General features: G+C 48.5%; 3 protein-coding genes across 3 annotated transcripts in view; all 3 read right to left on the bottom strand.

The window, feature by feature from the left end:
• LOC140392897 (E3 ubiquitin-protein ligase HECW2-like) overlaps window positions 1-9029 on the bottom strand; it is a 595816-nt gene extending 586787 nt beyond the window's left edge. The window contains 1 exon segment of the mRNA XM_072478670.1: window positions 8198-9029. The gene's annotated coding sequence lies outside the window, so the exon portion shown is untranslated.
• Window positions 9030-48319: 39290 nt separating this feature from the next.
• gtf3c3 (general transcription factor IIIC, polypeptide 3) lies at window positions 48320-169911 on the bottom strand. The gene is made up of 18 exons (XM_072478677.1): window positions 169737-169911; window positions 167191-167305; window positions 164943-165115; window positions 154477-154600; window positions 143486-143677; window positions 140940-141105; window positions 138129-138276; window positions 127843-127918; window positions 94125-94225; window positions 92828-92999; window positions 88948-89150; window positions 85862-85963; window positions 83488-83623; window positions 78180-78405; window positions 69504-69694; window positions 62442-62566; window positions 57956-58108; window positions 48320-48538 (listed from the first exon to the last, which is right to left on the bottom strand). The coding sequence occupies exons 1-18, from the start codon at window positions 169833-169835 to the stop codon at window positions 48416-48418; spliced, it is 2625 nt and encodes an 874-aa protein (XP_072334778.1). The 5' UTR covers window positions 169836-169911; the 3' UTR covers window positions 48320-48415.
• Window positions 169912-232703: 62792 nt separating this feature from the next.
• On the bottom strand, window positions 232704-234411 carry LOC140392925 (uncharacterized protein C2orf66 homolog). The gene is made up of 3 exons (XM_072478710.1): window positions 234308-234411; window positions 234078-234215; window positions 232704-233271 (listed from the first exon to the last, which is right to left on the bottom strand). Exons 2-3 carry the CDS (start codon window positions 234198-234200, stop codon window positions 233086-233088), a joined length of 309 nt encoding a protein of 102 aa, XP_072334811.1. The 5' UTR covers window positions 234201-234215; window positions 234308-234411; the 3' UTR covers window positions 232704-233085.
• Between the last annotated feature and the right edge of the window lie 9473 nt (window positions 234412-243884).

Raw genomic sequence — 243884 nt, forward strand, 5'->3', positions numbered from 1 at the left:
AGTACGGGGAGAAGGCAGACTATCATCTGGCTCACCAGCTGAGGCAGCAGCCAGCTTCCCAGGAGATTGTTCAGATCAGAGACGTGAGTGGCAGTTTGGTCTCTGTCCCGAGAGAGGTCCATGCAGCTTTTGAGATATTTTAAGGGGATCTTTACAGGTCGGAGTCCCTAGGGAATGGGTTGAGCATGTCAGAGTTCCTAGATGGGTTGTCCATCCCAGTGGTGGAAAGAGAGAGAAGGGAGTAGTTGGAGGCCCCGTTAAGCCCTGAGGAGGTGTTGAAGTGCATTCGGCTGATGCAGTTGGGGATAGTCCCCGGTCCTGACGGGTTTCCCTTCGACTTTTTCAATAAGCTTGCGAATCAACTGATACCATTGACAGTTGACATGTTCAATGATTTTTTGACTTAGGGGACATTATCTTATATACTATTGCAGGCCTCTATCTCCCACATTTTCAAAAGACCCAACAGAATATGGATCATATAGGCCCATTTTCCTTTTGAACGTGGAAGCTAAGCTACTGGCCAAGGTGCTGGTGCAGAGATTGGAGGCATGTGTCCCGGAGGTAATTGCAGAGGACCAGACAGCTTTTGTCAATTATCTGCTAATATACGGTGGGGTCTGAATCCTGAATGTTGTCCTCTCCCCTCCTCCCCTCACCAATAAATTCTGGTGGAGAGGAAACCCGAGACACTACACGTGTAGTGTCTCCCACCCGCCCTCCTCCTCTAACCTAATAATAAAACCCATTGGTGTGAGGTAAGTACCATGTTATATAATTTTTTTTTTTTTTTTTTAATTTATTTGTTAGCCAGATCTTGGTTGAAAGTTAGAGGGATGGCAAGTTAGTAAGGGAGTGCAATGTTCCTCCTGCAGGATGTTTGAGGTGAGGGATGGCGTTAGTGTCCCTGCTGATTTTATCTGCAGGAAGTGCTGCCATCTCCAGCTCCTCCAAGACCGAGTTAGGGACCTGGAGCTGGAGTTGGAAGAACTTCGGATCATTCGGGAGGCAGAGGGGGTCATAGATAGCAGCTTCAGGGAATTAGTTACACCAAAGATTGGAGATAGATGGGTAACTGTAAGAGGGACTGGGAAGAAGCAGTCAGTGCAGGGATCCCCTGCAGTCGTTCCCCTGAGAAACAAGTATACCACTTTGGATACTTGTGGGGGGGACAACTTACCAGGGGTAAGCCATGGGGTACGGGCCTCTGGCACGGAGTCTGTCCCTGTTGCTCAGAAGGGAAGGGGGAGAGGAGCAGAGCATTAGTAATTGGGGACTCGATAGTCAGGGGCAGATAGGAGATTTTGTGGGAGCGAGAGAGACTCACGTTTGGTATGTTGCCTCCCAGGTGCAAGGGTACGTGATGTCTCGGATCGTGTTTTCTGGGTCCTTAAGGGGGAGGGGGAGCAGCCCCAAGTCGTGGTCCACATTGGCACTAACGACATAGGTAGGAAAGGGGACAAGGATGTCAGGCAGGCTTTCAGGGAGCTAGGATGGAAGCTCAGAACTAGAACAAACAGAGTTGTTATCTCTGGGTTGTTGCCCGTGCCACATGATAATGAGATAAGGAATAGGGAGAGAGAGCAATTAAACACGTGGCTACAGGGATGGTGCAGGCTGGATTCAGATTTCTGGATAACTGGGGCTCTTTCTGGGGAAGGTGGGACCTCTACAGACAGGATGGTCTACATCTGAACCTGAGGGGCACAAATATCCTGGGGGGGGAGATTAGTTAGTGCTCTTTGGGGGGGTTTAAACTAATGCAGCAGGGGCATGGGAACCTGGATTGTAGTTTTAGGGTACGGGAGAAAGAGAGTATAGAGGTCAGGTGCACAGATTTGACGTCGCAGGAGGGGGCCAGTGTTCAGGTAGGTGGTTTGAAGTGTGTCTACTTCAATGCCAGGAGTATACGAAATAAGGTAGGGGAACTGGCAGCATGGGTTGGTACCTGGGACTTCGATGTTGTGGCCATTTCGGAGACATGGACAGAGCAGGGACAGGAATGGATGTTGCAGGTTCCGGGGTTTAGGTGTTTTAGTAAGCTCAGAGAAGGAGGCAAAAGAGGGGGAGGTGTGGCGCTGCTAGTCAAGAGCAGTATTACGGTGGCGGAGAGGATGCTAGAGGGGGACTCATCTTCCGAGGTAGTATGGGCTGAGGTTAGAAACAGGAAAGGAGAGGTCACCCTGTTGGGAGCTTTCTATAGGCCTCCAAATAGTTCGAGGGATGTAGAGGAAAGGATGGCGAGGATGATCCTGGATAAGAGCGAAAGTAACAGGGTAGTTATTACGGGAGACTTTAACTTTCCAAATATTGACTGGAAAAGATATAGTTCGAGTACATTAGATGGGTCGTTTTTTGTACAATGTGTGCAGGAGGGTTTCCTGACACAATATGTTGACCAGCCAACAAGAGGCGAGGCCACGTTGGATTTGGTTTTGGGTAATGAACCAGGCCAGGTGATAGATTTGGAGGTAGGAGAGCACTTTGGGGACAGTGACCACAATTCGGTGACGTTTACGTTAATGATGGAAAGGGATAAGTATACACCGCAGGGCAAGAGTTATAGCTGGGGGAAGGGCAATTATGATGCCATTAGACGTGACTTGGGGGGGATAGGTTGGAGAAGTAGGCTGCAAGTGTTGGGCACACTGGATAAGTGGAGCTTATTCAAGGAACAGCTACTGCGTGTTCTTGATAAGTACGTACCGGTCAGGCAGGGAGGAAGGCGTAGAGCGAGGGAACCGTGGTTTACCAAAGAAGTGGAATCTCTTGTTAAGAGGAAGAAGGAGGCCTATGTGAAGATGAGGTGTGAAGTTTCAGTTGGGGCGATGGTTAGTTACAAGGTAGCGAGGAAGGATCTAAAGAGAGAGATCTAAGACGAGCAAGGAGGGGGACATGAGAAGTATTTGGCAGGTAGGATCAAGGAAAACCCAAAAGCTTTCTCTTGGTATGTCAGTAATAAGCGAATGACTAGGGTAAGAGTAGGGCCAGTCAAGGACAGGGATGGGAAGTTGTGTGTGGAGTCTGAAGAGATGGGCGAGATACTAAATGAATATTTTTCGTCAGTATTCACTCAGGAAAAAGATAATGTTGTAGAGGAGAATGCTGAGACCCAGGCTATTAGAATAGATGGCATTGAAGTACGTAGGGAAGAGGTGTTGGCAATTCTGGACAGGCTGAAAATAGATAAGCCCCCGGGGCCTGATGGGATTTATCCTAGGATTCTCTGGGAGGCCAGGGAAGAGATTGCTGGGCCTTTGGCTTTGATTTTTATGTCATCATTGGCTACAGGAATAGTGCCAGAGGACTGGAGGATAGCAAATGTGGTCCCTTTGTTCAAAAAGGGGAGTAGAGACAACCCTGGCAACTATAGACCGGTGAGCCTCACGTCTGTAGTGGGTAAAGTCTTGGAGGGGATTATAAGAGACAAGATTTATAATCATCTAGATAGGAATAATATCAGGGATAGTCAGCATGGCTTTGTGAAGGGTAGGTCATGCCTCACAAACCTTATCGAGTTGTTTGAGAAGGTGACTGAACAGGTAGACGAGGGTAGAGCAGTTGATATGGTGTATATGGATTTCAGTAAAGCGTTTGATAAGGTTCCCCACGGTAGGCCATTGCAGAAAATACGGAGGCTGGGGATTGAGGATGATTTAGAGATGTGGATCAGAAATTGGCTAGCTGAAAGAAGACAGAGGGTGGTGGTTGATGGGAAATGTTCAGAATGGAGTTCAGTTACAAGTGGAGTACCACAAGGATCTGTTCTGGGGCCGTTGCTGTTTGTCATTTTTATCAATGACCTAGAGGAGGGCGCAGAAGGGCGGGTGAGTAAATTTGCAGACAACACTAAAGTCGGTGTTGTTGTCGACAGTGTGGAAGGAAGTAGCAGGTTACAGAGGGACATAGATAAGCTGCAGAGCTGGGCTGAGAGGTGGCAAATGGAGTTTAATGTAGAGAAGTGTGAGGTGATTCACTTTGGAAGGAATAACAGGAATGCGGAATATTTGGCTAATGGTAAAGTTCTTGGAAGTGTGGATGAGCAGAGGGATCTAGGTGTCCATGTACATAGATCCCTGAAAGTTGCCACCCAGGTTGAAAGGGTTGTGAAGAAGGCCTATGGAGTGTTGGCCTTTATTGGTAGAGGGATTGAGTTCCGGAGTCATGAGGTCATGTTGCAGCTGTACAAAACTCTGGTACGGCCTCATTTGGAGTATTGCGTACAGTTCTGGTCACCGCATTATCGGAAGTACGTGAAGGCTTTGGAGAGGGTGCAGAGGAGATTTACCAGGATGTTGCCTGGTATGGAGGGAAAATCTTATGAGGAAAGGCTGATGGACTGGAGGTTGTTTTCGTTGGAGAGAAGGTTAATAGAGGCATACAAAATGATCAGGGGGTTAGATAGGGTGGACAGTGAGAGCCTTCTCCCGCGGATGGAAATGGCTGGTACGAGGGGACATAGCTTTAAACTGAGGGGTAATAGATATAGGACAGAGGTCAGAGGTAGGTTCTTTACGCAAAGAGTGGTGAGGCCGTGGAATGCCCTACCTGCAACAGTAGTGAACTCGCCAACATTGAGGGCATTTAAAAGTTTATTGGATAAGAATATGGATGATAATGGCATAGTGTAGGTTAGATGGCTTTTGTTTCGGTGCAACATCGTGGGCCGAAGGGCCTGTACTGCGCTGTATCGTTCTATGTTCTATGTTCTAATGGATGCGGAGAAGTCCTTTGTCAGAGTAGTGTGGGAGTACCTCTTTGAGGTGCTTAGGAGGATTGGTCTTGGGAAGAACTTTATTTCATGGGTTTGGCTATTGTATAGATCACCCAAGGCAAGTGTATGCACTGATGCGATGAGCTCGGAGTACTTTTCTTGAATAGAGGCACGAGTAACCATTATCGCCACTCCTGTTTACACTAGCAATTGAACCCTTGGCATTAAGGTCTTCAGGGTAATGGAGAGGGATAAAGCAGGGCAGGAGGGTGAGCACATGGTGTCTTTGTATGCTGACAACCTACTCTTGTATGTTACGGATCTAGTCTCTGTTATGAAAGGAATAATTAGCTACTGAGGAGCTTTGGCTCCTTTTCAGGATACAAACTGAACCTAGAGAGGAGTGAATATTTTGTGGTTAATCCCCCGGGGAGGGAAGTCAATCTGGGGGTGTTGCCTTTTTCTCTTGCCAGAGGTAGCTTTCGTTTTCTGGGTAACCGGGTGGCCCAATATTGACCTATGCTTCCTGGGTTAAATTATACAAGTCTGGTGAGTAGAGTGAAGTCAGATTTGCAGAAGTGGGATAACCACCCGCTATCCCTGGTGGGCAGAGTCCAGAACGTTAAGATGAAATAAAAATCGCTTATTGTCACAAGTAGGCTTCAAATGAAATTACTGTGAAAAGCCCCTAGTCGCCATATTCCGGCGTCTGTTCGGGGAGGCTGGTACGGGAATTGAACCGTGCTGCTGGCCTGCCTTGGTCTGCTTTCAAAGCCAGCGAATTAGCCCTGTGCTAACTCACAAGGTTTTTGGTCCAACGCCACCTTGTTTTCCTCCCTAAATCTTTTCTTGCCAGGATTAACAGGTTACCGGCCTCTTTTATTTGCGCAAGTAAGTCACCAAGAATTTGTAGGGTGTTCCTTCAGAAGCACCAGTCGTCAGGGGTCCAGCATTACCCAACTTGCTCTTTATATTATTGGGTGGCCAACATTGAAACGGTGCTGCGGTGATTGAGGGAGCCGAATTTCATATGGGTCAGATGGTGGAGGGTTCATGTGGGAGCTAGGGTTTGCGGGCTTTGGTGACAACCTCGCTTCCATTCTTCCCAGCGAAGTATTCATCGAACCTGGTAGTGATCTCTATTTTAAGACTATGGAGGCAGTTTAGGCAGCACTACAAACTGAACGCCATGTCAGTATTGGCTCCCATCTGTGGCAATAATTTGTTTGTGCCGCCAAGTCTGGATATGACATTTGAGTTGTGGTGGGGAAAGGGTCTGGAGAGCTTTGTGGATCTATTTGTGGAGGGACGATTTGTCAGTTTGGATGAGCTCTCGGTGAAATTTCAATTATCAGGGATGCACTTGTTCTGCTATTTCCAGCTGTGTCATTTTATCCGGAAGGCCTGTCCTACATTTCCTTTAGCCCCACAACCCACCTGCTTAGTCGAATCTTATTGCTGGCAGGGTTTGTGGGGGGGGGGGGGGGGGGGGGGGAAGCATTTCAAATATCTATGGACAGATCATGTCAATGGAAGGAGCTTTGCTGGACCAGGTGAGAGCAGAGTAGGTGAGGGAGCTAGGTGCTATTCTGGATGAAGAGGTGTGGTGCGAGGCCCTTCGCAGGGTGAACTCCACTTCCTCCTGCGCACAACTTAGCCTGATGCAGCTCAAGGTGGTGCACAGAGCTCACCTAAAGATTCTCAATGTGGACCTGGAGCCTTGTCCATTGGTGGCCATTTTCAGAGTGTCGGTTTCGCCAGGGCTGCAGACCGGGGTGAAGGTGGACGTTCTGGCCTTTGCCTCACTGATAGCCTGGAGCCAAGTTCTGCTGGGATGGAGATCCTCTACTCCACCCAGTGTCTCGGCCTGGTTCGGTGACCTGACGGAGTTTCTATATCTGGAAATGGTCAAGTACACCATTAGGGATCAGCAGAGGGATTCTATCTGAGGCGACAGCCATTCATTTAAAGAATTAGTCATTGTCAACTGTTATGGGTGGGGAGTTAGTATGTTGTGAAAAGATTATGATAGGTTGTGTTCGTCTTGGGTTTTTTTCTGTGTGCTTTTGTTGCATTACGCGCTGTAAAATCGGCCAAGTTATTGATATCCTGTTTGTTATAAATGAGAATTTTCAGTAACAATATATCTTTTTTTTTAAAACATGAGACCATGGTTGAGAGCAGTCTGGTACAACCTCAAGACTACTGTTGGGAAGAGGATTGGAACTGAGAACAGTTTCTAATAGGACCTGCAGACAATGTCTTCAGTCTCCCAATATTTAACTGAAGGAAATATTTGCTGTTCCAGTACCAAATGTTGAACAAGCAATCTGAATATTTAGAGCCTGTGGAGGTGTTGAGAAAGGTGACAATGAGGAGGAGCTAAACGCTGTCAGCATACATGTAAAAACTGATGTGTTTTTGGATGATGTCACCCAGAGATAACATGAAGGCTAGAAATAGGAGGGGATAAAGGATATATCCTTAGGGACACCAGAGGTAAAGTTGCATTAGCAGGAAGTGAAGCCATCGCTGGTTGTTCTCGCTCTGATTTGCTGGAAACCAGGAGACAGCAGCTGGGAGAAGTAATAAGAGGGAGGATGGTGTGATCAACCAGGTCAAAGTTTGCAGACAGGTCGAAAGAAGCAGAAGGAATGTTTACCTTTGGTGCTTGTATTAAAAGGTTAGAAATAAAGCCCCAATTAACCAAAGGGAACTTTAGTCACGAAAACGCAATACCGTCACTGGTGTGTCTCAGACCCTTTACCTGAGGTGTCCAATGGGAACAGATGGGACAAGTTCCAGGGCAAGTGGGACCATTGGAATATTTAGCAATGTTACTTCCTCGGCGCTGTGACAGCCCGCGCGCTATGCCTTCACTGCTCTCCACAACTGGTGAAAATTGCCACAATGTGGCAGTCGGTGAAAACATTTCCCCGAGGGTGAGGTGACATGACCGAGCCGCTGCGGGGTCGCTTTAATAAACCAATGTCGCAGCGGCTCCTCACACACAGCGCCTGGATTGAACGGCCTGGGGGAAAGAGGCGGAGCCAGCCGGCCGGCCATGGGCGGACACGGGGGGGTCTCACTCCGTCTGAGGACAGGTGCACAACCCAAATATCACTGGATATTGGAGCGCCTGGGGAAGACCACTGACTGATTTGACAATAGAAATACAGTGCACGACAACCGTCGCAATACTTCAATTTGAAATATAGTCACAAACATACAACGTGCTTTTATTAAAAACATATATTTAATAATTGCGATGTGGGGATCTGCAGAACGCCTGCCCCTCTGATGGGAAGGGGGGGGATTTGTTGAAGTTTTTTTCTGCAGTCTCCAATTCCAGGTTTGAGGGAGTTTTAAAAATCCTTAAAATATTCCCCTGGGACACAGGAAGCTGTGGCCCCTGGGGATTCTGCACCAATTCGCCGGCTGGTGATCAGACGGGAGGGGGAGAGTGGAGAACGGTTCACTTACCACAGGGGCAGAAGCTTCGCTAAATCCAAAAGGTCCCGAGAATCCCGGCAGTGTCAGGGAAAGATGAAGGATCCCGCTCGTCAGTAACTGCGGCTGGCTGGCTCCCTTCTCCCTGCAGCCAACTAGTCAGGCTTGTGTGTGTGTGTATTTTAACCCGCTCCCTCTCTCTGTCTCTCTTATGCTCCTTCTGTTCTTTGCCCGCTTTTCAAATAGAATTCCCAGGCTACTGCAGACAGTGCAGATCTTCGGCTGGAGGCACGGCGGTCTGGTTAGGAAGCCTTCCTTCCCCCGCCGTCTGTTTCCGCTGCAGCATGTTTCCCCTCCGCGGTTCGGCTCCTGCTTCCCAGGCACTGCGGGCCCCACTCCCACCAGGGAGCTGAGCTGAGGCAGCGCTTCGGAGGAGAAAGATCCTCGCTCACTCTAAGCAGCCGATCCGCTTCCTTCTCTTGCCCCACTCTCCCTCCTCTCCACATCCCCGATTCTCGGCCGGGGGGGGTGGGGTGGGGGGCAGTTCTGGGCGGGATTCCTCTGCGTCACTTACACAGGGACGCCCCCAATCCAGTCCAGCGGCGGCCAGGCTCCCAGGATCAGAGACTGCCTTGCGGGCCCCACAGCTTCCCCTCACTGGATGAAGTGTCTTAACGCTGCCCTCAACTATTCGATCTGTTTTCACTTAGAAGCGTTCACCCGCAGCTGGGAAGGGGATTACATTCGGTGAAAATGCACCCTTCCCTTATTTAAAAAAAAATGATTACGTGTCGGTGGGGCTTTATGATGCTGTTTGGTCCGAGAAAATACATATGGTCAATCGTATTGGAGGGGTAGGTGTGAATTGCAGAGCCGCCTCTGCTTGCTGCAGTATGAAGATTACAACGGCAGTGAAAGCTACCGGCTACTGCCCGCAAGCCTGGTGTGTGCGTGGGCAGGATTAACACCAACTTTAATGGGTTGGCAATTGATCCGCTCCAACCACTTTCTCTCCAATTTCCCATCTGTTTCTGTCTGGGTAAAATGTTAACTCGCGAATTAAATCCAGCCCCCCCGTCCCCAGAAATTTCGACAGCCTGTTTAAATAAAGGGCCGAACATTTATGCAGAGACTCGGTATCGCAGTGTTGTTATTTTTTAGGAATAGTTTGCACTATAATCATGAAAGGGAAGACATATGTGAAGCCGAATGAGAGCACCCTGGCGCCGCGGATAGATTGTTTCCCCACCGTTGCAACATCCCCTGTTTCTGGAGTAATTGGGAGTAAACACCGAATGGAAGCAAAATACCCTAACACACGGAAGAAAAGAAAATTGGGAGTGTGTCACCAAACCCTGCAATCAACATGTGTGGTGTGATAATCTGTAAATATAGTTGAGAGTACTGAAGTCTGGTGGTAACGCACTGGGGAGACAGATAAATTGCTGGGTAGGCTGGCTGGTCTATCTCCATGGATAAATATATATCATAAACTTGGAATTTGCACAATACTTTATCGTGACTGAATTTAAATTTAAAAAAGACTTGTGTCAGCTTGCCTTAATAATTATACTACCACTTGGGTTCGAGCGCTCCCGTCTCCAGCGCCGAGATAATGTGCATTCATTTGAGAGCGCTGACCCTCAGGTGGAATACGGAACCGATGCCCTATTCAGACACCATGACAAGTAAGAAACTCTGCTGGTGCCCTGTCAACATTTCCCTCTCATTCCCCCCATTGAATCAGTGAGCCCTTACCGTGTCCCAAATCACTGCAGCATTTGTCCAGGGCAGCATAGTGGTTAGCACTGTTGCTTCATCGCTCCAGGGTCCCAGGTTCGATTCCCGGCTTGGGTCACTGTCTGTGCGGAGTCTGCACGTTCTGCCCTTGTCTGTGTGGCTTTCCTCTGGGTGCTCCGGTTTCCTCCCACAGTCCAAAGATGTGCGGTTTAGCTGGATTGGTCATGCTAAATTGCCCTTAGTGCCCAAGAAATGTTAAGTGGGGGTTACGGGGATAGGGTAGATTGGTGGACTTCAGCAGGGTGCTCTTTTTAAGGGCCGACGCAGACTCATAGGGCCGAATGGCTTCCTTCTGCACTGTAAATTCTATGATTCTATGATAATAAAATTAATACAGTGTAGTATTATCAGGTATTGCAGTACCCGAGAGGCTGAAGACCATTGGTTAAACCTCGGAGTTTACCATTGGCTGTTTTGTATGTAGCTCCACCCTAACAGGCGGGGTATAAGAACCGGTGCCATCCCAGCAGCCCTCATTCTGTACCGAAGCTGCTGGGGAACAGTTCTAGTCTATTAAAGCCATCAGTTATGTTACTACCTCGTTTTAATAGTAATTGATCGTGCATCAATTTAATGGACTATTACTTAAGCTGAAAGGATGGATCTCCGAATCAAGCCGGAGTGTCTGCAACTCAGCCCCCACGCGGAGAACTCGGCGGCAATCTTCAAGCACTGGCTGGCGTGTTTTAAAGGCTACCTCGAGACGGCCGGAGGCACACCCTCAGGAGAACAGAAACTGCATCTCCTGCACTCAAGGGTAAGCCCTGGGATCTACACCCTCATCGAGGAGGCGGAGGATTTCGATGCAGCGATCGAACTGTTAAAAGGACATTATTATCCACCCTGTAAATCAGGTCTACGCACGTCACCTGCTTGCAACAAGACGGCAAAGCCTGACCTTCAAACTCGGTGGCCCGATACCCCCCCTTACTGTCTGCAGCCTCGCGACCCTTAAGGTCGACCCGCCTTCCCTGTTTGCGAACCTCACCCCGGATTGCAAACCCGTCGCCACCAGGAGCAGACGGTACAGTGCCCAGGACTGGACCTTCATCAGGTCAGAGGTCCAAAGGCTACTGAGGGAAGGGGTCATTGAGGCTAGCAAAAGTCCCTGGAGAGCTCAAGTAGTGGTGGTAAAGACCGGGGAGAAACATAGGATGGTCATTGACTACAGTCAGACCATCAACAGGTTTACGCAGCTGGACCTGTACCCTCTCCCCCGCATATCCGACCTGGTAAACAGGATCGCACAATATAAGGTCTTCTCCACGGTGCATCTCAAGTCCGCCTACCATCAACTACCCCTCCGAACTAGTGACCGCAAATACACTACCTTTGAAGCAGATGGGCGGCTCTATCATTTTTTAAGGGTTCCCTTTGGTGTCACTAACGGGGTCTTGGTCTTCCAACGCGAGATGGACCGAATGGTTGACCGGTACGGTTTACGGGCAACATTTCCGTATCTCGATAATGTCACCATCTGCGGCCACGACCAGCAGGACCACGACACTAACCTCCGAAAATTTCTCTAGACCGCTAAAATCCTTAACTTAACGTATAATAAGGATAAATGCATATTTAGCACTGACCGTCTAGCCATTCTCGGCTACGTAGTGCGAAATGGAGTTATAGGCCCGACCCTGAACGCATGCGCCCCCTCATGGAGTTCCCCCTCCCTCACTGCCCCAAGGCCCTGAAGCGCTGCCTCGGGTTTTTCAGTTATTACACCCAGTGGGTCCCTAACTAGGCAGACAAAGCCCGTCCCCTAATCCAGTCCACAACCTTCCCCCTGTCGATGGAGGCCCGCCAGGCCTTCAGCCGCATCAAAGCAGACATTGCAAAGGCCACGATGCGTGCCATTGAGTCCCTCCCCTTCCAGGTTGAGAGCGACGCGTCCGACGTAGCTCTGGCCACAACCCTCAACCAAGCGGGCAGACCCGTGGCCTTCTTCCGTACCCTCCATGCTTCCAAAATTTGCCATTCCTCGGTCGAAAAGAGGCACAAGCCATAGTAGAAGCTGTGCGACATTGGAGGCATTACCTGGCCGGCAGGAGATTCACTCTCCTCACTGACCAACAGTCGGTGGCGTTCATGTTTGATAATGCACAGCAGGGCAAGATAAAAAACGCTAAGATCTTGCGGTGGAGGATCGAACCCTCCACCTACAACTACGAGATCTTGTATCATCCCGGGAAGCTAAACGAGCCTCCTGATGCCCTGTCCCGCGGTACATGTGCCACCGCACAAGTGGACCGCCTCCGAGCCCTCCACGAAGACCTCTGCCACCCGGGGGTCACTCGCTTTTTCCACTTTATTAAGACCCGCAACCTGCCCTACTCCATCGAGGAGGTCAGGACAGCCACCAGGGACTGCCAAATCTGCGCGGAGTGCAACCGCACTTCTACCGGCCAGAGAGGGTGCACCTGATAAAGGCTTCCCGTCCCTTTGAATGCCTCAGCATGGACTTCAAAGGCTCCCTCCCCTCCACCGACCGCAACACATACTTCCTGAACGTAATTGACGAGTACTCCCGCTTCCCATTCGCCATCCCCTGCCCAGACATGACCGCAACCACCATCATCAAGGCCCTCCAGGGTATCTTTACACTGTTTGGTTTCCCCGCGTACATACACAGTGATAGGGGGTCCTCCTTTATGAGCGATGAACTGCGTCAATTCCTGCTCAACAGGGACATCGCCTCAAGCAGGACGACCAGTTACAACCCCCGGGGAAATGGGCAGGTAGAGAGGGGGAACGGAGCGGTCTGGAAGACCGTCCTACTGGCCCTACGGTCCAGGGCCCTCCCAGTCCCCCGCTGGCAAGAAGTCCTCCCGGAGGCCCACCACGCCATCCGGTCACTGCTCTCTACAACTACCAACCACACACCTCATGAATGTCTCCTTGTTTTCCCCAGGAAGTCCTCCTCCGGGACCTCGCTCCCGACTTGGCTAGCAACACCCGGATCCATCCTGCTCTGAAAACACATGCGGGCGCACAAGTCGGACCCGTTGGTCGAGAGGGTCCAGCTGCTGCACGCTAACCCCCAGTACGCCTACGTAGCGTTCCCTGATGGCCGGCAAGATACGGTCTCCCTACGGGATCTGGCGCCCGCCGGAATCCCACGTGCACCCGAACCCCCCCCTCCACAGCACCTCACAGGAGGGTCAGTCCTCCTGCCACTCCTGCCTAGGCCCTGCCACCCGCCGACGCCCCCTACAGGCGCCCCCCTCTCTTGTCAACCGTTTGCCCCACCAGTGCCGTCTAGGGGTGACGAAGCTGCCATGGAGGCCGAAGCCACGCTCCCGGAGTCGCAGATGCCCAGATCCCCACCGGAATCACCACCGAGGCTCCGACGATCCAGGAGGACGACCAGGCCACCCGACTGACTGACAGCTTCAGTATAACCGATCTGTAACTGTAAATAAACACAATGTATATATCTTCCACGATTGTAAATATTCTCCACAACCCTATAAGGAGGTATCACGGTACCTCCATATCTGATCATACCATGTTAAATGCAATTGTAACCACTGGCCACCACCCCCACCGGACTCTTTTTTAACAGGGGGTGAATGTGGTATTATCAGGTATTGCAGTACCTGAGAGTCTGGAGACCATTGGTTAAACCTAGGAGTTTACCAGTGACTGTTTTGTATGTAGCTTCGCCCTGACAGGCGGGGTATAAGAACTGGTGCCGTCCCAGCAGCCCTCATTCTCTACCGAAGCTGCTGGGGAACAGTTCTAGTCTATTAAAGCCTTCAGTAATGCTACTACCTCGTTTTAATAGTAATTGATCGTGCATCATGCAGCTTAAAATAATCAGGTAATGAGATCTCAACAAAGAACCTTTTTAAAAAATATCTTGACTGGTGATATGACTGTGAAATTTGATTCACAGTGAAGTAGTCATTGTTTATTGAATACTGAGGAAAATCCTCTGGCTTTATTCACACTGCTCCATTTTTTGGAAAGTAGAAATTATGATCACGCAAAAGAAAAGGCATAGGCCATAAGCAATAATGTAATGCTTTAACAAATTCATGAAAAGAAAATGTTATTCAGAGAGAAACAGCAAAACTATATTTAATGAACATGCTAACTTGAGAAAAAAATGTTAACTGTACTGAAAACAAGGTTTATGATTTATAAGACACAGGTAGGTACCTCCTCAGTAAAATATACATTTGATGCCATAGTGTGTTCCCACTTTAATATTATTCCAACTGTAGCAATCTCATTATTTAGCAACCACTAACACTAGTAAATATTCTGCTTTGGATTCCTTTGAATTTTGCCCAGATAAAGGGTTTATTTCTGATATGCGCTACGGAGATATCATCGAAAAGCAGAGTCAGTTTCCACGTTTGCTAATGTCTCCCAATGCCACCTCATAACTACGTCTCTGACCCGTCTGACTTTAATTTGTCAGACTGTATGTTCAACAACCCATCATGGAAATGCAGAAATACTGTATAAATACAAGTTGTTGTTGAGACACATTTTCAAAATAAGCCAAGTACAATTACAGCACAGAATTGTACTCCTAGTAAGGTGAACGTGGTTTGTATTCCCGCACTAGCAGACAGAACTGAGCTCATCTTATGAACCTACTTATTAATTCTTAACCACAACTCCATCAGAGCTTTGCAATGGAATGTTTCTTTGTTAATGATGGAGAGAAAAATCTTGATAGGGTTTGTACAGCTAATAGCACCTTGCATCACAAGGCAGCACGGTAGCACAAGTGCATAGCACTGTGGCTTCACAGCGCCAGGGTCCCAGGTTTGATTACCCGCTGGGTCACTGTCTGTGCAGAGTCTGCCCATTCTCCCCGTGTCTGCGTGGGTTTCCTCCGGGTACTCCGGTTTCCTCCGGGTCCAAAGACATGCAGGCTAGGTGGATTGACCATGCTAAATTGCCCTTAGTGTCCAAAAAAGTTAGGAGGGGTTATTGGGTTATGGGGATAGGTGGAAGTGAGGGCTTAAGTGGGTCAGTGCAGACTCGATGGGCCGAATGGCCTCCTTCTGCACTGTATGTTCTATGTAATAAATATAAGTGTGAAAGGTCATTCATTGGCTCACCATCCATTGAATCCCCACAGTGCAGAATGAGGACATACAGCCCATCAAGTCTGCACTGACTCTCTGAAAGAGCACCCTACCAAGTCCCACTACAGCCACCCTATCTCTGTAACCCAACTTAACCTGCACATCTTTGGACATCAAGAGGGAGGCAATTTAGCATGGCCAGTCCACCTATCCACCTAACCTGCACATCTTTGAACTGTGGGAGGAAACCGGAGTACCAGGAGGAAACCCACGCAGACACAGGGAGAAGTGCAAACTCCACACAGACAACCACCCTAGGCAGGAATTGAATCCGGTCCCTGGCACTGTGGCCACTGTGCCACCATGCTGCCCTAAAGGACACAATGGTTCCCCCCATATCATTGAATTTGTTTTGACATCCAGTGGCAGCCATGGAGTGAGTGGTCGCACATTTGGTGGCTCCTGCTTGAGGCAGATTGTTTGGTCCTGGTACAGGAACAGAGAGCTAAGAATTCTCCTTCAGGTGGGCATGTCTCAGCCAAATCAAACAAGGAGTGCAACTGTAATGGAGCAACAGTCAGACCAGGAGCTTTTGAGGAGTGCAATAATAATAATCTTTATTGTCACAATGTTCTGTGGCATTGTTGCCCGCTCGGTGGTCTACGGAACAGTTGGTGAAGTTTTTGATGGTCAAGTTCCGGCAGCAAAGGCAGGAGGCCTCAGAAGACCTGGTTAAGGTGGCTGATCCGATTCAGGCAGCCATTGAGAGTGGAACAGAGGTTGGAGGCACACTGTGCATTGCTCCAAAAAGTGGACAAGTCGATGACGGAGCATAACGACCAATTGGCCTCCTTGAAGGCAGAGATTACGCTGGTGGTGGAGGCCAAAGGAAGCTGAGGGAGAAAGTGGACGATTTGGAGAATCAGTCAAGGAGGCAGAATCTCTGGAGTGTGGGATTGCCCAAAGGAATGCAGGCGACAAAGTGTGCAGCTAACATGCTGGGGAAACTGGTGGAGGAGGGACCCCTCCTCCCCCCCAGGTAAATCGAGCGCACAGGTTGATGAGGAGGAGAACCAAGGCGTAAGAGCAACTGAGGGCAATGGTGGTACAACTGAACAAATATCTAGACAAGGAGAAGATTCTGCGGTGGGTGATGGAGGCATGGAAGTGCACCTGGGAAAGAATGTGCTTCGGATCTACCAGGATCTGGTTGCAAAGCTGGCTAAACACCGGGGTGGGTTTAACAGGGACAAAGCGGTCTTCTTCAAGAAAGGAGTGAAGTTTGTGATGCTGTACCCAGCCCGGTTGTGTACCAAAGCCAGGGGTTTTACATGGACCCGCTGGAGGAGGCAAGCAGGTTTTTGCAACCATAGACTTGGGGACTTGTAGGAACTTTGGACTATGGAGATACCAGTGTGATGGAGGTCACACTGTCCGCAGAATTCGGTTTAGAATAATAATAGCTTATTGTCACAAGTAGACTTCAATGAAGTTACTGTGAAAAGCCCCTAGTCGCCACATTCCGGCGCCTGTTCGGGGAGGCCGGTATGGGAATTGAACCCGCGCTGCAGCCTTGTTCTGCATTACAAACCAGCTGTTTAGCCTACTGTGCTAAACCAGCCCCAGTATAAGCAGCAGAAATTAAGACATTAAGTATTTTAATTCAAAGTAGAATAAAACTACTTCAACAAAAGGGGAGAAAATCTCCGGTATCGGCGCGATGTCCGCCGACTGGCGCCCAAAACGGCGCAAATCAGTCGGGCATCGCGCCACCCCAAAGGTGCGGAATGCTCCGCATTTTGGGGGCCGAGCCCCAACCTTAAGCGGCTAGGCCCGCGCCGGACGAATTTCCGCCCCGCCAGCTGGCAGAAAAGGCCTTTGGTGCCCCGCCAGCTGGCGCGGAAATGACATCTCCGGGCGGCGCATGCATGGGAGCGCAGCGGCCGCTGACGGCATTCCCGCACATACGCAATGGAGGGAGTCTCTTCCGCCTCCGCCATGGTGGAGACCGTGGCGAAGGCGGAAGGAAAAGAGTGCCCCCACGGCACAGGCCCGCCCACGGATCGGTGGGCCCCGATCGCGGGCCAGGCCACTGTGGGGGCACCCCCCGGGGCCTGAGCGCCCCGCACCCCCTCCAGGACCCTGGAGCCAGCCCGCGCCGCCTTGTCCCGCCGGTAAGGTAGGTGGTTTAATCTACGCCGGCGGGACAGGCATTTTAGCAGCGGGACTTCCTTAAACAACATCCGGGACGGAGAATCGCGGGGGGGGGGGCCCGCCAACCGGCGCGGCGCGATTTCCGCCCCCGCCGAATATCCGGTGCCGGAGAATTCGGCATCCGGCGGGGGCGGGATTCACGCCAGTCCCCGGCGATTCTCCGACCCGGCGGGGTGTCGGAGAATCTCGCCCAAGGTCTTTCAAAAGTCACCATGAGCTGCAAGAACTTTAGCTGACCCCTAGGATCATTAAGCCATCCCAGACCAACGCGGGATAAGGAAGATCCTTGAATTGACAGCCCGCAAATTCTTTAAATTACCTTCCTGCAATTATAACCAAAAGCTAGACCATGGAAAGGACACTCGGAGATAGCAATTGAAATAAATTAGCAAACTTCTTTCTTAGCTATATAACTTTTGACACTTAATATAACACCATTCGGAATAGTGACTATCTGAACATCTACATATCTAACAAACATGACACATTGAAAATAGACATAAGTAGAAATGTATATCAAACAACTCCCTGTCCAACCATATATCTTAGACACCTGACATTCAAGCAGACACTAAGATCATTAAATCACATATTATTGATAAAGCCACAAACCTGGCCATTTGACTATAGGAAATTAGCCAGTATCAAAGATAAGATCTAGGAAAGCCCTTCACTAAATAGGAGAAATTATCATAGAATTTACAGTGCAGAAGGAGGCCATTCGGCCCATCGAGTCTGCACCGGCTCTTGGAAAAAGCACCCTACCCATGGTCAACACCTCCATCCTATCCCCATAACCCAGTAACCCCACCCTAAGGGCAATTTTGGACACTAAGGACAATTTATCATGGCCAATCCACCTAACCTGCACATCTTTGGACTGTGGGAGGAAACCGGAGCACCCGGAGGAAACCCACACACACACGGGGAGGATGTGCAGACTCCGCACAGACAATGACCCAAGCTGGAATCGAACCTGGGACCCGGGAGCTGTGAAGCATTGGTGCTATCCACAATGCTACCGTGCTGCCCTAAATTATGTATAAAAAGAGGAGCAGTTTCGCAGAACTGGCACTCACTCCCTCTCCTGCTGCAGTGCAGTCAAAGTTCTGAGGCGGGATTCTCCGCAATCGGCGCGATGTCCGCTGACGGGTGCCAAAAATGGCGCGAATCAGTCCGGCATTGCGCCGCCCCAAAGATGTGGAATTCTCCGCACCTTGAGGGGCCGAGCCCTCACCTTGAGGGGCTCGGCCCAAGCCGGACTGATTTCCGCCCCACCAGCTGGCGCGGAAATGACTTTGCCGGGCGCCGCATGCGCGGGAGCGTCAGCAGCCGCTCACGGCATCCCTGCGCATGCACAGTGGAGGGGGTCTCTTCCGCCTCCGCCATAGTGAAGACCATGGTGAAGGCGGAAGGAAAAGAGTGCCCCCACGGCACAGGCCCGCCCGCGGATTGGTGGGCCCCGATCGCAGGCCAGGCCACCGTGGGGGCACCCCCCGGGGCCAGATCGCCCCGCGCCCCCCCTCACCCAGGACCCTGGAGGCCGCCTGCGCCGTCTGCTCCCGCCGGTAAGAAAGGTGGTTCAATCCACGCCGGCTGGCGTGGGTTGACAGCGACGGGACTTCGGCCCATCCCGGACCGGAGAATCGCCAGGGGTGGGCCCGCCGACCGGCGCGACTCCTGCCCCCCCAAATCTCTGGTGGCAGAGAATTCGGGACACGGCGGGGGCGGGATTCACGACAGCCCCCGGCGATTTTCCGACCCGGTGGAGAGGGGTCGGATAATCGCACCCCTATTCTTCAGCCTGCATCGTCAAACAAAGCCCATTGTGGTTTTTGTAAGTATGTTTCTATTAAACGTCTTAGAAATGTATTAGCAATTGATATGAGATACTTTAGGATTTTTCATGTTTAGATATATCCTTCTCTTCGAGAAGTTAGTTTGTTAGCAGATAACAAAGGACTGTTAACTGATTTATATTTTTAACAGATAACTAAGGACTGTTAATCAATTTATATTTTTAACTCTGCCATTCTGTATGTATCAATTGAGAGTATTTTATAATAAAAGTACTATTAGAAATTAAACTGTGCAGTCTTACTCTCAATAAGGTTTAGATCCCAGACACTCATTTAGGAAGCCTTAAATGACAAGGATCCACGACGGACAGAGGTAGGAGGTTTAGTCATGAGTGACGTATCTGAACTTCTTCCACGAGAAAGTAACTGAAATCCTGTTTAACTGTTTGAGACTCAGAAAAGTAACACCCCCACGTGAGAGCTATTCTCAGTCTTAACAGAGAAACAGATTTCCCTCTTTTGGTGGCTTAATCTGAGGGTGTGCTTTGTGATGGGGTGCTTTGAGGCGGACCCTAGGGGTAGATTTGTGATGGAGAGCGGGAGGCTGGAGGAGGGACCCATGGTGCTGGTGAACATTTCTGCCCCAATTTGGGATGATGTGGAGTTTATGAGGCGAGTCCTGGCAAAGATCCCGGGCCTCGACACGCCCCAGTGATCCTGGAGGTGGATTTAGGTTGTTGGATCTGAGGCTTGACAGGTCGTGTCCCAGGTCTATGAGGGTGTCTGCAATGGCAAAGGCGTTGCTGGGATTGATGGAGCGAATAGGGGCGGCGGACCCGTGGCAGCCTGAAAGGCCGAGGGCAAAGGAAATTTTGTTTCCTCGCATGTCCACAAATGATACTCCCGGAATGATTTATTTGTCCTGGACAAGGCACTGTTGGCAGGGGTAGTTGGGACCGGGTATTCGGCAATCATGTTATCTGACCATGCACCGCACTGGGTGGATTTGCGGGTAGAGAAGCGATCTCCCACAGGCCACAGTGGAGATTGGATGTGGGGTTATTGGCCGATAAGGAGATCTGTGAGAAGGTAGGGGTAGCTATCCAGAACTATATGGAGCATAATAAGGCACGGGGGGTATCGGCGTCTATGTTGTGGGAGGCGCTGAAGGCAGTGGTTGGATGGGAGTTTAGTTCCATTGCTTTATTGGTCAGGTGTGAAGAATGTGATGAGGGTGGAAATGTTTATTGTACCATGTTTATGTTGCTGTTATTGTTATTATTATAAAAACTACAAATACCCTACATAAGGTGAGGGCGGAGCAGGTGGAGAGGCTGAGGCTGGTGGAGGCCATTCTGGTGATGAACCAGAGCTACCCAGGGTACCTGAAGAGGCGCTGCTGAGATAGGGGCAGAAGCTCCGAATGGGCTTGTGTCGACGGGGATGGCGGTGGCCAGAGGGGCAGTGTACGAGTACGGTGAGAAGGCAAGTAGGACTCTGGCACATCAGTTGAGGAGGCAGGTAGTGGCAAGGGCGATTGGGCGGATGAGGGATGGGGGAGAAAGCTGGTAACGGGGCCGGAGGAGATAAATGGAGTGTTTGAGATATTTAATCGAGGTTGTACAGTTCAGAGCCTTCGGCGGGGGATGAGTGCATGAGGTGGATTTTGGATGTGCAGGGGTTCCGGACGGGTTCCCTACGGTGTTTTATAAGAGGTCTGGCTCGGAGTTGGGGCCCTTGTTAGTGGAGATGGACAATGAGTTGGTGGGGATTGTGATGTTGTGTCAGACGTCTACCTCGCCTATTTTAAAGAAAGTCAAAAGACCCGGAGCAGTGTGGGTCTTACCGCTCAATATCGTTGTTAAATGTGGATATGAAGCTATTGGTGAAGGTGCTGGTGGTGTAGTTAGAGAATAGTGTGCTGGGGGTGATAGGGGAGGACCAGGGAGGGCAGCTTTCAGCCAATTTCCACGGGTTTCTGAATGTGATAATGGTGCCCTTGATGGGCCGGTAGGCGGAGATGTTTGTGTCTATGGGCGCGGAGAAGGTGTTAGACCATGTGGAGTGGCCGTACTTATTTGCGGTGCTGCGGCAGTTTGTGTTTGGGCAGGGGTTTGTCGACTGGGTGAGATTGTTGTATTGGGTTTCTAAGTCGAGTGGCGGACCAATAATGTCAATTTGGAGTGTTTTGGGTTGCATCGGGGAACGAGGCAGGGATGACCAATCTCCCCTTCGCTATTTGCCCTGGCGATTGAACCATTGGCAATGGCACTTAGGGCTTTGCGGGGGTGGCAGGGCATTGAGGGAGGTACATCATCAAGTCTCTTTATACGCTGATGACCTCTTGTTATATGTTGCGAACCCGGTTGAAAGTTTTTACAGGATTATAATAATAATAATCCATTAGTGTTACAAGTAGGTTTACATTAACACTGCAATGAAGTTACTGTGAAAAGCCCTTAGTCGCCACATTCCGGCGCCTGTTCGGGTACACAGAGGGAGAATTCAGAATGTCCAATTCGCCTAACAAGCACGTATTTCGGGACTTATGGGAGGAAACCGGAGCACCCTGAGGAAACGCACGCAGACATGGGGAGGACATGCAGACTCCACACAAACAGTGACCCAAGCCGGGAATCGAAACTGGGACCCTGGCGCTGTGAAGCAACAGTGCTAATCACTATGCTACCGTGCCACCCTATGAACATAAGAACATAAGAACTAGGAACAGGAGTAGGCCATCTGGCCCCTCGAGCCTGCTCCGCCATTCAATGAGATCATGGCTGATCTTTGTGGACTCAGCTCCACTCTCCGGCCCGTACACCATATCCCTGAATCCCTTTATTCTTTAGAAAGGTATCTATCTTTTTCTTAAAAACGTTTAAAGAAGGAGCCTTAACTGCTTCACTGGGCAAGGAATTCCAGAGATTCACAACCCTTTGGGTGAAGAAGTTCCTCCTAAACTCGGTCCTAAATCTACTTCCCCTTATTTTGGAGGCTATGCCCCCTAGTTCTGCTTTCCCCGACCAGTGGAAACAACCTGCCCGCATCTATCCTATCTATTCCCTTCATAATTTTATATGTTTCAATAAGATCCCCCCCGCATCCTTTTAAACTCCAATGAGTACAGTCCCAGTCTACTCAACCTCTCGTCATAATCTAATCCCCTCAACTCTGGGATCAACCTAGTGAGTCTCCTCTGCACTCCCTCCAGTGCCAATATGTCCTTTCTCAGGTAAGGAGACCAAAACTGAACACAATACTCCAGATGTGGCCTCACCAACACCTTATACAATTGCAGCATAACCTCCTTAGTCTTGAACTCCATCCCTCTAGCAATGAAAGACAAAACTCGATTAGCCTTCTTAATCACCTGTTGCACCTGCACACCAACTTTTTGCGACTCGTGCACCAGCACACCCAGGTCCCTCTGCACAGCAGCATGTTTTAACATCTTACCATTTAAATAATAATCCATTCTGCTGTTATTCCTCCCAAAATGGATAGCCTCACGCTTGGCAACATTGAATTCCACCTGCCAGACCCTAGCCCATTCACCTAACCTATCCAAATCCTTCTGCAGACTTCCGGTATCCTCTGCACTTTTTGCTTTACCACTCATCTTAGTTCGTCTGCAAACTTTGCCACATTGCACTTGGTCCCCAACTCCAAATCATCTATGTAAATTGTGAACAACTGCGGGCCCAACACTGATCCTTGAGGGACCACACTAGTTACAGGTTGCCAACCAGAGAAACACCCATTTATCCCCACTCTCTGCTTTCTGTTAGTTACCCAATCCTCTACCCATGCTACCACTTTACCCTCAATGCCATGTATCTTTAGTTTATGCAGCAACCTTTTGTGTGGCACCTTGTCAAAAGCTTTCTGGAAATCCAGATATACCACATCCATTGGCTCCCCGTTATCTACTGCACTGGTAACGTCCACAAAAAATTCTACCAAATTAGTCAGACACGACCTACCCTTTATGAACCCATGCTGCGTCTGCCCAATGGGACAATTTCCCTCCAGGTGCCCCGCTATTTCCTCCTTAATGATAGATTCCAGCATTTTCCCTACAACCGAAGTTAAGCTTACCAGCCTATAATTACCCGCTTTCTGCCGACCTCCTTTTTTAAACAGTGGTGTCACGTTTGCTACTTTCCAATCCTCTGGGACCACCCCAGAGTCTAGTGAATTTTGATAAATTATCACTAGTGCGTTTACAATTTCCCTAGCCATCTCTTTTAACACTCTGGGATGCATCCCATCAGGGCCAGGAGGCTTGTCTATCTTTAGCCCCATTAGCTTGCCCAATACTGCCTCCTTAGTGATTACAATCATCTCAAGGTCCTCACCTATCATATCTTTATTTCCATCAGTCACTGGCATGTTATTTGTGTCCTCCACTGTGAAGACTGACCCAAAAAACCTGTTCAGCTCCTCAGCCATTTCCCTGTCTCCTATTATTAAATCTCCCTTCTCATCTTCCAAAGGACCAATATTTACCTTAGCCACCCTTTTTTGTCGTATATATTTGTAGAAGCTTTTACTATCTGCTTTTATGTTCTGAGCAAGTTTGCTTTCATAGTCTGCCTTACTCTTCTTTATAGCTTTTTTAGTAGCTTTCTGTTGTCCCCTAAAGACTTCCCAGTCCTCTAGTCTCCCACTAATTTTTTGCCACTTTGTATGTTTTTTCCTTCAATTTGATACTCTCCCTCACCTCCTTAGATATCCACGGTCGATTTTTCCCCTTTCTACCGTCTTTCTTTTTTGTCGGTATGAACCTTTCCTGAACACTGTGAAAGATCGCTCGGAAGGTTCTCCACTGTTCTTCAACTGCTTCACCATGAAGTCTTTGCTCCCAGTCTACCTTAGCTAGTTCTTCTCTCATCCCATTGTAATCGCCTTTGTTTAAGCACAAAACACTAGTGTTTGATTTTACCTTGTCATCCTCCAACTGTATTTTAAATTCCACCATATTGTGGTCGCTCCTTCCAAGAGGATCCCGAACTATGAGATCATTAATCAATCCTGCCTCATTACTCAGGACCACATCTAGGACCGCTTGTTCCCTTGTAGGTTCCATTACATACTGTTCCAGGAAATTATCCCGGACACATTCTATAAACTCCTCCTCAAGGCTGCCTTTACCAACCTGGTTAAACCAATCGATATGCTGATTAAAATCTCCCATGATAACCGCTGTATCATTTCTACATGCATCTGTTTTTTCTTTGCTTATTGCCTGCCCTACCATCCTGTTACTATTTGGTGGCCTATAGACTACTCCTATCAGTAACCTTTTCGCCTTACTATTCCTGATTTCCACCCAAATTGATTCAACCTTGTCCTCCAGAGCACCAATATAATCCCTTACTATTGCCCGGATGCCATCCTTAAACAACAAAGCTACACCACCGCCCTTACCGTCTATTCTATCCTTTCGTATAGTCTGATACCCTTGGATATTTAACTCCCAGTCGTGACCATCTTTTAACCATGTTTCAGTAATGGCCACTAAATCATAGTCATTCACGATGATTTGCGCCATCAACTCATTCACCTTATTCCGTATACTACGAGCATTCAGGTAAAGTACACTTATGCTGTTTTTAATGTCTTTTTTATGAATCCTAACACCCTGATCAGTAACTTTTCGCAAATTATTTTTCCTATTATCCTTTCTCCTAATTTTCCTTGTCTATGCTACCGTGCTGGGGATCTTGGGGGAGTTCAGTTTTTTTTCGGGGTATAAGCTCAATATGGAGAAAAGTGAGATATCCCGATCAACGCCCTGGGACGGGGGTTGGGGAGTTTAAGGAAGTTGCCGTTTTGGTTGGTAGGGGCAAGCTTTCAGTATCTTGGGATACATATGGCACAGAGCTGGGCCCAGCTGCACAAGTTGAATCTGGCAAAGCTGCTGGAGGGAATGAAGGAGGACTTTAAGAGGTGGGATGTGTTGTCTTTGTCATTGGCTGGAAGGGTCCAGATGGTAAAGATGATGGTGTCCCGAAGTTTTTGTTCGTGTTTCAGAATCTCCCGGTTTTCCTGCCCAAATTGAATAAGATGATACTGGTGTTTGTGTGGGTGGGTACGTTTCCCCAGACTTGGAGGGTGTTTCTGGAAAGAGATAGGTGACAGGAGTGGGGCGGGGGGGGGGGGGGGGGGGGGGGGGGCACTGCCGAATCTGCAGAACTATTATTCGGCGGCAAGTATAGCTATGGTACTGAAGTGGGCGGTGGAGGAGAGGTCAGTGTGAGGACGAATGGAGGAGGCCTTGTGAAAAGGGACCAGTCTGAGGTAGCACAGTGTTTAGCACTGTTGCTTCACAGCACCAGGGACCTGGGTTCAATTCCTGCCTTGGGTGACTGTGAGGTGTTTGCATTTTCTGCCAGTGTCTACGTGGGTTTCCTCCAGGTGCTGCGGTTTTCTCCCACAGTCCAAAGATGTGCAGGTTAGGTGGATTGGCCATGCTAAATTGCCCTTAGTGTCCAAAAAAGGTTGGGTGGGGTTACTGGGTTACAGGGATAGGGTGGAGGTAAGGGCTTAATTGGGATACTCTTTCCAGGGGCCGGTGCAGACCTGATGGGCCGAATGGCCTCCTTCTGCTCTGTAAATTCTATGATTCTATGATACCTCTTCCATTCTCGCCAGCCAGGTACTCCATCATGGTATCAGCATTGAGGATGTGGAATCAGTGTCAGCAGTACTGTAGGGTGGAGGGCATGTCCCTGTGGGTGCCGATTTGTGATAATCATACATTTGTTCCGGCGACACTGGATGCGAGGTGTGAGGGGTGGGGGTGGTTGGGATGGAGTATTTTCAGGACCTGCTTGTAGGAGGTTAGTTTACAGGATTGGAGGAGCATCAGGAAGTGGACTTGTTGCCGAGGGAATGGGTTCAGGTACCGGCAGCTGAGGGACTTCTTGAGGAAGGAGTTGGATTCGTTCCCGCGGCTGCCGCCTCCAGCGCTACAGGACAAGCTTCTGTCCGGGAATGAGATAGGTGAGGGCAAGGTGTCAGATATATATGGGGAGCTGATGGGGAGGGAGTGTGTTCCAATGGAGGTGGTCCGGCATAAGTGGGAGGAGGAGTTGGGGGGGGGGGGGGGGGGGTGATGCAAGCCGGGATGTGGAGTGAGGTGCTGTGGAGGATAAACTCGTCTTCGTTGTGTGCAAGACTGAGTCTCATACAGTTTAAGGTGGTGCATTGGGCTCGTATGACGGGGTCGAGGATGAGTCATTTCTTTTCCAGGGGTGGAAGACAGATGTGGGTGGTCCAGTAAACCATGTCCATATGTTTTGGGCATGTGCGAAGTTGGGGGGGGTGGGGGGGGTTCTGGAAAGAGTTTGAGTGAGTGTAATGTCAAAGATTTTGGGAGTGGAGGTGGTTCCGAGCCCATGGGTGGCAATATTTAGGATGTTCATTGATCATAGATTATAGAATTTACAGTGCAGAAGGAGGCCATTTAGCCCATCGAGTCTGCACCAGCCAATGGAAAGAGCATCTTACTTAAGCCCACGCCTCTATCCTATCCTGTAACTCAGTGTCCCCACCAACCTTTTGGACACTGAGTGCAATTTATCATGGCCAATCCACCTAACCTGCACATTTTTGGACTGTGGGAGGAAACCGGAGCATCCGGAGGAAACCCTCTCAGACACGGGGAGAATGTGCAGAGTCTGCACAATCACCCGAGGCCGGAATTGAACCTGGATTCCTGGAGCTGTGAGGCATCAGTACTAACCACTGTGCCACCATGCCGCCCTTGCTGGAGGATTTGGGAGTGCAGGTGGGGAGAGAGGCTGACGTGGTAGCTTTTGCCTCCCTGATAGCCCAGAGGCAGATCTTGATGTGCTGGTGAGACTCAGAACCGCCAAAAATGGGAGCATGGATGAGCGACTTGGCAGAGTTCCTTTACCGAGAAAAATATCAAGTTTATCATAAGAGGGGCAGAGGATGGGTTCTCCGCAAGGTGGAGGCTGTTCATTGACTTCTCTAAGGAACAGTATCATGTCAGTGGTGGGGGGAGGGGTTGTGTTCTGTTTGGGGTTTGCAGGGGGGAGTTGAGTGTAAAAGGAGGGGGTGGTATGGGGAATTGTGGCAATTGTGCACGGTTAACTTGTTGTTTGTTTGCTTGTATTTGTTCTGTATATATTTTAAAATACTTCCAATTAAATATTTTCCCCAAAAAAATTGTTTCTGAAATAATATCAAGATTTCTACTGTAAATACTGTATCTGGAGTATTCTCCCATATGTTCTCCCAGGAGTTTCCTGGGGTTTAGATCAAGTATAATTGTCAGGTGAAGCGCAGTTAGAAATAAAGGGTAATTGAATCAGAGCATGCAGATCTCATACATTCTATCCTTTACAATGGAAGTAAGCAACTCACCAAGGCTCCTTCAACTGCACCTTCCAACCCTGCAATATCTACCAACCAGAGGGACACGGCAGCAGATGCATGGCAAGTTCTCCCCGAAGCTACACACTAGGTCACTGTTCCTTCACTGTCACTGGGTCAAAGTCCTGGCATTCCAGCCCTAACAGCACAGTGGGTTACGTCCTCCTAACAGCACAGTGGGTTACATCCTCCTAACAGCACAGTGGGTTACGTCCTCCTAACAGTGCTGGCAGTGCTGGGGCTTCAGGAAGGTGTGTGTAATTACAGTGTGACAACTTTACACAAACAGTTTCCATTATAGTTGTGGACGGAGGTATGTAGTTATCATGGAAAAGTCATTTGAAAATGATGGAATGTCTCCAAAATGGGGATTGAAATATAACTGCTTGCCCTCTCTCCAATTTACCATGTTTTTTATCCTCTCGTCACGTAAAGACTACACATGGTCTTGGTCACCTGTGTGCAACATGTTGGGGAGATAGATGTTATCCCTCACAGCAGCTGGTCAGAAAAAAGCCCCAGCTGCTGCCCAGTATTTCCACAGAGAGGCCTCGTGCATTTTGAAGACTGGACCTCTCTTGCACTATGCTAGCAGGTTGTGGCCAAAAACCAAGTGTCAGACAGCCTAACCATGTCTGGGCTGGCGGAAGGTGGGGACCAGGGAAGAAACCATATCTACAGGGGATGTTAGGGAGTCAGAGCAACAGCAACCCAAGTAGATGGGCTTGTTGAGACTGGAGGAGCTGCCTGATGATATTGACGGTGGAGGTTTCATGATGAATACTGAATTCTGCTTAGGCCCAAAATTGCACTGTCCTCCTCCTGACATAATTGGATCTCAATTAAATATGTTAACCAGTTGGCTACTCTCCAATAGCCACCTACTCCGGAGGCCCCAGAAAAAATGGCCACAGCAGTGTTGGCAATTTTCAGATGACTACCACCCCATTTCTGCCAAGCAAGAGGGCTTAAAAGGTCAGATCCAGGTGTACAAAACCATTAATAAATAACCTGTCTTCAAATTTGTCTGAATTGCTTGCTATCATAGTCGATTTAGGCTAGAGGAAAATAAATAACTGAGTAATTTGCTTAGCAGCAATTGATTGGTGGCAGACTAGGAATCAATGACATATATTCTGATTCCAGATTCTGATGGAGGATCATGGACATGAAACAATCACGCTGAGCATTTCAAGCATTTTCTGTTTTTATCTCAGATTTCCAGCATCTGCAGTTTTTTGCTTTTGATAAATATTCTAAAAACATTCACCCAAGGAAATGGGTTCAATCTTTTAATTTGATGCCACACTCAATCAAATGCTGCAATGATGTCGAGGGCAGTCATTCTCACCTCACCTCTTAAGTTCAGCCCTTTCATTCATGTTTGGACCAAGATTGTAATGAGGTCAGGAGTTGAGTGTCGCTGGTGACCAAAACTGGGCATCAGTGAGAAGGTTATTGCTGAGTAAGTGCCACTTGATAGCACTGTCGATGACACCTTTCATCACTACCAATGGTCGAGAGTAGACTGATGGGACAGTAATTAGCTCACTTGGATTTATCCTGCATTTTGTGGACAGGACATAACTGGTCAATTTTCTACATTGCTGGATAGATGCCAGTGTTGCAGCTGTAGTGGAACAGTTTGCCATTGGAGGCTCTAGTTCTGGAGCACAAGTCTTCAGCACTATTGCCACAATGTTGTCAGGGACCATAGTCTTTGCAGTATCCAGTGCCTTCAATCTTTTCTTAATATCAAGTGGGGTGAATCAAATTGGTTGCAGACTGTCATCTAGATTGCTGGTGACCTCTGGAGGAGGCCAAGGTAGATCATCCACCTGGAACTTCTGGCTGAAGGTGGTTGCAAATGCTTCAGACTTGCCTTTTGCATTGATGTGTTTGGCTCCTCCATCATTGAGGATGGAGATTTTTGTGAACCCTCCTCCTCCTGCTGGGTGTTTAGCTGTCCACCACAATTCATTTAAAAAAAATGTTTTTATTGGATTTTTACATTATATGTTTGACAATTCATTTTACATTTCATATTTCTAGCTTGAACATTAAGTTACAGGTGTCGTACCCGCAAGTACTATTTTACGGTAAATAATCCAGGTGCGGTTATATATAGTCTTATACAAGGAGAAAAAAAACAGAAGAGATACATGTTACAATAAAACAAAGAGATTCAACAATAATAATAAAGGGAAAAAAAGAAGAAAATCAAACAAGTTCACCTAAGTGCGAACAGGCTAGGTCCATTGTATATTTACAGTTGCCTGCGTTGTCTCTCTTTAGTGGCTGTGTACTTTATTTGGCTAGTCAGCCTCTGCTGCTCATAGAATAATAATAATAATAAACACTTATTGTCACAAGTAGGCTTCAATGAAGTTGCTGTGAAAAGCCCGTAGACGCCACATTCCGGCGCCTGTTCAGGGAGGCCGGTACGGGTATATCACAGAATTTACAGTGCAGAAAGAGGCCAGTCAGCCCATCGAGTCTGCACCGGTCCTTACAAAGAGCACCCTACTGAAGCCCACATATCTACCCTATCCCCGTAACTCAATAACCCCCACCTAACATTTTTTGGACACAAAGGGCAATTTAGCATGGCCAATCCACCTAATCCGCACATCTTTGGACTGTGGGAGGAAACCGGAGCACCCGGAGGAAACCCACGCACACACGGGGAGAACGTGCAAACTCCACACAGACAGTGACCCTGCCGGGAATCGAACCTGGGACCTGGAGCTGTGAAGAAACTATGCTAACCACTATGTTACCATGCTTGGCCCTGGCTTGTGCTTTATCATTTGTTATTATGCCCTCTGGTCCTCATTTTGCCCTTGGGTTTATTCCCTTGCCTCTGTATCTGTTACATCTCGTGGTCTTCTTGTGGGGTTTTACCCCCCCCCCTTCTCTGCCCCCCCTTCTCTTCCTTTTGCTAGCCATGGCTCGATTGTTGCTCCCCCCCCTGCTCCCCCACCCCACCTCACACCTGCTCTCTTGGCTGTTGGCTACAAATAGGTCCTGGAACAAGTTGCTGAATGGCTTCCATATCTTGTTGAAGCCATCCTCTGACCTCCAGATGGCGAATTAGATTTTCTCCAATTGGAGAAATTCCGACCGGTTGGACAGCCAATCTTTGGGTGATGCTGCTGATCTCCAGCTGAGCAGGATTCTTTGGCAGACGATTAGGGAGACAAAGGCAAGGACATGGCCCTCCTCCCCATGGAGAGATCTGGCTGGTCCGATGCCCCGAAGACTGCCACCTTTAGGCTTAACTCCACCTACCCCCCAACCTTGTATGTTGCCTGGAAGAAGGCTATCCAGAACCCGGCAAGCCTGGGGCATCCCCAGAACATGTGGGTGTGGTTGGCCGGGCATCCTTGGCACCATTCGCATTTGTCCTCTACCTCCAGGAAGAACCTGCCCATTCGGGTTCTAGTTAGGTGTGTTCTGTGTACCACTTTCAGCTGCATTAGGCTTAGCCTTGCGCATACGGAGGTGGATATTGCCCTGTTCAGTGCTTCACTCCAGAGCCGCAACCTAATTCTATCACTAGCTCCTCCTCCCATTTTTCCTGTGTCTTGTCAAGCGGGGAACATGCCTCTTCAGCAATTGTCCATACATGTCCCCACAGCTCCCCCCCCCACCGAAGTCGCCCGTGTCCAACAGTTCCTCTATCATTGAGTGTCTTGGCATCTGTTGTTTTCTTGCAGAGGAACTTTTTGATTTATAAAGACATAGTTTGTTCCCCTTGGCCAGTTGCAACCTTTCCATTAGGAATAAGAAGGGTGCAGTCACAATGTTGGGGGTATACTACAGGCCTCCCAACAGCCAGCGGGAGATAGAGGAGCAGATAGGTAGACAGATTTTGGAAAAGAGTAAAAACAACAGGGTTGTGGTGATGGGAGACTTCAACTTCCCCAATATTGACTGGGACTCACTTAGTGCCGGGGGCTTAGACGGGGCAGAGTTTGTAAGGAGCATCCAGGAGGGCTTCTTAAAACAATATGTAGAAGACCCCGAGGTTAAGGAGGGGGTTCCTGGAGCGTAGTAGAGATAGAGGAGGGCTGGCGTTGCCGAACCTGGGTGGCTACTACTGGGCAGCCAATGTGGCGATGATCCGTAAGTGGGTGATGGAGGGAGAGGGGGTGGCATGGAAGAGATTGGAGATGGCGCCCTGCAAAGGAACGAGCCTGGGGGCGCTGGTGACGGCATCGCTGCCACTCTCGCCGACAAGATACACCACGAGTCCGGTGGTGGCGGCAACGCTAAAGATCTGGGGGCAGTGGAGACGGCACAGGGGTGCGATGGGAGCCTCGGTGTGGTCCCCGATCAGAGATAACCATCGGTTTGTGTCCCAGGAAGGATGGGCGGGGGGTTTCAGAGCTGGCATCGGGCAGGGATTAGAAGAATGGGGGACCTGTTCATCGATGGGACATTTGCGAGCTTAGGGGCGCTGGAGGAGAAATTTGGACTATCCCCGGGAAACGCTTTCAGGTACATGCAAGTGAGGGCGTTTGTGAGGCGGCAGGTGAGGGAATTCCCGCTGCTCCTGGCACAGGGGATTCAAGACAGGGTGATTTCGGGCGTATGGGTCGGAGAGTGCAAGGTGTCGGCGATATACCAGGAGATGAAAGAAGAGGGGGAGGCTTTGGTAGAGGAGCTGAAGGGTAAATGGGAAGAGGAGCTGGGGGAGGAGATTGAGGAGGGTCTGTGGGCTGATGCCCTAAGTAGGGTTAATTCCTCTTCCTCGTGTGCCAGGCTTAGCCTGATACAATTTAAGGTTGTTCACAGAGCGCATATGACGGGGGCGAGGCTGAGTAGGTTCTTTGGGGTGGAGGACAGATGTGGGAGGTGCTCAGGAAGCCCGGCGAACCATGCCCATATGTTTTGGTCGTGCCCGGCACTGGATGGGTTCTGGAGGGGAGTTGCGAGAACAGTATCTAAGGTGGTGAAAGTCCAGGTCAAGCCAAGTTGGGGGCTAGCATTATTTGAAGTAGCGGACGAGCCGTGAGTGCAGGAGGCGAAAGAGGCCGGTATTCTGGCCTTTGCGTCCCTGGTAGCCCGGCGAAGGATCTTGTTAGTGGGGAAAGATGCGAAGCCCCCCCAGTGTGGAAGCCTGGATAAATGACATGGCAGGGTTTATCAAGTTGGAGAGGGTCTGTGCAGGGGTTCTCCAGGCGGTGGCAACCGTTCCTAGACTATCTCGCGGAGCGTTAGAAGACGTTCGGTCGACAGCAGCAGCAACCCGGGGGGGGGGGGGGGGGGGGGGAGCATCTCTCTTGCGGGGGGGGGGGGGGGTGTTTCTGGGGGGCATCTGAGCAAGAAAATACATAAATGATCCGGAAAACTGATATGTATGGGAGCAATCCAATGTACAAAGTTCTGTATCATATTGATTTGCCATTTTTATGTCTTGCTATGCGAGTTTTCCTTTCTTTATGTTACGGTGGGGGGGGGTTTGTATGGTTGAAAATTTTGTTAAAAAATTCTTAATAAACATATTTTTAAAAAAAAAAAACAATATGTAGACAGTCAACTCGGGAAGGGGCGGTACTGGACCTGGTATTGGGGAATGAGCCCGGCCAGGTGGTAGAAGTTTCAGTAGGGGAGCATTTCGGGAACAGTGACCACAATTCAGTAAGTTTTAAAGTGCTGGTGGACAAGGATAAGAGTGGTCCTAGGGTGAATGCTAAATTGGGGGAAGGCTAATTATAACAATATTAGGCGGGAACTGAAGAACCTAGATTGGGGGCGGATGTTTGAGGGCAAATCAACATCTGACATGTGGGAGGCTTTCAAGTGTCAGTTGAAAGGAATTCAGGACCGGCATGTTCCTGCGAGGAAGAAGGATAAATACGGCAATTTTCGGGAACCTTGGATAACGAGAGATATTGTAGGCCTCGTCAAAAAGAAAAAGGAGGCATTTGTCAGGGCTAAAAGGCTGGGAACAGACGAAGCCTGTGTGGAATATAAGGAAAGTAGGAAGGAACTTAAGCAAGGAGTCAGGAGGGCTAGAAGGGGTCACGAAAAGTCATTGGCAAATAGGGTTAAGGAAAATCCCAAGGCTTTTTACACGTACATAAAAAGCAAGAGGGTAGCCAGGGAAAGGGTTGGCCCACTGAAGGATAGGCAAGGGAATCCATGTGTGGAGCCAGAGGAAATGGACGAGGTACTAAATGAATGCTTTGCATCAGTATTCACCAAAGAGAAGGAATTGGTAGATGTTGAGTCTGGAGAAGGGTGTGTAGATAGCTTGGGTCACATTGAGATCCAAAAAGACGAGGTGTTGGGCGTCTTAAAAAAATCTAAGGTAGATAAGTCCCCAGGGCCTGATGGGATCTACCCCAGAATACTGAAGGAGGCTGGAGAGGAAATTGCTGAGGCCTTGACAGAAATCTTTGGATCCTCACTGTCTTCAGGTGATGTCCCGGAGGACTGGAGAATAGCCAATGTTGTTCCTCTGTTTAAGAAGGGTAGCAAGGATAATCCAGGGAACTACAGGCCGGTGAGCCTTACTTCAGTGGTAGGGAAATTACTGGAGAGAATTCTTCGAGACAGGATCTACTCCCATTTGGAAGCAAATGGACGTATGAGTGAGAGGCAGCATCGTTTTATGAAGGGGAGGTCGTGTCTCACTAACTTGATAGAGTTTTTTGAGGTGGTCACAAAGATGATTGATGTAGGTAGGGCAGTGGATGTTGTCTATATGGACTTCAGTAAGGCCTTTGACAAGGTCCCTCATGGTAGACTAGTACAAAAGGTGAAGTCACACAGGATCAGGGGTGATCAGGGGTGAGCTGGCAAGGTGGATACAGAACTGGCTAGGACATAGAAGGCAGAGAGTAGCAATGGAAGGGTGCTTTTCTAATTGGAGGGCTGTGACCAGTGGTGTTCCGCAGGGATCAGTGCTGGGACCTTTGCTGTTTGTAGTATATATAAATGATTTGTAGGAAAATGTAACTGGTCTGATTAGTAAGACGACACAAAGGTTAGTGGAATTGCGGATAGCGATGAGGACTGTCAGAGGATACAGAAGGATTTAGATTGTTTGGAGACTTGGGCGGAGAGATGGCAATTGGAGTTTAATCCGGACAAATGTGAGGTAATGCATTTTGGAAGGTCTAATGCAGGTAGGGAATATACAATGAATGGTAGAACCCTCAAGAGTATTGAAAGCCAGAGAGATCTCGGAGTACAGGTCCACAGGTCACTGAAAGGGGCAACACAGGTGGAGAAGGAAATCAAGAAGGCATACGGCATGCTTGCCTTCATTGGCCGGGGCATTGAGTATAAGAATTGGCAAGTCATGTTGCAGCTGTATAGAACCTTAGTTAGGCCACACTTGGAGTATAGTGTTCAATTCTGGTCGCCACACTACCAGAAGGATGTGGAGGCTTTAGAGAGGGTGCAGAAGAGATTTATCAGAATGTTGCCTGGTATGGAGGGCATTAGCTATGAGGAGCGGTTGAATAAACTCAGTTTGTTCTCACTGGAACGACGGAGGTTGAGGGGCGACCTGATAGAGGTCTACAAAATTATGAGGGGCATAGACAGAGTGGATAGTCAGAGGCTTTTTCCAAGGGTAGAGGGGTCAATTACTAGGGGGCATAGGTTTAAGGTGAGAGGGGCAAGGTAGATGTACGAGGCAAGTTTTTTACACAGAGGGTAGTGGGTGCCTGGACCTCGCTACCGGAGGAGGTGGTGGAAGCAAGGACGATAGTGACATTTAAGGGGCATCTTGACAAATACATGAATAGGATGGGAATAGAGGGATACGGACCCAGGAAGTGTAGAAGATTGTAGTTTAGTCGGGCAGCATGGTCGGCACGGGCTTGGAGGGCCGAAGGGCCTGTTCCTGTGCTGTACATTTCTTTGTTCTTTGTTCCTCTGGCGTCGCTAGTCTGTTGTCTATGTAGAAGTCCCTAACTGTCAATGCCCCCCCCCCCCCAGCATCCCATCCCGTCTCCATCTCTTAAAGGCTGGTCTGAACCTGTGCTTGTTGCAGATGGGGGCAATGGTGGACATTTCGGTCAGGCCAAAGTGCTGCCTTAGCTGGTTCCATGACCGGAGGGTGGCTATTAACACTGGAGCGAGTGCTTGGCTGGCGGGTATGGGAGTGTTGGTGTGACAAGAACCGGGAGGGACATTCCTCTGCAGGAACTCTCCTCCATCCTTTCCCATTCTGCTTCCAGCTCCCTTATTCATCCCCTCACTCTTTCTGCTGTGGTTGCCCAGTGGTAGTGTTGCAGGTTGGGAGGAACAGGCCTCCCATGCTTCTGTTTCTCTCTAGAACCTTTTTGTGGATCCTTGGTTCTTCTCTCCCACCTCCCCCACACAAAAACACCATGATCATTTTGTCTACTGTGGTTAAAAAAGACCTTGGGAATGTAGATCGGTATGGATCTGAACAGGAAGAGGAACATGGGCAGGGCAGTATATTCATCTTGATCGTCTGTACCCTCCCCGCTAGGGACTATGGGAGTGTGTCCCACCTCTGCAGTCCTTCTTTACCTCCTCCACCATACTTGTCCATTTGTGGATCCATGTCCAGTTGTGGGCAATTTGGATCCCCAGGTAGCGAAATTTGTGTCGGGCCTGCTTAAACGGCAGTCCCTCCAGCTCAGTCCCTCTCCCTGCGGGTTCACTAGGAAGATTTCACTTTTGTTCAAGTTGAGTTTGTAGCCCGAGAAGGTTCCAAACTCTTTCAGGAGCGTCATGAACCCCCCATACTGCTGTTTAGGTCCGTGATGTAGAAGATCAGGTCATCCGCATTGAGTGAGGCTCTGTGCTCTCTGCCCTCTCTCTGGATCCCCTTCAATTCTTCACCGCTCTGAGGGCTATCGCCAGTGGTTCGATCGCCAGGAAGAATAGGAGCAGGGGCAGCGGGCATTCCTGCCTTGTGCCTCTGTGCAACTGGAAGTATTTAGGCTGGTGGTGTTCGTCCGCATGCTCGCTGTGGGAGCACTATACAGGAGTTTCACCCAGGCAGTGAACCGTGCTCCAAGCCCAAACCGCTCCAGTACCTCTATGAGGTATTTCCATTTGACTCTGTCGAAGCCTTTTCTGTGTCCAGGGAGATGATCACCTCTGGTGTTCCCTCCCCGGGTGAGGTCATTATCACACTCAGCAGGTGTTTGATGTTCGATGTTAGCAGTCTACCTTTAACAAAGCCCGTCTGATCCTCTGCGACCACCTCTGGAATGTAATTTTCCCAATGTTTGACTAAGGTCTTGGCCAGTATTTTCACGTCTACATTGAGGAGTGAAATGGGTCTGTACGACCCACGTTCAGTCAGATCTTTGCTTTTTTTTGGTATCAGCGAGATTGAGGCTTGTTCTAGTAGTGTTGGTGGCAGCGTACATCTTGCAAGCGAGTCTGTGAATATCTCCTGCAACTGCGGAGCCAGTGCTGCTGAAAATTCTTTGTAGAAGTCTGCCAGGAATCTGTCTGGTCATGGGGCCTTCCCCGTCTGAATGGAGACGATGATCTCCATGACTACCCCCCTGGCTCTTGACCCATAACAAGAATAGTTTGTCTGTCCCACCCAGGCCTTTGTTGCCCGCAGTCAGTCCTTCTCCCCCAGGTGTGGCTCCTGGAGGAAGTCTATGTCAGCTTTCATACTTTTCAGGTGGGCGAAGACTTTGGATCTTTTTACTGGGCCATTAAGTCCCCTGACGTTCCAGGTAACTATCCTTAGGGGGGGGGGGGGGGGGTTGTCCCTCCTCCTGCTTCTGTGGGATCAACCATACTCACCTGATGAATGCATCCCTGCATTCCGGGATTTCCCTTTGTAGGGGGCCATCTAGGATGGCTGCCGTCACTGTACTCACCATGAGGGTGGGCCCCTGTGCTCCGGGATTTCCTTTTGTCCAGGGGTCACATAACATGGCTGTTTTTTACATTGTGTAATATCTCGTTACTCATTTGCTTTCTGCCAGAATGGTCATATGCATGATGTTCAGTAACACTCAAAGTCTTCAAATAAAGCAAATACTGTTTATTGAGCAATGATAATAAAATAACTATGAGTTTGTTCACTCTTCAATAACTAAACTGTAGAAAACATTAACAAGATTAAATATATATAATGTTTATCTGCACCTGCACACTAAGCTATCTCGCTCGAACTCTGTTCACTAGTCACTCCTAACACGAAGAGGCGGGAACTCTCTCTGAATTTATCTTTTATACCCATATCTGGTGCTGCCACCTAGTAGTTATCTAGCTGTTATTTATGTATGTTAACCCTTTACATACACACTGTTGCCTTTTCTGTGGCTCTGCTGTAACTATGGCAATCATTGAGGTTGCCCTCCTTTGTTTTGATATCTATATTCTAATGCTCAGAGTCGTCAGGTGTCAAATGATACCACCACAAGGTTCAACCAAGGCTATCGATCAAAGAGCCAAACACCAGTTAGTTAGTTCAAGGTCAAGCGTACTTTATTTACACACAATTAGTCATGCAACATAAACACTACTAGTTAACTGCACGTATTGACTAAGACAACATGTACTTAACTTCAGGCACCCGGCTTAGGTCAGAGGAACAGTGGCCGTTGCTCGATTCTGGATCTATCGAGTCTGGAGAAGTAACTGCTGTTCAGCTAGGCTCATCCGTCTGGTAGCGAGCGTTGAACTTGGACTTGCTTCTGGTGGTGCTGCGATTGGAGATGGTCGTTGCCGGGGCACCAGGTCCAAGAGAGGACAAACACATGGTGAACTCTCTTCTTATGCTTGGGGGTTTTCGTGCTCTTTTGGACGGTCCTTCAGTTTGGACCCCACTAATTGGGTGATCCCTGATCACTACGTTCGATTCCTAACCAATAAATGGGCGGGTGTCTTGATGGTGGGCGTGTCCCAAACGGTCGCTGACCCTGTTGTTTACGCTTCCCTAGAACAGGGAGTGGCGCCAAAATGTCTGGGACTGTACCGGTCGCTCAAGTACCAGTCCTTTGTCTTGGTGGTGATGGGCCATCAAATGCTAATCGGTCGGAGTTTTGATACCTTCTGGATTCCTCACTTGCAAATATACATTTCTGGCTCTGAGCCTGCCTGAATCTTGCTCTGTCCATTTTACCCGCTCTGCTTTGCGAGCTTCTCTGTTCCTGGTTGTAAGTGGCCATCCCAGATGGCTACAACACAGATATGCAGATCACAACAATGGCCACCAACTGTGTATACACTATGTGGGTGAGCCCCTGAACTCCGGAGTTTCTCTTTGTTTGGGGATCCTCCAAAGTGTTTTTTTGCAGTGCCATTTTGTTCCATATCGCTATGCCTGGCCTGTTGCAGCCAGCCTCGAGCCTTTCCCCACCCCTTTGTTTCCCTCATGATTCTGTTTCCCCTGTGTCTTCTCCCCCATCCTATTGTTGTCCCCTCTCACTAACCCCCTCCTCCGTTTATCCCCTTAGCTATTCCCCCACTGGTGGTGTTGTCCCGCCCTGTCGCCAGAAGCTCTCTCCCCTGCGGGAGATGTGCAGTGACCCCTCCCCTCACTTATATCTCCTGGCGCTAACTTTCCCATTAGTGTGGTGGCCCCCCTTCTGGGGTCGGTTATGAGCCGACCCTTCATCCTCTATATGGTTTCCCCTCTTTTCATCCTCCTCACCCTCTCCTGCGCTCCGCTGCCCTCGCCCCTTCCTCGCTATGTTTTGGTTCCCAGACTCAGAGCGAGGCAGTACAATCCCGTGCAACATGTCTCTCAGATCATTTCAGTCCCTTCGGGTGATCCTTTCACCACTGTCTTTGTTGCTGTTTTCCCAGCCCGTTTTCCTAGACAAATTTGTCCGGGTCCGCAGGAGTCGTGTAAAAGTGCTCCTGCGCTGGAATATGATCCAAAGTTTAGCCAGGTACAGCCTTGTCTAGGGCCACGTGCATGGTGGCCAGGCCCTCCATGGCTGCCATCTTGACCACCGCTTTAATGTCGATCTTGATTTCCTGCTTGAGCTCCCTTAGCTCTCTAGTGAGGAAGTTCCTCCATCCACCCTCTGGCGAGGGGGAGCCCTGTGTGCGATTTGCCGGTCCCTCTCGTTCTGGTGTGGCCGGCACTTCGTCACCTCATGCGTCCGCCATCTTTTTTATTTTAATAAACATTTTATTGAGGTTTTTTTTTGGCATTGTAATAGCAGCAATATAAACAATGAGAATATAAACATAGTGCAAATACCACCTCCCTCCCCAACAGGTCCCACCATTAATTAACCCTCTAATCTACGCTAACCTAACCCCCTCCCCCCCGCCTCTGTTGACGATTAATTTTCCGCGAAGAAGTCGACAAACGGTTGCCACCTCCGGGCGAACCCTAACATTGACCCTCTCAAGGCGAACTTGATATTCTCCAAACAGAGAAAGCTAGCCATGTCCGATAACCAGGTCTCCGACTTCGGGGGCCTTGAATTCCTCCAAGCTAATAGTATCCGTCTCCGGGCTACCAGGGAAGGAAAGGCCAGCACGTCAGCTTCTCTCTCCTCCTGGATTCCCGGATCCTGCGACACCCCGAAAATCGCCACCTCTGGACTCAATGCCACCCTTGTTTTCAACACCGTGGACATGACATCTGCAAACCTCTGCCAAAATCCCCTAAGCTTTGGACATGCCCAGAACATGTGGACATGGTTCGCCGGTCCTCCCGCAGATTTTGCACACCTGTCTTCCACCCCAAAGAATCTGCTCATCTGGACCACTGTCATGTGGGCCCGGTGAATGCCCTTGAATTGAATCAGGCTGAGCCTGGCACATGTTGCAGTCTCATTGACTCTACTCAATGCGTCCGCCCAAAGGCCCTCTATCTCTCCCCCCAGCTCCTCCTCCCACTTTCGCTTCAGCTCCTCGGTCTGCGTCTCCTCTGATCCCATAAGTTCCTTGTAAATGTCAGAGACGCTCCCCTCTCCTATCCATCCTCTGGAAGCTACCCTATCCTGAATCCCCCTTAGCGGCAGGGGTGGGAAGATTGATACCTGTCTACGCAAAAAGTCCCGCACCTGCAAATATCGAAATTTGTTTCCCCTCGCCAATGCAAACTTCTCCTCCAGCGCCCTCATACTCGGAAAGCTGCCGTCTTTAAACAAGTCCCCCATCCTCTCTATCCCTGCTCTCCGCCATATTCGGAACCCCCCATCCATACTCCCCGGGGCAAACAGGTGATTATTACAGATTGGGGACCAGACCGATGCTCCCACATTTATCCTCCATTGCCCCCAAACTCTCAGGGCCACCACCACCACGGGGCTGGTGGAGTACCGCGCCGGCGGGAACGGCAGAGGCGCAGTTACCAGCGCACCCAAACTTGTGCCCTTGCATTAAGCTGCCTCCATACGCACCCATGCCGACGCCTCGCCATCAGCCATTTCCTAATCATGGCTATGTTAGCCGCCCAGTAATAATTGCTAAAGTTCGGCAGTGCCAGCCTGCCCTCTCCCCGACTCCGCTCAAGCCTTACCCTCCTTACTCGCGGGGACTTTCCCCCTCACACGAAGCCCGCAATAACTTTATTGACATGCTTAAAAAAGGACCGCGGAATACAGATGGGGAGACATTGAAATACAAACAGGAATCTCGGGAGGACCGTCATTTTCACCGTTTGGACTCTCCCAGCTGGAGACAACGGGGACGTCTTCTTTCATCTGATCTACCAACCGGGCCAAGTTCAATTTATGTAGCCGGTCCCAATCCCACGCTACTTGAATACCTAGGTACCTGAAACTGTCCCCTAACAATCTAAACGGCAGTTCCCCCAGTCGCCTCTCCTGTCCCCTCACCTGGACTGCAAACATCTCGCTCTTCCCCATATTAAGCTTACACCCCGAGAACCGGTCAAATTCCCCAAAAATTCCCATGATTTCTTCCATCCCCTCAATTGGATCTGAAACATACAGGAGCAGGTCATCGGCATAAAGTGAGACTCTGTGCTCCACCCCCCTGCCCCCCGGACCAGACCCTTCCAGCCCTTTTGAGGCTCTCAGAGCAATTGCCAGCGGCTCTATAGCCAGCGCAAACAGCAGTGGGGAGAGAGGGCATCCCTGTCTCGTCCCCCGATTCAGTCTAAAATAGTCCGAAGTCATCCTGTTCGTCTGTACACTTGCCACAGGAGCCTGCTACAGCAACCTGACCCAGTCAATAAAGCCTCTCCCAAATCCAAACCGCCCCAGAACCTCCCATAAATAATCCCATTCAACCCGGTCAAAAGCTTTTTCCGCATCCATTGCGACCGCTACCTCCACCTCCCTACTTTCCAGGGGCATCATGATCACATTCAACAGCCTTCTTACATTGGCCACCAGTTGCCTGCCCTTAACGAACCCTGTCTGACCCTCCACAATAACGTTTGGTACACAATCCTCAATCCTGGAGGACAAAATTTTGGCCAACAGTTTGGCGTCTACATTCAACAAGGATATCGGCCTGTAGGACCCACATAGCTCCGGGTTCTTGTCCTGTTTCAGGATAAGCAAAATCGTGGCCTGTGGCATCGTCTGGGACAGAACCCCTCTTTCCCTTGCCTCATTAAACACCTTCATCAGCACTGGTCCCAATATCCCGGAAAACATTTTATAGAACTCCGCTGGATACCAGTCCGGTCCCGGGGCCTTACCCGGCTGCATGGCCTTCAAGCCCTCCACTATCTCTTCCAACCAGATCGGGGCCCCTAGTCCTTCTACCAGCTCCCCGTCCACCTTCGGGAAAGTCAGCCCCTGCAGGAAGTGCCTCATCCTCTCCAGCCCCGTAGGGGGTTCCGACCTGTACAGCCTGCTGTAGAAATCTCTAAATGCCTTACTCACCCCTGCCAAATCCCCAACCAAGTTCCCATCCCCGTCAATAACTTTCTCTATTTCTCTCGCTGCCTCCCTCTTTCTGACCTTCTGGGCAAGCATCCTGCTGGCTTTCTCACCATGCTCGTAAATCACCCCCCTCGCCTTTCTGAGCTGTTCCCCTGCCCTCCCTGTGGTTAACAAGCCGAGCTCTGCCTGTAGCCTCCGCCGTTCCCTTAAAAGCCCTCCTGTCGACTTGTAGAATCTCTTTTACCAGTCGGTCCGTCTCTGCCCTGTCCATCCCGTCCCTGTGAGCCCGGATCGAGATCAGCTCTCCTCTCCCCACTGCCTTCAGCGCTTCCCAAACCACCGCTGCTGAGACTTCCCCTGTATCATTTACCTGTAGGTAATTTTGTATGCATTTCCTCAGCTTCTCGCACGCCGCTTCGTCCGCCAACAGCCCTACATCTAACCTCCATTGCGGGCGTTGATTGCTATCTTTGGTCACCTGCAGGTCAACCCAGTGTGGAGCATGGTCTGAGATTGTGATCGCCGAGTACCCCGTGTCCACCACCCCTGCCAGCAAGGCCCTACCCAAAATAAAGAAAACGATCCGAGAGTATACCTTATGCAGGTGGGAGTAGAAGGAGAACTCCTTCACCCTTGGCTGCCTAAATCTCCATGGATCCACCCCCCACCCCCCCCCCCCATCTGCTCCATGAACCCTTTCAATTCCTTTGCCATTGCTGGCACCCTGCCCGTTTTCGAGCATGACCGATCCAGGCCGGGATCAATAACTGTATTAAAGTCCCCTCCCATGACCAGCTTGTGTGAGTCCAGGTCCGGTATCTTCCCCAACATCCTCTTTATGAATTCCACGTCATCCCAATTTGGCGCATACACATTAACCAGCACTACCTTCATCCCCTCCAACTTACCACTGACCATAAAACCTCCCACATCCGAAACTGTTCTACCCACCTCAAATATCACCCGCTTATTAATCAAGATCGCAACCCCTCTAGTCTTGGTGTCCAGCCCCGAGTGGAAGGCCTGACTAACCCAGCCTTTCCTCAATCTAACCTGGTCCACTACTCTAAGGTGCATCTCCTGCAACATTACCACATCCGCCTTCAGTCCCCTCAGGTGCGTGAACACACATGCCCTCTTAACCGGCCCATTTAACCCTCGAACATTCTAGGTGATCAGCCTAGTTGGGGGGCAAAGTGCCCCCCCTCCACTGATCAGCCATCCCCTTTCTTGGGCCCGCCTCCAGCCCATGCGCCGTGCCTCCTCCGGCCCGCCCCCCGACAGCCCCCGCCACCGACCTCCTCTCTGTCCCTCAACCGAAGTCCCTCCCTCGTCAGCAGAACAACTACACCCCCCCTCCTAGCAACACCACTCTGAAACCTAACCCATACAATAAACTAAACATATGCACCCCCACTGCACTTCCGTGAGCTAGCTCACCCAGCTAACTTGGTGGCCCCCGCCCCCGGCGCCAAATAGTCTCCCACCTATTGTTTCCTGACTCTCCTCCCCCTCGCTCATACAAACAAATTCCCTTATCTAACGAAACCCACACAATCGCCCAACTGAAAAAAAAAACACCGAAATCCAAACAAGCACGCCTCCATCCCACAAAAGTGCACATCAAAGCAAAATGCATTGCCAACATTCACCATAAAGACAACCCAAAAACGAAAAACTTTCTCCCCCTTCTTAAACAGAACTCAAAAACAGAAGAGAAAAATAATAAACCCAATGTAAGCCAACAATGTGCATCGAAGTTCAATAGTTCTCAGCCCACCACCAGTCCTTTTCTTTTCGCGAAGTCCAACGCGTCTTCGGGCGACTCAAAATAATGATGCTGGTCCTTAAATGTGACCCAGAGACGAGCCGGATACAGCAATCCAAACTTCACCTGTTTCTTGAAGACGATTGACTTAATTTGGTTGAAGCCTGCCCTTTTCCTGGCTACCTCCACACTCAGGCCCTGGTAAACCCGCAGGATACTGTTGTCCCACTTACAGCTCCACATTCGCTTGGCCCACTGAAGAATACATTCCTTGTCCAGGAACCTGTGGAATCTCACCACCATTGCCCTCGGAGGGTACCCCGTTCACGGCTTCCTTGCAAGCACTCTGAACGCCCTGTCCACCTCCATGGGTCGGGAGAATATCCCCTCCCCAGCAGCTTCTCAAACATACACGCTATGTATGCATCAGCTCCCTCAGCCCCCTCCGGGAGCCCGACAATTCTTAAGTTCTGCCGACGGGACCTGTTCTCTAGGACCTCCACCTTCTCCAGAAGCCTTTTCTGCTGTTCCCTCAACATCCCCACCTTCAGCTCCACCGCTGTTTGATGCTCCTCCTGCTCAGCCAGCGCCTTATCAACCTTTTGGATCACCCTATCCTGGGCATCCAATCTGTGCTCCAGACGATCAATTGACTCTTTAATCGGGTACAGACAGTCCGCTTCTGCTTGGCAAAACCATCCTGGATGACTTGCATCAGCTGCTCCGTTGATCGCTGGGCCGACACACCAGAGGTCCGGTCCTCGGCCAAGCTGTCTCCTGCTGCAGCTTCAGCCCAGCCCTTGACTGTCTTTTTATTTCTGCCTTTTTGTGCATTTCTGGTTCTTTTCTCGGTACACCGATACGTGGAAACGGTGCCCAATTGCCTCAGCCTTCACATTTACAGTTTAAAACCGGAAAAAAGTCCAAAAGTCCGACCAGAGCGGGAGCCACCAAATGTGCGACTTACTCCTTCATAGCCGCCACCGGAAGTCATGCATCCACCGTCTTGACCACTTGTTTCTCCTGGCTTCTGCCGCTTTTTGTTTCTTTGCGGCCTCTGGATCTACTGTTATTCGGCATTGTCCCTTGTGCTTATTTTTCCCTGTTTTTAGCGAGCTTTTTTGGGCAGCGCGGTAGCACAAGTGGATAGCACTGTGGCTTCACAGCGCCCGGGTCCCAGGTTTGATTCCCTGCTGGGTCACTGTCTGTGCGGAGTCTGCACGTTCTCCCCGTGTCTGCGTGGGTTTCCTCCGGGTGCTCCGGTTTCCTCCCACAGTCCAAAGACATGCAGGTTAGGTGGATTGGCCGTGTTAAATTGACCTTAGTGACCAGGGTTATTGGGTTGCCGGGATAGGGTGGAAGTGAGGGCTTAAGTGGGTCGGTGCAGACTCGATGGGCCGAATGGCCTCCTTCTGCACTGTATGTTCTATGTTCTAAAAGAGCCTAATTTTGGGTTCCTAGGAGAAGAGCTGCCTTTCGTGCGTCTGCTCAGCACATCCCCGTCACCAGAGGTCCTCCACCACAATCATGACTATCTGTAACAGGATTGCCGAGCTTAGAACAGATCTATTGGCTGTGGGATCACATAGCTGTCTATCATATGCTATTTTCACTGTTCAGCATGCAAATAGTCACGTGTTGTACCTTCAGCAGGTTGACACTTCTTTTTTAGGTGATTGATTGATTGATATTTATAATCACATGTACCGAAGTACAGTGAAAAGTATTTTTCTGCGCCCAAGCGAACGTACACAGTACGTACATAGCAGACAAAAGAATAATCGACAGAGCACATTGACAAATGGTACATCAACAAATTGTGATTGGTTACAGTGTGGAACAAGGGGCCAAACAAGCAATACATGAGCAGGAGCAGCATCGGGCCTCGCGAATAGTGTTCTTACAGGCAACAGATCAGTCCTGCGGAGAGTGGTTGAGGAGTCTAGTAGCTATGGGGAAGAAGCTGTTCCTATGTCTGCATGTGCGGGTCTTCAGACTTCTGCTTGACGGAAGGGTCTGGAAGAGGGCAAAGCCTGGGTGTGAGGGGTCTATGACAATGCTGTCTTCCTTCCTGAGGCAGCGGGATCAATGGGAGGATGGCAAGCTTGTGTGATACATTGGCTGAGTTCACCACACTCTGCAGTTTCTTGCGATCTTGGGCCGAGCTGTGATGCAGCCGGATAGGATGCTCTCTATCCACATCTGTGGACATTTGTGAGAGTTGATGCAGACATGCTGAATTTCTTTAGCTTCCATAGGAAGTATGGACGTTGTTGGGCTTTCTTGACGGATGCATTAATGTGAGTGGACCAGGACAGACTGTTGGTGATGGTGACCCCCAGGAACTTAAAGCTATTGACCATCTCCATTTCAGAGCCATTAATGCAGACGGGAGTGTGTGTCATGCTACGCTTCCTGAAGTCGATGATCAGTTCCTTGATCTTTCCAACATTTAGAGAGGGCCATTTCAAAGATCCATCTTTGAGCTATCAGGGAGGCAAAGGCCAAAACATCGGCCTCTCTCACCCTCAGGCTCTCGGGTCTTGCGACACCTCCAATATTGCCACCTCTGGTCTTGGGACCACCTCCATATCCAGCACCTCGGACATCATGTCCGAAAACCCCGGCCAGAACCCCCTCAATCTTGGACATGCCCAGAACTTGTGATTCACAGGCCTTTCCGTGCACTGCCCACACCTATTCTCTACCCCCTTAAAAGGACCTACTCATCCTCACCAATGTCATATGCACCTTATTTACCACTTTGAACTGGATGAGGCTTAGCCTCGCTCATGAAAAGGACGCGTTCACCCTGCCCACGTCTTGGCCCCCATCTCACTCCCCCCACTTACGCTTGGTGTCTCCGAGGGCTCCCTCCCATTCCATCAATTCCTTATAGACATCTGAAACCTTCCCTTCCCCTATTTCATCCCTCAACAGCACCTTGTCTTGCAACCCCAGGGGCAGCAGCCCAGGAAAGGACGACACCTCTCTCCTTACAAAATCCCGAACCTGCAGGTCTTAAAAGCCATTTCCCCGGGCAACTCGTACTCTCCCTCCAGGTCCTCCAACTTCGCAAATTTGCCCCCAATAAACAGATTGCCAAAGCACTCAATCCCTGCCGGCCGCCACCCCGAAACCTCGCGTCCAGCCCAGCCAGCGAAAACCTGTGGTTATCACAGATCGGTGCCCACACTTAGGCACCCTCCAGCCCCAAATACTGTCTCCATCGCCCCCACATCCTTACGGTCGACATCACCACTGAGCTCATGGAATACCTGGCCGGCGAGAACCGTAGAGGAAATACAAACCAAATGGCTGCCATCTTCAGTAAAATCTCTCAGTTGCTCCACTCATGGTGTATTTGACTTTGTCGAGGTTTAGGAACTGCATCAGATCTCCCAACCATACGGAGGCACTGGGTGGAGAAGCTCGGTTGTAGATAATTTTTGAGGGATGGTGCTGAGTCCTAGATAAACAGTTCGTAGGATATCTTAGTGGGAGGAGACCAAAGAATGCTTATGATGTAATTAATGTGTGGAGCCAGGTCTGTCAGCAGTTTTGCAGTTTGCCATAGGATTTTAGGTTGACAAGACAGGACTTCAGCTGGATCCTGGAAGGTTCTCTCCAAGGTTTTTGCACAGAGAAATGCAAGAAATGTGTTTAAATTAAATATTGCTTCAACATAAAAGATACCTATTGGTCAGTTATCACTCCTAGGGTGAAGTATCCTTTCCTCAGTTTCACAAATTGCAAATTGGTGGGTTTCTCTTTCGGGATCCCAACAATAGTCATTTATTCAACAATACTTCCATAAAAATAATGGGTTGCTGATTCCAAGGTGCCATTTGCAATTTTGACATAAAATATGCAACAAATTATTGATGTAATCACATGATTATTAAGCATTGGGGGACCCAGTGGTGTAATATATGTGGTGCTAATCTGCTATTCAGCACCCATGATTCTCAACCCAAGATGGACCATGAGGGGAGGGGAACGAAGTTATACAGAGAGATAACTGTGTGTCCTCTGGTAGACAATGTTACAATTCAGGTTTCTCTTGACGATACTTGTGAAAATGGTGTTAGACAAGAAAGTTAATGATTTCAGTAGGATGAAACTGAACCCAAATTAAATTAATTGGTTGGGAAATAATGGAGATCTAACAATCCACCAGCAGTGGAAGATTAGTTTTTAAAAAGCAGTAAAATCTACAGTCTCATCTCAGATCTTGCAATGATTTGCACTATGCTGGTATAATTATCAGTTGGTGGTGGAAATTTGCCTTTTCAGGGCAACAGCTTTCCTCTGTACACTATGTGCACTTTGAGCATTTTCAGAAATGTTTTAATGGTCTTAAATAATAATAAAAAACAGTCCAAATCAATAACATAATATACATAAAATATGCAGTCTCTCAATTATACAACACAATGTGTATAGATAAGTTTTCGAGCCATATCAATGTTTCCACTATTCTGATAAATTAGTGATAGATTATAAGCAATGTCTCGTCTTAGATCGACTTGATCATCGTCTATTCCCTGCAACAAAAAATACATTTTAAAATTCAATCAGTTTAAAATTCCTCTCGTCATTTGTACAGCAAAAATAACTACACACATTAATTTTCGTTGGACTTAGATGTACCAATTTACATAATTATTTAAAATGTTTCACAAAAGACTGAGGTATAACAAGAGCATATGGTGGCTTCAATACACTATGGCGTGCTTGCAAACAGGATAGCCACCCATTTTTACCAGTTTTCTTCATAGCACCCTAATTATTGCCAGTGGCATCAGATATCTTACTGTATTGTGAAATAAAAGGACGGAAACAAAAGAACAAAAATGCAGATTTAACACAGGCTCAGATGTAACTCTGATCAATGAAGAATAATCCATTATTTCAAATAACTCAGTTCAATGGCACTGTCATTTTCGAATGGCAACTAATCTTGCATTGTCACATGTGTGACTACATGCTGAGTGTACAGGGTCATGGCCTTTAAGGTTCTAATGAACAGTTCTGTTGATAACCTATTTGCAATAATTTGGATAAAAGTCAAATTTTAGTTTGCTGCAGCCATCTTCTCATGTTTAGTAACACCAGCCACTTACTCAATGGAGTTCACTTATTTTATCCAATATCCTTTTTTTAAAAATAGGTAACTGGGGATATAAAACTGTGTCAGATCCTGATAGGTCAACTGGATATTGCCTCTTTCCAAAATGCCCTCATCTATTCTATTATTTATTTCTTAAAATTTTTTTTATTCTCCTCCATTTTCACATTTTCTCCCAAGTTTACACTCAACAATAAACAATAATCAGTAACGAATGTAATGTCAATCCCCATATCAATAACAACGATCCCATCCTCCCACCAAACCCCAGACATTGGCCTGCATGTTAACATAAACAAATGACAAAAAGGAATCAGGAATCACCCATAGTCACCATTGACACATACAGTCCACCCCCCCTCCCACCCTAATGTTTGATGTAATCCAGTTCTCGAAAGTGCATAATGAATAATGCCCATGAATTATAGAACCCCTCCATCCTTCCCCTCAGTTCAGATTTGACCTTTTCAAGCGTTAAGAATTCCAACAGGTCCCCCCGCCACGCCAGGGCACAGGGTGGAGAGGTTGATCGACATCCTAACAGGATCCGCCTTCGGACAATCTACGAGGCGAAGGCTACAACGTCTGCCTCCGCGCTGTTTCCAACCTCGAATGGTCCGACACCCCGAATATGGCCTCCCGAGGGCGCGGGTCCAGTTTCACGTGCACCACTTTAGTGATTACCCTAAATACCTCCTTCCAGTAATCCTCCAGCTTTGGAAAGAACAAAGAAAAGTACAGCACAGGAACAGGCCCTTCGGCCCTCCAAGCCCGTGCCGACCATGCTGCCCGTCTAAACTAAAATCTTCTACACTTCCTGGGTCCGTACGGGGCAGCACGGTAGCATGGTGGTTAGCACAATTGCTTCACAGCTCCAGGGTCACAGGTTCGATTCCCGGCTTGGGTCACTGTCTGTGCAGAGTCTGCATGTTCTCCCCGTGTGTGCGTGGGTTTCCTCCGGGTGCTCCGGTTTCCTCCCACAGTCCAAAGATGTGCAGGTTAGGTGGATTGGCCATGCTAAATTGACCTTAGTGCCAAAATTGCTCTTAGTGTTGGGTGGGGTTACTGGGTTATGGGGATAGGGTGGAGGTGTGGGCTTGGGTAGGGTGCTCTTTCAAAGAGCCGGTGCAGACTCGATGGGCTGAATGGCCTCCTTCTGCACTGAAAATTCTATGATTCTATTCCCATCCTATTCATGTATTTGTCAAGATGTCCCTTAAATGTCACTATCGTCCCTGCTTCCACCACCTCCTCCGGCAGCGAGTTCCAGGCACCCACTACCCTCTGTGTAAAAATCTTGCCTCGTACATCTACTCTAAATCTTGTCCCTCGCACCTTAAACCTATGCCCCCAAGTAATTGACCCCTCTACCCTGGGGAAAAGCCACTGACTATCCACTCTGTCTATGCCCCTCATAATTTTGTAGACCTCTATCAGGTCGCCCCTCAACCTCCGTCGTTCCAGTGAGAACAAATTGAGTTTATTCAACCGCTCCTCATAGCTAATGCCCTCCATATACCAGGCAACATCCTGGTAAATCTCTTCTGCACCCTCTCTAAAGCCTCCACATCCTTCTGGTAGTGTGGCGACCAGAATTGAACACTATACTCCAAGTGTGGCCTAACTAAGGTTCTATACAGCTGCAACATGACTTGCCAATTCTTATACTCAATGCCCCAGCCAATGAAGGCAAGCATGCCGTATGCCTTCTTGACTACCTTCTCCACCTGTGTTGCCCCTTTCAGTGACATGTGGCCCTGAACACCTAGATCTCTCTCACTTGCAATACTCTTGAGGGTTCTACCATTCACTGTATATTCCCTACCTGCATTAGACCTTCCAAAATGCATGACCTCACATTTGTCTGGATTAAACTCCATCTGCCATCTCTCCGCCCAAGTCTCCAAACAATCTAAATCCTGCTGTATCCTCTGACAGTCTTCATCGCTATCCGCAATTCCACCAACCTTTGTGTCGTCTGCAAACTTACTAATCAGACCAGTTACATTTTCCTCCAAATCATTTATATATACTACGAACAGCAAAGGTCCCAGCACTGATCCCTGCGGAACACCACTAGTCACAGCCCTCCAATTAGAAAAGCACCCTTCCATTGCTACTCTCTGCCTTCTATGACCTAGCCAGTTCTGTATCCACCTTGCCCACTCACCCCTGATCCCATGTGACTTCACCTTTTGTACTAGTCTACCATGAGGGACCTTGTCAAAGGCCTTGCATCAATCATCTTGTAACCTCTTCGAAAAACTCTATTAAGTTAGTGAGACATGACCTCCCCTTCACAAAACCATGCTGCCTCTCACTAATACGTCCATTTGCTTCCAAATGGGAGTAGATCCTGTCTCAAAGAATTCTCTCCAGTAATTTCCCTACCACTGAAGTAAGGCTCACCGGCCTGTAGTTCCCTGGGTTATCCTTGCTACCCCTTCTTAAACAAAGGAACAACATTGGCTATTCTCCAGTCCTCCGGGACAACACCTGAAGACAGTAAGGATCCAAAGATTCAGACTCAACTTCCACCAATTCCTTCTCGTTGGTGAATACTGATGCAAAGTATTCATTTAGTACCTCGTCCATTTCCTCTGGCTCGACACACAGATTCCCTTGCCTATCCTTCAGTGGGCCAACCCTTTCCCTGGCTACTCTCTTGCTTTTTATGTATGTGTAAAAAGCCTTGGGATTTTCCTTAACCCTATTTGCCAATGACTTTTCGTGACCTCTTCTAGCCCTCCTGACTCCTTGCTTAAGTTCCTTCCTACTTTCCTTATATTGCACATAGGCTTCGTCTGTTCCCAGCCTTCTAGCCGTGCCAAATGCTTCCTTTTTCTTTTTGACGAGGCCTACAATATCTCTCGTCATCCAAGGTTCCCGAAATTTGCCGTATTTATCCTTCTTCCGCACAGGAACATGCCGGTCCTGAATTCCTTTCAACTGACATTTGAAAGCCCCCCACATGTCAGATGTTTTATAAAAAAAAAAATTTAGAGTACCCAATTCATTTTTTCCAATTAAGGGGCAATTTAGTGTGGACAATCCACGCAAACATGGGGAGAATGTGCAAACTGCACACGGACAGTATCCCAGAGCTGGGACCAAACCTGGGACCTCGGTGCCGTGAGGCAGCAATGCTAACCACTGTGCCACCGTGCTGCCCTCACATGTCAGATGTTGATTTACCCTCAAACATCCTCCCCCAATCTGGGTTCTTCAGTTCCCGCCTAATATTTTTATAATTAGGCATCCCCCAATTTAGCACATTCACCCTAGGACCACTCTTATCCTTGTCCACCAGCACTTTAAAACTTACTGAATTGTGGTCACTGTTCCCGAAATGCTCCCCTACTGAAACTTCTACCACCTGGCCGGGCTCATTCCCCAATACCAGGTCCAGTACAGCCCCTTCCCTAGTTGGACTATCTACATATTGTTTTAAGAAGCCCTCCTAGATGCTCCTTACAAACTCTGCCCCCTCCAGGCCCCTAGCACTCAGTGAGTCCCAGTCAATATTGGGGAAGTTGAAGTCTTCCATCACAACAACCCTGTTGTTTTTACTCGTTTCCAAAATCTGTCTACCTATCTGCTCCTCTATCTCCCGCTGGCTGTTGGGAGGCCTGTAGTAAACCCCCAACATTGTCACTGCACCCTTCTTATTCCTGATCTCTACCCATATAGCCTCGCTGCCCTCTGAAGTGTCCTCCCATAGTATAGCTGTTATATTCTCCCTAACCAGTAGCGCAACTCCGCCACTCCTTTTACATCCCCCTCTATCCCGCCTGAAACATCCAAATCCTGGAACGTTTAGCTGCCAATCCTGTCCTTCCCTCAACCAGGTCTCTGTAATGACAACAACATCATAGTTCCAAGTACTAATCAAAGCTCGAAGTTCATCTGCCTTACCCGTAATACTTCTTGCATTAAAACATATGCACTTCAGGCCACCAGACTCGTTGTTTTCAGCAACATCTCGCTGTCTGCTCTTCCTCAGAGCCATACTGGCCCTGTTCCCTAGTTCTCCCTCAATGCTTTCACCTTCTGACCTATTGCTCCGGTACCCACCCCCCTGCCATATTAGTTTAAACCCTCCCGTGTGACACTAGCAAACCTCACGGCCAGGATATTTATGCCTCTCCAGTTTAGATGCAACCCATCCTTCTTATACAGGTCACACCTGCCCCGGAAGAGCTCCCAGTGGGACCAAAACATATGAACATGGTTTGCGGGGCTTCCCCTGCAACGTTCACACACATCTTCTATCCCCTCAAAGAGCCGGCTCATCCTCGCCCTTGTGAGGTGCGCTCTATACACCACCTTCAGCTGTATCAGCCCCAACCTCGCACACGAGGTGGAGGCGTTCACCCTCCAGAGCACCTCACACCAGAACCTCTCCTCCATATCCTCTCCCAACTCTTCCTCCCACTTTGCCTTGATCCCTTCCAACGGCACCTTATACTCCTCCAAAATAACCCCGTAAACCGTCGATGCTACCCCCTTCTCCAGTCCCCCTGTTGTCAGCACCTCCTCAGCAATGTGGAGGCTGGCTCCTCCGGGAAGTTCTGTATCTCCTTTCTGGCAAAGTCTCGAAACTGCATGTATCTAAATATTTCCCCCTGCTCCAGCCCATACTTTGCTCCCAGCTCCTTAATCCCGCAAAACGACCCCCAAGAAATAAATCTTTTAGTGTTCTAATTCCTTTCTCCTCCCATCTCCGAAAATTTCCATCCCACTTCCCTGGCTCAAATCTATAGTTCCCCCGAATCGGCATTTCCCTTGACCCTGCCCCCAACCTGAAGTGCTATCGAAACTGCCTCCAAATTCTCAACAAAGCTATTATTACCGGACTCCCTGAGTATCTCCCCGGGGCCGTCGGAAGCGGTGCTGTCGCTAGCGCCTTCAATCCCAATCCCCTAACCAAACTCTCCTCCATTCTGACCCATTGGGAGTCAACCCCTCTGACCCAGCTCCGTACCTTCTATACATCAGGTCCGGAAGTCCCAAACCCCCTGCCTGCCTTCCTCTCTGTAGTTGCATCTTTTTAATTCTGGCCACCTTCCCTCCCCATATGAACGAGTTAATCATCCCTTCAATCTCTCTAAAAAATGCCTTTGGCAGGATAATAGAACATAGAATTTACAGTGCAGAAGGAGGCCATTCGGCCCATCGAGTCTGCACCGGCTCTTGGAAAGAGCACCCGACCCAAGGTCCACACTTCCACCCTATCCCCATAACCCAGTAACCCCACCCAATAATGGGCAGGCATTGAAAAATGAACAGGAATTGCGGCAGCACATTCATTTAACCGCCTGTACCCGACCCGCCAGTGACAGAGGGAGACCATCCCACCTTGCCAGATCAGCTTTCACTCTCCCCACCAAACTAGAAATGTTGTACCTACGGAGCCCCCCCCCCCAATCTCGGGCAACCTGCACCCCCAGGTATCTAAAGTGAGCCCGTCTTATGGAATGGGGCCTCCGTATTCACCCTGGCCGAGAAACTACAAAATATTCACTCGTGTAGATTTAATTTGTACCCTGAGAAAGACCCAAACACCCGAAGCAGCTCCAGTATTCACCCTATTGACACACGTGGTTCCGACACGTATAATAACAAATCATCGGCAAATAAGGACACCCTATGCTCTATCCCCCCCCGCACTATCTCTTTCCATACCCCTGAACTTCTTAATGCAATGGCGAATGGCTCAATCGTGAGTGCAAATGCAGGGGGGACATAGGACATCCCTGCCTAGTCCCACGGTGGAGAGGAAAGTATTCTGAGCTGATGTTATTTGTGCGGACACTCGCCCTCGGCTCCTTATATAGTAGCTTTACCCAGTCCACAAATCTGGGTCCAATCCCAAACCGCTCCAGAACTGCCATCAAGTACCCCCATTCTACCCGGTCAAAGGCCTTCTCAGCGTCCAGTGCCACAACCACCTGTTTCCTTCCCCTCCGCCGGTACCATAACCACATTCAATACCCTCCTAATGTTCGAAAAGAGCTGCCTCTCTCTCACAAACCCCGTCTGATTTTCACCTATCACCTTCGGAAGGCACTTCTCTAGCCTACCTGCCAGTACCTTCGCCAATATCTTTGTGTCCACGTTTAAAAGTGATATAGGCCTATATGACCCACACTCCGTTGGATCCTTATCTTTCTTAAGTAACAGGGAAATCGATGCCTGCCCCTAAGTTTGTGGTAACATCCCCTTTCCTATCGCCTCCTCAAACATCCCCACCATCAGTGGTACCAGCTTATTTATTTTTTTATAAATGTTTTTTATTGTATTTCTGAAAGTACCAGCTTATTTTTGAATTTTTTATAATATTCCACCAGAAACCCATCCGACCCTGCCACCTTCCCCGACTGCAGCCTGCCAATTGCATCTTTTATCTCCTGCTCCATTATCGTCCCCTCTAATGTAGCCCTGTCCCCCTCCCCTCACCTCGGGTACTCCAACCCATCCAGAAATTCCTGCATCTCCCGGCCTTCCCCAGGTGGCTCGAACCTGCACAATCTCTCATAGAATTCCTTAAAGAGCTTGTTAATCTGATCTGGAGGTACCACCAACTTTCCTGCCTTGTCCCACACCTGGACAATTTCCCTTGCCGCAGCTTTCCTACGGATCTGACCTGCCAACATACGGCCTTCTCTTCATGCTCGTAAACTGTCCTCCTTGATCGCCTCAATTTGCGTACCGCTTTCCTGGTAGATAGTCGGTCAAAGCTCGCCTGGAGCTCCTTCCTCTTTTCCAACTGCGCTGGCTCCCTATCTTCCGCATACCTCTTGTCTCCCTCCAGCATCTCATCTATTACCCTCCGACATTCCAACCTCTCCTTTTTGTCTAGCCTAGCGTTGAACGAGATCACCTCACCCCTCACCACCGCCTTTAAAGCCTCCCAGACAACCGCCTTTGACACCCCATCCGTGCAGTTAAAACGTACATATTCCTCGATTACTTTTTCAATTTTGTCACAGAACCCTCGGTCCCCCAACAGTCCCGCATCTAACTTCTACCCTGGTCTCTGTACCATCCCCTTCTCCAGTACCATATCCACCCAATGCGGAGCATGATCTGATATTGCAATTGCCGAGTACTCTGACCCTTTAATCCCAGCCAGCAGCACCTTCCCCACCATGAAAAAAACAATCCGCGATAACACCTTTTGGACCGCTGAGAAAAATGAGTACGCCCGCTCCCTCGGTTTCAGAAATCTCCAAGGATCCATCCCTCCCATTTCCACCATTAGCCCAGCTAGCGCCTTCGCTCCCCCCTGATGGGACCAGCAAGCGCGGCTGTGACCTGTCCAATTTTGGCTCCTGCACCAAGTTCCAGTCCCCCCCCCACTATCAGTTCGTGTGTGTCCAAGTCGGGGATGGCCCCGCACACCTTCGCGAATCCCACATCATCCCAATTGGGATCATATACACTTACCAGCGCCACTAGTGAAAGTTGCTTATTGTCACAGCCTCCCCTCCAGCGCCCCTGTCACAATCACATACCTACTCCATTGATAGCCCTCATCTATTTTTGTTCAATTTTTGGAAGGCAGACCAAAACTAGGTACATACAGTTAATTTGCATATTATACATATAGCAAATGAATATATACAGCAAAATGATTGTTGAACTCACTGAATTCTGGTCCTTTTCACAAAATACTAAATAACAAAGGGACTACACTTCCTTACATTAGTAGGTCAGCTTGCTCAGCTTAAATATAATACTTCTTTGAATAATTAGGAAAAGGAGTCAGCCCTCAAGCCTGTTCTTCCGCCATTCAATTAGATCATGTAATCTGTATCTTAACTCCATTTACCCACCTTGGCTCAATATCGCTTAATACTCTGGCATTACAAAACTCTATCAATCTCAGTTATTAACATTTTTAATTGACCCCCAACCATGCAACCTGTCTTCATAATTTAACGCTTTCAATCACAGTCTGCATCCTAACTATTTGAGCTCGAGGAAAGCTTGCCCTCACAGTTTGCTGTTTCAAAAATAGGTCACTGTAATTCTGTTTTTGTTTCAGCTCCTTTTGTTCACAACTCAGGGATAGTGTCTATAATGGAACATCCCAGCTGAGCACTGAGAGCCAGACACCCACCAATATAATGCAAGTAAGGAGTATCAAGACAGACTAATGAATCATTCATGGTCCTTGGTGAAACAACAGCAAAGCTTAGCTTATTAGCATTTTAAACACATTGTATCTCTATATCCTTTATTTAAAAGGACACACATTTGTGTGAATGCACTTTGCCTTGAAACAAAACCTCCATATTTTAACATTTTTTCCAAAGCAATGAGCAAAAGAGCATAAAAAGAAAATGAAAATAATATGGGATCGACCAATGGAACCTTCGCTTTGGGTGATGATTCCACAGATAACAATTCTAGTCATTTTCCCAAGAGCCTAGCCTTCAGCTGCAAGTATAGACAATCAGTGTCCATACAGTAGGCTAAACTTCCGTACACATCGGATTGCAATCAGTGGGAACACTGGCTACCTCTTCCTATCTGTAGGCAAGGGGTGATGAAGCCAAATTTGCTGTCTGGCTGTGTTTAGCTAACCTGACAAAGACAGAGGCTGAAATCGCGCCAGTTCCTGGTTTCTCTGGCTGTTTCATATTAAGTGTACCTAATTGAGCCATGTGGAAGTCCAAAACCTTTCAAATTATCTGTTGAAATTAAAGTCACAACTGGTGGATTCCTCGGTTTGTTCTCAGGATCTTCTACCATGTGTGAGTCTCATTGTTTGAGTAAGAGAGGAAAAAAAAGTTTTACCTATTTAGATTTCTAACATACTACATACCTCCAATTGAAGAGGTGGGAGTTCCAGTGCCTTTTCATAATAATGAATGGCAAAATGCACCAGCCCCAGTTGATGTAATGCACGTCCTATATTATAGTATACTTCTTGGCAGGGGCCTCGAAGCTCCATGTACCGCGTCAGAAAGGAGAATCCCTAGAATACAAAAGTAAAGAGTCAATGAAACGCAGCAGGACTTGGTTTACTTGCTATCCCCCCTGTCATTTTCACAAATTTCCTACAAAGCATCAAATTCAATGTCTTCATGGACAATCCATCCAATCTCCAAACATCTCCAGCTTTATGTCTCTCCCACATTCTATTAATCTCACTCCATCCCCTTTATCAACTCATAGAGGACATAACTTTCAGCTGCCTTAAGCCTGTTACCTCAAACTCACTCCTCAAATCCCTAAGTCTTTTAATTTCTTATCCCTCTTTAAAAACTTTTCAAAATACGTATTTTCAGACAAGCATTTAGTCACACCCTTTCTCCATGACTCAGTTCACTATGGGTGATTTTTAAAAAAAACTTTAAAAGCATTATATAATTTTAAGCTATAGTTGCTATGCTAACCATTAATTTTAAATGCAACACAAGCCCACATGACACCACGAGCAAGACCAGCACGTTTGATGACAGACAGTTGCTGTTAATGCACTTTTCTCTCCATGCTTAAGTGACTTGTTAGATGACTGCCCTTCAAGCAAGAAGGAAATAAAAACTACCGAGCTAGTCCCTGCCTTCAAGTTCCTGACTTCCCTCAGCGCTTATCTGCATTAAATATTGCTGCTTCCTCCCCACTCTCAAAGTAGACTTGTTTCATGGATTCTTCATTTGAAAATAAACTTTCTCCAAGTTCAAATTTGTATCATTGTTTGAGTAAGAGAAACAAAAACAGCAGGTTAATATCCTAATTTCAACTCAGCAGTGTCTATAATCAGCACCAATACATGGGGCAACACGGTAGCAGTGGGTAGCACTGTTGCTTCACAACTCCAGGGTCCCAGGTTCAATTCCCGGCTTGGGTCACTGACTGTGTGGAGTCTGCACGTTCTCCCCGTGTCTGCGTGGGTTTCCTCCAGGTGCTCCAGTTTCCTCCCACAACTCCCAAAAGATGTGCTGTTAGGAGAATTGGACATTCTTAATTCTTCCTGTGTACCTGAACAGGTGCCAGAATGTGGCGACTAGGGGCTTTTCACAGTAACTTCATTGCAGTGTTAATGTAAGCCTACTTGTGATAATAAAGATTGTTATTGGGATATTTCTTAATGTACCAGACAAGTACCATTTCACTATAAAAAAAATCACTCTTGGGATGTGGTCGTCACTGGCTAGGCCAGCAATCTTTGCCCATCTTTAATTATCCTTGGTGGTAGTGAGCTGCCTTCTTGAACTGTTACAGTCCATGTCGTATAGGTACACCCACTGTGCTGTCAGAGAGGGAGTTCCAGGATTTTGACCCAGTGACAGTGAAGGAATGACAACATATTTCCATGTCAGAATGGTTTCAAAAAGAACTTCCGGGAGTGTTGCTCCCATGCATCTGCGGATCTTGTCCTTCTAGATGGTAGTGGTCGTGGGTTTAGAAGATGCTGTCTAAGGAGCCTTGGTGCGCTCCTGCAGTGCATCTTAAAGATGGTACCCACTGAAGCCAGTCAGTGGTGGAGGGAGTGAATGCTGGTGGATGAGGTGCCAATCAAGCGGACTGTTTTGTCCTGGATGGTGACAAAGCTTCTCGAGTGTTGTTGGAGCTGCACTCATCCAGGCAAGTGGAGTATTCCGTCACACTGACTTGTACCTTGTAGATGATAGATAGGCTTTGGGGAGTCAGAAGCTAATTTACTCACTGCAGGATTACTGGCTGCTGAACTGCTCTTGTTACCACAGTATTTATATGGCTGGTCCAGTTACGTTTCTGGTCAATGGTAACCCCCAGATGTTGATCGTGGGAGATTCAGTAATGCTAATACCATTGAATGTCATGGGTGGAGGGTTGGAATTTTTCTTGTTAGAAATGGTTATTGCGGGACTTCCGGTGGCAGCCATGAGGGAGTAGGTCGCACATTTGGTGGCTCCTGCTCGTGACTGACATTTTGGACCTTTTTCCCTGACTTTTGTCGGAATTTGTTTGAGGGGTCGGTGGTGGATGAGACTGTGAGGAGGCATCCCACCCAGTTTATGGAGACACGGTACAGAAGTGGGCGTAAGGGAAGGAAGAACCGAATCGAGCAGACACGTGTAGATTCTGCAGCAAAGGAAAGCATGGCAGATCTGCAGAGTACTGGCTTGGTGACCCAGTGGACACCGGACCAGCTGGTCGAGTTTATTCAGGAGGGCTTTGCCAAGCAAAAAAGGAATGCCTGGACCCGATCAAGGAGTCGATCACTCGGGTGGAGCAGAGACTGGTGGCCCAAGATCGGGCAGTCCAGAAGGTGGGGGAAACGGTGGCTGAGCATGAGGAACATCTAACTGCGCTGGAGGCGCAGGTGGGGCTGATGAAAGAGCACCAGAAAAGGCTGCAAGACAAGGTGGAGGACCTAGAGAATAGGTCCCGCCGGCAGAACTTGAGGATCGTTGGCTCCCTGAGGGATGTGAGGGAACGGACGCAAGGGCTTATGTGGCGAATATGCTTGAGAGGTTAATGAGCGAGGGGTCGTTTTCTAGACCCCTGGAAGTGGACAGAGCACACAGAACGCTTGCGAGGATGCTGCGGGAGAATGGCCAATGAGGGCGATGGTGGTACGAATACACAGATTCCTGGATAAGGAACAGATTTTGCGTTGGGCCAACCAGACACGGAGCTGTATGTGGGAGAATAACATTCTGCGCATCTACCAAGATCTGGGTGCGGACCTGGCCAAAAGAGTGGGATTCAACCGAGTGAAATTGACCCTTTTCAAGAGGAAGGTGAAGTTTGGTCTACTTTATCCAGCTTATTTATGGGTCACCTATGAAAGCGGCAATTTTACTTCGTGTGGCCGGATGAAGCAATTGGCTTTGTGAAAAGCAAAAGTCTAGATAGAGACTGATCTTTGCTGTAGGGACTCTGCTAAAATTATTACTTTGCACTGCATGAGAAATGCCCTTTGTAACGTCTTTTTTGGGCTGTTGCTAAGTTTGTGTGTTAACTTTATACTGGTGGGGGAAGGGTGGGTGAATCTTTGATGTTTTTTCTTTGGGTGGAAATGTGCCTTTCGAATAGGTATGCCTGAGCGGGGGGAGGGGCACGGAATAAAAGGAGGTAAGATGCCTGGCGCCATGGGGGGGAAATCACCAAGCCAGCTGGGCGGGTTGGCTCATGGAAGCAGAGTGGGGGGTGAGCAGATGTTTTGTTTGTTGAAGGGGTTGCATTTATTGTGCTGTTAAAGGGGGGGATTGCTCTACTGACAGGGGAGGGACTGTTGCTTGTAGATAAATGGGAGGTCGAGGACGGAGGCTACCTGAGGGCGGACCGGAGGGAGTGTGGGGCACGAGCTGGAGGCTGGCCTAAGAAGGGGGATGGTTGGTCGGCGGGAGGAGGTGAGAAGCCCCCCGACCAGGCTGATCACGTGGAACGTCAGAGGGCTGAATGGGCTGGTTAAGAGGGATCGCGTGTTCGCACATTTGACGGGATTGAAGGCGGACATGGTAATGCTACAGGAGACATACCTGAGGGTAATTGATCAGACCAGACTGAGGAAGGGATGGGTTGAGCAGGTATTTCACTCGGGGCTGGATTCTAAGACTAGAGGGGTCGCAATCCTGATTAATAAGCGAGTGTCATTTGAGGCGGGGAAAATAGTTGCGGATGGTAGATATATCATGGTTAGCGGGAAGCTGGAAGGATTGCCAGTGGTTCTTGTGAATGTCTACGCACCAAACTGGGATGATGTGGAGTTTGTAAGACGGATGTGAGGGAAGATCCCGGATCTGGGTTCACACAAGTTGATCATGGGGTGGGGACTTCGATAAGGTCATTAACCCAAGGCTGGACCGGTCGAGTTCAAGGACAGGCAGGGTGCCGGCAATGGTGAAGGAACTAAAGGGGTTCATGGAGCAGATGGGTGGGGCAGACCCATGGAGGTTTGGACGGCCGAGAGCGAAGGAGTTCTTCTTTTTCTCACATGTACATAAAACGTACTCCTGGATCGACATTTTTATTTTGAACAGGGCTTTACTGGCGGGGATGGTTTACTGGCTCTCCTTCACTGCGTCTAGCAGGGTCAACTGTTCAGTGAATTGTGGTGCCACTCGTCTGCCATGTTTGGATTTGAGTCCAGGCCCCCAGAGATTTACTCGGTCTCTGAATTACTAGTTCAGTGACAATACCTCTACCCCCTGAAATTATATAGAATAAAATGAATAGTTCACGTTACCAAGTTTAAAGTTCTAACAAATGGGATAATTCTTTGTTGCATTAGATAAGAGAACATCCTAATTATAAAATAGTGGATCAAAATAGTTCAACAGCTAGATTTTTATCTGGATTCAATGTCTTTGACAAACCTGCACCAGAAGAGGATGTCGTTTCAAAACAAACTTCTGGGATGCCATGTGGATAAAGGTAAGACCCACACAGAGACTGTATAAGGGTTCATTGGGCTGAATCCTGAAAGCCTGAACATACTGACCTAAAATTTAAAACACAAAAAAACAGGATATGGTTAAATGATTGTTTTTAGGAACCACTTATTATCTTAAAATAATAAATGTATCATTCCCACTATAATTTAATGGAACAACGCAGTTTATATCTCACAAGAGATGTGTTACAGAAATTTAGGGATATGGTATGAGAGGAAAGTAAGCAGCTTAAATAGACAACTTGGAGACAAATGTCATCGAGAAGTATCAAAGAAAATAGATATATTTGGGTACGTCATTTATTGCAACAAGAGAATGGGGACATATTGGAGTTGGAAATCCATCAAACAGGATCAGTGGGAATGTAATAAGTAGGGTGTTAACTTAGGAAGAATAACTTTGTAGGAGGTAGCATTGGGAATTATATTTTCAGGCATAAAAAATTCTTGCAGCAGCCAAGAACGAAGAGTATTGAGCAGGCAAAGAATTGCCTAAAGACAGCATGAGAGAATAAATGAATATTTACAATTCAGAAGTGGCTGCTGGAATGAAGGGACAGCAAGCAATGAAAAGCAGAACCTGAGCCAGGAGGTGAATCAAGAGTTGTTCAGCCATTCTCTGTGCAACCACCACAGAGTGTCACTGCAAACAGAGAGTGGAAGTTTGGTGAGGAGGAAAAGGAGGTACTCCTTTGTGTTTTCTAACTTTTTCACCGTCTAGGAATTGGTTTCAACTCTACTATAGGGGAGGAAATTAGCTGCTAGTGAGTATCTGGTGAATATCCAGTAAGTGGGCAAGATCTATTTTCCGAAGATTTAAAATAGTACTGGAATTTGTAATAACATTTATAAATATCTAAAAGAAAATAAATAACTGAATAAAATAATGAAGTAATTAATTTCAGCTCATAAGTATGGCAGGACAGGTGGCGTGTCAATGCTGCAGCATGTGGGAGCTCAAGGATACCAGTGTTACCCAGGGCAAGTACGTCTTCAGTAAGTATCTTCAGCTTGAGGAGCTTCGGCTTTAGAGTCATTGAGTTGGAGGTTGAGCTGTGGATACTGCAGCACATCAGGGAGAGCAAGAGTTACCTTGACACTGTGTTTCAGGTGATCACACCCCTGAGGATAGGATCCTCGGTTTGGAAAGTGGTCAGGGGCAGGGGGTGTGACTGTAGCTGAGGCAGGTAAGGGAACCCACAGGGCAGGAGTGCCAGCCTCAGTTCAACAGGTTTAAGGTTCGCTCAGCTTGTTTGGATGCGAGTGGGAGTTGCTGGGTGGATGAGCTAACTGATCATGGCACTGTGGTACAGGAAACTATTCAAGTGGGGGGAGCATGTAAGAATGTAGTGGTAGAAGGGGACAATATAGTGAAGGAGATTGACACAGTTGTCTGTAGCAAGGAGTGAGATTCCAGACAGCCGAGAGAGTCAGTATGAAGACCTAGGTGACTTGATCGAAACCTTTAAGATCACGAGGGGTATTGACAGGGTGGATGTGGACAGGCTGTTTCGAGAACTAGTGGTCACTTTTTAAAAATAAGGGGTCGCTCATTTAAGACAGAGATGAAGACAAATAGTTTCCCTCAGAGGGTCGTGAGTGTCTGGAACTTTCTTCCTCAAAAGGCAGTGGAAACAGAAGCTTTAAATATTTTTTAAGGCAAATCTAGATAAATTCTTAATGAACAAGTGGGTGAATGGTTTTCGGGAGTAGGCAGGAATGTGGAGTTGAGGTTACAATCAGACCAGCCATGATCATATTGAATGGCCTGGCAGTCTCGAGGGCCAAGAGGTCTACTCCTAATTCGTATGTTCGCAAAGATGGATGGCCCATAATAGGGTGGGATGTGTGGAAAAAGAGGCACAACAGGGTGCCCACTGTGGGATTGGAGGTGATGGGAAATATGAAACAGATAAAAGATGAAAAGATCATCACACACAACTGAAAAAAGTCAATAAAGACTACTGGTCCAGATCTTGTGGTCAGCATCAAAGCAGAGGTGTACACCACTGACTGCGTGCAAAACTATGTCCCTGCCTTTCTCATTGGCTGCAGTGGGAATGTGCTCTTCCGGGGTTAAGTGATGCCAGCAGTGCCAGTGAAAGGAGAACAATCCTGTTGATTAAAGGGCTACATTTCTGACTTCCGATGGCGGCCATGAGGAGTAGGTCACACATTTGATAGCTCAAATGTCCACAAAGTATACTCTTGCATCGACTTTTTTGTTCTGAGCAGGGCGCGAATACCGGAGGTGGCGGATACTGAGTACTTGGCAATCGCAGTGTCGGATCATGCCCCGCATTGGGTGGATCTACGGGTTAGTGTAGAGAGAGGGCAACGCCCGCTGTGGAGACTGGATGTGGGGTTGCTGGCGGACGAAGCGATCTGTGGGCGGATTAACAAGTCCATCCAGAACTACCTGGAAACAAATGATACGGGGGAGGTCTCCACAGCGACCGTTTGGGAAGCTCTGAAGGCAGTGGTCAGAGGGGAATTAATCTCAATACGGGCCCACAGAGAAAAGGCGGAACGGGCTGAGAGGGCTAGATTAGTGGAGGAGATACTCCAGGTGGACAGGAGATACTCGGAGGCCCCGGACGCGGGGCTACTGAGGGAGCGGCGGAGGTTACAGGCGGAGTTTGGGCTGCTGACCACAGGGAAAGCGGTGGAACAGTTGAGGAAGGCAAGTGGGCGATTTATGAGTACGGGGAAAAGGCAAGCAGAATGTTGGCGCACTAGCTCAGGAAAAGGGAGGCAGCCAGGGAGATAGGGAAAGTAAAGAGTAGAGGGGGGAATACTATCCTGGACCCAGCGGGGGTGAACAAGGTGTTTAAGGACTTCTATAGTAAATTATATGAGTCGGAATCCCCGGCTGGGGTGGAGGGGATGAGGCAGTTTTTGGATCAGTTGAGGTTCCCGAGGGTAAATGAGGATCTGGTGGAAGGGCTGGGAGCCCCAATTGAGATTGAGGAAATAATCGAGGGGCTGGAAGGGCATGCAGCCAGGCAAGGCCCCGGGGCCTGACAGCTACCTGAATTCTATAAGAAGTTTTCAGAGCTACTGAGCCCACTGCTGGTGAGGACATTTAATGAAGCAAGAGAGAAGGGGGTCCTCCCCCCACCAATGTCGCAGACTTGATTTCATTGATCCTGAAACGGGAGATGAATCAGAGCAATGCGTGTCATACAGACCAATTTCTCTATTGAATGTGGATGCCAAACTGCTGGCTAAGATACTGGCCACAAGGATAGAGGACTGTGTCCCAGGGGTGATAGGGGAAGACCAGATGGGATTCCTAAAGGACAGGCAACTCAAGGCCAATGTTTGAAGGCTTTTAAATGTTATTATGATGCCCCCAGAAGGAGAGGAGGTGGAGGTAGCGATGGATGCAGAGAAGGCTTTTGATCGGGTGGAGTGGAATTACCCGTGGGAGGTGCTGGGACGGTTTGGATTTGGTGAGGGCTTTATTGACTGGGTGCGGTTGCTCTATCAGGCACCAGTAGCATGAGTGTGCGTACGAACCGCCTGAGTCCGGGATACTTTAAACTACACCGAGGGACGAGGCAAGGGTGCCCCCACTCCCCATTACGGTTTGCTCTGGCCATGGCGTTAAGAGGCTCTAGGAACTGGAAAGGGCTGGTTCGGGGTGGGGTGGGGGGGCGGGGGGTTGGAGCACCGGGTCTCGCTTTAAGCAGATGACCTGCTCTTGTATATTTCAGACCCGTTGGAGGGGATGGGGGAAGTAATGCGAACCCTGGGGGAATTTGGCAATTTTTCGGGATATAAATTGAACATGGGGAAAAGCAAGATGTTCGCGATCCAGGCAAGAGGACAGGAGAAGAGACTGGGAGAGCTGCCGCTTAGAATGGTAGGGAAGAGCTTTCGATATCTGGGAATCCAGGTGGCTTGGGAATGGGAGGCACTGCACAAGTTAAACCTATCCCGGTCGGTAGAGCAAATGGAAGGAGACTTTAAGAGATGGGACATGCTCCCGCTATCACTGGCGGGGAGGGTACAGATCGTGAAAATGACATTCCTCCACGGATTTCTGTTTGTCTTTCAGTGCCTCCCATCTTCATCCCAAAGGCCTTTTTCAAGCGGGTGAATAACGTTATTTCGGGCTTTGTGTGGTCGGGTAAACCCCCGCGAGTGAAGAAAGTGTTGCTGGAGTTGATGCTGCCGAACCTCTGCAATTACTACTGGGCGGCTAATATAGCCATGATTAGGAAGTGGGTGGGGGGGGGGGGGGGGGGGGGGGGGGGGGGGGGGGGTCGGCATGGGAGCGGATGGAGGCAGCGTCATGCAAAGACGCCAGTTTGGGAGAACTGATAACTGCACCTCTTCCGTTCTCGCCGGCCCGATACTCCACAAGTCCGGTGGTGGTGACGGCTCTGAGAATCTGGGGGCAATGGAGGAGATATAAGAAAGTGGAGGGAGCATCGGTTTGGACCCCGATTTATAACAATCATCGGTTTGTACCGGGTAGGCTAGATGGCGGGTTCCGGAGTTGGCAAAGGGCAGGAATTAGAAGGATGGGGGATCTATTTATAGATGGGAGCTTCCCCAGCTTGAAAGCCTTGGAGGATAAATTGGAATTGCCAGCAGGGAACGGGTTTAGGTATTTGCAGGTGCGAGACTTCTTGAGAAAACAGGTGCCGGCCTTTCCGCTGCTGCCGCCACGGGGGATACAGGATAGAGTAGTCTCCAGTACCTGGGTGGGAGAGGGGAAGGTTTCAGATATTTACCAGGAGCTTTCGGAGGCAGAGGAACTTAAGGGCAAGTGGGAGGTCGAGCTAGGAGGAGAGATAGAGGCGGGTCTATGGGCGGATGCCCTAAGCAGGGTTAATACCTCCTCATCATGTGCCAGGCTCAACCTGATACAATTTAAGGTAGTCCACCGGGCACACATGACAGCAGCTAGGATGAACAGGTTTTCCGGGGTAGAAGATAGGTGTGCGAGGGAAGCCCAGCAAATCATGTCCACATGTTTTGGGCATGCCCGAAGCTTAGAGGGTTTTGGCAGGGTTTTGCGAAGGCAATGTCCACGGTGCTAAAAACACGGGTGGTGCCGAGTCCGGAGGTAGCGATCTTTGGAGTGTCGGAAGAGCCGGGAGTTCAGGGGACGAAAGAGGCCGACGTCTTGGCCTTTGCCTCCCTGGTAGCCTGGAGACGGATCTTGTTAATGTGGAGGGACTTGGAAGCCCCCGAGTGTAGAGACCTGGTTAGTGACATGGCTGGGTTTCTCAGTCTCGAGAAAATAAAGTTCACCTTAAGAGGGTCAATGGTCGGGTTCATCCGGAGGTGGCAACCATTCGTCGACTTTCTCGGGGGGGGGGGGGGGGGGGGCGCGCGGATTTTTGTTTTATGGTTGGGGCGTGTGAAGATTGAGATGGGGGTGGAAATGTTTATTATACCATGTTGATGTCATTGTCTATGTTATTTTTATAAAAATTTTCAAATACTTCAGTAAAAATATTTAAAGAAAAAGGGCTACACTTCTGAGCAGGCTCTGTGTATAGTCATGTTTTCACACTGACAGGTCCTGGCAGGGCCATCACTGTGGGGTTCATCCCAGAGTCCATTCAGGCATAGAGCAACTTCCAGACTTGAATGCATATGGACTCCCTCGAAGCTGAGACACCGTTGGGCCTCTCAATAGCAGCTAACGTTTGCTGGGATCATAAGATCCGGGCCATTATGGTTTTTAACCTTATTCTTAGTCTAGCAGGGAGGCCAAAATGTTGCAATAGCTGTGCTTGGTGATGTAGTGAAGGATTTCAGACTTTAAAGCTCTACATGGTGGTACTGATTCTAATAGCAGGATATTGTGACACTGCTCAATTTACAATGAGAAGTCTTAATAAGGCAGCACCTACAGATATAACAAGGAATGTTGAAAGCCAACAGTTGATAACATTTTATCAGAAATTTCACAAGAAATGTTTAGCTATCTTTAAAACAGAGCATGTGGTTCACTCATCAAGGTTTAAAGATCAGGCGTTAACTGGGCGACACACATAGTTCAGTTCCCATTTTAAAACCAGATGTGTTGTCCTTATTTTTAAATCGTACTTTGACTTCTCATGGTGAATTATAGTACAATTTTAGCAATTTGGAAAGCGGAGTAGAGTTGGTTGCAGTGTAGGTATTTCTCTGCTATGAAACTAGAAGGTGCAAATTTTAAATTGCCAACACTAATATAATTAAAGCTTGACAAGTCAGGTTCCATTATAGATGTGGATAGAGAACACATAATAGAAAACTGTAAAGAATCACAGAAAATTATAAATAAAAATAAGGAGAAATATCTGAATTTATAATGAGGATTTAATACATTTATGTATATTAGTCTATTTTTCCTTTTTAAAAATCTTATATTGCACATCAAGCTGTTAACTGTACTTCACCTAAAGGCTACACTTGATTTTAATACCTCATGAAATGCCACAGGGGGATAACTGATATTGACAGGCATAATAAATAAAAATATGATTGATACAGTGGCACATAGATAGAGAGAAAAGTAGATATCGAGCTGCAGCAAGTTAGTAATGCTATTGTAACAGCCTGTTATTCTTACTTCCTCCACAGGCTGGCACTATATCAAAAAATTGCACTGCAGACTTCTTATTTCCTGCAGAGATTTAGTCAAATGACAAAATAGACGAGCCAATAAGCTGATTGAGGTTTTAGAACAGATAGTGGGCAACAGTTTGTGAACCATTATTAACAACTAAAGATAGGTTTGATGCAAAACTTAAGTTCTTCAGAAAAATCATCTGAAGCCCAAGCATTGTCAGTACTGTCAAGTTTGTGGGCATGGTGATATCACCACCTTGTGCAAATAGCAGCCAGTGCCAACATCATTGCTGCAAGATGCCAAATAGAAAGATGAATAACTGCAATATGGTTGCTGCGTGCATTGATATTAATGGTATGTTAGCAACAAATAATTATATATTACAAAATGATCAATGCCCATTACCTAAAGCGTGCTTGAAGCTTCCAGCCACAAATGCATTGTGGCCATTAAGTACACAAAGTGCATGATTGTCTGGGTGTTTCAGCATTAGGCGCAGGCAAAAACGATGGTGCCTCAGGTCTTGAGAGTGTATAGTAACTTGGTTAAAGATATTCCACAGTTGAGGTCTGTTCACATTTTCCATCACCATGACCCTTGAAGGAACAGCAAAACGAAACATGTCAATTCTTCAGCAAACAAACAAAAATGGTTTCTTAAAGACTGACTACTTTGTTAAAGTTATTTTATAATAATCAAAGCATATTTCAACTCATATGATCAATTTTACAACAGAGAGAAGATTAGGACTAAAAAAAAATTAAGACAAAGACTCGAGCAGCACTGTTACAAAGACTTCACCTGGAGCCCTTTATTAAATCACCCAATGTCAATTTGTGAAATTTGGTGGTTAACTCATCTTCTTTTATGAACACCACTCAGAACGCAAAGCTCCTTATAATGTCTCTGTACGATTTTTTTTAAATCTCAAAGTACTAATGGAACCAAACAGAATTTGGCCCTTTGCAGGTGTATACATTTGAGTCTGTTCCATTTTAACAGCCTAGTTTGCAATTAGTATAGACCCTGTACTGCTCAGAGCTCAGTACCTTGCAAGGCTCCCTCCAATTAACCTATCCAAGTTCAATTTCCAGTTTTCACCAAAGCTAGAAAACCCACATCTAATTATTGGGGTAAAAGCAGTAATTACTACTTTATGTATGAAAAAATGATAGCTGACAACCATCAAGTTTGTAATATATTGGGCAGCAAGGTGGCGCAGTGGTTAGCACTGCTGCCTCACTGCACCAGGGTCTCAGGTTCGATCCCAGCTCTGGATCACTGTCCGTGTGGAGTTTGCACATTCTCCCCGTGTCTGCATGGGTTTCGCCCCCACAACCCAAAGATGTGCAGGCTAGGTGGATTGGCCACACTAAATTGCCCCTTAATTGGAAAAGATGAATTGGGTACTCTAAATTTATTTTTTAAAAGTTTGTAATATATAAAGGGAATTATTATTAGATTGTAGTTTCCACGAATAGAAATCCAGGAACACTGGCTGGACATGAGCTTGTAGATTTACTTGCATCATTTTTTTGTAAATGGGTAAAAAAATTAAGGTGAAATGAAGATAGCTTGAATAATTTTAGTTTTCAAACTTTGAGGAAAATTCCACTTGTACTCCGGGGAGTCTGACCTCCTATTTGTAGCAGTTAAGTTACCAGTTTAAAGCAAAAATGAAGACCATAGTAAAATTGAGAAAGACCTTTCAATTACTTTTTTAAAATGATTTAGATGCTCCAAATAGTTCGGCTAGGAGCAGTGACGAGTTATGTATATTTTTAAATATAAATTTAGAGTTCCCAATTTTTTTTTCCAATTAAGGGGCAATTTAGCATGGCCAATTCACCTACCCTGCACATCTTTGGGTTGTGGAGTGAGACCCACACAGACACGGGGAGAATGTTCAAACTCCAAACGGACAGTGACCGAGGGCCGGGATCGAACCCGGGTCCTTGGCGCCATCAGGCAGCAGTGCTAATCGCTGCTCCACCATGCTGCCCTAGTGACGAATTATAATAATACTATGAACTGAAAGGCAGAGGTGTTCAACCTAGCTCTGTTATATTAGATGTGTACTCACTGTACATTCAGACATGTTCAGAATGGACAGCTGGCTCAAATTCAAAATACATCAATTTTGACAAACAACTATGTGTATTTATAACACTGAATGTAGAACATCCTAATGTGTTTAGCAGAGATGTTATCAATAAAATACGTGTGGGACCAAACTATGGAAGGAGAAATCAAGGCAGATGACCACAAACTTGGTCAAAGAGGTAAGTTTTGAAAAGCATCTTAAAAGAGGAGAAAAGCAGGCAGAGGGGTTTAGGGAGGGAGTTTAAGAGCCAATGGTGGAACAGTTATAACCAGGTATACACAAGAGGGCAGAACTGGAGGAGTGCAAAGATCTCAAAAGGTCACAAAGAAAGGGAGGGATGAGGTCATTGAGAGATTTGAAAAAAGGCTGAGAATTTCAAAATTGAGCCATTGTCAAATCAAGAGCCAGTAAAGAAATTCAGAAATGCTTTTCTATTTTGAATTTTCTTCAGAGTTAGACTTTTCAATGGGTTGATTCAGAACTATGTTATTCTCTTGGCAAAAGGTCTGGAATTTTGAATATTGGGCAAAGACAATTTTTTGTTCTTTATATATGAAATCATTTCACTAAGATTATATTTTTAAAACCCTAAAAAGAGCAAATATTGTGGCAATTTGTTCCCAGTATTTAAAACTATAACAGCTTAATAATTGAACTAGTTGCGACATTAAGGTACATGGAAATCATGCCACTACAAATTGCACAGATAAACAGCATATTGTCCAGACATCGACAGACATATCCTCTCGATGAAAGCTGTGCAAGTCAGCCCTCCAGTGGATATAATGAATTCTCAAGCCTCGATTTTTAAAAAAAATTAATTAAATTTTTTTTTTAAAAAAAAGAGTACCCAATTATTTTTTTCCAATTAAGGGGCAATTTAGCGTGGCCAATCCACCTAACCCGCACATCTTTGGGTTGTGGGGGTGAAACCCACGCAGACACGGGGCGAATGTGCAAACTCCACACACAGTGACCTGTGGCTGGGATCGAACCCGGGTCCTCAGCGCCGTAGGAAGCAGTGCTAACCATTGCGCCATCGTGCCGCCCCTGCCTCAATTTATTTCAACAGCAGTTCTTTCATTAACAAAGCTTCAGCTTCATTCGTTCAGTGGAGACAAATTGCAATGCCTGGGACATGGATGATGCAGAAGATGAAACAGAAAAATAACAGCTGTTAAAAAAGTCACAAATTCAAACACAACGGGTGATGACACAGAAATAGGCTATTGTGCCATCCCAAAAAGAGCTATCTGTCAGGACCCACTTCCCAGCTTAGTTAGTCCAAAGCCTGCAAGAACCATTCAGAGTGCATACCCAAGTATTTTTGAAATAGGATGAGGTTTTCTCCCTCGACCACATTTTCAGGCAGTAAAATCCTGATCCCACCATCTTCTGGAAGAAAACAATTTTCAACTCTCCTCAAATCACTGAACTTGCTGCTAAGGAAAATAGGTCCCTTCAATCCACACTCATAATTTTGATGCAGTTCAATTAAATCTCCGCTCAGTCTCTTCTGTTCCAAATAAAACAACCCCAGGTTATCCAATCTTTCCTCAAAGTTCTCCAGTCCTGGCAAAATCCTTATAAAACCCAGAAGCCTCGGATGAACTTGTATCACCATTGCAGACGCCAGAGCAGCCTTCTCGAAGGTCAACTCTCGGAAAGCCACTGTTGGGGTACCCGTACGGGCACTCAGGTCTTGCGCGGATCAGCTGGCGGGGGTATTCGCAGACATCTTCAACCTCTCTTTACAACAATCTGAGGTCCCTATCTGCTTCAAGAAGATGACCATCATCCCTGTACCAAAAAAAAGCCAAGCAGCGTGCCTTAATGACTATCGTCCAGTGGCTCTGACATCCATTATCATGAAGTGCTTCGAAAGGTTAGTCATGGCACAAATCAACTCCAGCCTCCCGGATTGCCTTGATCCACTACAGTTTGCCTATCGCTGCAACAGGTCCACAGCAAACGCCATCTCCATGGCCCTGCACTCTACCCTGGAACACCTAGATAACAAAGACACCTAGATCAGACTCCTATTTATCGACGACAGCTCAGCCTTCAACACCATCAGTCCTACGAAACTCATCTCCAAACTCCATGGCCTTGGCCTCGGCTCCTCCCTCTGCAACTGGATCCTGAACTTTCTAACCCACAGGCCACAATCAGTAAAGATAGGCAACAACACCTCCGCCACGATCATCCTCAACGCCGGTGCCCCACAAGGCTGTGTCCTCAGCCCCTACTATACTTGTACACCTATAACTGTGTGGCCAAATTCCCCTCCAACTCAATTTTCAAATTTGCTGATAACACCACAGTAGTGGTTCGGATTTCAAGCAATGACGAGACAGAGTACAGGAATGAGATAGAGAATCTGGTGAACTGGTGCGACGACAATAATCTCTCCCTCAATGTCAACAAAACAAAGGAGATTGTCATCGACTTCAGGAAGCGTAGTGGAGAACATGTCCCTGTCTACATCAATGGGAACGAAGTAGAAAGGGTCGAGAGCTTCAAGTTTTTAGGTGTCCAGATCACCAACAACATGTCCTGGGCCCCCCCTGCCGACACTATAGTTAAGAAAGCCCACTAACGACTCTACTTTCTCAGAAGACTAAAGAAATTTGGCATGTCACCTACAACTCTCACCAACTTCTACAGATGCACCATAGAAAGCATTCTTTCTGGTTGTATCACAGCTTGGTATGGATCCTGTTCTGCCCAAGACCACAGGAAATTACGAAAGGTCGTGAATGTATCCCAATCCATCACGCAAACCAACCTCCCATCCATCGACTCCGTCTACAATTCCCACTGCCTCGGAAAGGCAGCCAGCATAATTAAGGACCCCACGCACCCCGGACATACTCTCTTCCGCCTTCTTCTATCAGGAAAAAGATACCAAAGTTTGAGGTCACATACCAACAGACTCAAGAACAGATTCTTCCCTACTGCCATCAGACTTTTGAATGGACCTACCTCGTATTAAGTTGATCTTTTCTCTACACCTTGCTATAACTGTAACATTATATTCTGCAGTCTCTCCTTCCTTCTCTATGTACGGTATGCATTGTTTGTACAGCATGCAAGAAACAATACTTTTCACTGTATACTAATACATGTGACAATAGTAAATCGAATCAAATCAAAAATAAATGTACCCACTCTAGCATAATCATTTATTTCTTATAATGCAGTGACCAGAAATGTATGCAGTACTCTAGCTGTGGCTTAGCTAATATTTTATGAACTTCTGGAATAAATTCCCTGTTCTTGAAATCTATGCCTTGGATAATAAGGCAAGATATCTAGCACACCTTATTAACCAACTTATCTATCTGTTCTGCTATCTTAGGGATCTATGGATACACACTCCAGATTCCTCTGTTCCTCAAGACATCTCACCATCCAACTAGTTATTGTATATTCCCAAGCCTCGTTTGCCCTCATGCTTCTCTGAATTGAATTCTATTTGCTACTTTTCTACCCACCTGACAAGTCCATTGGTATCTTCTAACAGTCTATAGCTTTCTTACCATCAATCAGACAACCAATCTTTGTACCATTTGAAAACTTCTTCATCTTACCTCTTTGTGTTTAAGTCCAATCACGAATATACATCACAAAAAGCCAGAGCCCTGGTTCAGATCCCTGCGGGACCCCACTGGAAACAGCCTTTCATTCAAAATGTTACCTGTTGACCACGGCCTTTTGCTTCCTGCATTGCCAATTTTGTATTCAACTTGTCTGTTTTTCCCTTAGAACTCACAGACTCTTAATTTTTTGACCAGTCTATGATGTGGGGCCTTGTCAAAAACATTGCTAAAATCAGACTATGTCACAACTAAGTCACAAATGCTTTACTGTCATCAAACCTTCAAAAAATTCAATAAGGTTAATAAGATTTAACATTTCCTTAACTGTCTCCAAGGATGTATGTATGATGGGCAGGATGAAAGTTGAAAGTTGATTGTCGGAGGTCTTTGAGGCATTATAGAGCCATGGGCAGTCAGTGGAGGAGTCAATGCAGAGGGGCTCTGTCATTTCTTAGAAATGGAGCTCCTCCACTGAGAAAATGGTCAAAGTCTTGGAGTGCCACATGAAACCACTCACAAGTGGATGCAGGAGAAGCGCATTGATAGCTATTGAAAGAGTGAGTCTCTTGTTATGTGGAACACTTAGTGTTGCAAGTGGAAAGTGCAGAAAATAATTATAAGAATGGTTCTGGGAGTGAGATGGGCTGATTGGCTTTGTTTATTACTGTAACCATTCTACAATTCCATGATTCTATTCTATGATCATGGCCACCAAAATGCTCTCCCACATTCCCAACTGTATTCCCAAAAATAAGGTCCAGAACTGCCCTTGGTCTTACCACATACTAGATAAAAAAGTTGTCTTAAATGCACTTTATGAATTCTGTGTCCTTTATACATTTTCTGGCAGTAAATATTAGAAATGTCCTACAATTACTGCCCATACTGTTTCTCCGCTTCTCAGCAATTTGCCTACACGTTTGCTCTCTGTCTCTCCCTAACTGTTTGGAGATATATTCCCAGCAGTAATTGGCCCTTATTTGTTTCTCAGTTCAACCCATATGACCTTATTTGAAGCTCCTTTTAGCATGTCATCCAATCTCACAACTGTGCTTGTTGCTTTAATCAATATTGCAATATCAACTGCCCGCTCGCCCCTCATTTTTATTCCCCTCTCTATCCCATTGGGGAGCAGGGTAACATTAATGTTGAAAAATCACTCCTGTCTTCTTGAAGCCATAATTCACTAATAGCGATGATATCATACTTCCATATGACTATCTGTGCCCTTGGCTCATCTGCCTTATTCTCCAGATTCCTTGCATTGAAGTATAACTGATTAATCACTGAACAATTCTGTTGTTTTTATTTCTTAGTTTATGTTTCCTCTGCCTTCCATATTTGCTTACTAATTTTCTGTCTTTCATTTCCAGCTTTGTTTCTCTCTATTCTGAATTGACACTCAGGTTCCACCCCCCTGTCAAGCTAGTTCAAACTCACCCCAGCAACACTGGCAAACCCTCCTGCCACAATAATGGTGATCCTTCTATCTGTCATTGGCACGAAAAAGGAACCACAACCGCTGGTTGTTCAACCCCCCTTTAGAATGTTCTGCGATTGCTCAGTGACAACCTTATCCTATGGCACCACGGAGGTAAAAGCGCCACTGTAGGGTCACACCTGGGGCTACAAAAATACGTGTCTGTTACCCTAATCATTGAATTCCCTATCACTATTGATCCCCAGAGGAACCATTACTCTCACCAGTATTATATTGCTTAGAGAGCAAGACACACTCGACAGGCAGTCACCCATTTTCTCTCTGCCTGCACACTCTTAAGATTCAGGGTGATCACCTCCTAGAACACAATATCCATATTCCTCCCAATCTCACAGGTACACTACAGTGATGTCAGCTTCGAAGGTTTGAAAAACAGAGTTTGAGCTCCTTGAATGTCCAACACTTCCTGCTCATGTAGTTGTCCAAGACACGAGAAGCACCCTGGAGTTCCCACATGTCACTGGGTGCATATTTCAAAGGACTGAGGTGCCCTGTCATATCTCCATTTATTAGACAAACAGCTAAATTTATCAGAAATTAACTTAACACTTGTCCCTAGGATGACAAGAATATGCACTCACCACTCACTCGTCAATCACCTTGTGCTCCCTTACCTTCAGGCTGCCCGAATGAAGACTTAAGCATAGTAAAATACTTCCTGTTGACCATTCATGGAACTTCATTAATGGAAACCAGAGGCCTATTGACAATTTGCAACTTACATTGCAGCTACAAGATTCTAAAAATAGCAATACTTGGTTTAGATTCACTATGATAATAAGGAAAGACTAGCATTTATATAGCTTTTCACTACTGGACATCTCGAAGAGCTGTACAGCCAACTAAGTATTTTTTAAACAAGATTTCCTCTGAGCTGCAAGCCTACGCAGCCATGCAGCAGACCAAGAGCCACATGGTTTGGTTAACACATGGCATTTAGAGAGAATTCTATTGCTCCGTCAATTGATGTTTCATGAAGCTGTCATGCCACACATGGTGGAATTTCCATTGGTACCTGATTCCGCTCAATGTCGCTCCCAGGTCACGTAGCAACAATTGATTGGCTGGAAGCTCGCCCATTGACAGTGCAGGAAGAGGTAGAGCTCTGGAAGCAGGAGATGGCAGAGAAAGGAAGTCGCCATTTGAGGTGTTTGACTGATGCACTGCGAACTAGTGAGTAGGTTTTGAGGGACCATGAGTTCTGTGTGCAGAAAGTTTTATTATTGAGGTGCAATTTGATGAAATTATTTATTTGACTGATGTAAACTCAGCAGAAATGCAAAGTTTTACAGAATCAGCTGTGTTCAGGAGAGGTGGCGAGCATGAAGGTTTTGGGGGAAGCAGTGAGCAAGAGAATCGGCGGTTTTGGGGGGGTCAGCAAGTTGGGAGCGGCGTGAGTGGACGGGTTTGGATGGTAAGAAGCGAGCGTGAGAGTTGGGACAGGCAGTGAGTGGGAGAGATGGTAAACTGGAGATGGGAAATGTCAAGCAGGAGGTTTGTTATTAACATAATTTTCGGGTCAATTAGATTCAAGGCAGCCAAAAGGCTTTTAATGTAAAAATAACAGGTCAGGACCATAACACATTCTCATTACACGGTATCCGATGTGCAAGTGATTTTCCTTCAGCATGTCTTTAATTAGCATATTGTCTTTTAGAAACACATTAGGCATGTTAAATGAGGGATGGTTGTACTTCACTGGCTGTAAAGCACTTTGGAACATCCTGAAGTAGTGAAAGGTACTGTATAAATTTATGTGCTTCCTTTTATATAGAATGCATTTCTGTTAGTGCTCACATCATCAAACCGCTGCTGTCGATTGTCAACTGAAATTCACCAGATTTTGACGTTAAGAATGGATTGATCTGAAGTACCTGATGTAATTGTATGCTTTTCTGAAGTTGTTATCCAGAACAGCAGCAGACAGGCCAAAGTATTCCAACTCTTTCCGTTTCTGCCTATCGTCATAAAACGAGTAGTACTCCAAGGACGAATCAACCAAGAGTTCAGCTTCTTTGAAACGTTTGAGATCACACAATGTGTAAACAGCTTTTAACAATAAATTCCACCAGTCATCCTTATTCAGAACACTAGTTTTTCCTGGTTTAAAAAAAGACATGGAAGTATTTAAGTTAGCTGTCACAATTGGGGGGGGGGAAAAAAAGAGTATTTACTTTTGTAATGTGCAGAACGTAAATGAAATGAAAACGATATATCATTATACAATGTCCATTAAAAAGGTATCATTTAAAGAGGGGAAAAAATGTCTGGATACTGTACAAAGCACTCCCCTTTTTTGTGGAGCAAAATGATGCCTTTATGATGAGGGTTATATTTAAAAGTATTCAGATTTAATTTGATCCAATGGAATCTCACATCCTTCAGCACTGTAGGAATTTTATGGTTCTATCCTACCAGGCCAATGGACGTCATATATTTCAGGGAACAATACCATCTATCCTGAGTGGTGACTGAAAAGAACAAGGCGGGTATTTTGAAAATTGCAAGGGATACAAATGTAAATTTTGCTACTGACATAGACACATTCAAGTATGCTTTTGTCCTTGCTAGGCCATTCCCCATGAGTCCTGGAAAAGTACCACTGAAGGTGGCTTTTGGGATACACAGAATCCCTAGTGCAGAAGGAGGCCATTAAGCCCATCAAATCTGCACCGACTCTCTGAAAGAGCACCCTACCTAGGCCCACTCCCCCGCCCTATCCCCGTAGCCCCTTAACCGTAGCACAATGGTTAGCACTGTTGCTTCACAGTACCAGGGACCCGATTCGATTCCCGGCTTGAGTAACTGTCTGTGAAGAGTCTGCACATGCGCCCCGTGTCTGCGTGGGTTTCCTCCGGGTGCTCCGATTTCTTCCCTCAAGTCCCAAAAGATGTGCTTGTTAGGTGAATGGGACATTCTGAATTCTCCCTCAGTGTGCCCACCCGAACAGGCGCCGTAGTGGATTTTCACAGTAACTTCATTGCAGTATTAATGTAAGCCTATTTGTGATAATAAAGATTATTATTATTATGCCCTAACCTGCACATCCCTGGACACGAAGGGGTAATTCAGCATGGCTAATCAACCTCACCTGTACATCTTTGAACTGGAGGAGGAAACCGGAGCACCCAGAGGAAACCCAAGCAGACACAGGGTAAATGTACATACTCCACCCAAGGTTGGGATCGGACCCAGGTCCCACATGACTCTATAACCAGGCTGAGGGTGCTATGAAGCTGTCCAATCTAAAAACTACACTACAGACTGGTGGTTTCTGCTTACATTTATTCAGTTAGCTGAATATCTGACACCCGTCACCATGACTAAGCGTTTCCACAAATGCATCCAAGCAGAGTTTTGTGTAATATGGAGTGCACACTCCCTCCTCATAGGGACATACCTTATCCTAACTTAGCTGTAGGTTGACATGAGCATAGAGGTACAGAGGTTGACCTGTAGGCTTCCCAGAGCATTTCCACTTAGAACTACTTCAACAAATAGGGTTTTTAAAAGAAGTGCATCCTCACACCTACACTGTTTTACCTTTTTGGGGAAAGTGGTGGAAGGATTCCTGAACTAATTATCAGCCAGTAGAATCGCGTTATGAACACTCCCTCTGTGGCCAGCTAAACCTGAACCCAGAGCTTCTGATCCAGAGGTAGGGGTGCCACAAGACTTCCTAAAAGCCAATGGGAATTAGGAGATAGTGACAGGAACAATTGTCTGGCTGCGTGCCAAAACCCAGGATTGGACCAGGTACCTTTAAATCTTCAGACTAACATTATCCCAACTGAGTTGTATAGGTTTGCAAGGTATTTGGTGTCAAATGGGTAGAATTCAAGCTGCTAATGACAGCCCTACCCCTTTATATCCCATTCATCAGTCTGGTTGGCTGATCAATCAACCAGACCAATTGGCTTAAATATTGAATTAGACACACAGGGTCACTTGGGTTCTAACTTACAATCACTAGAGAGGTACCTTGGAGCAAATGCAATCTCAAACAAAGCCCACTTACCTTCTCAAATTAATCTATTGGAATTCATTGTTTACTGAACTGCAAAAAATAAAGTAGACAAACAAAAGCAGAATACTTGGATGCTAGAAATCTGAAATAAAAACAGAAAATGCTGTAAAAGCTCAGCAGGTCTGACAGTATCTGTGAAGAGAGAAACAGAGCTAATGTTTCGAGTCCAATATAACTTTCTCCACAGATGCTGCCAGACCTGCAGAGGTTATGAGGCATTTTCTATTTTTTATTGAAGTAGATAAATGTCTGACTAATCTAAAAACATACATAGCCTTTGTTTTTTCCAAAACTAATTCCGGCAATGAAATGGTAAATGAAGAATGATCAGATTCAGGTTCATTGCATTTTTATATGCAGTTTGAATCAAAGTCACTTTCTTCAGGTTGGATTAATGTTTAGAAATGAAGACATAAATCCTACCTGACTCCCACCAAGATCCTCACATCCCAACTCACAATTCCATCCTCCATCTTGCTATGATGGGCAACCTCGGTATCCTGTTGGACCCTGGACTAAGCATCACACCCCACATCCGATCACCAACATTTATATAACATTTCCCACCACTGTCCTTATGTCACTTACAGTGCTGCTGAGAAACTACTTGGCGTCTTTGTCAAGCTCAATTATGGTACTCCAATGATCTTCTCACCAACTCCCCAATTTTTATTCTACATCATGCTCCTTGAGCTACCTTATCCTTGCTGATCTCCATTTGTGCCCTATTCTCCAAAACATCCTTATTTACAAATCCATCCACAACATTGCAACTCCCACATTTGCAACCTCCACCAGTCCTGTGCCAGCATGTGCCTTTTGCTCTTCCAACTGACCATCCTCTGAACCTTCAGTCCACCTGAAGTTGGCAGAACATCCAGCTGTGTTGCCTTCACCTTCAAGTTCCCTGCCTCTGTGTAGTTATTTCTCTCTTCTCCAATTGCTTTCTCAAAAAACTCTTCTTTCACTATACCTTCAGTGAGGTTTTGTTACGTTTACAAGAAAAACAATACTATCCTTCCCTTTGTGCGCCTGATGCAGTTATAGATTGGTCACTGTGAACGAATGGACCACAAATACAGAATTAGAGAAATGTTGGTTTCTTACATTAATTCTATACACAATACGTATTCACTGGGAAACTTCATAATTTTCAGGGGATCTGAGAAGTATCAGAAAGGCTCTTGGTAAATATGTCAATATGGTGGGAAGCTGTTTGATTCCAGAAGGATGATTACACTCAATAAGGTCAAATGATATCCTTGGAAGTGTGAAAAGCATTTATGGCAGAAATAAATTATCAATATTACTTGCAGTGCGCATTAATTAGGGCCACCCTGGAGCAGCCCTAGCGGATTCTGCATCAATTCCTGATAGCACTTAAGTGAGCCGAATTCTGACAGTTTGTGAGTTTCCACGGAACACAAGCCCACACACAATAATTGAAGTTACTATCCATCAACTTAACCGGCGTTATTTGGATAGAGTTCTGAGAATTAGACCACAAAGAATGGAAATGACAAGTGGAGGATTATAGAGAACGGAGTCCTGCCATAGTCAAACACATACAGTTGAAGAGTTTCTTACTTTGCATGACCTACTAACTCATACAGCTTAGTATTGGCTCTATTTTAGAATGGTGCCAGACCAGTTTGTCTGGGATGAGTGGTTTTAAATCAAAACACTACATGGGGCGGGATTCTCCGTTGGCTGACCGCAGAATTGCAAAATGCGATTGGGCAGAAAATAGGTCCCGATATCAAAATCTCCATTCTCCGTTACCTCGACAGCTGCGTCAATTCGGTCCGGAACGCACGTACAGTAAACGCCATATGCATGTCATTAGCGGGCCTGACCCGGTATTCTCCATTGACTCCACGATGCTCCGAGTCCAACATCGCCATAGTTTGCTGACAGCTGTGCCAGGGCCGCTGGGAGTAGCCGGGTGTGGCCAGGAGGTCGGCAGTGGGGTCAGGGTGGACGGGCACAGAACACCATTGCCGCAGCCGGCAAGGCAACCACGCAGCTGCACACGCTGCTGACAGCCCACTGTGAACTTAGGACCACGGGTCGTATAGGTGTCCCCCCAGGTGCCCGCTGGCCCCAGCCAACCCATCAGCTGTATGGGTGCACTCCAGCACAACCAGTGCCATCTTGTTGACTGGGATGAATACGTGTGGGGAATTGTAATGTGTTCTGCGGCTACAGCTCGTCAGCCTCCAGTGTGTCAATCACAGACCCGGCGAATCCCGCACCGTTTAATTGGAATCGATGGTGTTTCATGTGGCCAGGTGCTAGCCCCTCCACAGTCGCTGAATCGGACCAGGTTCGGCACCTGTTTTGCTGTCATGAAAGTCCACGAATTCTGCCCCGGCGTCAACACATAGGGCGGGATTCTCCGACCCCCCGCCGGCTCGGAGAATCGCCGGGGGCGCGGCGTGAAACCCGCCCCGCCTCGAAACCCGCCCCGCCGCCGGCTGCCGAATTCTCCTGCGCCGGTTTTCGGACGGGGGTGGGGATCGCACTGCGCTGGTCGGGGGCCATTAGCAGCGGCCCCCCCCGGCAATTCTCCGGTACCCGATGGGCCGAGCGGCCACCCATTTACGGCCCGTCACGCCGGTGTGAAATGGACATGGTCCATCCCGGCAGGGCCTGGCTTGGAGGGCAGCTACCGGAGTCTTCGGGGGGGGGGGGGGGGGGGGGGGGGGGGGGAAGGAGGATCCAGCCCCGGGTAGGGGCCATCACGGTGGCCTGGCCCACGATCGGGGCCCACCGCGCCAGCCTCTGTAAGGCTCCCTCCGTGCCGGCCTCTGTAAGGCTCCGCCATGGCCGGCGCGGAGAAGAAACCCCCTGCACATGCGCAGGAAACACTCCTGCGGTTCTGCGCATGCGCCAGAACACTCCTGCGGTTCTGCACATGGGGCCAACTCCCGCTGGCCCACGGCGGCCCTTCGCCGCCGGTTGGCGTGGCGCCAACCCCTCCAGCGCCGCCTAGCCCCCGGAAGTGCGGAGGATTCCGCAACTTCCGGGTGGCCCGACGCCGGAGTGGTTCGCGCGCTCTTGGAGCCGGCGTCAGGCCATCGTGCCATGTGCGGGACAATCCCGCCCATTGTCTCAGGAGTGGAGAATTGTGTCCATGGTGTTTCATTCCTTACCTTTGACATCTAAATATGCAGCTTCCTGATCATCAATGTCACTAACTTTATCTCTCGAGTCCATTACAAGGTACAAGTGCTTTTCCCCATTCTTGGACCTTGAAACCAAAGAAACTTGAGCTCTGTTCATTGCAACCTGCAATAAAAAATAGTTTAAATTGCTCTTCACTTAGGCACAATTATTTTTGTACACCATTTTTATTTGCAAAAATATCAAAACAGCTAATGCCCCAAGGTAATGCAGTTACTACTCCAAAATTTCTCCTTAAAAGATGGAGTCATGTCATCATCTAAACAAAGTAACAAATTGTTGGCATTTGTTTTGTGTCTTCCAGCTTTCCATCACTCTAAAACAATGAGTGATAATGATTAAATAGCAGCAACATTCAGAGCTTTCATTGTAACCTGCAACGAGTGTAAGTCAAACTGAGCACTTGGCATTCATTTTTAATGCAAAGTGTCTTAGTAATTGTATTTTTTCAAATCTGCATTTTAATTTTATCTTCACTGTCAGACAACATTGTCAGCATTCAGTGTTCAACATGTTGATTTACTACACAATTATGCATTATTAAAGTCACAAATGTGCCCTTTGAATCAGCTTGAAAATTACACATTTCGTTATCCCTATACAGGATAGTAAATTGGTAAATGCTTGCCAGTTTAACTGATTCAATATATATTTCGATGTGTGCTGTTTACTCCAACTTATAACCTTGATATTGACACCAGTAAAATTAAGTGTCATGTGAGCCTACAACCGATCAAATAGAAGCAACTTAAAAGCTGTGCTGTCAATTCACAAAAGATCATGTTAGTATTTATCACTGTCTGGTAGTAAACACAAATCATTTTTGAAAATAATTAAATTAGTCAAGTCAACACAGGCTATTCTAATCTACTTCCAAGCAGCTCACCGAATTTTGAGAAATAGGCTCTCCAATGCTTCACCACAATTGGAAAGTAACATTAAAAGACAGAATATTATATTATATTTACCATGTTAAAGAGAACTTGATGGTGCAACTTTTATTTTGCTTTGTCTTCACTTCCTATGCAAATTTTGTCCCTTTTCTCTTCTGCAGATCTTGACGCTTTAAAGATTCACTGTTCTACAAATGACCTGTGATATCTCACCCAATCAGACATTATTTGTCTGTCAGACATGCCAGCAAACATGAGGAAAATCATAGCTAAGGTCTACCCTATCTCCACCAGATACCTACGCAAGTAATTTCCAGTATCATTATTGAATTGTGATCAGGTGCAGGAGCACTGGCTGACTTTCCTTTCCCTAGCCCAGGGTGTCCTTGCTAACTGCAGTACCTCTACTGCTAGCACAGAACAGGATTATTATTGGACCATCCCTGTCTTTTGGTCCATCATTTAATTTGATCTTTATGAAGCCTCTCCACACCAATCAAGATGAGATATAGTTACATCATTACACAGTGCATCATTTTAAGCAAAAACAAAATGATTTGGGTTTACTAGCAAACAGTGATAAATACTAACATGATCTACCTTGAATTGTAAGAAGTCGTACAACACCAGGTTAAAGTCCAACAAGTTTGTTGCAAATTGCTAGCTTGCGGAGCACAGCTCCTTCATCAGGTGAGTCTATTGTGAGATGGCAACACAGCTTTTAATTGCTTCTATTCGATCAGTTGTGGGTTCACATGACACTTAATCTTTACCAGTGCTAATATCAAGGTTATGAGCTTGAGGAAATAGCATATATATAGAAATATGTACTCACAAAAACAGTTTTCAGTAATTCCAATTACCGAGAATAAAACAGTGTATTTCACTGGGACAAAACTTGGTTAATTCTCATATGGATCTAATAATCTAGCGTTTTGAACATATTTGCAATTTTGTCTATGCTAATTAATAATAATAATCTTTATTGTCACAAGTAGGCTTACATTAACACTGCAATGAAGGTACTGTGAAAAGCCCCTAGTCTCCACATTCCGACACCTGTTTGGGTTCTCAGAAGGAGAATTCAGAATGTCTGAATTATCTAACAGCACGTCTTTCGGGATTTGTGGGAAGAAACCGGAGCACCCAGAGGAAACCCACGCAGACACAGGGAGAACGTGCAGATTCCACACAGACAGTGACCCAAGCCAGGTATCGAACCTGGGACCCTGGAGCTGTGAAGCAACAGTGCTACCCACTGTGCTACCGTGCCGCCCTTAATACATTACTACAGACTTGAACAAGAGCAACATCAAGAGAACTCAGGAGCAAACATGCAAATGAAAAAAGCCACTTTACTTTGGTATTGCAAGTTGCATATCAATTTTATTTTTGTTTGCAAAGATTTTTTCATTAAGAATTGTGGAACAAGAGCTAAATTCCAACTCACCTTTAAAAGCATTGCTAGCATTGCAAGTAAAGCATCAACATACTCGGGCAACTTTTTTTGGGAATACAGTAAGGTAGAGCGATGGAGTAACAGCTTCAGTTCCTGGATGATATACAAGATGTTATTTGAGTTTTAGATAGCCTGCCAATTAAAATAATTAATGGAAGGAGAGAAATAAATGAAACTTTATCCAATATCTCTTGCTGAAAACTGTATATGAATAGTTTACTGACAACCTTTTATTCCATTGGTTATCGTAAGCATTAGATGTTCTACAGAAAAGTGACTGGTGTTTAACGTACTGCCTTCTTCAAGTGCTTTGACATTTTCTTCTTCATGAGTATCATCACTTTGATCAGTGTCAAGAACCACACGGATGTTATCTGTGAGGGTATCCCAACACAGAATCCTGGTTCATGGGCGTATATAGTTTTGTTTTTGGAATGGTGAAGAGTCAAGTGAAACCCCTGTGAGAATAATCAGTCCAGTCGTCGTGCAACAATTATCAAAGACTATTTAGTAAATTAAAGACAAATACATGAACAGGACGACACTAATTTCATAGAATTTACAGTGCAGAAGGAGGCCATTTGACCCATCGAATCTGCACTGGCCCTTGGAAAGAGCACCCTACCCAAGTCCACACCTCCACCCTATCCCCGTAACCCAGCCAAATCTTTTTGGACACTAAGGGCAATTTAGCATGGCCAATTCACCTAACTGGCACATCTTTGGACTGTGGGAGGAAACCGGAGCACCCGGAGGAAACCGACGTAGGCACGGGGAGAACGTGCAGACTCTGCACAGACAGTGACCCAAGCCAGGAACCAGACCTGTGTGGCCATCTAAAATGGTCGCCCGCAAAGGATAATGGGAATTGTGGTGAAGTTGGGACACAGACAGTACACAGCCTCTGTGTATTGTGCAAAGGAAAACCAGACCGAATTGAAACTTGCACCTGTTAAAAGGTCAATCACCGATTTCCCCAGGACAATAGACTCAAATCAAGGAATAGAACAGTAGCAGACTCACCGGCACCGCTTCCCCTTATTTGGAAAGGCATACGTACTTGGGACAATGGTAACTAGGACCCGCCCAGGCATTGAGGTACCCGTCCCTAATTGGCCAGAATCGATTAGAGTGATCGAGACCCTATCGATCCATTGGATCCTGAGTTAGCACCGCCCAAAAGGGCGCAAAAAGGGAGAAGGATAAGAGACACTGTGCAACTAGGGATCGGTCTCTTTTGGAACCGGCCTGTGTCCACACCAACTGCAGCATAACGACCAGCCAAGTTCAAGACCCGCGATCGCTACCTGAGAGAGACGAGCCGCAGCCGAGACGAACCTGACGACTTCCAGTCGCCACACATGGGGATTCAGATAAAGGCCTTATCTACCTGCACAAAGCCGGTCATCCAGAAATTAAGTAAAGGTCATCTTAGTTGATAGGTGTAGTTTAATGCGTAGCCGCGTGTATCATTGCACATAGAGATAAGCCTTGTGTTTACTAATAAACTGTCTTTTGAACTAACATACTGGTTGAGTGGTCATTTGGTCAATACAAGAAACATACTCACAGCTGGTGGTTATTAATAAAGATAGCAACTCCTGCGACCCTGGAGCTGTGAAGCAACTGTGATAACCACTATAATACTGTGCTGCCCCTAATCTAAGACAATTACGCATATGAATCACTAAACACATACAGTTTATGTAGGACGTACCTCTTTTTCCAAAATATATCTTAAATCCCTGAACTCCTTAATACTTGCCCTTTCCCCCAAACAACATCCAAATTAAATAAAGGATAAAAGCAAATTACTGCAGGTGCTGGAATCTGAAACCAATGAGAAAATGCTGGAAAATCTCAGCAAGTCTGGCAGCACCTGTAGGGAGCGAAAAAGAGCTCACGTTTCGCGTCCAGATGACCTTTGTCAAAGCTCCAAATTAACTAGATATGTATGTCAAAATTCATTTTCAGTTACCACACGATACAGGGAGTTGAATTAAGCATGGGGAACAAATTGCGTGGTCCAGCGAAAATATTAAAACTATCTCAGACTTGGAGGCTGTTACATGTAAAACCCTGCCTCCAGGTTGCAAGCTGGAAACTGGCTTGTTAGCTTCGGAGGTTGCTAGGTGTCAACTGGCCTGCTTTGCTTCTGAGGGTCCTGGCAATTATGCCTTTATTCCACTTTGATGCTGCCTTCTTTGTATTTGGCTGTCTGCCCCTCTCAAATTCCTTGACATTAGCATGTATATACCTCATTGATCTCCCAATTGTTTAGCTAATCTGTTTCTATTAATAGAGGATTTAGTCCTCATCCTATCTGCTAATCTCTTCCATGAGAAAGACCCATTTCATCCTGCCTTTTGTAGGCTGACTACTGGTGTTCCTAGGCAGATTTCTACCTGTTGCTGGGCATATTGCATCCTATTATGTCTTGTAAAATCCATGATATCAGCCAACAGGCGCCATCGTTTTCACAGGGCAGCGTCACTGTCTTCTTTAGACAGGATACCTCAATCACACATTGTATATCATTGTGCAGCCATACAAAATTGCACATCCCACCAACTAACAAATACTAATACGAGGCAGACTAGAATCAATAAAAGTTTTGCTTATGAGTCATTTACTTAACAATGTAATTAATAGCCATTTTAATGAAAAATATTTTTCAGCAATGAGCTCTGCATTTCAAGAAGAGGAATAAGTGAGTTCCAATGAAGTTCACTTGATACCTTTAGAAACTGAGGGCCACTTGCAATAGGCTGATGAATGGAATGCCAATTCTTCCATTATGCACTATACAGTAAGCCCCATTTAGTGAACCTATTTTGTACTGTAAAGTTTATATTTAGTGAGCTAAATAATGCTTACCTAGAATTTGTGCATGGGCAAATATGTGAAACTCAATGAGGCTCAAAATTCCTTCTACTGCACCAATCAAATTTCTACTGTGTGGCAAACTAAATATTTTTTAAAATTTTAACACATCCAATATATTGCCAGTAAGTTACTATTTTGCGAAATGCATTTGACAATCCAGCTGAGAATTAACCAGATACAACATTTCATACCTGTTGAGCTGCATTCGCATCATGTGTTAGTGTTTCTGGATCATGCATCGATTCCAGAGCCTCAAGAGCTTTCTCTGGTCGCCCCAGTTGCTGTTGTAAGGTTGACAGGGAAATACGTGCATCCAAGTGCAACGGTGCCATTGCCACCACTTTAGTGTAGCTCTCTGCTGCTAGCTCCATGTGTCCCAATGCTTTCAAACACTCTGAAATGAGAAAATCAGAATTAAGCAGAGCATCTTTCCTTTTCTCAAAATTGTTTCCTTCTTTTAATTTCCCTTCTGATCATAGTTTTCCATATGCTGTTACAATCAAGTAGAACACAAACACGAATAAAGAAAGTATTAACAGAATGTATTAGACTACAGTAAATGTGTCAACTGACAGTTTAGGTTCTACTGGAAATTAACAATATGTCACACACACGACTAGCTTAACCTCATATTATAGCAAAGGGAAGCTGGGCACAGCAGGAGAAATGAAGTTCTTCACAGCAGTAGAGTTAGATGAATTGCACCATTTTGGTACCATAACTATTCTTTCCTTTTGAATATTTCCTTCAAATGTAAATAATATTATCTTTCTAATTTTGTTTGAGATTATTAGCAATGCTTTCATAACCATTTGAAGTAAACACTAATGCTTTTCAAAATAAAGGCTTCCGTCTATATATATCACGGGCTGAATTCTCCGTATGGCAGACTGTTCTCCTGCCAAAATGACCTGCCGCTGATTTGCGCTTGCACTAGAAGCGTGAATCCAGAGGTAATGTATCCCTTGTCATGAAAATTTTTGCATGGTGGGGATGATGAGGGGTTCAGTTGCAAAATCTGTTAATGGGCCGCATTTCCAGTGGGCAGCCCAATATCATGGTCTGACGGCTACCCCTTTGACTACCATGGGATTTGATGGGTCCCCCCGCCTCCCACAGACCGGGCCCGCCCTGTAATTAAGAGACCCCTATAAGAGAGACCCACCATCAGAGAGAACCCCCCAATGAGGGATCCCACCCATTGCACAGATTTCTCCTCCCCCCATCAGAATCCCCCCTTAAGACAGCCTTCCACAAGAGCCCCCCCTAAACTACAGAGACACCCCCCATTACAGAGACACCGCCCCATTAAAGAGACCACACCCATTCAAAAGCCCTTCGCTACAGACCACCCACCCCGCCATTACAGAGACCCCTGCCTGGAAGCTGGAGAAGCAGTTCAGAGACAATGAAAAGATCACTGTCTTAAAACTCACCTGCGCCCTACACCTGCCCGCTCAGATAGAGAAAGAAGCAGTTGTAAATTCATAGAAAGCCGAAACCACATCAGCTGAGTTTAAACATCCTCAGATCTTTGATCTGCACAGCTTTCATTCACATAAATGTGAAATAGGTTTTATTCGGCTGTGACTGACAGCTCCGGTTTCCTCCCACATTCCAAAGATGTTCAGGTTAGGTGGATTAGTCATGCTAAATTTTCCTTAGCGTCCAAAAAAGTTAGGTGGGGTTTCTGGATTATGGGGATAGGGTGGAGGTAGGGTGCACTTTCCAGGGTTGGTGCAGACTCAATGGGCCGAATGGCCTCCTTCTGCACAGTAAATTCTATGATTCACGAGAATATTATCTTAGATTATATGCTTAGGTGCTGGAGTGGGGCTTGAATCCAGGTCATTGAAGCCCTATTTGATCCAGGTCACTAATACATTCACTTCCACATGAATGCAACATCCCAGGCACAGAGGGAAATGTGATTCATCACCATCTCAAAATTCTCCAAGGTGCAGACATCATTGATTGCCCCCATGAGCTCATTAAGGCACTCTCCCTCAAGACTGATCTGTTCCCTGTAAGAACACCTGTTCCCTGTAAGAACACTATTCACGACGCCCTATGCTGCTCTTGCTCATGTATTTGCTTTGTTTGGCCCTTGTTCTACACTGTAGCCAATCATTGTTTGTCGATGTACCATTTGTCAATGTACTCTGTCGATGCTTTTTTTGTCTACTATGTACGTACTGTGTACGTTCCCTTGGCTGCAGAAAAATACTTTTCACTGTACTTCGGTACATGTAACAATAAATATCAATCAAAATCAAAATCAGTGACTTGACTGACCAGTCAAATTCATCAACAGAAAGGGCTTGCACTCCCTCAACATGCAGCTGGCCTGCTACTACAAGAGCTTCTTCCATATGTGCATTCACCTTACTGGAAGCTGCTATGACTCCTTCATCACCCTGTAATCCAGGCTGCAACAGCTCTTCATTCCACCCTTTGAAGTCCATAGATGGATTCTAAGGAACAAGGTGAACAGATAGCTACACATCCCTCCATGAGAGTCCCAGACAGAGGGTCAGACCCAAAATAGCCAAAGTCATCTGTTCAGGCTTCTGAAGATGTGGTTCAGCACCTCGACATCAACAAACATTCACTCCTTCCATTACCGATGGACAGTGGCAGCTGTGTGTACCATCCACAAGATGCACTTCAGGAATTCACCAAGACTCCTCAGATAGCACCTTCCAAATCCATGATCACTACCATCTAGAAGGACAAGGACAGCTGACACATAGCAAAACCACCACCTGGAAGTTCACCTCGTCACTCACCATCCTGACTTGGAAATATATCGCAGTTCCTTCACTGTCACTGGGTGAAAATCCTTGACCTCCCTTCCTAACAGCACTCTGGTGCAGTGGTCCAAGAAGGCAGTTCACGATCACCTTCTCAAGGGGCATTGGGGATGAGCAATGGGGGTGAGAATTAAATGGTGAGTGGGCACCAATATCCCGTGAATGAATTTAAAAAAAAAAAAAAAATTTTTCATTATTCACCCTCTCAAAACTGGTCATTACGTATTTCTTGTAGTGCTCTTGTCTCAAGAGTTAGGTTGTGGTTTCAAGCCTTTAAAAACGTGGGCACATAATATGATACTTCAATGCAGTACTGAGGGAATGCTGCTCTGCTGAACATGCTGTTTTTCGGGTGCGGCTGCGACATTAAATGTTCCTTCTTTTCGATTTGAAATCCAGAGTCAGTCCAACATTATACCATTTTCATGGTGTATTGTATTTTAACAAGCAATTTAAAGTAATACTGCTGAATGCTTGGTTAAAAAATGTTTGGCTTCTGTTTGCCCTTTCAGTTGGATGCAAAAGATTTGCAGTGACAGATCAATAGTAAAAGGAATCCATAAATGAAAGCAACTCGAACAGTGATGAATTTTAACTGTTAAATCTCAGTTTGTTTGTGAATTTGCCTTTTACAACTCAGAAGCAAAACATCTCTTTTTTTTAAACCAACATTTAATAGCATTATTATAAATTACTTGTTAAAATACAATGGACCATGGCAATGTTTGACTGACTCAAGATTTCAAATCGATAAGAAAGAACATTTAACATGGCAGCTGCAACATTTCCTTTAAATATCTTCAGAATCTCAAAATCACAGAACTGTTACAGCGCAGAAGGAAGCCGTTTGGCCTATCATGTGTGCGCCAACTCACTGAATGTGCATTTCCTGCCTTCTCCCCATAATCCTGTAGATTATAGATAATTATCTAATTCCCTCTTGAATGCCTCAAATCGAATCGGCCACCACCACATTCTCAGGCAGTGTATTCCAAACCCTAACCACTCGCTGTGTGAAGAAGATTTTGCTGACTGGGCAAGCTATCTTGCAGATAAAACCAATAAAACATCAAATTCCTTGTAACTAGAAACTGGATTGATCTCATTCGCCAACATGCAGCATGCTGCTCAATTAAAAGAAAAGTTTAATTCAAGCATACTTCCCCAGTTTATAATTCTTTCAATAACGTTCACTGTACTATAAAAAAACATTTACTTTAAATAACAAGGTTCAGATTATCAGTTTTTGAGTCGTTACCTGCATGACGAAGCCAAACAACTGCTAGGTTGTATCGTTCTGAACACACAAGGGCGCTCAAAAGGGGCAATGCAGAGTTATACTCGCCAATCTCTAAAAAAGCCTCAGCCACATCTAAATAAAGATCTCCCATGTCTTCAGGGTTCTGTTCCATTAAGTTGGTCATTAAAAGCTAAAGATGAAGAAAATTTGATTCTGTTAGTTAACAATAGCTAAACAAAACAGATCTTAGCATTATCATCTTTAAGCTGCAATATAAAGCTGAATGAAATTCTGTCTTAATTGAATTTTAAAATGGACTCCAATTGAATTAAAAGCACAATGCATACTTACAAAAATAGGTTCGATCTATGGGAAATATAGGAATCACAATTACTCTTAATTGCAACCAAAAAGCTGCATTCTGTAACTTCAAATGAAGTATGAATACTTTTGTGTAAATTTGAATTCTAGCAAGTTAGAATCCAAAATTCTAGCAAGAACTCAATGTTTAAGATTAGAATTTAGCATCCAAATAAAACTCTGAATCCCTCCATTAAAGAAGATCCATTTTTTGTTTCCAAATTAGCTCTTTTGTTCATGTTTAATGGTAACATTATATTCACATGTATCAGTAAAAAATATAACTTGGTTGTGCATTAAATAATCATGCAACAGAATAAAGTGTTTTAGAATATGCTGAATATATTTTATTGGGAAGAAGTTAATTTTCCAGGTATTCAAAAAACTGCAAAAGGAAAGTAGAAACGAATGGGGCAGCAGGTTAAAAGATTGTTCTTTCACATCTGGGGTGAAACTTCACCTGGTTTGAATGGCTGGGACACAATTCTCACTGCTTGCTGAAAAAGTCCAAACTGTCTTTTTGATCTAGTTTGTCATCTGAATGATGCCACAGCCCAAACCTGTTTATAATTTGGCATCAATTAGCACTAAACTAGCAGTCAGTCAGAAGCAGATGTTACAGTCGTCCTGGGATAGGGAATGCCAGACCGATGGAAGCGGGGGTTCGAATGTACCGTTGAAACAACATTCATGGCCTATTAACCCATGTATAACATCAACCAAGTGTTTAATGCTTGACATAAAAATATGCAAAAAATAAATTCATTTCCCAAACAATGGCTCTTTCACTTAGATAAAGCAAATGAAACAAAGTTCAGTCAATTTTCTTTAGATTAGGAACAAATGCAGTCATTTGAACTGAATTATTGCAAAAACTATTTTGATAACGTGAAGTTTACTTATACACTATACTGATCATAATTTAGTATAAAAATCATGCTGCATTGAAACTTACATCAAGAGGCTTGAGGATATGAAGATGGATCAAGCACACGATCAGCTTTACTCGGATATCTATGGGAACCGTTTCTGGGATCTGACAGTTGTAAGTAATGTCTATAACCAGATAAAGCAGAGAAAATAATTTGGTTTGCATTCTCTTCTCCATTACAGTTTCATTTCTTCTCCACACTCCATTTTTCATTACTTTATCCCCATTTCCAATACCTGAGCAGCTTACTTCAGATCTAGGCCTACGCTACAAAAAGAACAAATATATTCCCAGGCGATTAATAATGACCACCTGGCTCTTCAAAATGCCCACGGGTAACTCACCCTCTAGCCTTCTGCCACTTCCGGCAGTATAGTTAAAATTGGAAACTTGCTACACGAGGAATTAAGACATGCTGATAAAGTGTGCTTCAATTTTTTTTTAAAATGTTTTATTCTCCTCTTTTTTCACATTTTCTCCCGCATTTACACCCATCAACAATAAATAATAATCAGCAAGATATGTCAATCCCCATAACAATAACAACAATCCCATCCGCCCGCCAACCCCCAAACATCAGCCTGCATGTTTACATAAACAAATGACAAAAAGGAATCAGGGATTACCCATAGTAACCCTTAATCTAATCTACACAGCCCCCCCCCCCCAACCCTCCCACCCACCCCACCCCCCCAACTAATGTTCGATGTTATCCAGTTCTTGAAAGTGCATAATAAATAGTGCCCATGATTTGTAGAACCCCTCCGAGCTTCCCCTCAGTTCGAACTTAACCTTCTCAAGGGTCAAGTATTCCAACAGGTCCCCCCGCCACGCCAGGGCACTGGGTGGAGAGGCTGCTCTCCATCCCAGCAGGATCCGCCTTCGGGCGATCAACGAGGTGAAGGCTATGACATCTGCCTCCACACCCAATTCCAACCCTGGCTGGTCCAACACCCCTAATATGGCCTCCCGGGGACCCGGGTCCAGTTTCACGTGCACCACCATGGAAATTACCCTAAACACCTCCTTCCAGTACTCCCCTAGCTTTGGACAGGACCAAAACATATGAACGTGATTAGCGGGCGCCCCCCGCAACGCTCACACACATCCTCCACTCCTTCAAAAAATCGGCTCATCCTCGCCCTCGTGAGGTGCGCTCTATATACCACCTTCAGCTGTATTGAGAATATGGATCAAGCTACTGGATGTCAAACCGAGTTTTAGTTTGGATCTAGAATCAAGCTTGATGGGAAAATGAAATGTCAAAAAGAACTTTTTGGTCTAACGGAATTTATGTTATCTCTTATGTTTTTGTGCTAGACAGTTGCAGTAACAAAACACGGCCTTGGGAATCGTTTCTATTTCTACAGATAACTTTATTTTAGCTGAGAGCCACGGAATGCTGTATTTCTCAGACCTCTTCTAAAGGGGCTGTCCTTGGGAAGGAAACATTGTCATTTTATTATATAAGTAATTATCTGCTGTATTAACTTCGACTTGCATCTGTAGACACTCTGATGTACAGTGTTCAAGTCCCGGCCGAGAAATAAACATATGTTAAAGTAACGAGGTATTCGACTGATCATTTCATCCGGACTGGCTGCAAAAGAATCTTCATTTGGTGTCGGAAGTGGGATTCAAGGAGCCTCCCTGGAACCTGACGGCGTAACAGATTGATCTCATTCGGACGCTGAGGAGGGAATTGGCCACCAAACGGGAGTACCCTTGTTACCAGTTTGGTTCCCCCCTCTGCTGTCCTGAGTGTGGCCATGCCCTGCTGTTCAGTTTCGGTGGAGACTCTGACGAAATCAAAGCAGTCCGGCAAACCCGTTACGAAGAAGGGTTGAAAGGGTTGGTGTCCCAGGAAGGTTGGACCTTCCTAAAGTCCCGGGTTGGAAACCTTGGGAGGTTAGAGTCCTCCCTAAACAGTCCGGGTTGGAGTCCCTAGGAGGTTAAAATCCTTCCTCAAGTCCCGGGTTGGAAACCCTGGGAGGTTAGAGTCCTCCCTAAAAGGTCCAGGGTTGGAGTCCCTGGGAGGTTAAAGTCCTCCCTAAAGTCCCGGGTTGGAGTCCCTGGGAGGTGAGAGTCCTCCCTAAAGTCCCGGGTTGGAAACCTTGGGAGGTTAGAGTCCTCCCTAAACAGTCCGGGTTGGAGTCCCCAGGAGGTTAAAATCCTTCCTAAAGTCCCGGGTTGGAAACCCTGGGAGGTTAGAGTCCTCCCTAAAAGGTCCAGGGTTGGAGTCCCTGGGAGGTTAAAGTCCTCCCTAAAGTCCCAGGTTGGAGTCCCTGGGAGGTGAGAGTCCTCCCTAAAGTCCCGGGTTGGAAACCTTGGGAGGTTAGAGTCCTCCCTAAACAGTCCGGGTTGGAGTCCCTAGGAGGTTAAAATCCTTCCCAAAGTTCCAGGTTGGAAACCTTGGGAGGTTAGAGTCCTCCTTAAATCTCCGGGTAAATGAGTGATGATGATCCTTAGGGTTGCCTAATACCTTCGTGATAAAAGGTGGTTTTCGATAAATAAGTATATCAACCGGTGTCTAGACTTGTTCGACACTTCGGGTTGATCAGATTGAATATTACGGAGAACGGATAACTCTGTCCAAATTATATATTATAAAATTTAAATGGTGGTGCGGATAACACCTGAAGGAAACATAATAAACAGGGCTTGACCGTTGCGTGCCCTGTCGGAACACTCGAACAATTTCTTAAATCCGTTAGTTCTGTCTTTAATTCTCTGAGTCTGTCTGTTGTTCTGTCTTTGATTCCCTGAGTCTGTCAGACTGTTTAAATCAGTCCTCTCTCTCTCTCTCTTTTCATGTTTCATTTCCAGACTTTGACCTTCTAAAAGTCACTTTCGAACAAATTGATTTAGCCTTTTGATTGGGCAACGGGGCAGGATAACCCCGTTTAAATTCTTGATTGAATAGGCGATTTAGGATTGCTACCAAAATTAAATAGGGAATCATAAGGATCATCTGAGGATAGGAGACAATGGGTAGTACTTTAGATAGCACCTCTGATAGTGGAAGCGCGCTTCAAACTCTTTGTGAACAGTATCCGGAACATTCTCAGCAGCTGCGGCAGTTATCGGGAGAATTGCATAAGAAATTGGGAAAGGGGAAATGGCCCCTGGGAGGATCAAAAGATTTGCCTACCGTTATAGAGGCACAGCAGATTATTTGGCAACATAACCGTAGCTCCACGGCTAAGAAATCGATTGAGTTATGGCGGGAGTACTGCCAAAAATTTAAAAGATACATCTTTACTGGCTAATTGGCAGGCTAACGCTTTAAAATTGGGTATTGAATTAACAGAAGGGGGAATTATTAAGACTGCAGAGGTTTTGAAAAAGGAATGTGCCCACCATAGAAAAAGACCTAAGTCTGTAAAAACCCCCATTTCTAAATCAGGACCGTACGGTCAAATGGCCGGCCTTGCCTTGACCGAGGGAGACGATGATGATGACCCTGAAAATTGGCTATATAGGGGACGACTGACCGTTACACCGCCACTACGACCGCCTCCACCTTACATTCCCAGGGTTCTGATTGTAGTTTAAACTGTTCTAAAACAAATGATGTTTCAGACAAAAAAAAACTCTTTATTCCTCTGGTGTGACCATGTTAGAAATTACATTAAAGATGTGTACATTCAAGCCCTTTATCCACCGCTCCCAACGCCACTATCACCACCTCCACCGTCGCAAGGAGGTCCGGCGACTCGCACTCGTTCTAAAACCCATGCTAATCAATTCCCACAGATGAATCATGAGTTAGTCCCGGGAAAAGAGGGGGCACCAGAGGTGGATTTCCCTGATTACCCAGACGATTATCAACCGCAGTGTCAGTTCCCCGTCCGGCAAGTTCCCAATATAGCATACAACCTTGCCAACCCCCGGGGCCCAACAACCAGGCATTTCAAAATAATTATTATAATCAATAAATTAATCAAATTTGATACTACTGATTCAGTATTAATAAATTATACAATATAATACAGTCAAACAGTTGATTGATCAGTAACATTTCAATAATAGTATTTCAGCTCAAATTCATCGATTGGGGGTACAGTTGGAAGATAAATTGGGGTGGATCAAGTTTTTTGATTTCTTTTTGGATATGTAATGCCAAATCTTTAACTTCTTTAGAGTTATTGGGAATGAAAGTACAACATTCTGCACTTTGACATCTTCTGGATTATACACAGGGGCTTGTTGAAGGGGTTAATTTTCTTGCAGAGACAGAAAGAGGCGTATAGCTTGGAATGATGCCATTCGCACCTCCAAACTTTAAAAAAATAAAATAATTGTCACTCGAATGGACTGGGAGTAAAAGTTGGATTGCTGCCAAATTCCCGTTATCAAATGTCCTTGAACGATCTGTTCTTTTTAATCTGAGTTGTTTTGGTTTTTGTAAAACCAGCTTCCATTGTTTGAAGTTTTAATTTCCAGGCTAATTCTAAACATTTATTTTAAAATATCAAACACAATAACTTATTAAACATATAGGTTTTCTGTAGATGAATTCGTCGATTCTATTAAAGAAGGCACTACTAGCAAGATATGTTGGTTTCTTAAAATTAATAAAGCAATATTCAGAATAATGACAGTTCTCTTAAGTTGACAGTTCTTGACTATCCTTGTAGAATTCACTAGAGGCACTTATACAGAATCTTATTCAGCAACAAGTTTTGGTTCCGTGTCACTCTCCTTGTAATACTCCAATACTAGCAGTCCCGAAGCCCGGCAAGCCAGATCAATATCGCCTCGTCCAAGATCTGCGCTCAATTAATGCCATGGTGCAACCCCTTCACGCATTGGTCCCAAATCCAGCCCACATTTTAGCCCAAGTCCCAGCGGACGCTACAACATTTTCCCTGGTGGATCTCCAGCATGCCTTTTTCGCCCTCCCCTTGCACCCAGATTCACAGTATCTCTTTGCCTTTACATATCAAAATCAACAATACACATGGACTAGGTTGCCTCAAGGATTTATACATTCGCCTACCCTTTTCTCCCGCTGTCTCCAACAACAATTACAGCCCCAGGAATTAAAAGGGGGATCCACCCTCGTACAGTATGTTGACGATTTACTGATCGCAAGCCCGTCAGAACAAAGTTGTAAATAAGATACGGCTCAATTATTAAATTACCTTTCAATTTTAGGGTACATTGAGTCACCCGCCAAAGTAGTAGTAGCCCAACCAACAGTCCGGTTTCTGGGTATCCTTTTATCCGCCGATGCACGGGCGCTATCACCAAGTCGGGTTCAGCCCATTTGTCAGTACCCTGCACCCACAACGGCTAAGGATGTCCGTAAATGGCTCGGGATGGTTAATTATTGTCGGCAATGGATTCCGAATATCGCCCTAGATACCCGGTTATTGACCCCATACACCAATAATGCTGGAGAGTTACAGTTAAGTACGGAAGCCCAAGAGGCCTTCCATCGGCTAAAAGACACCTTAATGAGGGCGCCAGCACTAGGACGCCCCCTTTATGATCGACCTTTCCAACTTTATTGTACTGTTTTAGCCGGTTGTGCCACCGCGGTACTTACCCAGAAACATGGGGATCGCCACCGTCCTATAGCTTATTACTCGTCTAAACTTGATCCAGTTGCACTCGGCTATCCTGGATGTACTCAGATTTTAGCCTCTATTTACAACAGTCTCCAGTCAGCGGCTAATCTCACTCTTCAGCAGGATATTGTTATTTATAGTTCACATTCAGTCACGGCCCTGCTCGGTCAACTTCAGACTCAGCACCTAACTATGGCGCATCAAAATAAATATGAGATTTATCTCCTCAATAACCCGAAACTTCAGTTCCGGCACTGCACTACTATTAACCCCGCTAGTTTCCTTTCCGACCCGCCTAACGCCACCGAGTCCCCGACTCATGACTGTCTTTCTCTCTTACAAGACGATGCGTCATTACGCGATGATCTCACTGATTCTCCAATATCAAATGCTGATCTGAACCTATTCACCAATGGTAGTTCATCCATCGGTGAAAGGGGGGATAGATTATCAGGGTATGCAATTGTTAACCAACAAGGAGAAACACTTGAAGCAGCAGCATTCAAAACTCCCTTTTCCGCCCAACAGGCTGAACTTTTTGCACGTATTCGAGCCTGTGTATGAGGGAAAGATAAAATTGTAAATATCTACACTGATTCCCGATACGCATTTGGGGTCATACACGATTTTGGCCAATTATGGAAAAACAGGGGATTTCTGACGTCAGCAGGCACTCAGATATCCCACAAACAGTTAGTTACACAATTACTACAGGCTTTAATGCTCCCTAAACAAATAGCCGTAATAAAGTGTGCTGCCCATACAACAGGCAAAACACTGGTGGAATCGGCAGGCGGACCACCAAGCCAAAGAGGCTTCTCGCTTAAAAGACATGGTGGTACCAAAAATGATGAGCCAGACTAAAAGCTCTAAGGGTCAGTCTCCCTCTGAAAAGCCAATACCGACCATCACTGACGTCATTCAGTTACAGGAGGACGCTCCTGCTGTGTAAAAAGACTATGGGAAGAATTGGGATGTTGTTATGATCCTGTAAATAAATTGTGGGTCACCCCGGCAGGGCAGACTTGTATGCCCGATGCATTGGCAGCCTGGGTTACCGAATGTGTTCACTTTGCAACTCATTGTGGTGCGCGAGCTACGGGTGATATATTGCTGAAAACTTGGTGGCATCCGAGACTGCAGGATATAGTGCAAAATATTAGCAGCCGTTGCCTAGTATGTCAGCAGTATAATCCTGGTAAAGCAATACCCTGTGAAATGGGTAAAACCCCACTACCAGAAGGTCCCTTTGAGACACTCCAGATGGGACTACATTGAGTTGGAAAGATGCCAATGTTATAAACATGTATTAGTTATTGTTGATGTATTTAGTAAATGGATAGAAGCTTACCCCACTGTAGATAACAAAGCTTCCACGGTAGTAAAAGTTTTGATGCGAGAAATTGTTCCTAGATTTGGGATTCCATATCGATTAAGCTCTGATAATGGACCTCATTTTGTGGGACAGATCAATGAGGAATTTTGTACTCAGCTGGGAATAAAACAACAATTACATTGCGCATACCGACCCCAAGCAGCGGGAATGGTAGAAAGGGCTAATCAGACATTAAAAACAAAACTGGCAAAACTACAGGCAGAGACTGGAGCCACTTAGCTCAAATTATTCCCTATTGCCCTCTTCCAAATACGTGCAACCCCAGCTGGAAAGACACGACTGAGTCCCGCCAAAATTTTATACGGAAGACCCTTGCGTACTCCTTGGGATCAAGGGAAACATAAGGAAGTACAGTTTCACCATATGACCACTGAAATGGCCAACTATGTGATAGCCTTGACTAAAGTACTAAAAGGCCTCCATTCATGGGTACGAGCTGCTTATGAGGAGATACCTCCCTTGACAAGTTCTGTCACTATTAATCCGGGGGAGTATGTTCTGATTCGTAATTGGGTTAGGAAAGGATTAGAACCCCAATGGGAAGGACCACACCAGGTCCTACTCACTACTCCCACTGCTGTAGAAGTGGAAGGCAGAAATGCCTGGATCCACATCCACCATTGTAAGGTTGTGAAAATGCAATAGAGAATAACCCTCTGTTTCGAGCCCTAGGTAATAACTTCAGCATCATTCACAGGATGAAGGACAGCCTTATTATCGTAACCCTGCTGGGACTTTTGGAAACTGGAGGAGAGGCAAAGCAAAGACCTGTGGCCCCAAGGGAAGACGGACTCATCACCTCTGTCGAGGAGACACCTTACATTGCCCCAGTCAAGGCCCAGGAGAAGGACCTTGGAATGCGATCCCTGCGGACGGATGTTCGGCCTACGTACAATGATGCAATCGGACCATACTCATCAGTGGAGTGACTAAGGGCAACCTACCCTGTCATCAGGTGAACTGTAAATGGGACTATAGCTGCAGAAACAAACAAAAAAGACTTTACCCTTGGGATGCGTTGACCAAGGGAGGGTAAGGCTGCGGGAAAAAAGGGAATTACATGTAAACACGTATCTGTATATGTCATATGTGTACGCAAAGGATATGAATGTTTCTGGTTGCTGGATATGTGCACATATCCCGACCCATGCTAAGGGAGGGATCCCCCTCAGACCTGTCAGAAACAGTAGAATGGTATATTTACCAGGATGGTACTCGTCAATCCCCCAGGACTATAAGAATTGCATCTATGGTAAGACACCCAGACCGGGGGGGGGGGGGGGGGGGGGGGGGGGCAGCTTCTAGTTTCTCGTTTCTCCCCATATCCCCAAGACCTTGGAAAGAGGGGGGCTATCCAATGAACACCTTTGAGATGTGATACCAATCAAGTTATAACAAATCCCACCAGCCTCCGTTTCTTACCCTCACTAATACCACCAACATGGGAAGACCACTGGGAATAATATGTTTGGTAAGGAATGTGGTTAAAGGGATATTTGTAGGTGCTAGTCAATGCGAGCACAGATTTGTGGTGGCGAACATATCCGAGGTCTATCCCGTATATACGTCTCCTCAGTTTTATGGGTGTACACTGGACGTCCCATACGCAAATGGGACAGGGACCTTCAAGTACTCCTTGATGGCTGAAGGGTTTGATGTGGACAAACTCACTTCGTACAATGGGACGTATTTTATTTGTGGCCACAAGGCATATCCCTGGCTGCCAGAGAATTGGACGGGATCCTGTTATCTGGGGTATGTAGTCCCCTTTATACACCACCTCCCCAATTTAGGCGACCATTACCAAATGATGAAGCGACAAAAGAGAGAAATAACCAAAACGCAACGATACTTTGGGATCCTGCTTCCCCCTGTCGGGGTAGCTCTTGCAATAAAGGAAATAAGGAAGATAGCAAAAATCCTGGAGGAGGTAGCAAACGACACCACTGAAGCATTGACTGAGATAAATAATGAAATGGTGGCGATAAGAACTGTAGCCCTACAAAACCTAATGGCCCTCGGTTACCTCCTTGCAAACAAAGGTGGGACTTGTGCCGTGATCGGTTCGGAATGTTGCACCTACATCCCCGATAGTTCGGAGAACATCACCCACCTCGTGGATCATATCCGCAGAGGTTAAGAAACTGCATGAAATATCAAGAGATGGGTGGTTAGATTGGTTGTTTGCCGGATCATGGGGGTCTTACCTCGTGCATGGATTGATAATCCTGGTAGTTGCAATACTTGTAATAATGATGCTTAGCTTCCTAATGAAATGCTTGTGTAAAAGTGTCAGTACAGCAGTAATTTCTCAACAGTTAATACAGCAACATGAAGTGCGCCTTGAAGAGTTAATGGATGTGAAAGTGCAGAGGAAAGTAAGAAAATGATAGAAGTACAGATAGAATGGGAGAGATTGAGACGATTGGCTATGGATTAGAAGTTATCATGAAATGATAAAAGGGGGGAATGAGAATATGGATCAAGCTACTGGATGTCAAACCGAGTTTTAGTTTGGATCTAGAATCAAGCTTGATGGGAAAATAAAATGTCAAAAAGAACTTTTTGGTCTAACGGAATTTATGTTATCTCTTATGTTTTTGTGCTAGACAGTTGCAGTAACAAAACACGGCCTTGGGAATCGTTTCTATTTCTACAGATAACTTTATTTTAGCTGAGAGCCACGGAATGCTGTATTTCTCAGACCTCTTCTAAAGGGGCTGTCCTTGGGAAGGAAACATTGTCATTTTATTATATAAGTAATTATCTGCTGTATTAACTTCGACTTGCATCTGTAGACACTCTGATGTACAGTGTTCAAGTCCCGGCCGTGAAATAAACATATGTTAAAGTAACGAGGTATTCGACTGATCATTTCATCCGGACTGGCTGCAAAAGAATCTTCAGTATCAGCCCCAAACTCGCACATGAGGTGGAGGCATTCACTCTCCGGAGCACCTCACACGAGACCCCCTCCTCTATAACCTCTCCCAGCTCTTCCTCCCACTTTGCTTTGATCCCTTCCAGTGGTGCCTTACCCTCTTCCAAAATAGCTCTGTACACCGCTGACACTGCCCCCTTCTCCAGTCCCCTTGTCGTCAACACCTCCTCCAGCAATGTGGAGGCCGGTTCCTCTGGGAAGCTCTGTATCTCCTTCCTGGCAAAATCCCGAACCTGCATGTACCTAAACACTTCTCCCTGCTCTAGCCCATACTTAGCTTCCAGCTCCCTCAATCCTGCAAACCGACCCCGAAGAAACAAATCTTTTTGCGAATTAATCCCCCTCTCGTCCCATTTCCGAAAACTTCCATCCTACCTCCCTGGCTCTAATCTGTGGTTCCCCCGAATCGGCATTTCCCTTGACCCTACCCCCAACCCGAAGTGTTGGCGAAACTGCCTCCAGATTTTCAATGAAGCAATTATTACCGGACTCCCTGTATATTTCCCCGGAGCTATCGGGAGCGGCGCTGTTGCTAGTGCTTTCAGCCCCGACCCCCTGCACAAACTCTCCTCCATTCTGACCCACTGAGAATCAACCCCTCTGACCCAGCTCCGCACCTTCTCCACATTCGCCACCCAGTAGTAGTACAACAGGTTTGGGAGACCCAAACCCCCTGCCTGCCTTCTCCTCTATAGCAGCACCTTTCTCACTCTGGCCAGCTTCCCTCCCCATATGAATGAGGTAATCCTTCCCTCAATCTCCCTGAAAAAAGACTTTGGCAGGAAAATCGGTAGGCATTGAAAAATAAACAGGAATCGCGGCAACACATTCATTTTAACCGCCTGTACCCGACCCGGCTGACAAAGGAAGGCCACCCCACCATGCCAGATCGGCTTTCACTCTCCCCACCAAACTAGTGATGTTGTACCTGCAAAGCCTCCCCCACTCCCGGGCAACCTGCACCCCCAGATACCTAAAATGAGTCCCTGCCCTATGGAATGGCAGCCCCCCCACCCCTGGCCAAGACACCACAAAATACTCACTCTTGTCAAGGTTCAGCTTGTACCCAGAGAAAGACCCAAATACCCGCAGTAGCTCCAATATTCCTCCTATCGACGCACTCGGTTCCGACACATACAGCAGCAAGTCGTCGGCATATAAGGACACCCTATGCTCTATCCCCACCCGCACTATTCCTTTCCATGTTCCCGAACTTCTCAATGCGATGGCCAACGGCTCAATCGCAAGTGCAAACAGCAGGGGGGACATAGGGGCAGCACGGTAGCATTGTGGATAGCACAAGTGCTTCACAGCTCCAGGGTCCCAGGTTCGATTACGGCTTGGGTCACTGTCTGTATGGAGTCTGCACATCCTCCCCGTGTGCGCGTGGGTTTCCTCCGGGTGCTCCGGTTTCCTCCCACAGTCCAAAGATGTGCAGGTTAGGTGGATTGGCCAGGATAAATTGCCCTTAGTGTCCAAAATTGCCCTTAGTGTTGGGTGGGGTTACTGGGTTATGGGGACAGAGTGAAGGTGTTGACCTTGGGTAGGGTGCTCTTTCCAAGAGCCGGTGCAGACTCGATGGGCTGCATAGCCTCCTTTTGCACTGTAAATTCTAGGACATCCCTGTCTCGTCCCACTGTGGAGAGAAAAGTATCTCAAACTGATATTATTTGTGCAGACACTCGCCTTCGGCTCCTTATATAATAGCTTTACCCAGTTCACAAACCTTGGTCCAATCCCAAACCGCTCCAGCACTGCCATCAGGTACCCCCATTCTACCCGATCAAACGCCTTCTCGGCGTCCAATGCCACAACTACCTGTTTCCTTCCCTTCCGCCGGTGCCATAACGACGTTCAAAACCCTCCTAATGTTCGAAAACAGCTGCCTCCCTTTCACGAACCCAGTCTGATCCTACCCGAGCACCTTCGGGAGGCACTCCTCCAGCCCACCCGCCAGTACCTTCGCCAACACTTTTGCGTCCACATTCAGAAGTGATATGGGCCGATACGACCCACACTCTGTCGGATCCTTATCTTTTTTCAGCAACAGTGAAATCAATGCCTACCCCAAGGTTTGCGGCAACACCCCCTTCCCTATCACCTCCTCAAACATCCCCACCATCAGGGGTGCCAACCTGTCCTTGAATTTTTTATAATATTCCACTGGAAACCCATCCGGCCCTGCCACCTTCCCTGACTGCATCCTCCCAATCGCATCCTTTATCTCCTGCTCCACTATTGCTCCTTCTAAGTAGCCCTGTCCCCCTCCCCTAGCCTCCGGTACTCCAACCCATCTAGAAATTCCTGCATCTCACGGTCTCCCCCGGGTGGCTCTGACTTGTACAACCTCTCATAAAACTGCTCAAAAACCTTGTTAATCAGCACTGGAGCCACCACCAACCTCCCTGCCCTATCCCTCATCTGAAGAATTTCCCTTGCCGCTGCCTCCCTCCGGAGCTGACCTGCTAACATAAGCCTCGCCTTATCTCCATGTTCATAAACCGCACCCCTTGCTCGTCAATAGCCCCAAACACCTTCCTCGCGAATCCCACATCGTCCCAATTGGGACCGTATACACTTAACAGCGCCACTAATCTCCCCTCCAGCGCCCCTGTCTACCCCCCCTGATCTGCCACCACCTTCTCCATCTGGAAGCGTACCCTTTTGCTGACCAGCACCGCTACCCCTCGAGCCCTTCCATCAAATCCGGAGTGAAACACTTGGCTAACCCAGCCCTTTTTAAGTCTCACCTGGTCCTTCACCCTCAAGTGAGTCTCCTGCAGCATTGCTACATCGGCTTTCAAACTTTTAAGATGTGCAAGCACCCTTGACCACTTGACCGGACCTCCTAGCCCTCTCACGTTCCACGTGACTATCCTTACTGGGGGTCTCTCAGCCCCCCCACCTTTGTTATCCACCATCACCACACCACCGGGCCCTGCCCCATAACCCTGTCCATTGTTAACATCAAACCCCTTCTCCCCCCCCCCCCCTCCCAAGAACCCCCCCAATAAAAACATCCCCCAACATCCATCCCTTCCCCCCTCTCGCTCGCCTCGTAGGCCCATTGAAGCCTGCTATCCAGGCTCCAACGTCCGCAGCCCTCCTCTCACCTCACCCCCGTTCACTAACTGACTTTAGTTAGCTAGCGCGGGTGGCTCCCCCCGCCAAGACCTCTCGCCCCCTTCCGCCCAGTCCCAGAGAAAGAAACACCAAAACAAACCCAACAATCCAACCCCTACAATTCACTAACATAACATTTAACCTTCGCAACACAGAACGTCATTAACTTGAACTCTGTAACAATGCAAAGAGAAGTAAATTTCAATACAAATCAGTAAAAAGAAACTTGTAACATTTATACATTTTCCAGCCGCTCAAACACAGTCCACAGTCTCTCTTCCAGTTCCGTTCTTCACGTCTGTCCCAAGCCTTCTGCCCTCACGAACGCCTCAGCCACCTCCGCTGTCTCAAAAAAAAAGTCTTTGCCGTTATATGTTACTCTCAACTTCGCCGGGTACACCACACCAAATCGCACCCCCTTCTTGTACAAAGCCGCCTTCACTCGCCCAAACGCCGCTCGTCTTTTTGCCAACTCCACTGTCAAGTCCTGGTAGATCCGAACTGCAGTACCATCCCACAGCACCTCACGCTTCTGCGTCGCCCAGCTTAATACCTTCTCCTTCATGCAAAACGTATGGAAGCAGATAATTACTGCCCTTGACGGCTCGTTCACTTTGGGCTTCGGCCTTAATGACCGATGAGCTCGGTCTAGCTCGTACAGGGTGGGGCTCTCACCCTCCGCCATCAGCTCCGCCAACTTCTTAGCAAAGTATTGTGTTGACCTTGGGCCCACTGTCCCTTCGGGCAAGCCCACAATTCTCAAATTGTGCCGCCTTGAGCAGTTTTCCAAGTCTTCCAGCTTTGCTCGGAATCCTCTGTTAACCTCCACCACCCTCCGCAGCTCGTCCCCCATCGAGGTGACTTGGTCGCTGTGTCGTGTCATGGCCTCCTCCACCTCCTTCATCTTCTCGCCCTGCTCTCTCACCTCGGCCGATGCCTTTGCCACCTCCACCCTCATCGGGCCGATTGCCTCCTCCACCAATGACCTCAACACAACCGCTGTCTCTTTCCTCAAGGCCTCCATGTGCCTCACAAACTGTTTTTCCAGCTCCACCACCATCACCTCGGTCATCTTCTCCACCGTAAGTAGTGCGGCCCCGCCTTGCAGTTCGGCTTCCGCCATCCTGTCAACACTTTTGCTCGTCTTCTCCTTCGGCGGCGAACCCGTGTTTCTTCCTTTCTTCGACTCTGCTCTTCGCATCCTTTAGCGGCGTATTATTTTTTATCTTCTTTCTTTTCTCCTCTCTCCCCCTTCACCCTCCTGTCCTTCATCAATCTGACTTATTTCTTTCTCCTCTGCATTCACCCAGAGCTCCCCTGGGACCAGGCTTCAGCCTTCTTTCTTCCTCATAAGTAGGAGCCATCCGACGTGGAGCACCCTCCCTACATGGTGCCCTGGCCTTGGCCTCCTCATAGCTCCGCCCCCGCTGCTCTGACCTTGACGCCGCGCCGGGCCCAGCGCCTCAGCCCCCGCCGCCCGACACCCGCGCGGGGTTCGCCGGTTTTTAAACCGGCCCCACTGGCTCCTCGTGACGGCCCCAAAGGCCGACAATAGTCGGGGGGTGCGTGAAGACTCGGGGATTTCCCCGAAATCGCCGTGAATCGCGGCCACCGGCGGGAGCTCTTGTTGCTGCGGCTGCCCTGCTCGCCCACGCCACCGGAAGTCCCAAACTGTGCTTCAATTAATTGGCAAACCATCATACTTACCACTGCTAATATTTCCATGGCTTAATGTCTGTCCCTTTGACTCCCCCATTATTGTATTCCTCCCCTCCATTATGTAAACATTTGCAGGCTGTTTCTACATTAAAGACACCATACAAATAGAAGTTGACGCTTAACTTTCAGAATATTTTTGTCTTGCACTCCAAGACACATAAGTGCACTATTATTTTAGAAATTCAAGTAGTATCTGGATTTCCATGCATTTCATCTCTGATTTCACATTAGCTGTTGTAAATACAGAGTTATTGGGCGGCATGTGGCACAGTGGTGAGCACTGGGACTGCGGCGCTGAGGACCCGGGTTCAAGAGTTTGCACATTCTCTCCATGTCTGCGTGGCTTCACCCCCATAACCCAAAAATGTGCAGGTTAGGTGGATTGGCCACGCTAAATTGCACCTTAATTGAAGAAAAAATAATTGGGTACTCTAAATTTATTTTTAAAAAGTAAATACAAAGTTATAAATGGTATCAGAATTTTTTACATTTTCTGTACAAGTAAAACAGAACTTTGTGTTAATAAATTCACATAGAGCCTGACAAAAAAAAACAATTTATCTGTATATAGCTACTAGAAAACGCATACAATTTTACAGAAGAAACAGCTGCACTCAAAATTGTGTCTTTTATAGAAATGGCCTGTATGCAAAAGATAATGCTGCAGTGTACCAAAGTGCACCAATCCTATGGTCTTTGTAAGGGAGATTGCTCATTTGTGCTAAATTGGGAAAATTCTATGCTGTCAATCCCATGTTCATTAATAATAGGGAGACTTGGAATTCATTCCTTGGAGGATGCTTACAGTCGGCAGAAAGAGGAGATAGACATCCCAGAGTTAGATATAAACAAGATCGCTGTGGTGAAAGACCAGTGGCAAATGCACTACATCATTTAACAGCAATTTACATTTATATAGTGCCTTTAACATAACAAAAATCCCAAGTTGGAATACAGGAGCTTTATAAAATGAAATATGATACCGAGCCACATCAAGAGATATTAGGGTTGATGACCAAAAGCTATGTCAAAGAGTTAAGTTTAAAAGTGTGCCTTAAAAGAGGAAAGGTGTAGGAAATAAATTCCATCTGAAGGACATAGCCACCAATGGTTGAGGAAGTAAAATCCAAATACTCAAAAGAGACCAGAATGAAATGAACACAGGAATTTGGAATGATTGTTGGGCTGGAGGAGACTGAAGAGACAGGGAGAGATAAAGCCATGGATTGAGTTGAAAACAAAAATGAAAATTTTAAAATTAAAATGTTGCTTGCCCAGTAGCCAATTTAGGCCAGCGAGCACTAAAGTGAGGTTAGCAGGACTGCCCTCTCCAAGAAGGGGATGAAGTTTGGAGTGTTGTATCCGGCCCGCCTCTGAGTGACTTTTCAGAATCGAGAATACTATATTGGTACGCCAGAGGATGCAATGGAGTTTTTGAGGGCCAATGGACAGGCAGCAGGAGAACATTGAACTTCCGAGGAGGAGGTATTTACTTTTGGTTGTTTTTGGAGAGCTTTTCTCCTTTGAAATGTTTTGCTGAGTTTGGTGGCGGCGTGCTTGGGGAGCATCAAGGGTGAGTGCACCTTTTTCTGTTTCTTTGTTTCTTGGGGGGCGAGGATGAGGGAAGGGGAATCAGTGGGGAGTAGGAGGTTTATAGGCCTTGGGCGGGGCTGCCATGCTAGTTGGACGGACTAGTTAACGGGAGCACAGTGGGGGGTGGTCAGGAGGTAGGTGCAGGGAAGGGGGAGCGGGATAGGGTTGTTCTTTTGTTTGGGGGGGGGGGGGGGGGGGGGGGAGTGTTTGCTGACAAGGGTGTGGATGGTGTGGCGCAGTTGGAAAGGGAGTGATGACGGTGGACATCCGAGGGTGGACCTGGAGGGTCGTGTGACACAGGCCAGGGGCTGGCCCAAAAAGGGATATGGTTGATTGGCAGGGGAAGGGGACGGGGAGCCCCCCCCGACCAGGCTAGTCACGGGGAATGTGAGGGGACTGAGTGGGCCGGTCAAACGGCCGCATGTGCTCGCGCACCTAAGGAGTCTGAAGGCGGATGTGGCTTTTCTACAGAGACGCATTTAAAGATTGGAGACCAGACAAGGCTGAGAAAAGGATGGGTAGGGCAGGTGTTCCATTCGGAATTGGACATGAAGACAAGGATGGTAGCGGTGATGATGAATAAGCAGGTGGCGTTCGATGTTGGGAACATTGTGACAGACCCGGGGGTGGGGGAGGTTTGTGGTGGTTAGTGGGAAGCTGGAGGGGGTGCCGAAAGTCCTGGTAAAAGTTTGTGCCCAAAATTGGGATGATATGGAGTTTATGAGGAAAGATTCCTGACCTGGACTCGCACCAGTTGATCATGAGGGGAGGGGATTTTAACATGGTCATTTAGCCAAGTTTGGACTGGTCGAGCCCGAGGTCAGTGAAGGTGTCGGCAGTGGCAAAGGATCTGAAGGGGCTTATGGAGCCTATGGGGGTGGGGGTGGACCGTGGAGATTTGGGAGGTAGAGCACGAAGGAACTACCATATTCTTCCAATGTGCACAGAGTGTACCCCTGATTTAGTTTTTTGTGCTGGACAAGGCATGGTTTGTGGGGGTGGTCGACTCGGAGTATTCGGCGATTGTGGTCTCAGACCATGCGCCGCACTGTGTGGATTTGCGAATGGATCGAAGTGGGGGTCCAGCGCCCGCAGTGAAGGCTGGATGTGGGATTGTTGGTGGATGAGGAGGTGTGCAAGCAGGTGAGGGCCGCCATTTGGGGGTATGTGGAGCTGGACAACACGGGGGAGGTCACGGCCGCCATGCTGGGGAAGGCACTCAAGGCGGCTTTTTGGGGGGAGTTTTTTCCGATTCAGTCACAGAGGGAGAAGGTGAAACGGGAAGAGATGGCAAGGCTGATGGAACAGATTTTGAGGTGGACAGGAGGTACTCGGAGGCCCCCGGAGGCAGGATTGTTGAGGGAGAAGCAGAGGCTCCAGACGGAGTTTGGATTGGTGTCCACGGGGTAGGGCAGTTGCCATGGGTCAGGGGGGCAATATACGAGTGTGGGGAGAAGGCGAGTAGAATGCTGGCCCACCAGCTTAGGAAACAGGAGGCGGCGAGGGAGATTGGTAGAGTGAAGGATGGGGCGGGAAGGGTGGTGCTGGACCCGGTGGTGGAGAATGGGGTGTTTGAGGAATTTTACAAGCGGTTGAATGAGCCGGAGCTCAGGGTTGGAGTTTCCCAGGGTGGACGGGGAGTTGGTGCAAGGTTTGGGGCCCCCCATTGGGTTGGGGGTGGTGATGGAGATTATGGGGGCGGTGATGGAGATTATGGGGGCGATGCAGGCAGGAAGGACCTAGGCCTGGATTAGTTTCTGGTTGATTTTGGGGGGTACCTGGGGCTGTTGCTGGTGAGGACGTACAATGAGTCTAGCGAGAGAGGGGAACCCCCACTACACCACGGCATCTCCCTGATACTGAAAAAAGATAAGGATCCGGAGCAGTGTGGATTGTACTGTCGGATATCATTGCTGAATGTAGAGATGCAGTTGTTGGGAGAAGATGTTGGCTTTGCGAATTGCGGACTGTGTCCCGGGGGTGATAGGTGAGGACCAAACGGGGTGTCGAGCACAGGGTTTTGTCGTACACGGACGACCTGCTGTTATATATTTTGGACTCACTGGGGGTCTTTAGGGGCATTATGGGGATTTTGGAGGACTTTGGTCGGTTCTCCAGGTACATTAAATATGGGAAAGAACGGGGGTGTTCCCGACTGAGACCAGAGGCCAGGAGAGATTAGGGGAGCTGCCATTTAAGGTGGTTGGGGTGAGCTCCAGATACCTGGGCATCCAGGAGACGCAGGGTTGGGCCCAGTTGCACACGTTAAATTTGACTCGGCTGGTGAAACAGATGGAGGGGGATTTTAAGAGGTGGGACATGCTGCCACTGTCGTTGGACGGATGGATGCAGACAGTGAAAATTACGGTGTACCAAGGTTCCTGTTTATATTACAGAACCTCCCGATCTTTGTCCCGAAGTCATTCACTAAGAAGGCTAACATATTGATCTCAGAGATTGTATGGGCAGGGTTTTTTCAGAGCGGGACGAGGGAAGGTGGTTGGTGTTGCTGAATATAATGAATAACTACTGGGTGGCTAGTACTGCTATTGTCAGGAAATGGATAGTGGGGGAGGGGTCGGTATGGGGGCAGATGGAGGCAGCTTCTTGTAGGGGAACGAGATTGGTTGGCAGCGCCTTTGCCGTTCTCGCCGGCCAGGTACTCCATGAGTCTTGTGGTGGTGTCAGCCTGAGGGTATGGGGGCAGTGGAGGCAGCATTTGAGACTAGAGGGTGCCTCGGTGGGATAATCATAGGTTTCCACCGGAGGAGCTGGATGCAAGGTTTGGGGGGGCGGCGGCAGGCAGGGACTGAGCGATTCGTGGACCTGTTCGTTGGGGGGGGGGCAGCTTTGCGAAATTTGAAGGAAGAATATGAGCTGCTCAGGGAGAATGGTTTTAGGTTCTTGCAGGTCCGGGACTTTGTGAGGATGGAGGTGCCCGCCTTTCCCGGGCTGCCACCCATGGGGCTGTAAGATAAGGTGTTGTCAAGGGAGGGGGACTTCCGGTGGCGGCTATGAAGGAGTAAGTCGCACATTTGGTGGCTCCCGCTCTGGTCGGACTTTTGGACCTTTCCCCACGACTTTTTTCTGGTTTTAAACTGTAAATTCAAAGGCTGAGGCAATTGAGCCCTGTTTCCACGTATCGTTGCATGGAGAAAAGAACCAGATGTGCACAAAAAGGCAGAAATAAAAAGATAGGCAAGCCCTGTGCTGAAGCTGCAGCAGGAGACAGCTTGGCCGAGGACCGGACCTCTGGTGTGTCGGCCCAGCGATCAACGGAGCAGTTGATGCAAGTCATCCAGGATGGTTTTGCCAAGCAGAAACGGGACTGTCTGGTCCCGATTAAAGAGTCGATTGATCGGCTGGAGCACAGATTGGACGCCCAGGATCGGGCATCCAGAAGGTTGAGAAGGCGCTGGCTGAGCAGGAGGAGCATCAAACTGCGGTGGAGCTGGAGGTGGGGATGTTGAGGGACCAGCAGAAAAGGCTTCTGGGGAAGGTGGAGGACCTAGAGAACAGGTCCCGTCGGCAGAACTTAAGAATTGCCGGGCTCCCGGAGGAGTCTGAGGGAGCTGTTGCTGGGGCATACATAGCGTGTATGTTTGAGAAGCTGCTGGGGAGGGGACATTCTCCCGACACTTGGACATGGACAGGGCGTACAGAGCGCTTGCGAGGAAGCCGCGAACGGGGGACCCTCTAAGGGCAATGGTGGTGAGATTCCATAGGTTCCTGGACAAGGAATGTATTCTTCAGTGGGCCAGGCGAATGCGGAGCTGTAAGTGGGACAACAGTATCCTGCGGGTTAACCAGGACCTGAGTGTGGAGGTGGCCAGGAAAAGGGCAGGCTTCAACCAAATTAAGTCAATCTTCTTCAAGAAACAGGTGAAGTTTGGATTGCTGTATCCGGCTCGTCTCTGGGTCACATATAGTAATCATAGAATTTACAGTGCAGAAGGAGGCCATTCGGCCCATCGAGTCTGCACCGGCTCTTGGAAAGAGCACCCTACCCAAGGTCAACACCGCCACCCTATCCCCATATCCCGGTAACCCCACCCAACACTAAGGTCAATTTTGGACACTAAGGGCAATTTATTATGGCCAATCCACCTAACCCGCACCTGTTTGGACTGTGGGAGGAAACTGGAGCACCCGGAGGAAACCCACGCACACACGGGGAGGATGTGCAGACTCCGCACAGACAGTGACCCAAGCCAGAATCGAACCTGGGACCCTGGAACTGTGAAGCAATTGTGCTATCCACAAGGCTACCGTGCTGCCCCGTGAGGACCAGCATCATTATTTTGAGTCGCCCGAAGACGCGCTGGACTTCGCGAAAAGAAAAGGACTGGTGATGGGCTGAGAACTATTGAACTTTGATGCAGCTTGTTGGCTTACATTGGGTTTTTTATTTTTTCTCTTCTGTTTTTGAATTCTGTTTATGAAGAGGGGAGAAAGTTTTTCATTTTCGGGTTTTATTTCTGGTGAATGTTGGCAATGCACTTTGCTTTGATGTGCAGTTTTGTGGGATGGAGACGTGCTTGTTTGGATTTCGGTGTTTGTTTTTCAGTTGGGTGATTGTGTGGGGATCATTAAAAGAGGGAATTTTTTTGTATGGGGGCGGGGGGGGGGGGGGGGGGGGGGAGTGAGGGAACAATAGGTGGGACACTATTTGGCGCGGGGGGCCGCCAAGCTAGCTGGGTGAGCTAGCTCACGGAAGCGCAGTGGGGGTGTGTGCATATGTTTAGTTTATTGTATGGGTAAGGTTTCAGAGTGGTGTTGCTAAGGGGGGGGGGGGGGGGGGGGGGGAGGTGGGGTAGTTGTTCTGCTGACGAGGGAGGGACTTCGGTTGAGGGACAGAGAGGTGGTCGGTGGCGGGAGCTGTCGGGGGGCGGGCCGGAGGAGGCGCGGCGCATGGGCTGGAGGCAGGCCCAAGAAAGGGGATGGCTGATTGGCGGACGGGGGGGGGGGGCACTTTGCCCCCAACTAGGCTGATCACCTGCAATGTTCGAGGGCTAAATGGGCTGGTTAAGAGGGCACATGTGTTCGCGCACCTGAGGGGACTGAAGGCGGACGTGGTAATGTTGCAGGAGACGCACGTTACGAGTAGTGGACCAGGTTAGATTGAGGAAAGGCTGGGTCAGTCAGACCTTCCACTCGGGGCTGGACACAAAGACTAGAGGGGTTGCGATCTTGATCAATAAGCAGGTGATATTTGAGGTGGGTAGAATAGTTTCGGATGTGGGAGGTTTTATGGTCAGTGGTAAGCTGGAGGGGATGAAGTTAGTGTTGGTTAATGTGTACGCGCCAAATTGGGATGACGTGGAATTCATAAAGAGGATGTTGGGGAAGATACCGGACCTGGACTCGCACAAGCTGGTCATGGGAGAGGACTTTAAGACAGTTATTGATCCCGGCCTGGATTGGTCATGCTCGAAAACGGGCAGGGTGCCAGCAATGGCAAAGGAACTGAAAGGGTTCATGACGGGGGGGGGGGGTCGGGCCGTTGGCGGACGAAGCGGTACGCGAGAGGCTGAGGAGATGCATACAAAATTACCTGCAGGTAAATGATACGGGGGAAGTCTCAGTGGTCTGGGAAGCGCTGAAGGCAGTGGTGAGAGGAGAGCTGATTTCAATACGGGCTCACAGGGACAGGACGGACAGGGCAGAGATGGATCTACTGGTAAAAGAGGTTCTACAAGTTGACATGAGGTACGCTGAGACTCCGGAGATAGGGCTTTTAAGGGAACGGCAGTGGCGACAGGCGGAGTTCGACTTGTTAACCACAGGGAGGGCAGTGGAACTGCTCAGAATGGCGAGGGGGGCGATTTACGAGCAGGATGCTTGCACAGCAGCTCAGAAAGAGGGAGGCAGCTAGAGAAACAGGGAAAGTTATTGACGGGGATGGGAACTTGGTTGGGGATTCGGCAGGGGTGAGTAAGGTGTTTAGGGATTTCTACAGCAGGCTGTACAGGTCGGAACCCCCTACGGGGCTGGAGGGGATGAGGCACTTCCTGGAGGGGCTGACAATCCCCAAGGTGGACGGGGAGCTGGTAGAAGGACTGGGGGTCCCGATCGGGTTGGAAGAGATAGTGGAGGGCGTGAAGGCCATGCAGCCGTAAGGCCCCGGGACCGGACTGGTATCCAGCAGAGTTCTATAATAAGTTCTCCGGGATATTGGGACCGGTCCTGATGAAGGTGTTTAATGAGGCAAGGGAAAGAGGGGTTCTGCCCCAGACGATGTCACAGGCCACGATTTCACTTATCCTGAAACAGGACAAGAACCCGGAGCTATGTGGGTCCTACAGGCCGATATCCTTGTTGAATGTAGACGCCAAACTGTTGGCCAAAATTTTGTCCTCCTAGATTGAGGATTGTGTACCGAACGTTATTGTGGAGGATCAGACGGGGTTCGTTAAGGGCAGGCAACTGGTGGCCAATGTAAGAAGGTTGTTGAATGTGATCATGATGCCCCCGGAAAGTAGGGAGGTGGAGGTAGCAGTCGCAATGGATGCGGAAAAAGCTTTTGACCGGGTTGGATGGGATTATTTATGGGAGGTCCTGGGGCGGTTCGGATTTGGGAGAGGCTTTATTGACTGGGTCAGGTTGTTGTACCAGGCTACTGTGGCAAGTGTACGGACGAACAGGATGACTTCAGACTATTTTAGACTGCACCGGGGGACGAGACAGGGATGCCCCTCTCCCCACTGCTGTTTGCGCTGGCTATGGAGCCGCTGGCAATTGCTCTGAGAGCCTCAAGGGGCTGGAAGGGGCTGGTCCGAGAGGGGTGGGGGTTGGAGCACAGAGTCTCACTTTATGCGGATGACCTGCATAAGGACAGAGTGGATGGTAAGGGAGGTGGTGTAGTTCTGTTATTTAAGGATGACATCCGGGCAATAGTAAGGGATGACATTGGTGCTGTGGAGGATAAGGTTGAATCCATTTGGGTGGAAATCAGGAATAGTAAGGTGAAAAGGTCACTGATAGGAGTAGTCTATCGGCCACCAAATAGTAACATTATGGTGGGGCAGGCAATAAACAAAGAAATAACAGACGCATGTAGAAATGGTACAGCAGTTATCATGGGGGATTTTAATCTACATGTCGATTGGTTTAACCAGGTCGGTCAAGGCAGCCTTGAGGAGGAGTTTACAGAATGTATCCGCGATAGTTTCATAGAACAGTATGTAATGGAACCTACGAGGGAACAAGCGGTCCTAGATCTGGTCCTGTGTAATGAGACAGGATTGATTCATGATCTCATAGTTAGGGATCCTCTCGGAAGGAGCGGTCACAATATGGTGGAATTTAAAATACAGATGGAGGGTGAGAAGGTAAAATCAAACACTAGTGTTTTGTGCAATAAAAAAGGAGATTACAATGGGATGAGAGAAGAACTAGCTAAGGTAGACTGGCAGCAAAGACTTTATGGTGAAACAGTTGAGGAACAGTGGAGAACCTTCCAAGCGATTTTTCACTGTGCTCAGCAAAGGTTTATACCAACAAAAAGGAAGGACAGTAGAAAGAGGGAAAATCGACCGTGATATCTAAGGAAATAAGGGAGAGTATCAAATTGAAGGAAAAAGCATACAAAGTGGCAAAGAGTAGTGGGAGACTAGAGGACTGGGAAATCTTTAGGGGGCAACAGAAAGCTACTAAAAAAGCTATAAAGAAGAGTAAGATAGATTATGAGAGTAAACATGCTCAGAATATAAAAACAGACAGTAAAAGTTTCTACAAATATATAAAACAAAAAAGAGTGGCTAAGGTAAATATTGGTCCTTTAGAGGGTGAGAAGGGAGATTTAATAATGGGAGATGAGGAAATGGCTGAGGAACTGAACAGGTTTTTTTGGGTCGGTCTTCACAGTGGAAAACACAAATAACACGCCAGTGACTGATGGAAATGAGGCTATGACAGGTGAGGACCTCGAGAGGATTGTTATCACTAAGGAGGTAGTGATGGGCAAGCTAATGGGGCTAAAGGTAGACACGTCTCCTGGCCCTGATGGAATGCATCCCAGAGTGCTAAAAGAGATGGGTACAGTAAGAAGTCTTACAACACAAGGTTAAAGTCCAACAGGTTTGTTTCGATGTCACTAGCTTTCGGAGTGCTGCTCCTTCCTCAGGTGAATCATGGCTAAAAGAGATGGCTAGGGAAATTGCAAATGCACTAGTGATAATTTACCAAAATTCACTAGACTCTGGGGTGGTCCCGGCGGATTGGAAATTAGCAAACGTGACACCACTGTTTAAAAAAGGAAGTAGGCAGAAAGCGGGTAATTATAGGCCAATGAGCTTAACTTCGGTAGTAGGGAATCTATCATCAAGGAAGAAATAGCGAGGCATCTGGATGGAAATTGTCCCATTGGGCAGATGCAGCATGGGTTCATAAAGGGCAGATCGTGCCTAACTAATTTAGTGGAATTTTTTGAGGACATTACCAGTGTGGTAGATAACGGGGAGCCAATGTATGTGGTATATCTGAATTTCTAGAAAGCCTTTGACAAGGTGCCACACAAAAGGTTGCTGCATCAGATAAAGATGCATGGCATTAAGGGGAAAGTAGTAGCACGGGTAGAGGATTGGTTAATTAATAGAAAGCAAAGAGTGGGGATGAATGGGTGTTTCTCTGGTTGGCAATCAGTAGCTAGTGGTGTCCCTCAGGGATCAGTGTTGGGCCCACAATTGTTCACAATTTACATAGATGATTTGGAGTTGGGGACCAAGGGCAATGTGTCCAATTTTGCAGACGACACTAAGATGAGTGGTAAAGCAAAAAGTGCAGAAGATACTGGAAGTCTGAAGAGGGATTTGGATAGGCTAAGTGAATGGGCTCGGGTCTGGCAGATGGAATACAATGTTGACAAATGTGAGGTTATCCATTTTGGTCGGAATAACAGCAAAAGGGATTATTATTTAAATGATAAAATATTAAAACATGCTGCTGTGCAGAGAGACCTGGGTGTGCTAGTGCATGAGTCGCAAAAAGTTGGTTTACAGCTGCAACAGGTGATGAAGAAAGCAAATGGAATTTTGTCCTTCATTGCTAGAGGGATGGAGTTTAAGACTACGGAGGTTATGCTGCAATTGTATAAGGTGTTAGTGAGGCCACACTTGGAGTATTGTGTTCAGTTTTGGTCTCCTTACTTGAGAAAGGACGTACTGGCACTGGAGGGTGTTCAGAGGAGATTCACTAGGTTAATCGCAGAGCTGAATGGGTTGGATTGCGAGGAGAGGGTGAGTAGACTGGGACTGTGCTCGTTGGAATTTAGAAGGATGAGGGGGATCTTATAGAAACATATAAAATTATGAAGGGAATAGATAGAATAGATGCGGGCAGGTTGTTTCCACTGGCAGGTGAAAGCAGAACTAGGGGGCATAGCCTCAAAATAAGGGGAAGTAGATTTAGGACTGAGTTTAGGAGGAACTTCTTCACCCAAAGGGTTGTGAATCTATGGAATTCCTTGCCCAGTGAAGCAGTTGAGGCTCCTTCATTAAATGTTTTTAAGATAAAGATAGATAGTTTTTTGAAGAATAAAGGGATTAAGGGTTATGGTGTTCGGGCCAGAAAGTGGAGCTGAGTCCATAAAAGATCAGCCATGATCTCATTGAATGACAGAGCAAGCTCGAGGGGCCAGAAAGCCTACTCCTGCTCCTAGTTCTTATGTTCTTATGTTCCTGTATGTTTCAGATCCAATTGAAGGGATGGAAGCGGGTCAATAAAGTTATTGCGGGCTTCGTGAGGGGGGGGCAAGTCCCCGCGAGTGAGGAGGGTAATGCTTGTGCGGAGTCGGGGGGCTGGCGCCGCCAAACCTTGGCAATTATTACTGGGCGGCTGGGGGGGGGGGGGGGGTCGGCATGGGTGCGTATGGAGGCGGCTTCATGCAGAGGCACACGTTTGGGGGCGCTGGTAACTGCGTCTCTGCTGTTCCCACCGGCAGGCACGGTACTCCACCAGCCCCGTGGTGGTGGCGGCCCTGAGAGTCTGGGGGCAATGGAGGAGATATGTGGGAGCATCGGTCTGGTCCCCAATCTGCGATAATCACCGGTTTGCCCCGGGGAGGATGGGCGGGGATTCCGAATTTGGCGGAGAGCAGAGATTGAGAGGATGGGGGACTTGTTTATAGAGGGGAGCTTTCAGAGTATGAGGGCGCTGGAGGAGAAGTTTGCATTGGTGAGGGGAAACAAATTTAGATATCTGCAGGTGCTTTCTGCGTAGACTGGTATCAACCTTCCCACTCCTGCCGCTAAGGGGGATTCAGGAAAGGGTAGTTTCCAGAGTGTGGGTGGGAGAGGGGAGCGTCTCTGACATTTACAAGGAACTTATGGGATCAGCGGAAATGCAGACCGAGGAGCTGAAGCAAAAGTGGGAGGAGGAGCTGGGAGGAGAGATAAATTCTGGTGGAGAGATAAATTCTGGTGGAGAGGAAACCCGAGACACTACACGAGTAGTATCTCCCACCCGCCCTCCTCCTCTAACCTAATAATAAAACCCATTGGTCTGAGGTAAGTACCATATTTTATTATTATTATTTTTTAAAAATTTAATTTAGTTGTTAGCCAGACCTTGGTAGAAAGTTAGAGGGATGGCAGGGAAGGGAGTGCAATGTTCCTCCTGCAGGATGTTTGAGGTGAGGGATGCCGTTAGTGTCCCTGCTGATTTTACCTGCAGGAAGTGCTGCCATCTCCAGCTCCTCCAAGACCGAGTTAGGGAACTGGAGCTGGAGTTGGAAGAACTTCGGATCATTCGGGAGGCAGAGGGGGTCATAGATAGCAGCTTCAGGGAATTAGTTACACCAAAGATTGGAGATAGATGGGTAACTGTAAGAGGGACTGGGAAAAAGCAGTCAGTGCAGGGATCCCCTGCGGTCGTTCCCCTGAGAAACAAGTATACAGCTTTGGATACTTGTTGGGGGGGAGACTTACCAGGGGTAAGCCATGGGGTACGGGCCTCTGGCACGGAGTCTGTCCCTGTTGCTCAGAAGGGAAGGGGGAGAGGAGCAGAGCATTAGTAATTGGGGACTCGATAGTCAGAGGCACAGATAGGAGATTTTGTGGGAGCGTGAGAGACTCACGTTTGGTATGTTGCCTCCCAGGTGCAAGGGTACGTGATGTCTCGGATCGTGTTTTCCGGGTCCTTAGGGGGGAGGGGGAGCAGCCCCAAGTCGTGGTCCACATTGGCACTAACGACATGGGTAGGAAAGGGGGCAAGGATGTCAGGCAGGCTTTCAGGGAGCTAGGATGGAAGCTCAGAACTAGAACAAACAGGGTTGTTATCTCTGGGTTGTTGCCCGTGCCATGTGATAGTGAGATGAGGAATAGGGAGGGAGAGCAATTAAACACGTGGCTACAGGGATGGTGCAGGCGGGAGGGATTCAGATTTCTGGATAACTGGGGCTCTTTCTGGGGAAGGTGGGACCTCTACAGACAGGATGGTCTACATCTGAACCTGAGGGGCACAAATATCCTGGGGGGGAGATTTGTTAGTGCTCTTTGGGGGGGTCTAAACTAATTCAGCAGGGGCATGGGAACCTGGATTGTAGTTTTAGGGTAAGGGAGAATGAGAGTATAGAGGTCAGGAGCATAGATTTGACGTCGCAGGAGGGGGCCAGTGTTCAGGTAGGTGGTTTGAAGTGTGTCTACTTCAATGCCAGGAGTATACGAAATAAGGTAGGGGAACTGGCAGCATGGGTTGGTACCTGGGACTTCGATGTTGTGGCCATTTCGGAGACATGGATAGAGCAGGGACAGGAATGGATGTTGCAGGTTCCGGGGTTTAGGTGTATTAGTAAGCTCAGAGAAGGAGGCAAAAGAGGGGGAGGTGTGGCGCTGCTAGTCAAGAGCAGTATTACGGTGGCGGAGAGGATGATAGATGGGGACTCATCTTCCGAGGTAGTATGGGCTGAGGTTAGAAACATGAAAGGAGAGGTCACACTGTTGGGAGTCTTCTATAGGCCTCCAAATAGTTCTAGGGATGTAGAGGAAAGGATGGCGAGGATGATCCTGGATAAGAGCGAAAGTAACAGGGTAGTTATTATAGGAGACTTTAACTTTCCAAATATTGACTGGAAAAGATATAGTTCGAGTACATTAGATGGGTCGTTTTTTGTACAGTGTGTGCAGGAGGGTTTCCTGACACAATATGTTGACAGGCCAACAAGAGGCGAGGCCACGTTGGATTTGGTTTTGGGTAATGAACCAGGCCAGGTGTTGAATTTGGAGGTAGGAGAGCACTTTGGGGACAGTGACCACAATTCGGTGACGTTTACGTTAATGATGGAAAGGGATAAGTATACACCACAGGGCAAGAGTTATAGCTGGGGGAAGGGCAATTATGATGCCATTAGACGTGACTTGGGGGGGATAAGGTGGAGAAGTAGGCTGCAAGTGTTGGGCACACTGGATAAGTGGAGCTTGTTCAAGGATCAGCTACTGCGTGTTCTTGATAAGTATGTACCGGTCAGGCAGGGAGGAAGGCGTCGAGCGAGGGAACCGTGGTTTATCAAAGAAGTGGAATCTCTTGTTAAGAGGAAGAAGGAGGCCTATGTGAAGATGAGGTGTGAAGTTTCAGTTGGGGCGATGGATAGTTACAAGGTAGCGAGGAAGGATCTAAAGAGAGAGCTAAGACGAGCAGGGAGGGGACATGAGAAGTATTTGGCAGGTAGGATCAAGGAAAACCCAAAAGCTTTCTATATGTATGTCAGGAATAAGCGAATGACCAGGGAAAGAGGAGGACCAGTCAAGGACAGGGATGGGAAGTTATGTGTGGAGTCTGAAGAGATAGGCGAGATACTAAATGAATATTTTTCGTCAGTATTCACTCAGGAAAAAGATAATGTTGTGGAGGAGAATGCTGAGACCCAGGCTAATAGAATAGATGGCATTGAGGTACGTAGGGAAGAGGTGATGGCAATTCTGGACAGGCTGAAAATAGATAAGTCCCCGGGTCCTGATGGGATTTATCCTAGGATTCTCTGGGAGGCCAGGGAAGAGATTGCTGGACCTTTGGCTTTGATTTTTATGTCATCATTGGCTACAGGAATAGTGCCAGAGGACTGGAGGATAGCAAGTGTGGTCCCTTTGTTCAAAAAGGGGAGCAGAGACAACCCCGGCAACTATAGACCGGTGAGCCTCACGTCTGTAGTGGGTAAAGTCTTGGAGGGGATTATAAGAGACAAGATTTATAATCATCTAGATAGGAATAATATGATCAGGGATAGTCAGCATGGCTTTGTGAAGGGTAGGTCATGCCTCACAAACCTTATCGAGTTCTTTGAGAAGGTGACTGAACAGGTAGACGTGGGTAGAGCAGTTGATGTGGTGTATATGAATTTCAGCAAAGCGTTTGATAAGGTTCCCCACGGTAGGCTATTGCAGAAAATACGGAGGCTGGGGATTGAGGGTGATTTAGAGATGTGGATCAGAAATTGGCTAGCTGAAAGAAGACAGAGGGTGGTGGTTGATGGGAAATGTTCAGAATGGAGTTCAGTTACAAGTGGAGTACCACAAGGATCTGTTCTGGGGCCGTTGCTGTTTGTCATTTTTATCAATGACCTAGAGGAAGGCGCAGAAGGGTGGGTGAGTAAATTTGCAGACGATACTAAAGTCGGTGGTGTTGTCGATAGTGTGGAAGGATGTTTCAGGTTACAGAGGAATATAGATAAGCTGCAGAGCTGGGCTGAGAGGTGGCAAATGGAGTTTAATGTAGAGAAGTGTGAGGTGATTCACTTTGGAAGGAATAACAGGAATGCGGAATATTTGGCTAATGGTAAAGTTCTTGGAAGTGTGGATGAGCAGAGGGATCTAGGTGTCCATGTACATAGATCCCTGAAAGTTGCCACCCAGGTTGATAGGGTTGTGAAGAAGGCCTACAGAGTGTTGGCCTTTATTGGTAGAGGGATTGAGTTCCGGAGTCAGGAGGTCATGTTGCAGCTGTACAGAACTCTGGTACGGCCGCATTTGGAGTATTGCGTACAGTTCTGGTCACCGCATTATAGGAAGGACGTGGAGGCTTTGGAGCGGGTGCAGAGGAGATTTACCAGGATGTTGCCTGGTACGGAGGGAAAATCTTATGAGGAAAGGCTGATGGACTTGAGGTTGTTTTCGTTGGAGAAAAGGTTAAGAGGAGACTTAATAGAGGCAGACAAAATGATCAGGGGGTTGGATAGGGTGGCCAGTGAGAGCCTTCTCCCGCGGATGGAAATGGCTGGCACGAGGGGACATAGCTTTAATCTGAGGGGTAATAGATATAGGAAAGAGGTCAGAGGTAGGTTCTTTACGCAAAGACAAGTGAGGCCGTGGAATGCCCTACCTGCTACAGTAGTGAACTCGCCAACATTGAGGGCATTTAAAAGTTTATTGGATAAACATATGGATGATAATGGCATAGTGTAGGTTAGGTGGCTTTTGTTTCGGTGCAACATCGTGGGCCGAAATGCCTGTACTGCGCTGTATCGTTCTATGTTCTATGTTCTATAGAGGAAGGCCTTTGGGCGGACCCGTTGAGTAGCGTCAACGCGACCGCAACTTGTGCCAGGCTCAGCCTGATTCAATTCAAGGTCGTTCACTGGGCCCACATGACAGTGGCCCGGATGAGCAGATTCTTTGGGGTGGAAGACAGGTGTGCGAAATGTGCGGGAGGACCGGCGAACCATGTCCACATGTTCTGGGTCTGTCCAAAGCTTAGGGGATTTTGGCAGGGGTTTGCTGATGTCATGTCCAAGATATTAAAAACAAGGTGGCATTGAGTCCAGAGGTGGCGATTTTCGGGGTGTCACAGGATCCGGGAATCCAGGAGGAGAGAGAGGCCTTCTGGCCTTTGCTTCCTTGGTAGCACGGAGACAGATACTATTAGCTTGGAGGGACTCAAGGCCCCCGAAGTCGGAGGCCTGGTTATCGGACATGGCTAGCTTTCTCTGTTTGGAGAAAATCAAGTTCGCCTTGAGAAGGTCACTGTTTGTTAGGGTTCGCCAGGAGGTGGCAACCATTCATAAACAAGTATACAGCTTTGGATACTTGTGGGGGCGGGGGGGGGGGGGCGGTTTAAGGTTAGCGTAGATTATGGGGTTAATTAATGGTGGGACCTGTTGGGGAGGGAGGTGGTATTTGCACAATGTTTATATTCTCATGTACATTGCTTATATTGCTGCTGCTACAATGCCAACAAAAAACCTCAATAAAATGTTTATTAAAAAAAAGGGGAGGGATAAGGAAGGGGAAGGTGTCCAAGGTCTACAAGGAGCTGATGGACTGGGAGGGAGGGGTTGAAGGCCAGGACGTGGGAGGAGGCCCTGCAGAGGGTGAATGTATCCTCGTCGCGTGCAAGGCTCAGTCTTATTCAGGTTAAAGTAGTTCACAGGGCGCATATGACGGTGGCAAGGATGAGTGAGTCCTTTGAGGGAGTAGAGGATAGGTGTGAGCAGTGCACGGGGAGGCCCGCAAATCATGTCCACATGTTTAGGGCATGTCTCAAACTGAAGGGGTTCGGGCAGGGGTTTGCAGATGTAATGTCTGAACTATTGGGGTGAAGGTGGCCCCGAGTCCAGAGGTAGCGATACTCGAGGTGTCGGAAGACCCAGGAGTCCAGGGGTTGAGAGGTCGATATCTTGGCCTTTGCCTCCCTGATAGCCCGGAGATGGATTTTGCTGGGTGGAGGGACTCGGAGCCGCCGAATGCGGGGGGTGAGAGTGAGTGACCTGGCGGAATTCCTGAGGTTGGAGAGAATCAAGTTCGTCTTGAGGGGCTCGGTTGATGGGATTGTTCGGTGGTGGAAGCCGTTCATTGATTTCTTTAAGGAGGATTGAGGTGTCAGCAGTGGGGGAGGGGATGCTAAGGGGGTTAAAAAGCAGGAAGGCAGGATGGGAGGAGGGGGTAAGGCGGGGTGGAGTGAGTGTTGGTTATTATGTTGTACAATTTCACTTCTGTTTTTACTTGTTTTGTTTGTTTATACAAATGCCTGAATAGAATCTTTTAAAACATAAAGGTGACGTGAATATATGGTTGAAATATGATATTAAGAGTGGGATTTTATCATTTTTTGTGCAAGTGTCAGCTCAGGTGGGAAAAGCAGTATGTAGCCCACCAGCTCCAATGCCGATCAGGATGATGTTGTTAAAAGGTGCCACAATCAAAAAAAAAAATTTTTTCAAGGATGCCTCACCGCCAAACCACCCCTGCTCGCCCAGATATGACCATCTCCTCCCTGGGGCCTGCACGTACCAGTGCGCCCCTGCTGGGGACCGCTTGCCAGATCCCCGTTTGGCAAAATCTGTTGTAAACCCCGCTGATGTGATGTCATGAGGTGGGATGGGGAGGGTGGGAGGCCCTACCTGGAAAGTCCACTAAAAGTTTGTAAATGTATGGTAATGGAGTTCCCGACTTTTCGTGGGGGGGACCCCATTACATCATTGGTGGGGAGAGAACAAATGAACGGGATATCCCACCAGCGTAAAACCTTTTGGGGGCTCCTGCTGGATTCTCCATCCCCACTGTCTTTCCCGCCCACCAAAAAGGGGGTGGAGAATTCTGTCCCAAGATTGTGAACAGGCAGGGGAGGTGGGGTCCGGGACGTGGGCGGAGGCCTTGTGAAGGTTGAACGCGTCCTCGCCATGTGCAAGGTTAAGCTTCATCCAGTTTAAAGTGGTGCATAGGGCTCATATGATGGTGGCGAGGGTGAATAGGTTCTTTGCGGAGATAGAGGATCGGTGTGGGCGGTGCAGGGGGGGGGGGGGGGGCGTGAATCACATCCACATGGTGTGGGCTTGCCCAAGACTGAGTGGGTTCTGGCAGGACTTTGCAGATGTGATGTCCGAGGTGTTGGGTGTGGTGGTGGTTCCAAGTCCACAGGTGGCGATATTTGGGGTGTCGGAAGTCCTGGGTGTCCAGGGGGTGAGAGAGGCCGACGTCTTGGCCTTTGCCTCCTTGATAGCTTGGAGAGTGGTTTTGCTAGGGTAGAGCCGTCAAAAGCAGAGTGTGGGAGAGTGACCTGGCAGAATTCCTGAGGCTGACGAAGTTCAAGTTCGCTCTGCGAGGGTCGGTAGAGGGGTTCACCCGGAGGTGGAAACCATTCATCGATTTCTTTAAGCATGATTGAGGGGTCGGCGGGCCGGGGGGGGTTGTGGTTTGTGGTTGCTTATTGAGTTGATGTGTCGTTCTTCTGATATTTTGTGTATGTGAAAATGCCTTGCATAAAAATATTTTTAAAAAAGATTGTTAACAGACTGGCTTAGTCTCACTCTGATGCTAAAGAACAGAGTTTGCAGCGGGGACCGAAAACAATGGCTTCCGTCTTCCCAGGACTTAATTTAGTTCACAAACACTTTGATCTAAGAGCTTGTAATCTTCTTCAATCAATCAATCATTCAGTCAAGTCGTTTACAGTGCAAGACACTTTTACCTTCTGCAGTTTCTTCTGAAAGATCTTGTTTCATGGGAACCTTTTCAACCACAACTTCAGTGAACTTAGTTATAATCTGTAAATCAAATTGAAAATTAGAACTCAATGTAAAATAAATAAAATTTCATAAAAGGAGATAACATCAACAATTTGAGTTTATCCATATATGGCAGCACAACAGCACAGTGGTTAGCACTGTTGCTTCACAGCACCAGGGACCCGGGTTCGATACCCAGCTTGGGTCACTGAGTGTGTGGAGTTTGCACATTCTCCCCATATCTGCGTGGGTTTCCTCTGGGTGCTCCAGTTTCCTCCCACAAGTCCCACAAGACATGCTTGTTAGGTGAATTGGACATTCTAAATTCTCCTTCTGCGTACCCGAACAGGCGCCGTTATAGTGGCAACCAGGGGCTTTATTGCAGTGTTAATATAAGCCTACTTGTGACACTAATAAAGATTATCATACTCATGATTTTCAAGAACTTGTCAGCAGCAATACAAAGGAGAACAGATGGACACAGAAAGGTTAATTCATTTTTCTTTCAGAAAAGGAGAGGAAAGAAGCTGTTAGATCTTCAGCTGACATTTGCAAATGGAGAGAAATTAAAAAATAAAATTCCAAAAGGCAAAGAAATAATTGCTCAAAGTGTAGTTTTCATGCAAAATCAGGGGGAGTGTGGAATACACAGTTAACTACAATCTGCAGGCTGGGACAAAACAAAGCTGGTGAAGATTCCTCAAGTAGGGTGGAGAAGGCCTTGGGGGGGATTTGGAAATAAGAACAAGGATCTTAAAGTTGATTTGATCAGATGTAAGGAAGCAGAGGTTCAGGGAAGATTTAGGTGACAGGAATCAAAGATCTGGTGTGTAAGAAGGCTACAGTTCTAGGTTAACTGGAGTTTATGAAGGCTGCATCTGATGAAGTTGGCAAAAAGGGCACTGGAGAAATAAACCCACAAATTGAGGATGTCAATGAAAACTTTCCGCAGCAGTGGGATTTAAGCATTGACAATGCACTGAAGGTGATGGACTGGATGTGGGCTTGAAAGTTTAGGACAGAGTAATGCAGAATCCAACGGTTATATCCCACCAGGTTCACCTTGATGGATAGGTTTATGCAGCTGAATCAAAGGCATGTAGATACTGGTAAGTTTAAACACAATGACATCAGTTTACTGCATTGTTCAGGTGCAGAAATTGTGACTAAACCAAAGAAGTGTTGTCAAATAGGCAGGCAACGGTGGTCGCAATTAAATATGGTGGAATATCAGACCATTCAAAGTTGAGTTACAGTTTTAATCTAGGTAGAAGGTTAATTTAGACAAACTTTTGACTCCACCATAAGTGATGTCGCAGACACATGTAAAACATTGGAGATCAGACAGCTCAACAAACAATTATAAATCAAAACATCCATTTATGCAAACAAAGATATCTAATGTTAGATACATCCAGAGTATGCTGTTGGTCAATGCATAGAAATCCACATTATCAGATTACAGAATTCTGATATCTTGTCCTTCAATGACAGCTTGAAATTGAGCTAATGTTGATCAATTATTTGAGATTCAGTATGGTTTCTCAAGATTTCAGTATGCAACAGGCTTTCGCTTGCAATGTCTCTTTCACATAAGAGCTTGACCTGACATACATAACATGAGGTTATGCAAGTTAGCTGAAAGGAATGGATGGCGCTTTTGTTGTTTCCAAGCACAAAATAGGCTGAAATGCAATGCAAAATAACTTATTATACTAATCTTTATTGTCACAAGTAGGCTTACGTTAACACTGCAAAGAAGTTTCTGTGAAAATCCCTTAGTCGCCACATTCCGCCGCCTGTTTGGGTACACCGAGGGAGAATTAAAAATGTCCAAATTACGTCTTTCGGGACTTGTAGAACATAGAACATTACAGCGCAGTACAGGCCCTTCGGCCCTCGATGTTGCGCCGACCTGTGAAACCACTCTAAAGCCCATCTACACTATTCCCTTATTGTCCATATGTCTATCCAATGACCATTTGAATCTCCTTAGTGTTGGTGAGTCCACTACTGTTGCAGGCAGGCCATTCCACGCCCTTACTACTCTCTGAGTAAAGAACCTACCTCTGACATCTGTCTTATATCTATCTCCCCTCAATTTAAAGGTATGTCCCCTCGTGCTGGACATTACCATCCGAGGAAACAGGCTCTCACTGTCCACCCTATCCAATCCTCTGATCATCTTGCATGCCTCAATTAAGTCACCTCTTAACCTTCTTCTCTCTAACTAATGTGGCAGGGGGATGGGAACCGATGTAGGAAGTCAGTGGGGACAGAAACAAAAGGCAGGAAGGGAGAGTGTGTAAAGCATGACCAGAGAAAGCAGGGCAGAGAGCAAGGAAGGTCTACATTAAACTGCATTTATTTCAATGCAAGGGGCCTGACGGGCAAAGCGGATGAACTCAGGGCATGGATGGGCACATGGGGCTGGGATATTATAGCTATGACTGAAACATGGCTAAGGGAGGGGCAGGACTGGCAGCTCAATGTTCCGGGGTACAGATGCTATAGAAAGGATAGAACAGGAGGTAAGAGAGGAGGGGGAGTGGAGTTTTTGATTAGGGAGAACATCACGGCAGTACTTAGAGGGGATATATCCGAGGGTTCGCCCACTGAGTCTATATGGGTGGAACTGAAAAATAAGAAGGGAGAGATCACCTTGGTAGGACTGTACTACAGGCCCCCAAATAGTCAGCGGGAAATTGAGGAGCAAATATGTAAGGAGATTACAGATAGCTGCAAGAATAATAGGGTGGTAGTAGTAGGGGACTTTAACTTTCCCAACATTAACTGGGACAGCCATAGCATTAGGGGCTTGGATGGAGGGAAATTTGTGGAGTGTATTCAGGAGGAATTTCTCATTCAGTATGTGGATGGACTGACTAGAGAGGGGGCAAAACTTGACCTCGTCTTGGGAAATAAGGAAAGGAAAGTGACAGAAGTGCCAGTGAGGGATCACTTTGGGACAAATGACCATAGAACATAGAACAATACAGCGCAGTACAGGCCCTTCGGCCCACGATGTTGCACCGAAACAAAAGCCATCTAACCTACACTATGCCATTATCATCCATATGTTTATCCAATAAACTTTTAAATGCCCTCAATGTTGGCGAGTTCACTACTGTAGCAGGTAGGGCATTCCACGGCCTCACTACTCTTTGCGTAAAGAACCTACCTCTGACCTCTGTCCTATATCTATTACCCCTCAGTTTAAAGTTATGTCCCCTCGTGCCAGCCATATCCATCCGCGGGAGAAGGCTCTCACTGTCCACCCTATCCAACCCCCTGATCATTTTGTATGCCTCTATTAAGTCTCCTCTTAACCTTCTTCTCTCCAACGAAAACAACCTCAAGTCCGTCAGCCTTTCCTCATAAGATTTTCCCTCCATACCAGGCAACATCCTGGTAAATCTCCTCTGCACCCGCTCCAAAGCCTCCACGTCCTTCCTATAATGCGGTGACCAGAACTGTACGCAATACTCCAAATGCGGCCGGACCAGAGTTCTGGACAGCTGCAACATGACCTCCCGACTCCGGAACTCAATCCCTCTACCAATAAAGGCCAACACTCCATAGGCCTTCTTCACAACCCTATCAACCTGGGTGGCAACTTTCAGGGATCTATGTACATGGACACCTAGATCCCTCTGCTCAGCCACACTTTCAAGAACTTTACCATTAGCCAAATATTCCGCATTCCTGTTATTCCTTCCAAAGTGAATCACCTCACACTTCTCTACATTAAACTCCATTTGCCACCTCTCAGCCCAGCTCTGCAGCTTATCTATATCCCTCTGTAACCTGCTACATCCTTCCACACTATCGACAACACCACCGACTTTAGTATCGTCTGCAAATTTACTCACCCACCCTTCTGCGCCTTCCTCTAGGTCATTGATAAAAATGACAAACAGCAACGGCCCCAGAACAGATCCTTGTGGTACTCCACTTGTGACTGTACTCCATTCTGAACATTTCCCATCAACCACCACCCTCTGTCTTCTTTCAGCTAGCCAATTTCTGATCCACATCTCTAAATCACCCTCAATCCCCAGCCTCCGTATTTTTTGCAATAGCCTACCGTGGGGAACCTTATCAAACGCTTTGCTGAAATCCATATACACCACATCAACTGCTCTACCCTTGTCTACCTGTTCAGTCACCTTCTCAAAGAACTCAATAAGGTTTGTGAGGCATGACCTACCCTTCACAAAGCCATGCTGACTATCCCTGATCATATTATTCCTATCTAGATGATTATAAATCTTGTCCCTTATAATCCCCTCCAAGACTTTACCCACTACAGACGTGAGGCTCACCGGTCTATAGTTGCCGGGGTTGTCTCTGCTCCCCTTTTTGAACAAAGGGACCACATTTGCTGTCCTCCAGTCCTCTGGCACTATTCCTGTAGCCAATGATGACATAAAAATCAAAGCCAAAGGTCCAGCAATCTCTTCCCTGGCCTCCCATAGAATCCTAGGATAAATCCCATCAGGTCCCGGGGACTTATCTATTTTCAGCCTGTCCAGAATTGCCAACACCTCTTCCCTACGTACCTCAATGCCATCTATTCTATTAGCCTGGGGCTCAGCATTCTCCTCCACAACATTATCTTTTTCCTGAGTGAATACTGACGAAAAATATTCATTTAGTATCTCGCCTATCTCTTCAGACTCCACACACAATTTCCCATCCCTGTCCTTGACTGGTCCTACTCTTTCCCTAGTCATTCGCTTATTCCTGACATACCTATAGAAAGCTTTTGGGTTTTCCTTGATCCTTCCTGCCAAATACTTCTCATGTCCCCTCCTTGCTCGTCTTAGCTCTCTCTTTAGATCCTTCCTCGCTACCTTGTAACTATCCATCGCCCCAACTGAAACTTCACACTTCACCTTCACATAGGCCTCCTTCTTCCTCTTAACAAGAGATTCCACTTCCTTGGTAAACCACGGTTCCCTCGCTCGACGCCTTCCTCCCTGTCTGACCGGTACATACTTATCAAGAACACGCAGTAGCTGATCCTTGAACAAGCCCCACTTATCCAGTGTGCCCAACACTTGCAGCCTACTTCTCCACCTTATCCCCCCCAAGTCACGTCTAATGGCATCATAATTGCCCTTCCCCCAGCTATAACTCTTGCCCTGCGGTATATACTTATCCCTTTCCATCATTAACGTAAACGTCACCGAATTGTGGTCACTGTCCCCAAAGTGCTCTCCTACCTCCAAATCCAACACCTGGCCTGGTTCATTACCCTAAACCAAATCCAACGTGGCCTCGCCTCTTGTTGGCCTGTCAACATATTGTTTCAGGAAACCCTCCTGCACACACTGTACAAAAAACGACCCATCTATTGTACTCGAACTATATATTTTCCAGTCAATATTTGGAAAGTTAAAGTCTCCCATAATAACTACCCTGTTACTTTCGCTCATATCCAGAATCATCTTCGCCATCCTTTCCTCTACATCCCTAGAACTATTAGGAGGCCTATAAAAAATTCCCAACAGGGTGACCTCTCCTTTCCTGTTTCTAACTTCAGCCAATACTACCTCGGAAGAAGAGTCCCCATCTAGCATCCTCTCCGCCACCGTAATACTGCTCTTGACTAGCAGCGCCACACCTCCCCCTCTTTTGCCTCCTTCTCTGAGCTTACTAAAACACCTAAACCCCGGAACCTGCAACATCCATTCCTGTCCCTGCTCTATCCATGTCTCCGAAATGGCCACAACATCGAAGTCCCAGGTACCAACCCACGCTGCCAGTTCCCCTACCTTGTTTCGTATACTCCTGGCATTGAAGTAGACACACTTCAAACCACCCACCTGAACGCTGGCCCCCTCCTGCGACGTCAAATCTGTGCTCCTGACCTCTATACTCTCATTCTCCCTTACCCTAAAACTACAATCCAGGTTCCCATGCCCCTGCTGCATTAGTTTAAACCCCCCCAAAGAGCACTAACAAATCTCCCCCCCAGGATATTTGTGCCCCTCAGGTTCAGATGTAGACCATCCTGTCTGTAGAGGTCCCACCTTCCACAGAAAGAGCCCCAGTTATCCAAAAATCTGAAACCCTCCCGCCTGCACCATCCCTGTAGCCACGTGTTTAAATGCTCTCTCTCCCTATTCCTCATCTCACTATCACGTGGCACGGGCAACAACCCAGAGATAACAACTCTGTTTGTTCTAGTTCTGAGCTTCCATCCTAGCTCCCTGAAAGCCTGCCTGACATCCTTGTCCCCTTTCCTACCTATGTCGTTGGTGCCAATGTGGACCACGACTTGGGCTGCTCCCCCTCCCCCCCAAGGACCCGGAAAACACGATCCGAGACATCACGTACCCTTGCACCTGGGAGGCAACATACCAAACGTGAGTCTCTCACGCTCCCACAAAATCTCCTATCTGTGCCCCTGACTATAGAGTCCCCAATTACTAATGCTCTGCTCCTCTCCCCCCTTCCCTTCTGAGCAACAGGGACAGACTCCGTGCCAGAGGCCCGTACCCCATGGCTTACCCTTGGTAAGTCGTCCCCCCCACAAGTATCCAAAGCGGTATACTTGTTTCTCAGGGGAACGACCGCAGGGGATCCCTGCACTGACTGTTTTTTCCCAGTCCCTCTTACAGTTACCCACCTATCTCCAATCTTTGGTGTAACTAATTCCCTGAAGCTGCTATCTATGACCCCTTCTGCCTCCCGAATGATCCGAAGTTCTTCCAACTCCAGCTCCAGTTCCCTAACTCGGTCTTGGAGGAGCTGGAGATGGCAGCACTTCCTGCAGGTAAAATCAGCAGGGACACTAACTGCATCCCTCACCTCAAACATCCTGCAGGAGGAACATTGCACTCCCTTCCCTGCCATTCCTCTAACTTTATACCAAGATCTGGCTAACAACTAAATTAAATTTTTATAAAAAATAATAATAATATAATAAAAATATGGTACTTACCTCAGACCAATGGGTTTTATTATTAGGTTAGAGGAGGAGGGCGGGTGGGAGACACTACACGTGTAGTGTCTCGGGTTTCCTCTCCACCAGAATTTATTGGTGAGGGTCTTCCCAGACGTCCGCGGGTCGACTTCCTGATCCCGCCTAAAAAACTAATTTTTAAAAAAAAAAGAAAAATTCTCAGCTCCTGCTGAAATTGACTAACCAGCCAGCTCCACTCCCGCCGAAATCGACTGGCCTGCCCCTGCAAAGAGAAGTCCTTTTAAAGGTTGACTTACCTCCCAGCAACCTCCTTCCGCAATGCTCCCGCTGAAATTGACTAACCAGCTGCTCTCACGCCGCCGAAATCGACTGGCCTGCCCCTGCAAAGAGAAGTGCTTTTAAAGGTTGACTTACCTCCCAGCAACCTCCTTCCGCAATGCACCCACTGAAATTGACTAACCAGCTGCTCTCACGCCGCCGAAACCATAACTCCATTAGTTTTAAGATAGCTATGGAGAATGATAGGTCTGGCCCAAGAGTTAAAATTCTTAATTGGGGCAAGGCCAATTTTGATGGTATCAGACAGGAACTTGCAGAGGTAGATTGGGGGAGACTGTTGGCAGGCAGAAGGGACGGCTGGTAAATGGGAGGCTTTTAAAAATGTGTTAACCAGGGTGCAGGGTAAGCACATTCCCTTTAGAGTGAAGGGCAAGGTTGGTAGAAGTAGGGAACCCTGGATGACTCGAGATATTGAGACTCTGGTCAAAAAGAAGAAGGAGGCATATGACGTACATAAGCAACTGGGATCAAGTGGATCCCTTGAAGAGTATAGAGATTGTCAAAATAGAGTTAAGAGGGAAATCAGGAGGGCAAAAAGGGGACATGAAATTGCTTTGGCAAATAATGCAAGGGAGAATCCAAAGAGATTCTACAGATACATAAAGGGGAAAAGAGTAACTAGGGACAGAGTAGGGCCTCTTAAGGATCAACAAGGACATCTATGTGCAGAGCCACAAGATTTGGGTGAGATCCTGAATGAATATTTCTCATCGGTATTCGCGGTGGAGAAAGGCATGGATGTTAGGAAACTAAGGGAAATAAATAGTGATGTCTTGAGAAGTGTGCATATTACAGAGGAGGAGGTGCTGGAAGTCTTAAAGCGCATCAAGGTAGATAAATCCCCGGGACCTGATGAAATGTATCCCAGGATGTTGTGGGAGGCTAGGGAGGAAATTGCGGGTCCCCTAACAGAGATATTGGAATCATCGGCAGCCACAGGTGAGGTGCCTGAAGATTGGAGAATGGCGAATGTTGTGCCCTTGTTTAAGAAGGGCAGCAGGGAAAAGCCTGGGAACTACAGACCGGTGAGCCTAACGTCTGTAGTAGATAAGTTGCTAGAAGGTATTCTGAGAGACAGGATCTACAAGCATTTAGAGAGGCAAGGACTGATTCGGGCCAGTCAGCTTGGCTTTGTGCGTGGAAAATCATGTCTCACAAATTTGATTGAGTTTTTTGAGTGGGTGACCAAGAAGGTAGATGAGGGCAGTGCAGTAGACGTTGTCTACATGGACTTTAGCAAAGCCTTTGACAAGGTACCGCATGGTAGGTTGTTGCAGAAGGTTAAAGCTCACGGGATCCAGGGTGAGGTTGCCAATTGGATTCAAAATTGGCTGGACGACAGAAGGCAGAGGGTGGTTGTAGAGGGTTGTTTTTCAAACTGGAGGCCTGTGACCAGTGGTGTGCCTCAGGGATCGGTGCTGGGTCCACTGTTATTTGTGATTTATATTAATGATTTGGATGAGAATTTAGGAGGCATGGTTAGTAAGTTTGCAGATGACACCAAGATTGGTGGCACAGTGAATAGTGAAGAAGGTTATCTAGGATTGCAACGGGATCTTGACCAATTAGGCCAGTGGGCCGACGAATGGCAGATGGAGTTTAATTTAGATAAATGTGAGGTGATGCATTTTGGCAGATCGAATCAGGCCAGGACTTACTCAGTTAATGGTATGGCGTTGGGGAGAGTTATAGAACAAAGAGATCTAGGAGTACAGGTTCATAGCTCCTTGAAGGTGGAGTCGCAGGTGGACAGGGTGGTGAAGAAGGCATTCGGCATGCTTGGTTTCATTGGTCAGAACATTGAATACAGGAGTTGGGACGTCTTGTTGAAGTTGTACAAGACATTGGTACGGCCACACTTGGAATACTGTGTGCAGTTCTGGTCACCCTATTATAGAAAGGATATTGTTAAACTGGAAAGAGTGCAGAAAAGATTTACTAGGATGTTGCCGGGACTTGATGGTTTGAGTTATAAGGAGAGGCTGGATAGACTGGGACTTTTTTCCCTGGAGCGTAGGAGGGTTAGGGGTGATCTCATAGAGGTCTATAAAATAATGAGGGGCATAGATAAGGTAGATAGTCAACATCTTTTCCCAAAGGTAGGGGAGTCTAAAACTAGAGGGCATAGGTTTAAGGTGAGAGGGGAGAGATTCAGAAGGGCCCAGAGGGGCAATTTCTTCACTCAGAGGGTAGTGAGTGTCTGGAATGTGCTGCCAGAGGTAGTAGTAGAGGCGGGTACAATTGTGTCTTTTAAAAAGCATTTAGATAGTTACATGGGTAAGATGGGTATAGAGGGTTATGGGCCAAGTGCGGGCAACTGGGACTAGCTTAATGGTAAAAACTGGGCGGCATGGACTGGTTGGGCCGAAGGGCCCGTTTCCATGCTGTAAACTTCTATGATTCTAACGAAAACTGCCTCAAGTCCCTCAGCCTTTCCTCATAAGATCTTCCCTCCATACCAGGCAACATTCTGGTAAATCTCCTCTGCACCTTTTCCAATGCTTCCACATCCTTCCTATAATGGGAGGAAACCAGAGCACCCAGAGGAAACCCATGCTGACACGGGGAAAACGTGCATATTCCGCACAGGCAGTGACCCAAGCCGGGAATCGAACCTGGGACCCTGCCTCTGTGAAGCAACAGCGCTAACCACAGTTGCAATTTGATGTAAAGACTCTCCTTGAGCACTTTAGCAACCAAGCAAATTGGGCGGGTTGAAATAAAAGAAAAATAATTTCAGTTTTGACTTTTCGACTTAATTTTATTTATCTCGCCAAAGAGTACTAAAATTACAGAAGTGACTCCATATTTTCACTTTTTAAAAAGCTATCTTACCACTTAAGCACGAGTAGTTTAAGTTCAGTTTATTTGGTATCTGACTCAATGCTGGCATGAAGTAAAGTAGATGGAGCGGATTAAGTGGCACAGAGAAAGCTCTACTTCATCCATCTTTTCCTTTGCTCACACAATGCTTACCTCCAGTGTTTTTTCATACTGTTTGCTTGACAGGTACAATTCAGCTGCCATGTTAACATCCTCAGCAGAAACAAGGCTTTGATGTTTGCTGAGAGCCTCTTCCATCACACCAATAGCTGATGTAATATCATTGGTTTCATAATAGCTCCTGGAAAAAAACAATATATTTTCTGGTTTTATTCACAAATTAAAAACCTCGGGCAGCATTTTCCAGTCACATACACCTGCCTAAGGTCAATGGGCCTTTAAATGGTCTGTCAAATTTTCCGTTCTGCCAGCAACAATTCCCGCAGCGGATGGGACGGGAAAATCTATCGCCTAGTTCCTAAATCAATGCTCTTAAAATAAAAAAATGTTGTCAAACGTTCCCTTCAACTCCAATAAGAAGGGTGCGTGACATGATTGTGATGGGGTCATGACTCTGATTATTTTCAATTGAAGTTGATTCCTGACAGTAAACTGTAAAGTGGCTATAAGACAATAAATTAATATTAGAGCGAGAATTCCTTTTTAAAATTTGCTGCTTCCCAGCCAAATACAGGTTAAGTGCAGGTCAACAGCTGATGAAGGTGCCAGTCTCAAAGACCAACTAAAGAATGGGTGAGAGGCTTGTCTCTATGTTAAGTGATAGATGCAGCAGGTGTTTGTCGAAGCAGTGAAGGACAGATGCAGGTTCAGTAGTGTGGCAGCAGAAAAGAAACACCTGATAGGAAAAGAAGGTACATGGTCAACAACAAATGAAGTGAGAGTAACATCATGCAGGAAACAAAGGAAGGATGGCAAGACACGGAGCAATGGGTGTGGAGGCAAACAGCAAGAGAAGCAGTAACACCATGAAAAAGGAAAAGGTGCAAAGTCTGGACATATTTATTTTGCCTATTGAGGAAAGGTGCCTGTATATGAATGTATGCAGCTTCTGGCAAGTATGAGTGAGCTTCATTGTGAGCTAGACTGATGAACTTAAATTGGTTGTTGTGCATTCTTAGCATACATTGCACCAATTTTGAATTGAACAAAAGTATGGGGAAACAATAGCTCCCGAGTGCATTCACCATAACAATGCCTGAACCAATCGAAGCCGACTTGTCAACCAATCAGCAACTTTTTATCAAACAGTATAAATTGTTGATCCCTTTGAAATTTGGTATTCTTGCATCTGTCCTGATGAGTGCAAGACAAAATGCTTCAACATGTTTTTTTTCAGCATTTTTCAAGTTCTGTATTACAGAGTAACTAATTGCAGCTTTGCAAACTTTACTCACAACCCGAGAACAAATGTTTTGTAAAACTACATCCCAACCATGGCCCCCACCAGCCCCCAAAGATAAGTAATCTAACAATATGGCTTCCGTGTACCTTGTTATAGTAAAAGTGCACAAAATGGATAACCTGAAAATTAACTTGTTGACATTGATTGTTAAGGTACAAACTTTAACAATGTTTTTAAATAAAATTATGGGATAACACTGACTGCGACATACTCAACTATGATGCATGCCTGCACTTCTCTGTACAATATAAATAGTTTATGTATTTCATAAACAAGTGGATTTTGTGATGTTGCACGTAAATTAAAACTTCTTTTAAAACCAAGTACATAAATAACGTTCTCTCTACCGATAAATAATTAGATAAGCAAAGTAGCAAAAGTAGTATACTTTTGGCCAGCACAAGGCGGTTACCTAAATAAAGGTATGTTACTCAGTTACATAACTGGATGGTTATGATTCAGCTCAATCTCTACCTGGAAAGCAATCAAGTGAATGCTGTTGTCCAGACAGCACCTGCACCCAGATCAGGAATGCAATACCCCAATTCCTTCATCCCAAGATCAACCAAAATTGAAAAAAGGTTTTTGAACAAACTCACTGAAGTAAAAATTTCCAATTTGGGGGGGGGGGGGGGGGGGGGGGGAAATCTACCACAGCCGCTAGGGGAATTCAAATTCAATTAATTAATGGAACTGAAAATTAATTCAAGTATAATGATTACCATAAAACTATCATGGATTATGGTAAAAAAAAACAATCTGATTCAATGATGCCCTTTTGGGAAGGAATTCTGCCATTCTTACCTGCTCTGGACCACATGGGAATCAGAATCCCTACAGTGTAGGAGCCATTCGGCTCACCTAGTCTGCACCGATCCTCTGAAAGAGCACCTTACCTCAGCCCATTCCCCCGCAACCTCACTTTAACTACATATCTTTGGATATTAAGGGGCAATTTAGCATGTCCAATCCACCTAACCTACACATCATGGACTGTGGGAGGAAACTGGAGTATCCGGAAGAAATCTACGCAGACACGAGGAGAATGTGCAAACTCCACACAGACAGTCACCCAAGGCTCGAATTGAATCCGGGTCCCTGGTGCTGTGAGGCAGCAGTCCTAACCACTGTGCACCCGATTAGCGACTCAAGACCCACAGCAATGTATAAGACACTTAACTGCCCTCTGAAATGACCTAGCAAATGACTCAGTTCAAGGGCTATTAGCGATGGGGATCAAATGTCGGCCTTGCCAGCAATACTACATCTCATGAAAGAATAAAGAAATTGTATTGCACAAAAACTAATGTTGACTTTTTTTCATATTTCATCTTGGTTTCCCATTGTCAAAAGTGCATTTACTTTTTCGCATGTGATTTTCCTGAATACAAGTAACATAGAATGATCAAAAAGCAAATCAGCTGGTATAATTCCCAAGAGTTTATTAAGCCAAATATGGCAATACTGTACCAAAATTAAGTAGACAGATAGATCAATGTGCTTTTTGAAGAAACTAAAACCCATAAGTCTGTGAAACTTACTTTGCCATGTCTCTGGCCAGTTGCATGAAGTGCTCCCCATCAGTAGGTGGCAGAATGTTCAGGATGCGCCTATATCCATCCATAGCTAGCTTATGTTCACCCAATTGTTCATATAGGCTGCAACGCTCCCACAGATACCGGACATTTGTTGTGTCATATTTTATGGCTACATATTAAAAGCAAAACAGTTGTGTGCAATAAATGTTTTTTACAGTTTAAGATTACATTTGAAACCATTTCCCTTACGTCCATACACCTACAAATGCAAAATTCATGAATAATTCTGAAACAATTAGGAATGGTGTGGTTCAGCTCAATTTGCTTCCACGTTTTCCCACACAAGTTGTCCAACAATTTTTTAGTAGGCTTAAGAGTTACAGAAATAAGATTTACACAGCCAACAGAAATGTTGCAGGACTTATTGAATATATCACAAAGACCTTTGGTCAATTTAGCAGAAATTAAATATATTCCTATCTCTGCCTTTAGATTGCTGTTCTAAAAGTTAACTATCCTGTCATGCAGCAATGAAGAGATCCTGATTCCCATGCAATTTCATTTTTACAAGGACAGGTTTGCAGAATTCAAAAAGGGCACTCCTCGTGTAGCAATAATTCTGCTTCCAGAAATGAAAGCAGAGCAATGGTTAGGCCTCGATTTTCTGCATTTAATAAAAGCGAAGCACTTCAGAAGAGCTAGGATTATAAGTTTGATTGCTATTGGCCTTGGAGCTCAGGACCATAAACCTTGCAATTGAAGCAGGGGTCAGCAAAATGACTAATGATGCTGCATGAAGGATTTAGATGTACATGGTCAGACACAAGTTAAAGATTGAATTTGTGGTATTCGGGATAAAGCCAGCAATCAAAAAGAATTTGAATAGCCATGCACATTAGTATAATTTTTAAAATCTACTAATTTTGCCCCAATATCCGAAATGACTATCTTTAATATTCAATGACTTATTATAAAAACGCAAAGTGCTAGTTCGAATGCTGGAAATTTAGTAAACCGTACACAGAGACCTGTCAAAAAATGTACGGCATTTTACAACAGCCGTAATAGATATTAGGCTTTACTCTGGTATACATGATGGTGGGGACCTCAGGGGGTCGAGTAGGATTATCTGCTTGGCAGCTTTGGTTGAAGTATCACGCAAATCCTTCAGCCTCATCTCTTGCAGTCATTTGCTGAGTTCCAAATGGTTGAAGATAGGCATGTTCTTTCCTGAAGCCTCCTCCACCAATTAGTGACCTGGTTCTCCACCAGTATTCACAACTGTATGTTGCACAGCCAGAGGTTTCCTCTGATCTCGTGACTATCGTGCTGTTTAACTCTACCGAAAGCATGCTGGCTTAGTTGCTAAGCAGGCTGTGAAGCAGCTTTACTGGGACTGTACTTTGTCTGGTACTGCGTCAGGCACTTTATTCTACACCCCAGAATGAACCAGGGTTGGTCTCCTGGATTGATTATGATCACAGATTAGGAGATGTGCTGGACCAAGTAGTTACAAATTGTCGTGGTATATAATTTTGCTGATGATGATGGACCACAGACATCTCAGAAATAGCCAGTTTAGGGCTGTTGCACCTTTCAGCTGTGCTGTTTAGGATGATGGTAGTGTCACACTGAAAGATGCCCTCACAGTGATGACAAGACTGTGCAGTTGTCACTTCTAACAACGTAATCACGGACTAACCTCTGAAAGAGGTTAAGTGATTGAAAACACGGCAAAGTAGGTTAATCACTTGTGTTGCTTCTCTCACTATCTGAACCAGGTTCAGGCTGGCAGCTATGATTTTCCCATATTTGGCAAGACCTCATGGGTCCAAAGGCAAAGCAGAGGACAACCAAGCTTTTCCCACTTGAGTGTGCATCATTCTGCCATCATCTCTGGCGGGTCTTTCCCGATGTATGGAGTTAAGTCAGAGGTCAAACATGATCTCAACGAATGGCCGAATTGGCTCAAGGTTAAAAGGTTTACTTGCGTCTGATCCCACTGATGTACCCAGCAATGGCAAAATAAAAATCTGGGAAATTGGGTGATAGATATCATTGTGTGTGTGTGTGACTATGTCACGCTGTTGATCAACTGTAAAATGAGGCAATTCTTCTAACTGGGTATTGTGTTGGTGAAAAGGGGTTTTTGCAAGGTTGACTGGGATTACCTTAGCCCTATCCTGATAAATGAATGGCTGGGTCACGGAGAATAGGTCGACCAAATGTTGTACTTATGGTTTACTTGTGGCCTGTGAGGACCCTGCAGAGAGCATTAATGAATCAACCATATAGTGCATGAGGACTAGCAAGTTCCCTTTCTGAAAGGGGATCACTCAAGCAATTCTGTTTTCAGTGACAATCTGTTAACTTTTGTGGTTATTGTTTTGGTGCCAGCCCATAAATTACTCAATTTCTTGACTACAATTTCACAATTTATCATGATGGGATTTGAGTTGACAATCACTGGGTTGCTAATCTGGGACAAATATCCTGGGCTGAAGGAGCCATTCCTCCTAATTTCCACCTATGACATAAACTTACAGTACCTTTTGAGTAACAGAAAATAGCCTGCTTGATATTGTCTTGTTCAAGGGACATTTCAGCCAATTTCACCCATTCCTCTGGGTCACTTGGATTAAGATGAGCTGCAATCAGTCCAAACTGCAATGATTTCTCCATGTCTCCTTGATCTTCATAAATCATTGCAAGAGTGGAAAAGGGTTCATAGGCAAGAGGAGCTATAAAAAAGAAAAAAAAAATGGTGAAATATTGTATCAAAATAGAAAACGTTTTGATGAAGGTTGCTCTTCAACTTCCTTGCTCTTCAACTCGTTGTCTCGGCTAATAAAGGCAAGTATATCATATGCCTTCTTAACCACTGTATCAACCTGCTCTGCTACCTTAAGGGACCGGTGTACATGCACACCAATGTCCCTCTGAACCTCGGTGATTCCCAGGGTCCTGCCGATTACCATGTATTCCCTTGCCTTGTTTGTCCTGTCAAAGTGCATCACCACACTTATCTGAATTGAATTCCATTTGCCTCTGATCAGCCCATCTGACCAGCACGTCTATATCAATAGATTTCATAGGTATCCTCCTCACTATTTACTACCCCACCAATTATCATATCATTAGCAAATTTACTAATCAGTCCTCGTACATTCATACCTAAATCATTTATATAAACCACAAACAGCAAGGACCACAACATTTATCCCTGCGGCAAACCACTGGACAGCATGGTAGCACAGTAGGGCAGCACGGTAGCACAGTGGTTAGTGCTGTTGCTTCACAGCGCCAGGGTCCCAGGTTCGATTCCGGCTTGGGTCACTGTCTGTGCGGAATCTGCACATTCTCCCCGTGTCTGCGTGGATTTCCTCCGGGTGCACCGGTTTCCTCCCACAAGTCCCGAAATACGTGCTGTTAGGTGAATTGAATATTCTGAATTCTCCTTCTGTGTACCCGAACATCACCAGAATGTGACGACTAGGGGCTTTTCACAGTAACCTCATTGCAGTGTTAATGTAAGCCTACTTGTGACAAAGATCATTATTACACAAGCTTCCAGTCAAAAACACCCCTCGACCATCACCCTCAGCTTCCTACCACTCAGCCAAATTTCCTTGGATCCCATGGCTCTTACCTTCACTATCAATCTCCCATGTGGAGCCTTATAAAAAGCCTTGCTGAAGTCCAAGTGGACTATGTCAAATGCATTTCCTCCATCTATACACCTGGTCTCCCCTTAACAAAATCATGTTGACTGTTCTTGATTAATCCCTGCCTCTCCAAATGCATGATGTGGAGATGCCGGCGTTGGACTGGGGTGAGCACAGTACGAAGTCTTACAACACCAGGTTAAAGTCCAACAGGTTTGTTTCGATGTCACTAGCTTTCGGAGCGCTGCTCCTTCCTCAGGTGAATGATTCACCTGAGGAAGGAGCAGCGCTCCGAAAGCTAGTGACATCGAAACAAACCTGTTGGACTTTAACCTGGTGTTGTAAGACTTCGTACTCTCCAAATGCAGATTACTTCTGTCTCTCAGAATTGCTTCAAATAGTTTTCCCACCACTGAGGTTAGACTGACTGGCCTATAGTTTTCAGGTTCATCCCTTCCTCCCTTCTTGAATAATGGGACCACATTGGCTATCCTCCAATCCTGGTGAGTGTCTGGAACGAGCTGCCAGAGGCAGTAGTAGAGGCGGGTACAAATTTGTCTTTTACATAGTATTTACAGTGCATAAGGAAGCCATTTGGCCTATCGAGTCTGTACCGGCCCTTGGAAAGCGCACCCCACTTAAGCCCATGCCTCCACCCTTTCCCCGCAACCCAGTAACCCTACCTAACATTTTTGGACACTACGGGAAATTTATCATGGCCAATCCACCTAACCTGCACATCTTTGGACTGTGGGAGGAAACCGGAGCACTGGGAGGAAACCCCCGCACACACAGGGAGACCGTGCAGACTCCGCACAGACAGTGACCCAAACCAGAAATCGAACCTGGGACCCTGGAGCTGTGAAGCAACTGTGCTAACCACTGTACTACTGTGATGCCCACGGTATTTCAAAATGCATTTAGACAGTTATATGGGAAAGATGGGTATAGAGGGATAAGCGCCAAATGCGGACAATTGGGACGAGCTTAGTGGTAAGAATAGGGTGGCATGGACAAGTTGGGTCGAAGGGCCTGTTTTCATGCTGTAAACCTCTATGACCTCTCCTTTTATAATAATAATAATAATCTTTATTGTCACAAGTAGGCTTACATTAACACTGCAATTAAGTTATTGTAAAAAGCCCCCAGTCGCCATATTCTGGCGCCTGTTCAGGTACACGGAGGGAGAATTCAGAATGTCCAAATTACCTTGCAGCATGTCTTTCGGGACTTGTGGGAGGAAACCCACGCAGACACAACGTGCAGACTTCACACAGACAATGACCAAAGCCAGGAATCGAACCGGACACCCTGGCGCTGTAAAGCAACACTGCTACTCACTGTGCTACAAGGAGTTGAAAATTATTGACAGCGCCCCTGATATTTCTTCCCTTGCCTCATTCAACAGCCTGGGATACATTTCATCTGGCCCTGGAGATGTGTCTACTTTTAAGCCTGCCAGACCACTAAGAACTTCCTCTCTGTCTATGTTAATCTCTTGAATTTAATTACAATCCTTCTCCCTGATTTCTGTCCCCACACCATTCCTCTCACGAGTGAACACTGTCATGTGAGAGTACCTTTAAGAAATGGGTGTTTATAAATGGGTGTGTATATAAATATCTGTAGTGAGAGTACCTTTAAGAAATGGGTGTTTATTACTGCAGTGATGGCAGAGAGTGGGTGGAGCTGGGCTGTCTGTCAGCTTTTTACTTTCGTTTTAGGCTGTTTGCTGCAGGGTGTATTTTAGTTTCGTTTTCAGAGCTGGATAGTTGCAGTCACAGCCAGAAGGGATATTAGCCTCTCTCTCTGTAATCCAAAGACTGTAAATCGATCCTTTGGGGATTTAAAACTAATAACTGCTCTCAGTAGTGACTTTAACCTGATGTGCTTCCGTTTAAAGTTTTTTTAAAAAGTCTTATGGATGTTAAAAGGACAGCTTAAGGATTACTGAGTGTTGTATTCTTTCGGGGTTGTATTTGAATTAATGGTTGCTAAGATGTTGCAGGGGCTGGTTTAGCACACTGGGCTAAATTGCTGGCTTTGAAAGCAGACCAAGGCAGGCCAGCAGCACGGTTCAATTCCCGTACCAGCCTCCCCGAACAGGCGCCGGAATGTGGCGACTAGGGGCTTTTCACAGTAACTTCATTTGAAGCCTACTTGTGATAATAAGCGATTTTCAGTTCATTTCATTTTTCATTTTACGTTCACTGTATGTTTTAAAAAGGTTAGCTTGAGTTCATAGAATAAACATTGTTTTGCTTAAAAAAATACTTTTCCACTTCTGCTGTACCACACCTGTAGAGTGGGCCGTGTGCTCCCCATACCACAATCTATTAAAAGTTGTGGGTCAGGTGAACTCCATGATACACTTTGGAGTTCTCTAAACCCTGGCCCATAACAACGCCGACACAAAGTATTAATTTAGAATCTTACCTACATCCTCTGGCTGCACACACAATTTATCATGTGGCTCTTAATTGACCCTGCTCTTTCCCCAGTTATCCTTTTATTTTTAATGCACTTGTAAAACAACTTAGGATTTTTCTTTATTTGACCTGCCAGTCTCCTTCCATGTCCCCTTTTTGCTCTCCTAATTTCCTATTTAAATTCTTTCTTGCACATTCTGTACACCTCGAGGACTTCTACTGGTTTGAGCCCTCGATATCTGCCCTAAGCCTCCTTTTTTCCCTTGATCCAATGCTGTATATTCCTCAACATCCAGAGTTCACTGGATTTGTTGGTCCCACCCTTTTTCTTGATTGGAAAATGTTGGCCCTGTACTCTCCCTATTTCCTTCTTACCTAAAAGTGTCTGCTCCCAGTCCACTCTGGCCAAATCATAGATGATCTTATTAAAATCGGCCTTCCAAGTTTAGAACTTTGATCTCAGGCCCTTCCTTGTCCTTTTTCATAACAATCTTGAATTTAACGGAGTTATGATCACTGTCTGCAAAATGTTCCCTTCGCTGATACTTCAACCACTTGCCCAGCTTCATTACTGAAAATTAAGTCCAGGACCACCCTCTCACTTGTAGGATCTTTTACGTACTGACTTAAAACGTTCTCCTGGATGTATTTTAAGAATTCCACTCCCTCTAAACCTTTCACACTATGGCTACCCAATATTGGGAATATTGGGAAAGTTGAGATCCTTCACCATCACTCCCCTAATACTTTTACACTTCTCTGAAATTTGCCTACATATCTGCTCTTCTATTTCTCTCGGACTGTTTGGGGGCCTATAGAACACTCCCACCAATGTGATTGCTCCTTCTTGGTTTTTAAGTTCTACCCATATGGCCTCAATTGAAGAGCCTTCCAAGATGTTGTCCCGCCTTACTGCTGTAATTGATTCCCTGATCAAAATTGCACACCCTCTCTGTTTTTAACTCCTTTCCTATCTCGCCTTAAATTAATCTTCATGATTACTGACCAAACCAAATTGACTGAGAGACTGAAAGATGAGTTTGTAGAATCCTTTGGCAACAGTTGCCTGGAGTAATACGTTGTGGAACCAACAATGGATGTAGCTATCTAGGATTGTACAATAAAATGAGGTCTTGTGTTGTAGTGGGTAACATCCCTGCCTCTGAGCCAAAAGCTCTAGTTCGAGTTCCACCCCAGGACTTAATAGCCAAGGAAGGTACGTTCAAGACCCGTCAAACAGGTTGAGTGTCACCCTGTAAATCCTTCCAAATACGTCAATGGCTGGTGGTATGAATGGGAGAGACTCCTGGTCAGCCACATTTGATATGTAGAGACATCGCTCAAACAATAGGCCCCTGGCAACAGACTGTTCCGAGAATTATTAGCTACGGAAACAGACAAAGGTCTGCCTTAGTGCACCACTAGGTGCGGGAAGAGAATTGGAATTAGATTGTGTAATCCCATTATAAATGATCCAGTCAGAAAAATGGTCATAATACAATTGAATTTCATCTTACGTTTGATTGTGATTAGCTCCAAAATTGCGATAACCTCAAACAAGAATCTTAGGGCAGAACTTTACAGTAGCCCACCGATGGGTTTTCAGGCAGCGGGTGGGCAACTTAAGGGTCACTTCCTGCATGGTTTCAACTTTGAGGCTGGTGGGAGTTCAAGACCAGGTGGGCGGGGGAGGCTCGGCAGCTCATGCCTTGAAAGGAAGGGATGGGCACCTCTATTCAGGGGCCCTCTTTGCACATGCCCCCCTCCACCTTGAGACCCGATCCTCCCTAGCACTTATCTGGTCCTGGCCTCTGAAGGCTGTTCCTAGACCCAGTCCTGGCCACTTCCGGCACTGCACTGCTGAGAATACTGAGCTGCCGGCCCAGTTGGGACTCTACCTCAGTGATGGGCGGACGTCCTGCCTCTAGCCAATGAACATTCCTCAGAGCATTAAAAGGCTTTGGGGCTGCTGTGGTCAGCAGGAATACATTTCCCATCGACTCTTCATGTAGCAGAACAGGAAATCCTGCATCCACAAAATCCTGCCCTTAAACCTAAACAAAGCAAATATCATGGGTGAGATTCTCGGACGGCTGACTCCAGAATCGGGAAATGCGATGGTGCAGAGAATCAGTCCTGACAAAGAAATCGCCGTGGGCGCCGAATTCACGGCAAATTGTAATTCTCCGTCATCTCAACAGCAGCATCAATGCGTTCCAGAACGCATGTACAGTAAACACCGTTGGCATATCATTAACGGGTCCACTGGGGGCTTGGCTCCTGGGTGACAAGGGTTATCCACTGCGGTCGTGGCTGATGACGTGTATTCGGAGTCCACAGACCGACGCAGAGACCCGCTACAATGACGTGCATACAGCAACCAGGAGCGTGATCGAGTGATGCCTCAGCATCCTGATGATGCGGTTCAGGTGCCTAGGTCGCTCTGGAAGGGGCCTCCAGTATGACGCTGAGAGGGCCGCCAGCACATCGTGGCAGCCTGCTGCTTCCTCCGCAACATCGCGCAGCAGAGGAGTGATGTGTTGGAGGAGGAGGATGAAGGACAGGCCTCCTCTGACAAGGAGGATGTACAGGACATGGGGCACAGTCAGGCAAGGGAGGCTGCACAATGTGTGCGCCAGGGCCAAAGCGCGCGGCATGCTCTGATCGCTCTGGGTTGAAACCATGCAGGAAGTCACCCTTAAGTTGCCCATCCCCTGCCTGAAAACCCATCACCCAGTTCACCGACTGGGGGTGGGGGTGGCCAGGGGCACGAACACCAGCACCGATGCTAGCCCCTTAACAGTCACTGAATCGGCCCAGGTGCGGCGCCAGTTTTGTTGTCGTGGAAGTTCACAAATCCTGCCTCGGCATCAACTGTCTGAGGAACGAAGAATCCAGCCACATGGGTTTGAGAGTTGAACTGGATATGGCTGATGGGTAAATATAGTAAGAGGTATGGCAATAAATTATCAGTGGGAAACACAAAGAAATTATTCAAAATGTTCAACAAAAATATATTCCATTGAAAACAAAAAGTCAACCAGAAACAGTTCAGGATAGTATTAGATTAAAAGAAGAGGTTGAAGAATTGTAGTAAGCCTGAGGATTAAAAGAGTTTTAGAAACCAGCAAACGGCAAAACGGCAAACCAGCAAACGGCAACCACAAAGTTAATTAAAAGGCAACAAAATAGAACACGTAAACTAGCCAGGAATATGAAAACTTTAACAAGTACATGGAAAAGTGATTAACTAAAGTAAATGTTAGCTTAGAGGCAGTGACAGGAGGAATTATCATGGGGAATGAGAAAATGGCAGAGACATTGAATAAATATTTTGTGTCTGTCAGGGCCGGTTTAGCTCAGTTGGTTGGACGACTGCTTTGTGATGCAGAGCGAGGCCACCAGCGCAGGTTCAATTCCTGGCTGAGGTACTCGTGAAGGCCCCGCTATCTCAACCTTGCCTGAGCTTTGGTGATCCTCAGGTTAAACCAAAACAGCCAATCATCTGGGACTGTGACACGGTAGCATAGTGGTTAGCACAATTGCTTCACAGCTCCAGGGTCCCAGGTTCGATTCCGGCTTGGGTCACTGTCTGTGCGGAGTCTGCACATCCTCCCAGTGTGTGTGTGGGTTTCCTCCGGGTGCTCCGGTTTCCTCCCGCAGTCCAAAGATGTGCAGGTTAGGTGGATTGGCCATGATAAATTGTCCTTAGTTCCAAAATTGCCCTTTGGGTGGGGTTACTGGATTATGGGGATAGGGTGGACGTGCTCTTTCGAGGAGCCGGTGCAGACTCGATGGGCCGAATGGCCTCCTTCTGCACTGTAAATTCTATGATAATTCAATAGAAGAAACAAATTACACACCAGAAAGAGAGAGTAACCAAGGAGCTAACGGAGTGAGGAACTTAAGACAGTTAATATCACCAAAGAGAAAGAACTGGAGAATCGTAAGGGACTAACATCTCAAAGAAAAGTCCCCAGGACCTGATGATCTACATTCCAGGGATTAAAAGAGGAAGCTGCAGAGATAGTGGATGCAATGGTTATGATTTTCCAAAATTCCCTCAGTTCCAGAATAGTCCCAGACTAAGATTGGAACTTAGCAGATACAATGCTTTTCAAGAAAGGAGAGAAAATCAAAACCAGGACCAATTAGTCTGACAGCAGTCATCAGAAAAATGCTGGAAACTATGGAAACATAGCAACATAGAAAATAGAAGCAGGAGGAAACCATTCAGCCCTTCAAGCCTCCTCCGCATTCATTATGATCATGGCTGATCATCAAGTTCAATACCCTGATCCTGCCTTCCCCATATCCCTTGATCCCTTTAGCCCCAAGATCTATATCTAACTCCTTCTTGAAATTACACAATGTTTTGGCCTCAACTACTTTCTGTGGTAGCAAATTCCATAGACTCACCACTCTTGTGGGTGCAGAAATTTCTCCTCAAACTATGGCCCCTAGTTCTGGACTCCCCCGCCATCGGGAACATTCTTTCTGAATCTACCCTATCTAAATGCTGTGCTATGAAATCCTTGATAATTGACTCCAGCAACTTCCCTATTGCCCATGTTGGGCTCACTGGTCAATAGTTCCCTATTTTCCCTCTGCCTCCCTTTTTGAATAGCGGGATTACATTCGCTACCCTCCAATCTGTAGGAACCATTCCAGAGTCCAAAGAATTTTGGAAAATGACTACCAATGGATCTACTATTTCTAGGGCAACTTCCTTAAGTTGATGAAGATTATCAGGCCCTGGTGGTTTGTCCGCCTTCAATCTCATTAATTGCCCCAAAACCGTTTCTTTACTAATACCTTTAGCCTTTAGCCTTTACTAATGCCTTTAGCTCCTCACTAAAACTTGTGCTTCTCAGAACTTGGGGTACATTATTCATGACTTCCTTTGTGAAGACAGAAACAAAGTATAAATTTAGTTCCTCAGCCATTTCTTTGTTCCCGGTTATGAATTCATCTTTTCTGTCTGTAAGGGGCCTACATTACTTTTTATTAATCTTTTTCTCTTTACATACCTATAAAAACTTTTAGTCAGTTTTTAATGTTCCCCGCTAGTTTACTTGAAATTGTATTTTCCCCTTCTTAATCAATCCCTTGGTCTGCCTTGCTGAATTTTAAACTGCTCCCAATCCTCAGGTCTGTTGCTTTTTCTTGCTAATTTGTATGCCTCTTCTTTGAATCTAATACTATCTCTAATTTCCCTTGCAAGCCATGGTTTAGCCACAGCTCCCTTTCTACTCGCGCGCCAAAGAGGAATAAACAACTTTGAGTTCAGCTATTCGTTCCTTGAATGCCTGCCATTGCCAGTCTGCTGTCCTTTCCTTTCAGTAATGTTTCCCAGTCTGTCAGTCAGCTCATGCCTCATACCATCATAGTTACCTTTATTGAGGTTCAGGACCTTGAGGTTCAGAATCAACTACTTCACTATTCATCTTGATAAAGAATTCTACCATATTACAGTCACTCATCCCCAAGGGTTCTCTCACAACTAGATTGCCAACTAATCCTTTCTCATTACACAACACCCAGCCCAAGATGGCCTGTTCTCTTGTTGGTTCCTCAACATAGTGGTCCAGAAAACCATCCCGTATACATCCCAGAAAGTCCTCCTCTATTGTACTGTGACTAATTTCATCATCACCACTTTTAGTATTGTCACATGTAGGTTTACATTAATACTGCAATGACGTTACTGTGAAAATCCCCGAGTCGCCACATTACGGCACTTGTTCGGGTACACGGAAGGAGAATTCAGAGTTTCCAATTGACCTAACATCTGCCCACTTACCCTTTTGGGACTTATGAGAGGAAACCGGAGCACCCGGAGGAAACCCACGCAGACATGGGGAGAACGTGCAGACTCGGCACAGGCAGTGACCCAAGCGGGAATCGAACTCGGGACCCTGGCGCTGTGAAGCAACAGTGCTAACCACTGTGCTACCATGCCGCAATCTAGGGGAGAATTTTGGGGGAGGATAAGGAATCCTTGGAGTGGATTAAAGCCAAGTGGGAGGAAGAGTTGGGGAAGGTTATGGAAGACAGTCTGTGGTGTGAGGTGCTCCGGAGGGTAAATGCCTCAACCTTGTGCGCGGGGTTGGGGCTGATACAGCCCAAGGTTGTGTATAGGGCACACCTCCAGAGTGTGAGGGTGAGCCGACTCTTTGAGGGGGTGGGATGTGCGTGAACGCTGTAGGAGGAGCCCTGCAAACCATGTTCACATGTTACAGTCCTGCCCAAAGCTGGGGATGTATTGGAGGGAGGTTTTTAAGGTAATTTCGGGGGTAGCACATGTGAGTTTGGAGCCAGGGCCCCATGAAGCTATTTTCGGGGTGTCGGACCAGTCTGGGCTGCAGGCGGGTATGGGGGCAGATGTTTCAGCATTCGCCTTGCTGATTGCCTGGTGATGGGTCCTGCTGGGGTGGAGGTCAGCTTCTCCGCCCTGTGCCTCGGCTTGGTGGGGGGACCTGCCTGAATTTTTGACTGTCAAGAAGGTGAAGTTCGAGCTGAGGGGGAGGATGGGAGGGTTCTAGAATTCATGGGGATTGTTTGTCATGCACTTTCAAGAATTGGATGCCATCGAACATTAAGGGGGAGGGAGGTTATTGGTGGGGTTGAGCACATTGTTTATGGGATGATCGTTAATATTCTTTTAGTCTTTTTATTTTGTTTTGCTTGGAATGTATGGGTGATGTTTAGGTTTGTATATTGAAGGGGATGCTGTTTGGGGGATTGGTATTGTATGTGTTATTGTTGGTTTTCTTTTCTTGTATTCGATGAAAATGTGGAAAATAAGGAGAACAAAACGAGTTGTTAAAACTACTCATTCCCTCGCTCATCCAATCATTAATCTACACTCTTTCATTGAACAACTTAAGAACTTAAAAAACATACCCTTTTAAAACAGCTAATGCTGTAAAAAGTAGGCACGTCCTTCCCTTTACTCTCCAGCACTTGCTAGACTTACCGTGGCAAAGCTCCGCTGGCCCATTTCTACTTCAGCTGGGATCCAAAATCTCGGCTGAAAAAGATGCAGTTGCATCAGGGCACAGAAAACCTCCAAGGGCAATGATAATACACAGAGCATTACCACTGACCAGAAGATCTGGGCTAAGAGCAGTTGTGGAAACTTTTCAATGAATTTGAACAATTTCACTGATTGATGGCAACATTTTAAATTCGTATGTAAAAATAGAAAATGATAGAGCTATTCAGTCTGGCAGCCTTTCAATGACTTTTCATCAGAAGGCAACTCTCCTCACCACCTTCTCAAGGGCAATTAGAAATGGGAAACAAATGCTGGCCTTGTGCACAATGCTTACATCCCATGAGTTAATATATTAAATAAATCTGAATTCATATTTGAGTGTATCTTTTGCATTTGGAGATCTGTAATTTTGCAGATGAAGATTTGATCTACAAGCGCTCCTGTACCTTGTCTAATGATTTCCATACACATCATCACAGCTTCTTCTCGGTCTCCTCGTGCAAACCTGATATTAGCTTCTCCCATAAGACCTCGCAAAGCTTTAGGAAGTTTACTCCGAGGGCGCCTCTCCTAAAATGTTTGAGGGGATGGGGAGAGAAAAATGCAAAAAAGATCAAAATTAAATTTACAAGTCCTCATAGGTATCATATTTGATTTGATTTATTATTGTCACGTGTATTAGTAGACAGTGAATAGTATTGTTTCTTGCGTGCTGTACAAACAATGCATACCGTACAGAGGGAAGGAAGAAGAGACTGCAGATTTTAATGTTACAGTTATAGCAAGGTGCAGAGAAAAGATCAACTTAATACGAGGTAGGTCCATTCAAAAGTCTGATGGCAGTAGGGAAGAATCTGTTCTTGAGTCGGTTGGTACGTGACCTCAAACTTTGGTATTTTTTCCTGACGGAAGAAGGTGGAAGAGAGTACGTCCGGGGTGCGTGGGGTCCTTAATTATGTTGGCTGCCTTTCTGAGGCCGCGGGAATTATAGATAGAGTCAATGGATGGGAGGCTGGTTTGCGTGATGGACTGGGCTACATTCATGACCTTTTGTAATTTCCTGCGGTCTTGGGCAGAGCAGGCTCCATACCAAGCTGGCATACAACCAGAAAGAATGCTTTCTATGGTGCATCTGTAGAAGTTGGTGATGGTCGTAGCTGACATGCCAAATTTCCTTAGTCTTCTGAGAAAGTAGTCATTGGTGGGCTTTCTTAACTATAGTGTCGGCATGGGGGGGACCAGGACAGGCTGTTGGTGTTCGGTACACCTAAAAACTTGAAGCTCTCGACCCTTTCTACTTTGTTCCCATTGATGTAGACAGGGGCATGTTCTCCACTACGCTTCCTGAAGTCGATGACAATCTCCTTAGTTTTGTTGACATTGAGGGAGAGATTATTGTCGTCGCACCAGTTCACCAGATTCTCTATCTCATTCCTGTACTCTGTCTCGTCATTGTTTGAAATTCAACCCACTACTGTGGTGTCATCAGCAAATTTGAAAATAGAGTTGGAGGGGAATTTGGCCACACTGTCAAATGTGTACAAGGAGTATAGTAGGGGGCAGAGGACACAGCCTTGTGGGGCACCGGCGTTGAGGATGATCATGGAGGAGGTGTTGTTGCCTATCCTTACTGATTGTGGCCTGTGGATTAGAAAGTTCAGGATTGAGTGACTTCCGGGTGCGGCGATGACCAGCTGAGTCGCACGTTTCGGCAGCTCCCGGTGGAACGGACTTTTGGGCTCTTGATAGGAGCCCCAACGGCAATTTTAACGGCTAAAAACACCGTGCGGTAAACCAGAAGGGTGTTCCCCCTGGACACGGATGGAAAAAGGAGAGGAGAGTGGCCGGATTGCAGCGGATCCTTTGGAACAACGGCAAGGAAGGCAAGCAGAAACCAAGATGGCGTCGGAAGGTGGCAGTTTCATATGGGGCCCTGAACAGCAAGAGTTCTTGAAATGCTGCGTGGAGGAGATTAAAAAGGAAATGAAGAAAGAGTTGTTGGCCCCGATATTACAGGCGATCGAAGGGCTGAAAGAGGAACAAAAGACCCAGGAGCAGGAGCTTCGGGTCGTGAAGGCGAAAGCAGCTGAGAATGAGAACGATATACAGGGCCTGGTGGTGAAGTCGGAGATACAGGAGGCACACCAGAAACGATGTGTGGAGAGGTTGGAGGCACTGGAAAACAACGCAAGGAGGAACAACTTGAGGATTCTTGGCCTTCCTGAAGGTGTGGAGGGGGCGGACGTCGGGGCATATGTGAGCACGATGCTGCACTCGTTAATGGGAGCGGAGGCACCGACGGGTCCGTTGGAGGTGGAGGGAGCATACAGAGTTATGGTGCGAGGATCGAGAGCAGGAGAAACTCCCAGAGCCATAGTGGTGAGATTCCTCCGTTTTAAGGATAGAGAAATGGTCCTTAGATGGGCGAAGAAAACTCGGTGCAGTAAATGGGAGAACGCGGTGATCCGCGTTTATCAAGATTGGAGTGCGGAGGTGGCGAGAAGGAGGGCGAGCTTTAATCGGGCCAAGGCGGTACTTCACAAAAGGAAGATAAAATTTGGAATGCTGCAACCGGCAAGACTGTGGGTCACATATCAAGGGAGGCACCACTACTTTGAGACGGCGGATGAAGCGTGGACTTTTATTGTAGAAGAAAAATTGGAATGAGTGGATTATGAAAAAGAACGTTTGGACAAAGTGGTGGGGCGAATGGGGGGGGGCGAAGAGGGGTTTTATGTTCTAATCCTGTGGTATGGTAACTTTTCTTTCTCCCACAGGTGGTGATGGGGGGAGGTGGGGAGGGAGAGGAGATGGGGCGTTGGCCATGGGAGGCGGGGCCGAGGGAGAGGCGCGGGCTTGGTTCCCGCGCTATGATAATTATGGCGGGAATAGAGAAGCAGGAAGGAGGGGGCGTCGCACGGTGCGAGCCGTGGTCACGGGGGGAAGCCGAGGTCAGCCAGAGTTTGCTGACTTCTGGGAGCAACATGGGGGGAGTAATTACGTTAGCGGGGGGTCTAGCGGGGGGGGTGGGAGGGGGGAATTACTGGGTTGCTGCTGCTGGGGAAAGGGGGGAGTGGGTACGGGAGAGGATGGGCGGGGGGGCACCGCCTAGGGGAGATACAGCTGCGTGGGAACTGGGTGAGAAGCTGGAAAAAGATGATGGCTAACCGGCAAGGGGGGGGGGGGGGTGGGAAGCCCCCCAACTCGGCTGATCACGTGGAACGTGAGAGGGCTTAACGGGCCGATAAAGAGGGCACGAGTACTCGCACACCTTAAGAAACTTAAAGCAGATGTGGTTATGTTACAGGAAACGCACCTGAAACTGATAGACCAAGTTAGGCTGCGCAAAGGATGGGTGGGGCAGGTGTTTCATTCGGGGCTGGATGCGAAAAACAGGGGGGTGGCTATATTAGTGGGGAAGCGGGTAATGTTCGAGGCAAAGACTATAGTGGCGGATAACGGGGGCAGATACGTGATGGTGAGTGGCAAATTACAGGGAGAGATGGTGGTTTTGGTAAACGTGTATGCCCCGAACTGGGACGATGCCAACTTTGAGGCGAATGCTAGGACGCATCCCGGACCTAGAGACGGGAAAGCTGATAATGGGGGGAGACTTTAACACGGTGTTGGAACCAAGGCTGGATAGGTCGAAGTCCAGGACTGGTAGGAGGCCGGCAGCAGCCAAGGTGCTTAAGGATTTTATGGAGCAGATGGGAGGGGTGGACCCGTGGAGATTCAGTAGACCTAGGAGTAAGGAGTTCTCGTTTTTCTCCTATGTCCATAAAGTCTATTCGCGCATAGACTTTTTTGTGTTGGGTAGGGCATTGATCCCGAGGGTGAGGGGAACGGAATATACGGCTATAGCCATTTCGGATCATGCCCCACACTGGGTAGACTTGGAGATAGGGGAGGAAACAGGAGGGCGCCCACCCTGGAGAATGGACATGGGACTAATGGCGGATGAGGGGGTGTGCCTAAGGGTGAGGGGATGTATTGAAAAGTACTTGGAACTCAATGACAATGGGGAGGTTCAGGTGGGAGTGGTCTGGGAGGCGTTGAAGGCGGTGGTTAGGGGGGAGCTGATATCAATAAGGACACATAAAGGGAAGCAGGAGAGTAAGGAACGGGAGCGGTTGCTGCAAGAACTTTTGAGGGTGGACAGACAATATGCGGAAGCACCGGAGGAGGGACTGTACAGGGAAAGGCAAAGGCTGCATGTGGAATTTGACTTGCTGACTACAGGCACTGCAGAGGCACAATGGAGGAAGGCGCAGGGTGTACAGTATGAATATGGAGAGAAGGCGAGTAGATTGCTGGCACACCAATTGAGGAAACGGGGAGCAGCGAGGGAAATAGGGGGAGTGAGGGACGAGGAAGGAGAGACGGAGCGGGGAGCGGAGAGAGTGAATGAAGTGTTCAAGACATTTTATAAAAAATTGTATGAAGCTCAACCCCTGGATGGGAGGGAGAGAATGATGGATTTTTTGGATCGGCTGGAAATTCCCAAGGTGGAAGAGCAGGAAAGGGTGGGACTGGGAGCACAGATCACGGTAGAAGAAGTGGTGAAAGGAATTAGGAACATGCAGACGGGAAAGGCCCCGGGACCGGACGGATTCCCAGTTGAATTTTACAGAAAATATTTGGACTTGCTCGCCCCGCTACTGACGAGGACCTTTAACGAGGCAAAGGAAAGGGGACAACTGCCCCCGACTATGTCTGAAGCAACGATATCGCTTCTCTTAAAGAAGGAAAAGGATCCGCTACAATGCGGGTCCTACAGACCAATTTCCCTCCTAAATGTGGATGCCAAGGTCCTGGCCATGGTAATGGCAATGAGAATAGAGGAATGTGTCCCGGGGGTGGTTCATGAGGACCAAACTGGGCTTGTGAAGGGGAGACAGCTGAACACGAATATACGGAGGCTGTTAGGGGTAATGATGATGGCCCCACCAGAGGGTGAAACGGAGATAGTAGTGGCGATGGATGCCGAGAAAGCATTTGATAGAGTGGAATGGGATTATCTGTGGGAGGTGTTGAGGAGATTTGGTTTTGGAGAGGGGTATGTTAGATGGGTGCAGCTGTTGTATAGGGCCCCAGTGGCGAGTGTGGTCACGAATGGACGGGGATCGGCATATTTTCGGCTCCATAGAGGGACAAGGCAGGGATGTCCTCTGTCCCCATTACTGTTTGCACTGGCGATTGAGCCCCTGGCGATAGCGCTGAGAGGTTCCAAGAGATGGAGGGGAATACTTAGGGGAGGAGAAGAACACCGGGTATCTTTATATGCGGATGATCTGCTACTATATGTGGCGGATCCGGCGGAGGGGATGCCAGAAATAATGCGGATACTTGGGGAGTTTGGGGATTTTTCAAGGTATAAATTGAACATGGGGAAGAGTGAGCTGTTTGTGGTACATCCAGGGGAGCAGAGTAGAGAAATAGAAGACCTACCGTTGAGGAAGGTAACAAGAGACTTTCGTTACCTGGGGATCCAGATAGCTAAGAATTGGGGCACATTGCACAGGCTAAATTTAACGCGGTTGGTGGAACAGATGGAGGAAGATTTCAAGAGATGGGATATGGTAGCACTGTCAATGGCAGGGAGGGTGCAGGCGGTTAAGATGGTGGTCCTCCCGAGATTCCTCTTTGTGTTTCAGTGCCTCCCGGTGGTGATCACGAAGGCTTTTTTTAAAAGGATAGAAAAGAGCATCATGGGTTTTGTTTGGGCCGGGAAGACTCCGAGAGTGAGGAAGGGATTCTTACAGCGTAGTAGGGATAGGGGGGGGGCTGGCACTACCGAGCCTAAGTGAGTATTATTGGGCCGCTAATATTTCAATGGTGAGTAAGTGGATGGGAGAGGAGGAAGGGGCGGCGTGGAAGAGATTAGAGAGGGCGTCCTGTAGGGGGACCAGCCTGCAGGCTATGGTGACAGCCCCATTGCCGTTCTCACCGAGGAAATATACCACGTGTCCGGTGGTGGTAGCTACACTGAAGATTTGGGGACAGTGGAGACGACATAGGGGAAAGACCGGAGCATTGGGGGGGGTCCCCGATAAGAAACAACCATAGGTTTGCCCCGGGGGGAATGGATGGGGGATATGGAATGTGGCAAAGAGCAGGAATAACGCAACTGAAAGATCTCTTTGTGGACGGGAAGTTCGCGAGTCTGGGAGCGCTGACCGAGAAATATGGGTTGCCCCAAGGGAATGCATTCAGGTACATGCAATTGAGGGCTTTTGCGAGGCAACAGGTGAGGGAATTCCCGCAGCTCCCGACACAAGAGGTGCAGGACAGAGTCATCTCAAAGAAATGGGTGGGGGATGGTAAGGTGTCGGATATATATAGGGAAATGAGGGACGAAGGGGAGACTATGGTGGACGAACTAAAAGGGAAATGGGAAGAAGAGCTAGGGGAGGAGATCGAGGAGGGGCTGTGGGCAGATGCCCTAAACAGGGTAAACTCGTCGTCCTCGTGCGCCAGGCTAAGCCTGATTCAGTTTAAGGTATTACACAGGGCACATATGACTGGAACACGGCTCAGTAAATTTTTTGGGGTGGAGGATAGGTGTGCGAGGTGCTCGAGAAGCCCAGCGAATCATACCCATATGTTTTGGTCATGCCCGGCACTACAGGGGTTTTGGATGGGGGTGACAAAGGTGCTTTCGAAAGTAGTAGGTGTCCGGGTCGAACCAAGCTGGGGGTTGGCTATATTTGGGGTTGCACAAGAGCCGGGAGTGCAGGAGGCGAGAGAGGCCGATGTTTTGGCCTTTGCGTCCCTAGTAGCCCGGCGCAGGATATTGCTAATGTGGAAAGAAGCCAAGCCCCCGGGGGTGGAGACCTGGATAAATGACATGGCGGGGTTCATAAAGTTAGAGCGGATTAAGTTCGTCCTAAGGGGGTCGGCTCAAGGGTTCACCAGGCGGTGGCAACCGTTCGTCGAATATCTTGCGGAAAGATAGATGGGGGAAAAAAGAAGGCAGCAGTAGCAGCCCAGGACTTGGGGGGGGGGGGTGGCCTGAGACAAGGCAGTTGCCAATTAGGGCTAGTTTTTATTTTTGTTATTTAATATTTATTTATTTGTTGTTGTTTTTTTTTTTGTTTAAATAAAAAAGGTCATTATTATCTGTATTGTTATAATGTTGTGTAAAGGATGCACAATGTACTGTGTTGGTTGACCAAAAATTTTCAATAAAATATTTATTAAAAAAAAAAGAAAGTTCAGGATTCAGTCGCAGAGGGAGGAGCCGAGGCCAAGGCCACGGAGTTTGGAGATGCATTTCATAGGAATGATGGTGTTGAAGGCGGAGTTGTAGTCAATAAATAGGAGTCTGACAAAGGTGACTTTGTTCTCTCGGTGTTCCAGGGTAGAGTGCAGGACCATGGAGATGGCGTCTGCTGTGGACCTGTTGCAGCGGTAGGCGAACTGTAGTGGATCAAGGCAATCCGGGAGGCTGGAGTTGATTCGTGCCATGACTAACCTTTCGAAGCACTTCATGATGATGGATGTCAGAGCACTGGCTGCTTGACTTTTCTTTGGTACAGGGACGATGGTCGTCTTCTTGAAGCAGATAGGGACCTCAGATTGTTTTAGAGAGGTTGAAGATGTCTGCGAATACCCCCGCCAGCTGATCCGCGCAAGATCTGAGTGCTCGTCCGGGTACCCCATCCGGGCCAGTGGCTTTCCGTGGGTTGACCTTCGAGAAGGCTGCTCTGACGTCTGCAGTGGTGATCTCAGATAAAAGTTCATCCGCGGCTTCTGGGATGGAGGGCTCGCTCTCGCTGACCTCTTGCTCAAAGCGGGCATAGAATGCGTTGAGCTCATCAGGGAGGGGTGCGTTGGAGCCGACGATTTTACATGCCTTCATCTTGTAACCCGTTAAGTCTTGCAGACCTTGCCATAGACGGCAACTCGTGTGGCAACTTTTCAATAGGGCAGGAGATACAAAAGTCTGAGAGCACGCACTAACAGATTCAAAAACAGCTTCTTCCCTGCTATTAGCAGATCCTGAATGACCCTATTATGGACTGATCTGATCTCTTCATACATATTCTCTACTGAGTAGTACTGCACTCATGTATGCTTCACCCGATGCCTGAGTCTATATATTTACATTGTGTATTATGCATGCCCCATGTGTGGAATAATCTGCCTGGACTGTATGCAGAACAATACTTTTCACTGTACCTTGGTACACGTGACAATAAAACAAATCCACAATTCCCCATTTTTACTACCTTGTAGGAACTACTTTCTCCCATCGTTATCTTTTCTTAAGATGGTGGCACAGTGGTTAGCACTGCTGCTTCACAGCTCCAGGTACTCGGGTTCAATTCATGCCTTGGGTGACAGTCTATGTGGAGCCTGCACTTTCTCCCCGTGTCTGCATGGGTTTCCTCCGGGTGCTCGGGTTTACTCCCACAGTTTGATTGCAGATATTCTGACATACAATAAATAATTTGCGGTGACACCAAAATGTCTCGCGTTTTCCGAATTTTGTTGGATTTAAAATATGGGAGAATTGTTATCTTAAAAATTCTTAAACTATAATTCAAGGAAAAATTTCAGATTTAGTGGGCAGCACGGTAGCATTGTGGATAGCACAATTGCTTTACAGCTCCAGGGTCCCAGGTTCGATTCCGGCTTGAGTCACTGTCTGTGGGGAGTCTGCACATCCTCCCCGTGTCTGCGTGGGTTTCCTCCGGGTGCTCCGGTTTCCTCCCACAGTCCAAAGATGTGCAGAGTAGGTGGATTGGCCATTCTAAATTGCACTTAGTGTCCAAAATTGCCCTTAGTGTTGGGTGGGGTTACTGGGTTATGGGGATGGGGTGGAGGTGTTGACCTTGGATAGGGTGCTCTTTCCAAGAGCCGGTGCAGACTCGATGGGCTGAATGGCCTCCTTCTGCACTGTAAATTCTATGATTAACGTCAAAACTTCACAAATTCCAAAATTTAAACTAAAGTCTCAAATCATTTGATCGTATTGTTGCTAACAGGACATAATAGACATCAGTTCCAATTGTTATACGCAGTAGTACTCACGTATACACTAGCCTTCAGTTCACCTCATGTCCCAGTTTATTTTAAATTGTGGATGAAATACATGTAAAAATCTTTTTGTAGCATTCTATTGAAGAAATCGGATACTAATCCTTGTCAAATACGAATGTACAATATCACTTCACTTTTTGTCAAATTAAAATTAACCACACCATTACTTTAGAAATGGAGTTTTGGTGAAAGGCCATTCAGGTTTTGCTCTTCAAGTTAAATCACTCAAACCCACAAGCAGACTTGCAGTAAATAGACAAACTAAATTTAGATCATTCTGTAAACTTACAGACGTTACATCATAATTATGTCTTAATGGACAAAGTAGCATCAAAAATCTTTGGTGTCATGTCTGCAACACCCGAGAAGAAATGCAATGAAATTACATAAATAGATATTCGTTGTAATGCTGTGTCATGTTATGGTCTTCTAAACTTATGCCACATTCTCCTTAATGTTACATAACTGTCAATAATGTTACATAACTGTCAATAAATGCTCTCATCATTCACTGCAATTCTGAATATTGAATGCTTGTGGCAATACTCAGGTACAAGGAGACGGAAGAGAGGGAGACAGCAGGGGGAAGAAGCGGTTGGGGGCAGGGGGGCAGCAGTGCCCATCACCCTGTAATCTAACATTTGTTCCCTACCAATGGTTATTTGGAGTGCACTTCTTTCCACTCAGCTATATTTTATAGAAAGGACTATCAATCATTCAGCTACACTAGACCAACCTCCCACTTTCCACCTCCACCCTAACCCCTATTGAATAGCATTATGATCTATTGATCTTTCCCTTTATATGAGCAACATTTATGAATGGCACCACCCACTGTACATCATTCCCTGCATTAAAAGCAGATGTTTCGCCAACTAACAAACTGGGCAGCATTTGCACATCACAACTAGATTTGTCCAATCTTTCCATGCTTCTGACTGAAGATCATCCACCTCTTCTCTCTCTTCACCATCTCTCCCTCTCCAGCTCCCTGCCTCACTCCTCTACACCTTTCACCCCATACTGACTCCTTCTCTTCCCTTCTCCTTCCCCCTCCTCCTCATCTCTCACTCCTCCCCTTCCCTAATCTCACTTGTCCTGCATAGCCTTCGAAGGAAATATAAATATTAAATGAAAGTCACCATAGTCCCAGAGGACTATCAGCTCTCCCCTTTGCGAGAGAGATCTAACTGGTAACGATTTAACCCAAGGGATATCACATCTCAGGCAAGGTTGAGAAGGCGGAGCCTTCATGGATAACCTCAGCCAGCAATTGAACCTGTACTGTTGGCGTCGCTCTGCAACATGAGCCAACAATCCACCCAACTGAGCTAACCCATCTCCCACTATAAATAGGGTTTCTTGAACTCTCAATGAAATACTCCTGTTTAGTCACCCATGGGTATCCATTATTCTCCATAGATTGGCATAGAATTTGTCAAATATCGATATTAGATTACTTACTGTTAACAATGATGTCACATTCATTTAACATATTATCTGAACAATGTCGAATATCTAAAAATTGAAAAAATCAGTACTCAACACTACTAATATACTTTTCCAGCCCTTCTCACCGAATATTTTTTTAAATAGATAACAAAGTCAGTTTCTCATGCAACAGCAAACTGAACTCAGTCTCCTTTCAAAATTATCTGCCATCCTACAGCCACATTCAAGGCATTTAGCGCAAAACCTGAAAAATAATTAGACAAATTTTCATTGTATGAAGAAAATATTTCAGGAAAAAAATGGACCTAACTTGATGATTAATTACAGGGTCATTTTCCTCAGAAAATATTTCTTGCACTCAGCTAATTTCAATGTAATATTTTCTGCATGCTGAGTGTTATGACTTGCTCACCCTTTGCATTTTCTTATGCTCTCGGTGCAGCTCCATTTCCAAGGCAAAAACCTCTCCGGCAGAGAGCTGTTCACTTTGTTCCAGTTCGTCCTCATCATCATCACTTACATGATCACCAAACATTGAAGCAAAAACTCGATGGACAGACTTGCTGACACCATCAGAGGTTTCCTCTGCAGAATAAACAATTGATAATTTTGCATTCATGCTTGTTTTAAAGAAGTTGAACATTCACAACTTTAGGTAAAGTGAAATCAGGACAGTTAACAATTCATCACTCAGTGTATTTTATAACGTACATAAGATTTTTAGCCTTTATATGCACTGGGAAACTGAGCTTCTTCACTGTATTTTCATTTTCCGACACCCGAGTTACTCTGGCGTCATAAAATGATCTGCCTTTAATAGTGCTACGGCTATCCCAATTTACAAATTACACTTCTGATGCCTTCCTTGCATCCAGTACAAGTCAGGGAAACAGTAGGATAACTTCCTCCACCAGGCTGACCCTTTATAACAAAAGTGACATCACTTCAAAATAAGTATTTGGATGTCCTGAAGATGTGAAAGGTGCCATACACATGCAAGTTGTTTCTTTCACTTAAATGGTCGTTTATTTAATTTTAATAACATTAGTTACAATCAAATATCTTATAACCATTGTACTATTACAGACCACGAGCAAAATCCATTTAACACGGCTGCGCAAATTTGTGACACAAGTGTGTTTTATCTAATTATGTCTTCCCCTATTTCTAGTGTTAATTTAGGGTTATGCTACTAGATCTTCACACTTTTCCACTGATAAATCAGAGAATGTCTATTGATGTTGAAAGTATTACCTGATTCCACAAGACATTTCCCAAATTTTACTTCAAGTAAACAAAGTAGGCGGAGATAGGTCGGAATTATCCAGTTTCAAATTCCTAGGGGTGCACATCTCCAAAAATCTGTCCTGGTCCACCCACGTCGACGCTACCACCAAGAAAGCACAACAGCGCCTATACTTCCTCAGGAAACTAAGGAAATTCGGCATGTCCACATTGACTCTTACCAACTTTTACAGATGCACCATAGAAAGCATCCTATCGGGCTGTATCACAGCCTGGTATGGCAACTGCACGGCCCAGGACTGCAAGAAACTTCAGAGAGTCGTGAACACCGCCTAGTCCATCACACGAACCTGCCTCCCATCCATTGACTCCATCTACACCTCCCGCTGCCTGGGGAAAGCGGGCAGTATAATCAATGATCCCTCCCACCCGACTTACTCACTCTTCCAACTTCTTCCATCGGGCAGGAGATACAGAAGTCTGAGAACACGCACGAACAGACTCAAAACCAGCTTCTTCCCCACTGTTACCAGACTCCTAAATGACCCTCTTATGGACTGACTTCATTAACACTACACCCTGTATGCTTCATTCGATGCCAGTGCTTATGTAGTTACATTGTATACGTTGTGTTGCCCTATTATGTATTGTCTTTTCTTCCCTTTTCTTCTCATGTACTTAATGATCTGTTGAGCTGCTCGCAGAAAAATACTTTTCACTGTACCTCGGTACACGTGACAATAAACAAATCCAATCCAATCCAAGCAAAGTTTCAATCAATGAGAGATGGTTGAGAACACACTAGAGATGAATGTTTTAGTTCATAGGGGTGGGGGAATGAGGGAGATGGACTAATATTTTAAAGACAGGGACACTGGTCAATATAGGAGGCTGCCAAAGTCAAAATATCTTTAAATGGAGATTTTAGACCTTAACAGCATTTCCACAAAATGGGATTCAGGACCAGCTTGATTCCATTTTCACTGTCTGCCTTCCAAAGGTTATATACAGTCAAGTAGAAATGTTGTTTTCTGCATTATTGGCCTGCAAATATCCCACTTTGCTTCCCCATAAAACTCTGTTACTCTCGCACCACTTTTTATTACCAAGGTGATTTTCGGATGATTCTTTGTGCTAAAGGTACTCTATTAATGCAAGCTGCTATTTTAAATACAGGACGTTGAGATGGATATAACCTACATAACAGGAGTAGAAACTGCTGAACCAGTATTTTGTTAGCCAAATACTTTCTCAATTAGTAATTTACAATGCATAGATGTTAATATTTAATTGAATATGCTAAAATATTTGAAAGTTTTCAATCTGTTCACATACCATCACAGCATCTACAATTGCTTGCCTAAAAGATGTGCAGACAAGAATAAACTATTTTCTGAACTACATTAATACTGCACCTGAATCATCTGCCTGTTGTTTGGTTCGGCTGTGAGAGGCTTTGGGAGGAACATCCTGATCTTCCACTGCAGTGATTTCTGCTTCATCTTCGGTCACTCCATCCCCTATGGCTTCCTAAAAAAAACCACTCATTACAGATGCTCATGGCAAAATTAAATCACATGTGAAAGGATGTTAAAATCACACTTTTACATTTTATATTGCCTATTTATTTTCCTTTTCCCTGATGATAAAAGTTTCACAGTGCATCCTCTCATCAATATTCTGAAGTATAGTTACCTCACACTAAAGATAGCCAATTGAGGTGATCATGAGCAATATGTCAATTTACTAAATTAGTTATAATGGTCACATTTCTGATTCAGTACCAAATGTTTATAATCCAAATAAAGCAAGTTTTACTCCTATTCCTAAATTATTGACCCCGCATCTCCTGTTTAAATTCAAAACAGATACCCCCTTATTCAAAAAAAAATCTGTTGCAATGAATAAAAATATTCACATAGAGAACCTTTACTTCTTATTCAGAAGGCTGAAATATTATACATGCAAGTCAGACATCATCCTGACATGCAAATATATCACTATTCCTTCACTAACACTGAAAACCCTGTAATTCCTTCATGAACAGCACTGTGGGTATACCGACATCACAAGGACTCAGTGGTTCACGAAGGCCACTCATCAATCCAGAAAAAAAAATTCTCTCTACAGAAGGGAAACTGAAAACATTATCTTGAGGCAATCAGAGCTTCAAATCAACCACTGTTGTCATATATATAAAATATATGAATGATCAGTATCCTGCTTTCACAGGTTACAGGATAAATATTACCTCTGCAGTATAGAGGCCAATATTTCTAATTAACTACTCTAAAGTTTCTTTTGAGGCCAGTTTAGGCACAGCTCACCCACTGTGCCAGGGAGAGAGAAAGTTGGATCTGTAAATTTCTGTGACATGAAGGAGTTTGGTACACTAAGTGTTTGTGTGTATATGATTAATTTAACTCTGGCAGATACACACAGTGAAAGTATACCCGGTGATCTGCAGTCACAGCGTTTATATGAGTGTGTCTCTCTCTGTCTGTCTGAATAATTCACGGTCTGGACAATACTCTTTATAATAAACAAAAAATAAACTGAGGGAGAATTGCCTACATATACTCCTTTTTAAACAAAATAAAAATCAATAAATCAAAAATGAGAGGGGTGACAATCTTGGATGGGCACTGTAATGTAAAATCAAAACTTCAAAGGAGTCACCTATTTATACTCCTTTCAATAAAACAATAATCAATAAATTAAACAGAAAATGGGAGGGGGATGGGCCCTGGTGGGGTAACACAACTAAAACAATAGGTCAAAAGGAAACTTAACAAATTAAAGTATCATTACCGGGGTGATGATGTACACCAGCCCCTGCAGAAACAATGGCTGCAGAAGGCTGACGCATGCTGGTAAACACCATGGGCCGGATTCTGCATCCCGGCAGCTGGCCAATCAGGTTTACCATTGTGGGCACCCCCATAACGTCGGGAAATTTGTGGGCGGGAGTGCGATGCCGGTGAAGTGAAGGATCCCACCGACGGAGAATCCAGCCCCACATGTTCCCTCTCCAAGGCCACCCGGCATGATAGAGAGCAGACAGTTGGGTTGGATGACCCCTTCAACCGCCTGTTGCCTGGACCTGTTGGTCAACTTTGCCAGGCTCAGGAGCAGGCTTACAAGGAGGTAAACCTCACCACCCAACCCCCCTCCTCCCCATCCCACCAGGTGATGGCAGGCAGTATATGTGTGCATTTGTGTATCAAGAGAAAGATCATGGGCTAGAGTCTCCGTTTCAGGGACTAGATGTCCCTGAAACATCTAGTTTCAGGGCCTGGCATCAAAAGGCCACAGATTCGCAGCCTTGCAGAGGGCTAGCAGGCAGCTGTCCTGGAGCTCGCAGCTCCAGCTGCTGATATGGCCCCCCGCACTTGCGGGTCAGAGGCCGCGCATGTGCTTCATGGCGGACTCAAGACTGCAGACCTGGACCGTGGAAATAGTGCGTTCTATCGGCCATGCACCCGATCTGGACCACCTGCACAATAAAAGCCCAGTCCCGAATGTCCCGACCCCCCGGCCATCCGATCGGCCCGCCTCCGACTGTGGCAGCCCGGACTGGGCCCGCAGCCGCCTCGCGAGTATCCCGAAAAGTAGGACCATATCCCATGGCATTGGTGTCTGACAGGGGCTACGCTGGTGGTTTGATGTCTGCCTCTCATCTCTCCCTAGTAACATGTTCATCTTTGAATCAGGGAGCTGTGGGTTCAAGCCCCACTGCAGTAATTTAGCACAATCTAATATGAAAGCAGTATTGAAGGATTGTTTAACTCTCAGGGATGTTATGAGATCTTAAACTCATTTCTCTGCATGGGTGTTGTGCCTGACTCGTTGAATCTTTTTGCTTTCCTCTTGTGCAGAAACAGATCATTTTTCTCACTGCTGTTTCTGGGATCTTGCTGTACCGTCCACATCACAAGGATGCTTCAAGCTCCGCTCTCACCCGCTCTAAGACTTTCCTCTCCTCTCGGAGCCGTTCAAATTCCTCGAACGAGATCTTTCCCTCCAAGTAATCGATGAGCTCGGGACTGAAGCCAGACATGTCGAAACCCGGATGGGTTAGAGGGCGACACTCGCTGGCTTGGTCCGTTCACTTAAACCGTCCGGTGGAAATCCGCCGCCGCGAATCCGTTCCGGGCTCACGATGAGCTTCCATCTCTCATCCAACAAATCCTGCTTTGCTTCAATTTAATTTAATCGCCACATGCTTCATACGGGGGATCTTCATATCTCAATATCGAAAGAAATGTGTAAATTAATATATGATTGTTTCTTAGCTTTTTTAAAATAATTTAATGTGAGCAGGGACTGGCTCAACTGTTTTTGTGTTAGATTCCAGCATCAACTGTTAAGGTGTTCTTCTTATGATTTACTCTGCAATTTCTTCAAAACTAATAAACTTAAAATCTCAAACTGAAAACGTCAAAACTCTGTGTTTAATAAATAAAGTTGGCAAAATGCTTTCTTTGGAACTTGTAGGTGCAATTGAAGAGACTTGTACAATTTATTTTTTCTCTATATTTGTGCTTTGGATGTGGAACAGGTGATGCTGGCAACGCAACTATTATTGTTTGTGCCAAAATTCCCTGAGGAAAAAAAATCTAAATTGATATCGTGTCTTCTATGATCTCAGGACATCCCAAAGTGCCTTACAGCCAAATAATTTTGAACTATAGTCAACATGTTGGCCCAGGACTTCCGGTTGCGGCGATGCCTTGCTAGCCGCACGTTTCGGCGGCTCCAGCTCCGACGGACCTTCGGGCTCTTTTAAGAGCCCCAACGGGAAATTTTTGGGCGACGCAACCCGGTGTGGGGTGAGTGAGTAGGGAGTCCGTCCCCCCAACGAAGGAGGAAAATATCGGCGGCGGCGGCTGCAGCGTGAGGAATCGTCGACGAAAGGGACAGAAAGGGAGAAGACACAAGATGGCGGCGGAGAAAGCTCAGGCGACATGGGGGCCCGAGCAAGACAAATTTTTGAGACGGTGTGTGTAGCTACTAAAGAGGGAGGTACTGACCCCGATGCTACAGGCAATTGAGGGGCTCAAGGAGGCACAAAGGACCCAGGAGACAGAACTCCGCGTGGTGGAGCAGAAGGTGACGGATAATGAGGACGAGATCCTGGGCCTGGCGGTCAAAACACAGACGCACGAGGCACTCCATAAAAAGTGTATTGAAAGGATCGAGGCCCTAGAAAACAGAGCGCGAAGGAAGAACCTTCGGATACTGGGTCTCCCTGAGGGAGTGGAAGGAGCGGACTGTGGAGCTTATGTAAGTACGATGCTAAGCTCATTGATGGGTGCTGAGGCCCCTGCGGGCCCCTTGGAGGTGGAGTGGGCACATCGGATCCCGGCGAGAAGACCAAAAGCGGGAGAACCACCCAGGGCGACAATCGTGCGATTTCACCGCCTTAAAGATAGAGAAGAGGTCCTGAGATAGGCTAAAAAGGTGCAGAGTAGCAGATGGGAGAATGCAGTGGTACGGGTGTACCAGGATTGGAGTGCGGAGGTGGCGAGAAGGAGGGCGACTTTTAACCGAGCCAACGAGGTGTTACACAAAAAGAAGGTGACGTTCGGGATGCTGCAGCCGGCACGACTATGGGTCACGTACCAGGAGAGACACCATTATTTCGATACGGCAGAAGAAGCATGGACCTTTATTAAAGAGGAGAAATTGGATCGGAACAGAGGGACTGATACTGTAGGGAATGTTATTGTTATGGTTGATGTAAATAGAGAAGTAAATTGGGATGGGGGGGAGACACTAGGAAATGTGGGCGCCGGTGATGGGGGAAAGAAGGGAAATAGGCGGAGAATGAGGAATGGGAGGGTGAGAGGAAAGGGAGCTGCGCCACAAGAGGCGGGTCAGATAAAGGGATGTTCCCGCGCCAGAAAGATTATGGCGGGAAGACAGGCGCAAGGCGGATGGGAGTTCCCCACACGGGGGGGGGGGTCAAGGAGTGAGCAGGAGTAGCCGGGGTCAGTTGAAGTCAGCTGACTTGCGGAAGTAATATGGGGGGAGCAATCATGCTAGAAAGGGATCTAGCCGGGGGGGGGGGGGGGACAACTGGGTTGCTGCTGCGGAAATCAAAAAGGAAATGGCTAAAGAGTGGGTGGACGGGGATGGAATGCGACGCCTGGGGAGCGAGTGGGAGCGCGGAGGCGGGATATGGGACTGGCCTAGAGAAGGTGATGGCTAGTCGACACGGGAGGGGGGCAGGTAGCCCCCTAGTGAGGCTGATCACGTGGAACGTGAGAGGCCTGAACGGACCGATTAAAAGGGCCCGAGTGCTCGCGCACTTGAAAGGACTAAGGGCAGACATGGCTATGCTCCAAGAGACGCACCTGAAGGTGGCGGACCAAGTTAGGTTAAGGAAAGGATGGGTGGGGCAGGTGTTCCACTCAGGACTAGATGCAAAGAATAGAGGGGTGGCCATATTGGTGGGGAAACGGGTAGCATTTGAAGCAAAGAACATCTTGGCAGATAGCGGAGGTAGATATGTAATGGTGAGTGGCAGGCTGGAGGGAATGGAGGTCATGTTGGTTAATGTATATGCCCCGAATTGGGACGATGCCGGATTTATGAGACGGATGCTGGGTCGTATACCGGACCTGGAGGTAGGAAACTTGATATTGGGAGGGGACTTCAATACCGTGTTGGACCCAGGGCTAGATAGATCCAGCTCAAAGACCGTAAGAAGGCCGGCAGCGGCCAAGGTGCTCAAGGGGTTTATGGACCAAATGGGGGGAGTGGATCCATGGCGATTTCTTAGACCGAGGGCCAGGGAGTTCTCCTTCTTCTCCCATGTCCATAAAGTGTACTCCCGGATAGATTTTTTTGTTTTGGGAAGGTCGTTGATCTCAAGGGTGGAAGAAGCTGAGTATTCAGCCATAGCGGTTTCGGACCATGCCCCACATTGGGTGGACCTGGAACTAGGAGAGGAAAGGGAGCAGAGAGCACTCTGGCGATTAGATGTGGGATTGATGGCGGACGAGGGAGTGTGTGGAAGAGTGCGGGGATGTATTGAGAGATACCTGGCGGTCAATGACGACGGGGAGGTCCGTGTGGGAGTGGTATGGGAAGCACTAAAAGCGGTGGTCAGAGGAGAGCTGATCTCCATTGGGGCCCACAAAAGGAAAACAGAGGCCAAGGAAAGGGAAAGATTACTGGGGGAGATTTTAAGGGTGGATAGGGAATTTGCAGAGACCCCGGAGGAGGGACTGTACAGGGAGAGGAGACGACTCCAGGCGGAGTTTGACCTCTTGACCAGAAAGGCGGAGGTGCTGTGGAGGAAGGCACAGGGGAGGAGGTATGAATATGGGGAAAAGGCTAGTCGCCTGCTGGCTCATCAGTTGCGAAAGAGGACAGCGGCGAGGGAGATAGGGGGAATTAGAGACGAAAAGGGAGCCACGGTGCGAAGAGCAGGGAAGATAAATGAGGTATTCAAGACCTTTTATGAGGGACTGTATAGGTCCCAACCCCCAGAGGGAGAGGAGGGGATGCGGCAGTTCCTGGATCAATTGAGGTTCCCGAGGGTGGAGGAGCAGGAGGTGGAAGGCCTGGGGGCACCGGTTGGGGTGGACGAGGTTATTAAGGGGCTGGGGAACATGCAAGCAGGGAAGGCTCCGGGACCAGACGGGTTCCCGGTGGAATTTTACAGAAAATATGTGGACTTGTTGGCCCCGTTGTTGGTGAGGACGTTCAATGAGGCCAGGGAAGGAGGGACTTTACCCCCGACAATGTCGGAGGCGACGATATCGCTAATTTTGAAGAGGGATAAAGATCCGTTGCAGGGCGGGTCCTATAGACCTATTTCATTATTGAACGTGGACGCCAAATTGCTGGCAAAGGTACTGGCATCGAGGATAGAGGACTGTGTCCCGGGGGTGGTGCACGAAGACCAGACAGGGTTCGTAAAAGGGAGACAACTGAATGTTAACGTGCGACGACTATTAGGGGTGATAATGATGCCCCCAGTGGAGGGGGAGGCAGAGATAGTGGCGGCAATGGATGCAGAGAAGGCATTTGATAGGGTGGAGTGGGAGTATTTATGGGAGGTGTTAAGGAGGTTTGGGTTCGGGAACGGGTTTATTAGCTGGGTCAAACATCTTTATGGGGCCCCAACAGCAAGTGTAGTCACGGGTCGGCAAAGATCGGAGTATTTCCGATTATATAGGGGAACAAGACAGGGATGCCCGCTGTCTCCACTGTTGTTCGCGTTGGCAATTGAACCTCTGGCCATGGCGTTGAGAGACTCCAGGAAATGGAGAGGGGTGATTAGAGGGGGAGAAGAACACCGAGTCTCGCTATACGCGGATGACCTACTGTTGTATGTGTCGGACCCAGCGGGGGGGGGGGGGATGATAGAGGTTATGCGGATGTTGAGGGAGTTCGGAGATTTCTCGGGATATAGGTTTAACATGGGAAAGAGTGAACTATTTGTGATACACCCAGGGGACCAGAGTAGAGAGATAGAAGGCCTGCCTCTGAGGAAAGTGGAAAGAAACTTCCGATACCTGGGGATTCAGATCGCTAAGAGCTGGGGAACCTTGCACAGACTTAATCTGACACGATTGGTAGAACAAATGGAGGAGGACTTCAAGAGGTGGGACATGCAACCTCTGTCGTTGGCGGACAGAGTGCAGGCAATTAAGATGATGGTCCTCCCGAGGTTGATATTTGTATTTCAATGTCTCCCTATACTAATCACTAAGACCTTTTTCAAAAAAATTGACAGGAGCATCACGAGCTTCGTGGGGGCAGGGAAAGTCCCGAGGGTAAGGAGGGGGTTCCTACAACGTAGCAGGGACAGAGGAGGACTGGCGCTACCGAATTTGGGCGACTACTATTGGGCCGCCAATGTGGCGATGATTCGTAAATGGATGATGGAGGGAGAGGGAGCGGCGTGGAAAAGACTGGAGAGAAAGTCCTGTAAAGGGACGAGCTTAGAGGCGCTGGTGACGGCGCCGCTACCGTTCTCACCAAAAAAGTTTACCACGAACCCGGTGGTGGCGGCAACATTGAATATCTGGGGACAATGGAGGCGACAGAGAGGTGTGCGGGGAGCCCTGGTGGGGTCCCCAATCAGGAACAACCATAGGTTTGCCCCAGGAAGAATGGATGGAGGATTTCAGAGCTGGCACCAGTTGGGAATTAGGAGGGTGGGAGATTTATTTATAGATGGGACGTTTGCGAGCTTGGGAGCATTGGAGGAAAAGTATAAGTTGCCCCGGGGAAACTTCCTTAGATATATGCAGGTGAGGGCGTTCACTAGACAACAGGTGAGGGAATTTCCGCTGCTCCCGGTACAGGGGATTCAGGACAGAGTGCTTTCGGGGGTGTGGGTCGGAGAGGGCAAGGTGTCAGAGATATACCGAGAGATGAGGGAAGAGGGGGAGGAGTTGGTGGGCGAACTAAAAGGAAAGTGGGAAGAAGAGCTTGGGGAGGAGATAGAGGAGGGTATGTGGGCTGATGCCCTAAGCAGGATAAATTCCTCTTCCTCATGCGCCAGGCTTAGCCTGATTCAATTCAAGGTGCTACATAGAGCACACATAACGGGAGCAAGACTGAGCAGGTTCTTTGGAGTGGAGGACAAATGTGGGAGGTGCGGCGGAAGCCCGGCAAACCACACACATATGTTTTGGTCGTGCCCGGCACTGGAGGGGTATTGGAAGGGAGTGACAGGAGTGATTTCTAAGGTGGTGAAGGCCCGGGTCAAACCAGGCTGGGGGCTAGCTCTACTTGGAGTTGCGGATGAGCCGGGAGTGCAGGAGGCGAAAGAGGCCGACGTTGTGGCCTTTGCGTCCCTAGTAGCCCGGCGTAGGATTCTACTCATGTGGAAGGAGGCGAAACCCCCCGGACTGGAGGCCTGGGTAAACGATATGGCGGGGTTCATAAAACTGGAGCGGATAATGTTTGCCCTGAGAGGATCGGCTCAAGGGTTCACCAGGCGGTGGCAGCCATTCCTCGAATACCTAGAGGAACGTTAGAGGGAAGACAGATGACCAGCAGCAGCAACCCAGGGGGGAGGGGAGGGAGGGGGGGGGAGTTTTAGTTTATGTTAAATGATTAGATTACCATGTTGATTAGCCATTTGTTTATTGTTAAACTTTCTTTACTGTTATGTTTGTTCTGTAAGGGGAAAAAATTTAGATCGAAAAAATTTCAATAAAACATATTTTTTTAAAAAACATGTTGGCCCAGGTCAGCACCAATGACCACTGTTATAAGCCTACTGGAAGCACAGGGATCTGCAACCTCGGAGTCCCTGTGGCCTCACCTGAGTATGATTTACCCAGATGAGGAGGGTGGGTGTGGTGAATGTAAATACAGTTAATTCACCAGTTATGTTCTATGTTTGTAAATACAGTTAATTCACCAGTTATGTTCTATGTTATTAACCCTGTGGGTTTTATCTGTGGGCCGTTGTATGGCTTCACCCACAGAGGGAGATGTTGGAGGATGTTGGAGCATGTACAGGCTCAGCCCATGACTCCACCCCTTTGAAGGAGTATAAGAGTAGCTGGCCTGTGGGACTGTCCTCAGTATGTACCAGTCGCAGGCAGGCAAAGTTGATCGTTAATTAAAACCACTGTTTTACTCCGACACGAGTCCTTGAGTGAATTGATGGTCGCATCAATGGAGCTACCCCCCCCCCCCCCCCCCCCCCCCCACCATTTTCCTACGACTGTTGAGATATAAATAACCCAGTCCATGTGTGGACTATGTATGGGAGACCCTTCGGGGAGCAGGAGGTGTAAATAGTCAGGGGAATAAATCAAAACGTTTCTACAGTCATTGCTTCCGAGTGGTTGCTTGCCTGATATATTATACTAGCAACAAGGAGTAAGTGGAGTTGCAGGAGCCGCAAATTCCTCTGGACCAGGTCCACCTCAATGAGGCCTCGGAAGGCCCCCACTCAGGCAACCGATATGCCACTAATCAGTAAGCCAGAGGTGTTTGACCCCAAGACGGGGGATTGGGCCCAGTACATTTAAAAAAAAAAAATTTAGAGTACCCAATTCATTTTTTCCAATTAAGGGACAATTTCGTGTGGCCAATCCACCTACCCTGCACATCTTTGGGTTGTGGGGGTGAAACCCACGTAAACACGGGAGAATGTGCAAACTCCACACGGACAGTGACACAGAGCCGGGATCGAACCTGGGACCTTGACGCCGTGAGGCAGCAATGCTAACCACTGTGCCACCGTGCTGCCCTGGGCCCGGTACATTGAGCAAATGCGCTACTTTCTTCGTCTGAAAAACATAGTCAGGGAATAACAGGCAGACGTGATCCTCCTCACGATTTGCAGTATTATCAAAGAGAAACTATTCCCAACTCACCTGACACCCGACAGTTTGTGGAGCTCGTTACACTGGTCGGCAACCATTTTGACCCGGAACCACTGCTAATCATTCGCCGTTTTTAATTCCACACGGCTTCTCAACCCCTGGGCGAAGCTGTAATGGAATTTAATAATAACCTTTATTGTCACAAGTAGGCTTACATTATCACTGCGATGAAGTTACTGTGAAAAGCCCCTAGTTGCCACATAGTGCCTGTTCGGGTACACAGAGGGAGAATTAAGACTGTCCAAATTACCTAACAGCACATCTTTCCGGACTTGTGGGAGGACACCGGAACACCTGGAGGAAACCCACGCAGACACAGGGAGAATGTGCAGACTCGGCACAGACAGTGACCCAAGCCGGGATTCGAACCTGGGACCCTGCCGCTGTGAAGCAACAGTGCTAACGACTGTGCTACCGTTGTGGGACGTTTGTGAAAACTCGCCGAATCCTGTGAGTTTGGCCCAATATTATCTGTGGCACTCAGAGACCGTTCGGTTTGCGAGATCAGAGATGGGGTGACCCAAGAACTTTTGTTGGGTAAAACTAATCTGAACTTGGAGAGAGTGACCAAGATAGAATGCGGTGTCCAGACGCTCCGAGGGATGGCCGTCCTGAACCTTGTCACCTAATAGGACGCGGAGCGGCCCTTTCCCATACAGCAGTTCCGGACTGCTGCTGCTGGGTGTGGTAAACCACGGTATTGCATTGTATGGCATTGTGTGTGTTGTACATGCCTGGGCTTATCCAGGCTGGCTCCACCTGTGGCTCCTCCCCTCAGGCTTATGTATAAAGGTGGCTGGTCTCCGCCCCCACCCCAGTTCAGGACCAGAGGCCAGGAGATTAGTTGTTTAGTGTATTAAAGCCTCAGTTACATTCATCACTCGTCGAGTGTTATTGATGGTGTATCAATTTAATACACTAAACTTCTAAAGATGAACTCATCACTCAAGCCTGATCGCTTGGAGCTGGACCCACAGGCAGCCAACGCCACAGAGACGTTTGAGCACTGGCCAAGCTGCTTCGAAGCGTACCTCGCATCCTTCACAGACCTCCAGAAGAAGCAGGTCCCCCACGCACGGGTGAGCCCAAGAGTCTTTCTTCTCATCAGGGACGCCCCCTCGTACGCGGAGGCAATAACGTTGCTGAAGGGACAATACGTGAAATCCGTTACTGAGGTGTATGCTAGACACCTCCTCGCCACGAGACGGCAACGCCCTGGGGAATCATTTGCAGAATTTGTGCGTGCCTTGCGTATACTCTGCCAGAACTGTGATTGCCAGGTGATATCGGCTACCCAGCACGCGGAGCTGCTGATCAGGGACGCCTATGTCGCGGGCATGAACTCAAACTATATCCGCCAGCGATTACTAGAAGGGGGTACACTTGGCCTCCCAGAGACAGTGCAACTCTCCAACTCGCTAGAGGTGGCCTCCCAGAACATGGGGGCCTACACCTCCGACCGCGCGGCACCCTCGTGGGCCTCGTGGGCGCAACCAACAACCGCCCCGGGTGCAACGCAAACCTGTGCCGCACAGCGGCCCGCCAACGCCGGAGGCCCGAGGTGCTACTTTTGCGGCCAGGGCAGCCACCCCAGACAATGCTGCTCTGCATGGCACGCAACTTGCAACGGGTGTGGGAGGAAGGGCCACTTTGCAAAAGCCTGCCAGGCCCGATCTCCTCCTAAAACTTCTAGGCCCAGCAGCGCCGCCTGCTGCCTGTCGGTGCCGCCCCCAGCTGCCGCGCCACCTGCCATGTGCGACCCGTGGGGGCCGCCATCATTCACGCATCCTCCAACCGCCACGCATGACCCACAGGGGCTGCCATCTTGGACGCCATCGCCGCTGCCACCCACCACGTGCGACCCATGGGGGCCGCCATCTTGGACGCCATTGCCGATGCCACCTGCGACTCATTGGGGCCGCCATCTTGGGACCACTCCGCAGCGTCCCGGGAACCCGGCTCACCCGACTGTACGCTGGCCACCGCTACCTCCGACCGGCCTACCAACCGCCTTCCGAAGCTCACCTCCATCACGCTCGACCAGTCCTGGCCGCACCACCTCGCGAAGTCTACGATGACTATCTGGATCAACGGGCAGGAGACGGCCTGCCTTTTCGACTCAGGGAGCACAGGCAGCTTCATACACCCAGATACGGTAAGGCGCTGCTCCCTCCCAATCCTACCCACGACCCAGAAAATCTCCCTGGCTTCCGGGTCCCACACAGTAGAAATCCGGGGGTACTGTGTCGCGACCCTTACTGTACAAGGCGTAGAATACGCTAACTGATGCAACCATCAATTCACACAAGACGATTAGTAGAAGTGAACAATGGTTTTAATAAGCTAGATCTGTGCCTGCCTACGACTGCTCTGTACTGAGTGCCGCCGACAGGCTGCAGATCTATGTACCACCCCCGAGGGGGCGGAGCCACAGGCGGAGCCCACAAGGGCATTAACATAAGACAATACAATACAGTGGTGAATTGTAGCAGCAATACGTTCACCACATTCACCCCCTGTTAAAAAATTGAAGTCCAGCGGGGGTGAAGTGGGCTCACAGATCGAGTCTGTCCGGCGCCTTGATCATTCTCTGTGATCGCCTCAGCTCTGGCTTCGCTGCGGGCACGGGTGTTGGGCTCATCGACTCCGGGAGCATGTCGTCTGGAGCTTCATCATGGTGGGTCAGCGATGGGGGAGTGGGGGTGTAGGCCGTGTAGGGGCGGGGGAGGTGTTCGGTGTAGGGGGGGCATAGGTGATGGTCGCTGGGGAACCGGCGGATGCCAGATCCCGGAGGGAGACCGTATCTTGTCGGTCGCCGCGGTGCGCCACGTAGGCATACTGAGGGTTGGCATGTAGGAGCTGGACCATCTCAACCAGGGGATCGGACTTATGGCTCCTCACGTGCTTCCGGAAGAGGACAGGCCCCAGTGTTGTCAGCCAGGATGGAAGCGAGACCCCGGAGGTGGAGTTTCTGGGGAAGACAAATAGACGGTCGAGAGGGGCCTCGTTCGTGGCTGTGCAGAGGAGAGACCGAATGAAGTGGAGTAAGTCGGGGAGGACCTCCTGCCAGCGTGAAACCGGGAGACTTCGAGACCGTAGGGCCAGAAGGACGGCCTTCCATATCGTCGCGTTCTCCCTCTCCACCTGTGTGGTATTAGAGGTATTATGGTACCTGATAGGCTGGAGCACCATTGGTGGAAACTGTATGTTTTCTATTGGTTAGGATGGATGGTAGCTCCGCCCTGCTAGACGGGGTATAAGAGCCCGTGCCGCCCCAGCAGCCTTCATTCTGTAACTGAGCTGCTGGGGGAAACATCTAGATGATTAAAGCCTTCAGTTGGACTACAACCTCGCTTTAGTGGTCACTGATCGTGCATTAATTTAATAAGCTAGTTTTGTATTTTTGACAAGGATGGAGCTCCGAATCAAGCCGGAGTGTCTGCAACTCAGCCCCCACGCAGCGAACTCAGCGGCAATCTTTAAGCACTGGCTGGAGTGCTTTAAAGGGAATCTCGGAACGTCCGAAAACACACCCACCGGAGAGCAGAAAATGCAAGTCCTGCACTCAAGGGTGAGCGCGGAGATTTACACCCTCATCGAGGAAGCAGAAGACATCGATGCAGCAATAGAGCTGCTAAAAGGACACTACATTCGCCCGGTAAACCAGGTCTGCGCCCGGCACCTGCTTGCAACAAGGCGACAAACCCCTGGGGAATCGCTGGAAGAATTCTACCGTGCACTCCTGGTGTTGGGGAGAAACTGCAGCTGCCTGCATGTTTTGGCGAGCGAACACATGGAACTCTTGGTCCGGGATGCTTTTGTGGCAGGCATGCTATCCTCACAAATTCGCCAGCGACTGCTAGAGAAAGACACTCTGGGTCTCAAGGAGGCACGGGCCCTTGCCGGCTCCCTGGACGTGGCCTCCAGGAATGCCCGCGCTTACGTTCCCGACCGCGCGGCAGCCCCCTGGGCAGCGTGGAACCCCTCCGCAGCCGATCCCGAGACATCCCCATTCCCCCCACAAGCCTGTGCTGCAAGGCGGCCTGGCAACCCCGGGGGGCCCCGCTGCTACGTTTGCGGGCAGGCCAAACACCCCCGCCAGCGCTGCTTGGCCCGCGCATCCACCTGCAAGGGATGCGGCAAAAAGGGCCATTTCGGGGGGGTATGTCAGGCCCGTACAGTTGCCGCGGTCTCCGGTGGCGAATGCGGACCGCCACCACAAAATTCTCCACGGTCCCCATGTAGCCAGCGGTCGCCGGCATCTTCCTATTCCAGGGCCACTTGCGGACCCCGGGCGCCGCCATCTTGTCCCGCGGACGGCAAGTTAGAGGGATAGGCACCGCCATTTTGTGCACCCCCAGCCATGTGCGACCAATGGGAGCCGCCATCTTGGATGAACCCCCAGGACCCCAGCTTGGCTGACCACGCACTGCCCGAAGAGAACTCTCAACTGCTGCGATTAGCCTCGGTGACCCTGGATCAGTCCCGGCCACTAACACTCTCAACTGCTACAACGACTGTATTCATCAACGGGCACGAGACGTCCTGCCTAATCGACTCTGGGAGCACGGAGAGCTTCATACACCCCGACACGGTAAGGCGATGTTCTCTCCTCGTCCACCCCGTTAATCGAAAAATCTCTCTGGCCTCCGGTTCACACTCAGTGGATATAAAGGGGTTTTGTGCAGCGAACCTCACAGTCCAGAGAAGGGAGTTCAAAAAGCTCCGTCTCTACATCCTTCCCCACCTCTGCACGGCCCCATGCACACCCCAGCCACCAGTCCCACCCTCCCCTCCACCGGGGCACCTTACAGGAGGATCGGTCCTTCTGCCGGCCCCGTCTAGGCCCCCCCACCCACCGACGCTCCCCGCAGGCGCTCCCTTCCCAGGTCAACCGTTTTCCCCACCAGCTCCGTCTAGGGGTGCCGAAGCTGCCATGGAAATCAAAGCCACGCTCCCAGAGTCACAGACGCCCGAGCCTCCACCGGAGTCACCGCCGAGGCTCCGACGATCACAGAGGACGACCAGGGCCTCCGATCGACTGATTGCTTCATTTTAAATTGTAAACTGTAAACTGATTACTCCATATTAAATTGTAAACTGCAAACTGTAAACAGTAAATTTAAATCATCAATTGTAAATAGCTATCAGATTTGTAAATAGTTACAAAACACTGTGCGGAGGTATTACGGTACCTCCATAACTAATTCTACCACGTTGCCATGTGATGCACGATCAATTACAATCAAAGACGAGGTTGTATCATAACTGAAGGCTTTAATTGACTAGAACTGTTCCCCAGCAGCTTCGGTACAGAAAATGAGGGCTGCTGAGATGGCACCGGTTCTTATACCTTGCCTGTCAAGGCGGAGCTACATACCAACAGCCAATGGTAAACTCCTATGTTTAACCAATGGTCTTCAGCCTCTTGGGTACTGTAGTACCTGATAATACCACACCATGTTTGTAGCGTCAGGGCACCACCCCCGCCGGACTCTTTTTTAACAGGAGGTGAATGTGGTATTAGAGGTATTACGGTACCTGATAGGCTGGAGCACCATTGGTGAAAACTGTATGCTTTCTATTGGTTAGGATGTATGGTAGCTCCGCCCTGCTAGGCGGGGTATACGAGCCCATGCCACCCCAGCAGCCTTCATTCTGTAACTGAGCTGCTGGGGGAAACATTTAGCTTATTAAAGCCTTCAGTTGGACTACACCCTCGCTTTGATCGTGCATCAACCTGTCCGTTTCCCTGGGGGTTCTAGCTGGTAGTCCTGCTCGAGGTAATGCCCTTACCGAGCAGACACTGACGCAGCTCATCGCTCATAAACAAGGAGCCCCGGTCACTGTGGACGTAAGTGGGGAAACCGAACAGGGTGAAGATGCTGTGCAGGGCCTTAATGACAGTGGCCGCGGTCATGTCGGGGCAGGGGATTGCAAAGGGGAAACGGGAGTACTCGTCAACGACGTTGAGAAAATACACGTTGCGGTCAGTGGAGGGGAGGGGCCCTTTGAAATCGACGCTGAGGCGCTCAAAGGGGCGGGGTGCCTTCACTAGGTGGGCCTTGTCTGGCCGATAGAAGTGCGGCTTGCACTCCGCACAGACCTGGCAGTCCCTGGTCATGGCCCTGACCTCCTCGGTGGAGTAGGGCAGGTTGCGGGCCTCGATGAAGTGGAGAAGCCGGGTGATCCCCGGGTGACAGAGGTCATTGTGGATGGCCCGAAGTCGGTCATCTTGTGCGCTGGCGCATGTGCCGCGGGACAGGGCATCTGGGGGCTCATTGAGCTTCCCAGGACGATACACGATATCGCAATTATAGGTGGAGAGTTCGATTCTCCACCTCAAGATTTTATCATTCTTGATCATGCCCCGCTGTGTGTTGTTGAACATAAAGGCTGCCGATCTTTGGTTGGTGACGAGGGTGAACCTCCTACCGGCCAGGTAATGCCTCCAATGCCGCACAGCTTCCACAATGGCTTGAGCTTCCTTTTCGACAGAGGAGTGTCGAATCTCGGAGGCGTTGAGGGTACAGGAAAAGAAGGCCACGGGCCTGCCTGCCTGGTTAAGGGTAGCGGCCAGGGCAACATCCGGCGCGTCGCACTCCACCTGGAAGGGGATGGACTCGTCCACCGCGTGCATCGCGGCCTTGGTAATGTCTGCCTTGATGTGGCTGAAGGCCAGGCGGGCCTCAGTCATCAGGGGAAAGATTGTGGCTTTGATAAGTGGGCGGGCTTTGTTCGCATAGTTGGGGACCCACTGGGCATAATATGAAAAGAACCAGTGATGAACGGTTACTGTAACACTGTACCTTTGTCATCATGTCAGGTGATGTCCCCTTTAAGACCGGGCTTAGAACCCTGGGGAACTCCGCCTTCGGTGTCCGCCCATCTGGGAGCCGTATATAAGGGGCCACCTTGTGGGCAGCATAGCTGTTAGCACATGTCTCGGCACCAGTCTAGTTCTTAGTTTATTAAAGCCTTCTTTACCGTTTACACTCGAAGCATCGTTATTGAGGGTACCACAATTTAATAAACTACATCAGGATGGACGCAGGCCTAAAACCAGAGAAGCTCAACCTGGAAGCACGGACACCGGAAGCAAAGGAAAGTTTTTAATTCTGGCTCCGATGCTTACCTGGACTCCTCAGAGACTTCCATCCTGGGGCCGCACAAGCTGCATCTACTCCATGTCCGGGTGAGTCACAGAATCTCCGCCACGCTCGAAAAGGCGACGACTTATGAAGAGGCGGTCGAGCTACTCCGCAAGCGGTTCGTCAAGCCTATCAACGAGGTGCACGCCAGGCATCTGCTCTCTACCTGCCGGCAGCGCTGGGGGAAATCGCTAGACGAATTCGTCGAAAAACTCACCGCGCTTGCCAGGGACTGTGACCACCAGGATGTGACAGGGGAAGTCCTTATGAACCTGCACATCAGAGACGCTTTCGTGTCCGGCATCCGCTCGACCTACATCCGGCAGCGGCTGCTCGAAAACGGGGCAAAAGATCTCCAGGACACACTAATGCTCGCCTCCTCGCTGGAGATGGCCCGACATAACTTGGGTACGTACCCCGTGGACTCTGCGAGCCCCCCCCGGACTTCCTCAGACTCAGCCATATTACAGGCCTGCGCCACGCGGCGACCCGCTCATCATGGGGGCACACCGTGCTACTTCTGCGGGCAGGGCCAGCACCTACGCCCACGCTGCCCAGCCCACTCCGCGATCTGGAGCGACTGCAGGAAGAAGGGGCATTTTGCGAGGGTCTGCCTGGCCAGACCCAGGGGCCAGAAGAACAAAGAACAGCCGGCCCGAAAATCAGGCTCTCAGGCCCGCAGGCCTCGCAATGCGGCTGCGCATCGACCTGACACGTCCCCTTCTGACGCGTCATCAGCCTCGTGCAAATCATGGGAGCGGCCATCTTGTCGACATCTTCTTGACCCGACACGCGCAGCCGACGGCGGCGGCCATTTTACGAGTCCGACTCGGCTGAGGACTCCGACTACCCGTGAGTGGGAGCGATCACCTTCGACCAAACTCGGTCAAAACATCTGCAGAACTCTATGATGCAGGTCCAGGTCAACGGGCGCGACACTGCATGCCTCTTTGACTCCGGGAGCACGGAGAGCTTTATCCAACCTGAAACGGTAAGGCGCTGCTCCCTGCGCGCCCATCCCGTGTCCCAAACCATAGCCCTCGCATCCGGGTCCCACTCGGTACAAATCAAGGGGTACTGTATCGCGGATCTCTCGATCCAGGCTGCCGAATACACCCGTTTCAAATTTTATATCCTTCCCCACCTCTGTGCCCCCCTGCTGCTCGGACTGGATTTCCAGTGCAGCCACCGAAGCCTGACACTGACGTTCGGCGGACCCTTGCCCCCCCCTCACGGTATGCTGCCGTGTGACACTGAAAGTCGCACCCCCCTCGCTATTCGCAAACCTTACTCCTGACTGTAAGCCCGTCGCCACCAGGAGCCGGCGGTACAGTGCCCAAGATATGGTTTTTATCAAGTCAGAGGTCCAGCGTTTACTGGGAGGGGGGGGGTCATCAAGGCTAGCAACAGCCCTTGGAGAGCACAAGTGGTGGTAGTCCGGTCCGGGGAGAAGAAACGGATGGTCGTAGATTATAGCCAGACCATAAACCGATTCACGCAGCTTGATGCGTACCCCCTCCCTCGCATCGCGGTAATGGTAAATCGGATCGCCCAATACAGAGTCTTTTCCACGGTCGACCTCAAATCCGCCTACCACCAGCTCCCCATCCGACCAAAAGACCGCCCCTATACTGCCTTCGAAGCATCCGGCCGGATCTTCCACTTCCTCAGGGTCCCCTTCGGTGTCACAAATGGGGTCTCCGTCTTTCAAAGGGCGATGGACCAAATGGTGGACCAGTACGGTTTGCGGGCTACATACCTGTACTTGGACAATGTCACCATCTGCGGCCATGATCAGCAGGACCATGACGCAAACCTCAAAAAGTTCCTCCAGACCGCCCGAGCCCTTAACCTGACCTATAACGAGGGCAAATGCGTTTTCCACACAACCTGGGTAGCCACCCTCGGCTATGTCGTGGAAAACGGGGTCCTAGATCCCGACCCCGACCGCATGCGCCCCTTAAGGAACTCCCCCTCCCCCGCAGCCTCAAGGCCCTCAAACGGTGCTTGGGGCTCTTCTCCTAGTACGCCCAGTGGGTCCCCAAGTATGCGGACAAAGCCCGCCCACTCATAAAGACCACCACATTTCCCCTCTCGGCTGAGGCTCGATTGGTCTTCAACCGCATCAAGGCCGATATCGTCAAGGCCGCTATGCGTGCGGTGGACAATACTATCCCCTTCCAGGTAGAGAGCGATGCATCAGACATCGCCCTGGCTGCTACCCTCAATCAGGCAGGCAGACCAGTAGCGTTCTTCTCCCAGGCCCTCACCGCCTCCGAGGTTCGACACTCTGCAGTCGAGAAGGAGGCACAAGCCATTGTGGAGGCTGTGCGGTGCTGGAGGCACTACCTAGCCAGTAGGAGGTTCACCTTCGTCACCGACCAACGGTCGGTCGCCTATATGTTCGGTAGCACGCAACGGGGCAAAATAAAAAACGATAAAATTTTGAGGTGGAGGATCAAACTCTCCACCTACACGTACGATATCAAGCATCGTCCAGGGGAGCTCAACGAGCCCCCAGATGCCCTGTCCCACGGCACATGTGCCAACGCGCAGGACGACCACCTGCATGCTATCCACAATGACCTCTGCCACCCGGGGGTTACCCGGCTCGTCCATTTCATCAAGTCCCGCAACCTACCTTACTCAACCAAGGAGGTCAAGGCCATGATCAGGGCCTGCCAGATCTGTGCGGAGTGCAAACCGCACTTCTACTGGCCAGACAAGGTTCGGCTCGTGAAGGCCTCGGGGCCCTTTGAGCGACTGAGTGTGGACTTCAAGGGGCCCCCCCCCCATACCAATCGTAATGCCTATTTCCTCACCATTATTGATGAATTCTCCCGTTTCCCATTCGCCATTCCCTGCCCCGACATGACCTCAGCCACGGTGATTAAGGCACTGCACAGCATCTTCACCCTGTTCGGTTTCCCCGCTTATATCCACAGCGACCGGGGTACATCGTTCATGAGTAATGAACTGCGCCAGTATCTGCTCAGCAAAGGCATCGCCTCGAGCAGAACGACCAATTATAACCCGCGGGGAAACGGGCAAGTGGAGAGGGAGAACACGACAATGTGGAAGGCTGTCCTTCTGGCCCTACGGTCAAGAAGTCTCCCAACCACCCGCTGGCAGGAGGTCCTACCCGATGCCCTACACTCCATTAGGTCGCTCCTCTGCACGGCCACGAATGAGAACCCTCACAACCGATTGTTTGTCTTCCCCAGGAAGTCTACCTCCGGGGTCTCGCTTCCACCTTGGCTGACGGCTCCGGGACCTGTTCTTCTCCGGAGGCACACGAGGAGCCTTAAAACGGACCCACTGGTCGAAAAGGTCTGATTACACCACGCCAACCCCAGTTACGCCTACGTCAAGTACCCCGACGGCAGGCAAGATACGGTTTCCCTCCGGGATCTGGCACCCGCTGGATTCCCCACTACAGACGTCCCTTCCCGCGCCACTCCCCTGCAGGACCCGGCACCCCCTACAACACCCCCCTCCCGGCCCCACTCCCCGTTGGTGAGCACCTACCGCGCGCGCCCCCTAGCGCCCCCTTTACACAGCCCGCCGGTGCTGGCACCGCTACCCCCAGCCCCGCCTATTCTCCCTGCGCCCCGTTCCCCTGCCCCGACCCGGACCGAAGCTCCGACCACCGTGCTCCCGGACGTACCCTCAACCAAGACGTCCGTGCCCGCCGCACCACCGCCCGAACTGAGGAGGTCGATGAGGACGATCCGGCCACTGTGACGGATGGACTTATGATGGCACTTCACCCCCGCCGGACTCTTTTTTAAACAGGGGGTGAACGTGATGAACGGTTACTGTAACACTGTATCCTTGTCATCATGTAAGGTGATGTCCCCTTTAAGACCGGGCTTGGAACCCTGGGGAACTCCGCCTTCGGTGTCCGCCCATCTGGGAGCCGTATATAAGGGGCCGCCTTGTGGGCAGCGTAGCTGTTAGCACATGTCTCAGCACCAGTCTAGTTCTTAGTTTATTAAAGCCTTCTTTACCATTTACACTCTAAGTGTCGTTATTGAGGGTTCCACAGAACCCCAGGCATCGTTTCAGGGCATTGGGGCAGAGGGGAAGGGGAAGTTGCAGGAGGGGGTGCATGCGGTCGGGGTCGGGCCCTAGGACTTGGTTTTCCATAGCATAGCCGAGGATGGCTAGTCGGGCTGTGCGGAAAACGCATTTCTCCTTGTTGTAGGTGAGATTGAGGGCTTGGGCGGTTTGGAGGAACTTCTGAAGGTTAGCGTCGTGGTCCTGCTAATCATGGCCGCAGATGGTGACGTTATCCAAGTACGGTAACGTGGCCCGCAGCCCGTACTGGTCCACCATTCGGTCCATCGTTCTTTGGAAGACCGAGACCCCGTTGGTGACGCCGAAGGGAACCCTGAGGAAGTGGAAGAGGCGGCCATGTGCCTCAAAGGCAGTGTAGTGGAGGTCTTCCAGGCGGATTGGAAGCTAGTAGTATGCAGACTTCAGATCTACCGTGGAGAAAACCCGGTAGTGTGCAATCTGATTAACCATGTCCGCTATGCGGGGAAGGGGGTACGCATCGAGTTGCGTGTACCGATTTATGGTCTGGCTGTAGTCTACAACCATCCAGTTCTTTTCCCCGGTCCTGACGACCACCACTTGGGCTCTCCAGGGGCTATTACTGGCCTCGTTGATCCCCTCCCTCAAGAGCCGCTGGACCTCCGACTTGATAAAAGTCCTGTCCTGGGCACTGTACCGCCTGCTCCTGATGGCGACGGGTTTACAGTCGGAGGTGAGGTTCGCGAAGAGCAAGGGAGGGGCGACCTTAAGGGTTTTGAGGCTACATACGGTGAGAGGGGGTAGGGGTCCGCCGAACTTCAGGGTCAGGCTTCTGAGGTTGCACTGGAAATCCAGTCCTAACAAGAGAGGAGCGCAGAGATGGGGAAGGACATAGAGTTTAAAATCGGTGTACTCGGTGCCCTGTATCGCGAGGTTCGCGACATAGTACCCCCGGATCGGCACTGAATGTGATCCGGACGCAGGGAGATTGTTTGGGATGCGGGGGAAATCTGGAGGGAACAGCGCCTTACCATGTCCGGATGGATGAAGCTCTCCTTGCTCCCAGAGTCAAACAGACAGGGCGTTTCGTGCCAATTGACCCGGACGGTCATCATGGAGTTCTTGAGGTGCTTGAGCCGTGACTGGTCGAGAGTGACAGCGCCAAGCTGTGGGTAGCCGGCGTGGTCAGTGGTAGCGGGGTGGTCCCAAGATGGCGGCCCCCATCGGTTGCACATATCGGGCGGCATTGAAGATGGCGGCCCCTGTCGGTCGCACGTGTCGGGTGGCGTTGAAGATGGTGGCCAAGATGGCGGCCCCCATTAGTCGCACATGTCGGGTAGGGTTAAAGATGGCGGCCCCCACGGATAGCACGAGGCGGATGACGCATCAGAAGGGGGCGTTACCGGCAGGCACGCAGCCATGCTGCGGGGTCTGCGGGCCTGTGAGTCGGGCCTGCGATTTGGAACTTTGGGTCCGGCCAAGCAGATTTTGGCAAAATGTCCTTTCTTGCCGCAGTCGCTGCAGGTCGCGTTCCGAGCTGGGAAACGCTGTCTTGGGTGCTGGTTCTGACCACAGAAATAGCAAGGCGGCCCCCCGGGTTGGGCTGGCAGCCGCGCGGCATAGGCCTGGGACACCCTCGGGTCGGGTGTTGGTTGCGCCTCCGGCGCCCACGAGGAAATCGCGTGGTCGGAGGGAAAAGCATTTAGGCTCTGGAAGGCTACCTCTAATGAGGTGGATAGTTTTACCGTCTCTTCGAGGTCGAGGGCGCCCTTTTCGAGCAGACGCTGTCTGACATAATTGGACCGGACTCCAGCCACATAGGTGTCCCGGATAGCGAGTTCCATGTGCTGCGAGGCCGTGACGTCCTTGTAGTTGCAGTTTCGAGCGAGTACCCTCAGGTCGCATAGATATTGCCCCAGCGATTCCCCAGGGCGTTGACGACGTGTGGTGAGGAGATGCCGCGCGAATACTTCGTTCACCGGCCTCACATAATGTCTTTTCAGGATCGCGGCCGCGTCTGCGTACGTGGTCGCGTCAGCGATTAGTACAGAGATTCTGTGGCTCACCCGGGCGTGGAGGAGATTCAGCTTCTGTGCCTCGGTGACGGCGGGCGAGGAGGAGGCAGCGAGGTAGGCCTCAAAGCAGCGGAGCCAATGTGAGAAGATTCCTTTTGCTTCAGCTGCCTGTGGGTCGAGTTCCAGTCGATCAGGTTTGAGAGCGGCTTCCATTGCGATATCTTAGTTTATTAAATTGCTGTGACCATCAATTCACACGAGACGATTAGTAGCAGTGAACAGTGGTCTTAATAAGCTAGATCTGTGCCTGCCTGCGACTGCTCTGTACTGAGTGCCGCCTACAGGCTGCAGATCTATATACCACCCCCGAGGGGACGGAGCCACAGGCGGAGCCCACAAGGGCATCAACATAATACAATACAACACAGTGGTGAATTGTAGCAGCAATACCTTCACCACACTAATTTCAAACTCCACGTCCTTCCCCATCTCTGCGCTGCCCTATTGCTGGGGCTCGACTTCCAGTGCCACCTCCAGAGCCATACTTTAAAGTTCAGCAGACTCCTGCCCCCCCTCACCTTCTGTAGCCTTTCGACCCTTAAGGTCGCCCCACCCTCCCTCTTCGCAAATCTCACCCCGGACTGTAAGCCCGTCGCTACCAGAAGCAGACGCTACAGTGCCCGGGACAGGGCCTTCATCAGGTCGGAGGTCCAGCAACTCCTGCGAGAGGGGATCATTGAGGCTAGTAACAGCCCCTGGAGAGCCCAAGTGGTGGTCGTCAAGACTGGGGAGAAGCACCGGATGGTCATCGATTACAGCCAGACCATCAACCGGTACACGCAGCTCGATGCATACCCCCTCCCCCGCATATCTGACATGGTCAATCAGATTGCGCAGTATCGAGTCTTCTCCACAGTTGACTTGAAGTCCGCGTACCACCAGCTCCCTATCCGCCCGGAGGACCACCAATACACTGCCTTCGAGGCAGATGGCCGCCTCTACCACTTCCTCAGGGTCCCCTTCGGCGTCACCAACAGGGTCTCGGTCTTCCAAAGAGAAATGGACCGAATAGCTGACCAGTACGGACTGCAAGCTGCGGGCCACGTTCCCGTACTTAGACAATGTCACCATCTGCGGCCATGACTAGCAGGACCATGACGAGAACCTCCGGCACTTCCTCCACACCGCTAAACTCCTGAACCTCACCTATAATAGAGAAAAATGCATCTTCCGCACAACCCGCCTGGCCATCCTCGGTTACGTCGTGGAACACCGACCCTGACTGCATGTGCCCCCTCCTGGAACTCCCCCTCTCCCACTGCCCCAAGGCCCTGAAGAGATGCCTGGGGTTCTTCTCGTATTACGTCCAGTGGGTCCCCAACTATGCGGACAAGGCCCGTCCACTGATCAAATCCACCATTTTTCCCCTGACGACTGAGACCCAACTAGCCTTCAATCGCATCAAGGCAGATATTGCCAAAGCCGAGATGCGATTCACTCTCCTCACTGAACAACGGCCGGTTGCCTTCATGTTCAATAACACACAGTGGGGCAAGATTAAGAATGACAAGATTCTGAGGTGGAGGATCGAACTCTCCACCTACAGCTATGATATCTTGTATTGACCTGGGAAGCTCAATAAGCCCCCAGATGCCCTATCCCGCGGTACATGTGCCAACGCACAGGTAGACCGACTCCGGGCACTCCACAATGACCTCTGTCACCCGGGAGTCATCCGTTTTCTTCATTTCATCAAGGCTCGCAACCTGCCTTACTCCATCGAGGAGGTCAGGACCGTGACCAGGTGCTGCCAGGTCTGCGCAGAGTGCAAATCGCACTTCTATTGGCCAGACAGAGCACACCTGGTAAAGGCCTCCCGCCCCTTTGAGCGCCTCAGCATTGACTTCAAAGGGCCCCTCCCCTCCACTGACCATAACGTGTACTTCCTCAACATTGTTGACGAGTACTCAAGATTCCCCTTCGCCACCCCGTGCCCTGATACGACCTCTGCCTCAGTCATCAAGGCCCTGCACAGTCTTTTCACCCTGTTCGGGTTCCCCGCCTACATCCACAGTGATCGGGGATCCTCCTTCATGAGCGACGAGTTGCGTCAGTTCCTGCTCAGCAAGGGCATTGCCTCTAGCAGGACGGCCAGCTATAACCCCCGGGGAAACGGACAGGTGGAGAGAGAGAACGAAACGGTCTGGAAGGCCGTCCTTCTGGCCCTACGGTCCAGACATCTCCCAGTCTCCCGCTGGCAGGAGGCCCTCTCCGATGCGCTTCACTCCATCCGGTCGCTCCTGTGTACAGCCACCAACGAGACGCCTCATGAACAATGAACATACGTTTGCCTTCCCAAGGAAATCCACCTCCGGGGTCTCGCTCCCGTCCTGGCTGGCAGTCCCAGGGCCCGTCCTTCTCCGGAAGCATGCAAGGAGCCATAAAACCGACCCCCTCATCGAGAAAGTCCTGCTCCTCCATGCAAACCCACAATATGCCTACGTGGCACACCAGGATGGGCGGCAGGACACAGTCTCCCTCCGGGATTTGGCACCTGCGGTTCCCCAGCGACCATCACCACCACCCCCGACCCTACACTGTCTTCCCCCACCTCTGCCCACCTACCTCACAAACTAGCACCCTCTGATGTGTTGGGTGTTCTGGATCACATACAGGTCACCAACACTTGAAATAGTGCAACACTATTTTATTGAATCATTAACTGTTTAAACAAACTCAGATGGGTTAACACGATACTAGCTTTAACTAAAGACCTTTGCCTTGTCCTAATCAGTCGATGCACTCAGCACATGGTGAAAGTCTGTGTTGCAGGCTGTGAGCTCTGTCCTCCTAGCTAGCTGCAACTCGAATGAGCGGGAACTCTGATGCCCCCTGTCTTTATAGTGCGTGTATTCTCACTGGTGATTGGCTGCGGTGTTGTGTGTGTTGATTGGTCCCACTGTGTGTCCATCAGTGTGTGTCTGCACCATGATATACTGGTGTATATTATGACATCCCCCCCCTTTTATAAAAAATGTACCTGCGTGGCAATAAATAGTGTATGGTGAATGTTCCTGACTACGTGTGTGCGAAATATTTACAGGATTATGTACATAAAAACTAAGCTATTTACTTGGGAAGGTGCCTGGTGCAGAAAAACAGCGTGTCACAAGAATAACGAGATGAACACTCCATACAAACCACTTGAACGATTAAACGGAAGGACAGAACAAATCAGAAAGTCCATAAGTCCACAAAGTTCACAAATTAAGTCTCTGAGGTGGGCGACGAATTCTGGTTGACCGCCTCAAGGGTGGGTCGGGAACCGCCGGCTGAGGAGCGGGCTGGACAGCGTCAGAGTGAGGAGGATGCAGAGTGACCGGAATTTCTGCATAGTCCAGGTCAGGGTCAACAGGAGGGCATGGCAATGGTGGAGGATCACGTAGCGAGTGTGGAACGAGACGAAGGGCACGTCGATTGCGGCACAGAATGGAACCATCCAGTAGACGAACCAGGAACGAGTGGGCACCACCTGCCGAAGAACCACAGCAGTTGCAGACCAGCCACCATCCGGAAGATGGATGCGGACGTTGCCATCTGGAGCCAGAGCAGGGAGATCAGCTGCACGGGCGTCATGAGCCGCCTTGTGCTGTGCACGAGACAGTTGCATTCGATGAAGGACCGGAACGTGGTTGAGGTCTGGGACGTGAATGGACAGCACCGTTGTCCTCAGGGTGCGACCCATGAGCAGCTGGGTTGGCGACAGGCCAGTGGACAGTGGGGCCGAGCGATAGGCCAGCAGGGCGAGGTAGAAATCGGACCCAACATCGGCAGCCTTGCAGTGGAGCCGTTTGACTATGTGGACGCCCTTCTCCACTTTGTCGTTGGATTGGGGGTACAGGGGACTGGATGTCACATGCACAAAGTTGTACGTCCTGGCAAAGTTGGACCATTCCTGGCTTGTGAAGCAGGGGCCATTGTCCGACATCACAGTGAGTGGGATGCCGTGTCGAGCAAAGGTGTCCTTACAGGCACGGATGACTGCAGACGATGTGATGCCGTGTGAACGTACCACCTCCGGATAGTTTGAAAAATAGTCTACAATCAAGACATAGTCCCTGCCCAGCGCGTGGAACAGGTTGATGCCGACCTTGGACCAAGGGGACGTGACCAACTCATGGGGCTGCAGGGTCTCACATGGTTGGGCCGGCTGGAAGTGCTGACAAGTGGGGCAGATGGGCACTGTGTTGGCGATGTCGTCATTGATGCCGGGCTAGTACACTGCCTCTCGGGCCCGTCGGCGGCATTTCTCCACGCCAAGATGGCCCTCGTGTAGCTGTTCCAAGACGAGCTGGCGCATGCTGTGCGGGATGACAATGTGGTCTAGTTTCAGGAGACACCATCGACTACCGCCAGATCATCTCTGATTTTGTAGAACTGAGGGCATTGGCCCTTGAGCCACCCGTCTGTTAGGTGGCGCATGACACGCTGTAGCAAAGGGTCAGCCGCTGTCTCGCAGCGAATTTGGACGATGCGTTCATCCGTGGCCGGTAGATTGGAGGCCACGAAGGCCACATGGGCGTCAACCTGGCAGACGAATTCCGCTGGGTCACACGGAGTGTTGACTGCCCTAGAGAGAGCGTCAGCAATGATTAGGTCTTTGCCCGGGGAGTATACCAGCTGGAAGTCGTATCGCCGGAGCTTGAGCAGAATACGCTGGAGGCGAGGCGTCATGTCGTTCAAGTCTTTTTGTATTATACTGACCAGCGGGCGATGGTCGGTCTCGACGGTGAATTGGAGAAGGCCGTACACATAATCATGAAACTTGACGACACCGGTCAAAAGGCCCAGGCACTCCTTTTCTATCTGCACGTAGCGCTGTTCCGTGGGGGTCATGGCGCGTGACGCATATGCAACGGGGGCCCATGATGAGGCCTCATCGCGTTGTAGGAGCACTGCCCCAATGCCAGATTGGCTGGCATCGGTCAAAATTTTTGTCTCTTTCGCTGGATTAAAAAAAGCTAAGACCGGGGCCATGGTGAGTTTGGTTTTGAGCTCTCTCCATTCGCGCTCATGGGCAGGAATCCATTGGAAGTCAGTCGTCTTCCTGAACAGGTTCCTGAGAGCTGTGGTATGAGAGGCGAAGTTAGGGATGAACTTCCCTAGGAAGTTGACCATGCCCAGAAATTGGAGGACCGCCTTCTTGTCCTCTGGCGTTTTCATGGCAGTGATAGCAGCCACCTTGTCTGCATCCGGCCGCACACCCAACTGGGAGATGTGGTCCCTGGGGAACTTGAGTTCCGTCTGGCCAAAGGAGCATTTGGCTCTGTTGAGGCGTAGGCCCTGCTCCCGTATGCGTTTGAACACGCGCTGGAGGCGACTGACATGCTCCTGCGGGGTGGTGGACCAGATGATTATGTCGTCGACATAGACGCGAACACCTTCAATGCCTTCCATTATTTGTTCCATGATCCTGTGGAACACTACTGAAGCCGATATGATCCCAAACGACAATATCTGCCAAAGGGGGTGTTAAACGTACACAGTTTCCTACTGGATTTGTCAAGCTGGATTTGCCAGAATCCTTTCAAGGCATCAAGTTTGGTGAAGAGCTTGGCGCGAGCCATCTCGCACGTGATCTCTTCGCACTTGGGAATTGGATAATGCTCCCTCATGATATTGTGATTCAGATCCTTGGGATCAATACAAATTCTCAGCTCGCCGGAAGGCTTTTTTACGCACATCATGGAACTGACCCAGTCGGTTGGTTCCGTAACTCTGGAGATCACTCCTTGGTCTTGGAGGTCCGCCAGCTGCTGCTTGAGGCGGTCCTTAAGGGGTGCTGGGACTCTGCAAGGAGCATGCACCACAGGCATGGCGTTCTGTTTGAGTAGGATCTTGCAAGTATATGGGAGCGTGCCCATGCCTTCGAAGACGTTGCGGTGCTGGTCGATGATGGCGTCGAGTTGCGCCCTGAAGTCAGCATCCTGGGAGGCAGATGTGTCATCAGGAGCGAGAGAGTGAACTCTTTGAACGAGGTTCAACAGCTTGCATGCCTGTGCGCCAAGTAGGGAGTCCTTCGAGGAGCCCACGATCTCGAAAGGAAGGATGGCTTTCCGTGACCTGTGCGTCACTTCAAGTTGGCACGAGCCGCTAGCAGGGATGATGTTGCCATTGTAATCCAATAGCTGGCAGGCCGATGGAAGGATGGCTGGTTTGACACGAAGGCTTTGGAGGTCAGACCGCGCAATGAGATTGGCGGAGGCACCAGTGTCCAGGCGGAATCGTATTTGGGACCGGTTGACCGTGAGGGTGGCACACCACTCATCGTCTGGTTCGATGCTGTATACCGACAGCGGCTGGTGTCTTTGCTTCGGGGACAGCCTGTTTTCGTTATGACACCGACTCGAAAAGGTGCCTTCAGGTCCTCGGTGTCACTGCTGTGTGGGAGGTCCGCATCGGACTTGGCGACCGTGGGTTGAATTGCCCGAACATTCCTGCGAGGTTGGCTGAAGCGATGTGAGTTGGCAGGCTGAGCTGCTCGACAGAAGGCAGCATAGTGGCCAAGTTTTCCACATCGTATGCAGTCGAGATTTTTTGGGGCATTGCCGCTTTAAATGGGTGGAGCCACAGTTGCCGCACGTCGTGACGTCAGCACGTTTGCTGCGCCACCGCTCATTACGTTCCTCAACGTCGCCGTCCCCTCGGTTGGTGCGTACCACCGCGGGAGTCCGCGAAAAGCGCGCGAAACGGCCACCCTCATCCAGGCTGAGGCCCTGGAGGTGCTCAATCACTTGGACCCGTTCCGCCTCGTGGGGACCTTACCGCGCCGTTTCAGCCGCTTGTATATGGGAATACCGACTCGTGCCGTTTTCATGTAAGACACAGGTCTCAATGGCGGTTGCTTTACTTTGAGGAGCTGCTGACGTAGGGGGTCCGACTGAACACCGAAAACGATCTGGTCGCATATCATAGAGTCGGAGGTGGGCCCGTAGCTGCAAGATTGCGCAAGGATGCGGAGGCGCGTGAGAAAGGATTGGAAAGGTTCATCCTTACCCTGCAAACGCTGCTGGAACACGTAGCGTTCAAAACTTTCATTCACCTCTACGCTGCAGTGAGTGTCAAACTTGTGGAGGACCGTCTTGAACTTAGTCTTTTCTTCATCATCTGCAAAGGTGAGAGAGTTGAAAATGTGGATGGCATGGTCCCAGGCCGTGGAGAGAAGAAGAGCAATCTTTCTGGTGTCCGAGGCGCCCTTCCTGTCCGTGTCTTCGAGGAAGAGCTGGAAGCGCTGTTTGAAAATCTTCCAGTTGGCCCCGAGGTTGCCGGCGATGTAGAGCGGCGGCGGCGGGCTGATGTTGTCCATGTTGCAGGATGACGGAATGTTGGCGAAAGGCAGATCACTTGCAGGTAGGTCTAAGAAGTGTTAATATACCACCACTCCTGGTATCATGATGTGTTGGGTGTTCTGGATCACATACAGGTCACCAACACTTGAAATAGTGCAACACTATTTTATTGAATCATTAACTGTTTAAACAAATTCAGACTGTGGGTTAACACAATGCTAGCTTTAACTAAAGACTTTTGCCTTGTCCTAACCAGTCGATGCACTCAGCACATGGTGAAAGTCTGTGTTGCAGGCTGTGAGCTCTGTCCTCCTAGCTAGCTGCAACTTGAATGAACGGGAACTCTGATGCCCCCTGTCTTTATAGTGCATGTGCTCTCACTGTTGATTGGCTGCGGTGTTGTGTGTGTTGATTGGTCCAACTGTGTGTCCATCAGTGTGTGGCTGCACCATGATATACTGGTGTATATTATGACAACCACCACATCTGCCCATACACCGCCCCTCCCCCCCCCCCCCCCCCCCCCCTTCACCGACTCAACATCAGGGTGAAGAAGAAGACAACACGCTCCCGGACGCGCAGGTCTCGACACCAGTGCCCACACCACAGCCAGGACTGAGGCGATCACAGCGGAAGGTCAAGGCCCCCGACAGACTTGACCTTTAAGACCACTTCACCTCCGCCGGACTCTTTTTTTAAACAGGGGGTGAATGTGGTAAACCACTGCATGGTATTGTATGGCATTGTGTTGTGTTGTACATGCCTGGGCTTGTCCAGGCTGGCTCCACCTGTGGCTCCTCGCCTCGGGCTTATGTATCAAGGTGGCAAGTCCCCGCCTCCGACCCAGTTCGGGACCAGAGGCCAGGAGGCTAGCTGTTTAGTGTATTAAAGCCTCAGTTACATTCATCACTCGTCGTGTGTTTATTGATGGCATATCACTGGGGGTGTACACCAGGTGAGCAGGACTGCCGGCAACATTTTCCAGCCAAGGGATGCAGTGTTTCCCACACGCCAGAGATTCCTGATGCATGGGATGAACACACCGGCACCAGAGGGAGCCGACGGGACAGATGCCAGCGACCACCACCCCGATGACCATCCCAGAGGGTGGATACATTTTAAAAAAATATATATATATTTTATTCAAATTTTTTTGGCCAAACAAAATAATACAAAGGTTTTCCTGTTTACAACAATAAAACTGTATAAATAACAGTGACCGTTTTTAACAAATAAATAAATAATATATAAACTAAATGGCAACTGCCATATCAAAAATAATAACTCTCCAAAAATAAAATCAAACAATCCAATATACATGGCCTAATACAAATATCTATACAAAAACACCCCTGAGGACCCGCCTGGGCCCTCCCCCCCCCCCCCCCCCTGGGTTGCTGCTGGTACCTTCCCATTTCCTTTATCGTTCTGCAAGGTAGTTAATGAACGGTTGCCACCGCCTGGTGAACCCTTGAGCCGAACCCCTTAGTGCGAACTTTATCCGTTCTAGTTTTATAAACCCTGCCATGTCGTTTATCCAGGTCTCCATGCCCGGGGGTTTGGCTCCCTTCCACATAAGCAATATCCTCTGCCGAGCTACTAGGGACGCAAAGGCCAAAACATCAGCCTCTCTCGCCTCCTGCACTCCCGGCTCTTCTGCAACCCCAAATATAGCCAACCCCCAGCTTTGCTCGACCCGGACCCCCACCACCTTCAAAAGCACATTTGCCACGCCCACCCAGAACCCCTGCAGTGCCGGGCATGACCAAAACATGTGGGTGTGGTTTGCTGGGCTTCTCGAGCATCTCCCACACCTATCCTCTACCCCGAAAAATTTACTGAGCCTTGCTCCGGTCATATGCGCCCTGTGTAAAACCTTGAATTGTATCAGGCTTAGCCTGGTGCACGAGGACGACGAGTTTACCCTACGTAGGGCATCAGCCCACAGCCCCTCCTCAATCTCTTCCCCCAGCTCTTCTTCCCATTTCCCCTTCAGCTCATCCAACATGATCTCCCCCTCGTCCCTCATTTCCCTGTATATATCCGACACCCTACCATCCCCCACCCATGTCCCTGAGATCACTCTATCTTGAATCTCCTGCGTCGGGAGCTGCGGGAATTCCCTCACCTGCTGCCTCGCAAAAGCCTCAGTTGCATGTATCGAAATTCATTCCCTTGGGGCAACCCATATTTTTCCGTCAGCGCGCCCAGACTCGCAAACGTCCCGTCTACGAACAGATCTCTCAGTTGCACAACCCCAGCTCTCTGCCATGCTCCAAATCCCCCATCCATTCTCCCCGGGACAAACCTATGGTTATTTCTTATCGGGGACCGCACCGAGGCTCCCGTCCTTCCCCTATGTCGTCTCCACTGCCCCCAAATTTTTAGTGTTGCCACCACCACTGGACTTGTGGTGTATTTCTTCGGGGAGAACGGCAACGGCGCCGTAACCATTGCTTGTAGGCTGGTTCCTTTGCAGGACGCCATCTCCAATCTCTTCCACGTCGCTCCCTCCCCTTCTCCCATCCACTTACACACCATTGAGATATTGGCTGCCCAGTAGTATTCACTTAGGCTCGGTAGTGTCAGCCCCCCTCTATCCCTGCTACGCTGCAACAACCGCCTCCTCACTCTCGGGGTCTTCCCAGCCCACACAAAACTCATGACACTTTTCTCAATTCTCTTAAAAAAAGCCTTCGTGACCATCACCGGAAGGCACTGAAACACAAAGAGGAATCTCGGGAGGACTACCATTTTGACCGCCTGCACCCTACCCACCAGTGACAGGGGCACCATGTCCCATCTCTTGAAATCCTCCTCCATCTGTTCCACCAATCTTGTTAAATTAAGCCTATGTAAGGTTCCCCAACTCCTGGCTATCTGAATCCCTAAGTACCGGAAATCTCTTGTTACCTTCCTCAGCGGTAAGTCATCTATTCCCCTGCTGTGCTCCCCCGGGTGCACCACAAACCACTCACTCTTCCCCATATTCAATTTGTACCCCAAAAATTCCCCAAACTCCCTGAGTGTCTGCATTATCTCAGGCATCCCCTCCACTGGGTCCACAACATACAGCAATAAATCATCTGCATACAAGGATACCCAGTGCTCTTCTCCTCCCCTGAGTACTCCCCTCCACTTCCTGGAGCCCCTCAGTGCTATAGCCAGGGGCTCAATCGCCAATGCAAACAGTAACGGAGACAGGGGACACCCCTGCCTCGTCCCTCTATGAAGATGGAAGTAGTCAGACCTCTGTCTGTTAGTGACCACGCTCGCCACCGGGGCCCTATACAGCAGCTGTACCCATCCGATATACCCTTCTCCAAAACCAAATCTCCTCAGCACCTCCCACAGATAATCCCACTCCACTCTGTCGAATGCTTTCTCGGCGTCCATCGCCACCACTATCTCCGCCACCCCCTCTGGTGGGGGCATCATCATTACCCCTAGCAACCTCCGTATGTTCGTGTTCAGCTGTCTCCCCTTAACGAACCCAGTTTGATCCTCGTGGACCACCCCCGGGACACAGTCCTCTATCCTCGTCGCCATCACCTTAGCCAGGAGCTTAGCATCTACATTTAAAAGGGAAATGGGCCTGTAGGACCCACACTGCAGCGGGTCTTTTTCCTTCTTCAAAAGGAGCGATATCGTTGCCTCCGACATAGTCGGGGGCAGATGCCCCCTTTCCCTGGCCTCATTAAAGGTTCTCGTCAAAAGCGGGGCCAGTAGGTCCATATACTTCCTGTAAAATTCCACTGGGAATCCGTCCGGTCCCGGGGCCTGCCCCGCCTGCATGCTCCTAATCCCTTTTATGACCTCCTCCATCTCAATCTGTGCTCCCAGTCCCGCCCTCTCCTGCTCCTCCACCTTAGGGAATTCCAGCTGATCCAGGAAATGCATCATTCCCTCCTTCCCTTCCGGGGGCTGAGCCTTATATAACCTCTCATAAAATGCCTTGAACACCCCGTTCACTCTCTCCGCTCCCCGCTCCATCCCTCCCTCCTCATCTCTCACCCCACCTATCTCCCTCGCTGCTCCCCTCTTCCTCAATTGGTGGGCCAATAGCCGACTCGCCTTCTCTCCATACTCATACTGTACACCCTGTGCCCTCCTCCACTGTGCCTCTGCCTTACCCGTGGTCAGCAGGTCAAATTCCACATGTAGCCTTTGTCTTTCCCTGTACAGTCCCTCCTCCGGTGCCTCCGCATATTGCCTGTCAACCCTCAAAAGTTCTTTCAGCAATCGCTCCCTTTCTTTACCCTCTTGCTTCCCTTCATGTACCCTTATGGATATCAGTTCCCCTCTAACCACTGCCTTCAACGCCTCCCAGACCACTCCCACCTGAACCTCTCCATTGTCATTAAGCTCCAAGTACCTTTCGATGCACCCCCTCACCCTTAAACATGCCCCCTCATCCGCCAATAAGCCCATATCCATTCTCCAGAGTGGGTGCTGTTCTTTTTCCTCTCCTACCTCCAGGTCTACCCAATGTGGAGTGTGGTCCGAAATGGCTATGGCCGTATATTCCGTCCCTGTCACCTTTGGAATCAGTGCCCTTCCCAAGACAAAAAAGTCTATCCGTGAGTATACTTTGTGAACATGGGAGAAAAATGAGAACTCCTTACTCCTAGGCCTAATAAATCTCCAGGGGTCTACCCCTCCCATCTGTTCCATGAAGTCCTTGAGTACCCTGGCCGCTGCCGGCCTCCTCCCGGTCCTGGACCTCGACCGGTCCAGCCCTGGATCAAGCACCATCTTGAAGTCTACCCCCATTACCAACTTTCCCGCCTCCAGGTCCGGGATACGTCCCAACATACGCCTCATAAAATTTGCATCATCCCAGCTCGGGGCATATACGTTCACCAGAACCACCGCCTCCCCTTGCAATCTGCCACTCACCATCACGTATCTACCCCCACTATCCGCCACTATGGTCTTTGCCTCAAACAGTACCCGTTTCCCCACTAAAATAGCCACCCCCCTGTTCTTCGCATCTAAACCTGAATGAAACACCTGCCCCACCCATCCTTTACGTAGTCTGACCTGGTCTATCAGTTTCAGATGCGTCTCCTGCAACATAACCACATCTGCCTTTAATTTCTTTAGGTGTGCGAGTACCCGTGCCCTTTTAATCGGCCCGTTCAGCCCTCTCACGTCCCACGTGATCAGCCGGGTTGGGGGGCTCTTTACCCCCCCTCCCCTTGTCGACTAGCCATCCCCTTTTTTAACCCAGCTCCTCACCCGGTTCCCATGTACCCGTATATCCCACCGACGGCGCCCCCCCACCTCGACCACCCTATCCCATAACAGCTCCCCCTTCTCCTTAGCAGCAGCAGCAACCCAGTTAACCCCCCGTCCCACCCTCCCCTCCGCTAGATCTCCCTCTAGCGTAGTTGCACCCCCCATGTTGCTCCCAGAAGTCAGCGAACTCTGGCTGACCTCGGCTTCCCCCTTTGCCCTCGGCCCCTCATTGTGCGAGGCCTCCTCCTTCCTGCGTCCCTGTTCCCGCCATAATTACCATAGCGCGGGAACAAAGCCCTCGTTTCCCACTCGGCCCCACCCCTAATGGCCGGCGCCCACAGTTCCTCATACTTTCCCTCCCCCCCCCCCACATGGGGAAGAGAGAAAAGTTACAGGATCGCAAAATTAACAAATTGAAAAAAAATAACCATCCCCCCCCCCTTTTTCTCGCCCCACATAATCACCCCACCACTTTGTCCCAAAAGTTCTTTCTCTCGCCAGACTATTCCAGCTTCTCGTCCACAATGAATGTCCACGCCTCTTCTGCCGTCTCAAAGTAGTGGTGCTTCCCTTGGTGTGTGACCCACAATCTCGCCGGTTGCAGCATTCCAAACTGGATCATCTTTTTGTGAAGCACCGCCTTAGCCCGATTAAAACTTGCCCTCCTTCTCTCCACCTCCACACTCCAACCCTGGTATACGCGGATCACCGCGTTCTCCCACCTACAGCTCCGTGTTTTCTTCGCCCATCTGAGGACCGTCTCTCTGTCATTATAGCGGAGAAACCTCACCACTATAGCTCGGGGTATTTCTCCAGCCTTCGGTCTTCGTGCCAGAACTCGATAAGTTCCCTCCACCTCCAAAGGGCCCGTTGGGGCCTCCGATCCCATTAGCGAGTGAAGCATCGTGCTCACATATGTCCCGACGTCCGCCCCTTCTGCGCCTTCGGGAAGACCCAGAACTCTTAGATTCTTCCTCCTCGATTTATTCTCCAGTACTTCCAACCTTTCCACACACCTTTTGTGCTGTGCCTCGTGCGTTTCTGCCTTCACCACCAGGCCCTGTATTTCGTCTTAGTTTTCAGCAGCCTTTGCCTTCACGACCCGAAGCTCCAGCTCTTGGGTCCTCTGCTCCTCCTTTAGCCCTTCAATCGCCTGTAATATCGGAGCCAACAACTCCTTCTTCAACTCCTTTTTCAGCTCTTCCACACAGCGCCGCAAGAACTCTTGTTGCTCCGGGCCCCATAACAAGCGGCCACCTTCCGACGCCATCTTGCTTTGAGCTTCCCTTCCTTGCCGCTGCTCCAGAGGATCCTCCGCAATCCGGCCGCTATCCTCTTCCTTATCCATGCGTGTCCGGGGGGATTCCCTTCAGGCTTACCGCACAGTGTTTTTGGCCGTTTAAATTGCCGTTGGGACTCCTAGTAAGAGCCCAAAAGTCCATTCCAACGGGAGCTGCCGAAACGTGTGACTTAGCTGGTCATCGCCGCACCCAGAAGTCGAGGGTGGATACATTTAATCGACAACGATCTGGAGGAGGTCCATCGCCTTTATTACATTTTGGCACTATGGGTGGCGCCTATCCAAGTTACAGTCCCGATCAACGGTTTCCCAATACTGATGGAGCTTGCTACTGGAGCCGCGATTTCTGTGATCAGCCGCCGCATGTACGACCAAATTCTCTCAGGGATACGCGTCTTGGCATTACGAAATACTGACACCCGGCTGGTGACTTATACTGGGGAGCCATTGGAGATTGCGAGCACCTCCGGGAGTCCATGTGGAATAGGGGGCTCAGTCAGCGAACTGACCACTGATAGTGGTAAAAAGTTCGGGCCCAAATTTGCCTCGGGTGTGACAGGCTGAAATGTCTCTGGGTAGACTGGCGACATGTATGCCTACGGGCCAGACACAGTATTGGCACGTTTCCCGGGGGTATTCCAGGACAGCCTCGGCACCACCCGGGGGCCCTCCGCCAAGCTCAGTTGACCCAGAGATCCAACCATACTATTTTCGGGCCCTCCCCCCTTCCCTACACTCTGAAACCCAAGGTCGATGCAGAACTGGACGGTTTGAAGTTGGGAATCATCCGCCCTGCACAATTTGCAGATTGGGCTATGCCGGTTATGAAGCCTGGCGGTTCTGTCCGCTTCTGTGGGGATTATAAAATGACCATCAACAAGTGTCCCATCTGGATTGTTACTTGGTGCCAAAGAGTGAGGACCTATATGCAAGGCTCAGTGGAGAGTGTTGGAAAATATCCTTCGAGAATTGCCACAGGTGTCAGTCCATCCGGATGATGTGCTGATTCCCAGTTCCTCTGACCGGGAGCAGCTGACAAATCGAGAGGACATGCTACGTCAGTTCAAGTCAGCCGGGGTCCGCCTGCGGTGTGCAAAGTGCATTTTCCACGTGAAGGAGCTGGTCTATTTAGGCTACCAGGTTGACAGGCACATACCGGTCAGGTGCAGGTGCCCATACCGAAGGATCCCACAGGACTCCGCTCTTATAAACTATTACGGGAAGTTCTTCCCGAACATGGTGACAGTGTTGACCCCACTACACCTGCTGTTATAGAAGGGCCAGCCGTGGTTATGGGACACGCCGCAGCAGAGTGCATTCGACAAGGTCATCCTCATCTGTTGACTCACTTCGACCCATCAAAGCCCTTGTTGCTCACATGAGACGCCTCGCCCGAAGGAAACGTCGGTGCCATCCTGGCTCACAAGGTGGAAGATGGTACTGAGCGGCCCATTGCGTTCGCTTCACACTCTTTGGCGGCAGCGGAGCGGAATTGCACTCCGATAGAAAAAGAAGGTTTGGCACTTGTGTTCGGCTGAAAACGGTTCCATCAGTATGTCTTTGGACATGCGTTCTCAGCGAAAATGGACCACAAACCCCTATTGGTGTTGTTCAAAGAGGATAAGGTGATTCCCCAATGGCGTCCGCCCACATTCAGCATTGGGCTTTCCTCTTGGCAGCAGATGAGTATGTTTTGGAACATCACTGAGGGACGAAAATCCACCACGCGACACTCTCAGCCACCTCCCACGACCCTCTCAGCCACCTCCCACGACCCACCAGTACGCCAATGCCGACGGCATTGGGCAAAGTTGCAACCTTTCATTTTATGGATTCTTTACCAGTTACTGCCCAATTAAAGGCATGGACAGAGACAGAACCACTGATGCCCAGGGTCTGCCACATAGTGCTGTACAGGGCCCAGTACCGGGCTCTCGCAAAGGACCCGAGGGCTTTTACCACAAAAGTGGCGGAACTCAGTTTGGTGGACGGCATCCTGCTGTGGGGTTCCTGGGTGATCATCCCTGAATGCGGCTGATGCATGATCAATTGCACAAAGACTAAAGTTGGGTACAACTGTGGCTTTATTACAGTCAGATGCATGGCCACCTGCTGCAGCTGGTGAAATGGCAGGGCATATTTATACAGTTCTCCCTGGGCGGAGCCAGTCGGCAGGAGCTACCGGCGAACCAGTAGTGCAGGTCCTACCTTGCATCTCCTATTACAGTGGATCACCACATTCACCCCGTTAAAAATGAGTCCGGCAGGGGTGACGTGAAACTATATACAATTAGTGCAATTATGTACAGTGGTAGGGAAAGAAAAGTCCATGTTGACGGCCCAGAGTCCGTCAAAGGTTCAGCCGGTCCAGTGCTTTGGTGCTTCGTTGGGACCGGCGTAACGGTGGCGGCGAAGTCGGTGCTGCCGGTGGTGGAGGTGGCATCGATGGCGGTGGTGGCGGTGCTGATGCTGGCCAGTCATTGGGGAACTCCCGGAACGTGCCGAAGTTGTCTTTGTCCTCTTGTGTGGAAAAGGGGAGGGGTGGGGGTGGTCTGGTGGGGTCACTATTGGTGGCGCGGTGGGAGGTGGGGGGGGGGGGGGTGGAACCTGACGGTGCCAGGTCCCTGAGTGAGACAGTATCTTGGCGGCCGTCAGGGAACTCAACGTAGGCATATTGAGGGTTGGCGTGGAGCAGGCGAATCCTGTCCACCAAGGGGTCCGCCTTGTGGAGTCGGACGTGCCCACGGAGAAGGATCGGTCCTGGAGCAGCGAGCCAAGTCGGGAGCGACACCACGGACGTGGATTTCCTGGGGAAGGTAAAAACACGTTCATGGGGTGTGTTATTAGTGGCGGTGCACAATAGTGACCAGATGGAATGTAGAGCATCAGGGAGGACCTCCTGTCAGCAAGAGGCTGGGAGGTTCCTGGACCGTAGGATTTCCCTCCAAACCATCCCATTCTCCCGTTCTACTTGCCCGTTTCCCCGGGGGTTGTAGCTGGTCGTCCTGCTGGAGGCTATACCCCTGCTGAGCAGGAACTGACGCAGCTCATCGCTCATGAATGAGGATCCCCTGTCACTGTGGATGTAGGCGGGGAAACCGAACAGAGAGAAGATGATGCTGAGGGCCTTGATGACGGTGGCAGACATCATATCGGGGCATGGGATGGCGAAGGGGAATCTGGAGTACTCATCGACCACACTGAGAATGTACGTGTTACGGTCGGTGGAGGGGAGGGACCCTTTGAAATCCACGCTGAGGCGTTCAAAGGGGCGGGAAGCCTTCACCAGGCGCACACGGTCCGGCCAGTAAAAGTGCGGCTTGCACTCCGCACAGACCTGGCAGTCCCTGGTGACTGTCCTTACTTCCTCGAGGAGTAGGGCAGATTGCGAGCTTTGACCAGGTGGTACAATCGAGTGACCCCCGGGTGACAAAGGCTGTCGTGTAGGGCCCGGAGTTGGTCTACTTGTGCGTTGGCACATGTACCTCGGGAGAGGGCGTCTGGGGGCTCGTTGAGTTTACTGGGGCGATACAAGGTCTCGTAATTATAGGTGGAGAGCTCGATTCACCACAGCAAGATTTTATAATTTTTGATCTTGCCCCGCTGTGTATTATTGAACATGAAGGCTACCCACCGTTGGTCCGTAAGGAGAGTGAATCTCTTACTGACCAGGTAATGCCTCCGATGCCGCACCGCTTCAACGATCGCTTGGGCCTCCTTTTCGACGAATGAGTGTCGAATTTCAGAGGCATGAAGGGTGCGGGAAAAGAATGCCACGGGCCTGCCTGCCTGGTTTAGAGTGGCGGCAAGGACGACGTCTGAAGCGTCGCTTCCTACTTGGAAACGCAGTGACTCGTCCACTGCGCGCATCCCGGCATTGGCGATGTCTGCTCTGATGCGGGCGAAAGCGTGTTGTGCCTCGGCCGCGAGGGGGAATTGGGTGGACTGAATGAGTGGGCGGGCCTTGTACGCACAGTTTGGGACCCATTGAGCCTAGTAGGAAATGAACCCCAGGCAGCGTTTGAGGGCCTTGGGGCAGTGGGGGAGGGGAGGTTCCATGAGGGGGCGCATGCGGTCGGGGTTGGGCCCGAGAAGTCCGTTTTGGACTATATAGCCGAGAATGGCTAACCGGGTCGTGCTGAACACACGCTTCTTTTTGTTATAGGTCAGGTTGAGAAGAGTGGCAGTGCGGAGGAATTTATCGAGGGTGGCATCGTGGTCCTGCTGGTCATGGCCGCAGATGGTGACATTATCCAAGTACGGAAACGTGGCCTGCAAACCATACTAGTCGACCATTCGGTCCATCTCTCTTTGGAAGACCAAGACCCCATTTGTGACACCGAAAGGGACCCTAAGGAAGTGGTAGAGGCAACCATCCGCCTCGAAGGCAGTGTATGGCTGGTCCGACTTCCGGATGGGGAGCTGGTGGTAGGCGGATTTCAGGTCAATTGTTGAGAAGACCCGGTACTGCGCAATCTGATTGACCATATCAGATATGCGTGGGAGGGGGTACGCGTCGAGCTGCGTGTACCGATTGATGGTCTGGCTGTAGTCCACGACCATCCTGCGTTTCTCCCCAGTTTTAACCACTACCACTTGGGCTCTCCAGGGGCTGTTGCAGGCCTCGATAACACCCTCCTTAAGAAGCCGCTGGAGTTCAGAACAGATGAAGGTCTTGTCCTGGGTGCTGTACCGTCTGCTCCTAGTGGCAACGGGCTTGCAATCCTCAGTTAGATTGGCAAAAAGGGAGGGGGGGATCGACCTTGAGGGTTGCGAGGCCGCAAAAGGTAAGGGGGGGTAAGGGCCCGCCGAATTTGAGGGTGAGGCTCTGGAGGTTGCACTGGAAGTCCAGGCCCAACAGGAGTGCAGCGCAGAGATTAGGAAGGACATGGGGCGGAAGTTACTAAATTCTATGCCCTGGACCGTGAGGGTGACTGTACAAAAACCTCGGATTGGGACGGAGTGGGATCCGGAGGCGAGGGAGATCCTTTGATTGGCAGGGTGGACCGCGAGGGAGCAGCGCCTTACCGTATCTGGGTGAACAAAGCTTTCGGTGCTCCCGGAGTCCAGCAGGCACGAGGTCGCGTGGCCGTTGATTTTCACCGTCGTCGATGCGGTGGCCAGGTTGTGAGGGCGAGATTGGTCCAGCGTCATCGATGTGAGCAGCCATCGGATGCTTCGGGTGGCGAGTGTGTGCGGTTCCGATGTCGGGATGTCCGGAGATCCTGTGGGGGACAAGATGGCGGCGCCCAAGGTGCGCACATTGCGGGGTCAGGACAAGATGGCGGCGCCCATGGTGCGCACATTGCTGGGTCGGGACAAGATGGCGGCGCCCATGGGGCGCATGTGGTCGAAGGGGCACAAGATGGCGGCGCCCATTGGTCGCACATGGACCTGGGAGGAGAAGATGGCGGCTCCCATTGTGCGTCTGGCGTGGGAGAGGGGGCGATAGCGGGCGCGATCGCAGCGACTGCGCAGGCCTGGCACACAGCCGCGAAGTGGCTCTTTTTACTGCAAGCTTTACAAACTGCAGTGCGGGCCAGGCAGTGTTGGCGGGGGTGCTTCTGCTGACAGAGGGGACCCCCCGGGGTGCGCAGATTGGCGTGCGGCACAGGCATATTGGGAAGGCAGGGCCCCGGCTGAGGAGGTCGTCGGCGGGGTCCAGGAGGGGTAGTAAGGAGTAGAAAGTGGGCAGCGCGGCGGGAGGGGTATGATTGTACGTTACGGGATGCGACCGTCATGGAGAGCGTCAAGGTTGTTGTCTCCGCCAGTTCGAGCGTGGCCCCTTCGAGTAATCGTTCTCGGATGCGGTCCGACGCAATCCCCGTCACGAAGGCATCGTGCATGAGGAGATTCGCGTGTTCGGCGGCCGTAACGGCCTGACAGTCACAGTCTCGGACGAGTGGAATTAGGGCCCGCCAGAAGTCTTCGATGGACGCACCAGGTAATTGCGAGTGGGTGGCGAGTACATGCCTGGCGAAGAGCGTGTTCGCCTTCTGCGCGTAGTGTTCCTTAAGGAGTTCCATTGCTTTTGCGTAATTCGAGGTGTCTTGGATCAACGGGAACACGCTGGAGCTCAGTCTGGAGTACAGGACGTTTATCTTCTGAGCCTCCGTTGGCGCGGGGTCCGCCACATTGATGTAGGCCTCAAAACATGTGTGGTAGTATGCATTAGGGGTCATGTGGGACTGTGAAGCCGTGATGTCATTGGCTGACAGATCCCGGGTCCTGGTTGGCCGTTGACCTCTAGCTCCGCCCTGAAGGCGGAGTATAAGAACCAGAAGTCCTCCCCCGCAGGCAGTCTACTACTGAACTGCGGGGGAACAGTCACGCTTAATAAAGCCTCATCGACTTCACTCTATTCGTCTCTCGGAGTCTTTGTGCGCTACAACATGCTAGCCAGTGAGTAAAGTCTTTCCTGGCGTCAGGCAAGTGCGGATCCAGCTGCAGGCGATCGGGCTTAATTCTGATATCCATTCTGTGGAAAATCTGACTGTAAAAAATTGATGCACGATCAATTGCACAAAGACTAAAGTTGGGTACAACTGTGGCTTTATTACAGTCAGATGCGCGGCCTCCTGCTGCAGCTGGCGAAATGGCAGGGCACTGGAGGTCATGCATATTTATACAGTTCTCCCTGGGCGGAGCCAGGCGGCAGGAACGACCGGCGTACCTGTAGTGCAGGTCCTACCTTACATCTCCTATTACAGTGGTTCACCACAGTGGCCGTGGAGCAATTTTGCAAGATCTCCAAAGCGCACATCCGGCAGTCTCTAACATGTAAATGATGGCTCAAAGCTATGTGTGGTGGCCCGACATAGACACAGATATTGAGGTTGGCAAAACAGTGTACATGGTGCCAGGAGCACCAAAAGTTCTTCCTGGCAGCTCCACTTCACCGTGGGAATGGCCACTTCCATGTAGATTTTGCGGAGCCTTTACAGGGGACGATGTAACTGATTTTAATAGATGCGCATTCCATTCCACTGGGCAGTGCCAGGGAATAATGCCTGTGCAGTGTGGGGGTGTTCCAGGGTGAACTCTTTTGCATTGGACTGCCCTTAAAAATGGTACCCCGATCCTCAGATTACTAAGTTGCTGGTGGGTCAGGTGAATCAGTAGCCGCCCCTCCAGTAATACGGCTTGTGGCTCGCCCTTGATTTGTTTTTCCCCAAATCCTAAACAAAATGGTGGAGAAAACGGCAGTTGCTTTTGGTGGCTTTAGCCCCACTTTTCCCGTCCCTTATTGCCCTTTGCTGATTTCCAGGAAAATCTCACCCAACACTTACACTTTGAGTAATTCCCAGGTGCCAAAGATATTTGAGGGACCTCAGCCCTTCGAGGTGGCTCCTCAGTGATAAGGGGTACTCCCTGAACAGATGCCAAGTGACACCAGTTAGGCACCCGCAGAGTGCATGTGAGGAGAGATACAATGCCGCACATTCTGCCAAAAGGTCCTTAATAGAGCAAACTATTAGGCTCTTAAAGGTGTGTTTCTGCTGTTTGAACTGGTCAGGCAGGGCTCTCATTACTCACCACAGAAAATTTCCTGCATCATCATTGTTTGCTGTGCCCTAAACAACCTTGTACTGCAGAGGGGGAATGTATTGCCAAAAGAAGACATTGAGGAATTAGACATCACCTCAGACGAGGAGAACTTGGTAGGGGATATATTTGAAGAGGGCGAGGATTCGGCCGAGCCACATGAGGATGCCATTGCATGGGCATCATGCGGCAGACATGCCTCTGACAACCCCGTAGCAACAAGATTTGAAGAGGAATAAGGTGATGCCAAGTTTTAACAATCAAAGTTCTCTTCAGGCTTTAATGCAAGGGACACAACAAAACCTTGTCATCTTCAATATATCACAAAATTCCATTAATCTCACAATAAACATTCAAGAAACATAAACCACAATTATCCCTAATGATGGGGTCATCCTTGGAAGATGAGTAACCTTGGGAACATACGCCACTGTGGAATGTGATATGCAATCCACTGGCGCACCTCCGTAAGCATCCACACATGGTGCAGTTCAACAAGTCAGTGAGCATGGCAACCTTCAAACGGTTGAAACGCTATTGCACATATGGATGCAGTCGTGCCAGAATGACAGCAGCTTAGCAAGGAAGCACTAACAGGAAAACATTCATCAATGGTTAGCTCTTGACAGTCTCAAATGGGAATGATTTGTGAACAAGGAGCAGGAGTAGGCCACTCAGCCCCTTGAACCTGTTCCACCATTTAATAAGATCATGGCAGGCCTGAGGCAGCACCATTCAGCCAGCACCATCTCTCCAAATGCCAGCTCTCTTGGATGAATAATGCAGAGGCCTCAACTTCATACTGAGCTCCAATATATCCTTTTACATCAGGTCACAGTGACCTATTACTTGACAGCATGCACCCAAAGCTGCGAGTTATATTCTTATTGTCCTCCGTGACTAACTCAGCAGAACCATTTTGAATTATTTACAACACTGTCTTCTGGCTATGCAATATGGCCAGCAATACCCATCTATGCACGGAAATCCAATGATGTCACCTCTGGAGCCAATAGCTTGGAACTCAGTGGCAGAAGGGAAAGGGAAGGACAAACAGTGGGGTAATTAATAGCAGTCATATTAGTGAGTGTTTCTAAACGTTGTCTCACGATCCAGGTAATGTAAGTGGATTGTAGGTTGCTGTGAGTATTAGTCAAGACAATATAATGATAGTGAGACAGATTTTAGAAATACTGACCAACACGACTTCAGTAAAATATCCCAAAAGTAAACAATTGCGCATGTACGGTGTTGGCGGGAAGCACAACTTATTTATAAACACTCTTGACCCTGCATTCGTTGGAAGCTTTCCAAGTCTGCATCCTGTTCCTAACAGTTGTAAGAAGACTTTCCTACTTTTCTACTCCATTCACCTTACAATAAAGGCTAACATTCCATGTCTTCCTAATCATTTGCTGTTCCTGAATACTAACATTTTGATTTATGTACGAGGACACCAAGATCCCAATTTTACTGCAGGATTTGCAGTGTTCTCCATTTAAATAATATTCTGCATTTCTATTCTTTCAATCAGAGTGGACAACCTCACATTTTCCTACATTGCACTCCATCAGTCAAATTATTTACTTAACCTTTCTATATATTTTAAAATTCATTTACGGGATGTGGACATCGCTGGTTAGGCCAGCAATTATTACCCATCTCTAGTTGCCCTTCAGAAGGTGGTGGTGAGTCGCCTTCTTGAACCGCTGCAGTCCTCGAGGTGGACGTACACCCACTGTGCTGTTAGGGAGGGAGTTCCAGGATGTTGCCCTAGTGAAGGAACAGCGATATATTTCTGTGATAAAGCCAGGGGAGTCCAACTAGCTTCTTAAAAGTCCTCTATTTCAGTAACAGCATCATACATGCACAGGACCTGGTTCCCTTTCACCGGGTCCTCATTCCTTTTTAGCTGGCTCTACAGCTGCCTGCCTTTTATACTCGTGCTGGGTTAACTCAGTCCAATTGAACACTGGGAACAATCATCCCCAGGTGGATGAGTCCTGTGCAGGTTATTAAAATTTCCAAGTCAGGGTGGTGAGTGACTTGGAGGGGAACCTCCAGGTGGTGGGGTTCCCATGTATCTACTGCTCTTGTCCTTCTAGATGGTAGTGGTCATGGGGTCGGAAGGTGCTGTCGAAGGAACATTGGTGAGTTACTGCAGTGCATATGTAGATGCTACACATGACTGCCACTGTTCGTCGATGATGGAGGGTTTGAATGTTTGTGGAAGGGGAATCAATTAGGCGAGCTGCTTTGTCCTGGACGGTGTTGAGCTTCTTGAATGTTGTTAGAGCTGCACTCACCCAGGCAAGTGAGGAGTAATCCATTACACTCCTGACTTGTGCCTTGTAGATGGTGGACAGGCTTTGAGGGGGTCAGGAGGTAAATTACTCGCCGTAGGATTCCTAGTCTTCGACCTGCCCTGGTAGCCACAGTATTAGTATGACGAGTCCAGTTCAGTTCCTGATCAATGGTAACCCCCAGGATGTTGATTTTTAAAAAAATAATCTTTATTGTCACAAGTAGGCTTTGATGCACAATCAATACTCTTGAGTCCACGTGGAGTCATATCGATTCAGTTTTAATCAGATAGAACTGTACCCAGCAGCGAAGTTATAGAAGTGAAGGCTGCTGGGACGGCATTGGTTCTTATACCCCGCCTCTCAGGGCGGGGCTATGTACATTGCCCAATGGTAGACCCCGCGGTCTAGCCAATGGTCATTCCTCTCTCTGGTACCGCAATACCTGGTATTACCACATTCACCCCCTGTTAAAAAAGAGCCAGCGGGGTGATGGCCAGTATTACTGTCGCCTTTTCATGGTAGGACCAGGTATTGCAGGTACCATGCTATCGAGGGTTGCGGAGAAAGTTCTTGCGTTGTTAATTTTCTTCATAGTGCTGCAATCAGACGATCGGGCGGCCTGGTCGTCCTACTGGAGCGTCTAAGTTTCGGCGGCGATCCTGGTGAGGGCCCCAGCGGTAGTGACTCCGGGAATGTGGCGTCTTCCTCCCAGGCAGTTTCGTCAGCCCTAGGCGGCGCTGTAAGGTTGAAAAATGGGCAGAAGGAAGGGGTGCCTCTAGGGGGCGGCGGTGCCTGCTCGGCTCTGGGTCGGGGTTCTGGCGGCAGTACTGACCCTCCAGTCAGGTGCGGTTGGGGGGGGGGGCAGTGGCATGGGCACACGTGGGGCTCCGGCGGGCGCCAGGTCCGGAGGGAGACCGTATCTTGGCGACCGTCGGGGCACGCTACGTAGGCGTACTGGGGGTTGGCATGCAGCCGGTGGACCCTTTCGACCAGCGGGTCCGACCTGTGCGCCCTCGCATGTTTCCGCAGCAGGACGGGTCCGGGTGTTGCTAGCCAGGTTGGGAGCAAGGTCCCCGAGGAGGACTTCCTGGGGAAAACAAGGAGACGTTCATGAGGTGTCTGGTTCGTGGTAGTACATAGCAGTGACCGAATGGAGTGAAGGGCCACTGGGAGGACTTCTTGCCAGCGGGAGACTGGGAGATTCCTGGACCGAAGGGCCAGCAGGACGGTCTTCCAGACCGTTCCGTTCTCCCTTTCTACCTGCCCGTTTCCCCGGGGGTTATAGCTGGTCGTCCTGCTCGAGGCGATGCCTTTGCTAAGCAGGAACTGGCGCAGCTCGTCGCTCATAAAGGAGGACCTCCTATCACTGTGGATGTATGCGGGGAAACCGAACAGTGTAAAAATAGTTTGGAGTGCCTTGATGACGGTGGTTGTGGTCATGTCCAGGCAGGGGATGGCGAATGGGAACCGGGAGTACTCATCAATCACGTTCAGGAAATATGTGTTGCGGTCGGTGGAGGGGAGGGGGCCTTTGAAGTCCATGCTGAGGCGTTCAAAGGGACGGGAAGCCTTTATCAGATGCGCCCTCTCTGGTCAGTAGAATCCGCGCAGATTCGGCAGACCCTGGTGACTGTCCTGACCTCCTCGATGGAGTAAGGCCGGTTCCGGGACTTAGCAAAATGGAAGAACCTGGTGACTCCCGGGTGGCAGAGGTCCTCGTGGAGGGCTCGGAGGCGGTCTACTTGTGCAGTGGCACAAGTGGCGTGGGATAGGGCATCAGGAGGCTCGTTCAGCTTCCCGGGACGATACAAGATCTCGTAATTGAAGGTGGAGTTCGATCCTCCACCGCAAGATCTTGTCGTTCTTAATCTTGCCCTGCTGTGCATTATCGAACATGAAGGCCACCGACCGTTGGTCCGTGAGGAGAGTGAATCTCCTGACGGCCAGGTAATGCCTCCAGTGCCGCACAGCTTCCACTATGGCCTGGGCCTCCTTTTCGACCGAGGAGTGGCGAATTTCGGAGGCATGGAGAGTACGGGAGAAGAAAGCCACGGGCCTGCCCGCTTGGTTGAGGGTGGCGGCCAGAGCTACGTCAGACGCGTCGCTCTCGACCTGGAGGGGGAGGGACTCGTCGATGGCGCGCATCGTGGCTTTTGCGATGTCAGCTTTGATGCGGCAGAAGGCATGGCGGGCCTCCGTCGACAGGGGGAAGGTTGTGGATTGGATTAGGGGTTGAGCCTTGTCGGCGTAATTAGGGACCCATTGTGCGTAGTAGCTAAAGAAGCCGAGGCAGCGCTTTAGGGCCTTGGGGCAGTGAGGGAGGGGGAACTCCATGAGGGGGCACATTCATTCGGGGTCGGGGCCTATGACTCCATTTCGCACTACGTAGCCTAGGATGGCTAGACGGTCGGTGCTAAACACGCACTTCTCCTTATTGTAGGTCAGATTCAGGAGGTGGAGAAATTTACGGAGGTTGGTGTCGTGGTCCTGCTGGTCATGGCCGCAGATGGTGACGGTGTCAAGATACGGGAACGTTGCGTGTAAGCCGTACAGGTCAACCATTCGGTCCATCTCATGCTGGAAGACCAAGACCCCGTTTGTGACACCGAAGGGAAGCCTTAAAAAGTGGTAGAGCCGCCCATCTGCTTCGAAGGCAGTGTACTGGCGGTCACTATTACAGAGGGGTAGCTGGTGGTAGGCAGACTTGAAATCCACTGTGGAGAAGACCTTGTTTGCGCAATCCTATTTACCAGGTCGGCAATACGGGGAGAGGGTACGCGTCCAGTTGCGTAAACCGGTTGATGGTCTGGCTATAGTCGATGACCATCCAATGCTTCTCCTCGGTCTTTACAACCACTACTTGAGCCCTCCAGGGGCTGTTGCTCGCTTCGATGACCCCTTTCTTCAGCAGCCTTTGGACCTCGGACCTGATGAAGGTCCGGTCCTGGGCGCTGTACCGTCTGCTCCTGGTGGCGACGGGTTTGCAATCCAGGTTGAGGTTCGCAAACAGGGAAGACAGGTCGACCTTAAGGGTCGCGAGGCCGCAAACAGCAAGGCCGAATTTAAAAGTAAGGCTTCCAGGTGGCACTGGAAATCCAGTCCCAGAAGGGTGGCTGCGCAGAGGTGCGGCAGCACGAAAAGGCGGAAATTGCGGAATTCCCTGCCTTGGATGGTGAGGTTCGCGAGGCAGAACCCTTTTATCTGCACCGCGTGTGACCCGGAGGCCAGGGAGATCCTTTGTTGGGTGGGATAGGTGACCAGAGAACAGCGCCTTACCGTGTCAGGGTAGACGAAGCTCTCCGTGCTCCCGGAGTCGATGAGGCATGACGTCACGTGGCCGTTGATGGCGATCGTCGTGGTGGCCTTTGCTAGCATTCGGGGCCGACTCTGGTCCAGGGTAATGGAGGCCAGCTGCAGCAAGGAGTGAAGATCGGGCAGCGCATCGTCAGCCGTGTTGGGGGCTTGAGGCCCCATCCAAGATGGCGCTGTCCATGGATCGCACATGGAGTCCGGGGACTCCGAAGATGGCGACGGGGAGGAACAAAATGGCGGCGGGGAGGGACAAAATGGCGGTGCACTCTGCTCCGCCAGGCGGAGGCCAGCTGCAACAAAGGGTTTAGGTCGGACAGCGCGTAGCCAGCCGTGCTGGGGGCTTGAGGGCCCATCCAAGATGGCGCCGGCCATGGATCGCACGTGGATTCCGGGGACTCTGAAGATGGCGGCAGGGAGGAGCAAACTGGTGGCGCACACTGCTCCAGCGTGGCGGAGGCCAGCTGCAGCAAGGGGTTTTGGTCCGGCAGCGCGTAGCCAGCCGTGCTGGGGGCTTGAGGCCCCATCCAAGATGGCGCCGGCCATGGATCGCACGTGGAGTCCGGGGACTCCAGAGATGGCAGCGGGGAGGAGCAAACTGGCGGCGCATGCTGCTCCAGCGTGGCGGAGACCAGCTGCAGCAAGGGGTTTTGGTCCGGCAGCGCGTAACCAGCCGTGCTGGGGGCTTGAGGCCCCATCCAAGATGGCGCCGGCCAGGGATCGCCCATGGAGTTCGGGGACGGAGACCCCGACGATTGGACCGGCGAGGGACAAAATGGCTGCGCGAACTCATCCAGCATGGTTGCCGGAGGGGAGAATGGCCGCGGCTGTGACGCTGCCTGGCGGGGCAAAGGCTGCGGTGCACGTTGGGCCGGCGGGGCTGGGAAAAAGGAGTGCGGCGGTGGGGACTTGGCAGAACAGCTGTGGTTGCACAGCGGGCGGCTGGAAGAATGGCTGAGGGTAGTCATTGGATACCGCGTTCACCGCGCGGGCGAGGCAGACCGCGGCATAGTGGCCTTTCTTGCCGCACCCTTTGCAGGTGACGGTGCGGGCCGGGCAGCGCGCGCGCGGGTGATTCGCCTGGCCGCAGAAGCAGCAGCGTTGGCTGGCGGCGGTAGCGGGGCGCCTTGCCGTGCAGGCCTGCGGAGTTAGCGGGTAAGTCTGGGGGTTAAGCGGGTAAGTCTGGGGGGCTGCCGCGGCGGGGTGCCACGCAGCCCAGGGGGCGCGGTGGGCGCGGGGGCGTACGCAAGGGCATTTTTGTACGCCACGTCCATGGACCCTGCCAGGGCCCGGGCCTCAGTGAGGCCCAGCATGTCCGTTTCGAGTAGCCCTCGGCGAATGTCAGGGGAGATCATACCTGCCACGAAAGCGTCGCGAATTAAAAGTTCGGAGTGCTCGTTCGCCGTCACCGCTGGGCAGCCGCAGTTTTGACCCAGCACGATCAGTGCCCGGTAGCAATCTTCTAGCGTCTCATCTGGGCTCTGCCGTCTCGTTGCCAGCAGGTAACGGGCATAGACCTGATTAAGTAGACAAATGTAGTGTCCTTCCAGCAGTTCCATGGCTTTATCATAGTTCGCCGCCCCTTCAATCAGGGGGTAGATCACCGGGCTGACCCGCAAGCGTAGGAGGTGTATTTTCTGCCTTTCCGTGGGGGTGTCGGCAGCCGTATCGAGGTAGCTCTGGAAGCACGCCAGCCAATGCTTAAAAATGGCGCAGAGTGAGGGCTGAGCTGAAGGCACGCCGGCTTAATGCGGAGATCCATCCTTCAAAGTACTTATCTGATTAAATTGATACACAATCAATACTCTTGAGTCCACGTGGAGTCATATCGATTCAGCTTTAATCAGATAGAACTGTACCCAGCAGCGAAGTTACAGAAGTGAAGGCTGCTGGGACGGCATTGGTTCTTATACCCCGCCTCTCAGGACGGGGCTATGTACATTGCCAAATGGTAGACCCCGCGGTCCAGCCAATGGTCATTCCTCTCTCTGGTACCGCAATACCTGGTATTACCACAGGCTTACACACTGCAATGAAGTTACTGTGAAAAGCCCCTAGTCGCCACATTCCAGCGCCTGTTCGGGTACACAGAGGGAGAATTCAGAATGTTTAAATTACCTAACAGCACGTGTTTGGGGACTTGTGGGAGGAAACCGGAGCATCAGGAGGAAACCCACGCAGACACGGGGAGAACATGCAGACTCCCCAGAGACAGTAACTCAAGCCGGGAATCGAATCTGGGACTCTGGAGCTGTGAAGCAACAGTGCTAACCACTGTGCTACCATGCCACCCATTTATGGGGGATTCAGTGACGGCAATGCCATTGAATGTCAAGGGGCGGTGGTGTTGGGTGTAAATATCTCTTGTAGGAGATGGTCATTGCCTGATACTTGTGTGGCGCGAATGTAACTTGTCAGCACTTGCCTGTATATTGTCCAAGTCTTGGTGTATTTGGATACGGGCTGCTTCATTATCTGAGGATTTACGAACGGCTGGACATTGTGCAGTCATCTGCAAACATCCCCACTTCTGACCTTATGATCCTTTGTATTCTCCTAATAACTTGTTTTCCTACTATTTTTGTAACACAGCAAGTATGGCTGCAACACACAATGTCCCTTCACCAATTCATTACTATAGTAAAGAGTTGAAGCTCCAGCACTGATCCCTGTGGAATTCCAGCAGACACAGTTTGCCAACCTAGAGGTGACCTGTTTGCCTGACTCTCTGTTTTCTGTTTATTAGCCAATCCTCTATCCATGCTAATGTATTACACCCAACACCATGAGCTCTTGTGTAAGTAACCTTTTGTGCAGCAAGTTGTTGAATGTCTTTTGGAATATCAAATACACAACATCTCCTGAATCCCCTTTATCCATGCTGCTTGTTACATCCTCAAATAAATTTGTCCTGGTCGTTGGGGGACAGAGATCCTCAAGGACCCTTCAGAAGGAAGTACAAGCAGGTGGCTGAGCAGTTGAATTCGAACGGCCTGTACTGAGAGCCTGGCAGCAATGGCACAAGAGTTCTTATGACCTCATACAGCTGGTCAATTAGTGAATGCATCTTCAGATCACATTCCCTGCAGCATCAATATCCACAATGCTTAATGCATCATACCCAGCAGCATACCCAGACACTCTAAACTCACGTGAAACATCCAGATACGCCACCTCATCTTCACATATATCAATGCTGCCAGTCTCACACCCACCTCTCACTGCCTCCAGCTATTCACCTGTGGCAGGCACATTGCAGAGAGAGGGCGTAGCAAGTAGAAAGGAGCAGAGCAGAATTGGTGCAGACAAGGACACCTGCAACTTCTGAGTGGTATGGAGACAATATCCCTCAGAATCATGGGCTTGAGTCAGACCTTTGTTGCTAATTTGTGTTTCTCTTTATTTGGCTCTGAATATGGCGGCCAATATGGTCGCCTTCCTTCGTTCTAATTACGTTTTGCTCTAGAGTCGCCAGGTATCTTTCGATACCGCCACAAGGTTCAAACCGAATACTGATCAAAGACTCGATAGTTAGTTAGTTCAAAGTCAAATGCTTATTTATTTACACACGCGGTTAAATATTTTCATGCACAAATACTACAGACTAAACTATCACTATTGCTCAAGCCTATACTTAGCTTCGGGCGCCCACTTAGTCAGAGGAACAATGGCCGTTATTCGGTTCTGAGGCTGCTGGGGTGGAACTGGTATGAGTTAACAGCCAAGGTCGTCTGTCTGGTAGCGTGCGTTTACCTTGGACTTACTTGTTCTGGTGCACCTTTTGGGCAGGTCTCTCCTCGGTGAGAGCCGGAACCAAGAGAACGATTCTCTCTTGGGGGATCCTTCTTATACCCAAAATGGGCTTCGCGCTCTTTTGGGCGGGCCTTGAACTTGGCCCCAATTAATTGGGCCGTTTCTCAATCGTTCCTATCGATTTCCTCCAATAAAGGGGTAGGTGCCCTAATAGCTGGGCGTGTCCTAGGTGGCCTGCTTTGTTCTGGTCTCTTCTGGCGCCGGGGTGTCTACCTTGGTATTGTTTACTTACATGTTACTCTTTTGTCCCCGGAGATGGCTCATTAATATGGTAATGGCTTTTCAGTTTCGGTCTTGTCTGGGAGCTGCGTCTCCAATCAATGCACCTGCTTGCTTTCTCAGTATTGTCCATTTTCCCTGCAATCTTTGCAAAGTGTCCATTTTGTAATTGGGAAGTGGCCATCCCAGATGGCTACACTCTGTGACGTCTGGCATCAATGAGATCATTGAAGATGGGAATAGATAGAGTAGACAGTCAGAGACTTTTTCCCCTGGTAGAACAAACCATTACAAGGGGACATAAATTTAAGGTGAATGGTGGAAGATATAGGGGAGATGTCAGAGGTAGGTTCTTTACCCAGAGAGTAGTGGGGGCATGGAATGCACTGCCTGTGGAAGTTGTTGAGTCGGAAACATTAGGGACCTTCAAGCGGCTATTGGCTAGGTACATGGATTACGGTAGAATGATGGGGTGTAGATTAATTTGTTCTTAATCTCGGACAAAAGTTCGGCACAACATCGTGTGCTGTATTTTCTATGGCATTTTCCTGCCCCTCTCAATTCACTGCACACCCTGCAATTATCTGGCACAATTAAAAAACTGCAGATAGCCTGACCATGGACCTCTTGCTTCCCACCCGACCCACTTCCCACACACCAACATTCTCCTTCTGTTTCTAGACATCCCAAAACTGCAGCTTGCCCAGCCGCAGGGCCCCATAAGGGAGAAAGCGAGCAACAACAAAGCTCTAAATGAAGAGGCACCTTCACTCGATTTTTACACTCGCAACCACCCACTCAGATATTGGCACTGTGCTTACTTCAGAGGCTAATATAGAGTTAGGATCAACATATGGTGAGTCCATGGGCATGAATGCACTGCAGCCAGAAGAGGGGTAAAATGTGATTCATTTGCCACCTTACCTGAGGGCAAGGTGACAAATAGATACTGCTTCAGAGGGCTCAGATTAGGACCTCAATGGTGTGACATATTGGAAAACGTTGTTAGGCATGTGCACTAAGTTTTCTGTGCATTGGCTGGCCCACCAGACAGCATCCTGTCATTGTCGAGAAGCATGGAGGAGTCCAACTCCAAGTTGGCAGGTGGCATTGTGCAGAGCCTTGCCCTCTCTACAGCCAACTGCTCCATTTCCCTGTCATGCTGCAGACTCAGAGACAGTCACTGCATACCCAAACCTGCCTTTGTGTAGGCAGCTCACCTATTCCTCATGCCCCACCTCTGTGAGGAAATGAAAGCATTCTCTGGAAAATCTGGGACCTCACCAAAACACCTCCAAAAAAACTGCAGAGTACTTCCAGATACTTTGCGATAGAAAAGTTTCAAAATAATTACCTCATCTGCAAATTGGGTGCGTGGCCCTTTAAAGGATGATAGTGCATAACCACCTTTCAACTTAAAGTATGTTGATCACAGAGTGCGCAATGGTTGCCTTCCCATTCATTGATTTGGAATCCTGGTATCACATCAGCTCGTTGGAGTCTATGACATCAGGATACAGTCTAATCATGGTCTAACTGTGCACGCATATGGCATCGTAATATGCCCCTTTTTATCCAGAAATATTGCGTGGGTCAGGCAGAAAGCAGCTAGCAGCACAGGGCAGACAGGTAGAGTGGCAGAAGGCCACCATATGCCCTTACAAGCCATATTACGTGAGGCACTTTTGCACTTGATGCCTTCAATGGAAAATTAGATAAACAATTGAGGGAGAAAGGAATAAAAGTTTAAGCTCGTGAGACTTCCGGGTGCGGCAATGACCAGCTGAGTCGCACGTTTCGGCACCTCCCGTTGGAACGGACTTTTGGGCTCTTGATAGGAGCCCCAACGGCAATTTAAACGGCCAAAATCACTGTGCGGTAAACTAGAAGGGAATCCCCCCGGACACACATGGAAAAAGGAGAGGATAGCGGCCGGATTACAGAAGGTCCTCTGGAGCAGCGGCAAGGAAGGGAAGCTCGAAGCAAGATGGCGTCGGAAGGTGGCCGTTTGTTATGGGGCCCGGAGCAACAAGAGTTCCTGCGGCGCTGTGTGGAAGAGCTGAAGAAGGAGTTGAAGAAGGAGGTGTTGGCCCCGATATTACAGGCGATTGAAGGGCTAAAGGAGGAGCAGAGGACCCAGGAGCTGGAGCTTCGGGTCGGGAAGGCAAAGACTGCTGAAAACGAAGATGAAATACAGGGCCTGGTGGTGAAGACAGACGCACAAGGCACAGCACAAAAGGTGTGTGGAGAGGTTGGAAGCACTGGAGAATAATTCGAGGAGGAAGAATTTAAGAGTCCTGGGTCTTCCCGAAGGCGCAGAGGGGGCGAACGTTGGGGCATATGTAAGCACGATGCTTCACTCGCTAATGGGATTGGAGGCCCTGACGGGTCCTTTGGAGGTGGAGGGAGCCTATCGAGTTTTGGCGCGAAGACCAAAGGCTGGAGGAATACCTCGAGCTATAGTGGTGAGGTTTCTCCGCTACAACGACAGAGAGACGGTCCTCAGATGGGCGAAGAAAACTCGGAGCTGTAGGTGGGAGAACGCGGTGATCCGCGTATACCAGGATTGGAGTGCGGAGGTGGCGAGAAGGAGGGCAAGTTTCAATCGGGCTAAGGCGGTGCTTCACAAAAAGAAGGTTCAATTTGGAATGTTGCAACCGGCGAGACTGTGGGTCACACACCAAGGGAAGCACCACTACTTTGAGACGGCAGAAGAGGCGTGGACATTCATTGTGGACGAGAAGCTGGAATAGTCTGGCGAGAGAAAGAGCTTCTGGGATAAAGTGGTGGGGTGATTATGTGGGGCGAGGAAGGGGAAGGGGAAGGGGATGATTTTTTTCAATTTGTTAATTCTTCGACCCTGTAACTTTTCTCTCTTCCCCTCGTTGGGGGGGGGGGGGGGCGGGTATGAGGAACTGTGGGCACCGGTGGGAAGGAAAGGGGAAGCAGAAGGGAAATGCGCCATTAGGGGCGGGGCCGAGTGGGAAACGCGGGCTTTGCTCCCGCGCTATGGTAATTGTGGCGCGAACAGGGACGCAGGAAGGAGGGGCCCTCGCACAATGAGGGGCCGAGGGCAAAGGGGGAAGCCGAGGTCAGTCAGAGTTCGCTGACTTCTGGGAGCAACATGGGGGGTGCAACTACGCTAGAGGGGGATCTAGCGGATCTAGGGGGGGGGGGGGGAGTTAACTGGGTTGCTGCTGCTAAGGAGAAGGGGGAGCTGTTATGGGACGGGGTGGTCGAGACGGGGGGGCACCGTCGGTGGGATATACGGGTACGTGGGAACCGGGTGAGGAGCTGGGTTAAAAAAGGGGATGGCTAGTCGACAAGGGGGGGGGGGGGTAAAGAGCCCCCCAACCCGGCTGATCACGTGGAACGTGAGAGGGCTGAACGGGCCGATTAAAAGGGCACGGGTACTCGCACACCAAAAGAAATTAAAGGCAGATGTGGTTATGTTGCAGGAGACGCATCTGAAACTGATAGACCAGGTCAGACTACGCAAAGGATGGGTGGGGCAGGTGTTTCATTCGGGTTTGGATGCGAAGAATAGGGGGGTGGCTATCTTAGTGGGGAAACGGGTACTGTTTGAGGCAAAGACCATAGTGGCGGATAGTGGGGGCAGATATGTGATGGTGAGTGACAGATTGCAAGGGGAGGCGGTGGTTCTGGTGAACGTATACGCCCCGAACTGGGGTGATGCAAACTTCATGAGGCGTATGTTGGGACGTATCCCGGACCTGGAGGCGGGAAGGTTGGTAATGGGGGGAGACTTCAATACGGTGCTTGATCCAGGGCTGGACCGGTCGAGGTCCAGGACCGGGAGGAGGCCGGCAGCGGCCAGGGTGCTCAACGACTTCATGGAGCAGATGGGAGGAGTAGACCCCTGGAGATTTATTAGGCCTAGGAGTAAGGAGTTCTAATTTTTCTCCCATGTTCACAAGGTATATTCACGGATAGACTTTTTTGTTTTGGGAAGGGCACTGATTCCAAAGGTGACAGGGACGGAATATACGGCCATAGCCATTTCGGACCACACTCCACATTGGGTAGACCTGGAGGTAGGAGAGGAAAAAGAACAGCACCCATTCTGGAGAATGGATATGGGCTTATTGGCGGATGAGGGGGTATGTCTAAGGGTGAGGGGGTGTATCGAAAGGTACTTGGAGCTTAATGACAACGGAGAGGTTCAGGTGGGAGTGGTCTGGGAGGCGTTGAAGGCGGTGGTCAGAGGGGAACTAATATCCATAAGGGCACATAAAGGGAAGCAAGAGGGTAAAGAAAGGGAGCGATTGTTGAGAGAACTTCTGAGGGCGGACAGGCAATATGCAGAGGCACCGGAGGAGGGACTGTACAGGGAAAGACAAAGGTTGCATGTGGAATTTGACCTGCTGACCACGGGTAAGGCAGAGGCACAGTGGAGGAGGGCACAGGGTGTACAGTGTGAGTATGGAGAGAAGGTGAGTCGGCTACTGGCCCACCAATTGAGGAAGAGGGGAGCATAGGTGGGGTGAGAGATGAGGAGGGAGAGATGGAACGGGGAGCGGAGAGAGTGAACGGGGTGTTCAAGGCATTCTGTGAGAGGTTATATAAGGCTCAGCCCCCGGAAGGGAAGGAGGGAATGATGTGTTTCCTGGATCAGCTGGAATTCCCAAAGGAGGAGGAGCAGGAGAGGGCGGGACTGGGAGCACAGATTGAGATGGAGGAGGTGGTAAAGGGGATTGGGAGCATGCAGGCGGGGAAGGCCCCGGGACCGGGTGGGTTCCCGGTGGAATTTTATAGGAAATATATGGACCTACTGGCCCCGCTTTTGGCGAGAACCTTTAATGAGGCCAGGGAAAGGGGGAAGTTGCCCCCGACTATGTCAGAGGCGACGATATCGCTACTTTTGAAGAAGGAAAAAGACCCGCTGCAGTGTGGGTCCTACAGGCCCATTTCCCTTTTGAACGTAGATGCTAAGCTCCTGGCCAAGGTGATAGCGACGAGGATAGAGGATTGTGTCCCGGGGGTGGTCCACGAGGATCAAACTGGGTTCGTTAAGGGGAGACAGCTGAACACGAACATACGGAGGCTGCTAGGGGTGATGATGATGCCCCCACCAGAGGGGGAGGCGGAGATAGTGGTGGCGATGGACGCCGAGAAAGCATTCGACAGAGTGGAGTGGGACTATCTGTGGGAAGTGTTGAGGAGATTTGGTTTTGGAGAAGGGTTTATTGTATGGGTACAGCTGCTATATAGGACCCCGGTGGCAAGTGTGATCACGAACAGGCAGAGGTCTGACTACTTCCGTCTTTATAGAGGGACCAGGCAGGGGTGCCCCCTGTCTCCGTTACTGGTTGCATTGGCAATTGAGCCGCTAGCCATAGCACTGAGGGGCTCTAGGAAGTGGAGGGGAGTACTCAGGGGAGGAGAAGAACACCGGGTATCATTGTATGCAGATGATCTATTGCTGTATGTTGCGGACCCAGTGGAGGGGATGCCTGAGATAATGTGGACACTCAGGGAGTTTGGGGAATTTTCAGGGTACAAATTGAATATGGGGAAGAGTGAGTTGTTTGTGGTGCATCCGGGGGAGCACAGCAGGGGAATAGATGATTTACCGCTGAGGAGGGTAACAAGAGATTTCCGGTACTTAGGGATCCAGATAGCCAGGAACTGGGGAGCCCTACATAGGCTTAATTTAACACGATTGGTGGAACAGATGGAGAAGGATTTTAAGAGATGGGACATGGTGTCCCTGTCACTGGTGGGCAGAGTGCAGGCGGTCAAAATGGTAGTCCTCCCGAGATTCCTTTTTGTGTTCCAGTGCCTCCCGGTGATGGTCACGAAGGCTTTTATCAAGAAAATCGAGAAAAGTGTCATGAGTTTTGTGTGGGCTGGGAAGACCCAGAGAGTGAGGAGGGGGTTTTTGCAGCGTAGCAGGGATAGGGGGGACTGGCACTGCCGAGCTTAAGTGATTATTATTGGGCCGCCAATATCTCAATGGTGTGTAAGTGGATGGGAGAAGGGGAGGGAGCGGCGTGGAAGAGACTGGAAATGGCGTCCTGTAAAGGAACCAGCCTACAAGCATTGGCGACGGCGCTGTTGCCGTTCTCCCCGAAGAAATGCACCACAAGTCCAGTGGTGGTGGCAACACTGAAAATTTGGGGGCAGTGGAGACGGCATAAGGGAATGACGGGTGCCTCGGTGCGGTCCCCGATAAGGAATAATCATGGGTTTGTCCCGGGGAGAATAGATGGGGGATTTAGAACATGGCAGAGAGCAGGGATTGTGCAACTGAGGGATCTGTTCCTAGACGGGATGTTTGCGAGTCTGGGAGCGCTGACGGAAAAATATGGGTTGCCCCAGGGGAATGCATTTCGGTATATGCAATTGAGAGCTTTTGTGAGGCAACAGGTGAGGGAATTTCTGCAGCTCCCAATGCAGGAGACTCAGGATAGAGTGATTTCGGGGACATGGGTGGGGGAAGGTAGGGTGTCAGATATATACAGGGAAATGAGAGACGAGGGGGAGATCATGGTGGATGAGCTGAAGGGAAAATGGGAAGAAGAGCTGGGGGAAGAGATCGAAGAGGGGCTGTGGGCAGATGCCCTACGCAGGGTAAACTCTTCATCCTCATGTGCCAGGCTTAGCCTGATACAATTCAAGGTCTTGCACAGGGCGCACATGACCGGAGCAAGGCTCAGTAAATTTTTCGGGGTAGAGGATAGGTGCGGGAGATGCGCGAGAAGCCCAGTGAACCACACCCACATGTTTTGGTCATGCTCGGCACTGCATGGGTTCTGGGTGGGGGTGGCAAATGTGCTTTCAAAGGTGGTGGGGGTCCGGGGGGAGGGCTCGGGTGGGTCCTCAGGGGAGTTTTTGTATAGATATTTTTACTTGGATATGTATATTGGCTTGTTTGACTTTATTATTTGGGAGAGTTAATATTTTGTTATGGCAGTTGCCATTTAGTTTATATATTATTTATTTATTTGTTAAAAACGGTCACTATTATTTATATTGTTTTATTATTGTAAAAGGGAAAAATTTTTGTACTGTTTTGTTGGCTGAAAAATTTGAATAAAATATATTTTTTAAAAAAGTTTAAGCTCGTAGGGTTAGATAGAAAAGAGTGGGAGGAGGTTTGTGTGGAGCAGAAATGCCAGCATGAACCAGTTGGACCAAAAAACCTGTGACTGCACATTCTATGTAATCGTACAATTTCCATTGTCCACTTGAAACTTCTCTCATTGTAATCATGTACATTCATCAGTGGTAGCACTGTCACAATTTCCAGCTCCTTAGCCTTTACTGAAAACATGTCCCCTGGGAACTAACACTAATTTTCTGCTTACTAAACTGCTGTCAGTTTTGACATTTAATTATACATAATATCAAAGTATTAGATCCAAACAAGGACAAAATTTATGACTTTAAATTCTAAAGATTGAAGGGATGCTGTCACGCTGGCGCAAGTAGGCGTGTTTGTCTACTTAGGTCATAGGATAACAGAAGATAGTATATGCAATGCCCAAGTCAGAAGGTTAGAGATAGCCAGAAATAATTTTGTGAAGATGAAGATTGCATTAACAACAAGAGCTAGAACCCACAAAAAAACCTCATTAAATGGTATATTCTATCCACTTTACTGTATGCCTCAGAAACCTGGACAATAAACAATAGTCTGTAAAAGAAAATAGAGGCCTTTGAAATGGCACTGCCAGGGTGCCTGGGTGGCACTGCCAGGGTGCCATTCTGGCAGTGCGAAGGTGCCCAGGTGTCAGGTTGCCCATGCCAGGGATCAAGTCTGTGGGTGCCTTTCCCTCAAGAGGTGGGATGAAGAGGACCCTAGAAGAGGAGGTTGGATGCAGTGGGAGGGTCCGGAGGCTGCAATGGGATTGTTGAGGGGGTTGAAAGATTGGGACTGCCTTTAAAAAAGGTGCCCCGATCTGCAAGTAGTCAGGAAATTACTAAAGTGCGGCCTTGACAAGGCGTTCCTTGCCGAGGCAAAACAAAATGGGCGTTTAATAACAGGGGGCGGGATTCTCTGTTGCCTGACGCCAATATCGTAATCGGCGATCGGGCGGAGAATCCATTCTGAAGCCCAAATCGGGCCGGCGCCAGTTTAATGCTCCGCCCCCTTGTAAGTGGCATAATCGTGTTGCGTGCCGCACGGCGTTGCAACGATGTTGGTGTGTCATCGGCAGGCACTCCCGCGATGCTCCATCCCTGATGGCAGTGTTCCCAACCGCGTGGTTGAAGTGTAGTCTGGGTCCACACACGGCCAGCCCAATGTTGTACGGTGTGACCGCTGCAGGTCATCGCCATGCACATGCACAGCCAGGGACCCAGCCATTCTCCGGCCGTTTAAGGCACGGGAGCCGGGAATTTCATCCGGCATTGCTGCTAGCCCCTCACTGGTCCCGGAATCGGTGAGAGTTCGGTGCCGATTTTGCTCTCATAAAACGCCCGTGAATTCTCTGTTTCAGCCGGCACTCAGCCGCTGAAATGGAAAATCCAGCCCTGGGCCATTCTCAGCGCTGCAGGCGAAACACCCCACTAAACATGCCCAAAAACGGATTCTGAACTTTTTTTGTTGGATCGCGCCCCATGTCTCCAGAGAAAGTTTGTTCATGAATTGTACCAAGTCCTTCAAAAAGAGTGCAATGCAGTGGATATACAGAAGGTGTTCTGTAAAATATTTCATGAGTGGCTTGTTGGAAAATTCAGGCTTACAGTAGGAAAGAAAATCTAGCAGTGGAAATAGAAAGCTTGCCGATGGACAGAATACAGGAATCAGGTTAAAAAGTTAAATGTAGCATGGGCTGAAAAGATTTGGTCGTGATGTACCAGAAGGGTCAGTGCTAGGGCCATTTGTTTTCTTGGTATCTATGGACTGGATTTAGGCAAAAGAAGCACCATCTCAAGATGTGGGGATAACATATGTGTGCGAGGGATGGAAACCATTTAGGAAAATGGTAAAAGACTACAGGTATAGGCAAGTTAGCATAATGGACAGAACGATGACAGATACAGTTTGAATGATTGGCTAATATACTTTGGAAAGAAAAAAAGAGTTGGAAAGAAGCTGCAGAATATGGAGGAATGGAGTGATCTGGGGTAACATAAAATTCCCTGGAAGTGCAAGTGAAGGTAAAGAAAGCCATTGTAATGCCCACAGTACACGGGTTGGTTTTATAAATGGGATAGAGTACAAGAGAAAGGAAATAATGTTTAATCTGTACAAAACATTATTTGGGAAGTTTCGGATGCTCCATTATTTTATATAATAGATTTGATAGAGTGCGTTGGAAATTGGGAAGGGATTCTGATAGAATGAATAAGGAGAAACCGTTACCACTGGCAGGAGGGACACAGATTTAAGATAAGTGGCAAAAGGGAAGATAAGTTTTTTTTAAAAGAGCAAATTGTTGAATTAAATTGCACTGCCTGATAGGATGATGGAAACAGATTTAATGATAACTTGCATATATAATTAAGGCCATGGAACCAACCACTTTTATCTTTGATAAATGAAGCCGTTTTATTGTTTAGTATTAATGAAATGAATGAAAATCGCTTATTGTCACAAGTAGGCTTCAAATGAAGTTACTGTGAAAGCCCCTAGTCGCCACATTCCGGCCGGCGCCTGTTCGGGGAGGCTGTTACGGGAATCGAACCGTGCTGCTGGCCTGCCTTGGTCTGCTTTCAAAGCCAGCGATTTAGCCCTGTGCTAAACAGCAATGCTCATTTTCCAATGTTTTTACATGACTATATTAAGTTTCAAATGCCCACAAATAAGAATGTCACCCTCATTATTCTGAGCATGCCCTTTACTGCCAGCAAAAATATCATGATATTCATATTCCTTGACATAATACTGTGACTAAGAAACATTTCTAGCTTAACTCTTGCGATCCTGTTTCTTGGCGCATGGGATGTTGAAACCGTAATATGTCATGCCACGGTAATGCACTAGTTTTGGCAATGTCATTTGTGGAAGTGTACCTAATGTTGGCTGAGTACGTGCACTCACACCCTCGCCCTGGTCAAAGAAGAAGGGACCCTCCTCCTTTAGGCCATTCTTTTGCATTTCCTAATCATCAACTGCAGAGTGTCCTCGGTAGAGGCATGAAAATAGAATTGCAAACCCACCTACAATTGGCATGAATTGAAGGAGGAAGTGGCTGAATGGGAGAGGTGATGGGCCAGAACCTGCATTAACAACATTGATACCAAATGGTGATATGGTTAAAAAAAAACAGATCTACGTATACAATGTTACAAACCATTGCATTCCCACTCTAACCTGGAAAAAGTTGACAGTTTATTTTCATTGGATTTATTCAGAAATAAAATAGTTAATTAAATCACCATGGGTTCCTTTTGCCATCACCCCAACAAATAAACATACTTACATAGGACTTAAGAGCAGGAGTAGGCCATTCAGGCCTTCAAGCCTGCTCTGCTTTCCTATCAACAAGATCATTGCTGATCTGATTGTGTCTCTACTCCACTTTGCCATCTTCTCCCCATAACTCCTGACTCCCTTGTCCATCAAAACTTGAACTCAATTCAATGACCCAGCCTCCTCTGCATTCTGGGGAAGAGAATGTCACTTACAAATGAACCCTTGGAGAGAAAACAAGATTACTCTAATCTCCGTGTTGAAAAGGCAGACCTCTTATTCTTAAACTGTGTCCCCGGTTCTAGTTTCTCCCACAAGCTGATACATCCTCCTGGTATCTACCCTAACAAATCCCCTCGGAATCTTCTATGTTTCTATAAGACCGCCTCTCATTCTTCCAAACTCCAATGGCTTTAGGCCCAACCTGTTCAACCTTCCCTCACAAGATAAGCCTCTCATCCCAGGAATGAGTCGAGTGAACCTTCTTTTACTTCCTTCAATTGACTTTATTACAGATCAAAGAATCATTAGGTAGTCATCGATGTGGAAGGTCTTTCCGTCCATCTAGATCCCCAAAGCTCCTTCTGCCTTCAAATATCTAACTGGTTCTTAAAGGATTCTCGGATTTTCAGCACCATTATTCCCTCCACCCAGGAGGCCCTTCATGTTCTTTATTGTGGGTGTGAAGACTTTAAACTGAGATCAGTCGTTCTGTTAGTCTGAACCTGATCGAAACTGAAGTCTCTGAATGTGTGTTGATACCATCACTGAATTCCCCACCAAGATATTGGGTCTGGTGTGAATACCTTGGGCCTTGTTTCCTTGGAACACAATCCAAGTCAAGATGCTATGAAACGTACGCGAGATCAAAGAAAGAGCAACGACCAGCTTGGTTTGATCTTACAGATTTATTTACGTTGCCCTGGCTTTGCTTAACAGCCAGACAGATAAAACTCTGGCCTTCATTGCACTGAAAAGTTCACAATGAAAAGTTGCAAACTTTGCATCACGTTTCGCTTTGAAGGACAAATAATTAGGGGCATAACTTTAAGCAAACTAGCATCTAAACATACAGAAAGGACTGCCTCTTGTTTAACATTGGCAGGTAAGGGCCATTAAGTAATACCCAAAACGCGCGGAAGGTAACTTAAAAATTCCCCTCAAAAATATTGAAACAAGGGGATTGAACGGAAGGTGAAGAGAAGTTGATTCCCGATTAATTCTCGGCTGCTGCGGAGACCATGGGATAATGCTGTGAGCTGTCGTTACTGTCACCCTTTCAAGAACGCTGCAAAGGAGTCCCTCTGGCCTTCATAGTCAGAAAAGGCAGACGCGACGTGGTCCGGGGAACGAGCGACTGATACGAATGGTCTCCTGTTGTCCACCCTGAGAGATTTCGAGATCTTCCCCACATCAAACCCTCTCCCGGAAAAATAAGCTTGAAGTGTCCGGAAAAACTAGAGAGAACAAGAACCAATGCTCCACTTTAAGTTAAATAAATGAACGTCCACACATTTGCCGCCTGTGTTATTGTTAACTGTCTGCCAGACCTTTACAACAGGGGGAGGTGAGACACATTTTGCACATAATAGGTAGGTGTCCACAAATCAGCTTTAGGTGTACATGCTATTTGCATGATCCCAGTGCATATTTACCACCTTTAACATAGATAACTCAAGATGCATGCATGCCCTTGTTAAAAGTTGCAAGATTGTACTGTAACAGGAATATTCTCCCTCCTGACAACAGGAGCCCACCTACCTCAGTCTGTTGTGCGAATCATCAATCCTATTGGGATAATTTCTCAGTGAACCTAGACAGCGCAGTTTGCCACCTTCTCCCATTTAATCGGAAGCGCTGTATCAGGTGACAAGTTTCAGACTCTTTCATCATTCTGACACCGGACAACTATCAAAGTAAACGCCTGTAGTGTGTGTGTGTTCGATAGATACTAACCCCTTCTCTCCTCTAACAATACTGGCAGGCATATATACCTTACTGACAGGTCCAATTTAGCTGACAAATTATAATCTTGAACATAATTCGATAGTAAAATATTTCGCTGCACAGAATTCCCAGTCTTAATAACAAATATGTGGAGTTGTATGTTAATGTTAATAACAAAAGTTATTTTAAACTCAACAAAATAAACCATCATGAATCGGACCAAAAGAGTTTGAATTAACATAGCCTGACCCTTGCATTTTACCGAGCCGGTGGACACATCGAGGTCGATCGAACGAATGCGAAATTGAACTCTTACCAGCTCCCTGTTTCTTGGGTTTTCCAAAGATTTCCAGGCATCTTTCGACTCCAAGGGAATTGTGTGGACTAAAGTCACGAGGGAGATACTCAGACAGAAAGTGAAAACCTGCACTTTGAGCATGGTAGTGCGTTGATGCTTTTGGGGAGAGGAAACAAATCAGAAAGGTTACATCACACACGTTTCAAACAACATAGGTGCATAGGAGGCTGGAAGATGTTTATACTCACAGAATCGCTTCACATTCAAGACAGGAATTGAGTTACGCTCCCAACTGCTGTGCAGCTTGGAAATGCCTCTGATGGGAGTGCAGCTTCTTCTATTTTATAGCTGTGGCGTGTTGTGTGGGTGTCAGTGACGTTAGCAGAGTGTACCAGAGTAATGACATTTCAATGGGTTTGATCGACTCCAGGGGATAAACTAACCCTAATCTCATTCAAAGCGGAAATGATTATTTATCTGTATCAAATATGACACTTAACTACATTAATCCAGTTGGAGATTTCCCCAACCTGAAATTTAGCGCCTGTTTAATAGCGATTTCCAAACCTTGGCAAAATGTAATAAAATCTACAAGCTGAACCGGAGTCAGCAATGACAGAACTCTCAACTCTAAATCAGAAAGTCGCTGATCAAGACGTAATCGATAAAAATGCAGGTTAATTGAGTTGGGGAAGTATTGCCTTTTCAGATCAGATATTAGACCGCGTCTAAGTGAAACGTTAAGATCCCCAGTGTTCAAAAGCGCATCATTTATTTCTCAAACAATACTCCGTAAATTCTCAACTACAAAAAACATTGTGAAGCCCCGAAGATCCGAAATGTTCTTTAGAATTGCAAGTTTTTAATCTCTGGTACCTTCAAACCTGAATTTCAGGGTTTAAATTTGAAGGGAACCACAGTGAAATGGGGTTAGCCAGGTCAAAAGCGGGTGGGGAGAAGTAAATACCGTTGATTTCTTTGCAGTCTGGGATTGTCCTGAACCCTTTGCGAATCCAAACCGAGGTGGAGGGAAGGCTTCCGAGAAGACTTCCGTGGGCCCAGAACTTTTCTGAGTGGCACTGCAGGGCAAAAAGTTGGCTATTGGAATTTAATGTAGGAAAATGTGAAATTGTGCACTTTGGTGGGAAGAATAAAGGAGCTGAATATTATTTAAATTGAGAAAGACTGCACAGAGGGATTTAGGTCTCCTCTGCTTAAATCATAAAAAAGCAAGCATGCAAGTTCCACAGGTAAATGAGAAGGCAAGTGGAATATTGACCTTTATTTCAAAGGGAATTCAGTATAAAAATAGGGAAAGTCCTGCTAAAACTACACAAGGCACTTGTTAGTCCACACACTGGAATACTGTGAACACTTTTGGTCCCCCTTATCTCAGGAAAGGTACACTGGCATTGGAGACAGTCCAGAGAAGGTTCACTCGGCTGATCCAGGGTATGGAGGGATTTTCTTATGAGAGCTTAAATAGGTTGGACCTGTACTCATTGGAGTTTAGAAGAATGAGAGGTGACCTTATTGAGACATTTAGGATTTTCAGGGGGCTTGATGGAGTAGATGCTGAGAGGATGTTTCCTCTTGTGGAAGAGTCTAGGACCAGGGGGCACAATCTCAGAGTAACGGGATATCTATTTACGATGGAGATGAGGAGGAATTTCTTTCCAGAGGGTAGTGAATCTATGGAATTCTTTACTGCAGAGGACAGTAGAGGCTGGGTCTTCAAGTATGTTCAAGGCTGAGATAGACAGATTTTTAATCCATAAGGGAATCAAGGGCTAAATAGGATAAAGCGGGAACGTGCAGTTGAGGATTATATCAGATCAGTTATGATCTCATTGAATGACAGGAAGACTCAAAGGGTTGAGTGGTCTACCTCTGCTACTACGTCTTATGTTCACTGTCACTTAGCTCAGTTGCATCCCTGACCAGACCAGGCAACTACTGCAAGGTGGACATACAAATGCTGCCATATTCTCAAGTAAAACTGTTAGTAGTTTGCACTTTGGAGACTGTGGTGAAAACAGTGTGTGATTAGATTGCTTAACGTGTCTCCACGTCGACACATTCTGAAAATACATTCCCAATACTCTTCCTGAATGTAAACTTGAGGAGCAAGGTTCATCTCTTCATATCGCTATGGAATAAGTTAGTATTAGTTCTAAAATGACACTTATCTCTGCCAAAGCCAATTTTTCTTCTTCAGTTACTATTTTCTAAGATCTTGAGTGAAAGTAAAGGGTCCACACTGCAGCTTCGTTGACTTATTTTGCTGGTAGCTGTACAAGGAAGCAGATTAAGTTATTCGCCCCATGGGAGAGGTTTATTGCTTATTCTTTTGGCGGCTCGTAGTACTCCCTCACCCCATTCATTTTAATGTGTAAGAAAATTGTGGGTGGTCCGGGCAGCAGCTGACATCCCAACATATGTTGTGTTTTGCCATGACTACTGGTAACTGCAAGTAAAACATTTCTACTTATTTCTATGCCCTGAATGGACATGCTGTGGTGTCAAAGTCTGTGGGCTCAAACCATATCAATACCACAACATATAGTTACTGTACCTGTAATCCAGAGACCCAGGGGAATACTCTGGGGACCTGTATTCGAATCCCACCATGGCAGATGATGAAATTTGAATTCAATAAAAATCTGGAAATAAAAGTCTATGATGATCATGAAACCATTGTCCTTTGTTGTAAAAACCCATCAGCAATGTCCTTTAGGGAAGGAAATCTGCCATCCTCACCTGGTGTGGCCTACATGGGACATCCAAGGTAGCACAAGTGGATAGCACTGTGGCTTCACACCGCCAGGGTCCCAGGTTCGATTCCCCGCTGGGTCTCTGTCTGTACATTCTCCCCGTGTCTGCGTGGGTTTCCTCCAGGTGCTCTGGTTTCCTCCCACAGTCCAAAGACGTGCAGGTTAGGTGGATTGGCCATGCTAAGCCCATAGTGTCCAAAAAAAAAAGGTTAGGAGGGGTTATTGGGTTACGAGATAGGGTGGAAGTGAGGGCTTAAGTGGGTTGGTGCAGACTCGATGGGCCGAATGGTCTCCTTCTGCACTGTATGTTCTATGTGACTCCAGACGCACAGCAATGTGTTTGGTCATTTAACACCCTTTGAAATGGCCGAGCAAACCACTCAGTACAAGGGCAATTAGGGATGGCCAATAAAGTCTGGCCCAGCCAGCTTCGCCAACGAATGAAAAAAAGTCGAATTTTCTCATTTGAAATTTGCATTTTGCGAATGAAAAATGGGGTAACTGCGGTGCCCAGCTTCAAGTGGACTGCAGTGGCGCATGGTTTGTCACAGGAACAGAGCAATTTTGGTTTGTGTTTGAAGGTCCGCATTGAGACAAGAGCTTTGCCGTGGCTGGCAGTCCTGCTTGAGAAAGTTTCAGGAGTCCCTTGAAATGAACAGAGGGACGGGAAACTCTGCGCCCCCTCAGTCCACATCACCTATAAAAATGTGTTTGAAACAAGAGAGCATGTCATTGCTACTAATTGGATGCTGCTGGTTTCTTATTGCCCATTTCCCACATAGTTCTGGATTAATATCTTTGATTTGCATCAGCAAGTCAGAAATGATCGCTCCGGGATATGTGAAACTTACAGCTTGTTATGTCCTGATTCATTTTCTACAAATTCTGCATTGCACGGGGGATAGCTTGGACCCATCAGAAATTCCGGTGGCTGGATCGAAATCCGTCCCCTCGTTTTGCTGGAGAACTGTTTTCATGATCACCCACTGTAACTATTGCTTTCCGCTGGACGGTGCTATTTTATTTGAGGGACCGAACAATTATATCCCAGCGCATCTGATTACAGAGTTTTCTCCTTGTTTGTCAGCTCCTCGTAACCTTAATAAATGGATGGTTGTCAAGAGCGCAATGGGAATTGTAGAAGGCGGAGCGCCAAGATGTTACTGACACAGAATTTATTCATGTGTGTACCGCTATTCTGTCCGTCAGACACAATATGTCCCTGAGTGATACAAATACATTCATTTCACTGCTTTAAAGAAACATGATGAAACTGCGATTGGAGAAAAAAAATAGCCATCACAAACAAGTGGGAGCATTGTTTCAGAAATCGTCCCTCAAGTCCCGATGTGGGATATGCCATTGGGAATCAGAACACAGACACACGTTCTTTGGTTGCGATCAATGTTCAGTCTTTGAACACCAAATAAGTCACTTCATCAGGTAAGTCTATGCAGAAGGTCCCATTCAGCACCAAGGACAGTGCGAGCCGCCTGGCTCAACAGGCGATATCATACAATGTACAATGCAATGCAATGTGAAAATAGTGCAAGTCGTCTTAATCCCAGATGACCATAGGCTGCTCTCCATGTTTTTCTTTAAGTGAAAGCTGACTATTGGTGATTTAACCTGAGGGGTTAATCTCAGGCAAAGGTGAGAAGGAGCCAAAGATGTACATGTTTGGTGGATTGGTCATGCTAAAATTGCTCTTAGTGTCCAGAGTTTTGCAGTTTGGGGGAGGTTCTGGGAATGGAGTGGGGGACAGGCCTGGGTGGGGTTGCGGGAATGGGGTGGCGGGGTGTGGGCCCTGGATGGGTTGTGGGAATGGGGTGGCGGGGTGTGGGCCCTGGGTGGGTTGTGGGAATGGGGTGGCGGGACGGGCCTGGGTGGGGTTGCGGGAATGGGGTGGCGGGCCGGGCCTGGGTGAGGTTGTGGGAATGGGGTGGCGGGGTGTGGGCCCTGGGTGGGTTGTGGGAATGGGGTGGCGGGACGGGCCTGGGTGGGGTTGCGGGAATGGGGTGGCGGGGTGTGGGCCCTGGGTGAGGTTGTGGAAATGGGGTGGCGGGCCGGGCCTGGGTGAGGTTGTGGGACTGGGGTGGCGGGGTGTGGGCCCTGGGTGGGGTTGTGGGAATGGGGTGGCAGGCTGGGCCTGGGTGAGGTTGTGGGAATGGGGTGGTGGGCTGGGCCTGGGTGGGGTTGCGGGAATGGGGTGGCGGGGTGTGGGCCCTGGGTGGGGTTGTGGGAATGGGGTGGGGGCGCCGGTCTGGGTGGCGTTGCGGGAATGGAGTGGTGGGGCATGGGCGGTGTGGGAATGGGGTGGGGGGCTGGGCCTGGGTGGGGTTGCGGGAATGGGGTGGCGGGGTGTCGGCCCTGGGTGGGGTTGTGGGAATGGGGTGGCAGGCTGGGCCTGGGTGAGGTTGTGGGAATGGGGTGGTGGGCTGGGCCTGGGTGGGGTTGCGGGAATGGGGTGGCGGGGTGTGGGCCCTGGGTGGGGTTGTGTGAATGGGGTGGGGGCGCCGGTCTGGGTGGCGTTGCGGGAATGGAGTGGTGGGGCATGGGCGGTGTGGGAATGGGGTGGGGGGCTGGGCCTGGGTGAGGTTGTGGAAATGGGGTGGCGGGCCGCGCCTGGGCGGTGTTGCAGGAATGGGGTGGGGAGTGGGCGTGGTCCTCCACCTCAACAGGACCCACCTGCGAGTCATCAATGAGAGGAAGGCTAAAACATCTGCCCCCACTTCCGTCTGCAACTCCGGCAAGTCTGACACCCGGAATATGGCCCCCAAGGGACTGGGCTCTAGATACACATGTAAAATTGCTGACATGGTGCTGAAGAACGACGCCCAGAACCTTTCTAACTTTGGGCAGGATCAGAACATGTGCAAGCGATTGGTTGGACCTCTCCCACACCGCTCACAAATATCCTCCACCCCCTCAATCAAATGGCTCATCCTAGACTTTGTCAGGTGCGTTCTGTGCACTACCTTTAGCTGTATCAACCTCAGCCTCGCACATGAGGTTGAGGCATTCACCCTCTGCAGCACCCCACACCACAGTCCCTCCAACTTCATCCCCAGCTCCTCTCCCACTGGGCCTTAACACCCTCCAGAGACACTTTATCCTCCTATAAATTGCCGAGACCTTGCCCCCTCCAACCACATCACTGACCACACCCCCTCCAGCAATGAGGAGGGTGGTACCACCGGAAAGTACGGACAAACATTTTTCACAAAATCCCATACCTGCATGCACCTGAAACTCTCCCCTCATGGCACCCCAAACTTTGCCCCAACACCTCCAGACTCGCGAACCGTCCTAGGAACAGATCCTTTATTCCCACCACCCCTCGCTCCTCCCATCCCCGAAACCTTGCATCCACCCTTCCAGGCTCAAACCTATGGTTCCCCCGAATCGGCATCAACTTCGGCCTCACGCCCACCTTAAAGTGCTGCCGAAACTGCCTCCATATTTTAAGCATGGCCACTAGCATCGGACTTCCCGAGTAACTCCCGAGGGCAAACGGCAGTGGTGCCGTTGCCAACGCCAGAACCCCGGCCCCTTACAAAAACTTGCCTCAATCTTCACCCACAAAGCCTCTTGTCTTCCTAATTCAGCCCTACACCTTCTCAACGTTCACCGCTCAGAATTAGTATAACAAGTTCGGAAGGAACAGCCCCCCAACTGTCACTCTCTCGGAGGCACATAGATACATAGAAGATAGGAGCAGGAGAAGGCCTTTTGGCCCTTCGAGTCTGCTCCGCCATTCATCACGATCATGGCTGATCATCCAATTCAATAGCCTAATCCTGCTTTCTCTCCATCACCTTTGATCCCATTCTCCCCAAGTGCTATATCCAGCCGCATCTCGAATATATTCAATGATTTAGTATCAACTACTTCCTGTGGTAATGAATTCCCCAGGCTCACCACTCTTTGGGTGAAGAAATGACTCCTCATCTCTGTCTGAAATGGTTTACCCTGAATCCTCAGACTGTGACCCGTGGTTCTGGACACACCCATCATTGGTAACATCTTCCCTGCATCTACCCTGTCCAGTCCTGTTAGAATTTTATAAGCCTCTATGAGATCCCCCCTCATTCTTCTGAACTCCAGCGAGAACAATCCCAACCTTGTCAATTCCTCCTCATTGGACAGTCCAGCCACCCCTGGAATCAGTCTGGTAAACCTTCGCTGCACTCCATCAAGAACAAGAACATCCTTCCTCAGAGAAGGAGACCAAAACTACACACAATACTCCAAGTGTGGCCTCACCAAGGTCCTGTACAACTGCAGCAACACATCCCTGCTTCTATACTCGAAACCTCTCGCAATAAAGGCCAACATACCATGAGCCTTCTTTACTATCTGCTGCACCTTCAGCGGCTGGTGCACAAGGACACCCAGGTCCCACTGCACATTCCCCTCTCCCATTTACAACCATTCAGGTAGTAATCTGCCTTCCTGTTTTTGCTTCCAAAGTGAATAATCTCACACTTAACCAAATTATACTGCATCTGCCATTGATTTGCCCACTCGCCCAACCTGTCCAGATCATGCTGTAGGATCCCTGCAACTCGTCACAATTCACCCTCCCACCTAACTTGGTATCATCTGCAAACTTTGAGATGCTACATTTTGTTCCCTCATCCAAATCATTAATATATTGTGAATAGCTGGGGTTCCAGCACTGATACCTGTGGCACCCCACTAGTTACTGCCTGCCAATTCCTACTCTTTATTTTCTCTTTGCCAACCAGTTTTCTATCCATCTCAATACATTTCCCCCAATCCCATGCGCTTTAATTTTGTACAATAATCTCTTACGCGAGACTTTGTCAAACGCCTTCTAAAAGTCCAAATATATTGCATTGACTGGCACCCCCCTGTCCCTGTCAACTGTACTGGTTACATAGTCAAAGAATTCCAACAGATATGTCAAGCATGATTTTCCCTTCATAAATCCATGCTGGCTCTGACTGACCCAGCCACTGCTTTCCAAATGTTCCGCTATAAAGTCCTTGATAATGGATTCAAGCATTTTCCCCACTACCGATGTTAGGCTTACTGGTCTATAATTCCCTGCTTTCTCTCTACCTCCCTTTTTGAATATTGGAGTGACGTGAGCTACCCTCCAATCTGCAGGGACTGTTCCAGAGTCTATAGAATCCCGGAAGATGACCACCAATGCATCCACTATTTCCAGAGCCACCTCCTTAAGCACTCTGGGATGCAGATTCTCAGGCCCTGGGGATTTATCCGCCTTCAATCCCATCAATTTTCCCAGCACTATTTCTCTACTAATGTTTATCTCCCTCAGTTCTTCCCTCTCACTAAACCTTTCACTCTCCAACATCTCTGGTATCTGATTTGTGTCCTCTTTTGTGAAGACAGAACCAAAGTATATATTCAATTGCTCAGCCATTTCTTTGTCCCTTATTATGCATTCCCTTGTTTCTGTCGGTAGGGGGCCTACATTTCTCTTTACCAATCTCTTTCTCTTCACATATCTATGGAAACTCAGTATCAGTTTTTATGTACTTTCTCCTTCTTAATCAATCCCTTCATCCTTCTTTGCTGAATTCTAAACTGCTCCCAATCCTCAGACCTATTATTCTTCTTGGCCAATCTGTATACTTCTTCCTTGTATCGGATACTATTTCAAATTTCCTTTGTAAGCCATGGATTGACCCTCTTACCCACTTTGCTTTTGTGCCAGACAGGAATGAACAGTTGCTGTAGTTCTCCCATGCGTTGAATGTTTGCCATTGCCTATCTACTACTACTAATAATAATAATCGCTTATTGTCACAAGTAGGCTTCAATGAAGTTACTGTGAAAAGTCCCTAGTCGTCACATTCCGCCGCCTGTTCGGGGAGGCCATTACGGGAATTGAACCCGCGCTGCTGGCATTGTTCTGCATTACAAGCCAGCTATTTAGCCCACTGTGCTACTGTCATCCCTTTAAGTAACTCTCCCCAATCTATCAAGGCCAACTCACGCCTCATATAGTCATAGTTCCCTTTATTAAGATTCAACACCTTTGTCTCCGAATCAACTACTTCACTCTTCATCTTGATAAAATATTGCATCATGTTATGGTGGCTCATCCCCAAGGGGTATCGTACAGCCAGATTGGCAATGGTTCCCTTCTCATTACACAGTACCCAGTCTAAGATGACCTGCTCTCTAGTTAGTTCATCCACATATTGGTCAAGAAAACCATCCCGTATACACTCCAGGATTCCTCCTCTATGGGATTGTGGCTAATTTGATTTGCCCAATCGATGTGAAGGTTAAATCGCCAATGACCACCGATATTCCCTTGTTACATGCATCTCTAATTTCATGTTTAATGCCATTCCCAACATCACCACTGCAGTTTGGGGGTCTATATATGACACACACCGTCCTCCTAATCCTTGATACCTACCTACCCACACAAATGCCAAAATCAGCCTCTCCACCCCCATAAAAAACGTTTTTGGCAAAAAGATGGCGGGCACTAGAACAAAAGTAAAAACCGCAGCAAAATGTTCATCTTAACTGCCTGCGCCTAGCCTGTCAATGTCACCTCGGCAAATCCCCCTTAACCCTGCCCACTAAACCAGTGAAGTTTAACTCACGGAGCTGGGTCCAGTCCTGAGCCACCTGCATCCCAGATACCCCGCTCCAACTCCTACCACAAAACACTCACTTTTTCCCAAATTTAACTTGTTGGCAGAAAACCCCCCAAATCTCCTAAGCAGTCACATTATATCCCCCACTGATGAGCCCGGATTGAAGATATATAACATCACATCATCAGTGTGCAGGGACACCCTATGTTCCACAGCGCCCTCACTATCTCCCTCCATTTATCTGAGCACCTCAGCGCAATGCCCAAGGGCTCTATTGCCAGCACAACCAGAAGAGGGGACATGGGGCATCCCTGCCTCATTCCACTGTGCAGAGGAAAGTACCCTGAATTTATCTCATTTGTGCGCACACTCGCCATTGGGTCCTTATACAACAGTTTCACCCAAGACACAAACTTGGGTCCAATCCCAAACCTCTCCAA

The sequence above is a fragment of the Scyliorhinus torazame genome, chromosome 2 (assembly GCF_047496885.1).
Source record: "Scyliorhinus torazame isolate Kashiwa2021f chromosome 2, sScyTor2.1, whole genome shotgun sequence".
In the NCBI taxonomy this organism is placed as follows: Eukaryota; Metazoa; Chordata; class Chondrichthyes; order Carcharhiniformes; family Scyliorhinidae; genus Scyliorhinus; species Scyliorhinus torazame.

Bases quoted from the DNA above. Each gene is read 5' to 3' on its own strand.
- gtf3c3 (XM_072478677.1), bottom strand. From the start codon at position 169,835: ATGTCTGGCTTCAGTCCCGAGCTCATCGATTACTTGGAGGGAAAGATC. The intron at 141,106-143,485 runs GTACTGTAAGTT...TTTAATATGTAG, and splicing joins TATTTTCTGTTACTCAAAAG to CCATAAAATATGACACAACA. The intron at 89,151-92,827 runs GTAACGACTCAA...TTCTCATTTCAG, and splicing joins TGTTTGGCTTCGTCATGCAG to AGTGTTTGAAAGCATTGGGA.
- LOC140392925 (XM_072478710.1), bottom strand. From the start codon at position 234,200: ATGCTCAAAGTGCAGGTTTTCACTTTCTGTCTGAGTATCTCCCTCGTG. The intron at 233,272-234,077 runs GTAAGAGTTCAA...TGTTCTCTCTAG, and splicing joins ACCCAAGAAACAGGGAGCTG to TTTTTCCGGACACTTCAAGC.